At 41.4% G+C, this 288,358-nt stretch overlaps 1 protein-coding gene across 5 annotated transcripts; it reads right to left on the bottom strand.

Moving 5' to 3' along the window:
* Positions 1–163,478: 163,478 nt before the first annotated feature.
* On the bottom strand, positions 163,479–281,466 carry FBLN2 (fibulin 2). Of its 5 annotated transcripts, none has more exons than XM_050904515.1 (17): positions 281,398–281,466; positions 243,315–244,774; positions 201,038–201,149; positions 196,657–196,786; positions 192,324–192,510; positions 190,688–190,894; positions 188,062–188,178; positions 187,508–187,609; positions 179,962–180,096; positions 177,665–177,802; positions 177,198–177,341; positions 174,051–174,179; positions 173,400–173,525; positions 172,637–172,753; positions 171,666–171,794; positions 166,661–166,784; positions 163,479–165,629 (listed from the first exon to the last, which is right to left on the bottom strand). In XM_050904515.1, exons 2-17 carry the CDS (start codon positions 244,693–244,695, stop codon positions 165,272–165,274), a joined length of 3,636 nt encoding a protein of 1,211 aa, XP_050760472.1. In that variant the 5' UTR covers positions 244,696–244,774; positions 281,398–281,466; the 3' UTR covers positions 163,479–165,271. The 5 variants fall into 5 exon arrangements, with proteins under 5 accessions (XP_050760472.1, XP_050760471.1, XP_050760474.1 ...); XM_050904514.1 differs by lacking the exon at positions 281,398–281,466 and adding an exon at positions 273,095–273,198; XM_050904517.1 differs by lacking the exon at positions 281,398–281,466 and adding an exon at positions 272,560–272,588.
* Positions 281,467–288,358: the final 6,892 nt, after the last annotated feature.

The following is a 288,358-nucleotide window of genomic DNA, read 5'->3' as shown; positions in this document are numbered from 1 at the left end:
ACTGCAAACTCCCACTGAAAACGATAGATCCCATGACCTTCTTCAGTTACAGATAACACAAACTACAGTTATATTTAAGTGGCATATTGGTTAACCTCAGTGGCTTGCAATACTTTCCTTTGACTCAATTTCTATCATTAATAAAGGGTTACATTACAAAGGCACCTTGGAGTTTCTTGCAGGGAAATCTAGCCAACAAGCTCTTTCTTGTGAGCAGTTCTCTGCACTGAGCTTCTGTTTTAGCCAGACGGTGCATTACAAATGCTCTGAAACACCAGCAGCAATGAAGACATTAACACTGCATTAGGACAGGTATTCTGGCAAAATGCTTTCAAAATTAGATGCACTCTGTAGTAACTGTTATTGCTGCTATCACTTTCAAATCCTCTGGACTGAAGGATTTGTGGACAGAATCACCACATAAAATCGGGTCTGGCTCATCACATCCAGTGGGACTACGGGATAAATAAAGACCACTAACAAGAGAATGAGACTGGGGACATGATTTTTGTCTTCAAGAACACGAGACACAGCTACGTCACTAAGAAAATACGTGAAACCCAGCTCCTCTTGTATTTTGGGGGAGTTGAGTAGTGTTGCATTTTGTAGCCAGAATCCAGTTTTCTCACACACATATACACACATTTCAACATTCAGCGCCTGACACCAAGAAACCTTTGCCACAGCCCTTGAAAACTCATTGCTATCAATCATTAGCATGAACACGCTGGCTGCTCCTAGCTGCGTTAGTGGAGCATGCAGTAGCTCTCTGCAATAACACTCGTAGGAACCCACATCATGGAGCAGTAACCAGCGACCATGTGTCAGGAAGCGCATTATATATGCATTACTTCTGCATTGGTTCGAGGGGAGGATGAATACCTAGTGGTGACAAAGCCTCCCTGAGACCTGTCACGAGGTGGTGACAGATGCATTTCAGCTCCGGGGAAAGCTGCAGACCAAACTGCCTGAGAGTCCAGAAGCAGCAATAGAGCCAACAAGGAGATAAAACTCCTAACCTTTCCAGAAAGACTTGGACAGGGTCCTTCGGTAGCTCTTCTGCTCTTAAAGCCAACACACTTCCCTCCATTGAGGAATGTAATTTTCTTTCTTATTGAATAAAACCTGATCTTTTTATATTATATCTAACCAAATAATAAGAAAGCAATGAGGGTGCAGAGTTTGGGTTACTAGAAAGAAAGCCATGTCCCATTAGTGTATTTTAATAAGCTGCAGAACCAAATATAGCACACTTTCTTCTGGATACTGGACACGTGGATGACCAAACCAAAACTTGCAATACTTTCCACCATAAAAGCCTAGGACACACCATTTTTCAGTACTACTCCCAAAAGCCTATTTCCTATTATCCCAAGCAGATCTACAATACATTGTTTTCACAAGAAAAACAAATCATAATTTCTTCATCTCCTCTCCTTCCCAGCAACAGAGTAGTGACTTTCACTAATGGAGCAAGGCAGCCACCATAGGCTGTATATATTGCTTCTGCTTCAGCCCTAGATGTGAAACTGGATGAAGGGGTTAATCCATGTGAGTTCTTGCTGCCATTGACATTTCAGTCAACTTTTTCTATGGATATTTGCTCAAAAATGGTACTCTCAGGAACAAAACTGGTAGCATCCACAAAGTGTACTTCTGACCAGAGCTTTATACTTGCATGGGCTTTTAGTCACCTTTGAAGGAGGGTTAGTTTCAGCCAAAAGCAAAAGTCAAAATAGAGTTATACAGATTTTTCTGCCTCTCAGAAGGACATTCAATACCAGAACAAAATATTCAGTAACTCTTAAATTTTACTTCCTATGGCTATATCGTATCTATAGCTACTTTCACCTATAACTATCTAAAAATCTACACAGGATTTCAGCGGACAATGAAATTTTTGGCTTACTACTAGTGGTGATGTGAAGCTGTAGTAAATTTAGCCCTGTATGTTGTACACCCTTTAGCTTGTACATTAAGAATGGTATCATCTTCATCAGAGAAACCCTATTCTACTTCAGAGTTGAATCCATGGCTCTAGATCTCAGGAAGTTATCGTTCGTCTGAGATATAGCACAGCAGGACCTGCCGTATGTAGTGATAAAGTTTACATCAAATGCATGCACAGCTGTCAGGTTACAACAGTGTTTCAGGACACCATCAATCTCTGTAAGCACATAGTATACAGACGATGACGGAAGTCCAAAAATGGAAAAGTATGGAAAAACTAGTGGGTTCCAAACTTTAACAATTTTTTTTTTTTTTTAAACAAGATTGTTCTTTTACAGTTCAGTCAACATGGCGCACAATTTAGAGCTGCCCTTCACTCTGGTGTGCTGCTACCAAAGGGAAAGAAGGTGCAGACAGCTGCTCACTCCTTCTCAAGATAAACAAGCTCTAGAACATTTACCTTGTTCAAAGACACATCGAGTATAACAAGCAAAAAAGCTACTGAAAGGAAGCTTCTCCCTCCGAAAAACGAAGAACGAAATGAATGGGTACCAATCCATGCAGACAGATTTCATTTACAACTGATTCTTATCCATTCCCTTCTATTCTCCATCCCAGTACCTCTGTCTTTCATGCACCAGTTCCTCTCCCCTTACTCTTATTTCTTATTCTCACTAGTATCGTCTCCCCATTCACTGCTTGATTATACAAAACCAGGTAAATTCAATTCAGTAAGGCCAATCTGCTGCTTGTTTCCAATATATCGCATCTGAGTCAGTTATGTGCCAAAATTGTCTTAGACCTTCTGAAAGCTGATGTAGCTACATAAACAAAAAGTCATTATTGAATTGGCTACAGATCTGCTCATTCATTTAATTCCTCAATAGTTTGTTCAAGAATGTTAACTATTAGAAGCTTATCATTAACCAGCTTGCTTTTGTTACTAAGATTTGTCTTTGGTTTGCCAGGGACAAGACTGCTGAAATCCTGTTCTGTTGTCTGACTTGCATCTTGTTGAAGGTTATGAACTGGATTTATACAGTATGAAATGATGAATGGGGACTGAGTCATTTCATATACTAGCATTTCATACTTGCTTAAATGAGACAATTAATTAAGATAATTTCTACAACATGTGTAATTGTTCCTATACATCTCAAGTAAAGAAATACTACAACTTCACTATGTCATAGTAAGTCTGAGCATCCAAATACCTTTTAATCCTTTCAGTGAGATTTATGATCATGCAAATGATACATCTTCTCCTTATTACTAAAATAAGGCACATGATGGAGATGCCAGCACCTGACATATCTAGAACAACATTTAAACCCACACAGCAATGCACCTACACTGCAGCGTGTGTGCACTCTTAAACAAGTGATTCTCCTGGAAAAGATTTTTCTCCTTTTTGTACTTCCTGGAAATATTTATCATCAACTCAATATAGTTAAGGAAAGCATTCTGTTTTTAAATATGCTAGGTCAGATTATGCTGCCAGTAAACAGGGTACTCAGGTGCAGTAAGACCCAGAAGAGGTAAAGTCTATCTTTAGTCCTATGCTACAGTACATGGGAAATGCAGAATTGTGGCAGTTTATGAATACAGGAACCATCCACTGGGGATGAGTATCCAACTCACTTTCCCTTTTCTCCCAGTTGCTAAAGGTGACGAGCAGGATACAGCAACCAGTAAGACAGAGGTCTTAAAAACTGACAATTAATAGAACATCAGAGGGTCTTCCCAAATGCTCAGTGCCAAGTGTCACACCATTTCTAGACCACAGCAGAGAGAGAGAAAGAGAGAGAGAGGGATCTGCTGGCTTCCATGAACTGCACACAGTGCAAGACTCATTCGATGGCACCCCACTCAGTTATGTGGTATAGGTAACGTCACTAACCTTTGTATTTTACGCAGCTGCAAGCAATATTGCAACTGTGTACTGTTCTGAAGCAATCCTTGAGCTACAGGACCCTTGCCTTGGCATTCATAATTCCTGGCAGACCCCAACAGCTCCTTCTCCCATGCACATTGCTTTGCTTCTCCACCTTCTTGAATGCCGAAGCACCTTGAGCTCTTTCTAGACTAGCTCCACTTCCTTTCCATAGCAGTCTCAATATGAAAGGTACCTTCTTGAATTGATATTAGTAGCACAGTATTTTGAGGTAATTACATTAGATAGATGCCCTCCTCCTTCAGTTATTGTTTTGGCAATTAAAAAGCATTAACTAACAAAGTCAAAGATCGGCAGGTTTACTGAATGACTGAATATTTACAAATATATTGTACTTTAAATTATTGCTCAGCTTTCAAGAGTAACTATTATAACGTACATTAATGTATTACATTGAGCACTTCCTCCTATTAGATTCTAATGTAATGAGATAATTTTCTTCCTTCAAGAGTAGTATTCATATCAACATAGGAGAGAAAGCACATTTATTCCTTTCTTCTGTGGGTTATTTGGAATAACTCTGTAGTCCATTCTTACAATTGGTTATTAAAGCACAGGTAGTTCAACTCAACTGAGTGGACTGAAATCACACACAAGTTGGAACAACTAAGGAATGCAATCAAGTGACGCTCTGCTACACACATTTGTATGTACACATATACATTTAATGATGCAACAATGGAAAAATAAATCCCAAACCCCCAGATCCCTACAAAACACACAGCGTTAAAAACTACGTTACAATGCGAGACATCAAGTCGTGTATTATTCAGGACAGCTGAATTCACATAGTCAAATGTCATTACAGGATAATTATACTACTTAGGTTTGCATTTTGTGGGGGGCCTATTATTTCATGATTTAGAGCACATTGTCTCATTTTCTAAGCTATAAAGCATTACAAATAGGATTTGCAGGGTGGGTGTTTCAGTTTTTAAATGAAAACTTCGCTATAAGGCAAGTAAAATGAAGATCTGTACATCTGTGTGGGAAGAGTGGAGACAATTACAGCATAACCATGATCAGCTGACTCCTATTAGACTACGTATTCAGGTTACAGAATTCTTTAGTAGAAAGACACTCCCTGAAAACAAACAAACAAAAAAACCCCTCCTTAGTGAAATGCACCTCTAATGTAAGACTGCTTGGACAAATTATTAGTATATTCTACAATGGCTAAGGTCATGCCTGATGAGCACTGAAGAACCATGACTACATCAAGACCAAGTGCAGGGCTTTCATTCTGCAAGACCCTTGTGTTCACCTAAACATGGCTTAGTAATTGCTGGCAAGAGACTCGTACTAGACAGCTTAATTCTGGTATGTCCTGTCATACAGATATGCCATAGTCTCATTTTCTAATTAATGAACAGTGATGTGGACTGTGCTCTGGCGTGACGTGGACCCATGTATTTGATATAGTCTCACACTGAAGCCTAAAAAACTTTCATTTAACTCTCCTTCTGTGCTTGTGAGTTTGAGCATAGCAGCCAAAATATTCAAACAACATAAGAAACTCTTTGAATTTTCCAACCAAATTTTTGCAGACCAAATTGGCACAGATAGTCGTCACAGTTATCATCTGTCCTGAAACTGAACTTTCCGAGCCATTTTAGCACAAATTCTGAGGCTGTCCTTTGAAACAGAGATAAAGTCCTTGACTAATGCTGTTGTGAACTAAAGTAAATTCAGATTCTGCCAGGGTGTTTTGAAATGCAAGATTTGGCTCAGAACAGATTATCTTCCAACATTTAAACATTTCAGCCTTTTCTTGGATTTCATTGTCTTTCATTTGTTGTGATTTAATCCAGGAACAGGGAATGACTGGGTCCTTTCGAACTGCCCCTTCCGATGGCTTCTTTGCCACATCACTCCCTATTCACTCTGTCACTCTGAAACCATTAAAAACGTCTTTTGATCTCACTGGCCACATGCATTTCAATAACAGGGACCTCCTTCTGCTTGTTCCCCATATTGCATCTTACACCCGGACTTAAGCCGGTTTGCAGTTCAGATCCTCAAAGAGAGGAGGAGTGGATACGTTCTGACTTCACAGATCAGACTGACAATTTTGAGTTCCAGCAGAGAGAAAAAATGAGTTTGTGACAAAACAGAGTAAGTAGCCTTTCTTGAATTTCATGGGTTGTATGTGTTGCTACCTTTTTTTCAAATTCCTTAAATATCTTCAAATTTTCCCCACAGCACATCCTTACTGGTTTCGCTGAAGTCTTTAACCAGTAATCAGTAACTCTGTCAAATCACAATAGCATCTGAGATACATCCAAGGTGCTACTTACAGTCTCCATGGAATTACTCTGTTGGTTTGTCACTTCTGTCTTGCCACTGTTTAACACCAAATTAAAGTGTGAAGACTAAATGGGTTTGGATACCAAAACACTCTAATCACAGATATATACAATTTTATGAATTATACTACTTCCCTTTCCCATGGGAGAGGCAATGTGGTTCAGGAAAAGAGTCTGGCAGGTCAGTACAGCGGTATCAGCAGTCCTGGTGCAGGGCTGTGGGTTACCTCAAGCTCTCCCTGTTCTCTTGGTGCTGGAAAGATCATCCCAAATCATGGTGCAAGATGTTGGGGTCCCCTCGGAGTATCTCAGGTTCTCCCTCCTTTCTGGCTTCCCTCTGAACGTTCTCTCCTGGCATCTCTGCCCCCCAGAGTCTTCCCAAAAATTCTGTAGTTTCCCTACTTAGAGGATTGGGCAGAGAATACCTCTTTGGTGACTGATCCGCTCAAATCACGCTGCTGTATGCTAACCTGCTGTTGTTGTTGTTGATGTTCACAGTTTGCTTGATCAGAACACTTCTGGACAGGCTTGCACTTCTTCATGATGAACAGGTTGTTTGGATAGTTTGGCTGTTTATTTCCTTGAGCATACAAACACTAACCAAGGTTCATTCTGTCTGGGACAAGGGATTGATCGTATTTTGTATGCTTCCATTAAAACATCCCCGTAAAATGGATTAATTTATTTTGTCAGTGAAGAATATATATATATATACATCTCTTCTAAAATGAGTGATGTATGAAGCCTTAGATTTAAGTTCTATGTTTCATGAAACCTACAGAAGCATGAATTTGGTGCTCAAGGACCGAATGCTGATTACTAGAAGAAGGGAAGTGCTCACACCAGGCAAAGCAAAGAAGTCCCACAGAAAATACATTCATTCTCTCTGCAGAGTCCCACGTGTCAAAATTTCATTGAAGTTAACTGCAGGTCAGGACTGGAGTCAAAATTAATCTGCTGAACTACTTTTCACATGTATTCACAATCTGTGCACTAGTGATATCAAACTGTTTAGAGCTCTTCATATGAGCAGTTGTTAACTGACTCGGATTTGTAAACACTTTAAAAAATTCTTGCAACTTAAGGAAATCATATTATGATTGGGGAAAATTCCTATCCTTTCTCCTCATACTAGGCAGCCAGAAAACTAGGATGCTTTAAATTCCTTGAATTTAAAGGAGTTTGAGATGTGCTTTGAAATGAGAAATGTATTTCCTCTTCCTGTCTCAATTTCCATTTACCCTGAATGGCTGAACTTACTCGAAAAATGTTTTATATTTAACAGAAAAATTAACAGCAAACAGATCAAACACAGAGAATTTCAGAACTCAGAGTATGTTTTTTTCTTCCCTCCCCAGCTGCTTCTATGCCAGTTAAAAGAAAGGAGGTGGGGCCATCGTGTTATGAAGAAAATCCAAACCACACCAATCTTGCAGGTGTATGCATATGGGAAAGGAGAAGGAACATATGAGAGGAAATACAGTTCTCATTCCTTCTTGGGGTAAACCCAAGAATTTTTCCTTGCCTATGTATGACAGCACACAGCCTTGGTGAACACAGTGACTCTCCCACAAACCCGGTCCTTCCACAGCCCCTCTGCTGTCCCAACCACATGGTTATTCAGAGTTGAATAGACCAGAAAAATCTTTTGGCACTTCAGTTTAAATTAGTTTTCCCGAATAGCTTACAATCAAGTGAAATAGAACGTAGGTACATCCAAGCTATTTAGAGCATCCAGAAAGCCTCGCGCCACGGCACATGTGAACTTGCCCTGGTGAGGCAGCGTGCTGGAGTACAGCATGCTCTCCCCCAGGCACGGCCGTGCCCTCAGTCCGACAGCCGAGCTCTTTTGCTGAGGCCAAGATCGCAGTCCCCAGCGGAGCTCTCATTCTTTGCATTTTTAAGGGAAGCAATTCTGACACTTAACAGAAGCAGAACCAACGGTTGGTTGTTTCTCCTCTTCTCTTCTACCAACAGGTGACTTTGAGCTGAATTAAAATGGGACTTGGAATGAAAAATAGCCACTTTTGCTCTGCAGCCTCTAATTACTCAAAGCCATTAAGAAGGTCTTGTAGAATGGAAAAGCTGCAGTGTTATTTTCATTTCTTTTTTCCCTTGTTGGTAACCTACGCAGCATCTGAGGCACTCTCTTTGTGCACACAGAGCTGGATCTGTAAAACAAATTCTGTACAACACACTCCATCTAACGAAGCTGTTTGAGGTAAATAGCCCCCTGACACCCTTTGAGATTTTCTCTCCTCTTATTTCTTCTCTTTTTTAATTCCATCTCAGCAATCGCTAGTGCTCTAGCTGAATGCAAGGCCCTTCCTCTTCAGAAGCTGATTGTAGCAAGACTTAGATTGCTACCCCTTTCGAAGAAAAATGCCTCTTGACAGCTCTTTGGAATGAAGGGGGAGTTACGTGCAGGGGTGACACTGGCAGAAAGAGTTGGCTCTCACCGTTTCTTGAAACTGCATAATGAATGAAATGTTTAACAGAAGAGAGGATGTAGGGCTGGCAACACGTATTAGTTAAAGGGCTTTTTGAAGCCATCTGTCCACCAGCTTTAGCTACTACTGAATGAAAATTCGTTTTGAAAGCAAAAGGGACAGACACTCTAATCTTCCAGCTCTTCATCCTCCACTGCAAGCCAACCAAAGGCACTTGCAATGCTCAGGGAAGGAATACGTTCTTCAGCTAAGGGAGGACTGCTTTGCAATCATTTAAAATGGTTATGCTGACAATACTTATGTCAGTTAACAGTATTTATAAATGCAAAGTACCAATAAGGACTGAAACAATGAAAGTCAGCTGCATAAAAATCAGCTACCCCTTATGTGCACTTCAGAGTGCAAATTAACAGAATTTTAGATAAACCAAAGAGAGCTTCAGTCTCTTTTCCAAAAGCAAAACTGCGGTTTAGTGCGCCAGTCAGAAGTACTGACTTTCGTCTCCTCTCTTTAATCACTGAACCAAAACCTCCCTGCTATGGCTGGCCCTGCTGATGCTGGTTTTGGAGGTACCATTCTTAACGATTTATGCTCACTTCTATTTCTGCACAGACTGAAGGACAGAACAATTCCCGTATTGTGGGCATAATTTGTGGTATTTAGTCTTCACACAACTTGGACCAAATAAAAAGCTTACTAGTTGGTCAGTGCAAAACTTAGATTTGCTGAGAGCATACAAACATTTTATTTAAAAGTTTATGAAACTACCAAACAAGAGTACCAATTGCAGACTTAAGAACTCTCTACCATCACAGTTGTGAGCAAACAGTAAGAAACAGAGATCGTTTCACACACAACAGAACATGAAAACGCAGCTACTTGCTGATGAAACTCATCATACTTGAGACCCGCTTCCTACCCAACACTGTGCACTGTTGATTCAATACAAGCGCAAAAGAGAATGAAACCATGTTTAACCACTAGCCCTATATTACCAAATGTGGGAAAATGACGTGTTAATTTATGCAACAGGATCTGAAAAGCAATGTAAAAGGAAAGAAAACCATCCAGGCAAATGTCTTGGGTGCGCCCTGGCCTACTGGATCCGTGCACCTGGCAAATCAGCAAACTAAAGCAAACAAATGTGGGAAGTAAGTTCATGTTTCTGAAGAAAAGAAAATAAGACAATTTCCCTCGCCCCCATTCTAAGTTTGCATTATTATACTTTCCCAGGGCTATTCCATGTTAGTTGTTACCATCCTTCACAGCCGTTGTTTAGACAGCTTGAGCAGCGGCAACAGAAGTGAAGTAGATATTTATGCAGTTGAAACTATAGCATACAAGCGCATCTTTGGTCCTAATTTCAGCAGGAAGAGATTATACGGAGAGTTAAAACAGATATAATGTTGAGGGAAAAATAAGTCCTTGAAAACTTTGTCCCAAAATGTTAAAAAGTAGCATTTGAACAATGTATTCTTTTAGTGGTACCTCGCTGTTTAGGTTGCATGGTTTGCCACCTGGAGCCCAAATAGCTCACACAAAATGACAGCCTGGAGAAAAGACTGTGGAGCTCCAGCCCTGCTAACAGAATATTTTGCAATCAGCTTGCAAAGGGCCTACTTGTTAGCTACAACGTGTATGTGTGTGTGGCAAGAAGAAATAAGGTGACATTTGGAAATGTTTGCACTCCTCTGTTGGCAAAGCAGTGAGAATCTGTGCGTGAATCACGTACCTGCGAGACAGCTCGGGACTCGGGGCCTGGAAGGCATTGCACTGAACCACCAACAGGGATCGATGTGGTCCCACACGGGTGGTACGCAAGCCAGAGGCAAAGCTGGCAGGAGCCCCAAGGGAATTGAAATTGAGACCCTGTGGTGAACGATCAGCTTATCTCCCAGGGGCCTGGAAAGCTGCGCTAAGGGACTCTGGCAAATCTGAGTCCAGGCTTGGCTGGAAGAGCACGAACAGAAAGAAGGACTTGTAGATCTTTAGAGACCTGGAGGAGCGGTGTTAGAGGGGAAGCTGTAGAGCTGCATGGCCCAGAGCACAGCAAGCAGGAACAGCTAACAGACACAGCAGTTTGCTATTACCGTTGCTGTATTTATTACCATCGATCAAAATATTTATCTGCAAAGCACAAATTTATTGAAGAGCTTAGTCCTTTGCTGTACTCAGAGTACCTAATAATTACCAGCCTTTTCAAAATAGTACGTTGCAGAAAAGTAAAGGAAAAAAACTGAAGGTAAAAGGTAGCATCTACCAATTCCATCAGTGACATACTAGTCTGAGTAGGTGTTTGTGTAGTAGACTGTAATTCACCACTGGGTAAAAATGGTCGCTCTGACTTGTGTGCTACTTTCTCCCCTGCAGTTAATTTAAGCACGGCTGGACAGAACAGCCTTGGACAGATTAAAGCATAATATAATGAAAGACAGAGAATGTGCTTTGTCCAAATGGAAATGGAGTTTGAATGAATAGTTGTATAAAATAGAATGTGTATTCTTGTTTATGTGAAACAAGTATCTACAGACTAAAATGACTGAAAAGTATCTATATATAGGCCTACTTAAAACTGGAGAGAGATAGGCAATTTGAAAAAATAACTATTTTATCTGCTAGCAAGCTGATAAGCGAAGTGATGTGACTGAATGCTGCTTTTGTTTAAAAGCAACTGAAAAGATAAGAACCAGAATCCTTGCAGAGATGTGTGACCAGGCTACATTACTAGCTGGACACAACTTAAAAAACCCAACCCCTAACTAAAATGGCAAATTACTTACTTGGCAAATACAGAAACATAGCCCCGGCTTGTGCCAACTCCCAGTCCCAGCTCCACCGAGGCACCTGAACAAAGGCCTTTCATAGGCAGTGTAATTTAGGCTACCCGAGTTAGTCAGGATGCTCAGGTGTATAGAGGGGCCTCACGGAGCGCCAGACAGAGACAAATTCACATGGAGCAAGCGAAGCACTTTGCTGGCATGTGGACGTGGGTTCCGGAGGCTATTCCCAACACAGAAGACAATCACTGGCAGGTAATAAAGGAGGCATTTATGCGATATGTCAGCGGTTAGTGCAAAGCTTAAAAGAAATGAGATCATGTGGCAAGATAGCATTCTCTGCCTTTCCCCCAGGGGAAGGAGCATTACTGTTATTACTATAAGCCATTGTTACCGCTACTTCTTTGAAATAAAACGTGACACAGTATCGTCAGCTGATACTTGTGCGATCGCAGCTATCATAAATTGTGGTTTCCAGAATATTAATCTCCGGTTACTCTATGCAACTACCACACAAGTGTGCAGCACAGAGACAGACAGATCCCTAGGAAAAAAAACCCTCCAACAACCCTCGAACAAGACCACCTCCCCCCAGATACTGCTTTACTCTGAGCTTTCAAAAGTTAAAAATAAAAAGAACAAACCAAAGTAAGAACAGGTTAATACAGCAAGTTTCACTTGCCCTCTTGGCGTAGACAGTGTAGCTGTAGCAATTCAGCCCAAGAAGGCCAAAAGAGATGAAGATTATCCAGTTCTTCATGCCCCATTTACTAGACTTTATCAGACTAATTTTCCATTTATTTTAGAAAAAATAACTCTAAAATAATCTTTCATTTGAAATGCAAATCTAATTGCTTGTTGTAACGGCCATAACAGGTACAATATGGCTCCTATTAAGATAGAATATCTTGAGCAAAACAGCTTCATTCCAATTTCTTAGTACATGGAGAAAACATAATTTAATGAAATTATATAAACATTGAAACACCTGAATTTATGTGAAATTTCAAATTAATTTTTATGGTATCCATAAAACCTTCAATTTTTCTTTAGAAAAGTCACAGGCATGCTATTCTTTTTAAACTTTAAATAAAGCATATGTATCACAACTGTACTTTAAAAAAGTGAACTAACAGATAATTGAAGAACAGATGAGCACCTTCTGAGATTGAGCTGTTGTATATCTATTAAAATGCTTGTTAAACCACTAAACACAGGGTTTTAAAAGCTAACCCTGTCAGTTCACCATATAATAGGTCACTTCAGCTATGGTTTAGTTATGTCCACCTAATGGTAAGAAGGTTTAATCATGCTAAAAAGTATTAAGCAAATTAAACAAGAAAACAGTGTGAATGTTTGTATTTATCCCTCTGTGACTTGCATCTAACTATCAATTTCTTTGTGACTGTCTTTTTTTTTTTTGTGATAACTAAATTACATCATTTATTGAATGGAAAAGTTTTTGCCTATGGATTCCAGGCCATGAATCAATGATGTAAGAGTAAAAAGTACTAGATGGAACTAAATTTCCAAACTGTGGGAAAAGCATGCTACTTATTTTCAACATAAGCATACAAAGTTGAAGTAAGCGAGTACATAACAGCATCAGTGCTATATAATAGCATCAGAACAGAGTTCATTAAAAGGAAGTTTCCCACAAGAACCCCTGGCCAATTCAGTAAAGAGCTGATGTTTGGTTTCTCAAATACTTCTGCAAAGATGTATCCAAAACACTCCTTGATTACCATTTAGCTACCTGCCAGAGCTGGTCCCAGTGCAGTATTTGTCACTAATAATATCCAGGATCATCCCAACTACAAAAGCTTCATACTTTCACCTGTAAAAGTCAAATATGGAATAAAGGCAATATGCACAGTCACAGTTTCATTTCTATTCAAAATACTCCCTTCTTTCCCTGAACTTTGCAGTTATGTGAGAGATGAGCAAAGAACATCCTACAGTCCAACAGCTACTGAGTTTATTTCCTTACTCTCCAGGGAGCAATCTATTGCACGTGTAGAGAACGCTTCATTTAGTATGAGATCCTACAGCTGACAGACTAACACAGTGGCCCCAAACTGAACTAAAGCTGAAGGGAAAGCGGACTAAAGCATCTATTTCCATCTGCTTGTATGTTGTAAAATACTTCATACAATAAAACTCCATAGAATAAGCCAATAGGCTTTTATGTGTATTATTATGCCACCAACAGCCCCATTTTTCTAAACACATATGGTCATAGTTTCCACTCGGGACAGTTTAAAATCCCAAAGTCAGGTGTAAGTGCATGGAAGGACTGAATTGAATAGCTAGAGACACGTTTATGCCACACTTATGATTAACAGTGTAAATGTTCTCAGTCAGCTACCTGCCTAACTATCTTCAAATTGGCATTTTATCACAGACCTCTCTGTAGGAGGGGCTGGAAAGAGCGTCCTAGAAGAAGACAAGCTGTGCTGCTTGTGCATGTAATGTGTTTCCCAAGTCAAGAGCAGACGGGTGCAGAGGGGCTTACTGAAGAAACAGTCAGGTTGTGGATGGAAAGCAACAGCGATGCTGGGTCAAAAAGATGAGTTTTGTTGATCACTTCAGCTGTTACATTACTAACTTGAAATTGAAGCACTGGAGAAAACGATGGTAGAATGGAAGCGCTTCAAAGCAAAATGAAGTCAAAGGTAGATTGCTTTACAACGGCAGAAAAGTGTATACTCCTGCTGTGACAAGGAGATAGGGAGCAGGGGAAATACAAAATATGAACAGTGCAAAAGTGGGCAGGAAGAGACAGAATGAGCTGATACGTTTGGAGATACGGAGAATATGAAATAGATAAGGAAGTTCAGACAGTAAAAAGCAAGGGCTTAACAGATAAGCCAGCACAGTAAGGCTGTAATGTTGGATCCTGGTGGGGGAAAATTAACAAAAGTCAGCATGCAGATTGTGAGTGAGGGCTGTGATCTGGCTGACTCGGGGGTGGGACTGTCTCAGCAGACAACTGGGAAAGTTTAAGGAGGAAGATAACCCACCTACCTTGGACAGAGGAAAGGAAGCAATCAGCAAAGCGAATTTGCTAACTCTTTCTGGTAGTATAGCAGTGAAGGAAGGAGATGCTGGAGATAAAGCAGAATTAGTGAGATAGGCTGTGAGAGATGAAAAGACAATGGCATAAAACTCAGAGTGGAGCAATTCCATAACAGTAAGAGAAGCATAACCACGAGCCAAGAAATTGCTTATGTTCTTCATCTGCTGGGAAGAAATAAAGTTGAAAATGAAGTAACGGGCACAGTAGTGAGCTCTGCAATCCAGACTAAACTCTTTCCCTCTTAACCTGTCCTAATTTACAATTCTATTCTATTCCTTAGCTCACTTTAGCATGTTCAGGCTGCTTCATTTTGTTCATAGCATCTTTAACACACGGGTAAAAGCATACAAGACCTATGACGTGAGAGGTTTTAACTGTACATGTTCCCTTAGGTACAGGGTGCTGCTCACTACAGTCCTCGCAGAGTTTGTACACAATGGATTAATGACCCAGTCCTCTTACTGCCCTGTCTATTAATTTGGGGGTCCTGCCACTATCCACGTGTACTCCGTCTCCACCCTGCTCTGCAATGGAGTTTCCACCAATAACTTCAAAAGCTTAATGGACCCCCAGATATGCAGACAGAATGATACTATAGACTAATGCTCATTTTGAAAAGCAATGCATTCCAGTGCACAGAAAAATCACATCTCATTTTAATGAAAAACCCCGTACTTCCCTCCAGGCAGCTCACAAAATTAAGAAAGCAAGTGGGATTTTATTTCTTGCTTGTACTTAGCAACCAAATTGCTATGCAAGCTTGAACAGGAGATCCAAGTTTTGCCCCCATTTATACTCGTACAAGGGCACCAGGTGGGAAGAGCGGAGCAGCAGAAGCATAGCTGGTGGCAGAGCTCATCACCAAGCGTGATGTACAAACTCAGGAACAATTAGTAACTGCAGAGCACAGATTGTGTATACCGAGGCAGCAGACAAGTAAAAATAACTGAGAGCTTCTCCTAGTAAGCAGGACTATCACAATGTGGTTTTATTGACTCGATCAAGAAATAAATACTTTAAATCATGTGTTTCAGATAAGAAGCCTCTTGGATTGGTGGCTGGTCTCAAACAAACCAACCTCTGCAGTTCATTTGAGAGGACTCCCTTAGAACTGCAGCTACTGGAGAGACATGGCCAAAAATTACAGATTTTCTTTCATGCTCCTCTCCAGCCATGGCCAATGAAGCTAAGATATACCTCATTTTAATCTGCTGGAGGAGAGATCTATGACAAGGGAGAGAGCATAAAGACTATGAAAAGAAAGAAAACCCATAACTAAAACGTAGTATAGAAGCAAAAGTCAAAGAGCTATACACAGTCATGTGTATAAGAAGTCCAATGACTGAGAGGTTTTATCAGCATCCAAGAGGATGCTGATTGAATGCAGTTATCTTCCAAAGAAAGATTATTCAGATAATCAGAACATATCTTAGGCATGCAACAGTGTGCAGACATACATGGTATGATACAAAAATTGTCAGTATCTCAGAAAAGCATATTTTGCCAGAGTTTCACACGCCAGCTAGCACAAAACAGACATTACAAAGGCACCACATATGCTTCGCAGAAAGCTAACAAGGTCTCAGCCACCCTCAATCCTGATAGTAGGATGATGAAAGAATTGTTTTATGGCAGCACTGCAGAGGTGTTTCAAGAATCAGTGTCGCTACAGTCCTCCAAGTTACCTGTCTTTCTGCTTTTGAATTTTTCTTTGTTAAAACAGCAGTGGCTGACACAGTCTTTTCTGACAGGAACTAATGATGGTCTTCTTCCACCCTCAGAACATGAGTTTCTGGGACATCAATTTGTAATTGCATGGAGCATAGGACTAAGAGAGTATTTCAGCTTCTAAGCAAAAAATTAATTTTGCCCGACCCCAAGTAAGATAATTGCTTCTGGTATTCCAGTGGGAGTTTTAGATCCCATCACTTGTCTTCATGAATACAATGACCTGACCTGTAGACAGGACTAGCAATTTGAAAAATAATGTGTTTATATATATTAGGTTATAACTATGTAGACAGTGGCTATTTTTTTCCCTTTGATAATAACAAAGCAATGAAATCTAAAACATAATCCCTAACAAAACACACAAAAAAAATATCATGATCTCTAATTAAATGGAATTTTCTTGTTGATACAACATGTACAGATGCTTCTCTTATCTGATCTACCTCAAATCTCAAGTATCATTGGACGTGACTTTTGTTATCCTCCTGCTTTTGCCCAAAACCCACAGGCCTTACCTACAAGAAATCAAAGAAAGACCTTCTAGAATAGCAGATCTGGCACTGCCCAAAGATCTAGTCCTTCAAAGCTGATTCCCATAAATTGCAAGATTTGCCAGAAATTCCCTCTACATCCCTAGAATCCTGGGAATAAGTCCCAAATACTGGAACATTGTTTAGTAATGAATTAGAAGAATTTTCTTCTTTCTTTTTCTTCAGTCTAGCTCCAGTGGGCTCTAAATAATTTTTAAAAAATAGTGGATTAAAAATTAGTGTGAAGACCACTCATTACTTCATAGTAAGTCAACAGATTTAAAACTTTCTTTTTAAAGATATAATTCTACTAAACATTAAAAACTGCAGTCTTAAAGAGAGTGGGAAGCTTAATATGGACTCCCACACAGAAGACTCCTCCTAGTCTCCTACAACAGGGTAACTGACCTTGATTTTCATTACGTTTTCAGCCTGGGACATATAACTCACTTTGTGGTTAATTATCTTGCACTGGAGTCCATGCCAGTGGTTTGAGTGTAGAGCTATTGTGGGTATAACCAGATCCATTAGAGTCTCCCTGAGTACGGGAGCAGACCTAAGCTTAAGAATTTACCAACTCACTCAGTATAATTACTGTCAGCATGAGGCAGGCAGGTATGGAGGGAGGAAGAGAAGGATCATTTTTTTTCCTTCCCTGGAAAGTGCCCGATTATAAACGGATGGCAGTGCTAAGGTGAGAACAACCTGAAATTCCTGTATAAGGAGATAGGGTTTTGTAGGTTCCCAGTCTTCAATTTCTCCTTCATGTTTGCAACTTAGTAAATACCTGAGCTAACCTGCAAGTAATTAGTGGACAGTTGAAGTGGGTTTTTTTGGGAAGAGGTAGAAAGTTAAGGATGTGCTGTTTCAGAAAGGTGATGAGCAAATAATAGGGAAAGTGTTAAGAACATGCAAAGGATACAATGGAAAGAATTGAAAGGTATCTATGAAGCAGCAGTTGCAACACTGCAGACAAGTCTTGGCATAGAAGTCATAACAATTAGAGATAATTCTAATTGCATTTCAAGTATATTGAAAACAGTCTTGCAGTTTAACATACATATTAGGTAGGGCTGAAGTACGTGCAATTCCCTGAAGAAAAGAGGCAACCTCTGCAGGACAGCAGGTTCCTTTGGCAAACATGCTTAGCTATCACCTGGGCAAAATTCAAAGGACCCAGGCAGAAGTGGCCCATTTCTAATGCAAAGTTGTGTCGCAATACTGCTGCTTGATAAAACTAATTAGATATGCTCCAGGCAGGGTGCCAGTCAGCCCAAGGGTGGCAGCTTAGAGATCTTGGCCCCTCCACGGGCACCACTTGCTGTAGGAGAGACTCTGTCTTTATGCACAGAGGAGTTTTCACTGAGGTCAGAAACCGTGCCGCCCGTGTCGGGAGCCCAGCGAGGAGCTGTCCACGGCAGAGGCGGCGAGCAGTGGTCCCGGGCTGCCCGCACACGTTTTGCTGCTGAACAGGAGCTACGGACTTAGCTCCTTTCTCCAGCAACACCCTGCTGTTTCCTCAAGCCCACACGATAAACCCCACAGGTTTCTGTTAGAAAAGAGGCTGCTGGGTTTCACTCTGTAGTTCCCATTGAGAACAGGAGCTGTCCTCCAAGGTCTTCAGTACCAGCACACTGTCTCTTGTGCATCCCAGAAAACACCTAGCTCCTGAAAACAACCAGGATAATCATACTGCTGTAAAGTGTTGCTGTTATCAAAGACTATAAAAGTTCAAAATACATACTCCCTTAAAAAAAATAAAATCACCTTTTCACAGTGAAATATTTGCCAGCCACTGCATAATCTGCAGATTGCCTTTAAAGTAAAGTGACAGAATCTGATAGCTATTTATTTTCAAGCAGATGTGGTCACCAAAACCAGCTTGGGCAGATGCCACCCTTTCTGTTTGACAGCAGAATTTCCCAGATTACTTTTGGGTTTTGGTGCTGCCACTATTCACCATGGTTTGCAATCTTAGCAACCAGGGGCAGGAGGGAGGAGAGGAAAGACTGCACAAATCTTATGTTTCAGTAATTTTTTCCACAGCAAGTGCTGAGCTGTCGTGGGGACAGTGGACTTTTTGGTCCTTGACCTCCTGTCTACTTGCACGTGCTTGCATTAAGAGGGACGTACGTCTCAACTATATGTATTTGTTCGCACTGTTATAAAGCATCCCCAATGTGTTTCCATCTGTGAGAAGTTAGTATTAGGTAAGTACAATTATATTGCTAATATTTGTGCCAAAGTGGTATTTTAATTTCTGCACAAAACTTTTCACACCACGAGCTGAAGACGTGCAGCTCCCGAACAAATTTCACTTAATATTGTCCTGCAGGACAAGCAGGTATGTGAGTTCCTGGAGAGGCACTTTTTGCTGCTGCAGTAGGCTCCTCACATTATGCATCGCTTTGCCAGTTCAGCCCACAGCTATGGGATAGCAGAGTCAGCCAGTCAAGCAGCTCCGAGCTTCCGTGATCCCACTGAGCCCCAGTTTGCTGTCTCCTAGGAGATCGAATCCCTTATTTCCCGATACCTACATTTTACTCTGTAGCCTCAACAAGGATTCGTTCAACGCTGTTCCGCAAATACTTTGAATATTCAGTTTGCAATAGCTTTATCGAAGTCTGTGATAAAGCTTTTCAACATTCAAGCACTTGTCCGGTTTCACTTGGAATTTACTTGAAGTATAAAAAAAAAATTAGTACAAACATGACCTGTGCCTATATAAATATTTGCCCATATTTGGTAAATGTTTATATATATAATTTCTGAAAAGCTCCTCTTGCTATGGCAATTTCAAGGTTTTAAAAAGAAAAAAAAGATCTTTCCTCCCTGCTTTATTGGTTACTGTTACAGGAAATCAGTGGTTAAGCAAACTTTTTTAAAAAGGCTTAACAAAGCATGTTTTGCAAGTTCATTTAGTTTTGAATGAACTTGACAAATTTTGAAAGCAAACATCATTGGAGTTTGACCAGTTTTGGAGCACTGAGGAAAGCCTTCTTTGCTATTTGAATTTTAAAGATTGGCCAAAGTCTTATGTCAGCTGCCTTGTTCTGCAGTCTGTCTTTGAATCCTCTTAGGAAAGTCAGGGATACCCACAAACAATAGAATTAAAATCTGTCTTTAGGACTGGCAAACCATTCAAAGTTCTGTCTAGCTGCTTAGCATAGACTGTGCTAGGCCTCAAGAAGAGAATAGGCCCCTAAAGAAGCAATAATTTTCAGATTGTTGTGTACAATGCAGTGATAAAGCTCCCTGTCACATTTTTCTTCCCAGTTACTGAAGTTCCCATTCAGATGAATTGTCACAGCTTCTTCAATCCAAACAAGCACCCTTCCGGCCTTGTTTGCATTAAAATGTGATAAAACTAAAGGTGACTTTAGCACAGCTGTGCAGAAAAGTGGATTAGGTCAAAGTGACAGCGTTTGTTAGGCCTTGCCACAAAGGTAGTTCAAGATTTGTCTAGAGCGCTAATGTGGGAGAAGCAGAAGTTTCTTAAACCCAGACATTTGTAATAAGGCTACAAACAAAAAATAGTATTTCTTTCATCCAAACGTAGTTTCCCAATGGCAGTAGGCCAGCCTGTTGACCTGTTGTCACAGAAAAATTTGGAATGGCACCACAAAACAAAGTGCCTTGTATTTTCTGTCATTCTCGCCAGCCATCATGCAGAAATCAAGCACCGCTGTCAATACCCACAGCTTTGAAAAGGCGAGGGCCAGCACCCTGACAGCACAGTGCAGTTCAGACTCCTCACGGACAGACAGACGCTGGCTCCAGAGCTCTGCGATGAGATCCCAAAATGCGAAAATGTTTTGTAACACTATTTTGGAGGGAGAAGTAAGGAAGGCCTGTTATTCACAGTGAAGCAGTAATCACCAGTCTTTCAGCAAAGAGGGCATTTCTCACTTCACCGTCTTTTAAGCTCCTATTTCTATCTTATTTTACTTTTAAGGGAAAACCCCACCAAAGCAAAAAGCCATCAGAAATAGCACCCTTTGCATGCCACCTGCTGGCAATTTTTTGTATTTGGCTAAGATGGGGGCAGAGCATAATTTTCTCTGTGACAAGAAACACTTATTATGTCAAAGGTTGGCAGAATAATCAGTGAAAGTCCCATGTACGAGCACATTGGGCTGTCTGAGTAGAACCAGGAAGAGGCCACCAAAAACCACCTTCTCTCCACAGCTCCGCTATTTGTTTCTTCAGCTCATTTACGGTTCCTAACCCTCACAGAGACAGAGACACAGAGATATGCCATTAATCTTCCCAGTGCACAAATGAAAACTCTGAAGAAATACACAAGACACTATTGTATAGCAACAGGATTTATACCTCAGGTTCTACCTGATGCACTTTTACTAGTTAAGGGTAATAGAAAGCTTCCATACCTATGGGATTTATTTTCAACCTAGATTTTACAGATAGTTCTCATTCTTTCCATGCCCTGCACGAGTGTTACTTCCAGGAAATGTGGTCCTTCAGCAGGGGCAGTCTGTGCCACAGGATGCTGCTACATCCCATGGGACCAAGAACAACCACTGGGTGAGGGAGCTCCCCGTGATGCTAAACTGAAGGAAAAATAATAGAGGGCACTTTAAAGACTCTTAGATAAGTTATAAAAGTAAGAAATGTCTGAAAGAGAAAGCTCCGCAGCAGGTCATTCTTGCTAGCAGAAGAAAACACTCATTTGATCTGCTCCAATAAAGGTACTATAAGCTGCCTTTGATGTAGGTCACTCATTGTACAGTCCCAGTGAATGTACAGCAGAAGCATATTTTTCTTTTTACACGTCTAACCAAAGTTAAATGTACGCAGTTCTCCTCAAAGGTTTCCTTCAGCTGGTAAGAGCAAGAGCTAAACATATCCTATTTAAGCAAACACAACTCTTCATAGCAGAGAAGCGCTTACCACAGCACCACTGGTAAGTGAGCTGCAGCACCGGACAGCTGATCATCAGAAAAGGGTACCAAAACACCCAGGATTTTGGTGAGGTATACTGGTTTATTTGAAATGATCTCCTAGAGCGAAGAGGTTAGGCATCTTTCAAAGACAGCTATTTAATATAAACTTAGACAATCTATTGCACTTGCAAGAAAATGACTGTCTTCTGTATCTGCAGAATGAGATACCTGCAGTGACAGCAAGCCTAACTGCATTGGTAAGAATGTCCAGGAAACCACTGTCTTATGGAGCTGGCTATCGCCAGCGTAATCTCATAGCAAAATGCAGAGGAAACAAAATCCACTCCTGGTTTACAACAGGGCTTCACAACCCCTTATGGAGAAAGGAGCCTAAAAGATAGGTCGGTCTGGGGTGGGGTTGAAATTTTTGGAAAGGGTTCAGGAATTCCAAAGGATAGAACCTCAAAACAGAGGGCAAAAATCTGACTTTAGAAATTAATATACCCTGGAAGCAAGTGTATCTGAAGCCTAGCCAGATAAGAAGCCAGCTGACATTTGAACAGCTCTGTAGCTTGGCAGATGCTCTCACAGCTAACTACATACACAGCGCTGATCTAAAGATGTAAAACCCAACACTTTCTGGTGTAGCACACGGGAGAACGGAGCTCAGCACATGGTCCTGCTAAGGCCAACTGTGTAACAAGACAAAGACAGATGAGACAGATTTTAATCACAAAATTGTCCACAGTATAATATATAAATGTATTTTCCACGGAAATTAACCCCAGGACTACCAGTTACTGGGGGACTGTACAGCTACTGCTGCATTTTTCTCTGAAGAGAGCATTATTTGCTACAGTGAAGATATTTCTTCTACAGAGAATTTTTAAGCTCTCAAACTTCAGGATCCTCCTCCTTTGGTGATATTTTTCCTCACAGAAGATTCAAGACTTACTCCCTTTTCATCACTTCAAATGTATTGCTAGGCTTGAGTTTGAGCTCATGTTAAATTACTGCTAATTAACTTCAGCTCACTTATGCCTTTGTAAACACTAACTAGGCAATCCACAAGTGCAAATGTGCAGAGGTTACCCTAGCTTTAACCCAGACAAAATATTCGTAGAGCATCTCATTGGTATTTCTTTTCCCCCCTTTGAAATGGAGCTTGGTGAGGTCTCTGGAGATCCCCATGTCCATAGACTGACACAGCATAGCAAAGCACATAGTCTGCATTTGGCACTGTAGCTGGAGCTAATGAGCCTTTAGGTGACTTCTCTACTGAGATGCCTCTGCACCACGTTTGCCCAGACCTCTGCTTCTGGAGTTAACAGAAGAGAAGCCTGATAAGGAAGGAGCAGGCAGACTGTCAACTAACCTAACTCCAAGTTTGTGTTCAGCAACATTAACAGGGTTATGCATTTTTTCTGCATTGATCCTCCAGGACAAAGCATGGTGAAACCTTTTACTGCAGCCCATTTAGTTCTCAATAGTGAAGTATATAAAGATATTTTCAATGGAAATTCACTAAGGCAATATTGCTAGGGCAATAGTACAATAGTTTGAAAAGGGTTTCAAGCCTCAAACGTTCACTTGTTTTGGAAATTTTAAGTCTGGATTAGAAAGGATCAGCATTATTGTTCTCATTTGTTGCATCTTGTGAAGTTTTCTGCTGAGTCATCATTCCTTCACTATTCAAACTGCCACTGTTATAGTTTCACTGTCAGTTTTCCACACACAAAGAACAAACTGTAGAAGTATTTATTTTACAATAAAAAGCATTGGACTATCATCTTTACCGGCTTTACACAAATGTACTTGAAGGCCGGCCTATTCCAATTTGTTGAAAGGTAGGGATGTATGCCATTACATTAATTTAAAAAAAAAAAAAAAAAAATCCCCATTATTCTTCTGGTAGAAAGGCCAGCTCCTGAATTTTTAAACAGCAGATCAAATGAGTGATGTGTTTTCTTAACTGTAAAGATGTGATAAGACATCCTTAAATTGTGTTTAAGGAAGTTTTAGAAGTTATAAACTGTATGTTCTCATTTATAGAGGCACCTAAAATTAAAAGGCCAATTCCTAATCACTGAGCATAAAAACATACATGTGTTGAAGGTATTATGCAGATCTGTTAGTGTATTTATACATGGAATCATGCAGTCATTCCTTAGTTGCAATGGCGAGAACTGCATTCTTTCTGAATAGCACTTCTCAATCCCAAAACATACTCTAAAAGTGCTTGGTATAATGACTTTACGGAGTTCGTATCACATCATGCCCTTAAAAGATGCTAAAGAGATTAAACACTGTTTGGCTAGGGACAAATCTTGCAGTTCCTGGTTAGAGGGAGTTTTGCAGGAGACAAGCTGAGAAACGTGGAGCTCCCTTCAAGTAACCAATGGGCGAGAACACTGCCAAGAGAGGCAGCCCGAGGCCCTGCAGACGTGATGCCTGTTAGCTGCCAAGTTCATGAAAGCAGGAGCTACCTATGTTACAAAGAAAAGGTCCGCTGAACCCGTTGACACCTCCCATTGGCCCCAGTGCCAGCTACGGAGGGAACACGGCACTGCTGTGAATTATGCAAACTCTGCAATGGCTTTTGAGCAGGCGTCCAGAATCTGCAGGTGCCTGAACTCCACCAGAGAGTCAGTCTCTTTGCTCCACCCCTCCTAACCCTCAAAGTTTCCTGGCCACCTCTGTGCTAGGGGCGCTCTTTAGAAACTTCTCTGTGGACACAAGTGCATTTCACTACAGCATTCATGATGGAGATCTACACACATCTTGCGCACACAAAACGGAAATATGCCAACGTACACCTACAGAAACTAGATACAGGAAAATCAGAGTATGTTTACATATGGCGTGCAGTAATTCTATGGGAGCTCACTAGTCTGTGTAGCTGGTACAGTAGATATTTGAAAGTCAAGGAGTCACCTTCACCCTACTGATAGGAAAGAGATGCATTGTCATCCACCTCCAGCTGTTCTAATGCTTCCTAGAAACTACTGGGAAGGAAAGAAAGGGGAAGGAACAGAAAAAGAATGAGAGTAGTACATCAATATGTTTTCAGTATGATAATGGAATCAGGCCTAGAAATTATTATAAGGATTCAATTCTACTGTGGAAATAGCACAGTGTTATTACTTTGCTAATTAGCCTGGCCAGGTAGAGGGCCAAGGTGTTAACACTACACAACCACAAGACAAAAAGATGGTCCCTTCTTGAAAAGCTGTTAAGTCTGAACTGACTGGCTTTAATAATTGGCACAAGGATATAGATTCTGCAGTTTAAAAGCCTGATTTTTCAGACTTATACTGGTTAATTGAAGTGCAAACTCTGCAAGCCTATAAGCATGGTATAATTTCCTTAAACTGAGTCTCACTCCTAAGACTGACCTTTAATTTTGTATTGATTAAAAATAATTTCTTTTATGTCATTGCACACACCCCATACTCTGAATACTCTAAGTACTGTAATGACACTCCCAAATATTTTTATCCTTTGGTTTCTTAGTAATTATGACCTTTATTATTCTTGTTGGAGGGATTTTCACCTTGTTATAACTGCATTCTCCAAAGCAAGAGAATGAATTTATTGTCTTCGCTGACTCTGGCCTGTTGATGCATGCCCCTAGGTCAGTAGTACATACGAGCTCTAATCATGCCGAGATGACGTTAGTCTAAGTTTTTCCCAACCTGAAGGCAAATGCCTTCTTCATCACCAAAGTGTACTTTCATTTCAAGGCATCCAAAGTTAAACCTCCAGGCTTTGGATTCAAAGTAAACGCATTAAGCACATAAGAAACAATTTGGTGCAACAGTTAGAGGATACACGCTATTTAACCCGCAATCAAGGCTTTTCCTTCTGTTTTCTCCCAGGAAAAGAGAAAGAAAGAAAGAAATGTGATACACTTTCACAGATATGATAAACGAAACCAGTTCATTTTAGCTTTCTGTTTCAAGAAATGCATTTTTACAGAGTCAAGTGAGGCAACACTTCACGGGGATAAACACGGGGATATTTTACATGTAATTTACTTAATCTTTTCCTTAAGTTGGAAACTAACACTTTAAAATGTCTTTAGTGTTAATGATTCGAGAACCTAACATATCCTATCTACTATGCGTAACTTTCTGTAGTTCTCTTAATGTACCCACTTGCCTCAAACAGAATGCATACAAAAACCCAAAGCCCAGATAGCGATATTTTATAGCTACTTTTCATGGCCTGTGCGCACACTGATACAACTTTGTTTAGATACCAGATATCACAGGGAGAGGATCATTATTAGTTTCAGAGCTTTCAATTCATGCAGTGAATGTTTTACATGATCTTCTACATCCCCACCAAAAATCTTAGGCTGGAGGACACGGGATGAGTTGACAAAAGACACTGTCCTATAACAAAGTAGGGAAGAATTTGGACAGCTGTCTCAGGGGGCAGAGTACCAGCCACAAAACAAGTCCCTCCTATCTGGTAGGACCCCAACAGGTTTTCTAGGAAGTCTGAAAAGACAACTCTCTGTTCAGCATGGTATACAGGTGAACTGTGAAGTAAGGTCACTCCATCTCCTCTCTGTACAACACTTTGGCTCTCTGTAGAGCTCTTCACTGCTATGCTGCTGCCTCACATACTTGCTAAATCAGTATAAACATACTCCAGTGCTGCCCAAGTACATCACTTCGAAGGGCTGGTATTTCAAGAGGAGCCCTGCTGCCTTTTGCCACATTGCAGAAAGCGGAGTAAGAACAAACTGTTGCGTTTCATAAACCTATAAGCTTGAACCACAAATAGCTGGCTGATTCCAAGTGTGTCACATGAACACACATTCAGGCACACACCTAAATGCAGACACAGGGAGTTCTGCTTTTGGTTCAGTAGGTGACTTCTCTTCCTTAGGATTCTTTCTGTTCAGCAAGAGTAACTTCCAAGAATGATACTAAGTGATATTCCTATGCCTTCATTTCCATCTATAAAATAAGAATAATTTGTGTATTAAAGTCAATGAAATCTAAACAAGTGCTGAGAAACTTTCCCCAACTCTGAACTTTGATATTTGTGTCAGAAATATTGCTGCAGTTACAAGCACACTGAAATATCCAACCTTGAATAACAACCTCTCAAATGGTAGCCCCAGATTCTCTCTGTCCGCCAATTTCAACAAAAGATCACCAGCTACAGGAATATCATCTCTATGAAAAGGTTTAAAGTGACGTCTTATCATTTCCAACAAACCTCAAGGCTTCTGAAACTTCATAGAGTACTTTAAGATGTTGCTACCATTACTGACCTACCAATCTGATCCAAACACTCTTAAACTGATAACAGAGTCTAACTGGTGCTGAAACCTTGCAGGCTTAACTAGCTGAAACCTTTCTGCATTGTTTCATAATATTATTTCAGTACAAGTTTGTCTGCTATTTAATTGGAAAAAATAATTCAGCAATAGAACAGGTACATACTAGCCCAAAACAGAGAAAATTGCTTATTTGTCTGGAGTCCTGGCAACTAATTTACACATTATTTGACTAGCACTTCTCTCAAGAGCTGCATAAAAGCAGAAACAGGATAGTCACAATTTTACATTATTTTTCTGTATAATTTACTTTGTTCTAATGACAGACCAAAAGAAAATCCCAACCTAATAAAAAACCCCAAACACCTCATCAATGGCTACCTGGGAGACTATGTGATCGCTTACAGAATATCTCATGAATCAGCTGTGTATTTTTATTATGACCATTTTTTAGACAAGCAATTAGATCAACATCTTCAGAAATGGCTTTAAAATTTAAAATTTCACTTTGTTATAAAGATGATTTTCTTTTCTATTTTTTTTTGTCTGCCCCTCTCCCCCCCTTTAATTTCTTTCCAGTGGATGGAGCATACATGGTTCTAGCCACAGTCATCATGAAAAGTGCCTGAACCCTTAACAACGGGAAACTTGAATCAAGCCTACAATTCTGCAAACTGTGAGCTCAAGAGGAGCCCTCAGCTATTTGTTGCTACCCATTCATCAAAACTGACTATTGCCGTGCCGTAATTAAGAGAACATGTACTACTGCCTCCAATGTTCCAGTTTCACCTGGCATTTTAAAATCAAGTCTACTGCATCATCCGTTCCAACCAAGTCATTGGACTGTGAACTGAAGTGGCAGAGGAGTCCTTCCTGGACAGGGCAGGGGTTCAGCTGGTGTTGGTATTGCCTTATGCTGCAATGCAAGAATTGCCATAACCCCTCTGTCAGAGCCCTAAATTGTGTACCTAAAACTGAAGTAATGCAAACACTTGGAGAAAACATACATCGAAAGTGGCTGACCTGAGAAAGTGGTAAATGAGAGGAATTCAGGGAATTTCAGTTCTATTCTTAACTCCCTTCGCTGCCTTCCTCAAGTACTGTTCAAAGATGTTTCAGAGGTCAGTCAGACATCCTTCAAACTTAAACCACCATTTTTCCACACTACAGTGCCTCTGAAGTTAGTGAAAATGTAAATGATGGTGGGGAAACCAAATCTTGACAATGAAACCCACGCTAGAAGTTCAGGATAGGTATTTTTGTAGTAAACTAAGAAATTGTCAAAATCCTAGTGGGATATAGAAAATTTGAAGTGCACTCTTAACTTGTGCACTAATGCTGTGAAGAAATCCCATGGGTATAGAGCATCTTTCTCTTCAGAGGTATTCTTCAGTTTAATCTCCATTTCAAATTAAAAAGGCTTTTCTCTGCTCTTACTTTATACTGAGTGTGGTATAATGTTTCCATCACTGATCATAGATTTGCATAAGCTATGTTAATAGTGGTTAGGTTGATGTTATAGTCTTTATTTTAAAATCTAAAATTGATCAGAGAGTATCACTATTATGAGCTATATTAATATGTTCTCCCCTCTTTTTACATTGAATTTTACTGCCACATACGTTGTATTATATGGTGAAGGCAAATAGCTTGTAAGTAAACTAGGTGTACATTAAATTTTCTATATAAGGAGGTTACCCTATCTTTAATTCTCAGTGGTCCAATATTTCTATGAAGGATTCTTTCTATGAGGGATTCAACCCTTGAAGTTGTCCAGAGTTCAGGAAAAGTGCTCAATAGATGCCTCAAACTACAGTCTCCCCTTCCCGTGAAGGGTGGGGAAAGGCTCACTGTGGGACAAGTAACAGATGGGCTGATCATCGCTTGGTCAGTCTGCTCTGGCAATTATGACATTCTTATTGCATCACTTAAAAACAAACTACAAAAAAAAATAGCACAAAACACCACTTCTTTTTTTTAATAAGAGATATGAATTTTTTTGCGCTTCTGATTATTTTGGTTGAATTTTTATGTTTTATTACATAATACATTGACTAGGTACTGAAGAGAACAAGCAAAGCAATGTTTGTGGGGAGGTATAATGGTCTTCATTAAAACTTACTTTTTCAGCTGGTCTAAAGCACTGAAACCCTTCTCCAAGTTTGAAGACATAGAAGCATCAATATTTGTATCTAAATACAAGCTGAAAGCAATTGCTGCAAAGGCAAGCAGCTGAAACCTGCACAGTCCTGAGCTGGTGAGCAAGAACACGCTATTTCAGCACACATCCACCATAGGGCATCAGGAGGCCCTTGAGAAGAAGTGATGTTTTGTAGCGCTGTAATTGCCATGAGTGCCATAAGGCTATCCAGAAAAGAAAAGCAAAGATGACTTCAGTATTTCTCCAGACTTTTGAGAACAGTCCATATAAAAACCATCACATAATAATTAGAGAGACTTAGACAAAGGGAATAACACTTAAGATTGTTTGATTAGAAAATTAATCAGAAATTAAGATAAAATATGCCAGAATTTGTAACAGCTTTCCTGTGCACGTGTATTCTTACAGTTTTAACAATAGAGACACATACTTAAAAAACCCAACAACCCAAAAAACCCCATCAGAATCTTTTTTTGTTTAGTCTGTAGCATAGCTTATATTTATTCAACAAACTATTCTGCATTTTTAAAAATTTGATTGCTCAGTGTGTGGCTTTGCTAGAACTCTGTATAGACCCAACAGAGACATGTTAAGCATATGTTTTCTAAACACAACATTGTCAAGCCCAGCAAATGTTTACACCAAAAATTTTCTTCCCCTTCACTTTCAAAAATCTCTTCTTCAAAGCTCAGACATACTGAAATGTCCCAATTTAAGCTCTTCACATGGGCAGAAATATTTAATTCTTTCCAGACAAGACTGAGGCATTTGTATGGAAATATTCTAGGAAGAAATAATAATAAAATAAATCACTGAATTGCATAGTTATTTCCACCTGAGAGAATTTCTATGTTTGGTCAAATTTTGACAACTGAAAACACAGTCTTAAGATAAAGGCTGTGCTAGCCGCTGAGGATTATTCCCCCTCACCTCCAGAGAGAATGTCTCGTTCAAAGAACTCATAGTATTTCTTCAACAACTGATTTAACTTCACCATTCCACTGTTTGAAAATTAGTAAATAAGCCAGAGAAATTTTTTTCCTTTTCTTTTAAAAGGGCAATCATCATCACCAAGGCTCAGTTTTTACTTCCTATTTGCAAATAGGAAGGTGAGCCAGTACCCTTCCCGTTGTACAGCCTGCCTACACTCCCTTCTGCACTAAGGGAAAAACCTTGCTATGAAAAACAGGTACAGAAAGTTACAGGGAATTTATATAAATACAAAAGCTAGTTGCTGGTATTTAATGTGTTTGTACGAGCATGCATGAAAATATGTCGGGGCAGAGTTTGGCCTGCTATTTATTGACACTTTCTGAGTGAGGCATTTTGTCATTCTTTTGGCCTAATATAAAGTGACATCTACATTGTTCCTTTTACAGTTTGCTTTCTTATCATTAATGTGACTATTAAACACTTGTAGATTTTACTACAAAGTGATTATTCAGAGCAGAAAATAAAGTTGTTTGCAATAGGGTTTCAAGAATTTGCTTTCAAAACACTGCTGAAACAAAGCCGATCAAATACTAAAACATAATCAAAGTGCACTGAAATGTAATAATTTATTTCTATCTTATACAGTTCTGTAAATACAGTCCATCATTATATCCTTCCAAAAACAGGGGTTAGGCTTTCAAAGGACTACGTAGGGGATTTAGCCACAAAGTTTCCATTAACATCAATGACTCACTCAGCACCACTTTGAAAGGTTACCCCGGGCGGTTATCCTTCTCTTATTGCACAGGGGTTTTATACCTCCAGCTCCTCTTAATGTTAGGAAGAATTAAGTTTGTCTCTTTTCTGTTCCCTGATCAGAGAATAGTTTTTTGTAACTTCTGACTGATAATTTTCTAAGTCCCAAACTTAAATGGCTGTTTTGCTTTAGGGAAAGGAGGATCAACAGGCTCAAGGTTTTCCACCCTTAATATCCCTCTTCTTAATGCTGAAGAGTGCAGAACATATATTTTCAATATTGCCGTTGCTAAAAGTTTCATTTAATTAACTATATGCACATACACACAAACCAATTCTCTTTTACAATCCTTAGCCAAAGCTGCATGTCAATCTAAAAATTAAATAATGGAAAACAGACATTTAGCTTAGTTTATATAACCTGACAGTGCTCCTATCCTTCCTCTGTTTCACCTAGTGTCATCTTTCAGTGTTCCTCTCTAATTTTATTTGGAACAAAATAAAAAGATTAAGATAAAATAATTCCCAAAAGATAATTGCAAAATGATTTATGTACAGGTGTTAAATTATTTCTGGCATTGATGTTCCATAGAGTGCAACATTACAACATTATGGTATTCAACAGAGCATCTACATTTGATAATCCTGCTAATCATCAAAAGACACTGGATCTGAATCCCGAAGGCAATGTTACATTTTGATTAAATTTTATCATCAGTGATTCTGTTTATGGTTCACTAAGGTATGAATTTCTTTCACATTCCATTGGGTTTACTGCTCATTGTGTTTGACTTGGAACACACTCAGTTTAAGCTTTCTATAAGCCACCAGTTTTTCAGCTACTGCTTTTGCACTCTTCAGATATACCGGGTAATCCTAAACAGAAACGATTAAACAGTTTTTCAGCGTCTCCTGTTAGTGAGCTCTATTACCATAATGATTAAAAGCCCTAGTCTCACACCAGACGCCATCACAGGCTGCTCAGCGGGTCCTCTGAGCCACACAAAGTTTGTTCTCAGCTGGCTCCTTAAGAGATAGCGCAGTCAGTAAAACATGTTTCTAAAATTGTATTGCCAAATGGTAGAACAACTTGTATAGCAGCCTGTTAGCATATATTAGTATTGTGTACATTGCTGCAAGTTGTGTAGTAATGCTTGAGAGAGCTTGTTGTAATTAAACTCTACTCCTTCGGAATCTTAATCCTGAGGCTTTCTGATTTGTAATTCCACCTTCACGGCTGCACAACCAATTTTCTATTCTTCAGCCGCTGCAATACAGCCCTAGGCTGCAGTATCTTTCCACACCAGCCACACAGCAAGCAGGGTACACATGACAGAAACCTCACTTTAAAACCGTATGCCTGGCTGGAAGAGCCATCGCTTCTGAAAAGCGGCTCGGTGCCTGTGGTTACTTTTCACACTTATTCCAAATCAAATCACTGCAGTTTCACAAGATTTCAAGCTTTTTTCTCCCTCCTTCTCTTTCATGCTGCACTCAGCTTGATGTTACACCACCTCCTACCATTGATTTTACTTGCATCCATGCTACCTCTACACACAGACTTGAGAATATACTTGGCAACGATATACATAAAGTAGGTTCAAATGTAATTCTTCCCCATTTAGCTAAGAGGATTTGGGAAGTTAAAGGAAGTGTTTTATCGGTAAGCTAGGATGCACAACTAGACACGTGCGCAGACCCGGAGAATATAGTTCATATTAACAATTAGCCACTTACAGCAGCAATTCTTGTAAGCAGAACCACATGAAAAAAAAGAACAAAGCCCTCCTTGCCTTGGAGGAATTCTCCCATTATTTGTGCTAATAATAATACCACCACAAGAAACCCTACAGACTGTTGAGTTGGCTGCCAACTGCGGATACCAGACTGCTATCGCAGTATTTAGACTAAAGCTGCATTACTGTCCCATCATATCTCTGCTTTGGACTACCGTAACTGCGTACACACACGACTGTCCGTGTTTATGACACGACGAGTAACAAGAGTGGGCTCTGGCAATTTAGACCTTGGCATAGGAGCTTATTTTTGATGTATCATGAGGCAGCAACAAAAGCTCTGGCTGGGGCAAGGCAAGGGGAAAAAGGGAAGATGGCTGGTTCTTTATATTCTTAAGTTTACGCGTTTCTCACATTTTGAGGAATAATTTCGAGTTGCTTTTTGATACAGTAGCAGTTTTGGTATCAAACAAATAAAGAATAAAAAGAAAGGAAAATGCTTAGAGAACAAAGAAAAATGCCTTTAGCACAACATGAAAATATGACTATGAACGTTAACTTTATTTTCAACATTCCTCACATTTTTTTTGGTGATAAATGACTTCACATGTAGTTGCCTTCAGGGTTATATCCACAGCATTGTTTCATGTTATTCTAAATAAAATTTAAGGTGGACACTAGAACAGGCTTTGCTAAAACCTAACTCTCTAACTGGTACACGCACACAACCTACATTTGACACACGCAATCTACATTTGATGCACACAGGGAAGAAAAGCAGAGTGAGAAGCAACTCATGAAACACTTTTGTTGCAAACAAAGCTGGTATTTTCCTCTTGTCTACAAGTGCATTATTACATGATTACCCTTTCCTGTATGGTTAAGACAAACTTCAGTAATATATACTGAAAAGGTGAATGGTAAAAGGAATCAAGCTATTATGGGAGGACTAGAATTTGTGAAGTAGCCTCGATTCCTTCCTGCACACAAATAAATAATGATTTCTTGTAATGAATGGGTAGCTTTAGTTACAAGAATAAGGCAGAACTGAACAGAAGGAATGGTAAGAGATTCTCATATTTCATCGCAACTAATGAAAAATACCAACTTAACACCTGTAACATTCTACAAGTCAATCAATGGGGGCACACAGCCAAGCAGTGTGGGGGACATGTCATTAGTCTTTGTTTTATGAACTTGTTCAGCTCCACTTAATTGTTTCAGAGGTTCAGTTTAAAATTCACGCAAATATTTCTTTATTTATTTTCTTTTTTTGTGTAAACAAAGAGTTTGGCATTGACAAAACTTCATAGCTGGCATCTGACAACCTGCAGTACACCAGCAGCTAATTATTTCACTTGTAGTTATTTTGTTTATAGTTGCATATAGGCAGCAGGAGAGGACCTAAAATTATGTTCACTTTGCAGTTAAATGCTTTCCCTTTTAAGAAATGTTGGGGCAGCAAGGGCAATAGCAGTCGTCTTATTTTTCCCGTCTGTGGGAGGGCTGGAGATTTCTATTACTGCAAGCAGCTGTAACCCACTCCAACTACCATCTTCTGACTAAAATGAGAAAGTTGGTTCCTACCAAATGGTTGGGTTTTACTTTCTGACCCCGCTCTGGGTTACACACAGTTAATGTCCACTGCACAACAAGGGTTGTGATCTACAAACTTCGGTGGCCTGGAGTACCTTGTAGACAGTGGTTCTGCATATTCCTTCCTCACACGCAGGCAGATCACGGGTCACTATTTCTCATAAAGATCTCATGGTAGCTTTAGTCCCATGAAGTACACAGGCATTACCTTAATCTGACACTGTCTGCAGACAGGATTTCCTAGCTCAAGTGAAGTGGTGCTCTGAACCCAGGCCAGGTAACTCACTTTGGCAGGTGGTGCTGGTTAAAGCTCAAGGGTTGCCAGCATGCCTAATCCCCACAGAGGACTCTGATACTCACTGCTGATAATTCCAGTCCTGCTGTATAGCTCTAGCCTTCTGCACTACGATATGACCCTTTCCACTCGACTGGGTCTAACTGTAACGTGAATCAGGCCAAGAACGAAGCTATAGGAGACATTTCTCAATTTTCTCAAATTCGCCATGTGCAATAGCAGCATTGAACTTTACAGAAAACTGACATGAAAAACACCCAACAAAAACGTATGAGAAACACGCCATGCACGCAGATGCATAATTTGCTGCATAGGACTTTGCAAGAAGAATATCAAAAGACTAGCAGAGATGCACAGACTGAACTCAAGAATGTGTTAATTAAGAAACACAATGGAAATGTTAATCAAAGGGCTAGAGAAGAATAAGCTTGTAGAAGTAAAATAATCCCTATCTCAGTGAACTGCAGTGACCAAGACTAGGCTGAACTTGGGAGAGCGAGAAAGTTTTTGGTTTTCAGTAGGGGAGCAGTAGACAGACATAAAACAAGAACTCCAACTTGAGGTTATAAGGAGATTCCAACGTAATCTAAGCAACGTATTTCTTATTATAGCTTCTTTGCATATCTATAAGTAATTATTCTTTTATGCCTAAAGCCCATCTACTAATAAAGCTACCCCTAAGGTGAGCTGACACACAAGCACTCATTATCCTAAGGTAAGGTGCAATATAAAGTGTACCTAAGTTTTAACTAGAATCTAGCTTCTCAGTATATATATCCCAAGAAGCACCTCTTGTTCCCCTAGGAGCTGCACAGGTTAGTTTAAAAGATACTAATGTAGAGATCAGGAAAGAAGACAGCATTTTTTAAGGCCTATCAGTAGCTAGGGAAGACTATCAATCGCTACAGGTCCTCTTTTGTAGAGAAGTAGTAGCGAGTACACCAAATTCTTGAGCCTCAATGCACATGCAACATTAACTTTACCATAACGAATGCAAGCACGTTCACTCTGCAGTTCAGACAAGACACAAGTATCTGGAGATGTTTCACAGAGCAGGCAGCCATTTGTAGTGTGAACTTCAGTATGCAATACCCAGAAGCAACAGCATAAAAGTGCCTGAACTGTGACACTTGCAGTCTAAAAACCCTTCTTTTATCTCAGTAGCTTTCTCTACAGCTCTCACCCGCACCGACTCGTTTCTTACTGTGTTGCAAGTCATTCCATATACATGTTATTGACACACACAAAAAATCAGTTCCAGCCACAAAAGGATCAGGGTCCTTCCACAGTTTGTCTTAGGATATCGACAGTAAAAATGCATAAGTGGAAGTGGAAGACCCTACATAAAAGCAATAGCAGAAAACCCCAAAAAGCCAGCAAGGTCACAGGCTTTTGACAGCTACTGTCTGCCTTGAGGCCTTCAGCATTGCTTTGCATTAGTTGTCTATCTGTAAAGTTAGCATTTTTCTCCTCTATTTCTCCCTAGAAACTTTCAGTGAATATGAACACTCTACAGCCCAACTAAACTCAGCTGGGCTACAAGCATGAAGCGTCCATTTCAGTTGGAAGATGCTTTTCCTCGTGCCACAGCGAGATTTGATGCATGTGCTCCATTTTAAAGAGCAACATTGATATTAGCTCAGTTCCTGCTTGTACATCAGATGTGAAAATAGATTAAAAACAGCTTCCTCCAACAGGATGTTAAAAAGTGTTTCCCCAGTACTCCAAGACTGTATGTTGTCCTACAGATTTCTTAAAGATTTCTTTATTGTGTTACAATTAACCAAACATCATGATGGCATGTCAGAAGAGAACTTTACCACAGCATGTTTTATTTGGAGTAGTCTACTTGTAAGGCTTAAGTAAGAGCTGAAGGAAATGATGACATAAACTGTTGATTAGATTCTTATCAAAGCATCTTCTCTACAAATACCTCTGCATTATTTTCTGCATGTAATGCATCTTTTATATCAAAACAGGAAAAAAAAAAAAGAAAAAGACAGTACACAACAAACGGTAACCAGAAGCTGACAGACAGTTCAATCTGAACTTGAATGAGCTGTAACCACTTTATTCTTTCTTTGAACTCTGCTGGATCTTTCCACTCCCTTTCATGCTGTATGCATTGCCAAATGTTACTCCCAGAATTTCATTGTCAAGCTGACTAGCTGTTAGGAGACACAGTCAGTGCAAGACCCTCCAGTCAAGAAGAACCGCTGGAATTAACCTACTTACTGTAATCCCAAAGTTAGAGGGCAGAATGGGCCAATTTTTATATGAGTTAAATGTGTGGATATACACAGAAAAGTAAAGATCCATAGGTCATTAGGTGGAACTGAGGTTTCAAGCAGAATTACTAGTCTGATTGTTTTTGTTAGATCACAAATAATTCAGAAGGAAAAAAATCTATATCAAAGTGAACACACTTGAAAATACAGCATCTTCAAATGAGCCATCTCCCCGTTTGGAGAAACAAAGTATGAATTGCGGAGCAAGATGGCAAAATTTTATCTCTGCAGGCTGCAGTACTTCAGAGGTGAGCGTTACTGCTGACAGTAGGAGAGCAAGTATAGATATTTATCTTTGTAGTAATGGAAGGAATTACATTCATAGCAAGAAGTTTGGGAATTCCGAAGAATAATATTCTTGGCTTACTTTTTTTTTTAGTGATGAAAGAAAAAAAGGAAGAAATAGCCCTAGGAACAAAGATCCTGGTTCTCTCCAAAAAGATTTGAGTCAGGTTATGGTTGTTTTGAGTCAGTTATCTAAGAACACCGGAGGGACAAAGATTATGGGGATGAAAGGTATACTATTATACTGTTTATACGATCTGTCTTCTAATAATCTATATTGAATTCTGTAGGTAATTTTCTGAAAGATGATGCTTACTTATTTGAACAAATTTAGGAAGTCCTAAACTGCTTTCAGGCAGCTAAGATCACCACGCTATTGGATATTAGAGTACAGCTGAGTCTCCATTGCTATGCTTATCTGAAATCATATTTTTAAGATGCCCAACACAACCATGTACTTCTCTGGGAACGGAGCCCCCCTCAAAGGAAAATTCTTGCTACTGGGTCATATAACAGGAGGTCTAATACCCCTCCTGGAAACAGCTGGCAGCTACTGGCTTTGGACTCCTGACAGTCTGTTTGCTAATGTAAAGGTAAGCTAAGAGAACGAAACTGCACATTAATTTGTGAATAAAAATCCCTCCTCTCTATTTTTATCTGCCACTTTGCGTAACTTGAATACAATTTTTGTGTAATTTATGTCAGAAGCCACTGTAAAAATCTTTTATTGGTAATAGATCTTTTCAGGAAAAAGATTTCATGTAGTTGAAAGCCTATCTTGTTCTTTACATTTTTTGAAAGTTGATTTTTTGTTTTAATGCTAGTATAACTCTGCATCTTGTTTAACAAGCTCTCCTATATCAGCATTAGAAACAGGCTCGCTCATTTGCTTGTTCTGTAAAGTGAAAAAATACTTCAGATGTTGACAGATGACACTTCTAGTTAAAAGAACATATTGGGATAAACCCAAGTCAATGGCAAATTAGAAGACTGAAAATATCTATTCCCTTTCATTACATATTGTTATTACCAGCACATTAAAAAAAGGGAAGCAAGTCATAACTAGCCAATAATATCCTTTAGATAAATCAGCCTGTATCTCATACCTGTTTTCTATATGCAGAAATGTAATGTCAGTTGTTACTCTTTAGTAAAAAGATTGCACAACAGATGTAAAATAGACTACTAGATGATGTGAATAAACACAATGGGGAATGCAGAATCTCCAACACTTGTTGCAATCAGTGCTACAGAAGGACCTTTATGGAAGTAGCAGTAACATACAATGCAGTTACAGCACCCAACAGGCAACCCCACCAGCTGCCAGCCTGGCAGAACTTGTAGGTGCTACAACAGCTGGCATTGGCTCCTAATCACAGTAGGTCACGTATGAAACTCCTTGCTTGTTTTGTTCATGAACTCACAGTCAGACTGAAAATGAAGATCAATCCTACTCTCAAAGAAGAGACCGGAGTACAGGGCCTCCTGAGGTCCCTTGCATTACCAGTTGTCTGTGGATCTGCAAAGGTGAAAATTGACTTTTGCTCTAAGTGTGACATTGCCTGAGGTTTTTATTTGTTTATTTAAAGACAGCTCCATGTCATCCTCATAAAGCAAAAGTGAGATGTTATTTCTGGGAAAAGAAGGAACTCGCTGGTAAGAGTAATACAAAGGGAGGGTCTTTCTTCCTTTCAAGTAATAAAGTCAGATTTCTACTTTACAATGTAAACAGCTGCAGATTTTAGTTTCACTAACCTGGCTTTACTTAGGAAAGCTACAGATGTCATATGGTTAAGGTTTTAGATGCAGGCAAACAACATACACTCTCACAAGTATCTATTAATATTCCAATAATAGCACCAGTAGATGGTGCTCAAGAATATGCAGCACAGCTCAGGTGATTTGTAGCACTGATACAACCTGAGGACCATAAATGGCTTCTTCTGACACCTTTTTCCATGAATGCCAGGAGAAGTGCACAGTCATTGTTTCACCAGTATTAGGGTGGACAATGTTTGGTCAGTAGCCCACCCTCCCCATCAACACTATCCAGGGCAGCAGGTTCACACCTGGGAGCACCTACTACTACCCAGGTCATGGTGCTATCTACCTAGGTTGTACACAGGTCTCAGCTGAGAACTAACAAGATCAGGATTATTGAAATAAATACAATGGCAACTATTGCAAACTACTAAAACAAAGTGCCACCAAAAGAACAGTTTGGGGGGAGGTGGCGGTTGCAGGCAATGTGCATACAGAGGTGTCACTAAAAGGCATGCACAACTCATCACACTTCATCTGTTGCACACTATCAATACTGGATGAATTCAGGTGTGAAGCTGGCGCATTTCAGGGCCATCTCTCATGGGCAACATTAGAAGGATTCCTCCAACAAGAAGCAAGAACCAACACGAAGTTAGTGCCAAGAACTCCAACATAAGCAAGCAGTAAGCCTGTCTACTTATAACTGATGCCCATCATGTACCCAGCAACTTGCAGTAGGAGCAATTTCCTCCAAAAGAATAAGAGTTAGTGCCAGGCTGTGTAACTTGGGGGGGGGGGGGGGGGGGGGGAGTTATTTTTGCAGTGAGAACGCAAAATTTTCTTTCTTAAGTAAAGTTTTTCTATAGTGTGTCTGGCTGACCTCAAGAATGACTCAAGATGCCATGCAGTTCATCCCTGTCATCAGATCTAGCTCAGCAAAATGGTTATTCTTCCTGGGAACAGCAGTTAAGGTCTTTGCCCAGGAATTGGTATAATCTTTTTGTGTTTTTAACCTGGAGATTTAATTTTGAAATCCCATTACAGAGTCCTAGATATAATGCTCAAACTTTACTGAAGTCAACAACTTGAAAGACCTGCATCACTTTTACCCCAGCATTTATAGGTTGTTACAAACTGACAAATTAAATTGCTAAAATTGTCAGTTCTTACGACATCAAGCCTGTAAAAATCACATACAGCGTTCCTTCTGTGTGCATTTGTTCACAGCAGGCTTCAAGACACTTCTTGTATGTTCAATGTCACCTGTCATTCAAGATGTCTTTTTTTAAGCAATGAAATATCTGCCATCATGTCATCAGTTTACATGCAAATTACGGAGTCTTTGGCTATGCATCAACTGGGTCCAGTGTCCTTCTACTTGAAATCTTATTATATTTTTGCAGAAGGAATATTTCACTGGTAGCATTGCATCTTTAACCAAAGCATTCGGTAAGATGGCAAGAGATCAGAGAAAATGTTTTCTTTATATCAGCAAGAAAATTGCAGTCTGAAACCTTGTACTGTTTCCTAGTGACATTCCCTATACAGCACACAGGCAAACAGCTAGGATGGAGTATTTCTTCCATCAGATCACACTGTTTCCTATAGTACCACCTGGGTTCTCAAAAAGTAATGTCTATATAAAAAAAAATAAATTAAAAAATTGAAAATTAAGGACTTTTAGAATTATCACAAGGTTGGGGTTTTTTTGAGCTTCTGCTTATTCTCACCTTACAAGGCAAGAACATCTCTCTCTGAATTATATGTCTAACACTCTCTTATTTTTTTGTTAAGTCATTGAATGCCATCTATAAACATGTTCACTGACCCAAACTAAAATATGGTGAGCCAAAAGCCAGGCATGTTTAAAGAATCTGATGAGGGGAAAAGGAGGATGGAAAGAAGTGAGACACAGAGAAACCTGCAATTATCAATAGGATGGATTTTCTTCCCTTTTTGACAGGGATAGAGTTACCAAACCTATTATTACGTGGTCCTAATTACATATCTCTGCAATAGATCACTCAGTTAAGGAGAAATATCTACTGACTGGGAAACATCACTAATTGTTCCTTTTTTGTTGGCATACTATCTGATTGGAGTAATTATAGAGCTGCTTCCCCATTCTCTTTTGCTCTGAAGATTTTGAAGACATATTTCTTCACAGATTGCATAGAATTTAGCATCTTGAATCTCTTGATTTTGGCTGTTGTGTTCCTCTTTACTACCTCTGCTTCACTTGGACAGAATATTGTCTATATTACTGTATGTGAAGAAACCTATTGCAACAGTTTCAGCATCCTATCATGCTATGCATTGTACATGCTACAAAAAGTCCTTGCTTTCAATCTTTATGAAGTTCTTCCACTAATTTTAGAAAAGCTTTTGGCTTCCAGAATTATCACATATAGCAAAAAGGAAAAAAAAATGTTTAGGCCTATTAAGTGGCTTATCTCTTTAATATAAGTAGTTAGCTAATTGGCTTTGATACACTGAAATCAAGTTTTAACTGTCTGGGAGATATCTATCTATGGTATGTCAGCAAGTTATTTAACAAGACTCTGCAAACACAGCTATAGCTGCCGTAGCACACACTTTTAGACAGGTCACACATCAACACAAAAGCTACAGCATAAAATCTAAATAGGAGCATACAGTAATAGAATGAGGCCCTTTAATAGGCAGGATTTACAGATTTTTACTGATTCTTGCACTGAGCCCAATAGCTCGCATTTGCCTTTCAAACAGAACTTACAGAGACATTGCACCATGACTGAAAGATCCAGCAGTGCCGAAGACCTGCAACCCCTTTTGAAAGGTCTTTCCTACCTAACTTGACAGTTCTACGTCCACCATTTATTGCGAACTTGAATTAAGATAAATTAGATCTCCTGACATATAAACTTCTCCAGCTGCAGCGCTTCTCACCCTGACTTGCACAGACCATTTTATTCCAACTACAGACACTGATCTTTATTAATACTCTTCAGGTCAAAGCTTCTGCTCTCCTGCCATGTTTTTGGCTTTCCTTTCCCTTCTAAAACAATCAAAATAGCAAGGAAAATCTTTATGCCAAACTTCCGGGTTTTGCTGTAGAAATGAATCAGAGTTAAAATCTCTGATTGCGTATTTAACTCTGATAACAGAGTTACTCTGATCGTGTATCTCTGGAAGCCACCATTCCTCTATACAATCAGATTATTCAAGGGCAAGTAACCAAAGTTCACTTTTACTGGCATCAGAGTTCATTTATTCCACAAAAAATCACCATGAGAAGCCAAAGTTCAGAAGTCCTCTGTCTTTCCCCTCATCCTGTACCATGGGCTTTATAACAGAGTAAAAGAAAAATCTTCATCTCATTCATTCTGCCCATCCCATGCAAAGTTTTATCTTGCCTGGGTGCTTCTGTTCCGATATATATGAATGGAAGCAGCAGAAAAGAAATTAAAGAGCTTGGTTTTACTAAGCAGATCTCAAAACTAGATCCAAACCCCAGTCTAGTCAGGGGGAAGATGACTTATATCACGCACAGGTCATGGCCAAGCCTTAGGTCTGGGATGATTTTGTTTATTTACTGGACCTTTATTTATTTCCTGTCTAAGAAATGCTGTAAATTTTCCAAGCATCTACATAACCTGATGATATGAAGTTCCTTTATGAAGATGTGTATCTTTGGAGTAATGAATTTATTCACGTGATGGAACTGTTGCCCTGGTTACTACAGAAATTATTCAATAACAGAGCAAATTGGTATGTAAACAGTAACACTTATCTAACCTATTGGCACAAAAATAACTGCTGACAAGTGCATTCCACACACTCCAAAGGCCCTGTCCAGCTCAAATGTTCTTCCTTTTTCAGAGCCCTCCTTTATTCAGATCCTATTCCTTATTTCAGTGAAGTACTTCTCAGCATCCTAAAAGACCCTGATAACACCAACATCAATAGGATTCAGCTGCTAAAAGCATCTTTTTCCTTGGACTAGGGTTGAATGCCATCCAGACATCAAACACATGGAAATAATGTCCAAGTACTGCATCTCCTATCAATCTGATGTCAACAGCAGGCTATTCCTTATCAGATTAAATGCTAAACTGAGAAGACGATTGCTCAGAAGGTCAAATAACCTAAGCTTACTGCCCCTCCTGGCTGGCATTTTTAATAAAGGATTCCTGGTGTTGAAAACAATGGTCAACAGAAACACAAATTCCTTCCCTCCCCCAGATAAGACTGGAATAGTCTCTACATTAGAGGTCGGACCTTGTGTTTATAGAAATTAATATGGTCCCACTATGTTCAGTGGGGTAATACTCACCATAGGAAATAAGTACATTCAGTTGTGAATGCTTGAAACTCACTTTCACTGAATAAATTATATAAAGAAGCAACTACATAGTATAAGACCCATCTTTTTCCACAACTCACTGTGTAAACACCAGTGTGTGCTTCTAGCACTCTACGCACGGGGTTGCTGAGCAGCCATTTTCATGCAATGCTGAAGGTATGTGCACCTTGTTATTTCTTCTTCAATTACACGGATTTTTTTTTTTAATTGTCTGCAAAAGCATGGCCAACTACTACCTTGGTAACTATCACATACCTTACAGAGTGCTTTTTACCTTTAAGACTGCCTGTCCTTTCAGTAGAATTTATTAGCTTCTTTTTAAGAAATTATCTCTAAAAACAATTCCGATTTTTTGTGTGCGCTAAGCTTCAATAAAAGACTGTATAGTTTCATAAAGAAGCGTCTCTCAACTGCTCAAACAGTGCTACATTACAGAATACTATACTCAAATTCTTTATTAATGGACTCTAAAAGACAAAGTTTCCTCAAAAATGTACTTAACCTGAATGCCCCATTACTCTCCAACTCGGTCCCTTCTGGGAACTTCCTTTCTACCCTTCCTTCTAGGAAGGAGAATTATCTCTTTTTGTCCATTTCTCTCTAAGAACTTACCTATGTAGGAACTAGTTTTATATAAAGAGCCATAGAAGATAACACATTAACATCATGTCATGTTCTGTGATGACCATACTGAACGGTACAAGGCAGATGTAGCCCCAACTAGCCAGAATGGAAGGGACTGTCTACTCTCATGCACATGACATGACGTACCATGCCAGGCAACGCTAAAGCCCATTTCAGCTGCTCTTCTATCCCTACTCCACTGAGAAGTCTGCACCTGATTTACAAAACATAAAAGGTACCTAAAAAAACAACTCGGCAGGAGATTTTTTTCTAATACACAGCATCAAAGACATTGTGAAATTTTTCAGTGCAAGCTCCACAGAAAAACAAAACAAAACACCCTATGAAAATCTAACTGCTACAGATACGTGTATATTCACAGTAGGAATTTCTATAAATGACTTGTAACAGCCATTTCTGTGCAGTGACTTAACTACATCTACAAGCTGGGTATATGTGCACTTGAGAATGTTAGTTCTGCATGTTGTGATCCACAAGAAAAATTATTATGAAAATGTGGGCCTTGACTATGTTTTAACACGGCTGTGCCTACCTGGCTGTTGCTCTTGTTTTAAAATGAGACATCAAGAAAGTTGCTATCTTTTTAATCTGTTAGAGGATTTAAGAAACACTATAACATAGCATGGCAGAGTTTACTAACTACTATCTTTGCACATAAAAGTAGCACAGAAAATTTAAAGGTGAAGCCCAAGTTCAGTCAAACTAAGATGTTTATTTCAACTGGATAAATTTAGACTGATGGGGTAATGAAAGGGGCATTGACAACCACTTGTGAGCTCCTTTAACATATCTATTTTCAGGAAATGTAACATCTGGTGTATACCACATCCATTATCCTATCTGTCCAACTTAAGTGCACACAAATAATATATGTGCATGACTGATTTCCCTGCTGATGTCTTTATTATTACTTTGAGCAGATGAAATCTAGACCAGTCTTTTACTGTTACATTTTGTTTTCTGCATTCCAATGTCAAATTGCTTAATTATGTGATATTTGGTCACACTCTGTAAATGTTTCTTGCTGTCATTCTAGTGCCCAGTAGTTAGAACAACAAATAGAAAACCGAGACAAAGTGCAGAAACAAGAATTATTTCAATTCAAAACTGTATCAGTTCGTAACCACATTACTTACAAAAACCAGAAGCAAAATCATTAATGATTTGTCAGAGACACAGTAGCAAAAGACTAGAAACTGCTTCCTGTGATTACTAGGCTAAGAGCAGGAGGGTCCGTTCTGATCTCATATCCCGACCTCTCGCTCCCCCCAGGCCCTGGACTCCACCCCATCACGTCTGCCTGGAGCCCACGATTTCTGGGTGTGTTTTCGCAACTCATTTCAAAGCCATCCAAACTTGATTAAGTAACTTCACTTGCCATAGAAACTACTCCAGCCCAGCACGATAGACTGCTCCAGAGATGCAATATCAACATTGGTAAGCATAAACGCTTTTACATCAAACTTGATGTATTAAAGAGTAGATGCTTCTGTAATTAGGAATAGAGAAAATAAGCGATCCTAACTTCATCCTCATAGATATTTTCCTGGTCTGGAGAGAGAACAGTCTTATGTATAAGAACTACTGTTTTATCAAAACTGAAGAGAGCACTTGTTTGGCTTTACAGCACTTCATGTTCAGAGCACCTAAACTTCCATAGGACAGTGTTTCATATACGAATAAGACCCTTAACACAAAAAAAAAAATAGCCGTAGGCTCATCTTGCCTTTCCCAGTAGCTACATGTTTATATTTTGACAGGAAAACAGCTCTTAGAAGAAGCAACTGCTTTCAAATTTTCTGATGAAAACTGTGTTTGTCTCAAGTTTTTCAAGCTGGCAAAACTTACATTTCATAGCAATCTGTACCACAATGAGCCCGAGAGCTCTCTTACTGCCTAAAATGGGAAAAAAAGAGCACTACCATACTCAATTTTTAGAGTTGGCTAACCAAGGGCAGCAGCATGTCATTGCTAGGATGCTCAGGACCCTGCTGCCCAGCAGGAGGGGTGCAGGCAGCCTGCTGTCCTCAGGGCTGCAAACAGTGTTTCTGAGCAGCGTGTGAGCATCACAGCCCAACTCCCTCCTCTTGACAGCTTGCAGATGACACCAAGGTGCACGCTGCAACTTGCTGTCTGCTCTAGCACCACTAGGGACTCATGTGGCAGCTCTACCCCCCAAAAATCAAACTTATAGATTAAGAATACTACTTTAAAAGTGCCCTAAAGGCCACACACAAACTTGGAAGCAGTACAATGCAAATTAAATGAGCGGGAGATGAAAGATTTTAATAAGCATTGAGAGCAGTATAATTTTGAATCAGTCACACCAGTCATTTCTTGGCCATGGAACTGAGTGCCAGAAAAAGAACCAGGAGCCTGAATCCCAAGTGTCCGTCAGACCCCTAGCATTTGCAAATAATGCAAGAGCATGGGGAGGTGGGCTGGTAACAGCAGTGGTGAAAGTGCATGTGGACGTAAGGTGCCGAAGGGCTACTGGATTTGAGTGTTGCCATCTTTTTGGTAATCTTCACTCCCCGGACTGTTGCTTCTTCAGAACTGAGGGTAGGAAAAGGAGACAATATATGGGAGGGAAGGACTGAAAAGCTGAGAAATGATGGATACAGAAGCTCTGCCCCTTCACTTTTATCTGAGCTTTACCACATTCCCACTCCTGGGGACATCCCTCTCAGTGCCTCCGTCCTCTGTCCAACTCTCAGCTTGTAGGAGTCCTCACTAATGCCTCCCCCTTTTGTTAGTTGGAAAAGGGGACTTACCCTTAAACAAGCAGAGAGAGACTGGAGACAGAAAGGATGCAAGCAGTGAAAGAACACTGTATACTGAGCCTTTCCTTTGACAGATATGGACATTGCCAAGGAATCAGAGGAAGCAGAAGGAGAATACTGGGCCATATGTACACAGATGCTTTAAAATTAAGACAAGGGAAAAAGTCAATACCTAACACAATGTTCCAACGGGCTGACTAAAAATATTCTGTCTTCCAATCACTTAAGATGCGGGAGCTCAGAGTCAGATTCATGGCAGCATAATAAAGAAGGACCCCTAACACCTGGCCTGTTCTTACTGCAGGCTTACTGAAAATTACTGCTTCCAATAATCCTTCTAAAACATTCCCTTCACTTATCAGCTATTGGGCTAAGAGTTACATACTCTATTTTGCCTTTCCTGAGACAGGCTATGAAAGTCAGTCCTGAAACAAGATACACTTGATCTCTCAGGGTAGATACGTACCTCAAACCCCATCTTTCTTTACAAGATTGAGAGAGTGAAGAAACAAGGCAGAAAAGAAAAAACTCTTAAAGTAAAGCAATTCCTGCAGTGCTGCCCTAATTCATCCCTTCAAGCATGCCTCAACACAGCAGGTACATTGCTCATACTCTACCATTGGAAATAGATGCTTTGGAACAGGACTCAGAAGCCCTGAGGGACAGGGTTGTCACTCCTCTAACCATAGCAGATTGCAATGACAAACCTACTTAGCAAGAGCTATCTACAAATGGTCCGCATTTGCAGACTGGCAAGATGATACCATTCATTACCTACCCATAAGACTTACCATCCATGGCATCGTAACTGCCACAATTTAATTTGGGACCAAGAGAAAGTGTATCCCAGTACAAAAAGGAAAACCCCTTCTCAGAGCCAGAGGGAAAAAGCTCCTTTGCCACCACCAACAAATCGCTCCACCATGCAATATCGTGTCACTAAGGAAGCATCAGAAACCTGGAACCCACGTGGACAAAATATTGGAATTCAGATGTTCAGAATGCCAAACAATGTCTTCATCTCAGTCCTTCCTCACAAGTAGTTATTTTGACAATGCCCGAAGTGAACTAGTCCAACTGACTATGCCCTCAGGACTGGAAAGACTTAGCATCGTGTTGCAAACTTGCCATGTATCTTAAATCTATTTTTCTAGTTTCTCCAAAACATTGGGTCTGTGTTACCTTAACTCTTCATTTGAGGAATTTGGAAACTTCAGTGAAGAGATATTGATGCTTTGGAATATAAGTCCTCTTTATGAACTCATATAGCATAATCTTAACTTCATGAATTATTTTCATCATCTATTTAAACCATTAAAATGACTGTTTTGTGTGTTACATGACAAGAATAAAACTACAGACTAGTTTTTGAAAATGGATCACAAGTGTCCAGGTCACCTGGTATTCCTCAAAATGTTATTTTTTATTTTAAAATAGTCGGAAAAGTGCTTTTGGAACAGTATCATCTCTGCATAGGTGAAATGCTATTGAAAGAAGAAATGAAAAAATCAACATGCACTAAATGTTGCAAGAAATCATGAGGACAGAAGGTTTCGAAACAGCAAACACTGGCCAAATACACAAATAAATGTACCTGTATGTCATTACCAAGGCATCTAGTATAGATGCACAGCAAGCAAAAAGTCAGCTAAGTCTCCCTGACTCCCCTAATTAGTAATATGCACAGAATGTCATTTTGTCTGCCTCCATGAGATGAAGGGCAGCATGTGCTGAGATGCTATTCTGTGAACTCAGATGCTTCAGACTCTGTGCTTCCAAACTCTAAATGAAAGAATGACCTGTGTTAAAGTACAAGTACATTCACAACAGTTGGACTTTTATGCTGATGCAACATCCCCCGTTTCCTTACTTGATATGGAAGCCAAAACAAACGTGGAGGATGAACATTAATATTTCAAGACGCACACAGACACACAAAAACACACCAAATGAGCATGTTGAACACTGCTCTCAAGGAACCATTCTACTCTGTCCCACCCCCAATCACTCTTTCCATATGAAGTTGCTATGGTGATGATAATTATTCTTGATCAGCAGGATACAGTAATTATTGCAATAAAAAAATCACGTAAAGCTTGTCACTACATGTGTGAGACAGGGATTGTCTCTTCAATTATGCACCCTTCTCTGCCCTCCCCCACCTTTTAAGGTAGGGTGTTGGAGGGTTTTTCGTTGCAATTATGTAGTAAAAGATATGAAATTCAATTATTTCTTGCTAATATCAACTTTGCGAGAGATGATAGGCAGTTGCTAGCAGCTGTTTGGATGATTCCAATAAGGCAGTCTCTGATCATTTCCACAACAAAGGAGGTAAACAGGATCTGATTTGAGAGAATTTATTGCAACAATTAAATGGCCTAGTATTTCAAAACATATTCTGAAGAGTTTAAAATAGCGGCCTAAAGGTTTGCAACCAATGAAGTCCCTCACTTCTCCTGTTTGATGCTTAGTTCATGGATGCGGTATCTTAAACTTGACAGAAGAGTCCCTGTACTTCCAGTTCACATGCTGGCTGCAGTTCCCTGCTGGATGCGTTTGCAGTCAGGACGGTGCCAATACAGCAGAAACCCTTGTTCTAGAGCAGCACAATGGATCCAAACTTAATGGCGGTTGCTCTTACCTGATCAGATTTACAGCAACTTCCCCTAAGACTTGTTTACCCCCTATTTGTCATTTTAATTGGTAGACCTTCATTTTCAAAGTAGTTGCAAAAATGATATGATTGATGGAGAGAGTAACATGATATCAATATTCTGAAGACATCCATCATGAATACTAATCTTATATATAACTATACATTGAAGCCTTTCTAGAAATCAATCTTCTCTTTTGTGTGCCTAAGTGCACATAAAATGTTAACATACACATTTATACAAAAACACTTTGCTTTAGGATATCCATTGTATGTTGAGCTGGAATAACCACTGATCGGCTGAGTCATTCTTGACTAGCTTTTGGGTATTTGATGCTTTGGGTATTGCTTACAAACTGTGTCAGACATACTGCCCAAATGTTTCTGTCTCCCCGAGACCATAAACTGCGTCCCTTTCATTACCTGTGGATCAGGCAGAATCTATCTAAATTGCATTTTACAATATCTTGTTTCATCTCTACGTTTTGTAACTACTTCAAAAGAAGTAGAGGGAAAACAATATCACACAATATTTTCAGAAGGTCGTACGTTGGACAATAGTATAGCAGAAATCAATCAGCATTTCAGTAATGCAAACGTTTTAAAGAGCAGAAAAAGTTGTTTATGCTAGTGTAAGATCTGCTGAACCAACAGGTTTTTAAACACTGCCTTAGGAAGGTAACCGTGGGTTTTTTAGTACCTATATGACACAATCTTTTGTTATACTTCTATATGACATAACGTTCTGTAGTCATTAATATGGGACTAATCTTCCAGGCATCTCATATGCTTTCAATGGAATGGGAGTGGGGCCAGATTCTTAAGCATGCAAAAATCCAAGAAAAAGATTTATCTGTCTATCAGCATGTATTCATTACACTAAAATTATTATTTGCTCACTATCAGTGTAACCAGCACTTCACAATGTATAGAAATTAGACAGCCTCTATCAAATAGGCATAGTAGCTTTAGGGGAAAAAACAAGAATTCTGCCTCCCTTGAAAATAAGTCCAAGACTGAGAAGCTTACAGTCTAGGGTCTGTACAGGGAATGCAACCATGTTTTTTCCCATATCATAGGAGACAACAGAAAGGGAAGTTGGCAAATCGCCTCCAAATGCTTTTGACAGGTCTGTTTGGTTCATGCATTTGGCCAGTTGCAATTTTAAAGTATGATAATTATAAGTCTCTCTCAAAGCAATGTAAACTGGCATTTTAGATGAGGATCCTGGAACCAGGATTCATGGTCTACTGCCCACTTACCATGAGCTTTCTCTATGACCTTGACCATACCACTCAGGCTTAAATTTAAAGTCCAATAATTTGAAGGTTTTCAATTTTGGGAGGCTTTGACAAGACCCCAGATCTTAGTGCTGACACCCAACTGTCAAGTGAAACAATGTCTCTGTCCTGCTTGACACATCACACATCTTAAACATACAAACTACCCAAATGTTCATAACATACTTTGGAATCACTTGGAATCACTTAATACACACGCTATCACAGCATAAATTCAGCATCATCTGAACCAATAGATGTTTGTCTTTTGGGCAGGCTGACCACTAGGAGCTTCTGCTGTGTCTTCAAATGACATTTCTCAGTTAGTTAGCTAAAGCGAAACTCGTACATACAGCATGTTTCCAAAATGAAGCCAAATATCACCTCGAGCTGAAGCATTTCCATCATTTTGCTGTTTGTTGCTGTCTCAAGTTACACTCTAAATGTTCTGTTTTCTGACAGTCTAGTTCAAGAAAAACAATGTTTTTCTTGTCAAAGAAATCTATATATCTTTTGCACACACACATATGCAAATACCCTACACACTCACATGCATACCCTAGGACTGACTGGCCAATTAATTTACAGCTGCTTGGCTAACATGCCTTTTTTTTTTCTTCCCCTAGCACATCTTATTTTCTAAATTTTTCTGTCCAGCACACCATACAGAAGGTGATCAGTGTTTTCCTTTCTATGTGAAGTATGCAGACCTCTCTGCTCCAACAAGACAATGTTTCACTTGTTCACCTTCTGAAAGGGATGGCTGGAAGATGCACCAGCCTTCCGCAATAAGATCAAAGAGCTGCTAAGACATGCTGGTCAAGTATTTCCCTTTCATCTGAATATATTGTTTGTGACCATATGCCATTCTTAAAGGGTGAAGAAGGTTTCTAATCATTGCAGGAAGAGCACTCAGAGATGACAGCAAGAGAAAAGGAAAGATTAAGAATTGCTTATAAGCAGGCTACTATACGGGAATAGCAGGTTACATATTTGGAGTAAACTGGATATAGGCTTGAGCAGCAACAAAAAATTAGAAATTCATGGAACATAAAAGAAATAATCGTTAAGCATTGATACTTTATGATGTTACAGAGGTTGCTTTATTCCCAGTATAAGTATTATACTGTTAGATACGCAATTTGTTTTGCATTTCCAAGAATTAACACTGCACTACAATAAAAAGGACTTAAATTATTTGCAACACACTTAATAATTCTGCAGAACCAGAGAATCACCAAATTCATAAAGCAAAGCAGTGCAAGAAAATTCACCTATGTTCTGATAAATCATTATAGAGAAATTGCAAGAGACAGAACTTTTTAAACTGCAAAAAAACAGACCACAGAATTTAAAGTTTCTTCTAGTGCAGCTTTTCTTCTAGTTCAGCAGTTCAGTTTTAAAACTCTGAACTGAAATTTGTCCAAATTTCACTTTGTTGTTAAATTATCTCTCATAACAAAGCAGACCAAACTCCATCTACAACTCACTTGCTTTAAGGATGTGTCCTTTATCCCTAGAAGAGATCTAATAAGATTTCTGTAAGTAAAACGATCAAAGGAATAAAGATTATTTTTTTTTTTTTTATTTCTGATTTTCTACACTGTGGCAGTGCTGAAGGAACAACGAGTGAGGAGCAGTCGCCTAGTCAGAGCTTGGTAAGACTGCTAGCAATACGCTCTCACTGTGGCATGGCTGGAGCGAACAGCAAAGAACATGAGCGAGCCCCAGCAGAGCTCGTTGCAGCACACGGATCCAAGAGCCTAAACCAAGCCCTGCCACTTCAGTACCCGTTTTGGATTGCCCAGCAGGTAAACGATCGCAGAGGTGTGTGACATCACAAGGTATCTGGACTGAAATATGCTTGACCTCCAAGAATTCAGGCTCATTCAAATCCATCAAGTGGTTCAAGTGCAACAAATGTACTGAATAAGAGCCAAGAGCAAGGGCTGCTGCATGCCTGACCTCCCCAGAAAGAGGTAAAATCCTTGCAGTTTCACAGGTCCCCTGAGGCCAACCCTCTCCCACAGTAACATTGTGCCAGTAGCCTAAAGCTACAAGCTCCTCTAGATTGTTGCTATTAGGAAGTTCTACAGTGAATAATCAGTGAAACATGTTAAATCTCAAGAAGCAGATGGACCTGCTATGTGTAGATGAGCTGCATCATATTTCTGTCCTGGTCTATTTTAATAGTAATATTTTCACTAAAATAAAATGAAAATAAGCAGTATTAAGTACAAGTATCTCCTGTATAAATATTTATCTGAGGAAGAAAAAGTGTCCTTGTGTGCAACCACAGGTGCACAGACAAACACTCAACACCAAATTCCGTAAAATAGCCTTTGGACAAAAAGCTGAGCAGTGTTTGGACAGATGGCTAGTTTTTCTATAAATGCTTCACTTTACTTCTATTGTTTTTTTCAGGGCAGGGTGCTGTACTAGAAAAAAAAATAATCTATAGCACCCTTTTCATTTAGTACTTCCCAGGATTTATACAAATAAGAGTTTACCACAGTCCATGAATAACTTGCAAGGTCACTAAAACATTCAAGGTACATGCCTTTCCACAGAATATATATAACATTAAGCACAAGCTGTGGGACTCCTGCTTGCAAAGACGCAACTAGGAAAGTTGAAAGCCTCGGGGGTCCAAAACTGAAAGACTAAAGAGTCCCATAAAAACTATGAGAGGTGTATTAAAAAAAACAAAAATAAAACCCAAAAAAACTTCAGTGAAAAGTGTCAGTGAAATCTGAAATAGAGGAAAAAATTCTTTCAGCTACTGTAGCTAGCTGAGGCAAGTTCCTTGGTATTTCTTAACTGGGAAGATTCTTCCCTTTGGCTATATAGCAACTCATGCCTACAAGAGAGGAGAAAACTGATAACTAGGATTAGGTGAACTGGTTTAGATAAAGAACTGACTTGAACCTCTGGCCAAGGTTTGAACCCAAGGCTTGCTTTTAAAATCAATATTAGAAGGTAGTTTTTCTCCTTCCCTTTTTTCCTTGCTCCCCCTTCTCTAAAACCGGCTCTTTTCCATTCCTGGTGAAATCAGAAGATGTGCTAGGATCTTGCATCCCAAAGAACCTTTTTCTTTGATTTGACAGTCCTGTAAATCCTGTAGCTCCTTTCCAGTCTCCCGATTTTCCAGATTTGAGAGATTTGGCTGAGAGCAGAGCTCAGTCATGTTACTTGAAACTGCTGGTCCCAAATCGCAATGCCACCTCTATCTCATCTTCTGCTTCTTCTGTAGCCAGCTAGTGATACTTCAGACTCTATCACCAAGGAATCTTTGGATAAGATTACTACATAACATAAAAAGTGGGAAGAAAAGAAAGGTTTTCAAAACATATTAAGGAGGAGATCCAGGCAATATCAGATGAGAAGTCATTTTGACATCAGCTACTCTGTGTGTGCAACACACAGCACCACTGCTCTTGCTCTCTATAGGCAGGACACTGTGACAAGCCAGCCAGCTAAGGGATGAATTTTTCCTGTTGCCACACAGTTGCTGTTGTCAGCCATGGGCTTTTTTAAACTCTGTCTTACCAGTGTTCTGTACAAAGCTGCTCATCCTTTAAGAAGCAAAATGTTTATACATATGAAAAGTCCAGCTACCACCAGTTTTGTGATATTAAAGCACATGCTCTTGGCAAAGCGATAATGACATACTTTTCAGTACTTAAACAGCATAATCATTCTCAGAATATCAAGAACATTCATCGGGATACTTTTCCCCCAGTGACTTAGAAAAGCATCATATTTCTGCTGCAAATCTGTTCTCTCAGTTAACGCAGTGCCATCAATAGACAAAGTGGATCTGTCTCTCCTCATACTCCTATTACTTTCTGACTGTACTTTGTCACACCGTAACTCCATGTAGCACAATATTCAGTCTCTGAAAGCAGCCAGAAGCAGGTGTTAAGTAGTTTTGGGAGGGGATGTACTAGGAACAAACAATTAGTTTAAGATCGTTATCTAATAGAGCCTCATCTCTGGAGCTCACATTTTTGTGATGTCCTGCGTCAAAAGCGTCATCTATATCGCCCTGTTTAAACTATCCACAGTGGACACACCATTCAGGAGTTTATCTACCAACTCTTTCAACACGGCTCCCAATCTTCCCAAGACACATCACCTGGCTGTTAGAAAAGTACTATTGTATCTTTATCATCTCAGATTTTCTATGCTGCAAGCAAGTCCATCTTACAGGCTCCCCAGCATTCTCCTGCTCCTTATCCCCCTGGCCAGACAAGACAGGACAGCGGCAGTACTACCATGCAACTAAAGCAGGGTTGTGGGACAAGAAAAGCAGCAGCTGTTAGAGCTACCTGCATAAGTTGATAAAGCTGATGGGAGCGGTGAAGAGTCATCAGTGGAGATGTCACTGTGAATGATAAACATTTTCCCAGGAGAAAAGAAATAGTAAGAGCCGATTAAACGGGAAAATGGTAATAGCGTGTGCTGATTTTCAAAGGTTTATATCTCTATTCTCCATCTCGGCTCAGAGTCATTACGGTAAAATGATGTTTTATGGTTTCTTGAAAGGTATTTGGTGAAATATTTCAAGCATTGGCAAAGAAACAATCCACTAACAGGCAAACTCATTTCCAATATAATTTTGTCTAACATCTACAGGAAAACAGTAGGCACCTCGACCCTAACATTGCTTTATTTGGAAAAAATCACCTTGCATGTAAAAAGAAAATGACTGCATTTGATGAAGTTTCCCTTCTAATTCACCTCGTTTTCTTTGGCTACCTTATAATGAATGCTATTAGCAAGACAGACCTGCTTTTTCAAAAGTTTTGGGAGTACAAGAAGTTCAGCACTAATGCAAGAAGAGCAATTCCTTAAAAGCATTTCTAACACATAGACTAATTTTGAAATGAAGATTAAAGATGGATGAATGTTGAAGAAATTTAGGTAGGAAAAAGATACAATTGGAAGCCCTCTGCATGGTAAAGCATGCCTCTGGAAAATGTGCTATCTGCTGATCCCAGAAAGATCAAGGAACCAAATGGGAGTGGAATGTATTGTTGACAGGAATTTGTTTGGCCACCTAAAGTCTCCACAAGCAGTTTAGATACTTTGCAGATGCACAAAACAATTCAGTAATATGGGAGTATGAAAGCTGGTCCTATATCACAGGCATGCTGATCTTCATGTCAGCTTTGGAAGCAATCTGCAGCTTGCATGTTGTACTGTTGCTCTCTCAATGCTCTAAATCCTCTGAAGAGGTTCTGGTATTCAAAGATCCTTAAATCATGGGGTCATGACGATATGCTTCATCCAAAAATTTTAAGTAATCTGACATTTTTAGGGGCTTCTGTAGCCACAACATTTTCAAACTGTATGTAGACTACATATCAATGTAATGCATGAATCTATTGCACATTTGAAAGCTTTCAATCAAATAGTCCAAGCACGGCTGATGACCTCCAAAATCACATGCTGAATGCAGTTTAAGAATACTGTCTTCTCAAGCTGCACTGAGTGTATTTTGAGAAGAGAAAAACTTATTTAGTATGTGAACATACACTTAGAAAAATCCATAAAGATGCCAGTCAGGCATCAAATATCTATTTGCAGATAGTCTCTTTTCTAAAGCCAAGTGGATGGTATCAATAAAAAAAAAAAAAAAAAAAAATCCTTAAACAAAGTAGCCATTTCTGCTCAATTATTCTTTAAAGATTTAGCCAATTTAGGAGAAAGGCAACATCAAAATGCAGGATAATCGATATAAGCTAACACAAGGCTTAAATTTTATCTGCCTTTTCCTATTTATCTTCCAAAATATCAGAAGATGATGAAATACGGTTTAAAAATGAGCATACTTAATATACTCCCAAATGAACAATAAACAGCTGAAACAAGCTCTTCAGCCCATTCTTTTAAAATGCGACTAATGTGTAATCCTAGTAACACTTAACATTCATTTGAATATGAAAAGACTTCAGGCTAGAGGTGCTAATAAGAACACCCCACACTTCAGATTTAAACAGACATGGCAATTTGTATTTCAATAAGAAAAAAAAAAAATCACTGTTCAGTCTTGAGGAAAGAAATACCTTCACTCCTACACTGTATCCATTTACAGTACTTACATGCACACATTTTAGCATCACTAATGCAAACCATGCTTCAGGAAGACAATTTAAATTGCCCTTCAAAAGGCAGAAAAAGGAACATATCATTAGCATGACACCTCAACTCCTCTTAAATGTATGAAAGGTTGGTTGTGCTACATAAAGTTACAGGTAGGTGTAAATGAACAAATACATTCTTTACTTGGTGATAAGGAAAATGTGGAAATAGAAATGCCAGTGTGACAGATTGTCTTCTGCTTTTTCTCACTCTTGAGATCTGACAGCTTCAAACTGAAGCTACATTATAATAAGGTTGGAATCCTTTACCTATTGGGAATGTAGTACATGTATTTGCTGGTGCTTTAATAAGGAAAAAAAAAAAACAACAAAAACCAACTCATCACCAGTACTGCATCTTGTTCTTTCATTTCTTGTGAGCCTCATCAACATTTTCTGTCTTGTCAAAGTAAATTTTAATTGGTACAGGATGAAAATTTTTATGATGCTACCTTTTTTTGAGCCAGATCTAACTTCAGTTCCTGTACGTAGAAGGTGGTCCTGTAAGAAACCTGGAATAAGTTTTGAAAACAAAATCCTTAAGAAAATCCAGTTTTAACTGTCTAGATTTTTTTATCTGATTAAATGATTACCTGAGTTTACCTAGAAGTCAGTAGGGAATCCAAGTAGAATGCTTATTCACTGTCTTTATGAACTGCTTCTCTCATTTTTAACTGATCAAATCCAGTTTAATTGACCAATAGCTACTTCTAATAGCATACTAGCAAAGTCGTCCCAGAAAAATTATGTCTGTAGTATATAGGAACATTTGCTTTAAATACTAGAAATTCTCACTACAAGATACTGGGAACTCAGGAAAAAAGTCAAGAGCATAAATTGCAATGAACATATCAGCATTACTCATTTTTCTCATGATATAACACAATTGATCTATCTCAACTGTTTTAGATTTGATCATTGTAGATTCAGGGCACATTTTTGCTGAGGCTATTCGTGGAAGTCACACATTCCATTAGTGTTCCTAGGAAAAGAGGATAACATTTGCTGTATGAAAATTAGTGCAGGCTGTTATGGGAACACCTTAAGCAATTTCATGGAAAACCTCATGAGCTGCCAAGCCAAGTTTTAGGCTACAAAGGGGAATGATAAAGATTAGTAGTTCTGAAAATATGCTGTGGAAATAAAAAACTGCACAATAAATCCTGTACTTCTTCCTACGAGCTAAAATAAGGAAAAATTGAAGCTCGTAAATTGATTCTAATATTAGGTTCGCTGATATAAAGTTCCTAAACTACACAAGTTGCTAAAATCTTCCCTCTTCCTCATGCATGCATACTGATTTGATTATCTCCACAAACATGGGTCTGAGACGTAAGAGATTGCTGCTGCTTTCCTTTTCTTTTTTTTGTGAGCTTTTTTTTCCCTGTGACTTCTATGCTTTTGCCACTGTTCAAAAATATCTTCTAAAATCTGATGTAATAAGGACAGAATTACATCCCTAGGCCCTCAGAAAGATCAATAACTAAGTTAATTTCCTGAGTGGCCATACAGCTCCTGGTTTGTAAGAGAGGAAAAAGGACTAAAGGACACAGAAATATGGGCCCAGAGAGAGACAGCTCCAGCAGCAAATCTGATTCCCTGCAAATACAGACACCTGTGATGTTCATGCTAGGTAGGCTCCCTTCTCCCTTCACACTAAGGCATATCCACATCTCTCAGAAATAAGAAGCAAGTGTCCCATTCCTGGGGCAGCATCTTTTGGGACCTATGGTGGGGAAGAGGGGGAAGAAGAGAGAAGGGCAGCAAGTGAGGAAGAGACATCTGTGAGGGTTTTGCCTCCCACCTCCCCATGGCATGGCCTAGTGCAACACAACCTTACCTGCACCATACAGCAGCCACATACCTCCTGTTCTGACTGACTATTACTGCCCTCATGGACACTTATTTTCACTCCTAGGAATAACAGGCCATGGAGAAAACAAAACTAATCATAGAGAAAGGGAAAGATCGCTCTGGCGAGCACTCACTCCGTTATCCTCATTCCAGACCACAAACAGGTGCACACAGGGAAGCACACTAGAAAAGGGGAAGATTGTCAAATCCTTTTTATGAAGATATTTGATCTTTCCCACCCCTACAAAACCAGCTCCTCTTCTCCATCCTCAGCTAAGAGCCTGCTTATGAAACGCTTAAATGACAAACTCCAGCTGGGTCCTGTTCACTTGAGAACTGGACTAAGATCAACTGCAGAGAGCCGCCAGCACATCCCCACTTGTGATCTCAGCGCCGTTCTCAAACAGAAGAAAACAACACCTCTTGCGTGACTCATCAATACCTCCTGTCTATCTGTTCAGTGACCCTCTTGACTCAGGGGAGGGCAGCCCTACGTGCATTACAGATCACAATGGCCGTACAAAAAGCTTTTACAGCTGAAGTGCTTTTACTGTCAGTCTTCAACGTGTCTATGCTATCGCTGTTGTCTTGCTAACCGAGCACAATACTTGCATACACAGCTATCACCAGATAGAAGACATCAGTTGCATAACTGCTACCATGACTAACGGAGGTCTAGCTATTCCATTTAATCAGCAAGTTTCCCATACAAGTTTCAGTTTCATGTTCAGTAAAAGATATAATGTCAAGAAAACAATATTTTCTTTAAAATTGTGTATTATGGGGAACAAGATGCAACTGCCAGCAAACTGTTAGCTACTTTCACAGTTAGAGGCTCAGTCTCAAATTGGTTCAGATGGCTCTCAGCAACCGGCTCTATCCCCTGCATCAAATGTTTCTCAGTGTGATGCCTTTTCTTTCTAGATTAATGATAATAAAAACAAAGTAGCACTGGTCAATTCTAGTAAGATTGCTTTAGAAACCCATTCACTCCATGATTACTTCCTAGTTTATAGTCAAAGGTCTCATTTGAGCAGATTTTAATCCATCTTGAATGCACAAATTCCTTCCATTGTTCCAATTTAACCCAGGAACACCCTACCCTAAACAAACTGGTATTTCCTACTAGATACCTGATGAACAAAGCTTGTTACAGCATATGAAGTTTATACCTAGGTGTTATTTTCCTTGAAGCCACATAGATTGGCTGACACAGAAACGTTCAACTATTCAAATACATAAATCATGTATTTTGTGTGTGACATGCTCCATCTAGCAGGTCTACCGTTTGTTTTGTCATTCAGTTTGTGTATTTTTAATATAAAGTCCTGGTGCAACTCCAGAACTTCCCAGTTTTCCCAGAGCTAGGGTGGGTGTGAGAATCAGGAAACTACATCCCTTTCCCCAATAATAACAGTTCACAGACTTCCTTGCTTAACTCTTTGAAAGCTTTTGGATGTCTAGCATCTGAAGACACCATGTTATACTTGCTTTTTAGCACCATTGCTGTTTCCTGTTAGAAAAGCAAGTACTCCACTGTCCCACTACATGAACATACCATCTATTTTTCCTGCTGGGAATTACGACCTGTCTGTCTGGATTGTCAATGATTGGCTAATAGTACTGTAGTATTAGACTAAAGTATGATCAGAATTCATTTTGTTCCTATTGCTCTCAGGAAAAAGGGAGTTGATTTTATTTTCGCTGGCCCCACATTGCTCCTTGCCTCCTTTTGCTGCCGCCGGCAGTCATCCAAAGAGTATTCACTAACATCAGCCTCTTTGCAGCCACTTTCATTTCCCTTTCAGCTTAGGATTTCTCTTCACTTTAAAGGGAAAAACCAGCTCATCACAGTCTTTTCTCTCAACAACAACTTAGTGGCTTTGTAAACACCTGTTAAAGTATCGTTAAACAACTCCCTACTATTAATTGTTTTTTTGTGTGTCAAATGCTTGCTTTCTCCTAGTGTATTTGGCTTACAGTTACTACTTTTCATTTTGTGGAGTCAACCCCATTAAGGTTTTTGATGCAGGAGGGAAAATAGAAGACCAAGACTGTAGATAAGCAATAACAACACTGGGACTCACAATGCAAGCACCTACCACAAGAGAACTTTAAACTCATTTTGTCTTGTCTGTAAAAAGGAGGCAACTTGACTGTCTCCCTCCAGGCTGGTACCCTGCAGTACTGCAGCAAGAAAGTGGGTGTGGGGAAGGGAAAGTGTTAGTAAAGGAAAGTTACTCACTCTCGTCGCTGCTGGATATTAAGAAGGTTGATTTTTCCTGCACTGCAGTCACTAAAACTGGATACTCAGATACAGACTCCAGGCTTCACATAGCTTGCATAACACCCAGAACCAATGAGACAGATACTGGCATGGAAAAGTGGAACAGTCTTGTGTATTGATAGTTGTCACACATCTAGTCTTACCAAAATCCAGTTCTAACTTGAGAGCTGCCTGGAGCACCCAGCAGTTAGTTTACCATATTTGTCTGTGGAAGGGAGAGTTCTAGAAATCACCACCTGTGTATGTTTCAAGGAGAGAACCTAATGAGTGCTGAAAAAAAAAAAATCATGTTAAATTTAAGGTAACACATACAACTTCTGCACTGTTGCCTTAATTTTCAGTTTTCAAGGTTCAAATGTATATCAAAAGTTCTAAGAGTAATCAAATCCACTTTAATGGGCCTTTAGTATAAAGGGTAACACATATAAGCTTTCCTAAGCAGCATAAAAAAAAGTTTACATTAAAAGATGTAACAGATACACAACTATGCTCAAATATTTTTATTTGTCTAACATACGAAATAAAACAAGTTACAGCAAAGCATGAAATCTGATGAGGATTCTACCTTAAGGAAAAAAAAAAAATTGTCTTTTGTAATAACAAATAGTTGGAACCAGCGCATTGCTTTAGTGACATTGTTCCCTTCAAGACAAGTCTAAACTGTTCAACATTATGAAAACTCTGCCTATTGCTTTGTACCAGAAAATTTATTACCCCCAAATCATTTACAACAGACAGCATGCATTCCAAAACTGATTTGTTACTTTAGGCCACAACAACTCACTTTCAAAGCTTAAAGAATCCATTATACTGTGCAAAGGAAAGAGCGTGAACAAGACACATATTAGAGATGAGTTTAAATGGAATTCCATTTAAAAGTTTAGATCGAGGAAGCCTACAAGCATGGTCATACAATTCATTTGAAGCATTCTTGGCACAGAGGACTGGGGAAAAAGATTGAATACAATTTTTATTTCATAAAGTGTGCAAGCATTTGTCACAATTTCAGCAACCTGCTTTCTTGGTTGGGAGAAGGAAGCAAGCCAGTTAGAGAAGTCAAATATGATTAACACAGGAACTCTTCTGTTTGGGAGATGTTATTACCTGCTTACACAGTACGTGGCATTTATTTTACTTTGGTGCAGCGCAAAACATAATATGTGTGTTCAGCACTACTCTGTTTCTATTATTTTTCATAAGCAACAATAGGCACTTGGGTCAGCGGGAGCTATTTGATTAAAATGCCTTATACATTTTCCAGCTATGCAGGCCACTGAAATTTAACAACTGCTTCCCTGGTCTAATCAGATTTCCTAAGATCAGAGAGAATATTACACCTCAAGAGGCAAAACGAGCTCAAAGAGAGTAGGAAGCCACAGAAGTCACAAAGAACCCTAACCCCGTAAATACAGTGTCTTCTCAAGCCAGGTCGTGAAGGGGCCGCAGGAGGCTGGTACGGGTGCAGCACCCCAGTGCTCAGGGCAGAGGGTGCAGGGCACTGAACTGACGTGAAAAAGGTGACACAGGGGCTCAGGTGTCAGCTGATGCTGGACTCTACTGTGGCACTGGGCTGAACATCTGCATTTACAGATCAAAGAACTTATGCAGAAAGCCAAGATTTAGAAACTTACCCTACACACTTGATTTATAGCCTCTTTAATCACAAGAGACAATTCTCAGGTTTTTTTTTTTAAATCACTGCAAATTCACATCATGTAGAGTCTTTTTCTACTAAGTTATCGCAAAATTTGAAAGGCAGCATAGAAACAGTGTATAGAAGTGATACGTATTTGGTTAGCATTTTAAAATCCTGTATTTCTTTGACCTGCAGCATACCCAAACATCTCTACCTAGGCTTTAAATTGTGTGTAATCCTATATGACCAAAATACAGGAAACCGCTTTGAAAAGAAAACAAAAACATACAGCCCAACTGTGAGCAATCGACTGTAGGTGCTTAGCTGCCTGCTAGGGTTAGCCCACAACAGTAGGTAACTGAGTTCTTTGCAGGTGACAGTGTTGTTCTGAGTTTAATACATGGCTGTTTGCAGCTTACTTTTCTATTCAAAGCCAATAGGACAAAGGAGCCCCAGCATCACAGAATCCAGCTTGTTGCTCTCGCAGAGAAGCTTCTCATAGCCTGCTCAGGGACTGACCAAGCTAAACACTGACTGAGTTCCTTTATCCACTGTCACTCTCTCTGCCTGGAGTCATGTTCTAGTGCTCCATTCCATAATTGCTACTGCTGGAAATTGTTGTGTTTTGTTTTTTTTTTTTTAAAGCTGTTAAACAGCTGTTCTTCCTTTAGCTTAAACAATTCTCCTCTCTTTTTTATTTTATCCAAAACCCGCACCTATTTTGTTTTTCAGTTCTCACTTGAAATATTGACTGTAAAAAAACCCAAAATGGGCAAAACCAATCCAAGCTATTCTGACCATACTAGCTGCAGAATGAAGAATAGAGTAAAAGAGAGTATCGTTATCTAGCATTTAAACAATTTCCTTAAAGCTACCATTTAAGACCTGGGTCTTCTATGATCTTTGTCCAAGAAAAATCACCAGTGACCTTAATGAGATTTATTTAGGCATGCAGATTACGGCATTAAGTTAACAGGGGATTTTATAATACATGGAACCAACTCTGTTACAGGTGAGCATTTACATTTAGTAACAGCCAGAGGGGCTGTTGAACGAGCTTGTATCCAGCTGATTTTTTCTTTCCTACAGTAATGCTACTTCTTAGTGAAGATAATACATCCTCAAAGAGAATGCCTTGTTTGTTCAGAATAAGACATTTGTATTTTTGCATCTGGGTCAACTGCCCATACGTGTGTTCTAAAAACCATTTCTAAACAAGGGCAAGTTATGAACGGTAAATTGACTTAGAAACAGGAAAGCAGACTGAGTCTAAGGCCCAGAACACCGATTCCCTGAGTTTTGGGAATCCAAACACTGCGATTCAAGCACATGCAGCAACACAAAATACTACTAGAAAGCATCCAAACCCAAGTTACTGTATGCCCCTGACTCCTGCTTTCCGGCCAATCTCTGCATAAAAACCTCCATGAGGTCAGATGAGGAAAATGCAGTACTGCTTCCAATAGAAATACAGCTTCCAGTTCTTACTTGCAATTTGTAGTGTCAAGTGTTCCACATACCCTCTTTAACTCTGTGACTAATGCTGAGCTGCAGTTTGTAAACTAAAAGTCAAAAGAGCATGTTTCTAGTTTCAAAATCAAACAAGTCTGTAGAGCTTTTTTGCTTTTCTATAAGCAGTAGCTTGCCAATGGGTAGGCGGAGATCAGCACCACACAGTGAGACAGCACAAGGATCAGTCATCAGCCTTTGTTGCGCCAAAGCCTTGCTAAAGCTAGGTGTTGAAAATACGGGTTAAAAGGCCAACTTTTAAAGTCCTGAAGGGTATTTTTTTCTGCCCTGGTTTTTCTTCATATTTCTGGTCACTGAGTACTGTAGCAGAATAATGAAAACAAGAAGTTTTGATTATTACCTTGGAGAAATTATTTAATGAGACATATGACAAACATTTGTAGTTCATCACAGTCAGCTCTGGGTACCAAAAGCTCTTGTACAGCTGGCTCTCTAGGCCTCCTGTGATAGTTTAGGGCCACATCCTCATTAAATGCATATGCACAAAGCAAAACTTTAAAAGGCATGTACATGTGAGCACTGTGGTAGTAGAAGGGACCAATTTAGGGGATGCTGAAACATAATTACATCATATATCCATTAGAAGGATGGTCTCTGCAGCTCCCAGAGAACTTGGCAGAGCATTAAAAGCCTGTCAAGGTTGACCACACAGTAACTGAAGGGGAGGAAGAAAAAAAACCCCACCAAATCACAGCAAAAAAACTGGAAAAAGGATTTCTAGTGTGCCTTTGCATTTTTCTTTGATCTAAAATAGAAGTAGTATTCTGGAAGTATACCTGAGACAAAACAGTGACAAAGTACCTAGCACACCTCCCCCACCACTTTGCTTACCCCAAAAAACCAGAGGGGTTCTTGGCAGAATCCTTTCCTCTCCAAGGACATCCCTATTATTACGTGTTTCACTGGAAGGTGGGAGACAAATGTTCAAGCTCCAAGTATAAGAGTGGAAAAGCTCTGAAGAACTGCTCCTGAAAACTTTTCCAATGGAAGTCCCAACTGAGCATCCATCTTCCTTCATCTTAAATCTGCAAGTTGTTTCAAACTCCTGTTCAGAGATTCTTTTAGGGGACAATAAAAAGTCATATTTCTGACCAGCGTTAATTGCAATATAATAAATACAGATTCTGATCAACTCATATCCAAGTTGAGAGATTGTACAAGCAAAGAAAAGCATCCTTGCTTTCCTCTTCCAATTCCCACCTCTCAGTAGTCTCCAGCCCAGTTTTAGAAACCCAAGCTCAGATTTGGAAACCAAGTTTGTTTTTTTCTTTGAGGATGCTGATAGTAACTTGTTCCAACTTGTTAAGAGAAGCTCCTCACTTGTTCAACTCTATCACTACTAACAGGTTTGCCCAGCTTCATGCAGTCCCTTTACAATGATCTCCATTTACAGGACAGGCTTGTTTCCGATGTTGCTGTTTTGGAAATTAAGAGGCTCATTTGTGTGTTTGTCAAGTTCCCCTTCTCTTTGGTAAGGTGTCCCACTTTCTGCTTTTCTCAATACCATCCCTCCTGCTCTTCTGGTATGAGCAATTTCTGTTGGAGGAATAGATAGAGAGTAAAAAGAAAGTTCACATCTAGAGCTACCTGACATTTGTAAGTTCTAGAGAGAGGGGTTTGGTTTGATTCCTTGCATGGAAGTGGTTAGATTTGGGGTTTATAGGTCAATAAATGGAACATGGCTCTCATGCTGGAAAGCCAAGCCTTTCTACTCAAGATTTAGCTGGTGCTAGTCTGCATTCTTCAGCTAACTTGGAACAAAACAGGCTCACGCCAGCATGGGCTCCGGCTCATACTTTGTGCTTGTACTAAGGTTTGTTCTGAGCCTTCATCACCAGGTTTGACTCAGAGAATACTCTGACACTTTTTTCAACCCTTATGGCTCTGCACTGAACTTGAATAGATTTGATTTTCTAATCCCCTCTATTGATTTCTAGGCATGTTTTTGAAACGTTAAATGATTTACATCCTTCATTTGGAACAAAGGACCTGGCACAGGGCCTTCTCACAGTACAACCAAGCTGCTGCAAACACAGAGTAGACTGGAAGAAAGTTGCAATGGTTATGTCAAATCCATGAACTGAAAATGATGTCTCAATAGCAGTATCTGCCAGCCAGAGAAAGAGGCTGACAACCAAATGCATTTGCGGCTGAGGCTTACAGCTGTTTAACAAGTTACCAAGGCTTCTCCACTAACTTTCATAAGGGTCCCCAGGGACGGGGAAATTAAAGTAAGGCCTATTATTCTAAGGAACATTTATTTTTTTGCATCTTCTTGCCTGAAAAGAATTTATGAAATCTAGTATTGCGGTCAGTCACTGGGACTTTTGTGTGTGCAGGCAGCTACCCTTAGAAGAACAAAAGTCCTTAAAGAATTCAAAACTAGCTTTGAAATGTTAATGAATGTTTTGTCATAAGCCTCAGAGGGAGAAGGGCCAGATCCTAAAGGTGTCATGGCTGTAGATGACACAATTAAGCACTTTTGTTTCTATTCCTTGATTTTACATTTTGATTCTTTATAGTATTTACTTAGAAGTGCTAACTTCAACCATATCCTGTACTTACTGAATTAGGCTTTTTCTATAAAGACTGTATCTCAACAAGCACACTTTTTCAAGCATAGAGGCAAGTTTTATTTTTAAATACACTTTTGAATAGGAATCATTTTTTGATGGTTCACTGTCTTGTTATCATTAAAAGCATTCCCAGCGTCTTATTATTATTTAAAGCATTCCTTGCCAGATAAGCTGGTCCAAAGGCTGTCCTCAAAAACATACGGCCATCTCAATGTCATCATATACATTGGAACAGAGAAAACGTACAACATATATGAAATAAAAGAGATTCCCTAAAGTCTATCCATTGCTCTTATGGGATGAAAGCCCAAAGCTGCATATTTAGTCTGTCTATAATAGTTCTCTTTCTGCAAGAGTGGAAAGGAAAGAATACCAGTCACTGCCTGCCCCTCTGTTCCTCTTATTGTAGACAGGATCAGAGAAGAGCCAGTCTGGATCTGATATACCAAATGTTCTGGATGAAAAAATTTTAAATTAATTTAATATATCCATTGGTAACTCCCCGGCTTTCCTTGAAGCAGGGGCTTATCCCAAGAACTACCATACCTTTGTTACAGAACTGGCTTTCTTAAATGTGAACAAGTAACCAGAAGAAACATGTATTAACAGCAATGTATTTTGAATTTTGTCCCAATACAAGATATCTCAGCTTTTCTGTGACAACACAACATAGAAGTGTCGAGCAAGTTCCTCTCTGCTTCATTAGTCTTAAAAAACAACCCCCCCCAAAAACCCAACAACCCCCCCCAATGCAAAAACCCCAAAACTCAAAGAAAAAGCCTCCAGCCCCCCATCCAAACACAGCTCTGTTCACCCACTGCATCTTCCAACCCAGGAAATTAGTTTTCTACCTCTGTGAAGGAATAAAAGACAAAGCCAGAGCATTCAAACTTTCTTACTCAAAGTTGATAAGGATTCCAATCCAGATACTGCTGTATGTTCCCGATTCCCACTTCCCACAGAAATAAAAAACCACAAACCTACATATCATTTCACAGAGACCAGCAATCTTTATAGAACCCATATAATTAGTGTGCTGTAAATTAAAATAAAAATTAGCAAAGGCACAACCAAGACGTCTCCATTATCTCATAAATTTTGTATTAGAACTGAAGTTAATTGCTATTGCACTGAAAAGATGGAGAGAGTAAAAATGAAAACAAAATACATGCAAATAGGTTTTATATCAGCCTTTTTGAATCGGACCTGTTAGCAGGCATACTGAAACTTAACCAGCTCCACTAGATGGCAATGTGCAGTGTGAGCATTCCCCTACCTCAGCGCTAATACTATGCATGTCCGACTTCCCTCCCCCCCCCTTCTGCTTACTGTCAAATGAATATTGATCTGTCAGATGAAACAGAAAAAGACATATTTAACTGTGTGCTTTTCACAACTAAAAACATTGCCTGAAGCGTCGTGGTATTCTGATCTCACCATGCTGCAGATCTGCAGCTCTGCTTGGGCTCAGAGATTCACTCAACTCTCATGCAAATGGTCAAAAGGGTGAGAAAGACTAAGATATTAAAGCAGGCAATTGTGCAAGAGTGGGTGTAGGTACAGAGCAAGAAAATCCACCAGGTAAAGGTTGCCATATTCACACTCATCATGCAACGCTTCAAGGATAATCATTTTGCATACCCCGAGAATGCCAAATCAGTACTATCTTACCGCTTATATCAGTACTTTAATCTCCTTGCACTCAAAACATATAAACTTGCCTCAAAGTGCCAGCTGCAGTGCGACTCAGCCATGAAGACTATTGCCAACAACAAAACTCATAACCAAGTTCTGATTCTTAAAAATGCAAGAATCTCAGCCATATATTGGGACCTTCCTGTAGCAAAATCTCCATCAAAAATTTCAAAGCCAACTGTTCTTGTTAGAACTACAATCCATTTCCCTCCCATCATCACTTTAGAAAATCCAGAAATGAGGTTTGGTTATACTACTAACATACTGACAACAATTTAACGTAATTCAATAAAGCTCTCTTCTTTTATTGCAAACCAGTATGTTCTACACGCAGGCAGAATTGCTTTATAGATTATACTGCTTTTGATGTCATCTTTGATCAGATTTACTCCTTAACTTCAATAGAGCTATTTCAGAGCAGCACCTGCCCAGATGACATCAGAATCAAGACCAACACATTAACATTTTTTTAATTTGTGCATTGACTGAGAATATTTGTGCCTGATTGCAACAACTGTAAATGAGCAGACAAATGTCTTCCTAAAAATAGACAAAGTGCAGCATTAGCAGCACATCCTTCCCACAAACTGCACTTTGGCTTATTAAAAATTTATGAAGTACAAAACTCACCCAGCATTGTACAAGACAAACCAAGACCCAGTCTCTGCCCCGAACAGCTAACTTACAGGATCTTTCACAAGCACTATCTATGAATATTCAGTTTATGTGCTCCATTTCCCTGTCATAGGAAGACAAGTAAGAGAAGAATTAACTGACACACAGAGAGATGAAAGACCTATGTAGACCATATGATTAGCAGAACAAGGAATAGAACCAACAATTTTGGTTACCATGCTCCAGTATTAGCCTTGTGATCTCCTGAAGGATGTAATATAGACAGTGTCACCCCCACAGAAAGTGACAGTCTTGGTCTGAACTGTTTTGTATGTGTAGATGCCTGCCTTTCACTCACTTTCAAAAGAGCATCTTGATCATGGTCCCATGCGTATACAATATCATGAAAGAAACACACTTGGTACAACTGTGATTTACAAGCATACGTTCAAACTATCTCATTTAAACTGCAACTTCTATGCAAACTATCACCAATCAACTATGGCTATGTACCAACAACATGCCGTGGAACACTTATTATAATACAATACTTTGCTTTTTTTTGGTATTCTATTCTATTCTAAGGAGGTTTACAATGTCTGAAGGATGAAACAATATAAGTTAATGTAACAAACCTAGGAGCAGAAACTAGAATGAGTCTGGCAGAGATCCTAATGCCATCAGCTCCAGGATTTCTTGCAAGCTTTTAGTCTGGGGGTGCGTTGCCATAAGCAGTGTAATGTTTCCTTTGCCACTACCACTCAATCCTGCAGAGTGCAAGTTTATTAAGGGCTGCATTTTGACTAATGGTACATCATATAACATTAAAAACATTTTCTGGTTTTGCAATATTTTTAAGAGAAGCAAGATAATGTATTACAATCCAGGCCCCACTGGTCATTAAACTTTTGATCTCTTCACAGTTCCAGTAGACTAGAAAATTAATCCAGCTGACAAAAGACTGGAGTTAACTACCAATGCTAGAAGGAACTTTTAATTTTTAAATCAAATACCCTTGTGCCAGTAAACCTTCTGCTGGTTATATCCATCTCTATTTCAGACCAATTCAACAATAGTTGTCTTATGCAGAGCTGGGTGTACGGTCAGAATTCAGTAGTAAGAAAAAAAGATATTGTGTAGCACAGACTGTTATTTTTGAAGTCAGAAAAGATTAGCTACGTACAAGGTGAGACTGGAAAAAAAAACAAACCCAAGAAGTTTCCAAAAACCCAGCAAAACCCCAATGTGTTCTTCAGTAAGAAACTTGCTCAGAGGGGTACAAAACCTCACACAAACCCAGCAAGCAGTTTGCTTGGCAACTAACTAAATCTGCTGCTTTATTCCTGGGTGCCTGAGGAAGATTTTTAGCTGGTAACAGATTGTCATCTGCTAGCAAAGGAGAACAGGGATGCTCAGAACCCTAGGAAACCACTTTGCTTCACAACCATCGAAATCCCCTGTGCAGTACCGGACTTTAAGCCAAACAAAGACACAGTTCTCTTAATATCTGTAATGAAAGATTTGTAGGGCAAGAAGCAAATTCTCCAAAGCTGGTAGGCAATAGCATGCTGAGATATGCTGCTAAAGCCTGCAGAAGAGGCATGGAAGAAAACAAGGTATAACTTTTCAACATATCCAGATGAAGGAGCAGGGCAGATAGATGCCCTTTACATAGCGGTTTCTGAAGTATTCTCCAAAACAAGGTGTAGGGGAAGGGGTATGGTTTTTGTCTGTATGGGTGACAGCACCCTTTTAATTTAATCCACTTGTACAAGAAGAGCAAACAACTTTTTTCACCACAACAGTTTGCTTTTCCTGTCTCTCATTTTTCCAAACCTCTTTTGCTCCTATTATATCTGTAGATGCACCTGGCACTTCTGTACACAGTGCCCCGAAAGCCCCTCAAACAGATTTGTTTTAACATCCTTTGGAGAAGGACAGAATGAAAGAGTTCTACAATTTCTAGATAAGGAGAAATTAATTTGTTTGCAGAATGACTCCATGAACATGTAATAAGCTGAGGCATGACCAGGAAATACTGAGGCAGGATTTCGACTTGGGGCAGAACCTCCACTGGAGAGCTGCCAGATAAAAGACTATCTGGAAAGGGGGAAAGGATGGGAGGAAGATTAATTAAAAAAATAAGTCAAATCCAGGAAACCATAATTTATGGCTAAATGGAAAAGAAAGGCCTAATTTTGCCACAGTTTTAAAATGGAGTGATGATACAGAAAAGACTGAGAGCTGCTACTGGTTAAGTAAAGGATCAGGAGGTCCAGACAGAGAACCTGGGAGGAAACACTCTACAGCTATCTCCTCTGGAGGCAGCAAAATAGTGATAAAACCGTGTTCGCAAACACATTTTCTGAATATGTCCACCTAAAAATACAGGTTTTAGAGCAATAAACTTCCAAGAGATAAGTGTCCTGACTGGGGAGGCATTGTGTGCCTCTGCCTGTGCACATACAGTTTTGGACTGACGAGCGAGAATGCCACGGGAGAGCACACAATGCAGCTGGCACATGATTACTTCAATGCATGTACAGGGAGGTGATAAATCATTCAGAGCTTCAGGGATTAGGGACTCCTGCCAAACCCTCAAAAATGCTTGAAACCTGATAAGAAAGAAACAAAGAAAAAGTCAATACTATGTAAGCACTATTTCTCTAACTTGGGCAATATTAATAACAAAAAAAAAATTATCAGAGTATTTTATACAATTTATCCCATGCTTCATTACTGTGCACAACCTGAAAAAACACTGAATAAGACTGATATTAAATCCCAAGTTTGTGCATCCAATTATTTTATTGAAATCAGATGATTTATACGTAGAAGTTGCCCTTTATGATTTTCCTGCTGTTATGACAAGGGAAAGGGGATGCTTATTAGATACCCCTAGCATAAATTTTAATTCCATTAAGATAATTTCCAAAAACTGCTTTCAAAATTGAAATAAACAAGGACTCCTGAACTGGCCAAAGCAGCAACAACTTGTTTTGCTAGAAAAGCTCAGATTTTTTTTTTCTACCAAAGCTGAATAGTTACATTAGCGGATATCTGAGCAAATCAGCTTACTGCCAGTGAAATTCATGTTGGTCAAATTCATGTTATTCTGTTGGGTTAGCAGGAACGCTCTTGTCCCTTCATCTGCAAGCTTCTATTATAGCTTATACAATTCAATGTGAACTCCCTGTTTGGCACCCGTTAACACCTGGTATTTAGGCATATAGACAAGTCCTGTTTAGCCACATGCTTGACTGATCCTATAACATGTAAGTAATACTGCAGTGATTGTTAGTCACAGAGTTTTACTCTCTGGCAAGCAAAACCACAGAAATTCAGACTCAAGCTTGCTAGTCAGAGCCCCTAAAAGAAGGTGTGAAATGCCCAGTGGATCTGCCCAATATTCTGTTTAGTTTGGTATTATCTCTCCAACTGCGGTAAAAGGAAGTGTTACTTAGACAAAACATGCAAGCCCAGCAACTTTCTACAGGCCATTCCCCTTGTACATCCCTGACATCCACAACTGTTGTATTGAGGCTGTTAAGGAGACATGCCTGCCATGTCCCCAGTGGCTTGTCCATGAATTTGCCTTTGCAAAACAACTGATGCTCTTTGTCTCCACCATTGCTTCGGGCAGCCAGTTCCAGAAGGTCACTGCCTGCTGTGTAGAGAAGTATTCCCCCTTTCAGTTGTTTTAAGTTGGTCGTATACCATTTTCTTCACATGTTTCCTAGCACTAGTGTTGCAAGATTCGGTGAACAGTTCCACATTTGGTTCATCCACCACAATTCAGGATGTCTTTCTGGGATGATCAATCCCTCCCAAAAGAATCCACAAAAAGTGCAGCAGAACATGCAAGTGACAGGAGCTCCTATGATCATTGCCCAAGTCATACACAATATTAATTCCACAAGATGTTCCAGCGCAGGAAATAAACGTATTTAAGTTTTCCTGTGTCTGGCAATATGCAGTAGAAGCTGTGATCACAACCTACTGATACAGAATCATAGAATGGTTTGGGTTGGAAGGGACCTTTAGAGGTCATCTAGTTCCAACCCCCCTGCCATGGGCAGGGACACCTTCCACTAGACCAGGTTGCTCAAAGCCCCATCCAACCTGGCCTCGAACACTTCCAGGGAGGGGGCATCCACAACCTCTCTGGGCAACCTGTGCCAGTGGCTCACCACCCTCACAGGGAAGAACTTCTTCCGTACATCTAATCTAAATCTACCCTCTTTCAGTTTAAAACCATTACCCCTTGTCCTATTGCAACAGGCCCTACTAAAAACTCTGTCCCCCATCTTTCTTATAAGCCCCCTTTAAGTACTGAAAGGCCGCAATCAGGTCTCCCCAGAGCCTTCTCTTCTCCAGGCTGAACAACCCCAACTCTCTCAGCCTTTCCTCACAGGAGAGATGTTCCAGCCCTCGGATCATTTTTGTGGTCCTCCTCTGGACCCGCTCCAACAGGTCCATGTCTTTCCTGTGCTGAGGACCCCAGAGCTGGATGCAGTACTCCAGAGGGGGTCTCACGGGAGTGAAGTAGAGGGGGAGAATCACCCACCTCGACTTGCTGGTCACGCTTCTTTTGATACAGCCCAGGATATGGTTGGCTTTCTGGGCTGCAAATGCACATTGTCGGGTCATGTTGAGCTTCTCGTCAACCAACACCCCCAAGTCCTTCTCTGCAGCCCTGCTCTCAATCCATTGTCCGCCCAGCCTGTATTTGTGCTTGGGATTGCCCTGACCCAGGTGCAGGACCTTGCACTTGGCCTTGTTGAACTTCATGAGGTTTGCACAGGCCCACCTCTCAAGCCTGTCAAGGTCCCTCTGCATGGCATCCCTTCCCTCCAGTGTGTCGACTGCACCACACAGCTTGGTGTCATCAGCAAACTTGCTGCGGGTGCTCTCAATCCCACTGTCCATGACACCAACGAAGATGTTAAACAGCGCTGGTCCCAACACCGACCCCTGAGAAATGCCACTTGTCACTGCTCTCCACTTGGACATCAAGCCGTTGACCGCAAGTCTTTGAGTGTGACCATCCAGCCAATTCCTTATCCACCGAGTGGTCCATCCATCAAATCCATGTCTCTCCAGTTTAGAGACAAGGATGTCGTGCGGGACAGTGTCAAATGCTTTGCACAAGTCCAGGTAGATGATGTCAGTTTTTCTTCCCTTATCCACCAACGCTGTAACCCCATCGTAGAAGGCCGCCAAATTTGTCAGGCACGATTTGCCCTTAGTGGAGCCATGTTGGCTGTCACCAATCATCTCCTTATTTTCCATGGGCCTTAGCATAGTTTCCAGGAGAATCCGCTCCATGATCTTGCTGGGCACAGAGGTGAGACTGACTGGCCTGTAGTTCCCCAGGTCTTCCTTTTTTCCCCGTTTTAAAATGGGGGTTATGTTTCCCCTTTTCCAGTCAGTGGGAACTTCACCAGACTGCCACGACTTCTCAAATATGATGGATAGTGGCTTAGCCACTTCATCCGCCAGTTCCCTCACGACCTGAGGATGCATCTCATCAGGTCCCATGGACTTGTGCACCTTCAGGTTCCTTAGATGGTCTCAAACCTGATCTTCTCCTACGGTGGGCGGTTCTTCATTCTCCTAGTCCCTCCCTTTGCCTTCTGTGACTTGGGCGGTGTGTCTGGAGCACTTGCTGGTGAAGACTGAGGCAAAAAAGTCGTTGAGTACCTCAGCCTTCTCCATATCCCGGGTAACCAGGCCTCCCGTTTCCTTCAGGAGAAGGCCCACATTTTCCCTAGTCTTCCTTTTGTCACTGACATACCTATAAAGCTTTTCTTGTTGCCCTTGACATCCCTGGCCAGATTCAATTCTATGAGGGCTATAGCTTTCCTAACCTGATCCCTGGCTGCTCGGACAATTTCTCTGTATTCCTTCCAGGGTACCTGTCCTTGCTTCCACCCTCTGCAGGCTTCCTTTTTGTGTTTGAGTTTGTCCAGAAGCTCCTTCTTCATCCATGCAGGCCTCCTGGTGGTTTTGCCTGACTTCCTCTTTGTTGGGATGCATCGCTCCTGAGCTTGGAGGAGGTGATCCTTGAATATTAACCAGCTTTCTTGGGCCCCTCTTCCCTCCAGGGCTTTATCCCATGGTACTCTACGAAGCAGATCCCTGAAGAGGCTAAAGTCTGCTCTCCTGAAGTCCAGGGTAGTGAGCTTGCTGTGCACCCTCCTCGCTGCCCTAAGGATCTTGAACTCCACCATTTCATGGTCACTGCAGCCAAGACTGCCCTTGAGCTTCACTTTCCGCTCCACGTAAATTACTCAGCAGCAGCCACAGGATCGACACAGCCCCCTCAGCTGTGTACACAATGCAGTGGGGCAGGATGCAGGGCAGGTTAGAAACACCCAAAGAAAGAAACTGCCTAGATCTACCTAATGAGAACAACTAAACCAAGAGAGCGGTCTTTACTGCTACCTAACATCTCAGACCAGCATCAGGTTCTATCACTATTGGCACCATACAGAACAGTGATGGCTCAATACTGACAAAGAAAGGTATGTTACTTCCCTAGAAATACAATTTTCTACAAGATTTAATATGCTGTTGAGAGTTCTTGCCTGTGTGTGTATTGTACCCCACCTTGATTTGAAGAATGAGAAAACTGAGGGCTATTATTGGGTAAATAAAAAATTATACACATTGTTCCATATTCTTCTAGGTCTACATTAAGTTCAGATGAATATTAGCTAAAAATGCTAAGAAGCTGGCAGTGTGGGATGGGGCCTTTTTTGGAGCTTCAGAGAATCTCACAGAATCTTAGTGAAGGAAACAGAATCCAGTGGTTACTGCATGATGGGTAGAAAGTTGGTAAGATGCCCCTTTTTGATGTAGGAGAAAGCTCATTAGAAAGATTAGAAAGGAACGTAATTCAAACAGTAATATGCACCTTATCCAACATCCACAACAACTAGCAAGCTAAATTATGCTACCTCAACAGCAGTACAATTTCTTTGCGTATACACATGTAAGTTATTCTTCAAATACGAAATGAGATCAAATATTCAATTAATATGAGTACATGAAATATCTGTCGAACACAAGGATTCTACACCATGCAAAGTCCTGTCACACAACGTACATGAAGTGCAAATTGCATCACAAAAGTTATGCAAATCTCCAAAAAGGACAGACTAGAGACCTCCCCATGTGAAATGTTTTGTTGAATTTCAAAGGGTGGTCTTTATGATTTCACATATTGCCTGAAGTGCTGTATGTGCATAGGTCTAGGGTGCACAGAACTCAATCAGTTTTTAAGTGATTACAAAGGAGGACTTTGTCCCATAGTGTGAGAGTCTGTATATTCTGTACCAGTCTGACCACATTTACTATAAGGATTGTGCCACCACTGTGGTGTCAATATCAAGCCATACCCCAACCACATTGGGGGAAACGTAAAGGCAATCACTATACTGATAAAGTTAATTACATTTCTTCTTAAATCTTGTGAATACCTAACACATAACTCAACTGGCTGTGCCAGCAGAAGTGCTTTAGCGTAGATGCACAGGAGTGCTTTTGTCCGAAGAGCATACTTTGCTTGTGAAGTGTGTTCTTATCATACCAAATCGCTGCCAGTACAGATAGTAGACAGATGTTCACGCAGCAAACAGATGGTATCTGTCCCCAAACTGCTTGCTATTGCTGTTCTGGTGCAGTTTGCTGTCCCCACCACTTTGCCAGCCGGAGCGGATCACATGAACTCTTCACAGAGGCGAGGTCAGCTAGGCTGGCTCCAAACCAACAGCAAGGGAGATTTAGTCTAGCTGGGCTAATTTTGCCAAAGCAGATCAGGAAGAGTTTGCACAGCCCCTTGTGTCAGCATAGTGATGGGAAGGTGCCTCCCAGGTGTTGGTAGAAATTGATGGTGGGGACATTAAGCGAGTCACCTGCTCCACTGAGATTCAGAACTAAATGTCTGCGGAGAACATTTTGTCTATACACAATCTCCACATCAGTACAAGCATATTTGACCAAGAGGTCAGTTCCCAAAAGTCATTGCTGTTGAGGATGATTTACTGAACACAAGAAAATTTCAGTTCCAAAATAAGCACTCAACATGTAGTTTTACATATTCTAGTATTGAAGAAATGAAGTCTAGCACTGCCGCAGCAGCTTTTGACCAAGACTGAACTCTGTAATGCACTATAAAGGGCTATCCTCTTACATGTAAAATACACATACCTTCCACGAATGCTAAACTACAAAGTCAAGCACTAGGATTTTTCCAGAGCCGTATTATGCATACCTGCGTATCAGCCATTCAGTGTGGTACCTGTCAGCATGTCAAGCAACCTGACGGAGGGAATTGTCACACTGCCGAACGCCTTGCCCTACTTGTCTGTGGAGAAACTGCTGCATCTTTTCAAAGTAATCATTTGCTCCATCCCATAAAAGCAAAGCGAAAATGAAGATGAAAAATAGTACATAAAAAGTGGAAATTAGAACTGTAGTAAAGCAATTTCCTTTTGAAAACATGACAATTGCTCAAGGCATATGAACAAAGTGGCAAATGCTATTCCCCAAAGTATTGGGAGCACCAGCAAAACCAAAGTAATGTTGCACCTCTGCACCTATGAAACAGCTGCCTGGCAAGTAAAGACAGCTCCTGTTTCATCAGGACCAAGCACTGTTCAGGTGCTCGTCAGCCCCACTTTCCTCTTCAACAGCGTGAAACTGTAGAATGCAAACACCATTGCTATAATCCGCTGGTGTTTTGAATAAAAGGCACATTTTATGTAATAACGAGGCCTTAGATCCTGATAGAAAATGTCTTTATAACTACCTTGATTTCCAATCCCAAACCAACTTCAGAGGCCAGAGCCCTGACTCACAGTGATAATTTGTTCTGCTACCAAGAGATTTTGTTTTTTCTGCTCTTTCCACACCCACACGTATACTCTTAGGCTGACTCATTTGAGACTGGTAACTAAGCACATATCTGGACTCTGCACTGGCTACGTATGTTTGAGTGACCACATATCTCTATTTCATTTAATCTAATAAAAGAACAAATTCCCTAGATTTCCTTCAACATCCTTTTCCTTAGAAGAGCACACTTCAGCAGCCAAGACACTAAAGCAAAGGTCTGTTTAGCCTCAGGAAAGTGCGTACAATACCTGCCTGCCTCCCAACTTGCTCGAGCTTGTGCTGTTTTCCTCTGTGGTCATGAAATAAAATTAAAGATCAATTTAACCGCCTGGAAGAAACAAACCTATAAATAAGTAGTCATAAAACCTAGAAGACAAGACAGGAAGAAACAAAATCTAACGAACAAGAATAGAGGCTGAAAATTTAATTCCAGAACTAACTAAAGAAAAAGCAAACTTACTATTGAATAGTGCTGGGAAAGAAAGTAATTTACAGTTTTTCCTGGAAGCACTTGTCAGTCATACATACACCCTGAAAAAGGCAGATTCATATGTCTTAAGCTATGGTTTGTTCACTTCTATGAAAACTAGGAGTCCCTGCCCTGAAGAGTTTACAGTCTCAGAGTGTGTTCACATTGCTGTCATAGGTGTGACATTTTCTGGTATAAACTTCTAAACAAACAATGTTTCATTAGTCAACATCTAAATAAACAATTAACTATTCTCCAAAAACTCCTGAATGAGGATAACATGGCCCAATAAATTATAACACAAACTCCATATTTGCAAAAACATGTGCAACTGCTGGAAGAAGTTCTTATTCAACCTGTTCTAATTCAGATTGTAAAACCATCATAGAAAAGGTAGAAAGGAAATGACCTGTAACTCAGACATTTTGGGGGAAAAGTGCTGAATGGGGTATACTTAAATAATTTTTTCATTGTATATTATAAGAAGACTTACATTGCCAGTCTAAAAGTGTTGCTTCTTTAAGTCGGTGACAAAGTTCCCATCAACTTCACTAGAAGCAGGATTCATTCTCATGACAGTAGCATAAGAATCTTGCCCAAAATTCAGGTTATTAATGAACACTGATGACTAATAAAGACAGAAAGGCAACACATTGCTGCCAAAAAGAAAATGTATAGTGGAACCCAAAGGCACCTACATGCATATCCTTCTTCAGGACAGCAATTACAGTCTTACAATAGATTAAGCAATATGTTCAAAGGGTAAGGAAGAGGGAAATCATAATATTACTCAATTCTTCTGCAGAGCAATTTCTTTTCTCTAGTTCTCAATGTTTATTTTAGAGATTTAATATCAGATATTCCAAACTGCAGTTTCTGACGCTTCTTGAGCTTCATGGATAACTTATTAACCTGCTAGATAGAAAATTTTTTAACCTCAAATAAAAAACTGGATTGTCTGATTTCTTGATTGGCTGACTGCCTGTATTCCAAGTCAAGCTAAACTTGCATGCATAGACCTTGAAGTGTCTACTCATTTTGGGTGGGGAATTCTCTCCAGAGTACATATCCCAAGGGGTAAACATTTGTTGCTGTTTTTACTGCTTGCTGAGTGAGTTTTCTTCATTGCTGATTTGCAACATGACAAAAAACAAAGAATAACTCAGAATAAGAAGTACCAAGACAGAAACAACTACTGTCTCTTTCCTTAGGGTAATAGTGTCTTGACTGTTCACTAAACACTGAGGCTGTAAAGCATCAAGATTTTATATGTTAGATGCTTTGCTGATTCAAAAGAATCTTTTAATGTCACTTTCAAGTGACACTGAAAACTCTTCTGTCTGATACACTGATGCTTATTTTTTCCCAGCAAGAAAAAATTAAATCCTTAAAAATAGATCAGAATTTTCTCCTAAGTGTATTTTTTTTTGAGGGGGGGGGGGGGGGGGGGAAGTCAGGAAGTTTCCTTCATCTTAAAGAGAATCCGTACCCCCGGGTACGTGGCACTGTGTGGCGGCAATAAGAAGAGACAATTTATTAGGGTTTCTTCAGGACTGTTTCTTCAGGTGTTTCACCTGGCAAAAAAAAAAAAAAAAAAAAAAAGATGGGCTGCTCCCTCAAAGTTTGTCAGATAGTGAGTTTGCCTTTTGGCATTCTGTTATAAGATCCTAACATCTAAGGGAAAAAAGGAAATAACCAAAAGATTTTAGGTGCAAGAAGAAATAACTGTTTTATACGGTTCTTGTCCTATCGCTTACTAGAGTTCTGCTATTGGTCACAAACAATAAGAAAAAGGAAATATGAAACACAGCACCATTTGACCTTTACATTTAGATAATCCTGATTCCAGGAGACTTCTTCCATGCCAGGCTCCTAAGCCAGCACAGATACAACCTTATCCCACAGTATTTAGCCATAAAAAGATATAAACAAGTCACAAGTGTATCACCAAACCCTTCTTTGCTGCACATGGAAGAAAGGTCCTCAAAATAAGGTACCCTTAGTAAAGGAACTAGCGAAAAATCTATGCACAACAGAAAGAAACCAAATCTATGTGTCTAACGCACAAAACAGCAAAACCAGCTTTTTGATTATGGGATGAACTTTCACCTTTGGTTGTTGGCTCTGAGCAACTTCGTCAACATTTGAAACTGTATAAATAAAGAAATAATTATCAAAGGATTAATCCATAGACAATGCCACCTTAAGGTAGTTCTTCTTAAATCATCATGTCTACAGATTCTTGTATTTGAAGTACCAAGAACCTGTTTTTATTCAACCACCAAACAGCTTTATCTTCACACAAAAAAATTTGGGTTTTTTTAATTTTTTTCCCATTCACACTCTGACTCTCCACCAGCCCTGCTGTGTCCTCTTGCTGATTCTCCAGGGGTGCACACAGGTGAGCCACAGGAGCCTGCAGACTCTACAAGGCTACTGAAGAAGAGGTGTATCCCTGCCACTGGGCTTCACAGTTCCTCAAACACTGATTCTTCTACCTGTGCAAAACTGCAATTTTTACAAAGTCATCTTAAGACAGAACTTAAGTTACTTAAGACAGAAGAGTCTTAAGTAATGAACTTCTTTCAGAATATTTGTTCAACTGTCTATCTGTATTTATGAAAGCAGAGGTGAGACTGAGGAGGGGCAGGGGAACTTCAAAGCTCCAAGCCACAGGTCTCTCAGATTTTTGCAAAAACCACCTGAGGAAATATGTCAAGTGGTGGGTGTTATGCAGTGATTTTTCATTAATTTTAATTACTGTCATTCTATAGGATAGTGAGCATCCTCAGTCCTTCGCCTCCAAATTGCACTGGGATTTATGCCAAATTTCTTCTCCCTCTTTGGTTCCCTCAAGCAGTATTTAGTAATGGAAGCGCTTTAACATGTTTAAATGCCAAACACTTCTGAATGAGAAGGAACCTGTATCTTAAATGGTATATGAAGCCTTTATTCATAATTCTATAAACTAAAAACCTGGACTATTTGGGATCAAATAAAAGGCTTGATCAGGCTTGAGAAGAGAGTAGATGGAACGTCCCCATTTAAGGAAAAGCAAAACAAAATACAAAGCAACTCTAACTTTTCATAACCATTAATAGTGCATACTGGGGGTGGAGGGGGAGGAAGAGACAAAAACCCACAATCAGTTCCCTTGATGGTAGCTTATTGTTTTACTTTAAAAAATAAAATATTGTCTGCACCAGATTTGCAATACAGGTGACCTAACAATAATAATCTAGTCCTGGCTTCCTTGAGCCATGATGACTCCAGATCCCATTCTCTTCTCATATCCCCCAACAACCATACAAGAACTGCTTTTCAAACTCAAGCATCTTTGTTGCCAGCGCAGAGCACTCACAATGACCTGTGTTTGGAGCTAGCCAGATGTGAGCCATAGCCAATCCAGAAGTAGCACAGCCACATGAACATGGCTTTGAGCCCAGATTAGGTGCCTACCTAAGTAAGCAAAAAATAAAAGTGAAAAAGAAACCAGCAAACTAGAAGTATCATCTTGGGAATGATCATTAATGGCTTGAGAACAAGATCTTACTGCTTTGTGAAGTAAAGATTGCCTTAAAGCATGAATGCTAACTGGGAAGCTTAGTGGCAGCAGCCCCAACACTTAAATTTCCTATTCTTCCACTTGGATAGCAGCTGATGGGGCAGAGATGGCAATTCCATGTTAATTAGAAGTATCTCATGATAACTGTGGTGTATGTGCCAAAATAGAGACTTTCTTTTCCAAAAAGCAGTATTTATGAAGATTCACTTGAATGAGACTTTCATACAGATTTGCTGCATTAAGCACTGCAAACAAAATTAATCCTCAACAAAAAGCAGAAGTCAGACTGTATGTTTCTGCCTGACAGTCAGTTTACCTTCAGAGACATGCCCCACTTCTAAAGGAGAGTCCAATGAACAAACATCCACTAATTTTCCTTAGGTTTCCACAGTTAACCAAAGAGCAACTCACCATTTTTTTTTTCCGGTTTATATTCTTCCACACCCACAAGTGTAGCTCACCCACAAGTCATTTTTCATGTTAGCAGATGTCAGTAGAAAGGGGAATACCTTCCACCCTCCACAAAAAAGTGCCAGCTTGGGATCTTAAGTAAATACAGTTACCATTTCTTTCCAAATGCACCTACATTATCTTCTCAAAGCTATTCCAGTCAAAAAGTCCTTCATCTATACCTCTTAACTCCCTTTGTAGAAAGGCTCCTTGTCATGCTTGCCTGGCACTGGGCTTGCTTTGCCCCACCTTCCCCAGTTCTCCTATTCAGGAAAAAGCCAGTTGTGTGCTAGACCCTGGGCTTTCACAACACCTTTTGCTCAATGTTTCCTATAAAAAGCCTCCTGAAGAGCTGTCTCTCCATCTTAAGACAGGGGTTTGGTTTTGGGGTTTTTGGGGGGTCTCTGTGTGTGTGTTTGGGGTTTGTGCGTGTGTGTCCCATCCCCCCAAGCTGCAAAGTTCTCCCTGCATCATCACCAGCCCAAGGAAATCTGCCATTGTGCAGTTAGATAGTCTCTTCGTGGTACAATTTTCCTGCAACTACTCAAAATCTCAGGGTATAGAAAGTGAAATTTTGGGAGCAAATGTGTGCTGGAGACTATTTAGAGACCTAAATTTAACAGAGGTACATCCAAGGCTGAGTTACAACTAAGTTACAGAAGTATCCTTCAATGTTCAGAATGAAGATATTAGAAGGGATTTTCTCATTCACTCTCCAAGTTGTTTTTCACCTATACAACATATCTAGTCATCTTGAAACTAAACTCAGCTATTTTAAATTCAATTTAAATTCATTAATTACCACTGTATAGTGGAAGGAGTCAGTAAGTGCACAACAGCAATGTCATGGATACATTGTCCTTCCTTCTCACACTGCAATTACTACTTTAAGTCACCCCAAATGGATTCAGCCCGAAATCTCCTTCAATTTCTGCCTGACTTAGTGATACCAAGCCAAACTCCACCATGTACCACATGGGTCTGTCACAGCTTCCAGGCTGTGTGATACCTTGCAGCTAGGCCCTGGTTGCACATCTCTGAAGATGGAAGATAACAAGTTGAGCAAGATAGTTTATAGACAGCACAGAAAGGGAAAGTCCACCTGCAATGAAACAGTGGTCTGGGAAAAGCAATGAATGCTTTCATGCAGTAAAGAGGTGTCCCTTCAGGTATTTAAATTGAAATCTGAATTGAATGTCTGTCTTTAAATTGAAATCCCATCCAAAGACAGAACTTACATTGCTTGGGAAAAAAAAAACCACAACAACCCACTCCCCATCCCCCTAGATTTCAACAATAGCTTTATTTTTTTTTCATTTTTCTGATCAAAAAACAGAGTGGGAAATGAGTTGAAATTAGTTTGTTTGAGATAATCAGATGATGATCAGAGGGCTGGAGCTCCTCTCCTATTAAGACAGGCTGAGAGAGTTGGGGTTGTTCAGCCTGGAGAAGAGAAGGTTCCGGGGAGACCTTATAGCAGCCTTCCAGCACCTAAAGGGGGCCTACAAGAAAGCCGGAGAGGGACTTTTTACAAGGGCATGTAGTGATAGGACAAGGGGTAATGGTTTTAAACTGAAAGAAGGTAGATTTAGATTAGATGTAAGGAAGAAGTTCTTCCCTGTGAGGGTGGTGCAGCACTGGAACAGGTTGCCCAGAGAGGCTGTGGATGCCCCATCCCTGGAAGTGTTCGAGGCCAGGTTGGATGGGGCTTTGAGCAACCTGGTCTAGTGGAAGGTGTCCCTGCCCATGGTAGGGGGGTGGGAACTAGACAATCTTTAAGGTCTCTTCCAAACCAAACCATTCTATGATTCTATGATAAAAGATCTATGGTGGGGGGTGTTAATTATTCCATTTTAAAAAAAAAAAAAAAAAAAAAATCAGATAACTATGTTACTTCAGAACAGAAACTACAACAATTTAACTTGAAAGCTTTGGAATTATTCTTTTTTACTGGTGTCAGTTCTTGGCTGAAATATTTACTTGAAACTATTGAATCTAGCTGTGGTCTGTGTGTTGAAGTGTCTCTTAGGGTTTCATTTAATTCTGGTCACACCAGAATTTCAGCTTTGTTACTTGCTAGGTCTGATTATGGTCTTTAAGACTGAAGCATTTTCAACACCAAAGAGGAGGAAAATAATAGTATAATCAGGAAGTGGAAATTCTTACAGACATAGCCGCAGAGTACAAGAGATTAATAAAGATCTAGAGTGGCATGTGATAGCAATGTGTCTGAGATGTTAGACATGAAACAATGAAGTCTGCATTATAAAGAAAAAAATGAGGACTTTTTCAGGGGATACAGGAAGAACAACAGAAGGTAGCCTCTGTGTTCTCTTTGGGTCACATTTGATAATGCAGAGATGCATTTTCTGTAGGGAGGGGATATTTCACTATGCAAGTATTTCATATGAGTATGTGGTAGTCAGTGTAATATTTAAATTGCGCAAGCCGGACCTGAAACGGTTCTCCATTCTCTAACTATTAAAAAGGTAGTGCAGAAGAAGCACAGAGAATATCATTACCTTCCCCCATTCTTGTGCTGCACTCTCTTTTGTAACAGTTTCCACATAGATCCACAGATAAAACATTAATGAGAATTCTTCATATTTACCTTAACAACAGTCTAAATCCTTGCACTAATGAGGAGCATGGAGCACTTTTTATATCAAGCTGTGGTGTTTGTTTACCTTTGCATGACACATTAGAGCCCAACCGCCAAGAAATATAACAAGGTCACTCCTTTACTGGTATTCTCTGTAGTTGTTTGGCACTGAGATTTGGACATGTGAAGAGACACATCTTTCAGCATCAGCAGATTTAGAGAATACATGCTCTGCTTTGAAATACGGGAAAATTGATCCTGCAGGGCTGTTTACTTCATCAACACACCTTTAAGTGCTATCAGGGCACCTGCATGTTGCATAATTGCTATTTCTCTCTCAACCAAACATCAGCAAAATTTGTAGTAGGTAAACGTATAATCACAGGGAGTGCTATAGCCAACTTTCACAGTTCATATTTAAAAAAAGAAAAAAGCTAATTAGCAAGACCTATTCTGGAGCCTACCCGCTTTCTTCCTTTATTACATAGGTAAAGGTAGCTTATTTGAGCACATGTGATAACCTGGTACATACATATACTTTCCTTTGTGTTAAGCTTTCACACAAACACTCAGATTAAGAATTATTCAGAAATACTCAGTCTTCCTCAGTATTTTGTAGAAGCTAGATTTGTCTGCATGGTTTTGGTACAACAGAACAAAGCAAAGCAGTCTGAGCAGTAGTATGTTGCCCTTTATAAATTTTTTTACCTAGCTCTTTTCCTCACTCAGTTGATGAGGCCTGAAAGTCTCACAGCTGTTTAGAAAAAAAAAAAAAAAAAGGCCGCCTTCTCCCACTGAAAGCAGCTTTGAGTTGAGTTTGTGACTATGCAGTTAAGCCAGTGACCAGGCAGTTAAGTCATGACCAGTCACCAGTGGCATCAAGCAAGGATCAAAAACCAGGTCAGCCCTCATCAGCCAAGTGTCAGAAGATTGCAGATTACCTCCATTGAAGCAAAGCAGCGTTAGGTCAACACACAACACCACCAGATAGAAAGCCTTTCCAAAAAGTTATACATCTAATAAGGAGTTAAGTATTCAAAAAAAAAAAAAAAAAAAAGAGTAACAGTTTGGAGACTACTCTACATTCAAGATCAGAGATTTTAAAAGAGGAATTAAGCATTACTATCCCCATTTATGGCTAAGCAAATCCACAAAGCACAGACACATGGAAAGATTTATCTGTAGTCTCCTTACTGACTCATGATAGATTTTGAAATAGCACCGCCTCTTCAGCCTCACAGTTTAACACACAAGGCCTGAGTGACACCATGTCACTCGATACAGCCACTGATGGTAGGTATTCAATAGACATTTATTCAGTTTTATTTTCCTGAGCTCTTAAAACAGCTTTTTTTACATGATTCATCAGCATTATTTAATTCTATGTCCACACCTCCAAAGTTAGACTGTCCTATTAATTATGTTCTACTTCCCTGACCTTAATGAAGATAATCCTCTACTCCCTGTGATCTACAAACAGATCCTTCCCATTGCCACAAGTTACAGCCTCCTTTTCTCCAAGCAGAAGTCAAAGCTAACACAGCAGCAGTCACTCTACTAGCAATACCTCTTTTGCATGAAATGCTACATTTTCACAGCACAATTAAGGTCCACAGGCAAGATTTGAGCTTCCTTTGCTCTTTCAGCCTGCCCATCACCTCTCACAAATTCCTTGCAATTCCATGCCATGTTTTGTACTGTATTGATCTATACATGATGAAAACTAGTAGAGCTAATCTAGGAAGATACATGCAATGAGATTTCATCAAGAAAGTTAATTTTTTCTATATATTCCCCAAAGAACTATGCAAACCTTGAAATTCTTTGTTTAGAAGACTTCTTCCCTCTCACTTTTTGGCTCACATTAATACAACTTCCTTGACCTGACCTTGTCCAACTGTTCTTTTTAAAACCCACGAGGGTAGACTACAACATGCAGCAGTGTTGTCGCTCCAAAAAAGGCCCTGATCTTCATCTGTGGACAAGCTTTTGCTGCATTTTCTGTACCCATAAGACAAAAGCTTTAGTAAAAAACACATCAGAATATTACTTTGGACCAAGAATATAAGCCTATTTTTTTGATTGGTCTAGTAAATCTTTCCTTTCACCACTTCCTTCTATTCCTCATGAAATTATTTAAAAAAACCAAACCAAACCAACAACAAAACCCCAAATTTTGAAGAGATTAAGAACCAACACAACTCCTCCCATTGCCACACTCCAGGCTGAATGCTATGACCCAGTGCATCAGTCTCAGAATTTGGGCTCAGTGTCTGGCTTCGGGTGCGTCTTCAATTGCACATTGATAAGATGCTGCCTAACTACTAAAATAACGAGCCATGGTTTAACTCGGTATATAATATAATGGTGGAAATTACACAGCACTTGCCAGAATGAATGTATGGATGAATAAGGATGCTTAAGGGCATGCAACAGTAAATAGATATTTCTCATGTGACTGATCAGAGTGAAAACTATATTCCAGTTTATTACATAGCCTGCAGACATAAAATTGAATAGTAATTGTTTGAACTAGATTCAGCAATACCTACCACAATCCACTAATGAAAGAGACCTGTGTTGTCTTGCACTTTTGGATTAAGATTGTTGAATACATTGTATTTTTAGAACAGCAATAAGGATCTTTTACATTGCTCATGAAACACATGACACAAAAGTTTAACCAGGGAGAACTAGTCTAGCTAGTAAAGAACAGCAACACGAGAAAAGCTGGGGCTAATTTGACTTCTACATGGCACAAGAGAGGAGTCTGTAGTTTAATTCAAGGCTATTCTGAGTCAACAGAGGACTTGCACTGGTTTCACTGGATTTTACTCAAGTCTATATTGAAGTCAATTTAAAAAGTTACCAAATTAGTCTCTTTGGAGCAGTTTTGTGATTTTTTTTGTTTGTTTTTTCAATCTGGTCCTGCTTTCCACTGAAAGTCCCTTTAAAACAACAAATCTTTCATATGTTTGTATAACATATACAAGAGCCAGATCAAAAAATAGTTCAGATCTCCACCTCATAAAAAGTTTTGGGAATGACTATAGGAAATCCATACGACCTTAAACATCTAGCAAGAATGTATACAAAGATTGATAAACTTCTTCAGGAGTAACTGATGCAGAACAACACCTGATGAAGTCTCTGGCTTCACAATCTGCTATTAACACCAAAGCACAAGAACGTAAGCATGAGTGCCAACACACATCAGCTTTATTATTTAGAGAAAGCAGAACATGCATTTATCATGGGCAGCACTGACACATCAAAGTGCTGATTATATGCCACTGTAGGGCTACCCAAACTTAATTGTTCCATGGTTTTTCAACATCAATATTACAAAAACGTTGCAGACAGACCCCTGTTGATTCAAAGGAAAGGACACAACTTGTTACATCAAAGATAAGGCTGCTGGACCAGAGAGAAGACAGCAAGCAAGCAGTACCAGGAAAACAACCAACCAACCAACCAACCCCAGCAGTTTCAATTGCTTCCCTGCCTATTCTGTGCAGGCCTTGTTCTTACTAGAAAATAATACCTTAAAGAAAGCTGGGAGCAAAGCAAATGCACAGTACAGGGAAGGCAGTAGAGTGTTACTGTGGACTAGCTCTAGTTACACCCAAACCATGCTGCATAAGAAAAAGCAGGAGCAGGATAAAACCACAAAAACACAGTACATATCCAGAAACCAGGAAAAGAGGCACCATTATCCAGGAAGAGACCTCCAAAATAACAACCAAACAAAAAAAAAACTCAAAAAAGCAAGGTAGTGTAGAAAATCAACTCTTTTATGGCTATAGCACTTCAGAAATTATGCAGGTCTCTATAACCGTATAGCAGATGAGCAAAGACCAGTACTATAGTCTTCACATTACTTATTTCCTAAGCATCATTATTTGACACAAGACCACAATCATAAGAAAAGGCTCAGTCCAGAGACATCCCTCCCTTCCCACACGCTGTAACATACCGTAATACACTCCTGCTTGGAGTCTTAGCCGTGAATCTCACAACTGCTGTTTTTCCTCTCGAAGGACAGGAATCATAAGTTGTGTAATCGGAGCTTTCAATATAATCAGAGCAGAAAGCTTCCCAGAACTACAGATAGTTAACAAAATTGGGAAAATAATACCATAATACTGAATAACCCAATACCTCCACTTTATTTTCACTCTAAACAGGCTCAGGTGTGTCAGTCAACAGTTGGGTTTACCCACAGCCACAGGTAAATAAGGGTGGACTAGACCACAGAGAAAGTGAGCAAACATTTCTAACCCAAAAGAATATCTGACAGTCAAAGCTCTTTCTCTAAAACACACAACAGCAGCAGCTCAAAAACAGAGAGAAACCAACTGCGGGACACATTTGCTCCTCCACCACCACCGTGACGACTGGACCACAAGAAGACATGAGGCTGTTGGGCTGAGCCTGCCCTGAGCATGGGAGGTACCTGCCCAGCCCTGGAAACCCCCATTTTGAACCACAGCCTAGGCAGGGAAGAAGCACTACTTTCCACCTGCACCCAGCAGCACCTGTGCCAAGAGCCCACCACAGCCCCAGGCCTCTCCAGGTGCTTTATTTCCATCCTCTTGGCTTTCATTTAAGGAGGCCGACAGAAATGTTTTTCTCACAACAAAGAAGAAGTAAAAGTAAGGGAGCATAATAAAATGTGATGTGCAGAGGCATATTTTCTTCTCTCCCTATACCAACGCCAGTGGCTTCATTACAATCACTCTTCACTCAACATGAGAGCACTGGGGTTCTTGTTGAAAGTGTTATGAAATATTTTGTCTTAAAATCAAAACTGATGCATAGCTCAAGGCTGCTCACTATCAGCCTCAGAGCCCTACAAGGTGGTTTGCAAACGATATATTTTTGTGAGAAATGGAAAGAACATAAAAGTGACCATTTTTCAAACAGTTTTTCATTATTTTGCTTTTATAGTTCAGTCCAGAATCTGGACTGAACTATAATTTAGATTCTGGTATCTATAAATGTACCAGATCTGACATTTACAGGGAATGCCTAACACTTGAGTGAGCCAATTATTTCTGGAAGAAGCATTGCTAGGAATTAATATGCATGGATATTTTCTAAAGGAAAAGATCCGTTCAGATCCATCATTTTATTGCCACTTATACGTAGCTTGTAGCAGGGCATGAGCTGCAGAGTAAAATTCAGTGAGGGGAGGAGAATAACAGTGATATGATAACAACAGCATATGGAGTGTAACTGAATGCTCTCCTTTCTTACACAATGTTGCACCTGAGCAGTATTGTCTTGTGTAGTATTCTTACACAGTACAACACAGTACAGCACCTGAGGCATAACACCATGCTAAGGTTTTAGCTCTTTGCTATGGCTCCCGAGATGGTGCAGGAACTTAGATTACTCTCTGTAGTATGTTTATTGTAGTTGCAAATACCCAATGAAATGCTTGAAGAAAGTCTTATTACTTTGTGCATGTAATCTACGTAAAATATGTAAATGACATACTTCTATTTCCAAAAGTCAGTTCAATCATGAGATTAATTAGACAAGGCTCAATTATCCAAAGCTTTAGTATCCAGTGCCATAAATGTTTTTCCTGAAGTACAAGACTGACACCAGTGAAGTCCTTGATAGGATTACCACAGTAGCTGTCATACAGTTTGGCTGTGAATGTTTTCATTTTCGTGTCTAATAAAATGGGATTAGGATGACTGATAGTGAATCACAGCATTTGAAATATATTGTTGGCTGTTGGTTATGTATTATTTAGTCTTCCAGTGTGTTTTTGGAGAAATCCATTATTATCCATATACTTTTGCAATGGTCAAGGAATGTTTTACAAACTAATTACCTTTCCAAATTTGTTTATAACACCTTGTAAGTGCCCTAGAATGATATTTTCCATTCTGTTGAAGAGCTGCCTTACTTTTTTTCACTTGCTGATGGTACATTTCTAAGTGATTTACTTCTTATTGGCAACCCCTGCACTGGGGTACAGCAGAAAAACAACAAAGGTGTTTTGCTACTGAGTCAAAGGTATAAATCTGAGCTTTGCAGTAAACTGGTCCGGAAAGTCATACCCAGGCAAGTCCAATGCTTATGAGCACAGGACTATTGGGTCTGGGAGTCCAGGTTGCCAGATACACCTTTGGCTGCATTAGTTCCTTGCATTAAAGTAGCTAAAAACCCTGGTGTCTCTAAATCAAGTTAACCTGGTGGACCACCAGGTGCTTGACCCTGGTCAACAACATCATCTCTCTGAGTTTAACAATGCATGGTTAATTTTTCAGCTGCTACAATTCTACTATATTTTGTAGCACAAACAGAAGTCTTTGATATTTTTGAAGTGAAAATGCTTCAGGTTTTGGGGTTTTTTTTTGGAAAATTTTCCTTCATAGAGGAAAATAAGATCATAAAGCAATGGTTTGGGCAATTTTCTCACAAGAAATGTGCCAATCAGAACACATTCTTGGTAACACATCCAGGACAGATAGATATCTTATGAAGCTCAGGACATGGACAAAAAGCCTCCAGCAAAGGACTTGTTCATTTGCATTGAGGATGATAAGTACTTCCGTGGCAGTATTCTCCCAATTTTCTCCAAGTTATTTAGACCATAAAGAGATTAGGGAGTAGAGAACAAGAAAGCCTCAGCAAGTAGAATTGTAGTAGCTTGAAACTGGCCTTGTCAACTTGTATGCTTCAGCACCATTGCCAGGAGAAGCAGGGCTTGTAGTGCACCAGGGAGAGCAGCTGAAGCTGGAATGTCACTACAATCTGGTGCACGACCTTTGCATGCAAATTAGCTACAGAAACTGGTGTCTGAAGTCACCTCATCTCTGAAGTCAACCTCCCACAAGTATCCTAGGATTTGACAGTGTCTATGTGAATTTCAAGAAGCGGGAAAGAACACTTGCATTTTCTATTTGCAGGAGCTGGATATAAGTCAGCTCTATTTAGCAAAAAATTGATGGAAAACACTGAGTTGAAATGTCATTTCTGCACTCCTGTGAGACTGTCATTCAGGGTAACTGTGCTTTAATTTTTTTTTTTTTTCCAATTTCATTAGCTATCTCTTAATTGCAAACACTGTGTCAAATTTATGAGGCTGAACACAACTGTTGTTTGCATCAGCGCTTGAGAGTAGTATCTACCTCAGACCTCACATAATAGTAAAAACAGTTGCTAAGAGATCTCAAAGGGAAAATACCCTTTTGATTGCAGCAGGGGCTGTGGGGAAGCTGATGGGCAGATGAAGAAGGCTGAGAAGGAAACACATTGAAGATGATACGGCTATGAAAAAGAGGTTCCCATTCCTTTAGCACATTCGGATTTGCAATCATATCTCACTTTATTTGTAGGAAGCTAAAGAGCTACACACCCTGTTATAAATATGGACATGAAACTCCCAGTGACATTGCATCAGAAGACATTTGTCAATAGAAACAGGAGCCTCTCCTAAGGACAAGGAAAGCTGGAGTCTAGTACAAAAGAATGGCTGCAGACTGGAAAGAGAGCGCTGGAGTACGGGAGAGGTGGGCTACCATGCCACCACATTAAACTGCTGTCTTTAGGAATGTAATTCCTAGCATTCTGATTCCCCCCTATGTTAAGCCAGTTCTGTTATCAAGGAAGAAAAATATATACCAACTTCTTTTTTCTTCTGTTTGTTCTGGCTCTTGCACTTCCATGCCAGTGCCTGTCTCCTGTCTTAAACGTGCTGCTCCTCCCTGCCCAGCAATGCTCTTTGTTGCCACCTTTTCAGTTGCTGCTGGCACTTGTGCTAATAATACTTGTGCTAATGTAATCACACTCCAAACAAAGCAAGGGCAACACTCTGACACTCCTACCTAGTTTTTAAACAGACAAACTCCCACCAGGTCTGGGAACACGCAGATTGCCAGCAGCATCATGCCAATGGCAGCAGGAGGGAAACACCCTCAATTTGCCCTGGTAGCCCAGGGAAGGAGGAGTGAAGCCAATACCAGCAGTGTCCCACCGGAGCAAGGTCTGGGTAACCACAGGGCCCTGTCGGGCTTACACACAAAACTGCCTCCCACAGTCCGGCTGAGGACATTTTGTGTTATAAAGTAGGAAGCGGGTAAATAGAACAAAACAAGGTGTGGGATCCAGCTGGCTTGCATTCACTTGTGGCTCTGTGACTGATTTTGCATATGGCTTAGAGAAAAGTTTGCTGCCATTCAGCTTCTCCATCTGTAAGCTGGGTATAGTGATATTCACCTCTGTTTGTAGCAGAGTTGAGGGGCGTAGTTTCATAATCTGCACTGGAATTTTCACAAAAGGTCTATTAGTACGTCAGCTACAGTATTCCATTTACGTCTGGTTGTGAAGGGAGATATGGAAAAAATCAAAAAAGTGTTAATCAAGTGCTAATCTTGCTGCTAATTATTTTAACTGCTTACATTTGGAATTTCTGTATATGTTTCTCTTACTTTCCTGCTCTAAATGGGAGTAAAATGTACAAAAGGGCAGGTATTTCCTCCTTTCTGGTCCTACTCCACCTATTTATTGGGCCATACTACATGCCTGGGAGTTTCATAATGGGAATTGGAAATGGAATTAAAGAAAAGGAAATTGCTACAAATGAAGCAATTTCCTGGGTGTAAACAGCGCTTGTAATTTTGAAGAACAGATTCAACACGAAAACATATTTTGTTCTGTCAAATAAGTGTGATGATTTGTTGTTAGATACTATTTAGCTGAGAACACTAACAAATAACCTTATTATGATTGCTGATGACATGAAAGACCAAGGGCTGAACAGTGAAGTCCTAATTTGGGCAAAACTCCAGAACTTCAATGATACTTTTGTCTCAGTAATCACATTCGGATCTGGTCTTGGCAGGTTCCAACCCTAATGGATAACAATACACCCTGGACTAACTTTTCAAAAATTTGGTAACTTGCTTTAAAAAAATAAATTGAGACTGGAGGAGCTAAATCCCATTGACTTCCACCAAAAGTAAAACGTAGTGCATTGTTTTATGACACCGTTTAGACACCCAAGTGTCTGCACTAAGTATTTCCTAGGATCTCAAATGCATGACTTCAATAAGCACTGGGCATCTGCATCATCCAGCTTCTGTGAAAGTCCCACTCTGGCTGCATCATCTTTTAGGACAGACTGATTGGGGTCTTTAGGCCACAGGCACTGTCTTGCTGCAGCAATGCCCTCCAAGAGCTCCTATTCCTGTGGCAGCTTCAGAAAGCACTGAAGAATGCTGCCTCCTGGTGAGTAGCAGGCCACACGTGCCATTCATTGTGCCTCTAGTTACTCAAATCCGTTTGAACATCCATTCCCCAATTCTTTTGGAAATAGCAATTTAAGCTTCTACTCATTTAAACCTCTTTAATAATTTCCCTACTGTTTATTTCAGCATTGAGGGCAGGACGTTGAGAATTAGTCTGCATACCTGTGAGCGGCTTTGAATGCAAAAGATTCAGTTAATTTGTCAAAACTAAAAGAAACTGTTTGAAGTTGCTGGATGAACTAATACTTTCTGAACATCTTAGTAGATAACCCTATTGACCAGCCTACAGACAGGTATGTTGATAGTTACATTGATTTGAAGAGTTAGGGCTAATTTCAGTCTTCTGAGAAGTCCACTGAAGTTACTTGGCTGCCATGAAGAATGAATTTGGTGGTGGGTTTTTTTTTTGCATATTCTACAACTGAAAAGAGTGGGAGTATTACATCTGCAAACTCTGTCTCCTGCCAATACGTGTAACTTTTTTTGGAAACTCTTTGAAGACTTCAGATCAAATTTAAAGGTATTAAATTCCATTTTAGCCTTTGCTCTTCCAAATCATGTGGCCTGGTGAGTATGTACACCATACAGGCATAAAACATCAATGTCAAAAAACATCAGAGAACATATCCGCTGCAATGTGTGAAATGAATTTCACCACCACAGACTGATGTATCACTGAGGCATAACATTTGGTTAGTTGTCTATCATTGCAGCAAAAGTAAATCATACTTCAGCAATCCTGGATGTACTAGAGGGAAGAAAATCATTCATCCAAGAATCAACTTCTGGAAATCATTCACAGCTGCTATAACTGAGCACAATGCACCAGCAATTAGTTGTGCATCATTGCTTTCAAATTGCACAAAGCTGACTGCAGTGAGGGTGGTGAACATTTGTTAAACTAGGTTTTATATTAAATAGGAGATCATCTGGCGGAGAAATATTACTGGAATTTACGTTTCAGGTCATATCTGGGAATTTACATTTCAGTTGTAGAATGTCTCCCCTTGGCTTTCACAACTAATGATGTCATAGATCAAAGATACTGCGTATCTTAGAAAGCCCTGCTGGAGATACAATGAATAACTCAACATTTGCAGACCAGCTCCTACTCTTATTTGTACAGGGATTAATAAGAAGTGATTCCACTGAAACCAAAAGAAAACTTTATTCCGGTGTGAGGGATATCAGAATGAGAGAAACAGACTGCACCCATGATTATACTGCCTTCACGGTGGGTGTCAGGCCCCGATTCAGTCCACCCAGGTTATATGAAATACCTAAGCTTTAAAGCTATCTTCTACAGTCCATGAAGAGAGAGGCACTTTGAGAGGGAAGAGGACTGCAAACTATACAGAAGATTAAGGCAGCTAAACTCCTAGCTCAAGAATCTCATTGAAACATTTGATGATAGACCAGATGAATTCATTGCATACACAGTAAAGACAATGAAAACATGGATCTGAACAGTAACGAAGCGTCTGCATTTGGATGAAGTACAAATGAGAGCACTATTCTTTTTTATGAACATTTTGCAATAGCAAGAGGAAACAAGCCTGGTAGTATTTTGTAATAGGCTTCTATGTACTCCTAGAAAAAACAAAGAAACAAACAAACAAATCCATGAAGAAGTAGATATTAAAGGCCCAGTTACAGTCCAATAAAATCTGTAGTTGGGTTGTACCAAGCATCGCCATTTGGTGCTCTCCAAAGAGTGTATACAAACTCCGTGCTCGGATGCACATGTCAGTCTGTACTGCCAAATCCATGAACCACTGTGTTCTCCTACTATATCTGGCTTCAGTCCCATAGGCAAGCTTCCAGTTGATGCCCTTTCCATGCTTTCCCAGTCAGATTTGTCTCATGAATTTACTGAAGAAGGGAGAAAAGAGCCAGCAGAACCTAAAGAACCACTAGATGAAAACCCTGTCTAGCAAGGTGTCTTGTTAGATATGGAAGGCTGTATCTTCTAATATCAGAAGACTAGTTACTCTTTTCATACAAGCCTAAACCAATTTTTGTTATGTTTTTTTTTTTTAAGGAGCGACTCATACGTGACTCCTCATGTTTTTATGGACAGTCATGTGCAAACACTAAATAATTTCATCAGTCCAGCCAGGGTTTGTGTACATTTTACATTGAGAAGCTTGCATTACTAAAGGAAGTATACACAAAGATCAATGCTGCCATTTTGGACAACAAAAGAAATCATATCAGGGCATGATAGGCCAAAGTACCTCAATTAATTACTTTCTATTGTAAAATTGGAAGCCTCTTGGAAATATGTTTACACAAGTTACATAAAGACAGATATTACAGGTTTTTAACACAACTCAAGTGCAAGGTAATCATAATAATTGCCTTTTTTTTTTTTCCCAACTAAGTCAAAACATGGACAAAATTATTAGAAATGTCAAATGGCAATATTTGCTGCTCAGACCTGGAGCACATCTTCAATATTTGGATTTCTGACTCCAGTGAAATCAATAGAAGCACCAATTACAGCAGACAATAATCTGAGGGAATACACAATGGCCAAAATTAACTCTGAGTAGAAAATTACTGTAAGAGGATAATCCTTAAACACAGCAAAATAAGGAAGCCTGAGGAAGAACAGCTCTTTCCACATGACCAGTAAAGAATAAAAAATAGCATGTCGTGCAGAACTTGAAAAATGGTAGGAAAATTTCTTTTCTGGAGACTCTCTTCTCTGGCATTTCTTTTTTTCTGATAAACAGAGACAGCAGTTCACAAGAAAAATGAAAATTTAAATGAAGTATATCACAAAGTCTCAGCTATAACATATCACTGTGGGCAGTGTTATTGATAGTTCCTGGGTGCACACAGGCTCAAAAAGAGGCTTTAAGGTGCTTTACATTATACTTCCTGCTCTGGTTCTGTGCCATGATCTGGGAAGACTGAAGTGTGACAATAAACTTCTGATGGAACTTAAACAAGAAGTAATGGATCTCTTTATAAAAATACAAAGCTTGATACAAAACCAGCTTCTGTTCAACAGCTGAGAAAGAAAAAATAAAGTACATGGTTACTCTCCCAGCCTCAAGTGATTTGTGGCTCAAGGCTTACTTCCTCTACACTGATCTTCTCTCCGTAACTTTCCTTTTACAGTCTCTTCCTATTCTTGTCTTCACTACTTCTTCTATCCTACTACTCATCCTAGAGACAACCTCCCCAGTCTTGAAGCCTCAGTTGATTTCTGACTTTTCATTTAAATCCTTCCTTCAGGAAGGATTTAAACACCTTTCTTCCATGAAGTTATCTAAGAATGCTTTACTGTAACGCCTGCAGCCACACTGAAATGATTCTCATCCTTGGTCTGCTGTTTTGTATGTTGCTTGTATGAACGGCCTATTCTTTTTTCATAGGAAATTCTTCAGCAGCCTCTGTATCCCTTTATGCTGCTGTGCATGAGCTATTTCATTGACACTGCACAAGTGAGTAATACATCTGGGTAAAGCGAATAATACATCTGGGTAAGTTAATAGAAAAGCTCCAAATTACAGTAGACCATTCAGTAAAAGCAATAATAAGGAGCAATAAATACCATTATCATTTACAATTAGAATATATACACTATCCACCAGTCTGGCAGTTCAAAAGCGAGCTAAGAACTACATCAGTAGGCTGTTTTGTTTTGAATAATTAGTTTTATAAGAGAACATTGATCAAAGGCATTGGTAGCAAGTTTAGTGAAGTGTTCATCATGTACAAAGTCGCTGGAAAATTGCTCAGACCTGAACTCAGCTCAGACAAAATCAGGTAAACCATAAATAATCAGGGTTAAAGATGAACTGTCAGATCTGAACAAAGGAATTCCACAGACGGGAAAGCATGGCTACAGTCTCGGCAGCAATGGATGGCTTTTAATGAGGACCCTTGCAGGACTTCAGAACTTCACTATCAAAACAGTGGCACAGTTGTATCACATGTGCTCTGAACAGCTGCTTACCTCTTGGCTGCAGCGACTAGTAGATGTGCTGTAGAAAACCAAGTCGATGGTGCTACTTCTTCATACACCAAAATAATTTTCAAGGGAGGGAGAGCAGGTCACCTGTCTGAAAGCTGTCCAGTGCCACAAGAAACCTACAACGACAGAAATGCAAAGTTTCTTGATGTCATCTAGTTTAATGAAAAGATAGTGAAATATTAGAGATATGGGGAAAAGTTCATATTATTTTGTTGTGAACAGAGAAAACAATTCAGGCTTTCTGGAAGAAGTTCTTTTCTGTTCATCCTGCTGAAACATGGGGCAAGGTCTCATCTATTGCTCAGGGCTGCCCAAACAGCTTACTCCAGAAACTAAAGTTTAGTAACCAGTTATCTTCTACATTTTTTGTGCATTTACAGCTAGCTAATGAAAGGTTCCCCTAAAGTGAGTGAAAACATTAATATTTCTCCTATGAAATCTCCTATATTTGTGAAAAACCTGTCACAATAAGCCCTTCTGTTCTCCAGAATTGCTGGCAAAAGCTCCATTGAGGACAATTTGTGATACTGGTTCATACTATGCAGACACGTTTGGTAAGGAAGTAGACTGGAAGCACTAACTCGTTTAAGTGAGCACCTGTCAGAGGTCAGTGATTTTTGACCCTCACCCATTGGACTGAAAGTAAAGAGATTGTATCCCCCTGCCAAACCTTAAAGTCACTCTGACTCGTATGCACTATTGGATAGTTTTAACCTTCTAGAACAGTTTATTTAATGACACTTAATAGTTTATAGCCAATATTTCTTGTACTCCTAATTAGATAGAGATAACTAGTTTTCCAAGTACATAAGACACATTTTTTGCAATATAGAAATAAACTCAAAATTTCAAGTAATTCAACATGCACCTGCTGAACTCTTTGTAAGGATATTAATTCCTTATTCCTTCTTCTGGGGATCAAGGAGGGAACCACATGTGATAAGTGTTCTAGTGATATAATCAATAAAAGTAAATTAAAGGAGGACAAAGTAGATGCGGCTTGAATTAGTTTCTAGTCCCTAGGAACAGTTAAAGTAAAGCTCCTTCCAGCAATGGAGCAAATGCCAGCATTAGTCCTCTTACTCTTTTAATGCCACCATCAACATATTGGCTAGTATTTGTCATTAAGAAAAAGTTACACTTTCTCATTCCTTGTTGAAGTTCACATTCAAGACAAAACTCCAAGGAACTGAATTTGACCTTGAACCGATTCCAAAAATTTGGCTTGTGCACTCCCAGTTGAAAGAAAAATCAGGGATCCTGGCTCAAGGGTGAAATGGAAGCCTTGTTTGAACTATAAAATTAGTGCAGTTTGAGAAAAATGACTGTATAGTACGGAACATAAATTAAAGGTAAATCATGAAAACAATGAAGTTTTTTTTTAAAAATAAAATCACTTTCCGTTAAAAGTCAATTATTTTGCTAGAAGGTCAAATATATTTTCAGTAATAACACTGTTCACTAGTAGACCATGAAGACCTGTACACATCTGAAATATGTAGATCTTTTAATATGCACAACAGAAACTGGATGTTGGAACAGGGTCAAGCAGTCACTGCAAAATTACAATGCAAGTTGGACCACATGAAGTAATCAAAGTCTCAGTTTATTAAAATGTGTTATTTATGACTTACAGAAAATATTTCTTGTCTGTGAAAGAGAAATGAGTTAAGAATCAACCCTTTTAATATTAAAAAGTTTTCTTTTTTTCATTAAGCTTACAAATACTGAATTTTATTCATAAAGCAGACAAAACAGAGATGCCAAGTCTCCCACATTATCATCTACTGGATTCATTCTCTAGCTAATAAATCTTCTGATTCACGTATTCTTTTTACACAATCATAACGTCTTACCCTGCTGGCTAGGGTTGCTGACATCCTCTAGGTAAAGATTGCCTTCGCTGCTGGCACTGTATGGCACTGTACCATAACTACAACTAAGCAAACAGTGATTTGAAGGGTTGCTTTAAAATGGTTAATGGTTGTCTCAGACCAATGGTTGTCAAGATATGTTGTCAAAAGCAAGATAAAATAGGTTGGGTCCTCCTGGATCAATCTAGTCAGCATGAATACTTGCTTTTTTTGTTAAAAAAAAAAAAAAAAGCAGCTTTGACAATCTTATTTTGTTTATTTTAGGGTCTAGTCTTTCTGTTCACAATTATATCTTACCCAGAAAATTTAAGGACCAGTATAACACTCCCCACCCTTGATGCTCCCTATATTTGGTCAGATGCAAACCCAGCAATAATAAATTTGAAAAGCTTGGATTCATCTCATCTGACTTGAGAAACTCGTGGCCAAACTCTGTCCCCACAAACACATACAGCCTGCAGCAGCTGCTATGGCAGCTTACTATTTGAGCCTGAAGGCAGAATTGGGCTTTCTAGATATACCCCTTAGTCTTCCATGGCTGCTTGATCAACACAGACAGGAGAAACTGAGCAAAAAGTCAGTCATTGCTTGATATGCCTCTGCCGTCATGGACTCTAATCCAAGAGGGAGCCTCAGGATATGCCGCTACTGCATGGCAACGATGCCTGATTCAGGGAAGACGTTTGCACCTCTCATACATGGATACACTCTCACCTCCTTTATTTTTGTTTTGATGCATGATAGTTTTTAAGATGACTTAGATTTTGATGTGGAATGTTAATATTGCCTTTTCAGGCAATTTTATGCTTTGTTCCTTATTCCAACTTAAGCTTTTCATCTAAAGTTGAAAAAATACATTTTTGCATAAAAAGAAATGTAGAAAAATAATATTTTGACTTAAACATAATTCACAGCGCAAATCATTACAGTTAATGATTTTCTAGGGGTTCCTAGTTAGGACTGCTTGGTTCATTATCTCCTGACTAGCTCAGGTGACAACCAGGTGACAATTGCATCAATATGATCAGCAAGTCCCAAGCCCGTCCAGAACAAATGTGGAAGACTCAGGAGATACCTGCTGCTCTCTGCATTTGTGTACTAAATATACTGCTGTCAAAGGAATAATCCTGAATATCTAACAAGTCTTGAAGTATTAACTTGTTAAGTTCCAAAAAGATGGCAATTTTAAACAATTTTTCTGTTCTTGCCCATGTTAACTAAATACTTATTTGAAAAGGGAAAAGCTGGTTTCAGGCAGGGGAAAAAAGACACATCAACAGGCTTTACTAGTCTTAGACAGCAGCGTCAATCTGGCAACACCAATGGTATGAACAAACAAGACTCTTAGCATCTGGCCACAGTTGTACATAATTTTAAAAAGTGTCTTAAGTCAGACTTCTTATTCAACTAGTGTGGTTATATTAAAGGGTTACATAAAATATACAATTAGTCAGAGAAATAGCCTTGGTCTAGTGATATTTTTGTTAGAATACAGGAAAATGCCTTTAACAAATAAGTTACTTGCACTGTATCTGTTCAGTGAGGGTTTGTCAGTTTTTTTAAAGTCACAATATTGAAATGATAGTGGGTTTAACACTTTCCAAATGCTTTTAAGTCTGAATACTTCAGACCTGAAGTAAGTCTTCCCTTAGGGATTTAATGTATTTAATTATCTCTGAAGTTTTATCCATCATAATAGCTAAGTGAAATCATTGCTCTTGTATAGAACAAAGGGAAGCCAAACATATAAATCAATATTTGATTTTTTAAAGTTATTTACTGGAGTAACGCATGACAGACACTGAAACAGTAAAAGAATTCCCAATAATTATTTTTTTACAAAAAATGAACAAAAGGGTATTTTAAAACAACAAAATTCAAGGCTAATTACTCCAGAGAGATGGAAACGTACTCAGCAGTGTGGTGGGAGAGACAGAAAGATGAACAATGGAGACTTTTAATTACTTTTGCATTAATTCCAACCACAGGGTCAGGTAGGACTTGACTGGTCACTGCTTATATAGAAGGGATCTGGAACTTGCCTCAAGTCACAAAAGACTTCCACAAAAGCCCAGGGTAGCTAAACCATTTTGTATCATTCCACTAGGAACTTCATACTTCTTGTTTTCTTTGTGGTCACATACTAATGCAATCTCTGGAGTTTTGAAAGGGCATGGGGAGATCAATTGTTTTCCAGTTCTATTCCTTCAACCAGTCATAGCCTTCCATCATCAAGACGCACAAAACTACAGATCCCAACGCAATCAGAGTCTGAAACTACATTTAGAATCAGTTCCCACCTTTTAGCAAAAGTGGGATTTTTCTTATTATTTTCCCCTATCAGTGTAGGGAGAAAAGGCTGGAGGAAAAGATCAAACTACCAGTCCTTTTCCAGAACTTTAACGTGGTCGTGAGCCACCCTTGTGTGGCCCGGTTCTATGCTCTCTACCTCCTGCTCTCCTATCCAAAACTCCGATCTCTCTCCAAGTCAAGATCCCAGCCCAGGTTTCTGTATTTTCTGCTTCTCCAGTCACACTTGTCCACATCCTGCAAGGCATACGTACACCCAGGGTCTCATCCTCCACGGATTCTACGGCCTGAACATCATGAAACTTGTAGCCTTTACCTGTGATTTGTGTATGTGCCCTCTACTTCAAAAGGCAAATACCCCAGCTGCAGCCTGCTTCCCCTCTCCCCTGATAAACAACCTGTGTGTCCCTATCCTTCTCTCCACCTTATGAGACTTCTTGTGAGCCCCTGACCTCTGTATGGCCTGACGCAGCCTGTCACCTCCTGACACATCAGATAAGATCAAATGAGAGAGGGCTGGGGCGTGCTAAGCTGCAACTTGCTATCTGTAATTTGGCCACCTCTGCCTTATATACGTAAAACGTGTGAGGATAGCTTAATTCAGCCAGTGTATTTTTTTGGATTCCAATTTAGCACACAAACACTATATTGCATCTCGTTAAGCTGTACGTTACTACATCCACCACTTCTATAACATTTGAATGTAAATTGTGAACTGTAAATCCATATGGTATTTAGGGGATTACATAAAGGTTGCAGAACACGTCCATTTACTTATTACTTGTATTCCTAAACTTTGTTTTACATTACATATATTTCCTATCATATTACTAAACAAGCAATCTACAAGGGATATAATTTGAATCATTTCCCAACGAGGCATAAAAAAATTGATTAATTCTCAAGTACATTAATCAATGCTTTGCCTCTTGGCATTAATTCCTTGTTCCCCCCCACGGAGTGGTGGTGCTTGGAGCTAGCTGTCACTGGCTGCCAGCTGTACTGCCACTGAAGCTGAGACCTGGGGCAGCAGTTGGAAAGGAAACTATTATATCAGCATTACGGTGCTGACACGCCATTATTGGAGTCAATACTGGCATAAAAGTGGAGTAACAAAGTGGAGAATGAGGACCTGAATTTTGCCTAAATCTCACAACCCTCCTGCAATACCTGCAATTCATCTATTTTCCCTCCAGGATTTGAGACACTCAGAGATTAGCAGGGTCACACCCTGTTCAGAAAGACAAAGGCAATGCCACTCCTCTGATAAGGAAATTCAAAGCATTTCCTTGGATTTATCAACTCCCAAAGTTTCCTGGCCCATGCAATTTTTGCCCATGTAGGGTATGATCTGGCTCTCATCTCCTGTGGAATTCCAGTGGAATAACAGCTTTATAAGAGGAGATCCATATGGAATTCCAATTTATGAACAAGAAAATTGAGGCATATGGAGGAAAACAACTTGCACGCCTTCACAAAGGGAACCAGGACTCATCAGGGAATAGAATCCAAGAGTCGATGTCACAAGATCACTGTTAGATGTCACGCATTTGGTAAACATCATGCTCAATAACAAATGGTAAATGTAATCTATTTCATATATGCATTGGGAAACATCCTGATTAGCATTCTTGTTATTTACTGTGAAGAAGATGCAGTGAAGGACCATAAAACTGTGCCACATATTGCAGGATCAATTTCAGATGAAAGTTGGAAGAAGTAGAAACATAAGCACAAACTGACCAAGAAACAGGACGTTACGTACATTTACCACCAACACCTGGAGAGACATTCAATTGAAGTAAAACAAATTATCCCAACCAGATTGTTAGAAAGTGAGATAGTAGGCTGTTTTGTTTTTTTGTTTCAAGGTAACCCTGCAGCAATTAGATACCAATCACATCACCACCACAAAGATACAAACAGGAAATGAGCTACGGTCCAACATATGCACCCGGGTTTCTTTAATTCTTTTCCTTTCAGGCAAATTCCAGACTATTCCCACCTGCCTGCTGTACCCTTGCTGATCAATTATCCTGTTGAACTGAAAGTGAACCTGCTGCAAAGGGTTAAGGTGGCTGTACTGTCGCAGAGTCAATTGCATGGAAAACAAGATGTATAAATCTCCCGAGAAGAAAGAACAGTGGTAATAATACTAATGTCCAGCTTAGCAGGTGTCTAACATGGACTATTTGTTCTGTTTCATTAAATAAAAGGATCATAATGTAATGATGTATAAATACTACAGTAGTTTTAAGAAGGATTGAGGTGTCACCTTTCAGATACTTCTTTAACAAGCCCTAAAAATATCAAGAAGGGTACCATGGGCACAATACCTTCCTGAGGCATCAGCTTATAGATTTAGAGCATTTAGGGGAAAACAACGGCTACCTCACAAAAAATATGCCCATTCTTTGGAAGGTGTAATAAGAGCCTTGAAACGTGAAGCTCTTTTGGCTTGTACCCTCAGAGGGGACATCGAGGACAGCAGGAGAGGTAGAGTTCACCAAGCTGAGTTTCAGCTGTCCCGACACTGAACTGCAAGTGCCACCCTGCACAGGCCACCAGGCACTCCTCAGGAGTCATTCTCCACTTGGCTGCTTCATTAACAGCGTCAGTAAAAGGGCCATTTAGTAATAATAGTAATGGTTATATCAGGACATCTGTGCTCTGCAAGCAGCATCCAGAATGACCTGCCTTACAGAACTCACTAAACTTCCTTTGAAATGTAAAAAATTTTCTGTCACTACCAACCTGGACTCATTTTGAATTGGCTGTCTGCTTTTATATACGACCCATTCTTCTGTAAAAGTCTGCAATATACAAGTTAGGACACTGCATAATTGATATTGTTCAAAATTCTGCATGTTGTATTTTGTATTCAGATTCTCTCCTCTGATTTAAATTTTACAGTCTGTTCTCTCTTCCCCCCTGATCCTTTTTTTTTTTAAAAAAAAAAAGGTTTTCCAGAAAAAGATTAGGTTATATTTTTGCCACTGCACTTGGTTTTCAAGAATTCTGTCACTGGAATTTGTGAGGATTATCTTGATCTGGAAAAGATTCCCCCCTTCCTTCATTCATACCTTGGACACGTACTAACAAGTCATGGTATTTAATGAATGTCAGAGAACAAATCTCAGCAGCATGCTGATAGAGTACTGACATACAGTGGTGACATGTGTTATCTTCTGGGCCAGACTGATGTGCCATATGATTATGCATGCCATCCTATACCAACTCAACTTAAACTGAAGACAATGGCAACAGAAAATTTTAACACTCATGATCTCATGAGAAAATGAACCTGCCATTTCACAACAAAGTAAAGCACTAACAAGTATTTGCACTGTGCTAGCTATAAACCTAAAAATTCTTTTCAACAGATATGATTAATTTGCTGCTTTTGCGGTATTGCCAACCCCTCACACTTTCAAAAGTCATGAGTCAATCCTCAAAAGCTCATCAGATAGGCTTAAAAGGGATCTCTCTCTCTCTTTATATATAAATATAGGTGTATATATATAAACACATTTATGGATTACTATTTGCCTTTGGGATATCGAATCTTGAGGGTTCATTTTCAAATTTTCCAACTTTTTGCTGCAACTAAGGGAACTTAAGTAGCTATTTTTAATAAGCAGATGAAATTATAACATAAAAGATTACAGTCAGGAACTAACTCATCTTTAAAATAGAAAACAGTATGTTCTGTAGTACAATATGATTTGGCAAAACTGTTAAAGACACTATACAATTCAAATTATTGAACTTTGAGACAACATTTCTGGATGGCAGTTTTTAAGGGGCAGCTTCAGAAGTTCTGGCGTTCAGTGGCAAGATCACAGCTGAGATCAGGCTCCTTTAGACAGGATATGAACTGCCTGGTCAGTCAGAAATTACACTTTCAAAAATCTACTGGATTATAATTATAGTCCACATGTTTCCCATTTAAAAGGTATCAATTCTTCGACAACAAGAATTAAGTATAAATAACTGACAAACTCAAATAATGGACCAGTGGGGATCATTGTGAATTAAGTAAAACAAGTACATTTCTTTCATTTTCTTTACAAAGGTTAGGATGACCAGTTTGCTCTGATGAAGTTTGTTTAGTGCGGAGTCTAAACAAAGACTATTCTAATGAAAGGGCATCTGATCATCTTTATTACTAAATTAGTAAGTTAAAAGCCTCCAGAAGCCTCAGAGAATGAGTATGGATTCATCATCATAACTTGTTCAAGAACATCCTACCCTCAACAAAGCAGTGATCAGACTGGAAACTTCCTAAAGTCAGACCCTCTGGAGATATGGAATACTTCCTCATTTCGGTTACAACAAAATATAGTACTGGAATGGTTTTCTAAAGAAACTTCCTTTAATTTTAAAATTTTCCAGGAAACCAACATATCAATAACCAAAAGAGTTAATGTAATCCTAAAGCCTAATCCAAATACCCCTGAAGTCAAGGGAAGTCTTTACTGATTTTAATCACGTCCCAAGTGATGCTGGACAGACAGCATGCAGAATGGCCATGCACCAGTTTCTGAAGTGTTTGTACAGATAGACCTGTCACACTGTGTGCTTGATTTGAATTAGTATTTTTTCCAAGAAAGGACATTACAATTTTTCACTGGGTTACTGCATCATCAATCAGAGACACTTAAAATACTTGCAGGTATCAGTGGCTACAATCTCTAACCTGTGCAAAGTGGCCAAAATTACTGTTCTATCTATGCTGAAGGTGAGACACAGAGGTCAAGTGATTGTCCAGGAGACTTGAGTCATCCTCTGAGCTCTGCACAAAGCAAAGGCAGAACTAGAAGTTGGCACCTCCATTTCACAAGACTTCAGTGCTCTTCCCAGTGGAACTGAGCTCCTAGAGGACACACAGGGAAGTAAGCTGCATTAAATTGAATTAGTGGGTTTGAATGTATTTTTTACATTTGATAAAGTGCAATAAATGCCCTGTTGATTCTCTTTTTCAGCAGTAAAAAGGTGTCAGTTCTGTACAGGTGCCAATTCTGCTCATGGAATTTACAATTTCAACATGACTTAACTTTGAGTTTCCCAGTTTGAACAAGCCATTGGATAACTTCGGATTTTTAAGGTATTGAGTGCTCTTATCTCCCCCTGATTTGATATAGTCTCCCTTTTCAATGGGCACTGAGGGTATTCAGCATCCTTTCCAGATTCATTTGGTGTCTTACAAAATCAAGAAGATATCATTCAGGTTCATGTAGTTCAGCATAACAGTGAACAGCCACTACTGTTTCATAATAGGTAATGTGCAGGAATATGTATTGACATTGACACTCTGAAAAGTAATCCAGGTGCTGCTTTTGCTTTTTTTTTTTTCCTTCCACGTGTGTCTTTAATGTGTTTCATTCTTCTTAGGGCCAAAGAGCTTTCATTTACAGTGCCACATTTGTACAGGAGATACAGGGATTTCCTACACCCATTGCGCATAATAGAGATTCTGGCACTAGAGCATGCAACTCCCACACTACTATATTTGTCTAAAACAAGCACAGGCAGATCATAGAGACAACAAACTGTGATAATAGAACCTTATGAATGTGCAATACAGCTTCCAAGTATTTGGAAATGCTCTCCTACAGCATCTCAGCAACTGTGCCAGAAATGTTGCTTTTTGGACTCATGGGATTGATCCTCCATGTCAAATTCTGCAGTGTCATATACATCTGAATAAAGAGGACCAAAGAAAATTAAACAACTGATCCAGTTAGAAAAATCACTGTTATTAACAAGGAACAGCACTGTGAGACTCAAAGAGGAACACCATGGGCCCTTTGCAGCACAGACACATCAGAGAAAGAACTTTCCATAAAGAGACAAGAAGTAGGGGAAACAAGAAGTAAGATTTACTACATAGTAGTTGGGCATAAGAAGTATTCCCCTAGAACATTAATTCCATATGCATGCTTCCCTTTTTTATTAAAAAAACAACAACAAAACCAAGCCCACATAAAACTGCCATCAGTCTGTAATAACTTTTGCTCACTACTGTATAGGACTAGATACAGGAACTAGCCTAGACATAATAGGCTCTGTGACTGTAAGAGTTGGTTATTCTCTTAATTTTTCCTTGATCAGAATAGAATGATGAATTTGCTGTTGCATTTTTGTGTTTGCTAGTGAAATCACTAGACTTATATATTAAGAAGACACACAAGAGATTCGTATTTTGATACAACTTATCAGAATAGATGAAACAATCAATTCCATCAGCAGCAGACCTAATGCAGTTTGATCGGCCCTTGATTGCTGGTTCATGGTTGGACTCTCTGTGGTCTCAAAATACAAAACTTTTCCTGCAGCTGGGGCATTCAGGACATTTTTCACCTGTCTCGCTAATAAGAGTTCACCCTTTGCTACTGCCTTTTCCAACACTAGTAAAGTCTCTTACATTGGACCAGATATTTTTGTGAAATCTGAAGGAACTTTGAAAGTGTTGCCCCTTGGCCAAATCTATCTGGAAATAAGTTCAGTATCAGAGACTGGTGGGAGAATTCCACTGGTTCCTTAGAAAATGAGCTAAAAAGATAAAGGTTGAAGAAATGAGGAAAATGACAACAAAAAGTCTCTCTCAGCTATTAAACCTAACAGTCTGCATACAGTTTAATTGCTTACTCTGTTTTCAGTTTTGAGCATATGCTGTTGTAATCATCAAGTAAAAACAGGGTTTAGGTATGCAAGATAAGTTTGTGGATAATGTGAAAGAAAAAATGTTGAGGCATACTATACCTTGAGTATTTACATTCCTGTTTTTGTAATTATCTTAATTAAAGAGTAATTATTTCACTTACAGATAGGCTTATCTCTAACATGAAACTACCTGTCTACCATAATAAAAATTGAAAAACATCAAAATTGCATTTTTTACTGTCTTTAATAGCTGTTCCGTACTTTAAATGCTGTCTTCACAAGGAAAATACATTGTTATACTCACCTGGTATTCACAGTTTGTAAAAAGCAGTCAGGTTGCTAATAATGGAAGCAGGATTTCCAGAAGCACAGAATTAGTTGGCTAACAAAAATATGCTTTCACCTTGTGTGAAATAAAAGACAAAAACATAAGCTGCTAACACAGGGTTAGTCATGAAAATTTAAGACTAGCCAACAGTAAAATGAAGACTCACAGTCAAAAATACGTGAGCTTCCTTCTGCTGACTGTCTTTCTCTGTTGCTGCTTTGTGCCTGAGGAGAGCACCCAGAGAGACCAGGCCTCAGGCCTTCACCTGGGAGATCCTGGAACGGGGAGCCAGGTGCAGGCAGCTGTGGTGTTTCTGCAGCTGATCTGAGCTATCAAGCAAGCATGTCATCAAGTTATCTTTTTGGCTGGCATCTGCGCTCCAGATTCCCTTTACAAGACAGAACCAGATCTCATAAGACCCTTTGTAAGAGCTGTCCTGTGACATAAAGGAGTGCTTCTATTTGTAGATAATCAAAACCAGGCAAGTAAGACATAGGATGCATATAGGATATGTATTTTCACTAGGAATGACCTGTCTTCCAGCCACTTGACACCTCACCTGCATTAAGCCCTAGATCAAAGTGGGACAAAATAGTGGAACAATCTCATGGGAGTTGCTGGGCTACTACTCTGCATGGAGAACTGGCAGGAAAGTAGGTGGGACTTTAAAATAGGTCAGTTCACAAAACTTAACTCACATATTTTAAATACTGCCTAGAACATAAATTAGGCAAGGTCTTAAAAAGTTGCCAGAAGTCACAGTCAGCCTTACTTACTACTCACTGGGACCAAGGAAAGTACTCACTAATAGGACCATCTTTGTCTCTAGTGTATGTGCTGTTTAAATAGATGTTATTTAACTCATCAGCTGAGGCACCTTCTAGCCCCACTTATTTTCCCAGCCTAGACAAATCTTTTTTTTTTTTTCCCTTTTTTCTTTTTTTTAATATAGGTAACTGATGCACTCATTGTGACCCAAACGCTTTACTGCTTAGCTGAGCCTAAGCTTGTTTCTACTTCAATCAAAATAACATGGGAGCAAGTACAGAAGCTGGACTTTTAACAGAGCTGTGCTTGCTGGCACCAGCTGTTTTATTGCTTGCTGAGAAGATGGTGAGGCACTGCATATTAATATCAACAGCTTTTCTACTCACTGTTGTACATTGTAGGCCCACTGGCATCTACTGTTTTATGTCACGATGGAAGGCACTGCATTTGTGGCATTAAAACAAAAGAAAAAAAAAGAAGCTATAATGCATCACAAGAAATGCAGAAATCCCCGTGACTGGTGCAAAGCAAGATGCAGGGGACTGCCTTTTCCTTCCCGAGGAGTGACAAGCACAACACTCAATTAGTGGCACTTCACTAGTCTAAAACATGCTCTCTGAATGCTAACCCACTTCACCTCTACTACTCCTGCCTGTTCCACCACAAGGACTTTTAAGTTCAGTACATACTCTTCAAAGGCTATTCTTTCCATGAGTCATTTTAGGGGTGAGGATCAATAACATGTTAGGGATATTCATTTACACTAGCAACCAACTCATTGCAGTGATATGAATATTCACTGATTTGTGTCATTTTATGTTGCCAGACTGTTTGAGAGTGCTAGCAAGGTTTTGCTGAATGCTGTTGATCATGTCACTGCTACTGAGCAGAATGTATTTCCCTTTAAAAAAAACAACAAAAAACCCAAACCAAAAAACACCTCCCAACAACCCACAAATATCACTTCAATACAGCACCTAAATCTTTTTACTTTTAAATAACTGGAACAACAAGATGGAAAAACTACCAAATACATTGAGACAATAGAGTTCCTACAGCTGTATTGGAACAATTGCATCAAAGATATGAAAAGGTTGATATTTATAGCAAGATACACAATAATGTTTTACTTATGCAAATAGAGAAATTAATGAAATTGTCCAGCTTATGTGTTTTCCTGAAACAAAGCGAATTTCCAAACCACACACCTATTTTTGACTACCAAAGGTTGTCTGTGATGACACCATTCAGCTGAAGCCTATGCATATACTGCTGTCAAATGGATACTTCTTTTTTTTAATTTTGGAGTTGTTTCTTCTGCAGCATGTTTTGCAATATAACCTGAGTGCTCAAGGAGGCTTATTCCATCAGACTTACCAAAAGAATTTGCTAAATATTGGCAAAAAGTTTTGACTCATTAAAAATAACTGGAGTTTTCCTCTAATTATTTGTGCCAAGATTTCACTGTATAAGGCCTTAATCACAATGACTAGAAATGGAGCTGCAGAATATTGAAAATAAATGTCCTGCATGCATAAATCTCTGCAACACGCAGAGAGTCCTGTTTTGAAAACAGGTTTCCTTTGTCTCTATCCTGCCCTCCAGTGGTTTAACAACGGGACAGGTCAAGACAGATCAAAACAAAAAGCGCCAAAGAAAACACACTAGCCTATTCCTCTATCTGGCTAACGTACTGATAGGTGCGAGAAACAGGACAGATCAAATGCTGAAATTATCATATTTTTAAAAAGAGAACAAAATAAGATCATTTTTTGTCTGATAAAGTAATAAACTGTTAATAAAACAGAGTTCCTGAGATAAATGCTTCTCAACCCTGATTAAGCTCATTAAGAAGTAAAATCACTTTGCAAATTTTCAAAGCCTCATGTAGAAGACAGATTTTAATTGAATCTTTCTGAATTGTATTGAAGATGTACATGCCTACCAATACAGTAAATTAACTGTTCACGCCACAGGAACTACAGCCTTTGATCATGGTTTATTCTTATAAAACACAACCTCTTCTTATTGGAAGACATTTCTATTCTCGCCTAAACCCTTTCAAAGTGATTGCAAAAGTGCAGTTTCCCAAAGTGGCTTTGTCTTGTACTCTATATTTGGGAATGTGCGTGGCACAATCCATAGAACACAGATGAGACGGTGGCAGAGGACTCTGTGTATGCATGATGCATACCCTGTAAATATATTTCAAAAGTATTACTGGCACATTTTTACTTAGAATAAGCTCTTACCACTGGGGCTCTATCTGCAGAGCTGGGCGCAGAGACAAGTGTCTCACACTCCTGAACTCTGCAGGGGCATTGCGTTTCCCTCCAGTTTACCCTTAGTCTGCTGTCTATTGCCCATGTAAGACTGTACAGAGCCAAGACTTGCGTGTTTTCTTCTCTCTGAGGCTACTCTACCTGATATAGGTGGGGCTTCTTCAGGATTTCTTCTGTCACTCCCAGATGCTGTTTTTCAACCTGTGGTTTGACCTTCTGATGTATTTTTCTCCCTGCGGCAATGTTCTTTCTAATTCCACCTTGTTACAACCGTCCCTGTTTTCTGTCTCTCTCTGTCACACACACACACACCTCTCCTCGCTTCTATATCCTAACTGTGTGGAAGGATAGGTCCCATACTACACATCTTCCCTTACTGTTGGTTACCAGCTGAAGAAATATTTCTATGTGAAAGACTGGGAACATGGCTATGTGTAGGACCAGTCACAGAGTGGTGCACAGAACTGTAGTTGCAGTCACAGCTAAAATGCATGGAAACTGCTCAACACTGTAGCAGCTTTTGAGGCATTATATACCACAATTCAGCAGCAAATCAGAGTGGCAGAAGACCATTTTCACAAACCCGGCGCTGAGGAACAGCCCTGCAGTCGTCTCCTTCGCCAATTCAGGCCATAGGTAACAATCAATGAGATTTTAAAATAATACCTCTTCGACTCTTTTTACATTACTCCTGGTTTTCAGCCTTCAAACTTTTCTTGAAAACCAGGACAGCCACTGCCTTCTAAGTGTAAACTGAGATCCTCTCTTAGTAGTGGGAATCCATTTGTTATGATCCTCAGAGAACAAAGTATCTATCTAGAGATTTTCATCGAGATCTGTGATTTTTCTTACTAAGCCATGGAAAGTTTGCATTTAAACGGCAACCATACTGCTTTGCCATATAGCTCTGCTATGAGAGCTTATGAGCCTTAATCGGTCAGTGTGTTAGTTCCCCCTGAGTCTAGAAATCTATCAGGATATGGAAACAGTGCTCCTGCCCATAGCACCAGCTTAAAAATTAGCGAGTCAAAGCTTCTTCCCCTGTCCCCAAGCATTAACCTGTGTCATAAATCCATGAGTTGGTTTCTAAATAATAAAGATAGGTGACTTAAAATACTCTGTCATTTTTTAAACCTCTAAATCACATTTTCAAGTCTTTATAACACCATGAAATCTGTAATTCTCAAAATACCCATTTCTTATGATTAAAATAAATGCACATGCAAAGAGAGCAGTCCATGTTAGTTTCTTCCTTGCCATTATGGATACTTCACCTGCTGAGAAGGGGTTTAAAAAAGAAAGAACCTGCATAATTCCCTCAGCCACAGCAAGTAGATGAATGGTAATTATTTCTACACCAGTAGTACGGGGCCTTTGTTCCACTTTGAAAAAGCCTAGGAGAGTACTAATTTTGTTCTGCGGAATAACAGGGGTGGAAGAGAGTGTCTTTCATTGGAAGTTTATGAGCTTATTGCTCATACTACCCAGCACTGTGAACAATAAAATGCCATAGCAGCATTCAGCGCCCATCAATACTTAAGTAGGATGTGGATACAAACTGTTACTGTACTGACCAGGTGGCTTCTGACACCTTCCACATCCATATGTTCTTAGTGCACAAAACAAACTGATTTTGTATGGAGACTCCATGCCCTGGTTTTCCTTCCAGCTTCTGCCACTCACTTTCCATTCAAAGCCTAAGGAAATATCGTGGTGGAGTTTTAGTATCTAAGGCTAAAATTATGAACCATTCCTTTCCCCTGCATATCAGCTGCCGCAATTCCATGGCTACTGCATTTTTTTACGTTAAAGCTCCCTGGAGGTTCATACCTCTGCACGCATCCATAATCAACCCTGCATTGAGACCTGCACCTAATCAAGATCTAAAACTCAGCTGTTTCACTGCCTGTGTCCTGCAAGAGACTTGTGATAGTAGGTATTATTAAAGAACGCATAACACACAGAGACAAGACTGCCTTCCTTACAAAATAAGTACCAATTTCTGTAAAGTTCTGATAAGCAGTAGTGGATATTATTTTTACAGTAGCTTGATTTTGAGAAGTGGGAGATATAAGCTCAGTTGTCTCCCAGAGAGGGTTGAGGGCCATATCCTTCACCTTCCCAACAGAACTGGCTATTCAGCCACTGTCCAGTCGGAAGATACCCTGAGCGGTACATAATTCAGGATTCACAGGTGGACAAGCTCTTTTTAGCATACTCACTTTGGAGAGGTTAGGGCTATTGACTAAGCGTGGTTAGACTAAGTTCTGGTCCCAGCTCCCATGTTTGCTTACGCATTTTGGATTTTAGAAGTTAGTTGGTAAAAACTGAAGTGACTACAACAAAAGGCCAAGACAGGCTTGCAGCTCAGATGCAGCAAGAGGAGATGGGATGAAGTTATGCGCATGACTTTGAGAAGCAAACAGACACAAAAATTTTTGTGCCCAGAGCTTGTTCTAATGAAACAGGCTGTCATTTCTGCTCATTGCATGGAAAACATACATGCACCTAATGAATGTTTTGAATAGACAGTCTAGATAATCCAAAAACCATATTTCTGGTTCATAACACAGCTTTTCCCTTCAAAAGGGAACGATCAAGCCTTAGCCACCCCTGCCTGCCCAAGAAGTCACAACTTTATGAAACATGTTCACAGTTGCAACGTGTTGGTGAAAGTAGGATTTTTTCACAGACAACAGATACCTGGGGCAAGACCGATTTCACAGTTATAATTGATCTAACAGGAACAAGGAAGCACAAAGCACACATGAAGCATGACAGAGGCACAGCAACAGGTATCCAAAAAGGAGTCAGACTTCTATATACCTTTACAGTCTGGAGCTTAACTGTTGATATGTGGAGGGCACTCCAACACCACAGTGATGGATAGTACTAACAAAAAACCCCACCCCACCCCCAAAAAAACAAAAAAAAAATCTTAAAAGAGGTCAAAATCTGTTCTTGTTCCACCTCCTATTTCAGAATACTTCACTTTCAATCAGCTAATTACATTATTCAAGCTTTCCTCCATGAGAGCACACTGAACTTGTCCAGTTGAAGCTTGGTTAGGCCCACTTCACAAAGACTTGAAATCCATGAGCTAAGTTTTCCTCTCAGTGTCAGCAGAGTAACTGAAATAGTAAAGGGAGTTTCTCTGATCTCACACAACTAACTATAAAGGGAGGGTAGCATTTGGCTCTAGCTGAGAACATTAAAACATTTTGATTGATCCTTGTGAGCCATTAGGAAATGCCATCAGTACCTGCGTACAGACACAATTGTTGTTTTGGGTAAACTTCTGTTGTGCCCGGAACCACGATTATACAATATACAATAAGAAACGGAGAACAGGGCACCAGCTTCCCATTCCTGTCCCACCACATGACACACATTTTTCCAAAGGGAATGTTTAAACATTCTCTATTTAATGTTTAATCACAGATGTGCAGAAAAGGGGAAGGAAAAAAGGGAATTAATGATTACGTTACTAAAATTAGTTATAAACATCTGCAAAATTATTCCCTTCATTTACCATAACAAGTAGACATGGAGAGGGAGATCAGAGCCATCTTTAATAATTTTAATAATTGTTAATAATATTCTCCATTATTATTATTATTATGACAAAATTCCAAAAAGCTGTGCTGATCTTTAATATTAGTTCCTCCAGACAATCAGAACACTGATTTTTTTAAATATAATGGTAAAAATCTATAATCTGTGCAGTTTTCACAAACCCTAAGTATTCTGCAAGTGCCAGCTACTGTACTGATTATTCTCTTCTAGTTTGTTAGTGAATCTTCTCACCCATTCAATCAGAATGTCTCTGGTTCATTTCCCATCACTTGGTATTACGAAAAACAGCCTGGCATTTAGTCAAACTAGGACAGCTTTACTGATAAAGCCAGTAGGGGAAGCAAATAATTTGTCAAATCTCGCTACTCCTAAACATAAAGAGCACTGCAAATCAATACACGGAAGTGTTCTCAGTTTGATTCTGACTGCAGAGAGGAAAGGGCAGCACCGTGTTCACTGTCTCCACACTAATTGAGTGAGAGTGCATTCTCCATCATATCTACTTCTTACCAGAAAGGAAACATGCAAGATACTGCGTAAAACTCAAGGGGAAAAAAAGGAGAATTAAGAAAAGACTGCTTGAATTGCACCTTCTTTAGGTGAACACCCCACCATCCCGTCTTTATGCCCACACAGCTGACTGCATATCATCTGATGGATGAAGCAGAATTCAACAGTTTCTCATCAACGAATCTTGGTGAACTTAAATTTCATATCAAAGTATCTATAAATAGGCTAGGAAAATACAAATCCACGGTAATACCTTTAGTTGCATTTATCTGTTTTCCATGTTATCATTCAACATGGCTATGATTTTGTGACTTCCGTATTTTTGGAAACAGGAACTCAAACCATGCATGCAATCCATTTGCCAAATTAATGTTCAAGACTCCAGATTTTTGCTAATGTCATTCATCAAAAAGTTTATTTTATTTTTGTGAAAAAAATATTTGTATCTGTTACTATAATGTTTAGCCTATCTGAACTTTAATCAACCTATGTGCTAACACTACAACCTGGAATGTTTACCCACCTCCCCAAGTTGAAGTGGTCTGTTAAAATATGCCCAAAGACTACACTGAGAGCTCTCATCTTTCTGAAAGGACAGTGAAGGAGGTAAGCTGTTTGCAACTCAGTCAGTAGTGGATCGTCAAAACTTCTTTAGGTTTGTTGGCAAGTCAGTAGTTACCCCAAAGAGGTCAGTTTTACGTTTCCCAGGAGTACTAACGCCGAGAAGACTATTGCAATGTTATGACAGTTGTACATACATTTCTTTTCATCTAAAACTATGCAGTGAAGAAATCTGACTTTCACACACTTGCTTCCCCTCAGCGTCTCAGGGCTGATACTTATTATCAAAAAGGAACGCAAGTACATTCTTTCGTGTGATGATGGCCTACAGAGAAAAACAGCATATATTTTGCTCAACCACTTTGTATATCTCACATGGGTTTCATGCTTTCAGGCATGTACAAATCCTGTGTACAGGGGCTCTGTCTGGCTAAAGATTTAAGATGCTCATGTCTCCTCTTTGTGATTGGTTAACCTTTATACCAAAGGCTCATTTCTCAACTGCTCCAGATAGTTTGCCTCCCTCCCCTTAAGCTACTCAGTCCTACCCTCCTGTTTCTTTTCATCTTGGGCTGGCTCCTAAGTTGTAGTAAAGCAGCCACCAGACTCTCCTGCCAGTCCTGGCCTGGCTGAGGGCAGCACGCTGCATTCCCAGGACTCCATTCCCAGCAGAGCACGGGGGCTTATATCACCAGATACGTTTTGAAAGACAGAAGCGGGATTAGGCGGGTTCGTATTCCTTTTGCATTAGTTCACCCAGCCTACAGCCGGTTCTGCGGACGTGGTTATGTAACTGGAAATGGGCAGCCTGCCTGAACAAGACAGTGCTTATCCAGAAGATGCAGGATCTACACAATCTTTCAACATTGAGAATATGCCAAATTAACATAAGCCCTTTAACTTTCATGTTTGTGGACTCTCCTGTTACCCTAAACCTTCAGCAATAACAGTGTTATGTTTGTATTTTTTGGTACATGTTGAAAACACTTACACAAGCCAGGAAAGCAGCATGCATGTATAAAAACCATTTCACTGGTTCAAATGTTAAAACGACTGCACAAACCACCACTTCTTTGCCCCAAATCCTTTGTTGTAGCAGTGTGCAATATATCAGAGCTTATCGCCTTTGACATGACAAAGAATCTCCTACTGCCAGCATTCTCAGCTCACAACCAGTCAATTAATTCTCATTCCTCCATCAGGGCAAGTACTCCAGAGTTAATAACACACTAAGGAACACCTTCTTAAGGAAATTCTCCCTTTCTGGGATGTTTACACTCGTACCCTGAGAGGGGGGAAAAAAAATGAACACCTTTTTCTCTAAAAGAAAGCACACGAAATAATTGGAATAATCAGAGACATAGGGTTTTGTCCTTTTTAAAGTGAACATTAGGAATGTGAATTACAGCAATTCTTTAAGGACCTTGATACTCTGGAGCTGGCTGAACGTGAGCTTCTGTCTAGAAGGTGTATAAGTGTATTAGTGTGGCATGATGGCTGAGCTAGTAAGTCCTGTATCTACACAGCTCTACACCCAAGATGGCTGATCTTTGGTTTGTTTGAAGAGCAGAAAAACAGCTGTCTGCAGGTTCCTAGACATACAATGAAAATTAAATGCCTGTTTAGGTGTTAAGTTGTTCTTTACTAGCCACTATGAGAACAAGAGACTGCAGATGAGTCTCTCTGAGGCTAGGAATAACTTACCTTGGTGTAGAATAGTACCTATGCTTTATTTCAGAGTAGACACACAGCCCAACAGCAGCACTACATTCAATTAGATCCAAAAAGGATACAGCAGTGCAGAAAGTTAGATCCCCAGAGTGAAAACTAAAACCCTAAGCTACCTTCATAGATTCTGTATGTGGTACAGGAGCTTAAAAAATTCACTGTCCAAACTCAGCCAGCAATGGAGCAAGAAGCTGCCTAAAGTCATGCTTGGTTTATAGTTACTGATAACAGTGCAATAAAAACTCATCTCAGCATGTCTTAAATCCCAGCTCTCCCACAACGCGTAAGTAAGATTTGCACTGAAGTGAGGGTATCCACGTAGAAACACAGTCCAGAACTTTCTACGAATAAAAACGCCTACCCCTTTATTCTCAAAAACCTGAACATGACACTTTGTTGGAAGTGGAGGTGGAAATGCAAGTGGTTAGACCACTCATGCCAGCAGTGATTCTGCTCCAGTCTCCACTTCTCACTCACAGCATCATGCCCTAACCACCACCTGGCAGCTTATTCTGAGTGGTCACACTCACCTCCCTTCTGCTGGAGCCAGAGCATTATTCAACAACAACTTTACTGAGACAGCAAGGGAGTATGAGTGCATAGTGCAGGGATTAGAGCACTTACCTGCGAGGGAAGTGTCCTGTGATCTGTACTCTGGTTCCACGGCTCCTGCTACATTTGATATACAACTTAGCACTGTAAAAGGACAGAACTAGTCCTGGGAGCAGGGAATTGAAATCTCTCCTCCTAAATGACTTCTCTAAGAGTCATGCTCATTCCTTCCCCTCTGTCTGGCCTAACGAAAATTATTTACTACAGAGTTCAGCAGGAGTGGTGAGGATTGCCCGTGCCCGGACTAGTCTGTCAGTTTAAGCATTCTCCTTCGAGGTGGGAGTTGAGGACGTTAATGCAACCAGACAGAGCAGGGAATTCTGTATCTCTCTCTTCCTCACAAATCCCTTAGGACATTGAATAGCAGGTTGCAGAGCAACAAACTTTAAAAAAAAAACCAACCCTGTAGTTCTTGCATTTCTGCAGGAAGCCTGATCCTGTCTGTGCCGCACAACACATAAATTGTCCAGGTCATGTTTCCTATTTAAGATGATATTTTCTTGAACATGGCAATCACATTGACAGTAACACTTACTATAAATGCTGTTTTCTAGGGCAGAAATAGACTGCAAAATCATTTAAATCATAGCTGAAAATGATTTTTTGGAACACAAAATCACTCATTTTCAGCTACGCAAGACTAACCTCTAAGACTGAATGTTGCTTGCCTTCAGTCTTGAGCCAAAGGAACTTTTTGTTGCAGCATTGTGCATTGGTGGAAACGTCTGGTAGGTGGAACTGAGACATCTAATGGCTGTTTGGAGCTGCATAGAGACACTGAACGCTGAAACTTACATTATAAGGTAAGAAAAAGAGAAGTGGTTTAGTGGACACAGTGCAAATGAAGCTACCAAAGAGCCATATTTAAGAGCACTTCATTAAATGTTTTTTCAGCATCATCTGTTCTATATGAACTGTATGCAAACATTTTGTATTCCAGATTGGTAATTCTTTTCCCCCGAGTTCAAGTCCTCCCAAGAAATGAGAATGGTAAGATTTACGTTGAAGTAGGAATGAGTGATATGGATCTAGACAGCACCAGATATAAGTACCTAGAAATATATTTTTTTAAACAAAATAGATCAATTGATATGAAAGTATTTACTGCATCACTGTATTGATGTAACCAATGTATAACAATATAGTGCAATATGGCATCAAGGCACATACCTTACAAAAATGTCTCCTTTCTGAAGCCATGTATAATACAGCATCCCAAGCAGAGACTCTGTAAAGAAAAATGATGCCCATTTACCTTGTGTCAGTAAAATTATTGGCCGTGTTATATTTAGCTAACAGACAAGAAAGTTACAGGGTGTGAGCAGACTTTTGCAGGAACATCCTTTGGCAGCTGATTCACTGAGAGACATTGACTGTGGCCTTGGGAGGAGAAGGCTGCGAGATTAGCTTTTTCCTTCTGGTGGGAGGAAGGCCCTTTGCCTTGCTGATTGCAACAGAGGCAGAATAAATGACGTTAGAAGAGGTTGGGGGGGGGCATTAATATATGCCAGGAGGTATCATATTCACATACACCAGACGAGGATTGGGTAAGAGTCATGGATGGCTCATCATATCTCTTCAGAACTATAAATCACCTCTTTCCTGCCTATTTGACCTCTTCTCTCCTACTTTGCACTCAGGAAGTACTAATACACTTCATGCACCCAGGCCCAGTATGTGAAGGGTACGCAGAACATGGCTCCTACAACTTTGCTCTGGCAGTGCAAGCTAAGACATAGTCCTCAGTGTGATTGTTAACATTATCTGCACTACACACATACATCTGGGTTGAAATATATTGAGCAGAGGAAGGGAGCGGAGGAGAGATGATATGCGAGATGTAAACAAATGTCAATGGATTCAGCAGTCCTAATTACGTAACTGAAAGCTACAATATTTTCCTATTCAGTTACAATCAAAGAGAAATTATTCTTGGGTGGAAAAACTAGTTCTGGGCTTCTCTTTTTTTTTTTTAAATAGAGAATTTAAAGGTGTCTCTTATGCTTTCAGATATTAGATTATTTCTGGCTGAGCATAATCACATTCAACTGCATTCCTATCTGATAAAAGTGAGATAATGTATCCGCATCTCTAGTCAATGTTTCTTTTCCCAGAGCACTGTAATGCAGCCCTTTGTCTTAATCGATAGATCACAAAGACACACCACAGTTCCAGAGTTACTAAGGAATAACAGGGGATGTTTTTCATCTCCAGTTTATGTATTCAAGAGAGTACTAAATGACGCACACAACAGGCCAGATTGACTAGCTGCTGTTGCACAGCATGTGCACAGACTGATTATAAAACACTGACTCACGAGCCTCTGCAGCATAGCCTTACAGAATACCTGCCAAAGCAGCACAAGCAGGCAACAAAAAGCAATTATTTAAATGAAAAGTAATCACTCCTTTGAACAGTATTTCACACAAGTATGTGTGTGTGACTAGAGTAACATATATATACACACACACAGAGACTCAACTAGGGAAATATAATTGTTGCTAAAATAAAGAAAATCAACACAGCTTTGCAGAAGCAAGGCTAAAGTCCCACATCTGCAAGAAAACTCCCTTCCTGTCCTTTTGGAATCAGCTGACAGAGTTGGTTTGCTGCTATTTCAGCTAGTGATAGCCATTCACAGGAGCACACAGCAGTCTTGGTCCTGTTCAAAAGGAATGTTTTCTTAATAACAAAAAGAAGTGTGTACCTTAGTCTTTAGCAAAAAGGAGAAAAAGGGCTCTCACCTGAGATCTGGACCTTATGACACGTGGGGTTGCTATCTTTGCTGTCAGATTTAATGCTACAATGTAGAGCACACTTAGGAAACCAGTTCTTCATGCCCCCAGGCAGGTCTCTGGAGCCCTGAAAATGGCTCACGGTTAAGTAAAAGGGTTGGGCAACATCCCAGTAAAAATATACCCAGCTTCCCCAGGAGCATTTGGTTCCCATTGTTTCCTAGTGGTATTTTCCATTTACTTCCTGAGTGTTTACACCTCTTGTACCCAGTAGGCTCTTCAGGATACCCAAGTAATAGGGAATGCTCATCAGGAAGTCTCAGAGCGTGGAGGGTGAAAGACTACAATGGCTTTGAGAGACAAGCTGGGCCAAGATACGCAGTGCCCAAAGCTCATAATCTGCCTGCAATTAAGATACTACCTAAGCAAATAAGCATGTCCAGCCTGGAGAACTTGAGCCATAACTGCCTGAGAGGAGTCGCCAAGACAGGGAACCTTAAAGAAAGATTCTGGATGCAACTGCTGCAGGTGAACCTGCACAGAAGAACAGCTGGAAAAGGGCTCCTTTATCTCACATTAAGCTGTCCTGGACTCACATAGAGCCAGATGCTTTCTTCACTGGTAGACATTTACATCCTGTGATGGAGCTGAACCCACTGGTTTAATTTTTTTCCCTCCTTTCAGTGCAACTGAGGAATTTCTCGGAACACTAACTTTTCTCAGGAAAGTCTGTAGCTTTAATAGGTAAATAATTTACAGCATTTCTTCTCTCATAAATACATGTGGGGTATGCATTCCTGTCCACACTTATGTCCAGTGGTAACATTTGGGAACTCCTTGGGGTCTGAGTTCATGGTCAAGAAAGCGAAGGATGAAGGCTACTCTTACAATAATTTAAAAAGAGATTCTGAAATGCATAAAAACGGAGCCACTTGGCCCAGCTCTCTAACTGCCATTTGCCCTTCTGCAAGCTTTCCCCAGTGAAGATCAGGCTGCCCCTGAAAAACTGATGAGGAGAATTCACAGCAGGAATGTTTGACAGCAGCTTCCACCGCCAAGTGAACGCGCTTCCAAGGGTGATGGCCGGGACCTGGGCAAAGGAAGGAAGCACTCACAACACAGCAGGTCTCCAAGAGTCCAGCAGATCTGGTTTCACAAGACAGGTAGTCAGGGAAGTCAAATACACCCTGCCTTCTGCTGGCACTCGTGTCCCTCCCAGTGTCCCAAATTTGGAACTTGCCTCAGCGAGGGGATAAATGCTTGCTGATCTGATGATACTGTCTACCAGCTCATGTTAAACACATCTTACATGCCAAATAAGCTGTAGAACAGAAAACCTTCGAGAGAGATCAGTCAAAATTAAAACCAGCACAGACTAGAGCGAGCAAAACGGTATTTTTACCCAGGGACAATGTGACAATGGGCAAGCCCCATCTGTAAAGCAGGCTTTGGCAATAAACAGATACCAGTGCTACTGTTTACAAGGGGATGGTCTGCAGTGTGTTATTTCCACTGAGAGAAAACAGAAGGGGATCTTGGGGGGAGGGGGTAAACCAATGTATTATGAAGAGAGAGTAAAACAATAATATTATGGAAATGCATGGCAAAGAGAAATTAAATTACACTGTAATAAAGGAAATTGAATTAATTGTTTACAACTAGTTATGATTTATTTTTAATGATACAAAAGAAAATGATCTTGAATGGAACATACAGTCCCATATATATATCAGTGTCCAAGTCCTTTTCACACCCTTTCCTATATTTATAATTAAGAAGGAAGTCTTCTGACGACGTGCCTCAGGAAGAATGAGAAATTACTTAGGTAAGTTAAATAGCAGTTTCAAGTCCTCCTGGAAAATGAATTATGATCAGAGGTCACATTCATCAGTAGGTCTGAACAGAATGAGAGAAATTCTTTGGACATATTATCCATGTGTAAATTAGCCATGTTTATGTGTAACCAACATATGGCATATAAATAGTAGGTGACTTAAGATGGTGGGTTTCCTGTGAACTGCTTTTACACAGGTACTGAGAATTTGCTTTTAAAGATAACGTCAGTGTTATTTTTGTTCCTTGACGAGCAGAGATCCTAAAATAAGAGTATGGCCGCACAGGGTGGTGGCTTTGAGTATGTTAATGAAATTAGAGAGTTTTTAGGCATTGAATAGCATCTTCAAATATAAATAAAAAATTAGTACTGGCCTGATGCTGGCCTGAGTGAGGTCAGCAGAATAACTGGCTGAATGCTGTATGCATGCAAATCTCCACCTGCTCTAAATACAACTGCACCTACCTAGAAGCATCCTCTGACAGCTTGTGATTCCTCATTAACAAGATCTGAATGTGGAGCATGCACATAATTACCACAGCTGTGTACACACTGTGGGAGGTAGAAGGCTAAATTGTCATTTAACTGAAACACTCTAAAGCACTTTAATGCTGCCACAGTGGCACCCAAACTTCACTGTCACTGCTGCTGTGGGTGACTGTAAGTCATTATAAGAAACTATATGATTAACTCCTCTGTTTTCATCTCTTAACCTCATACAAAGGCTTTGCAATCTAAACTCTTACAATCTGTTTTCATTTTACTGCTTGGATACTGAATTTTTACCTGTATGAAGAATTTTCTTTGCTGCTCTTAATGCGTGCTGAATTTTGTAAACTACTTAAAGCCTTTTTGAGGACTGCACTTTTCTGGATGAGAGCACAGCCACTGTGGGAAGGCTGCTTCCCCCATAATCAGTAGTTTTAATTCTCTAAATGAGCGTCATCTTGGAAAACATGATAAAACCAGATTGACTTTGACAGTGTACATTCCTCACCTTCCCTTTTTCATATGCAACTCTAAAGATCCATTCACTTTGTTTTCTAGCCTCTGAGATCTGCCTTTCTCCTGCAGCCACAAATTAAATTATGGTACTATATACCATAGGATATGGTATCTATACGATATGGTATCTATGGTTTCTGCATATCATATAAATATTTGGTTCCATATTTGTCTAGAATTTTGTTTCTTGTGTACACAGTTTGCATTTATCCATAAAAGATAACCATTTCCCTTATGTAATCGGTCCTGCAACTCTCACTCTGGTAAAAGGCAACAAGACAATATTTTGACAAACTGAGAAAATGCAACTGAAAGAGCAAACTGCTAGGAACAAGTGGGCCAGAACTTCCCTCTGTTTTTTCACCTACATTATAAGGTACTGCTTTTGACTAGTCCAGCCTGAAACAGCCTGGGCCTGACCCACCTGGGTTACTGCTTTTCTCCTCATGGCTTCTTGCCAGAGTTGCTGAACCCTCTGATTATAAAAAAGCAAGGAATGGGTGTTCTTTGGGTGGACTCCAGGATGCTGGAAGTAGTTCTTTATCTTGGCCCACACAACTGAATTTGTTGCCCTGCTAGGCATACTGGGAATAAAAAGGTTTGAAGCAGGTCCAGTTCTGCTTCCCCCTAAGACCCAGAGAAAAAAGGCCTGAAGAGTCTTTGAGCTGTCATCATTCACCCACTCCAACCCAGGCTTAACAATACCATTTTGTAAGATAAGCACTAAGAGGGAAGGGCAGGCACTGACAGGGTGGGTTCATGCAGCAGGGCACTGGCAGTCAGGAACAGAGCCCAGCACCTCTCCCAGGTCAATGTGCTACTTGTAAGACTAAGATAGCAGGCATTAACAAACTGAACAGTACCGATGAGTTTCTATTTGTGTTATTATTACTGAAACTGATAATCTGCATTTGAAACCTGGAATAGCTTTAAACCTGTTCATGTTGAACAGACAGATTTTTACTTGGTATGAATCCGAGCGAGTAAAGATTGCAGAAACGCTGAAGGAATTGGGTACATGCAACTGGCTGGGTGTCACCGAGACCGCACAGCGTGTCTGGGTTTGCCTGTCTCGGAGCGACTTCTGAAACCTCTGACGTGACTAGATGTAATCTGGCTTGTTCTGATGATGCATGCTCACAGGTCACATCTTGTGCATAACACAAGGTGACAGTTTTAAGGAAGCAGGACTTATCAGTTATACCGAATCAGCGGATTTAATTTTTAAAGTTTATAGTGAAAGTTTCCTTTAGAAATATCTCCTTTTTCCCCTCGCTATTTTCATTTGTTAGTGAAAAAAATTATGTGCTAGGGTCAGCAGTGTACTTGGCACATGCCTGTCCCAAGGAAAAGGATGAAGCAATTATACATGCAGCCTCGCAGCACAGAAAGTACCAGATTACAGCCCAATTCTGACAAGACCTCTGTGGCCATATTCCTCCGAGTCAAGCATCTCTATGGCCACTCATTTATGCTAAATTACACTACCTATAGTCAACACTATAGCATTAAAAGCATGGCCAAGGTTGAAAAGTGCTCCAGAAATACCAAATGCCTCACTCCAAGTCAGTGTGTTGTGGCCATTGTTGCACCAGCCAAGGCGAAGAGATCCCATTGGTTTTGGTGGGGTTTTGAGGCGCTTGGTGGTGCGAGGGTGTACGACTCCTGCTGGCTTTTCCACTCCCGTCAGAGCAGGACGGTGCACGCTGGCATACCTTCTGTCAAATCTGTTAGCCTAGGATTTCTTTTAACCATTCAGAAGATAAATTTATAGCACCTTTTCTCTAAGCTCTCGGCTGCCCATGGTCCTCTCTCTCCCACTCCCCAGCCCGGCCCTCCCATCACACAGCCCTGGCCTCCTGTTTCCTCTCCTCAACCCACCAACATTTGGCCTTTACCTCATGTGCTCCCAGACGAGGCCTCTCGCGTCGTGTCCCAGCTTCCCTCAGTCGCTCTCCACAGCTCCGTGCCAGCCCCTGCCACGTCTCTCTCATACTCCCCACCCCAGCCCTGTGCTGGGCAGAAGCCTCTGGTGAACAGCCCAGAGGAGGCCTGTCCCGCACTGAGGGGGATGTGCCCTGCTGAGGGGGACCCACTGCCCCACACTGGGGGGGGAGCACACACCCCCCCCTCCCCCCCACTGAGGGGGACACCCCCCACTGAGGAGGGGACCCACCGCCCCGCACCGAGGGGGAACATGCCGCCCCGCACCGAGGGCCCAGGCCTCGCCTGCTCCACACCAGCTGCCCCTTTCCACAGGGCTGCCAGCCGGTGCACCTTTTGGGAAGGATTCGGAGGACATTACCAAACATCCCAACCCACCCGGCACATCCCACCCACTGGATCTGCCTCACCCCTTCCTCAGCCCTCCTCCTCCCCACCATGCGGGACTTCAGGCCCAGCCCAAGTCCGGCCATGGCCAGGCTCCACTTTCCCCTCCCCCCATACCCCTCCACCATTTTTCAGTGCTGGTTCTTCAGCCCCTCAGCTCCAGCCCCATCCTGAGGGGCTATTTTGCTTCACTTTCCTCACAAAAAAGGTTAAAAACCCCAGAAAGTGTCAACAAAACCAACAACAAAAAAAAACCAAACAAAACAAAACAAAAAATCAACAAAAAGAGCCAAAACAAACACCAAAACCTCCAAAAAACACTATTACAGAAACGCATATTTTGAGGGTTTAAAATCACAGACTTAGGAAAAATACGATATTCTCTGTTCCTTCCTCTTAAAAATCTACAAAAGGCCGTCATGTGAATGGCAGGCAGGTTACCTGTCCTTATCGCTGGTAGGGATTTACTGAGAAAACCCTGTGAGGACTTTTGCAGAGGATAAAGTGGCAGGCATCTGCAATAACACTAGGAACCACTAGATGTCATTGTTGGTGCAGAAAAAGCACAAAATGGCCAGTTACTATTTTGGCTGAAAACGCCTTGCTGTTTTAAGAAAAGTTACTACCCATATGTGACAACATTATTAGAGACGAGTGGCTTACCGAGGACATTTCTCCATCCAGGAGTCCTGACCACACGTCAGGCGATGCGATGCTTTTGCCATCTCTGCAACCCTGCACAGGTCCGGGAGCGAAGGCAAAACACTTTTTTGAGTATTTCTGGACTGGCTTAGCTGAATGTGTTCTGGGAAGACTGAAATTATCACTCAGACTTTAGATGGAGTTGGCCATCGGGTAAAAAAGAAACCTGTCTTCTTGGGCTTTGAAATCCCAAGCCTCAGGTACTTGAGAGCAGGTTGCCTCCCCTTCCCTAGCTGGGCCCCTGTGCCACCTAACCCCCTCCTGCCATTCCAACAAAACTTTTTTTTCATTTGTTTAAATGGGGGTAAGCACATTGTCCCCCAGGGATATATGTTACATCAGGGAAGCTGAGGAAATTATTTTTTATTTCTTCTTTTCTAGAGTACAGCTGAGGAAGGGGACACTTGCAGAAACAAGTTTTCAAAGAGAGCCCAAAACTAAACGGCACATTTGTGCCCCAAGGAGCAGAGAAGAAAAAAAAGGAAGAAAAAAACCCAAAGGAGTTTCAGGGATAAAACAAGAGATGGATACTGCTGAGCAGAGGAGGCAGGTGAAGGAGTGAAAGCAGACAAAGTAATACATGCTGGCAACTCCTCTGATGCTTTGACACTGGAAGCAAGGACAAGGTGGCACTTGATGTACCTCATGACAGTGAAATGACCCAAGCAGTAAAGGCTAAGATTGGCATCTCAGTGAGATAACAATCTACCACCAGGAGACAGACCTGCATCTGGAGGCTAGATGTGTTTGGAAAGAGGAAGAGGGACAGGATGATTCCTCTACTGTCCTGATAATGTGAGGAAATGGCAGCAGTGGTGGTGAAGGGCAGCAGCAGAGCTTGTGGGGATGGACAGCTCGTGGGAGACCAAAGCACAGACCACAGGTCCAAAACAGAGAGAGACTGGAGGAAGCAGAGGCCACCTCAGGACAGTCTACAGGGAGAAAAAAGGGTGAGTCAAAATATCATGATGAAAAAAGCAGGCAGGTTCTTTCCTTCACATACTATCCACCGAGGAGTGGAAAACAGGAGATATGCCCACAAAAGGGGCATTTTCCTGCACAACTAAAGTGTTCATAGTTACAAGTGTCCCAAACGCCAAAAGCTGAACTGGGACTGACTGTGAATAACTCCATCTAACAAAAGGCACAGTACCATTTGGGGTAACAGGTCTGCAGTTTCTACGTAAGAAGGTCCCAAATTGGTTTTAGTTCTCAAGCATGGGGGGCATCCCTGAAGCAATGGAAGTCCATGGGCATCATCTGGAAGAGATTCTGTGAGTGGTTAAAGCAATGTGCACCTAATAAGAGCTCAAAGCAAAATAGTCCTATTAATTGGAGAAAATATATTAAAATTCATGCTGCAGAAAGGGAGCAAAGACCTTTTCTGTATTCGTTTACACCAATAATTCATATTAGTGGAACTACACTGATATAAAACTTTTAAAGAGAGAACTGGCCTTGTATTTTGGCAGCTTTTTTTCTTTAAGTTAGATTTTTATGGCTTGGCTAATTGTTTTGCTTCCTATTCTCCCCTGAAGAATCCCTATTGGCTTCACGTTAATTTTCTGAAAGGCAGAAATCTAGTAAAAATGTAATTTTACCCTTGCTAACAGCTGGAGAACCAAAATCAATTTCAGCAGCTTGCTGAGTAATGAAATTAGAGGATTCACAACTGAAAGAAACCTCACATGACCAAGTTGAAAGGCAGCACCACCACTTTTATTTAACCCCCTGATGCAGACACCCTTCAGACACAGCTCAGAAGGCAGCACTAGGCATACCTTCTTAATCTTAAAGGATGTTTCTATTAAAAGAAGATGCAACGGTAGATCACAGAAAGCCTGTTTGAACTAAATTATGAGCTAACACACAAAGGAAGATACTCGATAAGCTCTAATACCTGTACATATACATCAGCCATCTGCACAGCTCAAACCTGCTCTAGGAGTAGGAAAGGTTCACTGAGAGAGTTAGTTGTACTCACCAGTGTCAGCTATTAACCTGGGAAGCTGCCAGAGCTGAGTTAGCCATTTTTAAAGTTAGCATCTGCGTTTCATTTTTACCCAAATTCTTTAAGAAGAAATTGGACAACCTGCACAATCATTAGCCAGAGTTCAGTTCTGCTGCACATCTTCCTGGAGGAAGAAGCTCCAAAGGGATGCTCCTTTACAAGACAACTGACTTGAATGAAACAACTCTCATAGTCACCTTCCAGCTATTACTGGACTTCCCATGGCTGCTGACCTACCACCCTCCATAAAGCTCATGAGAAAAAATGCTGAATTTGCTATTCAGCTGCGATCATGCAGTCTGAAGTTAAGGATTTGTTCACAGTCACCCAGGGCTATAAACAGACATAGGGTGAAAATAATGCACTGAGCAAAGACCAAGCTGTCTCCATCACTGATTAAAGAGCCATTTTTTAAAAACAGACCTATGGTTTGCAGGTATTAGATCACTGATGTTGTTGCTACCAGGTACACGTAATTCCTCTGAGAATAGGGAAGGCTGGTATTTAGATCTGTAATCTCCATTTTGCAAAACTGTAAGCTGAGCCGAGGGCTCTTTAAGTGTGTGGCCTAGAAAGCCAACAAATGCCTTTGGATTTGTTATTGTACTGCTTATTTGGCACACCCCCTTTCACCCAGAGGATCCTAAAGCCTTTGCAAGGATGAACTGAATGAAAGTCTCAGCTGTCTGAGATGGGCAGATAGGCAACAAACCTGGAGAGAGCTGCAGGATTGAGAGAGGAAACTGGCAATGCCTCCAGCTTAGGGAAACAACCCTGCCATGTGCTTCTCCTTTACTGTATGATCCCAGTTGTTTGGAAAGGCAGAAGAATACAAAAGATTTTACCCCTAATGAACCAGAAACTGCAATTCTCTCCCACTACCCACCTCCTCCTCCTCTCTTGGGTGCAAGTTATACACGGCCCGGTGCGCCACCACTCGCTTTCCAAGCGCGTTGGAAATAAGAGCAGTAAGATATGCCAGTCAGAGGCAAGAATGCAGTCTGGGCTCTGCTCGGGTAGAAGGACTTCATATTTTTCAGAAACTGTAAGAAGATTTATATTTTTGAGACACTATAGGTGCTGGGTGGTGCAGGCAGCGGTGCCTGAGGCATCCTGACTAGGCCTTGCTTACAAGGGAGCTGAGCTAAATGTTTCTATGAAAGAGCCACTGCCTTTAAAAGTGTCTCAAGTACAATTCACTGGAAAAAGGATGCTGAAAATAATTAGTGACTTGAACTTTTATGCCTCGGAAATTAACTGAGCTTTAAAAAGCACTGGTATATTTAATATCTTAAAGAGAGACTACACAAAATGGCTGCTGTAAGGCTACAGCCTATGTTACAAGCATTTGCCCTTTCCCATCATGATATCCTTCCATATAATAAGGAATAAAGGGACATCCAAAGATCATTTTTTCTTCAGCAAAGAAACCCTTTAGGTGCAGCAGTTAGCACAACGGTGCCGCCTTCTTGCTTCTCCTCCACAACCACCACAGCAACTCAGCTTACACAGATGACAAAACATGCTACTCTGCCATCGGTAACAGCAAGATTACCAAAGTAGGGGTTGGTTTTGTTTTATTCCCCCGAACGTGATCTGCCACATAGTCAGTCATATTGTTTTTACAGATGCTTTATTTTGTACTTCTTAAAGCTGACTACAGTAAAATGTGATATTCTGGCTGGCAGCCTCTCGAGAAATAAGGAGGAAGGAACTGATGTTTTGTAAAAAATGAAGAGATTTAAATGCAGAAAGGAACACTAAAAGATGATGGCTTTAATTACATTTATTATTCTCCTGGTTGCATAGAGGGAAAGGTTCAAGGACTGGCTTAGAGATTAGAAAATCTGATATTGGAAAGTGGCTGATGAATTTTTTTTTTTTTTAAAAGCAGGTTCTGAGTTTGAACTAGACTGCTTTATATGGCAGATTATTAATTTATCACCAACATACAAGCATCTCCTTTTACATCACCAATTAGTGATGTTGGCAAAGTGTGTACTGGGGGACATGCTCCTTGCAGGATAAGTACGTTTATGGATTGGAAGAAACCCACCACTTTGTCAATGACTATCTTCTGAACTGATGGGCAGGAGCAGCAGCAATGTTACTTCCAGACATCTGATTTGTGTGGGCATGGAACTGCTCATTAAAATCCATAATGTTTATTTGCAATATGCAGCTGGCAGGGATTCCCTGAGGCCCAGTTCTGCCAGCAGGTATAGTTTTCCACTGGTTAAGAACTGCCTGTCATCAGCAGACTAAACCCAGTCATTTTTCCATGCAACTGAAAGGCAGGCGAGCAGTGTCTTTATAGGGAGAAAAAATATTTAAAAAATCAATCTATGCAGCTATAAAGGCCACACCACCTTTTCCCCACCCCTTTCCTCAGTATTGAGCCAAAAAAAAAAAAAAAAAGAGCTGGGTTAGAAGCAAACTCCTGACTTAGTGTGCAGACTTCAATATAATGTGAACTGGGAAGTCTTCAGAACATGGCATCTACAGTGCCAAGTACCCCAAAAGGCATTCTAGCAGAAACCCTATTCCTTGTTACATGCTGGCCACACTAGTTCTCTTCTGCTTTTACTCCTCATACAGGTGTGTGAAATAAAGGCAAGGGCAACACCGAGAGAGAAGAAATGACATATCTGTATTTGAATTTCATTCAGGTCCTAACTTAACTGTATGTTACCTTGCTCCCTGTCCCTAATTTTTGCCTAAATTATATGTTTTCCTCTTCTGCAGAACAAATAGATTCCTAAATCCTCTGAGCTTATCTCCTGGTGCTAGTGCACACAAAGTGCACAGAACAGCATGAGCTTTATGCTGCTGAGTACTGTGCTCTTCAGGGGTTCATTTTCCCCACACAAAATAATGATGTCAGACACAACATACCTGAGGTTATACAGTCAAACAGACCCTGAGAGACTGCAGAATATGAGATTCAAACATCAACTTTTTACTGCAGCGCAGAATCTGACCAAGGAAAAAACTCCATGAGGTAGCACAACCCCTTTATCCCTAACAAAGGCATTGGAGGCATCAGGATATGACTTACTTGCAAGAGATTAGACTGCCCGGGGGTACTAACCATCTCCACAGCAAATGCTACTACACGGTGACAAGCAGAACGCAAACAAGCTGATTTCGCTGTACAAAACTGCATGAAGTTCTGTGCAGGCTCCAAAATCCTTCCAGGACTTTGTGAATACAGACATGTGTGATTGACCTGCATGGAGCTCCACGCTGCTCTGACTGCTCAAGCTGCCCAGTTTGAAGCTGGCTCAGGATTAGGTGCATATATGGCAGTCACACTTTTGATAATAGCAATTTCAACTTAACTGAACTGTCCATACAGTGTTTAACATAACAGAGGCCCAGTGTTTGAACTCTTGAAATAAACACATTGCCAACAAGAACCTGCTTTCATATAAAAGAAGAAAGAAGATGAGCAGTCATAAAGAAAAGAACATTATTCTTAAAGCTACTCACTGTCTCAGCCTCCATGCTTTCTCCAGCCTGGTTCCTGCCTGCCTCCTAACTCCAACACTTTCACTCCTGCCATTTGCTTGCCCATATTTGTGGAAGGAGGACACTGCTCTCGGTTTATGCCACTAGCAACACCAGTCTCTCGGAGAAAGGCCTCTTGCTCTTCCTGGAGTTTGTCCTGCTGTGGAGAGGAGGTTCAAAACTAATCAAACAAGAAAAAAAAAAAAACTGGCCAGTGCACCTGGCCTGGTCTCATGCCCTGCCTCTACAGGGAGAAAAATGGGCCTCTAAATGGAAAATCAGGTTTTAACCTAAGATAGAAAAGCACAGAAAAGCACTTTCACCCTCCACTAAAAGCACTGAACTTGGTGCAAAGCAAAATCCTGCTTGAAAAACTCTGGCTTCAAAGAAAGCATGGTCATGCTACTTTCAATACTTGGTTTAAAATTATTACCAGGTGGTAGCATACACTTGCATTAACTTCTTGTGCCTGGAAGAAGAAAACTAAAGATACTAAAAAGAACTCTGAGGGATATCAGAACAACCCTGCCATGACAACAATAGTGATTCTGTCTCAACACCACCAAGAAAAAATGTTGCCTTAAGTAAGCAACTCAGTCTCTGGGGCATTTCACACACACATCAAAAAAAAAACCCAAACAAACCCACCCCAAAACCAACAAAACAAAACAATCCACCCACAAAAAAAACCCCAAAACAAAACACACCACACAAAAATAAAAACAACCCACCCCCTCCCAAAAAAAAACCCCAAAACAAAATACTTTCACCACCCCACCCCACCCCAAAAAAACCCCAAACCCAGACAACTATCATGGCAGACAGTAGGATTAATTGCACAGGTGAGCCACTTAAGGCTAAGGGGAAAAAACAAGTAGAATAGAGCAGAAGTGAGAAATGAAAGCACAAGAAGCATGTAAGTGTTAATGACTTTTTAAAGGGGTACAATGCACTCAGATATTTCCTTCAGACATACCACCATGCCTTTTATTTTTATGAAATTTTCATTCTTTGTAGGCAAGAACACCCTACAAAATTTGGGACATTTTCCCAGTCTAATCCAAACCACGACAGCATTTATATTCTAAATGTTTTCTCAGGATTGATGCAGGTATATTTATTTTTTAACATTAAAAAAAAAAATCATGTAGGTAGAAGCTTGACATTCTGGCTCTCAGCCCAGGAGCTCTTAAAAAAGTGTTTAAAAACAAGAATCCCTTGACTCTGTAGGTTATAAGAATGTACAAATACAGAAGTTTACACATAAAAATGGAAATCTAAGAGGCCTTTCTTCAGAAAATTTTCTTTATTTTTTTTCCTTTGCAATAATGACTGAGTAACCAACAACTCCCTGAGTGACATAGGCTTGTCTCCGAAGAGCTGGAATCACACTGGACTCTGAACATGGGCAGCTGATCTCCCAAGGCAGAAAGCTAGCTTTGCCTACTGCACTGTTCTCCATTCCCTTTCCCAAACCTACAAAGATATTCTAAATCTAAGCATGCTAGGAGTGAGGGAGAAGGGTATTTAGTATGAACTAGTACTGACAGCTACTCTTTGGAATTATTTTAAGAGCAGGAATAGGAGGGGTCTGTGCAGGAAAAGGAGAAAGTAGGGATCTGGAGGCACCTTAAGGCCTGCAAGGGGCAGGGCAAGGCAAAGCAGGGCAGGGCAGGGCAGGGCAAGGCAGGGCAAGGCAAGGCAAGGGAAGGCAGCGAAATGCAAGGCAAGGCAGGGCAATGCAAGGCAGGCAAGGCACGGCAACGAAGGCAGGGCAAGGCACGGCAACGAAGGGCAGGGCAAGGCAAGGCAAGGCAAGGCAGGGCAGGGCAAGGCTGGGCAGAGCAGGGCAAGGTACGGCAACGAAGGGCAGGGCAAGGCAAGGCAAGGAAAGGCAAGGCAGGGCAGAGCAGGGCAAGGTACGGCAACGAAGGGCAGGGCAAGGCAAGGCAAGGAAAGGCAAGGCAGGGCAGAGCAGGGCAAGGTACGGCAACGAAGGGCAGGGCAAGGCAAGGCAAGGAAAGGCAAGGCAGGGCAGGGCAGGGCAAGGCTGGGCAGGGCAGGGCAAGGCAGAGGAGGGCAGGGCAGGGCAGGGCAAGGCAAGGCAGGGCAGGGCCGGCCTTGCCCTGCCCTGCCTTGCCTTGCTCTGCCCTGCCTTGCCCTGCCCTGCCTTGCCCAGCTCTGCCATGCATTTCCGTGCCTTGCCCTGCCCTGTCTTGCCCTGCACTGCCCTGCCTTGCCCTGCCCTGCCTTCCCTTGTCTTGCACTGCCCTGCCTTGCCTTGCCCTCCCCTCCCCGCCTTTCCTTGCCTTGCGTTTCCTTGCCTTGCCCTGCGCTGTCTTGCCCTGCCCTGCCCTGCCTTGCCTGTCTTGCCCAACCCTGCCTTGCCCTGCCCAGCCCTGTCTTTCCTTGCCTTGCGTTTCCTTGCCTTGCCCTGCGCTGTCTTGCCCTGCCCTGCCTTGCCTGTCTTGCCCAACCCTGCCTTGCCTTGCCTTGCCTTTCGTTTCCTTGCCCTGCCCTGCTCTGCCCAGGGAAGGGCAGGGCAAGGCAAGGCGGGGCAGGGCAAGGCACAGCAATGTAGGGCAGGGCAAGGCAGGACAGGGCAGGGCATGGGGAGGCAAGGCAAGGCAGGGCAGGGCCAGGCAGGGCAAGGCAAGGCAGGGGAGAGCAAGCAGGGCAAGGCAGGGCAGAGCAAGCAGCGCAAAGCAGGGCTGGGCTGGGCTGTGCTGCAGTTACTAAATGTAAAAACTGACCTCCCTCATGTGAATGAAGCATTTCTAAAGCAGCCCTTCCTTAAGGGCTGAACTAGTCTCTATCCTGCCCAACAGTGCAGATTCTCTTGGAGGATTTCTTTTAGTGACACGGCCTGCGGAGAAATATGGAGTAGCTTCTGGCGCACAGGAAATTCTCTTAGTTTTGAATTGCTGTGGAGGTGGGCCTGCATAAGATTTACATATCTTGTAAACCATGGGTTTATAGGGAACATAGTTTGTAAACGGGCATTGTGTTTTCGTGAACATGAACTTTATATTCATTGTGATTTGAGCATGTTTTAATATGCATATTTGAAAATTTTCCAAGAGGAAGTTGGATTAATTTTTCTCCATTGATGATCCTCTGTGCATCACTCACTCTAGCAGCCAATGTTTGCCAAATTTTAATCTGCCTGGGATTTTTAAAAATAAGTATTGAATAAATAAGTAACTCCATCAGATTGGTTGGCTAATGTCCCAAGGCATGATTAATCTGCCTAAACCATGAAGTGGAGCTGAAAGTGCTGAGCTGCATTCTGTATTGGTCTGATCTCCTCCCAGGCCTAAGGAAACCAAACTCCCCTCAGTAAAATCTTTCAGCAATGAGATTATTTAGATGGCTCTTGTTTAATGAGTTAATAGAAATTCCTTGTCATCTAAGCGTGAAAATAAGTGTGCCTTGTGCCTCGTGCCTCAGAGGAGCATGTATCTCTGCCCATCCTCACTCTTTAAAATACAGTTTCAGTATAACTTTTCATTGGAAAAAAATGCCCAGGAATGCATGTCTGCACATCCAATTCATACATTTGTTAGGTAACTTACCTTGAAACACAGTTAAATTGATAAAGATTTCAAATTCACAAACCAGGCTTTCATATCTTGTTTCGCTACTAATTCACTATGGCCCTGTGCAAATCACTTCATCTCTGTGGCAGTTTCCCATCAGACTCATCTAAATAGATCTGCATGTCTTTAGGACCAGGACAGTCTCTAACCATTTTTTAGAGATGGTTAATAACCTTGCCTAGTTATTAAAAAGTTTTAGTTGAGAATGAAGTTGTAATCCTAACAAAAAATAACCTTCCACTTGTTTCTAAGGAAAAAAAAAAAAAGAGCCTTTCCAAACCATCCTAAAGTATCTTAATAAAATATTTTCACTTAAGTCTGATTTCAGAAGCCTTTCATATCGACTTGTCAGCTTTGCAGCAGCTGAAGTCAATTCTGTTTTAGCAGTGCACTACGGTAAATCGTAGCTTTCTTCTCTTCCCCTTCTCGTTTTTCAGCACTAACAATACCTATAGTATTACTAGACAGATAGCCCTTGCTAACCTGCCTCTGGTGCTAACACATCACTTGAAGTCAAAAACCATTCTCAGTGCCTGATTCTGCTTGGAGCTATGGAAATTATTATAAACATGCAAGCAGGAGATGTAACCATATGTTTACTGCTAAATGCATCCAATCTGGAAGCAGCCCATAGTCCCTAAATGAAACGGTCAGGGTATTTTTATGCACACTGCTCAGGGCTAGCCCACCTTAGGCCAGGTGTTTGTCCAAGTCTTCTCTGGGCTTCTCAAGATGATCATGTGGTCATAGGACATCATTACTATAATTTATTTCTGGATTTGGTTTCTGTTGTGAGGATTTTTTTCCCAAAGTGTTTGAAACAACATGATGCCTTTCTTGCAGGCCACGAGGGTGACGGTTTTTTTGGAATGAATCCAAATGTGTCTACTGTGTGCTTTGCATTTGAAGGTGCAGGTCTTTCCAGGATAGCAAGGACTGTACAGGACAGAGAAAGCTAGACCTGGCCTGGTTTCCTGCACTCCGCACACTGGCGAGGGTTCCTGCGGTGAGATACCCCCAGGCCTGCACAGAGAGTCCATCTCAGAAAGCGCTAAATGGTTCACAACAAAAGCAGTACCCAAGAGCGAATACATGCACAAAGGGATAAGGACCTCAAAACAAACCAGAGGATTAAGATATTGCCTGTACAGACATTCCCCAAGGGTTTCACATTGATAGTCACAGAAGTACCGCACAAACATGCAAGAAGGTGCAGTATGCATTCACTCTTGGTATTTATAATCTCTGTTATAGTAACACTCACAGGTTTTGCACCATCTGTATTCAAACAGCTAAAGGACTGATAAACACAGAAAATAACACTTGTGAACAAAAAACAGTTGTGATGGAAACATTATTTACAGCACATTTCTACAGAGATAAGTACAGATCTACTGATTCATCATGAAAAACCCCAACACATGTCCTTGCAGTTCTTAAGTCTCCTAAAATGCTGCTGCACATAGGACTACTGCTGCACGGAGAACTAAATTTTTTTTCTTTACAATTCATCATGACCATATACAGCAAAACAAAGCAGTTCTGTTCTAAGGACTGGGAATTTTGAAAAGCCTCACAGTAAAGGGAGACCATCTGAACCACCCTGTGCAAATACTGTGCCTTTCTGAATGCAACAGTGAAACAAAACTGTTCACTAGGTGGTGGTCGTGAACCACCACAGAACAGCATAGCTACATGCTTGGTTAATGATGAGCTCCAAAGCACAGTGGAGAGAGAAAAAAAAGGCCAAGTATTTAAAGTAACAACATTTAGCTGGTACGTGTAGAGCTTTATTTCAGAATTCATTGTACATACTGGTGAGTTTGTCCTCCCCACGCGCCTGTGCAGATACTGCGTTCACTAGTGCCCACTTGTCTTCTGTGCAGGAGGGAGGGTGGCTCAGAGCCAGGGGGCTCAGCCAGGAGCGCTGGGGGCTGTTCGGCTGAGAAGGATCTCCCGGTGGGATCCCAGGCACGGTCTGCAGTCGCTATCTGGAAGAAGGGGAGGCATACGCTCTGTGCATCATCTTTAAGGCAGCAGCTTAAAGCTCCTCTTTGAGCATCACAGCAGCGCTGACAGTTGGGGGTGAGGGGAAGACGGCAGGGCCTTCTCACCGCTTCATGGCTATATGTCTACTGGACATGATGATGAAAGAAATGCTGGCATGGTGTCTGCATCTGAAAAGGGGTTATGCAGGGTGAAAACCCTCCATCTCCCACAACAACCGTACATAAGCTGCAGGTTAATGTTTTCCTAGAGGTCCTGGTGTAGGAGGGAATAGGCTCAGATTTTCACTGGATTGCTCAGTCCTTCGTTCAGAGTAGCAAACTATGCTTCTTTGTCAGGTAGAAAATGATTTTTCCACCATTAGCTTTTTCACACTGAAACTATGCTTTTTTTAAGACTACCATATAAAACTTACATTCTTCAAAGAAAAAAATTCTAGACCATACTTGACAGCAAGCCTTTAAAAAAACCTTCTATTGTCTTCCTATTTCTAGAAGCAATGTGTTTTTTAAAAAATACTTCTCCCTAACTCCTTTGGGCAATCAGTCCAAGATGAAAAAAAATGAAGGTAGGGTGGGAGCAATGCAGTGAGACTGCAGCATGAAGTTAAAGCATCTGTTTGGCTTGATTTAAATTTCAGTCCTCACATTAGAGACTACAAAAAAGCTGAAGGTCAAGAGCTGATAAGCACTGTTGAAGGCCAATCCTTACCCTGTCCATGACACACCAGCAGGGTTAGAACAGCAAAGTGGTGTAGCAGCCGCACCATCTGTCCCTATAACCAGCTGGCCTGCTTTAGTAATTCCAGTAATAGAGACAGAAACTACACTAGAACGGGAGATTCCTGAGTCACCCACAATGGTGTATTTCAGCCTACTCTTTTTTTTCTTCCCTTCCCTTCACGTAGTTGATGTATTGTCTTTCAACCTTATTGACTGTGCCCCCCTCTGCAGAAACTTTCGCTTCCTAACCATCTGCCCACAGAAGCGAGCTGAGAAGACAGCAGATATCTGGATGTCTCAAAGCCCAGCAAGTATTTTCAGCAAAACAGTTTTTCACACACTCCTAGCCTGTCTTCTGATGAAAGAAATTCTGAAGCGGAGCCCATTTAACAGCAGGAGTAGTAAAGGGAGTAATAGGGTAGTGCAGTGCTAACTGTGGCGCTTAGTGACTGTGACACTGTCTGACATTGATTGATTAAGAGGCTGAAACTCTGACTGTGGCACTGGGCTGTTAAGAATAAAACGAACTTTCACTTCTCATTCGTACACATCCATCACTAGCAGACAAGTGTTAGCTTTTGTAGTAATGACTGCAGTTTCTTTTGTGAGAGAGATACAAGGAAGAGATGTAAATGCGGTTTCTTCTGTGATTTCAAAAGCATTTTAATCCATCAACATTTTTTGAAAGGATCTTTAAAGAAGAAATAAAACTTTTCGGTAACACAGCTGGGTTTCAGCATGTTCAGCATCTCAGGTATCAAGGACTCTTCCTTGTTTGGCTGAGAACCTGGCTAGAGATTTTGAAGTGAATGGCTGTCTGCTGTTGTTCCCTTGAGGATGCAGGAGTCAGTCCCCAGTGCAGGACAGCTGTCAGCACCTGCCGAAACGCCAGGGTCTTGCCTGTGTCTTCAAAGTTAAGAAGACTCTGAAGCCCTGCCTTGAACAGAGGACATATGTGGATGGTATAAAGGGCATCTCTATGGGATCAGCTGGTGCGTTACAGGGTGCTCTCATGTTTCTGTACTGTCCTATACGTACATCTCCAACTATTTTGGCTTCAGGATTGACTGTGATGGTAGCTGTGTGATTCAGGGCCTGGCTAACGTAAGTGAGAAAGGTCTGTGTATTAGACAATGCCAGTTTAAAAAAGGCAGAAGGAGGCTCCCCCTTACTTTGGCTTCTGCCTTTGGCCTTAGGGGACCCTCGTGCTAGCAATTCTTCCTGTGACATTACTGTGGCCATGGGCTGTTGTGGGAAGATGCCTGAAAACGTCATCAAGATAGCAAGTCACAACACTGACTCAATAGGAACAAGCCAAATAAAGCTTCTAGAATATAAGGATTATCTTTAGGAATAAAGACAATACCACAAATTTCTGAAGGGGTAATTGTCCTCAGCAGACACTCAGGAAGACAATATTACAAAGTCATTTAATACTGTGATTTGAAAATGTCACTAAATAGAGACAGTGAGTATGAAAGCACAAAGACCTACTCAGCTAAATGTTTAAAGCAGCGAATAGTCATCAGTTGAACCATACACTGCGTACACTGGCTCATATGTAAGTGACTGCTGAACCAAATCTCCCAGTACTTTGGCATTGCCATGTAGGAACCATATTACAGTTTCCAGCACTGATCTCTCTTGTTCAGATCATAAAATGACTTGGGTTTTTGCAAATTAGTTTCACATTTCCCTCAGCTGCATTTGGCTCCAGTCTACTTTGATCTCCCTCTCTTTCTGTCTCTATCCCAACTTTGGCCTATCTTCAAAAAAATATGAATTTACATTATGGTCAAATTAAGGCACATTCAAACATTTGCCATTTTGAGATATGGCTTATTTGCCTTTCCAAAAATAGCAAAAAAACTTCAGCACAAATTTCAGGAGAATGTCATCCATCCATCCATGACATTTCAATTGTATGAAACGTGACACTTCCAAACTCCGTCACCCTCCTCACAGTGCTACTGCAGTACCCGAGTAAGACGATAGCTCCTGAAAAAAGCTATTTGAGACTACGAACAACTGCAACATCACTTGCTTAGTTCCCCACTTCATCCTCCTCAGTTCCTCCTTCAATCTGTCTCATCCACTTACTGTATCTTGTCATAACCTATACTGCACCTGCTTCACAAATGGACAGCCTGTCAGATAATTGCACGTCATCCGATATTATGGTGCTCTAAAATGCCGCAGCTGTACCAAAGAGCACAGGAGCTTCACTGCAAGTGAAAAATGGAAGCTCCCAAAGGTTAAACATTGTTTCACTCAGACCTTTGTTAGCCTCAGGTCAAATACTATACGAATGTAGACTTCAACTAACAGCATTTGAACAATTAATTTTTTTGCTAAGTTTTACTATTGTACTAATGAGCTACCCCAATAGGTAACAGCAGCTTCAATTATTCCCAAGACACACACGTTGCTCTAGTTCCCTAACAAGACGAGTATAACTTTTTATATTCTTGATCAAGATAGACCTCAAAAGCAAAATTAAAAGTCACCATTTGCTGGTGTCCATGCTTTCAAGTTAAAATCAGCTTACAGCGAGCATACCCACGGCAAAAAAACCCCTAATGCCTATATGTTCATACAAGGGGAAAATACAAAGAGGGTGTGAGCATAGCCAAAGCTAATCCATTCAAAAAGTTGAACAGCTATCTGCAGAATGCTTTTTTGGGGTAGTCAATCAGCACAGACTGCTACAATGCTTTTCCCTTCAAAGAATGCCGGCCTTTCATGTAGGCTGGCTTTGTGCATAAGGAAAGTATTTTTAGTAATGCATTGAATGATTTGACATTGAGAGAACTGAGGGACATTGTCAAACTAGGAAAACTTGGACTGTTAGTACTTGTCTTGTACTGAAGACTTTCTGGACCTAGAGAACAGCTTTCTCCTCTGATAGCAGTGTGGAAGCATTCATGGACACTATAATTATTTACAGTTCTACATCATGCATTTAAAAGAAACCCCCATACTCTCGTATCATTGTCCAGTCTTCCCAGAGATTGCTAAAATATTCCTGCGTGGACATCCCTCCTCCTATTTCAAATTCAGGGTTTAGGTAGCCAAAAGGTCAAAGATGTTGGAATGGGAACTGGGCTGGTGCTTTAGTGGGTATAAAACACACATAGAACCAAATTTGTCTGCAAATATAAGCCAGTTCCCAGGGAATACAGAGCCAGCACAGTACCTGCATCCTTGTGGCATCTGCAGTCTCTGGAACTTAAGATTTCATGAGTAAAGGTGGTTTCCATGGAAAATCTCTGTTCCTTGGTCATCCCTATTGCAGGAAACAAACCTTTGGAGCCGTAGCATCCAGACAACTTGATCTAGTGTGGGCAAGAAACTGCCTCATCCCCGCAGCCTTGTGATGTGGAATACAGAAAGGTGTGGCTGGATGGTGTCCTCCCCTCATTGTCCCTGCTGAGCACAACTTCCCTGTACCAGAGATACTTAACCAGTGCCTCGAACCAAGCAGATACCGCAAGGATAACTCTGCATACTGATATTATTACAGTATTAAAAGGAGATACCAGGTAGATGTAGACAACATCTACAGTTATAAAATTATATTTTCACCTTCACTACCAAAGTTTTTAGCTATGGCATTAATATTCTGCCACTGCAAATTCTGAATTCTGTACTTAGCTAATTAGGAGCCCAGTGTTATCTATACCATATAAAACAGATCTGTGCCATTACTTGCTATTACATGATGAAAACCTACAGTCCTTAAAAAACTATTCAGAGCACAACATTCTTAATGTCTAACTGAAAAATAAGAGAGAACTAATCAATATGCACAGCCTTTCATGAACCAGAAGTCTTAAATTATGACTGGTATTAATTGTGTATAATTGAAATGATAAACTCCCCAAGATAAATCATATCTCACTTGTAAATCTTACAAATATTTTTTCCTAACATTTATAAATAAGTTCTCATTCATAAGCATTTACAGATTAATGCTTATGGATGTAATTTCATTGCAAATGAAGCTATGTCAATGTCACTGTTATTTATAAATCTCTAGACTCCATTTTTTTTTTAATCAAGTGTAACAGGTTATGAATCAAGGCATTTTTTATTGTTTGGTGTCTAGGCCTTAAGAATCAGAAACAGGCTCTATAATCCAATTTCCCCAGAGATTATGTAACAAGTGATAAACTTATAGTTAGTACAGCAATGTTTTTGACAGCTATAAAATTTTCCCCAGAAGAAAGTAATTCGAATTTGGATTAAGACACATCACTATAGCTTTCCTTATAAACTGTTCGATTAAGTTTCTTGATTGCTCTGTATGCACATTTGCCTGAGCGAATCAAAATGTGGAAATTAAAAATGTAGGAAGAGAGGAGCTTATACATTCCATTGACCTTTATATTAGTTAAGCATTTGAATTTTAATATATGTATGATACACACTTTAATTAAATCAGTAAATCAGAACTCTGAATTTCTCAGATTTATAAGCCATGTATTACCAAAGCTTCATTCTAAAACCTTTCAGCCAGCAGGCTCCTTTATGGTAGAAGCACCGTTGCTGTATGACACACTGCTAGATGCCGACAGGAAAGAGCATGTAAAACGTGAGAACTTCTGGCCAGTTCTCATTTGTTTTAATTTAAATTTGAATACAAAGGCAATCAGAAGAAAGATTAGAGAGAGAAAAAAATTCTAGCTGGCTGTGTAAATTAACACTGACAGAGGAACAGAAGTCTTCTCTTTCTGCTTATATGTAATAATTTTATAGTATAGTCTGTCTATATTTTCCCCCAACCATAGGGTAATACGTACATGCTCATCTTCTTGATGTAGAGAGTTTACTCAGTTCTTAGTGCTACGCTTAAGTATATTGAGGTAATAGGGGGTCTGCTGGCTTCTCTGCTGCCATGGAAGGGAAAGGCTATATTCCTCTTGCTTTCAACACAATTTCATAGGAAGCTGTTCAGAAAAAACAAACAAACAAACAAACAAACAAACAAACCCAAACAAAACCCCCCCAGACACACACCCCACCCCCGCCAAAGCCCCCAAACCAAAAAACACGCCCTCAGCACGAACTACTGTGGAGTGCGTGAGGCTCAGAAACCTGCCTTTGTACATTTTTTTTATATAAGTGGAACAAAACAAGCACATGTTTCACAAATAACCACTCTGGAGGATGTTAAAAAAAATAATAATTCCTCAGATTGGCTGTTTATTACTTTCCCTTGCAGATCTTTTACAGTAAGTTGTGTATTTATAGCAGCTGAAATACATTCATCACAACTACCATTACTCACTACAGCGTTTCCAGCATGTTCCTTTTCTCTCCTACCTTTTGTTGTACTGCAAAGCTGCACAATTCCAAAAGATGCTAAAAATTAACTCTGTTTGAGGAGCTATCATTCTGCATTTCCATTGACTTTCATTAGATTACTTACATGAATAAACGAGTTCTCAAACACCAGTTTGGATGGAAGAATTCCAACAAATTGGTTTCTTGTTTGGATTGCACCTCTCAAGAGGGCATCCAGGCTTATGCAAAACAGACCACCCTTGTAACCCCACTGCTCCTGAAGAAAGGGTTGCATGGCTTACATAGCCCTCAAGATCTGAAGTACCCCTATTTGAAAGCCCTGTGAGTAACTGTGTTGTGTCAGGAAAGCAGGATCACAACAGAAATGAATCTCTGGTTGGAAAACTTCTGGAAGTTTGCTTAGTTCTGAAAGAAACCCTTGAGGTGTTGTCCTGGTTTTGGCTGGGACAGAGTTAACTCTCTTCTCAGTAGCTGGTACAGTGCTGTGTTTTGGATTTAGTGTGAGAATGATGTTGATAACACACTGATGTTTTAGTTGTTGCTAAGTAGCGCTTATCTTCAGCCCAGGACTTTTCAGTTTCCCATGCTCTGCCAGCAAGCAGGTGTGCAAGGAGCTGGGAGGGAGCACGGCCGGGGCAGCTGACCCGAACTAGCCACAGGGCTATTCCATACCATAGAATGTCATGCCCAGTATATAAACTGGGGGGAGTTGGCTGGGAGGGGCGGTTTGTGGCTCTGGCATCGGTCAGTGGGTGGTGAGCAATTGCATTGTGCATCACTGTTTTTTTCCCTTTTTTTTCCCCCCTTTTTTTTTGTGTGTAATATTCCTTTTCATTACTACTATTATTATTATATTTCATTATTATTGTTAGCATTATATTTTACTTTAGTTATTAAACTGTTCTTATCTCAACCCACAAGTTCTACCTTCTTTCCCGATTCTCCTCCCCATCCCACTGGGAGCGGGGGGGAGTGAGGGAGCAGCTGCGTGGTGCTTGGCTGCTGGCTGGGGTTAAACCACGATGGGTGTGGGATTTGATATTGCTTGTACTTCTCTTCCTGCGTGCGATGGTGGTACCCATCATCTTTCTGACTATTTCTGCTGATGAATATAATGTAGTGCTGTGAATTTTATCCAGTTTTAGATCAGCTGATGCTCCTCTTTAAAAAGAGGCCTTCATCCTCTCAAGCTGAGAAACAGTTCTTGCAACAATTTATCACGAATGACAAAATCTTTAACAATACTGTTCTCATTCTGGCCTATCTATAATACTTAGATCATGTTTCCACTCAGAACAATGTTATCTGAGAAACGCAGAATCGTTTGGTTATAGTGCTGTGAACGCAAATATAGAAGCTGAGCCTCACAGCCTGTCTGCTGCCTGCAGGCAGCCTGATCCTGCCTCTAAGGCCATGAGGTCGGCGCAGGGAAGGGACAACGGTCCAGAAGGCAGAACTTCAGGAATGAAGGAAACGTATGGAAACGAGAGGCTAGCAGTAATCCTAGAGTTAAATGAAAACTAGCAATTTGTACTGCCCATTGTCTTTGAAAGCTATTTGTTGCCCCTCGTGCAACCCCTCCTGCAGTTTTTGCCTACTCGGTTCGCAAAATAATACTGGCTCAGCACACACCCTAACTTGCACGTTGCTCCACCTCAGGAGTTTCATGCCTTCTTTTGCAGGCAGCCTACACTGGTTACATAAATTTATGCCATAACTGAAGGCAGTGGCCATTAGCCATACTTTTATTTTTACTTGTAAAAACAAAAACATTTGCACAGCCAGAGGGAATGATGAAACCAAAACGGGAACGACAGCTGTAATATTGCCTTCTCATATTATTGTGCAGTACGTGAGCACGCTGTGAGAACGTCACTAACTGCCCACCAAAAACAAAGTCCACCTCGAGTGTTAGTGCAGCATCAGTCAGTTTGCAGAGTCTGATTTAGAACCAATTTATGCAATGCAGCAAGATAATTAAGCAAGGTCATTGTGGGTATAAATCTGTAAAGACGGTGGATTACATCAGGAATGACTTGGGTCCAGTGTAAGTGGTACTGGCACACTCCAAGCCTGGCTGACTAACTGACTGGGGCTGCAGCCAAAAAAGGTGAAGAGGTGCAGGTGTGGGATGCAGTTCCTGTGAAAGTGCTGCGGTAACAGAACTGCTAATTAATTCAACACCAAAATACTTGCTTAGGTAGAAGGCTGCTTCTGTAATCCATGCAGATTGAAACAGCCAAATTGCAGCTTCAACATTGCTCTGAGGTTTGCAGTGCTTTCCTGAAAGACTCCAAGATTTTAAGCTTAGCAAAGGAGTGAGATAACTGCAAATCAGCTCTCCTTTCAGCCATATGTGGTGGTACCCCCGTTCGGCCCACACAGCAGAGTTCCCACTCCTGTCCTCACAGCTAACTTATCTTTAGAAACTGTCCTGCTACCCATTTCCCTCCTCTGTCTCATTCATGAGAGCCACTCCAGATTCCCACTCTGAAGGGAGCAGAAAACATTAGTTACCCTTCACGTATCTGTGGGGTAAAGAGCGTATCATTGTCATTGGTTGATGGTAAGCCCCTAGGAAAGTAAAATAATTTGAGGAGCACTGGCATGCTCAAAGCCTCGGAGAAGTTGCATTTATTTTATATGACAGGTCTTAGATGTCTCTGATATCTCAAGGGGAGAGTCCTCTTTTCCCTGAAGGCTTGTTTCCTTGGGCAGGTCAGTCCCCTCCCCTGCTACCCTCGTTCATCCTTCCTTCCCACCCAGTCTCCTTTCCTTCCTCTGCTGGCAGAGCCGTCCTGTCTCCCTCCCAGCTATGGCTCCCATTTCTTTCTTTCCAGTAACCATAATCCAGTTTTGTCCTGGAAAACACTGGGTAGACATAGCTGCACCCAGCACCCCTTCAAGAGCTTAAACAAAACAAGAAAAGGCATTTCTTCCCAAGTCAACTCTTCTTTCCCCATGTTACTGCAGAAGTACAGGCAATGTTTTAAAAGGGTTCAACTCTGGCATAGTTGTTATTTCTTCCATTTCAAACAGAAAGGGAGGAAACCCCGGTGCAGTGATGGTGCACTGGGGTCCCTGCGCTCCAGGAAAGCGGAGCTGCAGCCTGGGGCTAGTCGGCAGCTCCCGACCGAAGCTCACCACCCGTGCTTTACAGCACCAGCGGGCCGGGCTCAGAGTTGCTACAGCATCAACTTAAGGTGCTGAAACCCAGAAAACGCAGAAGAATTTTGTCAGTTTTCCACTTTACTACCTATTAATGCTTCACACAAAGATGGACTTTTGAGAAGTTCATGCAAAACATCTAGCAAGCACCACATTTTTCCTATGAGCCTGAAACATATCTGACGTAGAGAATCCCTAAGGCTCTCATTTCAATCAATTAGTTTGGGTATACATTTTTATTCCTTATTACTATTAATTCCACTTCTGTTCTACAGAAGATGGATAACATAAGATTCAACTCTATTATGTTTATGCAATTCTCTAGCTTACCATACAGCCTGAGTGTATTTCACAGCACTTGTACAAGACGGAAGAACATTATTATATTTCACTGTGTGTCTGAAATAGCGAGGCTGATGGACCTGACAGGCAATGAACACTTTTCAGTCTGAACATTTTATCTAATTTGGGGGGGGAGGGTGGGGTGTGGGAGATTGAGAATAAATAAAAAAATAAAAAGAAAGAAAGAAAGAATCTATCTTGAAAATATTCTAAAACCATAAGCTAGTTGCCTAAGGTTAGATAGGATGTCTTCTGCAAGAAGGTCTCCCAAACCTTGTGAGCATCTTGTAACCTATCTGGCCTGACAATCCTCTACATAAAGAGCAAACACACAGCCTTGCTGCCTTAACAGTAACCACACAGCTAAGGGACAAAATTTAAAGGAGAAAAAGGAGGAAAAAAAAAAAAAAAAAGAGGCAATTATGTTCTTCCCTTACTTATTCCTTGAAAGAAAAAAAGCAGCATCTCTTTCACTGTCTTTTTGCCCATCTGTTTTGAAATCCCCCGTGAAAGCTGCTAATTGTCCTTGATAGCATATGAGTTTATTTTTGGTTTCAGCTTACACTACTCCATCGCTTACACAGTGAGATCAGTGAGTGCTCTAACTTTGTTAGTCTGGATGTTGCATCTAACTGGGAGCAGCAAACCACACGGCTATGGCAGTGGTCTGTGTCAACATATGAAGACAGTAGTGTTTACTGTTTGTACTTATGTTTTCACTTTATAATAAATTCTTTCTAAAGATTCTGTATGTTTGTCACAGGGAAGAGAAGTTATGCCAAAACTGGAGACGGCCAATATTGTCTCCAATGTATACTTTCTGCATTCCTCAGTGCCGCTGCCCGGGGAGGGCATTAGGATAAAGACCAGGATTCAGGAGAAACTGGAGGGAGCAACAATCCTAGAGTACCAGAAAAGGTTAGCCTGACCATTCCTCTTCTATGAGACTCATGTTTCCATCAGGAAACCAATGAAGGAAAAAACTAAGCATTCTTGTTCTTTGAATACATTACGTTACTCTGCACGATGATAAACATGATAACAATGCCAGTTTCTCCATTTGCAACTTGACGTTACCCAGTGCAGCCCTAATCCTGTTCTACAGCCAGCTTTGGTAGGACCTAAAGACAAAATCAAAGCGGTGGGAGCAGGGTGGAACAGAGAGCTCCTGCAAGGGTCCCAGTTGCTTCAGCAAGCCTGACAGTACTCTTAAGACTCCATTTTTGCACAAACTTATTTAGTAACATCCCAACATACAGCTTACGTTAAATGCATCTATTTAAGCTAGATCTTGAATGTTTTTCAGTTCTGCAAATAAATCATTAGATCGGTATCCATCATTTACCATCCTATCTCTGCCTGTCCTAATAAGCAACCCATTGCATTTATCACCACCTTCTGTCAACATTTATCATGGTGTAGTCCATTATAATCCTTGGACAAACCTCTCCTCAGCACTGAGGAGTTGCACAGTTTGGCCCACTTAAATTTAATAATAGAGACAAATTCTTTCTGAAGTCTTTCCGATGATAGTAACACAAATGGTTTTCTTTTTTTTAGATTTGGTTTTATTGCCTTGTATTTAAGGCTCAGATAATTAGGTAGATTTATATTTATATTGTCTTACTTATTTACTCATGCCTGTTACTTAAAACCTAATAACAAACAATGACATTATTACTCAAGTAGTTAGGATATCCATAATCTAAATTAAGACAGTACAAATGACTGCTTATTCTGACTTGATGGATAAATAAATACGTTCAGCAGTAAAAACAATGAGGACAGCAAATAAACCCTTACTCTCCCATCCTCTGCCAAGTGTCCCAGACATACAGCATGCCTTGAAGGTGGGTAAAAGCAGACATCAATATCAAGTACGGGAAAGCAAGTTAGAAAGTCAAATCCTACTGGTATAATTTTGGACATGAAGGTCTTAGGATACAAGCAAGACAAGGTTTGAGGGAAGAGATAACATCTTTATTGCACATAAGGATAAACTGGTAAAAAGAAATAAGCATTCAGGCTCAAAACGCTTTTTCAGCTTGCGTGCTCTAAAGCTTGTCTGTTTTTTCCAAGTATATCATTATATCTCAGGAATGATATTATCTCTCCCTGCAGACTTTATAGTGCTTAAAATGTCAACTCTTCTTGAAGATGTCTGCTTTGTACCTTCCATCTGTTCCCAGAGAAGAAGCTGCTGTCCATCACTGCTTCTCATCCCTCCCACAGCAACATGGGAAAAGGTATGCTTTTGTAGATAAGAGCTTCCAAATAAATTATGGCTTTTAGATGAACATTAACCTCATTTCCATACCTAAAAATAGTAGCAGAGACCACAGAGCATGGGCATTATATGCTTGCCATATGAAATTCTATTTATAGGACCCAGATCTCAGAGTAGGCACAAGAAAAAGTTACCAGTTGTTTCAGTGCAATATGTGTACAGTAAAATCAGTCTAAAATCCTTAAGAAAAATCTTTTACTAGAAAAAAAAGAGTTAAGAGGTAAAGAGTTGGTGAGTGCAGCAAAATTAGTTTCAGTTCTTCCCAAAAGAAATAAGAAAAACTAAAGCAAACAGGAAATACCCTAAACTCATATCGTAGATGCTTAGGTGGCATTTATTTTTATTAGAACTGGGGGGGGGGGGACACCAAACCACCAAAACCATCAGTCTTTTGTGTTCATGCAATGTGGGTGAAGGGATGGTATATTTCCCATTTTGGAGAGAAAGGCAAAGTAGAGGGACTTTAGCTGATTTGCCCAGTCACATCAAGTCCGTAGCAGCACAGGGAATTAAACCTTGGTCTCTTCCCAAGGAGGTGCCCATACCACAGCTGGTCTCTGTCCTTTGGACAGAGCATCCCCATGAAGGGCCAAAGCCAGAACAGCTGTCTTGGGTAAAGTCCTACCATGTTTTTACAGAGGGCAGAAGGGCGGAGAGGCCTTTCAGCCAACGAGGCATCTTTTACACTCAAACCATTTTGCATCATTCCGCCAGGGTAAGGTGGCCTCACGGTGAAGATAGGTACAGTTTATTTCCACTGAAATTCATTTATACACTGATAAGGTGGTGCATGGTGGCCTCAGCATCAATGAAACTGAGGCCCAAGAACTCAGTTGCCATGTTCTGGGCTGGCCTCCATCTCAGCAGCATACAGGCAGTGCCACCCTCCAAACATAAGGGGACGAGGTCACAGACAAATGCAGCGACGCCTGCATTCCCATGAAAGATCCCAATCTTTCTGCCAGGCACAGATGGAAAAGATGCAGTCTCCTGGCCACGGCTGCTACCTGGGGCAGCCCAGTCTTTAGCAGCCCACTCACACTGTGCACTCATATTACAAATGCCAGCCACGCTTGCATACTCAGGAGCGCCAGCAAGAAATCCACCCACTCTTCTGGCTCCTTTCTTCAACATTATGTCAGTCTGTTATAAACCAGTGAAGCCAGCTAGCTCCCTCATCAAAGCCCTGCACTCATATAGTCAAAAATATTCCTCCCTTCTGTTCCTGCCAGCTTTCAGGAAGGGGGAGTTTTGCTTTGCTCCATTTTTTAAGCCAGCCACATGCCATACTGCGATGACTTCATGCAAGTCTATAGACTAATCTTGCCAAGAACCCAGAACTAAACGGCATCCACTGAACCATGGTAAACCTCAGCACTTCTGGTTTGAGGGATGTAATTCCTGGCAGTGATGTCCTGAAATGGTGCTTTCCAACTCTTCACAGTGGAAAGCCTCCAAAAGCACGTCTAGCCCAACGTTCGGTCTCCGATGCGCACGCCACCGCGCGAGGAGCTGGTGCTCACTGCGTGGTGAACAGCTCATCCCTTCTGTCCATGGCTTTATTAACATTCATTTCTCCTCTCTATGTCTGAGAAAATGTGGGCACGGCAGAATGAATGGAAATGCCTGGAGGTGTGCTACTTCCCTGACTGGTACTAATTAAATGTAGCTTATGAACCATCCAGTTTATTGTTTTAGGGTCCTTAAAATTTTACACTGTTAAGGCAAGTTTTAAACATTTATTATGCCTGCTAGCTGATCATTAGCTGACAGCATGGCTGGTATAACTGCAAGGAGTTCAGCCATTGCTTTTGCCAATTGCACTTAAAAGAAAGTCTTAATTTTTCCATGGGTGAGACCCCCTATTTGTTTTCCTTTTTATGTGGTTCTTCCACTTACTGCTTTATGATGGTCCTCTCTGGCAAACTGATAATGTTCAGGTAAACCATCCCAGGGAGCAATTTTTCTTCCTTTGCCATTCTTCCACGCACCAAGGAAAGCCAAGGTCAAGAGTGCTCAGAGATCCAGCCTATTCCCGGGTGTTTCTGCTTTTCCTCTTTTTAAAGTAGAAATACTGCATTGACTTCATCCCTGTCAGGAGTTCGTTGACTTCAGCAGCGTTGCATCAGAAACGAGTTTGGCCCTCTGCTTTCCCAGGATACCCACAGAGGAATATTCTGGTTCATACATGCAAATGCAGATCACAGACATGTACGCAGGGATGAATGTCAGCCTCTGAACCCCTGCTGTCGCTTGCAGGGGAAGATATAACTGTTGTTCAGGCCACAGCAAAACTGTACCGCAACACCCCAAAGAACACAGGAGCCAACCATAAGTGTGGGACAGGGCAGGTATAAAGAGTTATAATAATTCCAACTGAAATTGAGTCAGGTCATCAAAACTAACTTCCTCCATACTCAAAGAAAAACATTGTGCCGTCTTGAATCATTAAGACTATTTCAATGCCGCCTTCTCTTCCAATAAGTAAATATTAAGACTTTCAGACACTTTCCCCCTTTTGTTCTGAGTTGAGTAGTTGTTCATTGTTTCTAAGATGGCCCTTCAGTACAAGAATGAGGGACAGTAGTAATTTCCCCAGGAAGCTCATAAAAATCCTCTTTTAGTCTATTCCAGAACACTATTCCAAGAAATAAAGAGCAAATCAGAGCATCTCCCACATTTCTGGGAGTCTTTACATGTATTATGGATCTTGAGATGATTAAATGCCACTCAAGTAAACACGGAGGCTTCTACCAAAAAAGCCAAGCTTCGTTTGAGATAAAAAGTTATCTTTCATCTCAGCATCAAATTAAAATGTGAGGATTATCAAAGACGCCAGCATTTCTGTGAAAATGGTGTTTATGAAATGACAAGGAAAATGTCTGCACTGCACAGAGGCTATCCAACGCCTTCAGTCAGAGGCTGTACTGCTGTACTAATCATCCCGGCCCAAACTTTCTCTGGGAACTTCAATCCTCCAAGCGATTGCAGTGAGCTCCTGGACCTTTGCCACTCAGCGCAGGATATTCTTGGCAACAGCGATAAGGGCACTTGTTCCAAATAAGGAGAAATCTAGAAACTGGTTTGTCTCGGCACTCTTGGAGCCAAGCAAACCCGCCAAAACTCATGGAGACGCACACAGGAGGGGGGAAAAAAAACCACAAAAAACCCCAAATGAAGCAACAGAGTGAACTTATGACTGTCTGTCTAGCCAGTACCAGCAAAATCTCATTATAGAGCAACGATGATGAAATACATTGACAGTAAGTGTAGCAGATCTGATGAAAGACCTTGAAATGTTTATGCTAATACAAAGTTTCAGTTTCACGTTCCATACAAGCTTTTCAAACAAGAACAGTGCCAAAAAAAAAAATGGAAGAGTGATCTTAGTTTTACCTTTTTAAAAAAAAAAAAAAAAAAAAAAAAACCCAAACAAACACCAAAACCCCTGCTGCCCAATTTTTCATTACAGCCTGTGTAGTTTGCAGGACAGGTAGAAAAAAGCTTTCATAGTTGGAAAAAAATGCTTCAGCTTGCTTGTAAGAGAAACCTGCATTAGAGCTACACGCTCCTTCAAATCGCAGTGTGGCCAAAACCTCGATTTGGAGTTTGGAGAAACAGCGTGGTCCCAGGGGAGCACCTGGTAGATGGCAGCACAGCTGCACAGGCTGATGTGGCTAAGCCTTTTTTTACACCACGGAGGAACTACCCTACTACCTTCACAGTTACTACACATGTATTCACCAGCAAGACACCCGTATGCGGAGAATGAATAACTTAGCGCTTTGAAAACAAAACAAAAAGGCCAAGAAAGCTCTAGTCCTGGTTCTACTCCAAACAGCTATTATTTAGTCTGACTGCCCCCATTCTATTTCCTCCACCAAGAAAAGCAATTACCAGCATAAGAGAAATATATTCTTGGTATCTTTGACCTGCTGTGGCAAGTGTAAATGCATTACTTTCTATGAGAACAGAGAAAATATTTCTTCAGTGTCTAAGATGAGAAATGAGAGGTGAAAAGGTAGGAGGATGTAGGGGAGAAACTATTGTTTTATTAACTAATTAGATCAGTGTTAAAAGAAAATGAGCCTGCCTGCAAATCTCTACATTATTGATTCTGAAGAGGAAGCTGTAGTATACAATGGAGAGAATGAAACACCTTGATTTGCATTTGAAAATGGCTAGCCCTACCTGGACAGGGGAATATAGCGATCTACAAAATAGTCTAGTTATTGTAATGAGGGAGAAAAAAAAAACAAACAAAACACTGCCAACTGGCAGGCTTGGGAAAATATCGACTGCAGGTTACAACTGGTCTTGGACTCTGTTTTTCAAAGTCTTCCAGTGCCAGCACGTGAAAGAAAAGAAGAAATCCCCCCGCCATTCCTTTAGTTTTTGTGACCAGCTTATGAACCAACTGTTACTGTACTGTTGCTTCCCATGAACGTCCCCACTTCCACTGTTCTAGACAGTCAGCTATTCCACCACTAAAAAAACCAGAATAAAACCAAGCAGGTCAGCAGTCACAACAGGCCCAAAACCGACTCAACCACTCGAACACCAACTGTGGGCTGGGCCAGACACTGCCACGGCAATGCCCACCACTCTGCCCCAAGCTGTTTCTTATGTTGGCCCATAGTGAAGATGATGCTTAAGGACATAAACTGAAAAATCCAATACCCTCTCAAAAAAAATTTACATGAAGAACATGTGGGAACAAATATTTAACATTAAACTCTACATTCGATTTCTTCTACAAAAGCACTCCAAGAAAGAAGGAAACATAATGCCCTAAAAAAAAAAAAAAAAAAAAATCAGTTGAATTTGGGAAAATATAAATCATCTTTTATTAGTGATTTCCCAGGGCGCTCATTCAACAAAGCACTCTGCAAAGTCCCAGAAGTGCATAGAACAGCTGCCTTCCAAACTTGCAACAACACTGCACAGTTTAAAGCCATAGTGTAATTTAGAATAATATTATTCTTCAGATTCTGGACTGGCAGCTCAGTGGTACTGCCAGCGGATTAGTGAGCTGCTAACACTGGTGCAGTCTCTAAGGCATCAATGAAAAAGGGTTGATGGATTTTTGGAGGTTTCTCTTTTTGACCTGTGCCCTTTTAAAAGGGAGAGAAGCAATGAAACAAAAACCTCCTGGCAACAGGGTAAAAGCAACACAACCTACAGGAGGCAACTACAGAAGAGGAGAGGCTACAAGTGGAATTCATAAAAGGAAGAGATGAAGATTGTTGCTGGGTTAAAGGTACCAAAGTTACCAAATACACTGTGAAGTCCAGGGGTTTCTAAGGATGGGAAAGTTGTGAAGCGGGGCTGACGGGGCTTTTGCAGTCCTGGGCTGGTAAATACCACATGTAAAAAACAACTCTGCACCACATGCCAAAGGACTTAGACTCTACCCAAGTGACGTGCAGATTACCTGCACAACGTACCCGTGGCAGAGACACGAACACCCGCTCCCTCCTTCTCTGGACACTCACCAATCCAAATCGCTAAACACGCAAACAAAACCCCCAAAGCCCATGGAAGGATGGAGGGGTCTCACAGTGCACGGTCTGGCAGCTCTAATGCTGTCTGTTAGCTTTTGAGTGTCCTTCCAAACTGGAGGCCTGGCCTTCACCCTCTTCTGATCACTAGATTTACAAGCCAAAAGACATTCTTTGAACTACAGTATAGGTACCTATATGGAGCAATCATAGTCTTAAACTGCCTTCATTATTATATATGTCGGAGTCATCCAGGTGTGATTCAGGCAACATTACAAGCATCATATGTGTCTTTCTTCCTCTCCCTAGAGGAAAATTAAGTTATGAGTAAAGCTGTGTCTTCACTTCACCTAGCTCATTCACTTCAATGGAGCTCTGCGTCAACAGCTGTTGGGAAACTGTAGAAAACTTTGGTTTTTAAAATTAAGTATTTTTCTTAGGAAATTATTATTTTCAAGGTTATTGTGGTTGGTTTGTTATGGGTTTTTTTTTTTAGTGCTACCTGAGTTAGCAGAAGATGTGGTACACAGCTGTTGTGGTTTAACCCCAGCCGGCAACTAAGCACCACGCGGCTGCTCGCTCACTCCCCCCACCCAGTGGGATGGGGGAGAGAATTGGGAAAAAAAAAAAAACCATCATGGGTTGAGATAAAGACAGCTTAATAGGACAGAAAGGAAGGAAAATAATGATAATGATAATAATAAAATTACAATAATAATACTAAAAGAATTAGGATATACAAAACAAGTGATGCACAATGCAGTTGCTCACCAGCAGCCTTCTTGCTGGCCAGGCATGAGAAGCTGAAAAATCCTTGACTTAGTATAAACACTACGTAGCAACAACTAAAAATATCAGTGTGTTATCAACATTATTTTCCTGCTAAATCCAAACCACAGTGCTGTACCAGCTATTAGGAAGAAAATTAACTCTATCCCAGCTGAAACCAGGAAACAGCACAGCCCACAACAGCTGTACATTTGGGACACCCGAGAAGACGCTCAGCCTCACCCTCACCCCCTCCAGCCACCGGCACCATCTCTGGTGTCTGGTACGGGAGATCCTCAGGTGACAAGGAATAAACAGTCAGTAGGATTTATTCCAGCCTCTAACGTGGTAACAATAGATATACAACCACAAATGCTCTTACAGGGTGAAGTAGAGGGTTTATTTTATAACTCTTATACTGGATGCAAGGACACGTAGAGGTTGTAACCATGTGCATCACAATTGCTTTGCACCCAGTCATCCGTTTGGACAGAGCCCAGAAGAGACTCCAGCTCTTCCAAATCCCAGTCGAGTACTCAGGCCTTCCCAGTTAATGGGATTACTTGCATCAATAACTGCTACTTTTGTATAAACAGAAAGTGCAGACTCTTGCCTATGTGAATCATAGTTCAGAGCAGCATTGTCTAACATACGGGAAAATACAGGAGAGTGTCTGCTCTGGAAAAATTTACGAATATCTGCATCTCCTGTTACAGACTCCCCTGGTCTGCAAAGGTAGTAAGTGTTATGCTGACTTTGGGAATCCCTGAACTTTGTGACTAAACTCCACACTTGTGCCCTCCCGACTCCAGTGAAAATCAAGCATGAGTCATTACAGGACTATCTTTTGCTCTCATCAATACCACCGCACCTTCATGTCCATTTACATTGGGTTAAGCATGACAATACATTGGTATAATATTGCATACTTGCCCTAAATCTAAGTTAAACAAATACCTACAATGTAGAGTTCAGTTATTATGACATGTAGCTGGTGATTACACAAATGGCTAGGCACAGTCCTTCCCCTACTCATAGTAACAATCCTACACTATATTGTATCATTACTCCAGAATTACACTTTTACATTAGTCCGCCTCAAACTCTGTCTGAAATATTCCTGGTCAATGTGAAAGCTATTTCTCCAAGGTGCAACTGAAAGATAACAGGATTAACTGTAACAGACCTCTGCAACAGCTAAGATTAACTGGGATTACTCTTATAAAACTACTGTGAAGTACCTCCATAAGAGAAGAAAACGATAATTTTACATTTCAATGGCTGCAGCCCCGGCGTGGCACAAGCTGCTCCATCTTAGCTACAGGACACTCTTAAAATTTCCAATGCCAGCATAGGAAGGCATATTCTCATCTATCCTGAGATGAGTTTGGGAGCTGGGCTTTACCGTCCCAACACTAGGAGGTCAGTGGGCACCTTCTCCACTTCCCAGGTTGTGTGAGCTGCATCCATTTGATATTCCAGCCACAGTTAGATGTGGGAAACAGCCTGTTCAGTCTCCCAGCCACACCAAGGTCTTCTCACTACTATGATATTTATCTGTTGGTCAGAGCATTTGCTTTGTTACCACCAACAAAACCCAAACTTGTCATCATGGTGTGTTCCCTTCAAAAGACCACTTTGTGTTTATCATCAGTCCTGTATCACTAGTTTACGTAGTTTATTCAAACTCCAAAAATGGCAATGCTCCACTTCAAATGTACTTCATTGAAGATTATCAGTCTTTTTCCCATACTGAAAGTATTCAACATACATTTTTCTCCTGGCCATCAATGCTGGGGAGGATCTATCCTCTTCTGCAGTGCATCTGGCTGCAACCAGTAATTCTGTAATCACAGTGAATCAAAAACCCTCTCTGGAGCGTAGCCCAGTGGAGTCCGTGTTGCCGTAAGGCACCCTCATTGACACAGAGAAAGGCATCTCCACCCTCCCATTCTCTCAAGGCATTTATGTCTCTATTTTGGATGTATTTTCCTTAAATTGGATCAGCTATTGTTACTGACACGTTTTGTAATTACTTTCTAGAAATGGTGGCACAGAGGAGAGTTCAGTACTCTGCACATTTTGCTATTATTCCAAAATAAAATTAGATTTTAGATCTTCCCCCCTCCCCAGGATAGCATTCATCACTTGTTCTATTGGGAACAATTTGTTAAACTCTGACTCCTTCAGATGGCCCTTTCCATAGTCAGCGTTTCTCTTTAGAAACTGGGTATTTCTCTGTGAGATTTGATTTAATGCTTTAGTTATAGACTGTTACCACTGAAACAAATCTCCAGGAACCCTGGACAGAACTAATTTCCATCTGCCTTCTCGTATGTTATATGTTGACTAACCTAGCCCTGGATCACTTGGAAGTACAAGGTATCTCACCCATGACCAATTCTTTACCTGGAGCGAACCCGGGGTTACTTTCCCATTGGGCTGGTCTCCGTCTGTTAGATCAGACTGCCCTTTTTGCCACAGCAGCTCCCCCAAACCCTGCATCACCAGCTCAATTCTTCCAGCGCACCGTTACCATTACACCATCCCAAGCTCCAAGCAATTAAAACATCCTGCTGTGAATTTATGCAGTTAGCACAATTCTTGGCTACTACACAGAAGACTCACTAATGTACAAAGGATCTCTTCCTATCCCTCCCTTCACAGTACGCCGGGCACCACAATGGCATCCTCTTCCTCTCCAACCCCAGCTAAAAAAAGAAAATCCACAGCAGATGTTAGAATCTTTAACCCCACTACAATAGGAGTCTCAGCTCACGGGAAGTCAATGTCACCATCTTCCCTGAAAAGCCCCCTGGGCCAAGCAAGCCTCTGCGTTGGGGTGCAGCTGGAAGAAGCCGTTCTTCCTTGGGAGTTGGACTCGATGACCCTTACAGGTCCCTTCCAACTCAAAGTATTCTATGATTCCCACGCTGCCAGCAGCGATGAGAAGAGCCCACGGGCAGCCTCAGGACAGGGAGTGACACCGAGCTGGCCTGCTGCTGCCAGCCAACTCCTCCAGCACAGGGGACATCAGGCAGGAGCCCTGGAAGGGTGAAGCTTATCTAAAGGGCTCCAAAGCTCCAGAATAGTCCTACACGTTGACTGCTATTTGTAGAGAACATGCAAGATAAAAAATTGTGGTTTAGAAGACAAAAGGCTCAAGTTTGTGACTTCAGTTTCACATCACTGAAACTGGATATAATTAAATCCTGGTTTTCAATAGCCACTTCAAAATGAATGTCTCTGTGATGCAGAGAACACTGAAAGTGGGAAGATACTTTTTATTTAACCTCAAAATCTATTTTTACTCCAGAATCCTAATTCTCCCCGGCTGGAACTTTCTCTTCCTCCTAGCATGGGTGGGAGCAATGGAAAGATGAAGAAAAAAAAAGAAAAATGAATGGGGAAGAAGAGCCAGGGCCTCTCACACAAGCTACAGAGAACAAAAAGGGAGACAAAGAATATGCAACAGATTCCCTGCATCCTGCAAACCAGATGAAAGCAACTCCTCACCCTGCAAAGGTCTGAGGGGGAAGCACAAACCTTACCACCCACAAAGCACACCCATTTTAATCACATACTCAAGACTTTGCCCCAGGACCACACAAAAACCCAAATTCAGCACCATAACTGCCTATCACAGTACCAGAGAACTGCAAAATCTTACTTTGTTTTTGTTGTTTTATTTTATTGTTCTTCTCCTTTGCTTTCCATCTTGTGCACGCAGTTTTCAGCACTCTTGCTTCTGGCTGGACCGCGAAGCGCAGCATTTTTCAGCGCACTACAGCCCCCAAGGCTGGGTGAGCAAGCGAAGGTGCAAGCCCAAGCGGTGAACCAGCGGGTGCAGAGGAGAAACGGCCCCTCACCAAGGGCCCAGCTCCACCCAAAGCTGAGTGCTGCCAGGTGCTGAGCATCTGCAAAGCCCTACCAGCTGGGAGCCAGGGAGGCAGCGCCTGTTACCTTCATAGTGCCCCACTGCTCCCCAGGGCTGAGGCAGAGTCTACAGGAGGGCATGGTGCCACGCCACGCCGTGCCACGCACTCCCCGTCACCGGGAGGGAGGTGCGCTTCTGGCCGGCTTTCTCTGGTGAAGCGTGCCTGCAAGGGAGCAGCCTCCTCGAGCAACCCCTCCTAAGGGAAGAGGGGTGAGGAGGCGGCGGCTCAGCTTGTCCCCTGCTCTCTGAAATACCAATACCTGTGCTGACAGAGGCATTTTGAATGGGACCTTTGCAGAGGAGACTGTCTTATGCTCTGATGTTAAAGCCACTATTGTAGTATGTATGTCCCTTATTACAGCTTCAACCTCAATGGATGATCCAAACCATTCAATCCCTAAGTTTGAAATCTGCTTCTGTCCTAAATCACTAGACTGAGGAATAACTGATATAAAGGAGAAGAACAATAAAAGTGAATGAAGTTCTGTTTGTGGATCCTGGAGCTAATAGAAGAATTTTGGCCCATTACAGTGAACAGCTTACTCTTCTGTGACAGGTGAGCCATGCTCTGGTCCTCCGGTGTGAGGAGAAGGTGCAAGGCCCGAGCTGAGCACTCCGCTGCCTTTTCTCTACATCAGGCTCACAAAGGAATGCTAGCGCAGGCTAGTCAGCACCTGCAGCAATCCACATACAGGTATTTTTTACATACAAAGAGATTGTAAAATACTTCCTCCCTGGTGCAGAAAGGAAACAATTCAAAATATTAGGTAAAAATATCTTTCTCACCCATCTACTGCTATTTCAACTATATGTTATGTAAATTCCAGTCAAAAGAAAACCTGATGTTTCATTCTGTAATAGACCCATCCAATTTCCAGCAAACAGTCAGATTTTCATTTCTTCTTCTTTCCAATGACACATTGGATCTTCCTCAGTCTCTGGGATCACTGGATCTCCCAAGGAATACAACAGCCAAGTGCAGAGAGGTCAGATTTCACAGAGGCAGGAGTAAGTAACCTGCAAAGCTAAGCAGAACATGCATTGTTCAGACAGGTCACATAAAGGCCATTTCCAATTTTGGGAACAGACTAACAATCTGAGTTTTTACACATATATAATCATATGCCCCAAGTCTGCTATAATTCTTTATTAGGTTTGCAGCTGTCGTCTTCCTCATGAATTTATCAGCTTGCATAGTTCTTGAGTAGCTGTTCTTAATTCACCTCAACCAGGCAAAGGGGGGGGGGGGAGGGGGCACGAAGAAACTAAGGGAATAAATAAAAGCTGCTTAACAACTCACTTGTTAGAAATGAGAAAGAAAAAAAAAGAAAGAAAGAAAAATATGGCTGTTCAAGAGAGAATTCAGGAAAGCTGTTGCTGTTTTAAGTATAAGAGGCCATAAAGGTACAGTCCAGGCCTGAACTCTTTTCACCAAGACCTCTTTTGTGTACGCGGATACACACTCTCATTCTCTGTCTAGGTTACCCAGCCGAATTAAGCGGAAGGAGCATTACTGAAGATGGGAATTGGGCCTTCTAGGAGATAGACCAGTTGAAGGAGACTAAAATCCCAGTCCAAAGCCATTGTGACACGATGAAAGCACATCCTCGCTGGTCAGTGAGTCTTCGGTGGACGCGTCTGTTCAAGTTCAGTCATGAGCACTGTCCTAAGAAAAAGCAAAGGATGCAGTGCTAACTGTCCCTGCATTGCAGCTCCTACTAAAACTGACAGGACATACACTTTGGGTTGGTAAAAAGATTCCTCTGGTTATTTTGGGAACAGAAGAATGTGAGATTATCTACTGTAAGCCTTGCCTTTGCTTCGACCAGTTGCACTGAGCAACTATTATTTCTAACCTTTTTGAATGCCTACTGGACGCCAGTGCTGAAGACGACATGTTTTTTTATAACAGAGCATTTTTCTTATAATGGTATGCAAAGCCTTTCCTAAAACTTTCTTCATCAATTACCTGTCGAGAAAATGAAAAGGTGGTGTTACAAACTGCCAGATCCTTAATATGATTGACTATGGCTGGTTTTAGTCAGCAAAAGGTCTCCAAGTAACAAATGGCTTGTCCATTTGTTCTCTGACAAGAAAGACTGTCGAGGCTTGAATATCATTTACGCTTAATCAAATACTAATGCTCACGGAAAACTCCGGGTTTCAGTGACTCTTGATGTGCCCCACTGGGGCACGGAGAAATGTATCGCCACTTAACATGTATACTGGATAATGGAGCTGAAAGGCTTTCCTACTCATTGCTGCGGCTGCCTCTTCATCTTGCCAGGCCTGTAGCTGTAAGATATGCATTAATTGAAATGACAAATTGCATAAACATGTGTTTCTCAGTTGGCACTTCCCTGCTAAATGCTTATGAAACCGTTAACTATGGCAAACAAAAGATGGATGGAAGAAGATCACTTTTACAAAATTATTTTTATAGAAAAAAACAAAGAAAAGCTTGATGTATGCAAACTCACAAATATCCCATATTTTACAGCTGGGGAATAGCAATCATTTTTCCCTGGTAATGGGTCTTTATGATATCAGATACAGAAAGATTTGCACTTTATTATCAATAAGAGGGTCCAAATTAAAGAAGTGACTTGAAGTGGTAGAAATTGGCCTTGGGATATAGCGAATACAGAACATCTCCGCTCTCACCATATGGGTGGTCTTTACAAGATTTTAAGATGCAGTTGAAACAAATATTTCACAATATAATAAAATTGTTGATTATGGCATAAAAAGCCATAAGATTTGATTTCTCCTTTTTTTTTTGTGTACACACTGGTCAAAATAAGATCGACTGTAGGAAAGAACAGATTATTATTTTGCCAAGAAAGGTTGGACCAGATGATCCTTGAGGTCCCTTCCAACTTGGTATTCTATGATTACTAAGCCGCAGTGCAGTAAACATCAATGTATTGTAGCTATGTTTTTCCTTTAAAACATTTTGCAGAACAATTACAGCTGGAACAAAGGAAGCTCAGAAAATTTCAACACTGGGGCTTTTTTGCTTTTTTGGGAGGGAAAAAAAAAAGGAAACAGCCATAAAGAATTCCTGATATTCATTTCTAAATTCTAACAAATACTTCGATTATACTATGCTTTGCCACAACTGGCCTTCAACTTTGGACCTCATCCAGTTTCCTGTAGAACTAGAGGAAATCTAGCTCAAAACTTTGGTTGTGCTATTTTCTAAATGGCATAATACAAACCGCCAATTTAACTAGCATTTTCCTCTGCGTCATTTAGTAACACAACTGAAGTAATTTTCCTGAAGAAGAGAAGCAACTGCCCTTTTTGTTTATTTAAAATTGCAAGTGATTCCTCAGTGGCACACCCAAGCTTTAAAATAAGGAGCAGTAATTGATTATTTCATTATTTCCATATTTCCTCTTGGACATTCCTTTAAGCATTATAAAGCATCTAATCTGCCCTTATAGTTACCTAAATAGAATGAGTCTGTATAGAGAGGAATCCCAGCACCTATAAAGACAACTACTGAAAATGGCAGTGATGTGAGCTTTTACCCTAAAGCATGACATTCTCTTAAGGCCTTGGTCTTGCAAATATTTAGCATAGGAGTAGTTCTACTAAAGCAAGACTCATTCATAGGCTTTTTCACTGGTGGATTTTTCTTTTATTTATATATATTTTCAGGCAACATATTATGAAAGTTGGAAGGAGGAAAATAAACCGGTAATATGAGGTGAGCTAACCGTCAGTGTACACGTACGGCCTTCGACACAGCATCTCAACACAGAGAAACCTCAGTGAAGTCAGTGGCTAAGCCAAACCATAAGTTTGTGTAATAAAGAGAAATTGCTCAAGGTTTTTTCCCTTAGCGGCAAAACCCAATACTCCCAAGTGAACATCTTTCCTCTCTAGTGCAATACCCTGCAGATATGACTAAACCTAAAAATAATTTCTAAGAAAAGGTTCCAGCATTTGACACAATGTACGTACTGCCTTTCTAACCCTTCCTTCGTTCATTGTCAAATGATGATGTAAAGAATTGCATAAGAAAACAAACAAAAAAAAAGATAAAAATTAACTTAATTTACACAACCAATAAAAAAGTTTAAAGCAATGATAGAAAAATAATATAAAGGCTAGATACATTAAATGCCAGTTCAACAGTATTAAGCTTTGGTAGAACAGTTAAAGAGCATAGCACCAATAAAATCCAATGTCAATACATGCTTCAGTACGCATGAGCTGTGATGAAAATGTAAATTTTGGCAAGAAAAGTAGTGTATGTTCCCTGACGCCACAGTTTCATTTCAACATCTAACAAAAAGTCTTTAGGCTCTTTCACTTGTCGCTGAAGATAGACAATGCCCGTGTACGAGTTCAGCCTTCGAGTGCTGAAGTAGTTTTCTTCATTTCCCTTGTTGATAGTAAGGATTATGTTGTCTCCAGCATAGGCAGGCGATGGTCCAATACGGAAAATATGAGCTGGGACCACGATATTGGTTTGGAAGTTCAGCTGGTAATAGGTAATGCGCACTGGGGTATTTTGGCAGTCCAGATAATTAAAACAACTGATTCGTTCACACCTCCTAAGAGATGAGAAATGAAGCACATTCAGTGTCCATGTAACAGCAGGTAAAAATATACGTATTTCAGAGTATTGCAAAAGTATTAGACAAACAGGAGTCCCAAGCTTCAGCTGTGTAATTACCAGCTACTTGTTCTGCTTTTACAGTGCCCATAAAGCGTTTGTAAATGATATAATTGTCAGAGTACAACAGTGTAAGAAAAAGATCATGAACATGGGGAGCTGTGTTGGGAAGCTCCACAACGAGGAAAGAGCCAGAGTCATGCTGCAAGCAGCACAGAGCTTGGAAGAGGAGTCTGTAATTCATCACTGACAGCACAAGCCTGGGACAGTGCTCCAAGAAAATAAGAACACTTAGCTAAAACATGGGAATGGGAAACAAGCTCCTCAACTTGCAAAGTTGCTCAATTCTATAAGGCCGGAAAAGTATGTTTTAAGACACAAGCAACTAAATATGGCTTCCCAAAGCACTGGCAGCCATCGAGGCAGGAAATGGGCAGGGAGATTTTGGGATTCCCGAGCCTCAGCTGCTGAGGAGCTGGGAGCTGTGGGGGTGTGCCATTCCCAGAACCCTGTAGCCTGGCAAGCTCATTATCCTGCTCCCCTTCAATGTTTCAACACTCTCTGAGGAACTGCAATCTGAATATTAAACAGGGAGCCCCAAAACCACTGTAAAAGTGGTGCCCTGAGCAGCCTGGAAGCTACTGGAATGATATAAACAGCATAAAAGATCTTATTTTTTTTAAAACTGAATTCTAAACAGAGCCCTTTTAGAGCTGCAGCAAGTAGAGCTGCAAGCTCTGATGACTCCTGTTATAGCAGCGGTTGGAGGGCAAATGGGGGCTCCAGGGCTTGGAAGAAGGAAGAGGCAAAAACGGACAGAAACTCTATACGGGGAAAGTCTATGTGCTCCAGGTACTGAAGCATCTTCTTAGAGCTCTGAGCGTCTACACCCGCCCACAAACTAAAGCACTACTTAACATCCACAGCCGCTGACTGGGCTGCTCGCTTTGTTGCAATGGCGATACTTACATGTCGGACACTTTTCTGTAGTTGGAAGGGCACTCGAAGGACAGGCAGCGGAAGCTGCCCTGGATGTTATAGCAAGTCTCTGCAGCTGAACAGTTATGGGTTCCTATTGCACATTCATCGATATCTAACAAGAAGAAATACAAGGAAAAAGACATGCTAAGTTCAAAAATAAGAAGTGATTGCAACTTGTGGGCTGTAATATGCTTACGAGACTCGGTGTGCATGAGAAGCAAGAGGAGCCTGTGGGTTTGGCTCTGCAAGCTGAGGGCTCTTGTCTTCGCCGTTCAGTTGCTGTGTGTTACCTCTTCAGTACCTGTGCCTGCTGCCTGCAGACCAGGATTGCGAGAACCCCGGAGGAAACACCTGGGGCGTGAAATGCACATTCAGGTTCATCTCTGCGCACAGACACTTGCTGGCATTTGGAGTGACAGGGTAAATCACGTTGATTCCAATTCTGCTAAAATTCATGTGTCTTCTGCGGAAAAAAATTTCCTTCTTTGACATTATCAGTTAATAAGAGATGACAGTACCACTCGGCAGCGTGTGCAATAAACAAGGGAGCCCACTCTTCCCTACAAGCAGCTTGTGATCCTTTTCATGCTGTTTGATAGTCCTTCCCCCGCTTGGCGGAGAGCATGGCCAGCTGCAGCCACCCAGCACATGGCCAGGGCTGGCCGCCTACCGCAGGGGAAGTTTGTTTCTTTACCTGTACTTTGCAAACATTGGCACGCTCCTGTGAACCTAGCTATTCTCATTCCAAACACATCTGATGCAACACAAGGTTTAACTTTCAGTGGAGAATAAACATGAGAAGGAAAAAAAGTTCTCAAACCCCAAGATCCTCCTGTCTTGCCACTTCCCACTGCAGTAAAAACCAAACATGAACATATTTGGTTCAAACCAAACATGAACATCTAGACAGAATCGCCTGTGTTGTCATATTCTCCCTTGCTCCTGAGGTGTCAGAGATGTGTTGTAAGTAATTTTATAAACTAGGCTGAAAGGAAACAGAATAAAATAACTAGATAGTGGTAGTCTAAGGCAGCGGAACCCTAAACTTCTCAGACCAGCCAACCTGTCCATCCCAGCAGCTGCTGTGTAAACTTTCCATGGCTGTTCTGATTGAAGATAGTTTTTAAATAGTTTCCTGAAAGTGATGGGCCAATTTTTACAGCCTCACAGGTCACTGGTACTCCCTGAACCACAGTTTCATGCTTAGAGCTAGCCTATGTTATGCGAGGTGTTTCTAAACAAGCATGGTGCTCATATGCTGTTCAGCACGTGAGCACAGTGCACGTGTGATAAACTCAATAGCTGGGGGAAGCATCTAACTGGTTTCAAACAGCAGAGCACGTGCACGGACGTGTGCATGGTGTAGACACTGCGTGCAAGCACTGGAGTACAAGGGACAGTCCTTGATGAAAGGTGGCCACTGCTATAAATCACTGATACACTGCATAACATGTGTGCGATCGCAATGGCTCCTTCTTCATGGACAAGGCTGTAAAATGTCCGCACATCCCAAGCAAACAAACATTCCCCCATCACCCACCCAGTCTGCAGAGGGGCCTTCCCCCGCCCCAGAGCAAACACACATAATAGATGGAGGGACACCCCACGTCTGCCTACACATTAGCCATTCACAGCCTGTTGTGACAAAAGCCATCCCTCAGGAATAAACAAATCCCATCAGAATATAACCAACTGTCCTGGTTTCGGCTGGGACAGAGTTAACTCTCTTCTCAGTAGCTGGTACAGTGCTGTGTTTTGGATTTAGTGTGAGAATGATGTTGATAACACACTGATGTTTTAGTTGTTGCTAAGTAGTGCTTATCTTCAGCCCAGGACTTTTCAGTTTCCCATGCTCTGCCAGCAAGCAGGGGTGCAAGAAGCTGGGAGGGAGTACAGCCAGGGCAGCTGACCTGAACTAGCCACAGGGCTATTCCATACCATGGAACATCATAGCCCAGTGGCTAGCTCAGTTGATTAGAGTGTGGTGCTAATAATGTAAAAAGGTCGCGGGTTCGATCCCCAAATTTCCAGTATATAAACTGGGGGGAGTTGGCTGGGAGGCGTGGATTGCGGCTCTGGCATCGGTCAGCGGGTGGTGAGCAACTGCATTGTGCATCACTGGGGTTTTTTTCCTTTCCCCCCCCCTTTTTTTTGTTATATTCCTTTTCATTACTATTAGTAGTAGTAGTAGTAGTAGTATTATATTTCATTATTATTATTGTTAATTTTATATTTTACTTTAGCTATTAAACTGTTCTTATCTCAACCCACGAGTTCTGCCTTCTTTCCGATTCTCCTCCCCATCCCACCGGGAGCGGGGGGCTGGGGACGGGGAGTGACGGAGCAGCTGTGTGGTGCTTGGCTTCTGACTGGGGTTAAACCACGACACCAACCCATGTTAAAAGCCAACAGGACCTTTTCACTGACGTTTTGAGAATTGCAAAAGCTGGGCTATGTCAGGAGAAGAATTTATCTATGCATGAAGGTTGCTCTGGATTAAAGCAGGGGGCAAGCACAAAGCAAAGTAACCACTGCTGTACAGCTGCATGATCCAGGAGATGTAAGCTCCCCCAGACTATTATGAAATATGGGAACTTAAGAACAACACTTTAGAACAAGGCACACAGTTTTGAAAATTTAAGTTAAATATAAATATCTCCCCGTAATGAGAAGTAATGTTGCAGAAGACAAAAAAGAACATTCAAAGCTCAAAGACACTTTATGGCCTAGAGCATAAACGTGGTTACCTAAATAATACATATGCACAAGCCCAAACCGTGGACCTTAAAATGCTGAAAGCCAGATGCAATAACAAGGATCCAGCTTGAGCAGAAAATATTGGCAAAGATCTCACAGTCACATTGTGTACTCCCAAATGTCTAGACAACGCACGGAGGCTTTAAAATGAAATAAATGCTAACAGACAAACCATGTGGACTGTGTCGGGCTCTGCAGTTCTGCCAATTGTCACAGAGGAGAGAGACTCTTAGAGGAAAACTATAACCTCCCGCTCCCTCCGTTCCCCTGGGATGAGAACTGATCTCATACACTGAACTGACTGGTTTAAAAGTCTTGCAAGGAAAAGTATACAATAGGAAGCAGGAGAGAATCAAAGTAAATTAAATCCCTTGCTGATTCTCAGAAGTGCCCCTAGGTGAAAAGAAAATTTCTTCCATATTGCAATCATTGTCATGAAAGCACTCACTTCACCAGTTTGGCTGTGCTGCAAAATACCATAGGCAGTTTCTCCAAAAAGATCCATATGTTGAGACGCTATTACATGAGATACAACTCATCTGTCTGGGGGGGCGGGGGGAGGGAGGTACAAAGAATGTACCACCAGTAAGTAACCAATATAGTCTTCTTGAGTTTAGTGCAGCTGACATCAAGTCAGACGGTTTCTCTGACCACGTTTTCACAGAGACCTCAATACATAAGCCTGCCCAAATTTGTAACTACAAATTTTCAGATCTCAAAAAAAGGGCATGTCCCAGGGGTTACTTCCAGCGCCCAACTAAATGCCAGCTTGCCCAGCCATGCACAGAGCTGCCACACACGCGCTAAGTTTTGCAAGTAGACCGACTTCGCCCTCTAAGGAGGGTGCAGGTACCAGGTGGCGTAGGTGCTTCGAAAAGCTTTCCCGAGTGTTACTGCATAGCTCACTTAGCAGGGCTAGTCTGTACCACAGGAACACTCTCCCCAGAGGGTGAGCGTGCAGGGAGGATTTCACACCACACAAACAATGCAAGCGCAATCCACAGGTCCCTGTGGCAAACCTTTTTCCTCCACCTCCAGCGCCTGGAGCACGCTGGTGCCTCTGGCTGGGGAGAGCTGTGCTGGCCAATTAACGCAGTGACTCACGCTATTAACTCTGGAAGATGTCCTCAGCTCAAATCTCACTGCTGGCAGAGGTGGCAACTAACATGCCAGCACTCAAAGTTAGCAGGAAAAAAAAAGTCAGACAAAGCCTGAGGAGAGTTATCACTGCAGTTTTCTAAAGGTAACTTTTACATAAGAATTTAAATGCACATGGATATAACTGCATACATACTTAAAAACACATTTAAAAAAATAAAATCTTGTAAAATCTTTTAAAAATATTTTAATTGTCATTTAGCCTGTTTTTCTGCTCCAAAGTCAGGATCAAGTATGCTCATGTCATTCACGATTTACACAGTGTAAATTCACTGCTGTTACCAATGAGAAGAGAATTTAAGCATAGGAGATACATAACCAAAAGTTATGTGAAGGGTTCCTGAAAAAACTAAGAGCAGGAAATGCCTGGTAGTTAGTGTAACCGGCTACAGGAATGCATGTAGAGTACGTAAAGGTAATCAGATCTTCAATCATCATTACGCAGTCAGTGCATCCTTTGGAAATGGGGGATTTTTACTTCAAAAACAGACAGCTGCGCACCAGATGAAAAACACCAGACACCCAGAAGACATTTCTATGATTCTGGAGAAAAGGGGGGTGTGCGGTGAGGATACATGTCATTCACACTATCATTTACTAACACCAACATAATTAAACTTAGGTGGCAGACTTCTGGATGTCCAAGTCCCAATTACATCCCCTACATTCACTCTCCCAGTTTTCCAGGGCAGGAAGCTGCAGCTCATAATGAAGCCACGGATTTCTACATCTGGCACCTCTAAAAACCCAGACCACTTACTGCTGTGCCAAGGTGCACACACAGCTCATGCAGGTAATCAAGTGCCCCAATTTGAATGATGAAGTGGGCTCCCTTAGGAATTCATTGCAACAATTAGTTCACATTGACAGCTAGCTGAGTTGCCACAGTACTTTTTCCTAACACAGGAAAAAGCTGACATTGCAGATACCAATATTTGGCAACTTCGTCAAATACTGGCTTTTTAACAGCGAGGAATATAAAACACGGAGACTTGATTGAATAACCATAATGGCTTAGATCATTCCTAGGATTAAAGCTTCATGACATAATCCTTTCAGTTCCTAAACTCCCCATTACCTCGACAGGTTCTTCCATTTGCTGCCATGGTATATCCCTGCTCAGGACAAGCACACTGATAACTACCAGGAACATTCACGCAGCGGAAGGTACAAAGAATGCCTGCACTCTGTGTGCACTCATCGATATCTGGGGAAAAAACACAATTACAAACATATGAAAACAAAGAAAAATAGAAATCTGAAAAGGGAGGCTGTAGAACACAAGGAAATTCTTATCTGATGCAGTTATAATATATTCTTAAACAAGAATGCAACCATGAAAGTTTGACTTTGCTCTAGGACTGTTGATGGTGCTTTCTGAAATGCTGAACACAAGACTGCTCCCAGAAATACTGGTTGCAAGCAGTATGGACTCGTGGAAAAGAACAAGTCTAGGGCACATTTGAGTTCGAAAAACTCTCTCTGGTACCTCTGTAATTCTTCTGGGATTGCTTTGGGGGCTTCCTTGTGCTAGGAAGAACATGGGTTTCTTCACCATTTCCTAAATAGAGACTTTCCAATGTGTCAGTATTGGTAACTTCAAGAAAACAGGTATAACCCTTCCTTTCTCCATTCTGATCACTCTACTCCTCATTCACCCACCACGAGCAGAAGTAAGAGCAAGCCTTCACTCATCTGTGGCGTGGAGTGGAGGCTTTAATTGATGCAATATAGGTAAACATATGTTCCCTTCTAATTTTTTCAATCATAACCTCTAGCCCCATGAAACAATAGCCTCACCGGTTCTACGGTCACACGAGTGTATTCCAGCCCCAGGTAGGAGGCACGAAAATGAACTGCATTTTCCCATAGCTGGAGTTACCTCTTGCAGCTTCTGCAGCAGGGCGTAACTCACAATCATCCTTAGGCATCACCTGCAGCATTAGGTGCTGCTGAGAGTTAGACAGCACTTACTCTTAAAGAGTTAGACAGCCCTGACTGTTAGAGTATACACCTATTTAACTTGACCTGGCAAAGCAGCAGCCTTACCTTTACAAGAATGCCCATCTTCTGCTAGCTGGAAACCTTGCCTGCAGTAACACTGATAGGAACCATAAACATTGGCACACTCCTGGCTGCAGGGACTGGTATCGCATTCATTCACATCTGTATCCAAAAACAAACGCACAGACGTTGCCACAATGGTTCAGAACAGTATCTTCCACCATTTCTTGCCTCTGAGAACAGCTACCAGATCCTTCTGGTCAGAGTGAATAAGGAGGGACTAATTTGTCCCAAGAAGACATTTCTGCTCCCTAGGCAGAATGCCAAGAAGCGTGAGGATGTCTGTTGCACCTGAATTTCATTTCTATATATGCCAATGAAAACACATACACATGCAAACACGTGTTTCAGACCTTATATGTTACAGTTGATTAAAAATATGTAATCACTGCCTTAAAAAAATCATGGGGAACTTAAATTTTGATTCAATTCAAAATCAATTTTTTCAAGTTTTGTCACTACCAAGTTTCATCTTTATTAAAATTAGAATGAAAAGTCTCCTATTCTAACTTTGTTATGTTCTCCTTTTCTCTCATCTGGAAGGAAAGGAAAAAGTATGTGAGGGAAAGGAAGAAAGAGGAGAAACTTGTTGGCTCTCATCTGACAGTTTGAGTGTTTGATTGAATATCTGCAAATTTGAGCACCCATAAATCATGGGTCTACTGTATTTATATTTCACCTCAACTCCTTCTCTAAAGTCCCTTAATTCACACTGCAATTTCTTCTTCATGGAAAAAATGTCTGGTACCTTCACAATGTTTCCCATCATAAGACAAGCGGAAACCAGAAGAACAAGTGCAATGGTAGGACCCAGGGGTGTTCTCACACGTGTGCTGACACAGGCGTCCAGGGTAATTCCAGCACTCATTTATATCTGCCAGCATAACAAGCAAATATACAATCAACTTAGAAACAAAAGCATCCAACAAGATGCAGGAGGATATTGTAAAAAGTGTCAGGGATTTATTTGCAGAGCACAAAACACTGCAACCTCAGGTTTTATGCTGTCTGACTTTGTGCTCTAATTGGTTTACAGTAGCGATAAAATACAAAATGCTGTATCATAGTCTCTTATGAAGGAAGTTGTGAAATCTTCAGACAGATAAAATTCTACAGCAGCAGAAGCATAACTCGTAGGAAAGTACTTTGCAGATGACTTTAGCTGATAACCTGCAGCTAAACCAAACCAAGGGCACCCGGTCCGAAATCACAGCACAGAGTGGCAGAGCTCTAAATGGCCGGTCGCACTGAACGACGGCTGCTTTGGAGGTGATGCCATTATCTTTTGAGGCACTGCATTGCAGAACTAATAACTGCACACTACAATGGTGTTAAATACTGCCTTGAGGTCCAAGGCTCAATCAATCAGTCGTTTCATCTCATCTTGCGCCTTACATACCAATGCAGCTTCTGCTGAATGCATCGTACTGATATCCCATCTTGCAGTCACAGCGATAAGCTCCAGGAAGATTATGACAAATCTGCCCTTCGCCACAACGGTGTACACCAGTTTGACATTCATCCACATCTGCAGAACCAGAGAAAGCAATTAGTTTAAATATAGTTTGCTGAAAATCAATGTTAACAAAGAGAAAAAAATGAATTAAATAACAGGAATAGAAACTGTTAGGGTTGTCCCCTGGACAGAACAAAGAATATCAGCTTTTCCCACTGTGCTCTTCTCAGAGTCAGCTTTACATATCTCTACGTCAAACTTTTGAAAAGCAATATATCATCTTAAAAGTGAAAATGGTAACTGTAACTGCAATGGAGCCTTCCCAGCATATTCTGCATTTCAATGTAAACACATTTTGATTCTGATCAAACCATGACATTTAAACACCCTATTCTGATGTTCTGCCACTACGTGAGTCACAGCAAGCCATTTAAAGCAAAACAAGAACTAGCCAGAAATTCTGCTCGTCCCTTCAATTAAAGCAATTGCTATTTTCATCTCCAGTTGCCCTTTCAATCTCTCTTCTGCTGTCTACCTTTTGCTCTTTCCCAATGCTGATCTTTTTTCTTTTCTCAATCAATTCACATCTTGATATTCCTCGTAGCCTCTCATCCAAAATCCAATACCAACAAAATAGTTGCTTCTCCACTCACATGCATCACTTCCAATCTCATTTTTAAAATCCTCAGATGATGATGAGAGTTTTCAATACACGCTGATTTACAAGACTTGCAACATGACTAAATAGCTCATCAGTATCTAACAAATCCCTGTTACCATCTGTGATAAGAAGCATCAAAAAGTCTGATTAACCCTCAGAAACTTGTATTTCTTCAAGTATTCTGAATTCCGCCATTTCCTAAGCCATCAGATCCTGCTTCCTTCCTATTATTCACATCTTCAACTACTTTTACAACCCAAATCCCTCTTCATGTAATATTAATTAGGATGGTAGTCTAAGGCTGGAGGTTCTCCATACTGCCCTATTTGAAGTCATAAATTGGAGCACTATTTCATTTCAAAGGGTTCCTGGGCAGTTCTCCATCAAACAACAGCCTCGCAGAGTGCTCCAGAAAGCAGTCACTTGCTGAGAAAATGACAGGGAAGTGAGAGCAAGTTGCTTATCACAGAAACTTGGATGAGGAAAAGCAGAGATTATATCAACCCTGATGAGAGGCGCTAACAAATACTTTGTTCAATATTTCAACACAGATTCCCACCTACACAGTCCCTGCTGGCACCGGGGTTAGGGATGGCAGGGAATGCCACTCGCCAAGCAAGGAATTCCTGACAGGCTCCTAGATTTCTGCTGAAATACTGTCTCCTCATTTTCTTTTAAGATCAGGGGTAGCATCAAAACAAGGAAGTTTCTAATGCAGATACAGATTTGTAAAGTAGCAGTTTTATTTGTAATGAATTCATGTGTGCAAGCATTTCATTAGTTTGTCCAAAATTATATATTCCATTGCGTTCAGACTTTAATTAGTTCGAGGTCATTATACTATCAGAAGTGTGCTATATTTCACAATAGTTACAGCAGTTTTCAGTTAAATGTAAGAGGTAGTTTCTAATAACTCATTTCTAAATCAGAAAACATGAACATTTTAAAAAGAGATGAATCCTCTAAACAGAGGAGATGACCATACAAGTGTAGTTCTGCTGGAGAAACATGTGCAGATGATGTATTTACTACTGTGAATAAATCTGAATCAGGAATCTAATTAGCTATTGTAATGCCTTAGAGAAACTAGTCTTTATCATAGAGAGGGGAAATTAAGACCATATGCTTTTCTTTTTTCTTCTCCATGCTCCCTGCCTGCTTAAAGAAAGCCATACCAAAAAAATACCAAAAGATATAGACTGCAGAGACAGATTACACACAGCAAAGACAGAATTTGCCCTGAATTTATGAAACACAACCCCTTAGAGCTGTATTAGGAAGCTTTCTCAATTTCCTCAGTTACACACATAAACTGTCCCCGTCTTCTGCTACTTCCAAATCTTCCCCACCTTCTCACTGGCCAAGCATAGTCTGGATAATCCTAGGGGTAAAATCATGAAGGGAGATACAGCATAACGAAGAGCAAAAAGAAGAATGCAGAGATTTATGTAGAAATGGGATCTTCTAGCTATAGCGCTATTTTTCGCTACAGGTTGCTAGTCGTGACCAACATGGCTTCCACCCACCGGTAGCATCACAAAAGCATATTTTGTTTATTTTTTCATCCTTCCTTTTATTCAAAGGGAACATAAGTAGGAATTATTAGGATATCATCACTAACCAAAATACTGATTTGTCATTTCTTTTTTTTTTTCCCCGCCATTGTTTTATAATTTCCTATTTCGTGTAACACAGAACATAGGGAATTCAAAAATACATAGCCAGCCTTGCCTTGGGCACCGAGGACCAAGCTTTCAATGCCTTTGTGCCTAGTGTGCTCATTTACAGAACAAATGCTAATAAGAGATGAAATCTGCTATTCTGAGTCAGTAACTCCATAAACACATTGGAACAAATACAAATCAGTATCAAGCTGCATGCCAGCCTACATGAATATTTCAACATTCTTTTCACAAAGAAAGTAAAAATTTATCCTAAACATACACACAACTAGATGTAAATGGGGAACGCCATTCATAGCGCTACAAAGAACATTCACTTAGTACTACTCTCGTGAGTCCACAAACTCAGTGGTTCTCATTTGCTGCACCCCATGGCTTCAGATCATATCACTTACAGTGAGATACTGTAAAAAATAGCAAAGGATCATGGTTTTGACTGACAGTATGAGGTTAAAAAGTAACTAAATCACATTCACTACAGAACAGAAGCCAGTAAACCCCATATGCAGTCAAAAACCAATGTCACCCAGCGCACCCAGAGGAACTCCATGCAGCAGTCAGACATCAGTGCAGCATCCTGTGGTGCAAACAAATCATTGAGCTGCTTGGACAGCAAAAGCATACAGCAATTTCCCATTCCTCAAATAAATTTAGGCATCTGGAGGTAACTCAAAACCTCTTTTTAGAACTGAAATGTACTTTTTCCTCTGAGAGGGCACGTGACCAGACACTGAAGTCCGACCTTACCAATACATCGGGTTCCCTCCTCATTGGAGTGGTAGCCTCTGCTGCACGTCAACATGTTCCTTTGGCAGGTGTAAGACCCAACGGTATTGATGCAGTTGAATCCTGGTTTACATGGCTCAGGGAGAGATGCGCATTCATTAATATCTGGTGAAGAAAATGAATTAGAATAGTGAGAGAAGCTATTTAACCTTTCTGGTCTGTTTTCTTCCAGCTGTCACTTCTTCTCCCTCATTTCAATGTATTGTGCTACAAAGATAAGGCTGATGAAGGTCTGCTGTGGTAACACTTTCAAATTCAATATGCAAGTATGCATATCTTTAAAAGGACAGCAATGTCTAAATTAAATTCACAGCAGGATTTGTGGAAAACTACATGTGGTCAGTATACGCCCCTTGGACAGGCTAAAAGGAACAGGAGTTGGCCAGTGCTGCTGCACATATTACAAACATATTGCTGGTCACACTTACCAACACAGTTTCCCTCAGGGTCTTGTAAAAATCCATCCATGCAGCGTTGCTTTGACTCACAGTAGAATGATCCTTCTGTATTCTGACAAACAAAGTTTACTTTACAGCTATGAGTTCCTCTCTCGCATTCATCAATATCTGTTAATCAGATCAAAACACCAAATTGTGACTAGTTAAGCTGTAATTTTCAGTCGTCTTCATGACTAGTTAACTTCTCAGAAAGGAAGTTAGGAAGCATTACTTAAACCAGACACCCAACATTGCCTATGGGAAATCTGAGGTTTAGGCGTGTTTGCTCTTAGACAGCCACTTCAGCATAGGCTTCAGAATTTGTCAGGTCCTGCAGCAAATTTGATTCAGGTCCCTACTGTGTTGTTCAGAGCATCTCTTGTAAACCACAAATACTGAAACACCTGCAGTTTTAAAATCCTAAAGACCCAAATTAAAACTAGGAATAAGGTACACTTAATAAAATGTGTACCACACTCTTTCAAAAGCAAAATGGTCTCTTATTTCTTATATACCTCAGGAATTCTAGGTAGAAACCTACCTCCACTGAATTTGATACTAATAGGGCACCTCATTTGAACAGGGCTGAGATTTCACTGTGTATGCAGGCGTGTGTGTGTGTGTATATATATATATGTACTTATGTACACAGATCAAACACTTATCCAACTCTGAAAACTATTCTGAAAAAAATCTGAATGAGAGGTAGTAATATTAGTAACAAATTTACTTTTTTTTCTTACTCTGCAGCCAGAGCTCAACACAGCTTTCTCATTTTTTATTACATATACGAAATTACTTCTCAAATTATGTTCACCAACTTAACGCTTGCTTTCTAGGCCCATTGAAAACACTTCCTGCAAGTTTCAAACTTATAAATTTACACTCAACTGATCTATGTTGAGTAACTGCATGGATCAGCTGGTACAGTGGCATTGCTTCCATTTTCCAGTTGAAGAAACCCCACCTAGGAACAGACTTCAGCTATAAATACGTTCAAAATTCAGTTCCTGTGAATATTTTCAAATGCTGCTTTAACATACGCTGGTTCCTGAGAACACTCCCTATGATGAGCATCTTTACTAAAAGATAAAGACAAATGGAGGAAACTCCACAACTGAGGAGCCCTCACTCCTCCAGGCAGACAAGGGGAGAACTGCTGGAGCTTCTCTTTCTATCCTAACTCCTCAGTTAAATGTTAAGGTCTTGAGGGAACATCACCAGGAACATCAACATCCCAGAAGGTACTTTATGGTCTTCCTACCATATTTATTGACTGAGACAAACAAAAAATGTGGAATTCAGTATTTCATAAGCCTCTGCAAATTCAACAGTTATCTGTAGGCAATTTTACACAGAGTAGTTCTGGAATTCTAGCCTTTCTTATAAGTCATTAATTTAAAGGCTACTTTGAAACAATTTGTAAATTTTATAATCTGTTATAATTTAACTTTAAGACTAGAAAGCAATTTAGATTAGCAATAAATGGTAGCAATGCTTTAGAATCAGACAACAGAACAAGACATTCACAAACAGCCTCTTCAAGTAAACCAACGTTTACTTATGACAGCTGTATATAAAGTGAGATTTCTGATCATTTCTATTTTATAACCTTATGTTATATGTCAAGAGCTAAGTTCTTTCCTTACGCATCTCTTACTCCAGCTGTCAGGAAACTCTTCGTGTAAAAAATTTAGGAGTAAATAACACTGACTTATGCCCTGGAAGGCAGGGCACATGTGTGTCTTGCATACTCCTGTGCTGCAGAGCAACTTCTCCTATGCTATGACTACTGATGTTAGCTTCTCCATTAGACCTCTATATAGACCAAGAAGGGGGAGATGAAGAATAACTTCTTCACCCTATGACCGTTCAAAATGTAAATAAATGCAGATAGACCTCCTAAACACAGGAAGGACCGGACTGAGTCAGCCCCATGATCCATTCAGGCTGTGATTCAGTGTTCAACAGCAAACAGTATCAGCCCCTTCAGAGAAAAGCAGAGCTATCCAGAGGAGCGTGGGTGAAATCTCTCTCTAACCCCTTAAAAACAGGGTAAATCCTAATTCATAAGGTTTTATGCATTTTCCAAATTATTTATAGTTATTGTTGGAAAGTATTTCAAATAAATCAATGTACAGAAGGGGCTTATGAAGCCAAACATTTCCATGATGATCAGCCTTTTTTAGTTACAATCCTGATATCACAGACCAGCAACAATAAAATGCTTTCCTTTCCTTTCCTTTTTGCTAACAGCAATTGCACCAGCTGAAAAACACTTGTCTTACCAACACATTCTCCATCCTTAAGTTCATAACCTGGCTGACAGCTCAGTTCCTGGAGACATTTGAATGATCCCATCGTGTTGACACAGTGCTCTCTCCGCTGGCAGGTGTGCGTATCTGTTACGCATTCATTAACGTCTACAAGAAATAGTTAAACAATTCAGTGCTTCGTATTTATCAAGTGATCTGCCTCTTCCTGCTCTTTTGGAAGGACCCAGAATCTCAAGTGAAACCATTTCTTCCAAAAGATAGTCAATACAGACTTTGCTACAGTGTTCTGATGAAAGATTTTTTACTCCAGGATCTTATGTTAACACAGAGTAACTCAAGAGAGGCAAATCACAGGGAGATTTCCTTCTCCTCCCCTCTTCCCAAATGCGTAGCGGATGGTGCAGGCACTGGGACAAGAGATGGACAGAAATGATTAAATGCAGGGTGGGCAGAGGACTGATAATCAGCTTCTGGTTTACTGGATAGAAACCTCCTGGACATCTGAATGAGAAAGTGATTAATGCTTATTGCTTGTTACCAGGTTTTCATAGCTCAGGCTACGTATCAGTCCTGCTGCTTCATGCCAGATAGACAGGAGCTGCTGGTGTGGAACTGCTGCAAGAGATAGGTACTGAAGCTGCCTGCCTCGCTGCAGGTGGAGTCATATAACACACTAGTTCCTACGGAATGCGTCATTAGAACTGGATACACAAGAAACTATGGAGAGAGGAATCCTGAAGGCCCAATCAAGTTTGTAAATTTGTATTTAAATCTTTAAAGAGATCTGATTTCAGCAGGTGGAGTAGTAGAAAAGTTCTTTCAGAAAAATCACTTAAATACCAGGCTGCGGAATGTAAGGTACAATTTGGAAAGGAATATGCCACACCTTTAAAATGACACGTTTTGATAGGCTTGGATGACAAAATCTCGAATTCAGGTTTTGCTCATTTTAATGATGAAAGCTAGGAATACCATGATGAGCAACAAGAAGGGGTAGAGATGGGAAGAGAAACTTTCTTGCCATTCTCCACAAAGTCTTACACGTTCGCAGTTCTATATAAAGCTAAGAAGTATTTCTAGAGCTAACAAAAGCCAAATGTGACCACAACTATTACCAATCACCCAGCCTCTCTGTACATGAAGCTATTTTCATACTACACAATAAAGCCAGCATTGTTTAAATCAGATTTTCATTTTGGCTGTAGAACCTCATTCCCAGATAAGTACAACATCAGATATATTACTTCCCCTTGTGGAGCATGAAAACAGGAACAGCCATTTTAAAAGCCTTTTGTCTTAGAAAATGTGTCAGTTTGTTTTCTACCAAACAGATGAAGACAAGCACGAAGAAATTTTAGTTCCTGCTGAAGTCAGCTAACTGGTGATGTGCACCGAGTTTTGCAAGACCAATATATTAGCTTGATGTCATTTCACTTTTCATTTATTTGTGTTTTCTTTTTGTTTGCCACTGCTATTCTTCACAGGCTGTGTACTTGCTTTCCAAAGCCAGCTGATTAATCCCCAGTAAGGTCACTACCATCAGCTGGATATCTTTCTGCCTGTCCGACTGGATGTTTGTGTACTTCCACTGAGTGGCCGGTACTTGCCTACCCCAAAGTTTTTCCAGGTTATGTCCTCCTAATGCTTATACAGTTTCCCAGTTTCTACGCATTAGCTTGAAGCGTAAGCAGCAATATTCTCATAACTGGTCTTGGGAAAAAAACTAAAACCAACAACAACAAAAAACCCAACCAAAAAACCCCTCACATGCTGGGAGAAGAATACGAGCTGCTCTGACAGACTCCTCCCACCTAACTAGACTGAGTTCTTAAATAAATTTGAGGGGTTTTTTTGAATTTTTGAGAAAAATGGCTATGGATAGCTACTTAACAGCATCCAAACCAGTGCAAGACTTTCTACTGATTTAAGAGACTATACAACAGATCTGAGATTATCTTTTCTTGCAAACCACAAAAAGCCTTCTCATGTAAACAAACTGTCAGCACTACACCGCATCATATGAACTTAAGTCAGTTCAGTACAATGTCAAAAGAGCCACTAGGAGGAAAGCATGTTTGTCTGACATACTACCCAAATAATGTAGGAAGTATTCCACCTGATAAGCAGCTGTAAACAGGTAAAAAGAAGGTTAAGATTTCACAGAGAAAAAAAGATCTAATATAATTCCATGTTTTCTCTATATTTTTTTGATTCAATTTTCAAATTTCGAGTACTTGAGAAAATAAATAGAGCTGGCCAGAACGCATTTGAGGAAATTCAAATTATGGAAACTGGAAGATTACATGCAGAATTTTTGCTTTCAGTGAAAGTTTTGTGCACAAGTGATACGCTGACGATCTCTAAAGCCTAATGGTTGTGACCTTGGCTGAGATGCAAGGCTTAAACTATGAGCCATGTGGTATGCAAGGCTCTGCTCTGTCCTATCCAATGTTAGGGCATGAATCTCCATCTCTGATATCAGGCCAGTTGCCAGCCCACCAAAGTTTCCTTTTCATTTTATTAAACAGACATGCCGTTTCTTGTTCATTTTTCTAAACAATTTCTTAAATGGTCGTGCCACAAAATGAGATCTCTGAAGTCTTGCAGCATCTTTCTCGTGAGTTCCCATCGCGTCCATGTCGTTGCTCTCACTATCAACGCCTATCGCAAAACAGTCTCCCTTAGCACGAGCGTGAGGGTGAGAAAAGGCATCTTCGGGAATATGGTTCCAGCTTGTGCTGGGGCAGGACACGAGCGCCTGTGGTAACTCTGTTCAGCCCAGGCTGTACCCAGTATCATTTTGCTCTACCTTTACGGCACAAGGTAGAGGAGAGTGAGGGCTGAATACGTTTTTGTAAAACAGGACAATCTCTTTCTCCTTTTTTCCTCCCTGTTGATTATCCATAAAGAGGGCCCATAACCTGTCTCTCTTCAGTACTGGAAACCAACTCAGCAAGTCAGAAACATGCTTGACAGAGCACTAGGAAAAATATAAGTTATGTTTTCAGTTTGAAACAAAGTTAACTCCCAACATTGGACCAGCTGTAGTCTTCATCCAACACAATTAAGACTGTGAGGTAGGGCAAGATTATATTTATAAAAAAACAGGAATAAGAGGGAAAATAATTCAGTAATATACTAAAAGGAAGTGATACAGTTAATTTTTGAGAAATCTACTAGGACTATGTGTGTGGCAACAACAGTCCTCACTTTATGTCAGTAAAAACCAGAATGAAATGTTATTGCGTAATGTATCTTTTTTTCCCTGGAATTGTTGTTGAAAACAGCAACATATACATGATCCCTGAGCATATCTGTTGCATCTAAGAAGCTGACATTTTTGCAAAGGAATATCAACATTTACCTACTGCTATTTTTTGTCAATACGTACTTCAATATTAAAAATTATTTTTTTTGCACATTTTATAAAAATGTGAAATGCAGACTTTTTTGTCCTGCATATGTACTTTCTCATTATTATTTTTCTCTTTAAATTACTTCAGCTCAATTTGTTTTATGGAATACATCTGTTTTATTTAGACTCGTTGTTATTTTGCAACCACCCATTCTGTGCTCACGCACAGTCCTTATGGTTCAGCAATAAAATGACCACTTACTGCTCACTCTGGCAGGAAGGAAAATTTAGATGGGAGCAGCAAAGAAAGTAGCAAAGTAGTCTCCTGCCAGTGTGCATGTGGGTGGTGGTAACGACTTTGCCTGAAAGTCACCAGGAAAAGCAATCCACATTAAAAACACCCAACCCGGCTCTTATCTCCAGAGCACATGGAGCTTTCAAGCCTAAAGACATTTTAATATCTGTTCACAAAGTTACACAAGGCTGCTGTGTGTAAGCTATTTAAACAGCTGGTGACTCTTCATTGTGCATGGTTGGCTTTCAGGCATTCTGGATATCTGCTCTTGAATGCACCTGGAATTATCATCTTCCACAGTTTGACTAAAGGAAATTCAACAGATAAAAGGTTATCAGCTGGTTTATTGCTGTGCAAAGATTGTTCCTCCTGTCCCTAAAATATGCAAAGAGTAACATCATTAAAACAACAATAATTTGCAAACAAATTACCAAAGCTTTCCTCATGGTGTTTGAGATAGCTCAAGATGGAGCACAAAAGCAGTTAAGCTGGAAAAGGATACCTTAGGCGAATATGGCTGCAATGAGGCAGCTCAACAAAACAGAAACCACAGTATGCTTGTGGCTTTCCCCTTTGACTAGAGAAGTAGGAAAAATATTAAATACAGCAAATGTTCTCCAGGCACCACACACAGAGTAGAGCTGTATACGAGTAGGGAGCACAGAGGGTATATCTATCCAAAAAGAAAGAGCAACTTCAAAGTTTTCTAGATTATTTGCGCGGATACCTGTAAAAACCTGACTTGCATTAGAGAAATACAGAGGTTTGTTATTTAGTGAGGGAGAAGAGGATCTTTTCGCTTTACAAATGAGAGCTGTATCTTTCATTTTATCAGCAATGCCTAAGGTTTATCTTGTATCAGTCACAATAAAACCCTGTTATAACGTCATATGGTAGAGGACAGGAGAGGAAGAAAGTGAATAGAAGGAAGCACTTGGCATCTTCTATACCACCTTCTGCCAAAGTTGCTGACAAACATGCATTAATTTAGTTTCAAAACGCTCCTGGGAGATGTAGGAAAGGACAGATATATCCCTACTGCATAGTCCAGGAAAAACACCAGGGATTAACTGGCAAGATTTTCAGAAGCAGAAAGCAAGGTGAGGCAGTTCCTTCAGCTGCTCACTTACCAGACCTTATATTCAGAAGTGTGGTACATGCAGCAGGCTCGGTGAAAGCCATGAAACACACCATGCAGACTGTGGCCAACTACAAATACCACAATCTGGTATTTTCTCTGTAAAGGCATCCTTCTTTCCAGTGGTCTGTTCTCAGCCATTTAATTTAAACTAAATAATTTCATTAGTTTTCCATGCTTACCAGTATCTCTGATTTCAAAATAAATAATAATCAAAAAAAAAAATTTTTTTTGACAATTTAAGGAAAACCCAAGAAGACAGTAAATCACATGTCTGCTCTAACCTATGACACTGTATAAAGTCTCCTGCTCATGCCCTCATGTCATATGATGCTCGTTAATAAGATGAGATCATAGAGCTTTAAAAGATAGGAATAAAACCAAAGCTGTGATGGTCAGAACAACAACGTTACAAAATGTAGGGAGAAGGAAAGGGGTGGAAGGCGGCGAATGTATTCACACATGACATTCTAGTCACAGGCACTGCTGCTTTCATTAATAACTAGAGGTCTCCAGGTGCTCTGTTTTTCCAGGTGTTACCACACAACACTGCTGCAGCTCAGGTGCCTCCTAAACCAGCCTCTGGAAAAGTACCCCAAACAGAAACTATTTCATAAGCTCAGGCCTTGGCTTTTTGAAGCAAATTAAATCCTCATAAATACACTTGTAAAAACAGATTGGTTTCTTACATGAACTTAAATAGCAAGGATGATACAGCAGAATTATGATGCATCTTTGACTTTTACACAAAGAAATTTGTGCCAGAATCAACAAAGGACTAATCTGAATTTTAAAATTCCATCACTTTGGAACAGATCTTTTCCACTGCCTGGACTTAGGCAGATTTCTTGAGCTGTATTTATGAAGTTTTGTTGTTTCATGATGTCTGGGGATTTGGCAGTATTGACACTGTCCGGAGAGATCAACTGTTATGTTTTCTTCGTCCAGTTTAACAGTCATCAGTACTGCTGTGGTCATCATACCTATGAACTTTTATGACTTTTGCGCAGTTATATGTATCCTGAGAATGTATTGCTAGGGAAAAAGCCAAATAGCATACAACTCATGATGTTAAGTGGCTGAGCAAATGGTGCACATGTGTTTTTACTAACTCATATTGAAATGTCATATGCAAAGATGGCCAGAGAGCCTTTTAGCACAAATGGTTTAAATGCATTGCAGAGCATGAAGAATTATGATGCTGTGATGAATGGCTTACACCTATCATCTTACCAACACATTTTCTATGCCTGTTGAGTATAAAGCCCTCTGCACAGATCACTCTGTGGTTGACACAGTAGAATGATCCCAATGTGTTCACACATAATTGTCCTCTGGAACAAGCGTGAGCACCTGTGAGGCACTCATCCAAATCTATATCAACATGTTGCAACCAAAAGGGAAAAACAGAATTCTATTAGAACAATTTCTGAAATGAAACAACACTTCTTTCACACTGGAGATGTCTAAATGAAGTGTGTTGCAGCTAGCGCATCAGCACCATGCTGTATTACATACAGTGTTACACTGAAAATAGGGCTGGAATAAACCCTCGGAGATCACCTAGTCCTTGCTCGCACCCCTACACTTTTGTCATTCCAGAAAGAGACATTCTTAAAAACAGGCAGTCACACAGAGGCAACACACACACTGTGCAGGAAACCTGTTCCAGTGCACCACCACCCTTACCATCAAATACTTACTTTAATATAGATTATAAATGTCTCTTGCTACAATTTAAACTCACTACTTCCACTGACATTTTTGAATTTTTTCACCTCCTGTAGGAAAAAGATTGCCTTGAAATGCCCCTTTTGATTCTGACATTAATTAATCAAATTAGCTTCCACCACACTTGAGTAAGCAATGCACAGTGACTATTTTATCTGGTGACATTAAATTCCCATTTTCTTCATAGACTATCTGGAATTTCATGAAAATGATTTGTTATTCAATAAGATCTGAGATTAAGAGGGATGTGGATCACTTGTGAGCAATTCTGAGCATCAGAAACTTCTGCTTGCATTTCGCTGCTGGCTGTTATTGCTCCCATGCTTACAGATTTATAATTAAGGTATGTCACAGAGCATTGCTTCTGACCCCCAAATCTTTCCTGCGCAAACATATCCTTTGTCACTACCCAGACATGTCCATTTAAAATTTTTATAATGTGAACAATCATGACGCAGCTTTGGAATTCACTGTTCATCATTGTGCAGGCCCGAGCTTCAGTGTCAAGTGAAACACGTGGAGCTGGACCAGCTCACAATGGCACGTTCTTTGTAGCAGTGAAACCTCATTGAATTCAGGTTTTCAAGGCAAGCAGAAATAAAAACAAACAAAACATGTGAGAGAGCAGAGCTGTAGCTCTGAGGGGGTTCCTCAGGACAGCAAACATGCCCACGTCCTGCTAGCTGCTCCCATTCTCAGGAAGAAAAGCTGTGTGTCCATAGCTTTGTAGACAGACACTGGGGAGGAATGGTAGTGGGAAGAGAAACCAAGAGGGCTGAAAAAAAGCCTGGAATGTCAGAGGAAAAGAGCACAAATCCAGGCTTGCCTTCACCTGAAGTCCCCAGGTAATAGGCACACTGGATAGACGTGCTCCAGGAGTTATCTGTGAAGCAGATCTGGTATTCCTTCTGCCAAATGGTCTCTGTACTGCCACTTGCAATTCACAGTACTGAAAATAAGGAACCCTTAGAGAAACACCTAGGGGTATGAGATAAAAATTGTTTTAACCGTGTCTCTGTGGTGAACCCGAACCACTTACCTTCACAAGAAATCCCATCAGCCATGATCGTATATCCAGACAAACAAGAGCATACAACGTTTCCTTCCACAATATTGCAGATGTGCTTGCAGGGGCCATTATCTATACAAAGCAAAATTGCAAAATACATTAGCATTCACAACACAGATCAGCTGAAGTTACAAACCTCCAGGTCATCCAAACACAATCCCAGTTTAGGCAATGGGGAACACAGTTTGTAAACAATCTGTCCAGGCAGCCCTAATCACTACTTACAACCCTCCTATTACACAGAAACACACCTGTGCCACTCCTACCTGGATTGTTCACATTATGCTGCACAGCTGCACTGCTTACCTTAAACTAAATAGCAGGTGGGTAATAACCCTGAAATCAGAGTGTAGCCTCAAATTACTTCCTCAGGTTTCCCCTGACAATTCCTCAGCCTTATGCCAGAGGTAACAAATCAAGGATGTGCGTTGAAATCAGATTGGTGAAGGGATGTGGGGAATTTTATTCCAGCTCTCTAAACATTCCTCATTCGTCTGCATCTGCAGTTTACACCTCCAACATACCTTTACACTTATCCTGCTCTTCTTGTAAGGACATGATGAGAAGAGGCTGAGAAGGAGAGGCTGCCGGAGGGATGGTGGCTTCGGCTTCCAGCCTTGTCACCTGTCCTCTGTCAGGATCTGTAAGGCAAGGGAGGCCCAGAAAGATCAGGGACAACATCATCTCCACCAGGCACCCCATGGCAAGGGTCCCGGTCCCATTCATCCCACTCCATCCTGGTTTGTAGCAGGAAACATTTTGGTGACCTGGACAGCTGTCTATGCATGGAGGTGAACAGTCAGTTTTGGAAGCTGCCATCTGTTTGATACGAACAACTGTCCGACAGCACGCACACACAGAGTGCTGCATGCTAATGGAGATGCTCACAAACGTCATGGATACAGATCAGGGAGCCTGGCTGAAAACAACTTCTGTAGAGTAAAATATTGCAACACCTAATGAATCAAACAGAAAGTGTTAATTTTATTTTTTTAAAATGCTGTTATATTGCAAAGACAGTGGCTGTCTTTCATTCGGTGTATGATGAAAAAAAGCTGAACCCAAAACAACTCTTTAAACTTATTCTGTACGTCCTATTTCGACATAGATGAAAAGCAGACGCTCACCTTTACAAGCACAGGATACTCTGGAATGACTTTTACACAGCCAAGCGGAAAACATGACAGCTGCTATCTGTCATTAAGATTTTCAATAAACAGTAATGTTAAAGGTATCAGAATAGTAAAAAAAAAAAAAAAAAGCTCTGTTACATCAATAAGAGTAATCCAGTTTATCAATATCATCAAAACAAAAGCCTAAATCCATAAGGCTAAATTCTTCCTTAAGAGGGATGTGTCCTGTTCTTATTGATTTGAGTTCAAGTGTCACCTGGAGCCAAGTGTGAGCCACCAAACAAAGATAACGTTAAATGACAAAGCGTGATTGCAATACAGGTTTGGGATACGGGAAGAGCGATTTCATTTTAAAAAAAAAAAAAAAGAAATCACAGACATACAATGGGCTATGACACAGAGGCAAATACAAGACACGTGCTTGTGGCATATCCTGAATGATTTCCTCAGAAAGAGAGCAGAGAAGTGAGAGGAAGCTTTTGAAGTTTCATCAATGTATGCTTTCTCCTTGCCTCACAGAGCCACTGCAAGAACGTCACTTCCTCCAAGCCTCATGAAAAAGCGTGACACGTTTTAAAAAACAAAAGTTAAACACAAAAACAGTCACAGTCCAGCAAAGAGCCGGAAATGTACTAGGACAGGTACAAATATAAAAGCATTATATCTAATCACAGGAGTAAAAATTACCAACAGTATGAGATTTAAAACTGTCTGGTGTGCGTCTCCATGCACAGACCACATGACAGACATGTGCACATACACAGAGGAAAAATGAGAAATAAAAGGCCACTGTGCCACGTTGCCAGGTACAGCACATACGGTTTAGCCAAGAGTAGCAAGTGAGGTGCCCTGCCATCTCCCTCGTCCAGCCTTTAATTTGACCCAGGACTCCAGAATGACAGTAGCAACCCTTCCTCGCCTCACTCTTCCTATGTGTCTCAGACATCTCACTTGCAGTCCCCTACCCTCGTCGCAATCCTCCACCTCAACTGAGCTCTATAAATCCCTCTATGCTTCTTGGCACAGCCATAAGCACTGCAGTCTTGCAGATCTGCCAAGAATACTGACTACCCAGATACAAGATGTATTAACCCAAATCTGCGCTTCAACAGAGTTAGCAGTGGGAGAAGCAAAGCAAAACAAAAACACATATATGCTCCAGGTGAACGATCAAGCCAAATTTTGTAGTGCTAAAATAAGAACCATTTTCTTTGCCTCTTTTGGATTAGGTTCCTTCCCCAGAATTTTAATATAAACAACAGAGCAGACAGCTGCCGCAGAAACACTGTCAAACACATCATTGATGTAAGCGCTGTAACATCATGTTGGGAAGAATGACATAATGAATGCTCATTGTTTGGCTTGGGCAGAAAGTATTTGAAGTCTAAGGAATTTTGTCATTGGATGGCAACACTTATTTTGCTTGTTAAATAACTGAAAGCACTTCTAACTAATATACGGTTTCAACTTTTCAGGTTATCTGATTTGAAATCTTGCCATTGGAGAACTCCAGACATCAAAACAATTACAACACAATAGACTTTCTTTTCAATACTTCCACCATGCTAGATATATTTAGATTTTGTATCACTGAAAGATGTTAACGATTGTAGATAAAAATCAAAGTTCAGGAAGCAATGCTGTCTGTCTGAACTGACTAAAGTTTATCTAAAGGAAAGCTAAGTGTGAAATACAAAATGACTCTACGAAGAAAAGGTATTTCATTACCAATCTTTACAAATCCTCTTCTGAAAAGTGAAAGCAGTCTTGATTTGAACATATTAAATACCACCCTGATCTCATGCCACCGATACACAAAAATAAGGCATAGTTAAGTTTCCTAAATGGCTGTTTTTCTTTACATTATTAACCTGTCCAATTTCTACGGAACATGTCCATGCATCAACACCCATAAAAAACCTCACAAACTACAGAGAAACTAAAGAAAAGCTTGGTAGATCAATGCAGGTGGCACAAAGACACCGCCCTTCATGGTGTTTCCTGCCCATTTTCTCACCTGGAGAGCAGCTGGTCCCATCATCTTGCAAAGTGAATTCTGGAAAACACGAACACTTGTAGGACCCCACGGTGTTTATACACAAATGCTGACAGAGTTCCCCACCATAGATAAGACATTCATCCAGGTCATCTCCAGGCAGGTTATTTGACAGTTCAGCTTCATTACTAATGGACAAAGCTTCGTTGTGATCTTCCGTCTCTGAAACTACAACAGAACAACACTTGCTGGTTCTCTAACAGGTGTTTTAGCATTAGGACTGTACAGTATGGAGCATTTGGTCACACGAACTCCACGTACAGTCAAATCTACCCAAAACAGTTACTCCAAGGAGAAGAGCATCCTGAAGATAAGACCATTGTGCTGAAGGTTCACCACCTCCTTCCGTAAGGCTGGAGGGACAGACATTTTATAGGAGCCACTAAGAAATAGGGTGACCCTGGGAGGTCACAAGCTCACCTTTCACACTGACTACTGACACCATTACTACTGTTATTTAAACTAAGGCATCACATTGAAGCCCCATCTGAAATTGGCCTCACTGAAGAGCCACACTGAATTTCTAATTTCAGGAGAAAAACTTGTCCAGTTGGTTTGGAAACTCTTTTCAACACCACTATTAATTTATTGGCTACTTCTGTAGCTAGCATTACAAACATTCTGGGACCCACTTAACAGTGACATGGCTATCCTACCTACTGGTTTTAAACACTGGCAAAAGCACTATCCTTTTCATTTCCTGACCAAGTTTGACAAGACTTTCTGCGATACTGAAATTAATTGTTCAGCGAGTTTCTCAGTCAGCTTGTCTCAAACACATAGATGCAAACTTCCTTGCTCAGTGAGGTCTCAGCTAGGGTCGAAATAAACCCTTACATTTGCTGGCGAGAGAAAATACACGTTCAGTTCATGAGAAGAGAATGAACAAAAATTGAACCCTAGCATACGCAGGAGGTTACCATGCAACTCATGCGTGACAGGCGGCTACACAGTGATGCTGGAAGGAGCGTGACCTTGGGCTGAGGGAGGAAGCATAGCTGTCCAAGCTCCAGATTTGTCATGCCTCTTGGCTGCAGGGATTTGACTTAGCTCTTCAGCATCACTATGTTCATTTGTTGAAAGAGTGAAAACAAACCTGCAGTGCTCTGGGGCTTCTCCAGAGTGTGCTGTGAAAAAGCTGCTGTGATGTTCAGCAGTACAATAGGAAATCTATTCCCAGGATGTTTCATTGGTATCATAATCCATGGGACTACTTTGTCTGGAAAAAATTCATAATTTGCTTTATGCAGAATCTTTCAGGATTGCTTCTGCTAAAAGACAGTGACCAGCTTCAGCTTTGCTTCTTGCCAAGGGCTTGTGGCAAGTCTCTGTACTATGTGACTCGGGGGCAAAAAAACAAACAAAAAACTGAACTACTAAAGAAGGTATGTTTTAAGGATCAGAAACACCTACATATTTTTTTCTCTTAAAACTGTTTTTTCTTAAAACTGTTTTAAAGAACAAGGAAGTCTATACCTGAGCTGAGAGGGAAGGCAACTGTGCTCCTGTAGCATTACTCCTTCCAGCACCTCCCTGTATGACCGTGTGAGACGGAGACCTTATCTGCAATGTCTTCAAATCATAAATGGACACTTACCCTTCTCAGGTGTCACTGTTGGCAAAGGTTCAGGATGCCTTTTTATTTCTGGATGGATAAAGTGATCTCCCCCTTCACAGCAAGACAGCATCACATGACTGCAGGGGTAGCCCAGATTTATGTTGGACTCACAGGTTTTCCCCTCACTCCTTAATCGCAGGCCCAGATTACAGCAATCACAGCATTGCTGCAAAAGAAGGAAGCTATCAGTAACAAGGATTTAATACAGTCCACTTCAGGGATGAGCCCACACACACACCTGGCACTGATCTGCACTTTCTTTAACAGCGGAGCATCTGGAAAAGCACTTAGGGTTTAGACAGTTGCAAACATCAAAGCTTTACTTGTCCTTGTTTTTGCCATCCTGCACAAACAGGTCAACTGCAACCAGGCTAAACACAAAGTCTCTCTGTGACAATGATTTCAGCAACTTCGCATGCAAGGAAGTAGTGGTGCCGCAGATCACCTCTTTCTAGCTCTTACACACAGCCATTGCTTTGTGTATATAGTATATTATAAACAAAATAATACAGATCTATACCTCTTCACATTAGATCTCAAAAAATGGTTAGTTGTTTGAAGCAATGTGAAAGGAATTGTAAATATCTTGCATGGACATGAGGATCAGCAGCAACATCTGAGCTCTGTCAGTATGTCAGTAAAGACTCTTTCCTCTATGCACCACTGCCCTGCAAACCTACTATGACCCTTAATTACCTGACTGTCCTGGACAGCATCCTGCTGAGACAGTGGCTAGAGAAAGGCTCAGGGTATATTTTATGAGCTATTTGCCTTCCTTTTCTTTCCTGAGGGCATCTAAGCAGCAGCTTCACTGACAGGTTGATGCAATGGGGCATCCTTGAAATGTAGTCTCTCTTGCCGTTCCCGCTGCTGCAGGTGGCAGACAAAAACTGTGTTGTGCTTTACTCAGTCACATACAAATCTATTGCACAGTCAGGCCACAAAAATGCATCAGATGATAGATATATTACATCAAATTCAAAAAGTCCATACTACATATGCATAGTGGATACCTAATCAAGCAAGGAAGCTGAGGAGTTGTAAGTCTCTGCTACAGAGACATACAGGGGCCATATGTGAATTGAAGGTGCCTGTCTGGATTTAAATGTAAGTGTCCTGACATCTCTAATATATATATATATATTTAGATGCTTTCACTGACAGAATAGTTATAAAATGCAGAGTCTCTTTCCCTCTGCAACTCCTTTGATAGTCAAGACATCCAGCTCAGCAGCACTCATTTATAGTTTGCAGCTACACCGAAACAGCCTCTCTGAACCAAGAGAAGCTATTTCAGTCTATTCAAATATTCAGTCTATGAAAAGGTGTCAGGCACATAAAATGAAGGTCATAATTCAAACTGGCACCAGTTAGCTATGTCAACAGAAAGTCCAAGGACAGAACAGAAGAAAACTGAACTAAGCTCCCACTTCCCAGGGGAGAGATCTCTGACGTGAAGAGAGCAAATAAGAGAAGCAGTGTTGCAAGGGTTGGACGCAGCACGGAAATGGAAAGGAATCACGTTTCGTGATTAGCAATCCTAGATGGGCATTCACATTAAACCAGAGTCTGTCTCCACTAGGGACACAGGGAAACTTGTCCACTAACAGCTCAATCTGCAGAAACTCTTCTGCTGAGTCATTTTTTTCAAGATTCAAACGCAGTAGCTTGAGGGTTTCTTGAGCATTTCACAGGCAATATGTATCCCTTGCATGTTCTGCCCAGTACCTACGACTACAGCTCATGTTTTATGTCCCTGCTTTCTAATCTGAAAAAGCCCCAAACATCATAAATAGTAGACATTATTCACATTTGCAAATACGCACAGCCATAAAGAGTTACCGTTATGTGCCCAAATACATGTTTGTGAAAAGTTTACAGTACAGGTCCTGAAGATGCTGAATTATTTTTGACACTAAATGGGCTAAATCATCTTTTGAAAAGAAGTATTAAAAAAAAAAAAAAATCTAACTATAATGGATTGTGGTCATACTAGAAAAGAGAAAACCCTGTTTTCATTCTCCCCAAATCCAGAATCCCCAAATCCAAAATTTTGTGAACTGAAAATTCTACTTTCTGTAAATATTTTTAGTTTTGGTACAGTTTTCTCAGCTTCAATATGCAAAATAAAAGAAGTTAAGGATAATACATGTTTTTACTGAAGTATTGTAAAATACTGGAATATTTGCCTTGAAGAATAAGGCTTTTTCAGTCATAGTTTTGATTCACAATTTATCCCATGTGCAGGCATCACAGAGAGTATTTAATCAGTCATACACTTTTGGGTTCACATATTTTCCAGATGAATACAAGTGTCTCATTTTCCAGTGGAAAAACTTGTTCATCGAAACGTTCCTTCTAAAATGCAAAAACTGGAATGTCTTGATCTTCTATTAGCTACCTTTTGAACTTCACCAGAATTCTACAACTGATTTAATAACAAATATGATTATTTTTACATTGCAATTGAGAAACATACCTTGAGAACCACTGTTTGATTCACAACTTTCTATGTTCCTCTCAAAAATATCTTTGCTGGAATCCAGCATAATTGGATTTACCATGGTGGCATCTCCATCCACTAGGAAAAAGTCCCTAAGCATGTGCTTTTTGTATTAGAGTAAATAACAATTAAAAGCGGCCTAAGATTAAGTTGTATTGAACACAAGCTGAATACCTGGATCTAAACAACCGGCACTGCTGCATTCATCTTGAAGCAAAAGTAAGGACCCACATCTAAAATGCCTGAAGAAGACCTACACACATTTGTTACCTGGAAGTAAAACCCCTGGCTTTTGGCAGGACAGTGTAAACGTCTTGCAAAGTCTTTGGGGCAATGAACTTATCTTTGCACATTCCAGACAAACTTCTTTGATTCATGACACCCAGACACAGCAGCCACTAAGAGCGGAGAGGATCAGGGGAAACACTGCTATACACGGTGAGCATTTTCTGCAAGGTCACCTCTGAAAGAATGTTTAACTATAATAAAATTAGAAAGCCTTTCTTAAAGTCTCAATTCAATATTTATTCATTTTTATTATTTTTTTCAAGCAGTAGCTGCAATGACTAAAGAGCTAAAGGAGCTAAAGAGGAGGGCAAAGCTGTTCCTTTGATAATTTTACCATTTCAGATGGTTTCTCTTGAAGGAAAACATTACATTGGAACTGGCACGAGATGCTATTCCACGAGAGTATTTTGTAACTGGTTTCAGTTCAGACAGGAATGAAGAAGTTTTCCCTCTCCACTTCTTTCTGAGGAATGGCGTGTGTGATAAAGACTTACTCTACGGCTTGTGCTCTGTCTGGCATGCAAAAGACCCACAGTGAAAACCTAAGAATAATAATTCTATCACACTTCAGAAATATTAATGTCTTGTCTCAAATGCACAAATTCTCTTTTTATTCTTATGGTAGACTCCAGACCCAAGTAAATAATAGTTCTGAAAATGACAAATTGGCATAGCTAATTAAACTTTAAACTCCGCAGTAGATGTCCACGTATTTTGCTTTTCCAGTGAACAATTACCCACAAGAATCACCGATGTATAAGAACAGACAGAACTAATCAGTTTCCTGCTGAGACAACGGAAGCTGCACTTAAGCTTAGATATAGCTATGTAAATTATTATCAGAGTGAAATGAATTCTGAAATGCACCCTTCTGGTAAAAACAAGACAAGCGAGCAAGCAAGATGCTGAATCTTCAAACTGGTTTAAATTGGTTTGGCTCCACTGATTCTCATAAAGCAAATCTCATTTCTATAAGCTGAGGCTGTGGCTCATGATTTGTGATTTGAACCATTCGTTAATGGTCTGCCTTTATTTATGAACAAAAGTTTCCATCATCATCTAAAATGCTTGTTTCTCTAGTCCATCGTTTTGTTTAACTGATACATGAGGCTGCAATTCATCACTGTAGCCAAGCAAACTGTTCAGTAATGGGTTTCACATTACATCTTCGATTAAGTTTTGCCCTATCATTTTCTAAATTCTTCTACACCATAGATATAAAAACTAAAATGGTCTTTTCAGCTACTTCCAAAGCGAGGAAGCAAAAGTAATACAGCAAGATAAATCTTAAAAATGGAGATGGAAATAATTCAAAACAACACTACTGTGAAGTTTTAAAAGGGGCTGCATCACCAGGCAATTGAAACCTAAGCGCAAACAGCGCAATTTCCCTGCCACATTCCTGCAACTTTGTAATTTTCTGTGCTCCATAATAATGTATGAAGAAATTACTGCTAAATGCAGGAAATGAGGACACCTCATATTCAGAACAAAACCTAAAGCAGCATCAGAGCAACTTACCTTATATGATGATCCTCCACAGGGATCGCTTTCCTCTGGTCCGCACACGTCTCCTTCCTTCGCAGCAATCATGCCGGCCAGGCAGCTGTTCTCCTTTACGGTGGAGACGCAACACTGCTTCTGAGCAATTCTGCAAAGGATCACAGAGGTCAAGCGTTCACTGACGTTGAGAAGACATCAGGATGGAATGCAAAAAAACCCCAGACCTATTGGATTCACAACACATTCCACAGATTTGGTCTCTCTGACATGTGTGTCAATACTAGTATAATACAGATGGTACCACTGACCTTTCCAGGATATAGTTTTTTCTCATTTCTAATAAAAAGATGTACTGATAAATGCTCAAGAAGTCTTGTGTTTAGGTCACTGTCTCTCAAAGTCTGGTCACCAATATCCCTTACAGCTCATCTACATTTGTGCTGCAGTCCCTCTTCCCCATGTTTTGCTTCTCAGAAGTCTTCAGAAGGTTTCAGAAACAGAAAACAGACAGTAACCTTCGTCCCTGGAAAGTGGGGAAAGGGAAGCGCACCTGTACACACTTACTTCTTCACCAACCAGAGGACTGAAGCTCTGGACAGGACTTAAGGAAAGTGTCACTTCACAAAACCCCTATAAACTCTCCTTTGTAGCCCCGCAGATTGTAACCCAGAATTTAAGCTTTCCTCTAACTTCGGTCATCAAAGACAAGGTTATGGCTGACTTGATCACTGTATACGAAGTACTTTGGGAACATACATTTCCTATATATGGCTCTTCAAATCAAACATTTTAACAAGATTCACTGAAGGTTGAAATGAAACAGATTAAAAATCTAAATGGCAAATTCCTAAATGAAATTTAATAGATGTTCATTGAAATCATAAAATACTCTTCCCTACTATTTTAAAGTCTATAGTGGATTTCCCCCCCCGCCCCTTCAAAGAGGTGTGTGCTTCTTTCATTCATATACAAAAGGGCAGACAAAATCACATCGTCTCTTTGGCTTTACTCCATGGCCCTGTCTCTCAATCCACGCAGCATGGAGACCAGCAGCACCCCAGGAGGGGTGCGTGCCTGGTCCCGGGATAGGGAAGGGCCCCTATGATGAGGTCCCTAGGATGAGGACTGAGAGCTGCAGGCCACAAGAATTCTCCTGAGGGGGTTCTGTTGGGTATGTGACTTGTAGATGGGGCATATGTGACACAGATGAACATGTTAACATTCAGATGAAATAATATATTATGTTATGAGTAAGGGTAAATTTCTGTTCTGGACAGATTTGGTGGCGTGAAGGAATTAAGCAAAGTTTTTCTTTTTCCAAGAATAATCTTGATGTCTAACTATCTTTTGCTGATGCATTGTCACAGGGCACACTGCCTTATGGGGTACCCTGGTAATGATGAATGGGAGGTTGATGCATTTTAACAGCCAGTGCCTCATAGCAAAGGAATTCTGCTGCTGCAACAGAAATATTTCCAAGCAAACAACTTTTGTCAGTCAGATACCATTATTCCTGCAATAAAATACAGTTGTCCTAGGAAACAAAACCTTTTCTTTTCTGAGAAGAATGTATTTCCAATTCACAGCTTTCATCCTAATGCTTCAATTAAAAAAAAAAAAAAAAAGAAAAAAGGAAAGGGATGTCTCTTATTCCAGTAGAAACCAGCCAGTGACAGCCACCTGGCCACTCTCCCGAGACCAATGGCCTGTTGTGTCAGCTTCACGTCAATATTTTTATGCTGGATAGCGTAAGAGAGGTGTAACCAGGAAGCAGCGGTTTGACTTTGATTACAGGAAGGGGACTACCACCTCCATGTGCTTTGTTTTCAAGGAAGTTAGTTTTCTAATCCAGTATTAATTACCAACTGGAGAAATACAATTTTTTGAGCAATGAATGGTTACTAACCAAATATATTCAAGTAGCAGTAATTTAACTATTATTGCTTATGTAAGACATCCAAACTTTCATTAAAAATTAAAAAAAACCTGAACAACTAACTGAAAGTTATTATCATTTGTAGAAATGACAAAATGCTACTAGAAGCATTTTTATATGTGCAAAGTGTTTACCGTATTAAAACACTGAAATCTCTACAGATTCATGTTCTTCTGAAATGTGACATTTAGCCATGAGAAATTCCTTTTGTGTGTGAAATACATAGTAGAAACAGTATTGTCTGGAGCGCTGGAGTATCACTGGCTATTTTTTATTTTAGTATTTCTTTAACTATCAGTACAGCTTGGTTTCAGCTACTCTATTAGCAGAAAATGAATTGGGAATAAACAGTGTTAACCACATTCTCTTGTTTCTTCTTCACAAACCTACTCTTCGCAGACCCGATAAATGAGTTGTTAGTTCAAAGAAGATTCAGAATATTTCTGCTTTAGGGAAAGAGTTAATGAGTTAAGATCAGTGAAATGACGTCAATGTGTTAAACTGATGTCTCTAACTGGGACACAGTGTCAGCAAAAAGCAGGATTCATACTTGTACAGCTGATGTAAATGCTGCCAAGATAAACCTTGCTCTGTGATGATAAAACACATATCCATTAAGAGATAAAAACTACTACTCTGGGTCAGATGAGATTTCATCTAGCCCAACATCCTATTTCTGATACAGCCAGTGGTACAAGCTCTGGGAGTATTTTTACATCTGGCTATCAATTGCCTATCTAAGGATTTCCTGTAACTTGCTTTAGTTTAAGTTCAGTCATCTAGTTACTACTCATGATCTCTTTATAGGCAGTCCCAGTGCCCGTCCTGCAGATAGTGTTGTTGGTCACTACACAGAGATAGGCCAAGTTGGTACATGAATGTCCAGAGACATCAAGATACATCAACAAGTAGCTTTAACATTTAAGTTTTTGCCACTTGAAAACCCCAAAATGGCATTTGGAAACAACAGACACCTCAATCTGCAACCTCTATATAAACAATCTACAGCCTCAGCAGACACAGGGGAGGCTTCACTCATTTGCCTTAGCTGAAAAAATCAATCCTTCAGTGCAGTGGTGGTCACTTATAAAAGCCAAGCATTTATAGAAAACCACCCTGGCAGAACAGTAACTAATGTTTACAATTAGTATCTATCTTCTACTTTTTAAAATCGTTAGATACTGAGTCAAGTTAGTGGCAGGCTCTTGGGAGCTTGCATTACTTGCCGGCATTCCGGCACACAAAACGGTGCAGTTGAGGTTTGGGTATGTGCACGGTGACCAGCTCTGCACACTGGCACATCTCCCAGTGGGAGCAGTAAGTTTTTGTCTATGCTTTCAAGCTTCTGAGGCCACAGATTTGAATACTTTCTTACATGAAATGTTTTCTTTACACAGAATATTTACAGGTGGTTTTAAATCTTTAAAACAGGGACACAACTGAAATTTTGAAGGTAAAACAACTGAACTCCTGATCTCTTATTCTTTTAAATCCCAATAGATTCACAGGGACTGAAACATTTAGGATCTGGCTTTTTCATCTAAACCCAGCCTCAGATGTGCAGGTGCAACTCATTAACATATTGGATTTGCACCTACTTAGGCCAAGGCTGGAATTTTTTAATCTGTCTTTATTTCATAGACAGTTGGTATGTGTCAGTTATGTCATGCCAGATCCCAGTGGGGGGGATTTTAATCTCCCAGTAACTTCAGAAAGGTGCAATGATACTAACTTTGATAAAACTGATTATGCCCAACTTTTTTAATTCTGAAAATGTTGGGATCACTCTTAAAGAAATCCATCTGGCTTATGTTCTTATGTTGCACCGTGTGAGTCAGATAACTTTGCCTTGATCCCTCCCTAAGGCCTGTTTCAGACTAGGCGGGAGGAGAGAGAGACGGGATGAATTGCAGCTAGCGTAATATGTTGCCCATGTTACTCTGCACCCATTCTGCTTTTCTTGCTGTGCAGTTTGAATCTGGCACCCTCACTCAGACCAGATGCTACCGATACCAGCAGCATTATCAAGACGTATGGTCCCCCCTCCAGCTGAACACAGACATCAGAACCAGCAGCCATTCATATTGGACAATAAACACATCATTTAATGATATGGATAATCATTGCATTTAGCACTTGCCAAATGGAAGACAAACTGCCCTTCTATTTATCTGCAACTCCACAGATGCACATAAAACTGAGAAACAAAAATTTGTGCTCTGCTCACATGAGAGAGGAAAAAAAACCTTAAAAGGCTTTTGTTTAGATTAGATTTTGGGGAAAGGGAGGGGGAAATCCTTCCTTCTAATGTGCCATGACATATTGCCAGTCTACCAATAATTTATACAATGAATGAAACAGTTCCCAGCCTCCTGGACATCCCACGAATTGTACAATCATTTGATTTCTTCTACAAGGCTGCTCTCTATGTTAATCTAAAATGCTCGGTTTTGCCTTACGTACCTGCAAATATCACCATCCATTCCACTTACAGGGATTTCTGTGCACTCCCCGTTGTCTATAGCCCACTGTTGTCCAGCTCCACAGCAGCTCTCAATCAATTCCTTTGTGGAACCTGTATAAAACATACACCCAGAATATGGAATGGATTGGTTTTAGCTCTGTTTTCTTAATTGAGAAGATCTTTAAAATAACAATAGTTCAGCTTTCTCTTCTTTTTTCTTTTTCTTTTTCTTTCCACATTTCTTTTGGTTATATGCAAAAAAAGAAAGAGGCAACTGATACCTGCAGTATCTGGACATAATCGATCACCTGGTAATGTCTTTCAGGAAGGAACAGCAGAAGCAAATCAGAGTGTTAAATACAATAAAAGACATAACTGGTTTGAAGACAACTCCACCTTTGAAATCTCTGAACAAAAAAACCCTGAAAAATCTTGCTTGGCACTTAACGCAAGTTGATTTAATAAGTCATTATGCTGTTGTAACGGTGCCTTCACTACCACTAGCTGGGCTAGCATGAAGGTGTCCAAGTGAAGTTCACAACAAACAAAATACAGTACACAGGGTGTACACAAGCTTGGCATATGGCACAAGCCTCAGTAGTTCTCTTACATCAAATTGTAAATATGAAGTTTCACTGACAAGTAACAACAAACTGAAACACATTCCTTGTCACAGTCCTTAAAGTTCTTAGCATTTAGCAAGGGTGCTTTTAGTCAGTTTGACATATGTAGCATTAAGAAGTTGTTTCCATAAGACAGATTAAGAAATTTCACTCCTCAGAATTACCTAGAGTACATATACCTAGAGTGCCCTACAGCTGAATTTGAGGGTTCAGCTGGTTTAAAACCATAATGAAAAGGGTTTGAGAGACATAACTCTGACTCGGCTAATGAGCTCATGTAAAACACTGGCACTAAGATGTAGGAAAAGAGATGGACATGTAGAATGCTGCACTAGTTTTTACATTTTTCCTTGTGGATTTCCACTTAAGATGTAAATTTTCAGGTTACAGTGAAATACAACTTAAACTAGTGGATTTGCAATATACTACATACCTACTGTATAGAACAGACTCAAGGTCACATCAGACTGGGCAGAAAAGAGTATTTTTTGGAGTCTGTAGAGAAGTTTACTTCATAATGGGACATCTGCCATGCTACTGGGGTGCAAACACCAACCAAACACTAATATAAGCCAACTAAACTGACGCTGGAGTGCAAGGAGCCTGCTCCATGGCAGCAGCTGACAAGTGCTGTGCTGTGTCATTAGGAAGATTTCTCCTGCGACTGCTCACGCAGTGGATGGGCTCCATCGCACAAAGCACATGGTGTCCCCCTTACCAGCTAACGGGGCCACAGCAGAAGCTGTCTGCTTTGGGAACAGTTACACAGCTATCAGGTAAGAAAATTATTAAGAGATGCCTTTGAGAGAGACATGAGGTGCATTACAAATGCTTGGGGGCTGTGATTTCACTGTATTGATATACATGTCAATACACATAATAAAGATGGTACATCAGACCACAGGGCTCTGCTTTCTCCACAGAGTCACTGGCCCTGTGCTGATGAGTTGGAGCAGCACGTGCTCTCTCCATTGGCTCATCAGAAGTGCTCCAGTTCCTTTTAAAGCCATTTATATGGATATAAGGAACACCTTGTGCATTTTATTCATACTCCAGGCCAGTCTGTGGCATGGTTTGGTGTTACCATTAAGAGGAAACAAGACAAAACCACCCAAAGTTGAGTTGTAGGAGATGCGTGGGTGCAATGGACCTTCGGTAGCTCCACATCTGAGCACTCCATGACCAACACCCAGCAACTCACACTGTGGAAGAATGTATTTTCAAGAACCCTCAGCCAGTTTTTAGAAAAATCCCTCCTGAATCAGTTCTGCTTACGGGGGAGGGGAGGACACCTCTTTCTCTACAAGGATTTTAGGAAAAATGCCATTGCTGCAGAATGGCACTGCTGAAGGTGCAGCACTTTCCTGTCAAGACTTGGCAACAAAGCTAAACATTTGGAAGCCAGCCTCTGCTGGACTGGCCTTGCACAATTTTGATCTGTCAGGGAACTGCATTCAGATTGATAGGAGGGACTCTGCAGTCACCCCATTTGAACTGAGAACCCTCTCCTCCTGCACGTTAACAGCAGTGTTAGATGTCAGCTTCTCCAATAGGCCAGATTTGATGAAAAAGTTAACAGAATCCTTTCTTTTGTCTGCATTTGGTATACGATATCAAGTCAAATAATTTTTCTTTGCAAAACTGTAACACTTAACTATAAGTGAGACATTTTTAGAAATGGCTACAATTCAAAACGTCTGGGTATCCATCCTGCACAATTCAGAAGAAGGAGACAGCCTGTTACCAGTACACTTCTGCTGTCATGTATTTACAGCATTTATTCTATGTTTCAGACAATAGTAGAAGAACTTTATATAGTGTCTTGTAGAGCTAAGTAGTCATTAGCTATCAAGCGTAAGAAGTTCAAGTGAAGTGTAGTGCTATCTTCAATGTTAAAAAATATTGGCACTTACACAAATAATACAAACCTCCTCAGCAGAAGACTATTCCTTTATACTTGTTACAATTAATTTAGGAGATGATATTACATTTTGGGAACTGGAAAGTTCTCATCACCAGCATGGCTTCCTTTATAAAAGCAACTAGAAAAATTAAACACACACAAAATATAGTGCTTGTGATCATGAAATGTCTGCTCATGAGAAAACAACTTTAAGAAACTGTATCTAACAGGAGGGAAAAAGAGGAGGAGAAAGAAAGAATACATGTCCCATTACTGACCAAGATCTCGCAGGAGAAAAATTACCAAATTCCATTTCCTTCTGTGTTCTTTGATCCCCGATAGGGTTCATTTCACACACTCTGTAGCAATGTCTTAACAGACCTGCGTTTGATTTGGCTGAGCAGTGTTGACCACTCCAGTAGCCAGATGAAACATGGTTTGGGGGATAGTCTTGCAATACGATTAAGCCACGGTACCAGGGATAGGTAGGAATGTCCCTGCTCCTCCTGCGGGTAAGCTTGGGGCCAAGCCTGAGCCACCTGTGGAGGTGAGGGGGGCTCCGGGGGGGCTGCTGCCTCACGCTCTACTCCCGGCTGCGCAGCGGTACTGCAGGAACTTCGTTTCCAACACAGAGCCCACGCTCACGGGCGGATGGGAACATTAAGCATTTCCAAACCACACTTCTTGGTGAAAACTGGAATCTACTTTTTAATTACATTTTTCACTGAAAAGAGAAAATAGTCTGTGGAAAAATACCTTCTTCATCACTAACTCGGATGGATGGGTGAGGGGAGGAGATTACAGCAAGTGACAAGACATGGCTCCTCACAGCTGCAGCCACATGTGTCCAAACCAACCTCGTGGCCCGGAGCATCAAACCCTGCACCACCTGCCACCCGGCTGCCGTTCTGCCCCAGCCCTTCCGCATTCTTTGTTAGCGCGTCAATCAACAGTAACTCCAAAAAAGTAGTAACAGTTTTGACAGTTGACACTAAGAGGGGGAGTTGGGCTTCCAGGAGAAAACCATCCTTTTTGTGCCCACAAACTCCAGTTGTGTGACTCCATTAGGTTACAAAGAGAAGGGGAGAGGCGTTACGGCAAGTGAATGCCACAGAAGAAAGTGATGTGCACAGTAAGGACTGCAGACAAGATCGTGGCACAGAGAGCTTCATCTCTACCCTAAGTCCTTATTTATATGTTGGGGAAAAAAAAAAGGAACGAGAGAGGAAAGAGAGTGCACTTCACACTTTTGTAAATTTTACTTTGTTTTCTTTAAGGCTTCAGGGAGAGACAACGCAAAACAGACTTGAAGCCATTGCACCCTCACCCTGTGCAGCCCACCTGCAGAGGGGTTTTGATGACCAAAGCCGTTTCTATCCTCCCACATTCATGCTCACACACAAGGGCACATAGCACCATAACAAACTGCAACTGGACTTCAGTCTATGCAATGCTTTCATTTTATGCAGCATATGAACAATGTTAAAAATACAGCTCTCAAGATTCAAGTATATTACGTGTAAGAGTTGCTATATGCCATGAGAGGGATGATATATGCAGTTAAACTACGCAGGAAATACACCTGGTACAAGATAATTACAAAACATCGCTATAAAAACAGGTTTTCAACATAGTTCTAATTCAGTCCCTTGGTGGAAACTCCATTCATTTTACTAAGTGCTGAAACACATTTGTTGCTACAGCATTGCTAGGTTTAAAACACAAGAATACAGCAGAATTTACTAATCTATATTGCAGTAATTGACATGATTTATAATTCAAATAAAAATGAATTACTCATTCCTCACTAAAGATTCAATATCAGATTGCTGTACTGAAGTGCCATACTATTAAGCAGTCATTTACAAAATACATTGCCTTTTGTTATGATCTTATGAATAATTAAATCTAGAATGCAGTTATAATAAAATGAACAAACTATTGCATTTTATCTCAATCAAGAATTAGAAAAACTGAGTAATTCATAATAGGACTCAGTCATTAGCATGGATTTATGATATTTTGATGATACATTAGCAAGAACAAATATATACAACTAGATACATGCACAAGACTGAAGATCACATAGCTTCTACGCTGGATGGAGACTTTAAGCTATATGTATAACAGACTTTGAAATACTTAAACATTCAAACAGAACTTTGTTTATTTGGGGCTTTCATGATATTAGCAGATTTAAAGTAGATTTGCATCTGCTCATGGAAAACAAAGTCATTTTCTTTGAGAACACCATAATTCTGAATATTTGTTATACTGTGTGCATCTTTGACACTTCATAGAGTCATTTAACAAGACAACTGTTAACAGATAACTTGCTATTTATGAATTTCTTCACTAGGGAAAAAAAAGTAATTTATTTCAGGCTGTACTATAAAGCAGCATCATGTCTCCTCACTTGTTTTCAATTTAGTAACTTATCTCCTACAATTATCACTCTGCATCACTTTGAAGATATGAACTAAACTACATTTTGGCCTAATCTCAAAAGTTTGTGTATTGTCTTTTAGAGACATTTAGAATTTAATTCAAATATTTAGAGAAACATTTTCACCCCAGAAAATTTTAACTCATCCTTGACTGTGACTTACAATGTCATGTTGTCTCAATGCCTGGTCCAAACCTGACTAGCGGTGGGATGGCCTCCCACTGACTCAGGGTCACATCAAGGTTTTCCATAGCCACATGATACCCATGCAGCTTTTACATGCTGTTACCCAGGATTTTCATCTTTCAGGTAGAAAAATCTGGTGGGGGGTGGGGGGTGTGTATTTGTCCTGGTTTCAGCTGGGACAGAGTTAATTTTCTTCTTAGTAGCTGGTACAGTGCTGTGTTTTGGATTTAGTGTGAGAATGATGTTGATAACACACCAATGTTTTAGTTGTTGCTAAGTAGCCCTTATCCTAAGTTAAGGACTTTTCAGTTTCCCACGCTCTGCCAGCAAGCAGGTGTGCAAGGAGCTGGGAGGGAGCATGGCCAGGGCAGCTGACCCGAACTAGCCACAGGGCTACTGCATACCATGGAACATCATGCCCAGTATTTAAACCAGGGGGAGCTGGCTGGGAGGGGTGGATCGCTGCCAGGCATCGGTCAGCGGGTGGTGAGCAACTGCATTGTGCCTCACTTGTCTTTTTTCCTTGGGTTGTATCTCTTCTTTTTTTTTTTCCTGCTTTTTTTTTGTTATATTCCTTTGCACTACAATTATTATTTTTTTATTATTATTATTGTTAGTATTATATTTTATTTTACTTTAGTTATTAAACTGTTCTTATCTCAACCCACAAGTTTTACCTTTTTTTTCAATTCTCCTCCCCACCCTATTGGGCAGGGGGAGGAGCGAGCAAGCAGCTGTGTGGTGCTTAGTTGCTGGCTGGGGTTAAACCATGACAGTATTTTTAAAAGTTTAGCTGAAGCTCAAACATTACACTGAGGAAAACACACAATTAAAGGCTACTAAATTATTTCCCCCCACTCACCCAGTGAACCATAAATTTGTTAGAACAGCAAAGGAGACAAAAGGAATTTTCAAAAACCCCCCTCCCTTTTTTCCTCCCCCCCAATGTTCACAAATTATGTTTCGAGAGTGATAAAACATCAGCCAGCTCTATGACTGGTCAAGAAGAGGTAGAATACTTCAGTTTCTTGCCAGAGCATTTTTGACACTGAAGTTTCACCGATTTCAGCTTCACTTGAATTTCCACTCAGAACATTTAAGAGGTTTAACACCTCTGATTTCACTGCTTACTTCCATTCTCACTGTAGTTCTGCAACTCTGCAGAACTCCTATTGTGGAAATATCCATTCTTTGAGCACATGCATTGACTTACTGACTGAGCTATTAGGCACGTTTTATCCACCATTCTCCTGTTCTAAGTGTTTCTTTTGCCTAAGCAGAACACAGACAGACAAACCTTAAGACTTCAGCACTTCCTCACATGATGCGAGCAGTGAGCACTGACCCATCACACTAACCAATCCATCCAAGCCTTACACCCACAAGTGGCAAGTGATGGGTTAAATCTTGGCCATTAGCTTTAACAGTACCAAGATTTCATTCAGTTAAAATAAACAATTCTTTTCATTTCTACTGAAATTATTTTAGGAGCCATGATGCGTTAAAGAGTCTTAGATAGTAATTTTTATCTACAGAGAGACCCATGTAGGCAGACATGGTGCAGGGGCTTGGATATAACCATTTGATCCAAGATATAGGTAAAGTCCAGAACTGATATTATTCCCAAAGAAGATTACCTATTAGCCAGGGAGAGTCAGCGCACCACGTTCCAGATGACGCATGAATCACTGGAAAGACTGGCATTTCACGGGCAGCGTGATGTTGTCAGCCCCAGGCAGCTACATCTCTTCACTGCTGGCTTTAATTTAAGCTGTTAATTGCTGGATTGGCACTCAAATGCAAAAGAGGCAATGTTCGTACCTCCATAACTGAGCTGAGCTCTTATTCTTATGATGAAGCATGCTATTCAGTTCCTATACCTGAGGAAAATAATTCATTTTCCCCAAAACTATAGTATCTGCTCTTTGGGGTGGGGGAATTAAAAGCCCACAAACAATATGGGGTCTCGCAAGGAAATGAGTTTGTGCACTAAGATTAATTTTTATGTAGAACCTTCTAGAAATGAGACTCCATTAAGACAGATCTTCATTTTGAGGATCTCATTGCTCATCCACATGGGAAACCGACAGCAATGACTCTCAAGCTATAACATAATTTTGAAAAAAGCAACTGCACAAACTGCCCAAGTGCTGAGCCAGCATAAATCAGCCACCCCGCAGAGCTCGGTGGAGCAGTCTCACAGCCCAGCAGCACCTGCATGAAGGCACAGCAGCCTGCAACACATCAGGTTAACGAACCGGCCTCTGAGAGCAGTTAATGAGTCTCCCCAGCAACACCCGCGGTGGATTATGACTCCCCAAGTAGCAAAGCACGAAGGCTGACTCCTGAGGTACTGGAGTACACCAGCACCTTTTCACACCTTAAAAGCAAGCTGTTATTTGGTATAAAAGCTGATCCAGTGGGATAGGTTGCTTTCACCTGCTGCAACCATCCTCACCCACCAGAAATGAGTGGAGAAAGACCAGAAATGGTATAGAGCAGAACAGGAACAGTTTCCACCACCTTTCCATGAGCACCCATGGTCAAGGAAGGGATCAAAGCAGAGTGCTGCTTTTCCTGTCTAGTCAGTGCTCATGACTTGTTTCGAACTCCCTCATAAAAAAAACCAAAAAGCACCTTGAAAATATGTTTATAGTTTTATGTATGTCTATCCTTCCTTTTAAAGGAAGGTGTATCTAGACCTGCAATGCACCCAGCACATATATTTCACAAGAATTGTTTGCTCACACTGGAGAAAAAGGTATTCTATCTCCTTATCAAATACCTGCCTGAGAACATAAAACCATATAATATTGTAAATAATGAAGAAGAACTTCACAGAATAACAATTAACTTGATGGAGTTCTTCAAATACTGAAAAATATCTGTTTCCAGGGGGTCTTTTTTCTGCTCCAATCTCTTCATCATTTGAAGCTTTAATAAATAATAATTAAAAAAAGTACTGTAGCTTTACCCCTTAATAGGTTGTTATTTCTTACCTTATCAACAGTCTGAGAGGCTTTATTAAATTCCCTCACTGAATTTCACCATTTGGTTGTGCAGTGTTACATGTTCTTAACTTGATTTATCTGAGATGCCTAGGAAGACATTTCAATGAGTAAAGGTAAAGAGGAGAACAACATTTATCTTGGCACAGATAGGGGAGGGGAGAGTGACACCACAGCCCCAAAGCCAGCTGCTTTCGCTTGAAACTGAACTATCACTTACGTCATTAGGACTGGTTAAGCTTTCTTCAGGACCTGTTCCCAGATAAATTAGCGTATGGTTTATTCTGTGCAGGTTACTGCAGGCTCCTCAAAGTGCCTCAGTGTTCAGGAGCATATTTGACTCTAAATCTTACTGAAATGAGAGTAGTGCTTGAGTGTTTCCATGATCAAATCCTCAGTTAGCTCACTGCTGGGGAAGGGGCTTTAACCCACGTGCACTCATTAGACTTTTAGGCTCCTCTCATTGGAAATAACGAAAAAGCAGATTGCAGGAGAAATATAGGCTGAGCTGAGAGTTCAACACACATCTCATGGCTTCAATCCAATACCTAATCCTTCTCTCCTCTTCTCCATCACCCTCTTCCATTCCTACTGGACTCAATTGGCCATGCCATCACCACAGTAATGTAAGTGAGGTTCATCACACTTGCAGCAACCTGCCTTCATTTTAAGCTTCATACAGCAAAGCGTTTTTCTATGCTCTCCTACTTCCTCTGAAGTCACCTGCGTCTCTTTAGAAATCCATCCCACCATTCATCCAGGACAAGTTCCTGTTATATTGCCTTCACTCCTTGGGAGGCATCTGCTTTCCATTTCAACCTGAAAACGCTCTGTTTCCTACATTATTCTTTTTTCATAAATTCCTTATGCTGGCTTGCTTGGCAAAATATAAAGAGTTGAGTCTGCCCAAAGGCACAATGAAAAACTGGATAAAACAAACTGAATGTTCTCATTTTACTATGCACTGTACAATAGAGACATACATCAACATAACCTCAGCCAGGATTGTTTGGCAGATTTTGTTCAAAGTGTGAATGAATAGCAACCTTATATTCCCTCTGGCTTTAGTTCTGGATAATCCTTGTAAGTCAAAACTTGTATTACCTGTGCCAGAGGTCAGATAATTTAGACTATGTTTGGTCTTTAACGTTTCCATGACAGCACCCTTTATTAGCTCCAGGTTGAAGGGGGGGGGGGGGGGAGCCAACTAAATAAATTCTTTAACATTTTTCACCAACTAAAAACCTAAGCAATTTCTCTTCCTGCTTTTTAAAAATTTGGCTCATTTGGATCTATCCTTCTGTCACTGAGTTTAAAGTGAAATAGTTCATACACAATCATCCTTCTATTAGCTACAATAATAACTCAAAGTAGGCATAATGTTTCTTGCCCTTCAGCATAGTCTTGGCTGTATTTTCCTCCTCAGCTTTCCTTCCCCAGATATTGCAGGGAGTATATTTATGCTGTCTATTAACTTTCAAAAGAGCTGAGGCTTTGGAAAGCCTGGTTCTGATTATCCTTGTAATTCCTGTCTAAAGAATTTTATCTTGGGGGAGAGCATGCTCTTTGCATGCTCCTTTTTGTGGCTAGGTAGGCTCCTTTCTTCAAAGTCGGCATTTCCACCAGCCTTGTTTAATTTTCAAGTTAAAATTAAGAGGCATAGTGCTTATCAGGGGATGTAGTCAGGGACTGTCTGCCAGAGCACTTGGGAAATATAGGCAGGATCACTGAATCTGCTGCAACTCATGCATTTAGTAACACAAGCACTTTCAGTATGTTCTTAGCCAGTTACAAATTGAGCTGAGGTTGTAATGGTAATTAAATTACAGAAATAATATTCCTTTAAAAAAAAAAGCAAACAAAGATAAAGAGGCAAATGGATGTGTAAGGCCTTAATTTAGCTTATGTGCTCCCCCTACTTCTGTGTGTTTATCTACAGAAAAAAATTCATTAGTTTCACCATATAACTATTCAAACCCATACACTGCAATACTAGAGACAGCCATCCATCCAGACATGTTGCTGCTTTAAATTTTAAGAGTGTAGCAGTGAAAAAGGTCTTTGTTTTGGACTGGGAACATTGATCAAGGACAAGCCAAGCTACTGTGCCATTTTGGAGTTCAATTGCTTAACAACGCTAGACACCTTAATCGTGCAACCCATACAAATACATAATTTGATCTCATACCAATCACGGTAGAAATTGTACTGTTGTTTAAAGTCACAAAGGAGGACTGCACATTTGTATCTGAAGCGTATCTTCTTCACTGGGGCACAGATTACAGGTTTAGACACCGCACACACACTGGCAGAACTAACACGCGAGAGGGAACTGGTTATGAATAGTCAGAAGCAGCCAACCCCAAAGTTCACTCATCTTTCAGGTTGCAGTTGTGAGATTTTAGGTATTTGAGTTTTGCAACTTTGGTAACAGAAAAAAAATCCCAAGCAGATGACCAGTGCTTGATCTGCTTCGATCAGTACAACTGCATGCAGCACAGACTAAAAATACGCACCCTTAGCTGCACTCTAGGAGAGCCCATCCAGAAATTGCTCACAGAAAAACTCTTGAATCATTTTGGGGAAAAAAAAAGGCCAATATTTTCTTTCTCTTCGTGACCAATTCATGCAAAGTAGAAAAACAGTAAAATTCATCAGAGAAGTTATTCACTGTGAATTGAATGCTCATCTCTATTCAGAACATTACTGAAACAAACTGGGAAAATTTACTCACTGACTCATCCCCAGCTGCTGGTGTCAGCTTGTTTTCTCTGCTACATTTCTCAACACAACTTTCAAAGTAACTTAATACAGTATGTTAACAGAAGCAGCAGCCTAGCCAAACGGTCTTGCACACCTTGAAAAGGTAAGAAAAGATGACACAATAGCATCAGTCAGTGACCCGCAGCATGGCCAGGAGCCTGATGAGTTCCTGGTGAAGTATGTGCCCTCCAGCTCTGTTTGGACAGGGCTGAGGATTGTTGACCAAAAAATTCTGAACATCAGAGGAAAGAAACCTCGGAGTTTCATTGAGTTTCTAATTAGTGCATAGGGATGCTTAAACTGAACAGAAAAGTTGTTCTAGGGCTCCAGCTCTCCTTATTTGGGTATCCTACTGTACTCCTTGCTAGTCCTTGTCAGGTTTATAATCATAAATTACATTGATTATTTATTTTATGATGTTCTGAAGAGCTCTCTCATTTCCTTTGGCTTTTCTTTCTGAAGTTCTGCAATCAGTGTGCAAGAATTTCAGCAATAATGATTGCAGCCCAGGGCATTTCCTGGATTAATGACAGGCTGGAAGAGTTGATGGCCCACGGTTCTGCCTTGATCCATTAACCCCAAGGAGGTTTAAATTCTCCAGGAAGCACCCACTGCCAGAGCAGTTATTGTGAAGGAAATTCAGTGGGATACTTAGTCAACAGCAACAAAACAACCTTCCTTTTATCCCTCACAAATGTAGGAGGAAATATTAATTTGAATGGGCCGATAATGATGTTTAGAGTGTTTCAGGGGGATTTAGCAGCCACTAGCAGGAAGCACAGCAGGAAATTTCTCTTTTGCCATGAGTATGCATCAGAACCAGAGCTGTTTGGAAACAAGGTTTTCAATTCCCTAAGAAATTAATGATTTGGGGCGGAAATTAGGAAAATGGAGTTTAACTTCTAAATTAAGCACCTTGTTTGATACTGTAACTGTGGTTTCACACAGGAGGTATTGGGTGACTCATTTTGTTCGTTTCCGCTTCAGACTTCACCTTCAGCTCACACTATCTGGTCTCCCATGGTGCAGCTCAGTGTAAGCCCACTGGAGCCTTTGGCCACAATATACCAAGAGAAATACAATGACGTGAAGTGTTTAATTCCCTAATTCCTCCCTGTCAAAAATCTACACCACTCAGATCACACACGAAATTCCTATGTTTTGTTTCAGCTCCATGTTCCTAATTAAAAGTAGCAAGTCATGCTCGTATGTGTTCATCAAGACTAATGACACTATTGTATACTTGCAAGCACTGTTACTGAAGTCACCTTCAAATAAGGCAACCATCTGCAAATTATTGTAAACTATGGCAGAAGTGGATGTTTTCACCTAAAGCTAGGGTTTGAACCAGTGCCCATGGAAGCCTACGGCCCTGTCTGCTCCTTTACTAAAAACTAAAGCACAAAGCCCTTGAATATGTAGAATAACTATGAACATGTTTATATTTAAGCAAGTCCTTAGTTCAGCAGCGTTGATGAAACTTAGACACGTGCTGAAGTCCTTTGCTGACTCAAGTCCTGTATGAGGCGCAGTGAGATCGAGTATGACAGTGCTTCCTACTGGGAACATTCAACAAGTAACATCTGTCTCCTACAAAGTATGAAATAATCATAAGGACGTTGTGAATAGATTAGCATTTCATTAGCTGACAGCTTGTATCTGCCTCTACAGAAACTATTTCTTCAGCAATCTCAGCATTTTATGCTTTTTGTAAGCTGCACAGATAGTCGCAATACTTTTCTTTCTCAAGCTCTTATGTATGCACCACTTGAAACAAGCACAAACACGACTGGAAAGACAAAGCCGTGGTCCAGGTTAGCCAGGCACTCCAAACACAGCTAGGAAGATTTCTCTTTCTGATCCTGACCAGCCGGAGGAGGAGGACTGTGTGCCACAGCAGCACTGGGGCAGGCTCCACCACCCCGCATGCAGCACCTGAAACAGGCGCAAGTTAAATCTCAGCTGGAATTCAGTATCTCCTGCAATAGACTCTGGCTACACTTCCTACTTGGAAACTACAGACTGCAGCCAATTTTAAAGGAATTTACATTCCTGAACATATTTTACTTTGGAACCAGAGATGAAGAGAGAGAAAAGGGACTGACTTGTGAAAAGCTCCAACTCTGTGATTTAAATGTGTTTTGGAGCATTTGGGATAAGGCGGCAAATTCTAATGAAGGGTGGAGGAGTCTCTTCATCTCTCCCACAAAGGCTCGTTACAGTTACTTACTGCAGGAGACATCTGAAACAGAGTAAAAGAAAATATTAAAAGAGGCAGAACTTTACATGCCACTTCATCGATACATTTCCAAAACACAGGTTTTATTATTTGTATGTAAATAAGAAGAGAGCCCACTGCTCATTTTCTTTCTTTTTTAATATTCAGCCACGAACTGGGAAAGCAATGTCCATTCACACACAGCACCTGTTCAGCCTGAGGAAACAGAAGCTTGATAAGGGCGGAGATGATGGAGAACAGAAGTAACAGAAAAACAGAGCAGGGAAGTGGTTTTAGTGCTCCGTGTTTCAAGATCAAATTATAATTGAATGATCAAAGTATCAGGACGGTTCAATTTTGAAATTTCTTATCCAGGTTTCTAGTTCAAGTCAGCCTACTGATAGCTAGTGATAGGTGTACAGTCTTAGTTCTGTACTGGAGGCTGTTGATAATAAGATCCATACAAAGCACTTTGTGGTGATAGAAACCTCTTGGGGGAGCACATAAGAAAGGAACTAAGTGTCTATATACTTAAAGCCAGAAAAGTCTGGACACAGCTGCAAAAAGAAAATAACTTGCCGAGTAATCGTCCATGAAGTAGGGATCCAAGTGGTTGAAACACCAGGCTCTTGGTGGCTGAGAGGTTTTGGAGCACCACCAAATTGTACAGGCCCACGTAGACAAGCACAATGCTTAGGAAGGCCAAGGTCCTTTACATTATTCTCAGAATTTTAGTTGTTAGCTTAACAACCGTGCTCCATTAGCTGAGTTAGCCAATAGCTTCAAATGGGACAGTGTTTATAGTCTTAGGCTACAAAATGTTGATGCAGAGTCAAGCTTTTTAATGTTCGCATGTGTTTAAAATAAAAGTTTTTCTCTCACCCCTCTTGAGTTCTCAGCGGCCTATTAATTTCTAAGAAAAATGAGCACAATCCTTGCATCTTCACTGAGAAGGGATCTGCCCATTTTTTCTGGAGAACGGAAAAATACATTCACAGCCCAATAAAGCATAAATTTTATCTTCACATACAAGGTAATTACTTCATACAGAGCTGCTTGCATGCTGAAGAGCTACAAGCACAATTCTGGTAACTACTGACACATCGTTAAAAGCATTGTTTACATAGTCTGCATTCAGTCTAGAGGTGGCTTCACAGCCTGAACTCTGTCTGAAGTGTGTGGTTACCACCTCAACTGTGTTTCAATAATCCAGCTACATTTCCTCCTTTGAAATCAAAGGGATATATTTATATCCTGCACAGAGACCAAAATCACTAGGCAGATATTTTTTTCAGTGCTTTTTTCTTCCTATGTCACTACACCTCATGAAAAACAGATTCTTTAAATAAGGTCAGAGAGCACTGAGAAGATGAGTGAAAGATAAACTCACCCCCTCTTGGTTTTTCAACAGACCCAGGCCAAGAGGAGAAATATCTTAGTGCTATCTATGCACATTGGCTGTACTACTTATAAACACTGACATCATTCTGTAAAAGGGACTGTAACGTAGATTTTTAATTCTGTAGCTGATCTAATCTAATTTATTTTGTTATTTATGTACACGAAGGTAAATCAGCACAAAATAGGTCTTTTATAAACTACTCCATAGAAGCAGGACTCTCTGCATAATATTTGGTCTCTCCAGCGATTTTAAGATTTTGACTTCTCACTGAGAGCTAATTTGTTTTTATTTGGATTTGCCAATTACACCTTTCTGTGCTGCATCTGCAATCTCAAATGGATGTGAAATGGATCTTTAAAAGCAAAATACAACACTAGGGAGCATCCACAGGCAACCCATAGATCTCAGTAAAGTGCCAGTGGCTTCCCCTCATTTTCTTCCCCTCATTTTCCTCCTCAGATGCAATTTTTTCCCATTAACCTCCAAAAAAGCCTCTCTTCCTGAGAAAGGCCTCTGACGAACCAAGTAGCTCATCCTGCACATCCCAAATGGGATCTTGGAGGCAGGAAAGGAGGCAAGTTCCTGTGGGAAGGACTTTCCTTACCTCCACGAGGCTCCAGGTCACAGTTAAACCCCAGTAACTCGTAGCCTCAATACCTGAATAACTCATGCGAGGCGAAATCCTCTCTCTTACAGCGTTAAAACTCAAACATTTTAAGACTTCAGAGTCTTAAATGAAACCTAATGTAATGCAGACATGAATTCCACAACAATGTGCTTTCCAATGACATCTACGAGATGAGAGCTTCTGCGCTTAGCACTAGCTGCATTTCTACAAGATCCAGAAGCTGCTACGTTGCTTTCCACCCTCCATTGCCCCCATCACTGATAAACTGATCTAGACCTCAGTGGGAAGAAGAAAGGGAGCAACGTGCGGGACAACGCGGAACAGTACAGCATGTTCTTGGCAGTGGCCGGGCACCAGCCAGATCCCTCCCCCAGTAAGGAATGCATCCTTCTTAATCAAGGGAGAGGTTCAACTTTGAACTTGCTGCTTCTCCCAGTCAACAAACACTCTTTGTTGACTCTCAGCTGTTGCCTAATCACTGCAAGACATAAGCTCTCACATAGGACAAGGGCCACGCAGGGGTGAGAGGTGAAGAATTGTTCCCTTCTACCATACAGTTGGAAATATGGGGTCAAAATCTGACTTCTGGTGTGGCTTTGCCACTCTGTATAAACATGCAATGAAAAGGAAGAGGGGTAGCGGGAAAATGGGGTATATATGACTACAGCAGAGTATTGGCACATATCTTCACAGTGTTTGCAACTCAAAATGAAAGCCAGAAATTATCACATCAGATAGGTGAGTCCTTATAAAAATTTGAAGAAAAATATACCTGTTTCCAACACAGGAGTGCTCTGGAAGGCCATTGACCCAACTAGCCCAAGCTGCAGGTATCTAAGATGCATTTTGATTTGAAAGATTTTCCAGCCCTTTCCACAGATGAGACAGAAAGCTTTCTGAGGCCTAATACTGTCCCTACGGCTCTGATGTTCAGTACAAGGGCATGGGAGAAGGCTTTTCTGTAACAGCAGCACAACTAAAGGTTAAAGCTGCCATGTCAGGGGGAGCTCCAAAGCTGCTGGGAGAAGCACTCGCTCTGAGCCGTGCTCCCTTCGGCAAGGGTTAGGACCACCAACAGAGTTTATTGGCAAGGCTGCTTTTAGGGAGGAGTTGTTTGTTTTTAAATTCAAGTTAAATGCACTGCAACCACATTATAATGAAAGATTGGCTATCTGGCAAAAGACAATATAAAACCTCTTGGGATCACAAGCTTTCTAGGCAATTTGTTACAAAAACTTTCATATAAAATATGAATATTCAGCTTTCAACAACAGAAGAGTGCCATCCACATATTGCAGGTTAGGAGCACTCTCTTTAATCTTCTTGTCTCACCCAAATAACACTGGGCAAAGGCAGTGCTAGGCACGCAGCTCTGACCATGAGCCGAGTCTGCTGCTTGCGTGGCACTGTACCATATCAATAAAACCATCAGTAACCCAGCTGCTGGGGCAGACAGAAGTAACTATAGCAGCGACAGCCCCCTACAACCCTAAGCAATGTCATCTGTGTCCAGCTGGCTTCCTGTAGCTCTTACCCTGGAAGGTTTCTCTGTTTCACTACTGGTTTTTGTCTCTGAATCCCTTAGTCTTCTCCCTTTGCTACCTGCACACATTACTCCTATTTTTCTTGACCCTTTTTCCTTATCTCCCGCCAAATGCTATCTCTTTTCCCACGTCTTTCTGGAAACTCTCCAACAGAAAAAAAAAAATCCCTTTCCCTCTATGTCAGGACACAAAACAACCATCCAGCAAGCCCACAATTACTGATGCTATGTTTACTGGCCCCCACACTGCTCATATGGTCTACATGTTTCCCCCAACCCTTTATCAGAAACTTTTTTGCACATTTGCTCGCTGACTCAGCAAAGCTTCTGATTTCAGTCAGGACTCCCAGTGCTCAGTGCATTCAAAGTGCTTTTAAAAGTGCTATTAGCCCTGAGCTCGTATTCAGCAGGTATTAAAGGTCTGAGGAGATCCATTATACTGTTGGCAGCACCAGCACATACTGTGTCTGCGCTGCACCACCCCACTACACAATTCCTGTTTGCAACCACCTCAAGCCAATGGATGAAATCAAAGTAATGTGATACTTGCATTGAATTTGTACAATTGGAAAAGATTTTATTCCTGTGCAGTGGTTCATTGACTTTTATATGACTTTTAATCTCCAGTGTCTGCACATGAACTGACTAGCACTGTAATCGCATGAATAATATTTCAAGAACTTGAGAGAACATTGAAACCTGAGTTAACAGTTTCATGAATTCATAATGATATTAAGATGACTTACATTTACAGCATATGAAGTATAAAGCAAAACTGCCTGGTGTAGCGTAAAAATTTGTTATTGAAGGCTAATTACTTTTCCACACCGTCATCTGTTAAAGTAATGATTAGTGCAACTCCATGCACTTGATTTGTGGATTAAAGTTATTTAGTGAGGAAGTAATACTGAATACTGAAAGGAGTGAAAAGAAGCCTTCTAAATACAACTTTGCTTTCCACATTCTCTTCCTCTCTACAAATTTTCCCATATTACAGTTGCTTAATTGCCTAGGAGTGGGGAAACTGTTTTGCCACTTCCAGATTTCCAAGGCTTTATGTCAATTTACTTCTATGACACAAAAAAGTTTAATGACATCAATTGTCACTGACAATCAGTGATTAAAAAAAAAGTTATTTACAAACATCTGTACAGTGGGGTTGGCACACAAAAAACAACTGCAAATGAGGAAAATACATTGGCATTTAAACACAGAAGGTTACATTAGCTCCCAAGAGTCAACATCTGGCTTCAAACAAAAATCAGCCCAAGACCAGCAAGAGCCCAAATTGCCCAGTTCTCTGCCAGCAACATATAGATCCAACTCGAACAGAAACAGTACCGACAGGTAAGACTTTCTAAATGCTATTTCCATGGAATAGTTCCAAAACACTTCATATGTTTAAGAAGTCAATTAAATTTGATATGTTTGCTTGACATCCAGTGATATTTGCTAAAAAGAAAGACTCAACATTTTTAACTCTTGATGTAACATTTTCACAATCCAGTCCAGTATAAGAAAACAAGTTACAAGTTCAAGTTATGAGCTAGGTACCCAGCACCATCCATTACCAACTCTGTTGGAACAATGCAAGTGATCTGAAATTTTACAAAGATATACCTACAATCAGCAATTTAAAAAAATTATTATTGATTATAACTACAATCTCATCTCCACAAATGCTCAGCCTCTCAGGATTTTTCCCCATTGCAATGTGTCCACTTTTTTAGCAAGTATTTTATTACTTTAAATTCTGAAGACAGACTGACCTGACACTAATTAGAATGACTTCAAGCTGAGGATACTTTCCCTTCAATATGGCCATAAATTTAAATCCCAGCAGTCTAACTCACAATAATCTCTCTTTATGCATATCTTGAAAATCTTCTCAATGCCTTAAGAACTGTTTCGGCTGCTGGCATGAGGTATTGTTCCCATCTATAAAGTTACATACAGCATAGCTGAGGTCATCTTCATTTCATACAGATCTCTTGCTCAGATGACTTTTTCCTTCCTTTGTCACCTCAGATAAACAAATGAGTCCATCACACATCACCTTTACAGAATGATTTTTTTTTAAAGTAGGACCCAAGCTAGCATGCAATTTTTATATCTATTTTTTAACCATCTTATCAAGGTACTTTTCCCTTAATAGTGGTAGTCTTCACTTACCAGAGCTGGTGCAATACAAATCCCCCTCCCAATCCTTCTTCCCACATAAAAGAAAATATTATGCAATTTCTCATGTTTTATGAAAAAACACATTCATTTTCTTTTTGCAACTGGCGGGATTTGAGGAAACTAGGGTACAGGGATAATGACAAAAGGTAAAAACGCGGTGGGGCTAACGTCCCCTGGGCTCCTGACAACAGCAGGGAGGGACAGACTCCTCCAGACAACAAGGCAAAACATTTAAATTGAATTCCTGCTTCACATCACTCTCTCAAGTGAAGGCTGCCAATTCTCGTGCCAAAAGCCTTCGCAGGTGCCAAGTCACATCAGCTGCCGAGCCAAAGGGAGGGGAGGCTGCAGGCATGGCTACTGCACAGGAGGTGCCAGCAAATTCCCTCGAGCTGGATGGATGGACCGGCACACCCGGGGCCTGGGATGACCCTCCAGCACCGAATGGGAGCCTCGTGGGCTGCTCCTGTGGGCCAGCACCCCCATTGCTGGTGCCTGGTTGCAGTCCCAGTGGCAGAGACCTGCGCCAGCCCAGGGCTGCAGGGGACTCCAGGGCCGCTGGCTGGCTCTGCTCTAGAGCAGCCCACGTTCCTCCTTCATCGGGGAAGGGGCCAACAGATCAGCCTCTCTGGGCTGAAGTTATCCTTTGCGAGCAATCCCCAGCTCTGCTGACACTGAGCAGTTCATGCAAACTGTGTGCATTGTTCGCTTGATTTACTACAACTGTGTAACGCATTCCTGCCACCCCGCAGGAGACTTGGCTCAACTAGCTCCAGCTCACAGGTATCAGCATTATGTTAGTTATGATTTACTTCCACATAGTTACAAGTTTATTTCAGCAGACAAAAAAAAAAAAAATTTAAAAATGGCTAGCCATATGTCCTATTAGATCCAGAGGACTGCACTTTCTACAGCTTAATCTGACATTGTGAAAAATGAAGATCTGCCTTGTCTCATAGCACATGGCTTTTGAATGACATTCCCAAGGATTACATTTGTAAATAAGTCATAATTGGAGTAAACTGAAGGACGCAGGTCAAAAAAAGCGATGCCCTGGCAAGAAGCCAACAAAAAGTAGGAACTACATGTACTACTAAGTTTCTTTCTGGCTTCCTTAAAAATGGATAAGGTTATTCACTAAAAATCCCCCCCATTTGACTTACTATTCTGTGTTTCTTTAAAAATATCTGAGAACTTGCAGGGCCAGATACACCCATGTCTGTAAAACAGAGATGAAGCTGCAACTACTTACCTATCTCTATTACCCTGACACAATACTCCTTTGTTTTTTCTTTTTTTCATAGGATTTCACAAACTGCAAATGACAGAAGTGGGCTGTTTACCTGTAGGGATTGATGCTGCTTATCATAACACAATACCCAAAGGTAAGTCATTTTGTGTACATTAATTGTTCATAGAAAGACCAGCCTTAAAACTGTAATGACAGCTGAAGTAGGGATGCTGAGTACATCTTCAGTCACCCCAATCTCTAGTCTGTAAGCCTCATGGCAGCTTTAAGCCCTGTGTGATGCAAAGCTGTTTGCTTTGCCAGACTGTAAAAAGACAGAGCTAGCTTCTTCTTTTTCTTTCCTGACTGAAGAGCCTGGGTGAATGACGTTACATTTGACCGTGCTAAAGTGCAAGCAGTTCACATAGCCCTGCGCAGGCCTCCTCTTTTGTCATTCATTGCTCCCTCAGCCTACATGTCATCTACAGGCTTCATCAGTAGTGACTTTTAAATTTTAAATTTCTGACTAGAAAAAGCAAAAGAAAAACCCTAAATGCTGTTATGGGACCCCACTGGAACAGCATGCAGATTCTCCTCTGCTCTTTTGGCTTTTTCACTGTCATACCTCATGTCAAAAAGAAATGCCCCACAGAACTGCACATTACATGTCTAACAATTTCCAATCACCTCATACATTTTTAAAGTTGTTAGCCAGACTTCCAGCTGAAGTTGCCAGAAAGATAGTGATATCAAAGACAGACGTCAAGCTCCTGGAAACACTGTGAGGCTGGCTGGGCCAGGCGGAGAGAGGCAGCCTGGCTGCGGTGCCCCAGGGAGGACCAGCTTAATGCCAGGCAGCACCTCACTGCAGACACACAAAAATCCTCTCTGGAGGATTTTTTGAAATATCTGCCTTCCTGAGACTCAGCTTGCATAACCAGTATTTAGGACAACTAACGCCACATTTAAGTGCAAAATAGGCTTTGATCTTTTTAAAATGGGTAGATCCACACCTTCTCACACACACAGACACACACGCACACTTTTTTCAATTTAGAGACTGGAAGAGGAAAACCAGCTTTGCTAGACTTTGAAATCCCCTCCCCCAGAGCAGTTTCCAAGCTCTGACGACAGGAATGGTTGAACTAAACTGGTTTGGCCAGAATGGAGATGATACTCTGGATCTGCAGCAGAACCTGCAAGCGCCAGACACTGATTTACTGCTTGGTGAGGTCAGGCACCGAGCGCCCAGGCGCCGAATTCACCCCTTGCAATTCAGTTCAGTTCCCTTCCTTCCTTTCAGAAAACTTCAACTGCACATATGAATTGTTTCAGCAGCATTAAGTTAAATCACAGCTAGTTCATTAGTTAACTAAAACTATTTTTGTTTTCCACACAGACACACCACGTTGCTTCTCCTCTGTTTCAGTCACAGAAATCCTTATCACATAGGAAATATCTCTGTCTGCCTTGGCCCTCCCCAAAACAGGTATTACAATGCCGCAAGCCATCCTCTCCTCTCTTCCCAGTGGTAGGATTTTGTATCAAACCTCTCTCAGACTGGAAGAAGCCCAGGGCAGAGTCAGCCTTGCACATCAGTGGAGCCAACCCTGCGTAAACCCTTCTTTACTTGGGCACAGATGCGGTGCAGCCACGAAACTTTCACATCACTTAGCAAAGCAACACCATATTTACTTATTTCATATTTCTCTCAACACACTTTCAAGTGTTCTTTTTGATCGCGACATGGTGACATTTCACTGGTGACGCTGCAGGACCAGGCGGATTCGCACTGCACTGGAGCTCTGCTGTGCAAGAGGCTTTCTTGGACCACAGACTGCTGCTCAAGTCGTAAGTACAGGTCTAGTGATGAACAAGTTCAAAATCATTATGATAAATGTAACTCCTTCAAAAATAGAGACATTCTTAAATATTCTTACATGACTGTTTCTGCAAATGGCAAAAGCAATGACAAAAATAACATGCAGATATTCACAGAATTGGGAATCATTTAGGGGTTCGTTCTAGCTGTACCAATTCCATCAAGTATCAAATATACAGTAAAATAAATATCTCTAAAGTAAAAGAGAAAGTTTCTTATTCTTCTTTTAGCTAATGGGGGTATTTAAAATCAAGCTCCATTAAAACGCATAGAAACTACAACAGCCTGCTATCTATCCAAGAGATAACAATTTCCATTTGTAAAAACGCAGCCCTAAAGAAGTGACAACCCAAAGTTTTAGAGTGATAGAGAAACCTGCTTATCTGCTTATAAAAAGACAATTAAAAAATAAATTCCTCATTCTATTGAACGAAATTACTAGCAAACAGATAGCTATTAAATGCTACTAAATAAATCTTTGCAAGCCTCAGACTCTTAATTTCTTGATTGTATGCATAATAAATACCAAGAGCTTGAGGTAAGACAATACACAAGAGGACTGAATCATTTTTTGGCCATACAAAGAGGAGATAATTTAAAAACTTTATGTAATCTTAACAGACTGACAGCTGAGGTAACCACCTCAAATGACAGATATATCTAAAGAACCATATGAAGCATGGCACTATCCCAAAACTCCTCTCTCTATCATCATTCATTGAGTGAAAGCTATTGTCAGTGTGCAACTTTTAATACTAGAACCTGTTTTCAGTATGGAAAGAAAACCTTTACCCAAATATGACCTAAGAAGCTTAAATAACTGCCAATAATACAAAGAGTGGAAAATTCAATTAAAAGTAAAGATGATCTGCTATCATGAATCGCATGTACATCTTGCAGTACAAGTGACAAGGGGGTAACTCCAAGTAGTACAACGGCAGTGCCAATTCAGAGTGTATAACTTAAGTAACGAAAGCCCTAGAAAAGCATAACATTATTTATTCACTGCAATGCACTGTATATTAAACATCAGGTTCCATTTTGCTCATAGGAGGATGAGGGTCACTTAAAAAAGGAAAAGAAAGCTTACCTGTACAACTCAATGCTACTAATGAGTTGGACAATGAACCTCCTGACCAGTAACCCAGACCAACATGCAGAGGAAATACTGAGAAAAGAAGGAAAGACTCATCTGTGCAAGAGTCTTCACCTGCTCCTCGCACACACCCTCATCACCCACAGGACTCCTGTCGGAAACTTTTGGTGTTGCTTCAGGATCAAAAATTTACTGTAGCCTTAAACTAACGGCAGAGGTAAGTCTTAAATGTGTATTTACAGCCAGGTAATTCTAACAGGAGTTGTACCCTTATGACACCGGCACCCTCCACTCCTTTAGCCCAAATTGCAAAGTGAGAGTCATAAAAGGTTCTGCTGTACACCCCAAAGCTGACAAACACGTCACACTAGCAATAAAAACATCACGTGAGACTTGCCCGCAGCTGTACCACAGCTCTGAGGGCTCCGAATTTAAGTGTGCTAGAACATACTGCATGGAGGTATATAACACTTCAGAGTACTGTAGCCCTCTAAGCTGTATATTCAACAAGGATTTCTTTGAATCCTGTGGTTTTGTTGCTTAGTACATCGTCCACCAATTAGCTTTCTTAAAACTTTATATTTACCTATAAACTTCAGTAACAGAATCTCAACCCTTGTTACAAAGGTGATAGCTGACAGGCACAGAACTCCATACAGACCCATGCACCACCCATCTCTTTTAACCCCTTGAAGTAAAGTTTAATTGAAGCTATAGGATGCACAGATCCCATTGGGAATTTATTATACTGGCAAACCACTCGCAGAAAATCTGAAAGGAAGAAAGATTTGTTCCCATTATAGATAGAGATAAGGACTCAGAGGCACATATTTTTGCAATCTGGGCTTCTCAGCTGCAGATTCAAGACTTGAGACAACCTGAAAACATGAAATGTGAATTTTTAACCTAAAACTTTCTTAAAACTTGAGTTAAATTTAAAAGTGTAGCCAGCAGTGCCAGTAATTTTTAAGCTGGAAGGAGAATAAAGTCCTTAGCGAGGCATACATTTTCACAGCACAATATCAACGAGAGAAGATCCTGCTGATAAAGAAGCTGAGTCAGATTGGGAATAGACAGCTTGAGAGCATCTGCAAAGCAGAATGGATGAGAACTCTGCTGTGATGAGTCACCAGAGATATGCAGGAAATGAGGATTACTCAAAACAGGAACAATTATCAGAGCAACATAATGTTTTTTAATGGGAAATTAATGTTTTATTCAAGTGATGTTTGCTAGATGTAATTCCTTGTATCCAAGCAAGTCTAGAACTCCAGCTCCACCTTTAAGACTTGGATCTGATCTTCTGCTCAGTTATGAACTCCCACAATTGCACAAGCCTCTTGAATGACAGACTGTGCCTCTTCACAAGCTGGGAAGCTGAATGGCATAAATCGGATTTATCATACATAATGTGATATAGATGTGGATGAATGGGGTTTTTTTTAATAGATAAAAGCTCGCTGGGAACAAACATTTATCCCAGTATATGGTATAAAAGATAAACAAGCACTATAAAGTCTTCCATAGATTTTGAGAGAGACTGAACCACAAAGAACATTTAGCTCCAGCCTTATCCAGAAATGTAAACAGTTTAAGGGGGCTGGTTGTTGTCCATAGCCTGCAAGTAATTAAGCACTAATTCTCTACCACCTACTGAGCAAGAAATTGGAGAGGAAATATGACACGCTGTTAAGTATGCACTTTTCAGGCCAGACTCAACTGATGTATTCTGTGCATCTCCATCATCTTCACCAGACCAGTACTGATTTGCCCTCCCCATCTAAAAATGGAGCGATGAAACTAGAAATCTCCGAAGGCAGAATGACAGATTTTTATCTCAAAGTGAAGGATTTCCAGTGTCAGCTGAAATTGTCCCAATACATCCAATGCCACACACAAAGCAGAAGGATAGGGCGAAACGTTTCCAGTTCCTTTAAGTGGGGCTCATTTGTGATAACCAAGTCCTTGAAAAGACCTTCATACGTTTCACCAAAACATTTTCCACTTTATTTGCAGATTCTTTTTCACTGAAAGAAGATGAAAAGCTTAGTTGCCTTATCTGTAATTAGACACACATTTGCCACACATTCCTGGGACAAATAAACTAAATTTACCTTAATAGGATGCTTTTATCCAGCTGAACGACTTTAAATTTGCTGCTGCTTTGTTGCACAGTAACATTTAAAAAATAAAAATCAAACCCAGTCCCAGGAAAGCAGCATTCCATGGCATTTTTTCTGAGCTCTACAGACCTCCTGGGGCAAAAAAAGGAGGAAAACGTTTGAAGCATGAAGGATTTTTCCCTTCCCAGAGTCTCCAGGCCCATGTGAACCCTTGCTGGAGCTGCACAGTGACGTCAAACACATCCACATCCTCTGCGGCGCAGCTGAATCACTGACTGTGGCAACGCAAGCTTCGGCATGACTCCTCAAACCCACTCAGGTTTCATCACTCAGGTCCAAGTTTTGCTTTGGCGGACAGACTAAAAGCTTGGTCCAGACCTCTATTTTCAATTTAGACAAGTATCTATGGCAACTACAATACTATTTTAAACCATTCCTATTTAGCCGCCTCCAGGTTGAAAGTAAAATAGAAAAAATACCAAGCCCACCCCATCACCCGCTCCTCTAACAGCTCATAGTGTGCAACAACGTAGGACATACCTGTCTGCTAATCTCCCTTCCCTTGCTGAAAATTTCAGCAAGGCTCCATTTTCCCCTCTTGAGTGATTTCTGTGGGTCTCAGCAAGAGAAATGCCTTAATTTGGCTCTCATACTCCAAATTTGCCTGGCTCCTCTTCGGTTCCTCCTTGCTGCAGTGACCTTCCTATGAACGTGCTCCAGGTGCACACAAGGAGAGGTGCTTGGAAAGACGGCTCACAGCCCCCAAGCTCACGGCCACCCCACCATGGCCCTGCCGCCACAGCCCCCACCGCCCACAGAGCATGATGGCTGGGGAAGGACTGCAACAGGGGCTGAGCAGAAACACGTACATGTTTGAATTCTTTTAATTTGCTATCTATTTACAAGGTGGGGTGGGGTTTGTTTTTAAACACTTGAGATCTAGTTTTTCTCTTTAAGGAAGACTGTGTGGCGCTCCTACATTTTTTTTTTTTAATCTTCTAAATGAAAGGTGATGGTTTTGGGCAGCCACATCACTCCAGGAGATGGAACCTTACAAATAACCTCAAATATCAGATGATTTGAAACATGTTGTAGGATTTGGCATTCCTTCCTTAATTTTGTAGGTGATGTCCAAGGCATACATTTCCATGCTGGAAAGCGTTTATTAGTCTCCCTTACAGGCATGTGTGGCACAACACTTGACGAGCAACTTTGCCACAAACTAGATTTTCACTCTTCCTTGTTCTGAACATGACTTGCTACAAAAGGCAGAAATTTGTCAAATTAATCAATTTGCATAACTGGCAGTTATGGAAGAAAAAGCCAGGCAAGTCTGAGCTGCGAGAAATGTTGCAGTTAAATGTGAAACCAGGTGAAGTCTGTTTACGTATTCTTGTTATCAAGCTACAGTTAGAAATGCATTTGCTGTGTTGTGTTGGTTTTGCAAACCAGGACCTACTTTGCATTACTTTGAGGATTTTCTGAGCCTTGGGGCTCAACTCAGTTACTCAAGCAAAGGCTCCCTGTTTCACTAGGGATACCTTGCAGTATGGCTTGACCTCCAGCTACCAAACCCATGGGGCTCTCTGCATCACTACACTTTTAAGGGACATGAATAAAGTTTCCATCTGTCTATATGCTAAGTCTTTACATTGAGCTAGCAAGCATTCGTACAGCGCCATGCAAACCTGTGGAGTCATTTTGCCACTTATAAACTCCTGCTTACAAAACTTCTGTTTTCAGTTACATAAATTGTGGCAACAGCCATCACTACTGCAGAACTGAACTCTCCCCTGCTTGACAGACTGATTCAGAGAACATGTTAGGAAGTATTTTAGTGTCAGACTGAGGTGGTTTTTTTAAGTATACACAAGTAGTTAAAAGTTGCTCAGCAGTTTGAAAGTTACTACCAGGGAATAAGAAAAGAAGAGGGCAAACAAGATAAAGGCATTTTCCAGTCTTATCACACAGCTCCCCAGCACACAGCTGGAAGTTACTTTGCACCTTTTTTAGGGCATTTGATACTCAACAGAGTCACACACAATTTGTACATCAGTGTTGGCTGTTATTTACGCATTCATCCTGCATGCTCTCTGTGTGTAACTTCTGTAATGAACACCAACTTTAAATTCTGTACTATAGCTCAGCCTGCACATCTATGCACGCGGGTACAGCCGTCTCCTTACTCTCCACCAGCTGCATGCACAGACAAGCCCTGAAACTGGTCCGCAGGAGCCCACATGTGGTGTCTTCTAATTAGATCAAGATAGGGCATAGATAAAGCCTGAACTTTACCTTTTCAGTCCCATGAAAGGCACTGCTGAACAAACCTACACTGTACCACTAGCACTACCAGAGCAGCAGAGAGAAGGAGACAGGTTAGGGAAGCAGATAAGTTGCTTTCCATTCTTGGGAGAATGCACAGATAGGGCAACACATACCGACAGTACTGAGTGTGCCACGAGCTACGACGCCAGAAATATCGGTCCTCTTAACACCCGTTGCTAACTTGCATTCTCCTTGCACTGCACCAACACTTGCTCCTTCTTATTTGTCATCAGCTTTGGCAATTTTCAGGTTCTGAAGGGTCTGGAGCAGATTCAAGCAGCAAAAGAAAAATCTCAGCAAGGTGGCAGCAAACAGCCAGCCAAAACAATCAAGTCGGGTTTAGAAAACCTCTCTAGTTCATGTCTGAGAATAGAATCAATCACCATTTCAGCAGTGTGGTCCTCTGGCCTTCCAGGAAGTGGACTAATTCCTTAATCTTGCAGCATATATATATTTTTGTTCCTTGCCATTGAAGAATATAAAATATGAAAGTGCTGTGAAGATTTCTTCGCTAGTACCAGGGCCTACCTGTGTTGCAATTGCACCAAAGTAAGCCAAGATTTGCTCCAAGAACAGCAGTATTCTGACCTAGTATGAAGGCAGTACAAGGACAATTCTCTTATTAACATATTTAGGAGATAGTGTAATTACTCTGGGTTTATAGAGCAGCAAAATAATTAATTGGTCTCTCTCTAATATCTGAAAGACAGAGCTATATTCATCTACAAAACTGACCATAATCCAGATACTTATGGTCAGGTGCATGATTAACTCCCTGGGGGAGTCTGGACTTTTCTGTGTCACATTTGAAACACAGCAGCGTGAATCTCAGTTCTACTATACAGGCATGGATGGGGGAAGCATATTCATCGATCAACACCAGCTCTTTTTTTCTAAATGAATGTGGTTTGTCATGCTGGATCAGCAGGCATCAAGCCCCTTCCTGCCCGTCATGGGAAGAGGGGCTCATTCATGACCCTCAGCACCGTGTCATGCCGTGGGCTCAGTCAGTGCTATTGGCTGCATCTCCATAAACATCCATTACCCAGATATTCAATCTGTGGAATTTACAAAACAAGAAGACAAATGGCTATAATAATGTATTTGTATAATGATCATATGTTTTGTGACGTATTCGTTTACTATAAATTAACTGTAAGATCTGGGAGAGGAATTTGAGTCTGACCGAAAAATATAACAGACAAACATAAGTTTTTTGTGACTGCAAAGAAAGGCTTGTGAAGTGAGACCAACTGTTGTATGTTCATGTGAGATGTAAGGAGTTCTTTCTTAAAGATAGCATTTAATTTTTAGAATTTCTAATGCTTAACAGTTGCCCTTTACCATTTTAAAGTAATGTAGGAGGAAGCAATATGGCTAAAATGAGTGTATACCTTACTGAAACTAATGGGGTTAATATGGCATTGACAGGACAGGATTTGACCTTCAAAGGTTTTTTTCAAGAATTGTTACTGACTCGATTTAAATGCTGAATAACAGTGAGCAATCTTGCTGAAATATCAGGGTCAGATTTCAAGACTGTGTAAAGCTGTTCACCATACCAAAATGGGACTTTCATATTACCTAATAAAGATCAGATCCCATAGTTTAAAGGAGTGCAGACAAACAGCAGCGCTGATGAAGCGTTCCACCTTTGAAGTCACTGACGTTACCTTACACACCAGCTGCTTGCTCTGCCAGACTGTGCTGGCATTCTGCAAGGTCGGCACTCACCAAAGTGAGAATGGGGACTCAGGACTGAAAGTTAAAGGATGCTTAGTTTCAGCCCCAAACTGTTAAACTCATTTAACCTTAGTACAGGAGTGTGAGCATAACAAGTAAGCCTAAGCTGGCCTCTCTGCCACATGCCAGAATTTTTCAGCATACCAAATCATTCACACTGAAAAGCAAATGTAACTGGTTGACTCCAAAAGCTCCTATTCATTTGAACTGGTTGGTTAAATTAATCAAGAATAAGAAAACCAGTAGTTTTCAGTAGAAATGACTAGGAAAAAAACCCCTATTTTTCCATCTAAATTGGTTAGTTTCACCTAATACCAAGACAGTGAGAGTCCCTGCCTGTCCCACAACAGATTCTCGGTCACGCCACAGTACAAACCTGCCCCTCTTGTCCGCAGGGCCACATACAAAGGAGAAAGAGTGCACACACTACCAGGAAAATCGCTTCCCAGGGCCATAGGCCAAGCAAGGCAAAAGTCCGTATTTCAAGAACATATGTAAAGCACATTCATTAGTTTAATGCAACAACCGAAACTTCCGAGACCAGTGCACAAGATTTTGGAAAGTCTCCATATTTTTCTTCCACTTAACTTAAAGATACAAGCAAAAACACAATTTGCTTGTGACTGCAGTCAGTCCAAGCTGATTGAAATTAAACATTTATGTACCCTTCTAATGTAAAAACTAGTCATCGCTGATGTTTACTATACTTTTCTTTTGATTTCAATGCCATGAGTTAAGACAATGCTTATCAACTTTGATCCAGAACCAGTAAAAGTACAAATTTCATCATTATTACACGAGACATTACTTAAGTGTATGTTATCTTCAATGAAAACAGTTCCTCAGAGTAAATCTCTTACAAAATCATTTGGCTAAAATACTGTAGTTTTGAATCTGGAAATGAAAACTACTAGTAGTTTCATGCAAGGCAATTCCAACACGAGGAAAATTAATGCACATTGCAGAGGAAGAATTCTTGGATAAGAGAGAGAACTATACTAATCTTCAGCTGCTTATAGGCCATAAACAAGATGTTTTATAGAGGTAGCTGAAGAATTACAGTTGGGTCTACTTGAGCTTTAGAGAGAAATAGCCATCAACTGAAAGCTTGATAGCCAAATACTGACAGCATTTGGCAGAGCTGTTGGGTGGGTGTAAGGCTTTCCATGCCACCAAGCAGATAATGGATTGACTTAATACTCTTATCTAAAAGTCCTCCTCCTAGTGATTTCTCAGAATCATTATTAAAAAAAAAAAAAAGAAAAAAGACTCCTTTAATACCATTAAACTAGCTGAAAGTTTCCCATTCTGCTTGTTCAATGCAAAAGAGCTCTTTAACCTTATGGAAAGAGTCATAAGAAATGATCATTATATATAGTAAGTTCCATTTTCATTAAAAAGATGTATTTTCAGTAATGAATTTTACTTTTTTAATGACAAACTAGACAAGTTTGAACATGAGTCTTCTACAAAACCCGTCCTCCCAAAACACAATGCCTGTATCAGGCACACAAGGCTATCCGCTTTTGCCACTAAGCTAGCTGGAGAAGATGACATGCTTTTCAGTTCAGTGTTTGCTTTTCAGGAAAATCTGTTCCCCACTGAAGCAAGGTTTGTGTTTCTGGAATTTCTTTTGCATGTACCATGTGCTAATCGGCACACAGTAGGTTTGGTATTAAGTATAATAAATTCTATGTTACAAGCCACTGACAGCAAAATATGTTTCCTACGTCCCTGTAGGATGTCTCAATCAGAATACGAATACAAGAAGCACTTTTGATGCTTCACTTCATACACAATGTATAACTAATATTAATCAATTTAACTTGTGCTCTGAAAAGATTCCAGTAAGTAGCATATACAATGTCTTTCAAAACTCGGACAGAAACTAACATACAAGTAGTGAGAGGTGAGAAGAAAAGGAAACTGAAGTATAGCCAGACGTTCTTGTTGCAAGAGCTCATTCATTTTCTTCTCAATTCTGTTCCCTGCATATGAGCCAGCTCCAGTCAAACTCCAGCTCCCCTGCTCCAAACACAGCTGATGTTGTTGCTCACAATGAATATAAGGAGGAGGTGAGTGCTATTACAGCTCAATGCCAGACTGTAGCCCTCACACGGTGCTATTGAGCTTATTACTCAAAAAAATACACCAAAAGCATCGTGGTGACATACTAAGACCAGAATATATTGCGTAAAATTGGCTTAAAGTTTCTTGGACTATGATATCCATGGCAAATGCCATTTGTTCCCATCTGGTACTCTTCTGTTCCTTTTCAACAGTGCTCACTGATGATCCTCTACCGAGCACTTACTTGCCTTTTCAGTTTATTTGGGTTTAGGTAACCTGTTGACTTCCCTAACACCACTGGAGGCACGTCTTCCTCCATTTCTTTCCTGCAGCTCTCCCAGAAGAGTTCCTGTACCGGTCCCCAATGCCTGGTGGCCCACACCAGGCTGCAAAGTCCCTGTGCTGGGCCACAAAGACCCCGTGCTGGGCTGCAGCCGCCCACAGCCATTGCAGTAGTCAGGGGCTGCCACTCCACCTCCAACCTGCAGCTATCAGCGTGCCCCGGAGTGCTGACTTCAGGTGAAAGGAAACATTTCCTTAATTCAAAGCCACAAAAGTTGGCTCCTCGAGGGCTATGGGAAGGGGAGGAGGAGACACACAGCAAACGAGGAGGGGGAAAATCCACAATGAGGTCCAGTGACAGCCAAAAAAAGCAGGGAAGGTAAAGGTGAAGCACAGATGGCTAACACAGGACAGAAGATGCAAATTCTTCTTGAAAGAAAATTTCTACATAGTGACCTCATACAAAATAAAGCTTATCCTAAGCACTTACTTACCTTACTTATCCTTGAGACATACTCATATGCCCAATTCAAATAACCTTTGCGGAAAGGCATACAACACTGTATGCAAACCTTTTACTTGCGCAGTACTGATCACTGGAGATGCAAGCAATAACTTGCCCTATGAATGGTAACAGTAAGGCTACGAGGTTTCATTTGATGATTTTCATTATTTTTAAGATGTATATTATACACAGAGCAACAGTTCACAAGAGCATCAACTTTCATAACATCTTTTAAAAGTTACTGATGCAAATCCTCCCCTTTCATGCAACTGTTAAAAGGTTTTAAACCCAGAGTTGTTGGAGCCATAAACATTTATTTTAATACTTGGTAATTCAAAACTACGGTCAAACAACTCTGAGCCCTTTTGAATGCAATCAGCATCCCTGCAGTTCACAACAGCAACACAAAGGCAACCAGCACTCACAGCAACAAGGGAGGAGGAATTATTATTCTGTGTGTTTTTCTAAATTGCTCCTTTTTTGGTGTATGAAGGGGTTGAATAAGTTGCAGCCAGAACTGCACACAGCATGACCAGGCTGTAGAGGGGCAGGCAAGGCAGCTGTGCATGCGTAGCCTCAGCATGCTGCCCACGCACCCCCATTAGCCCGAGACCCCCGTGCTCCCCAGGCTGGCTGCCGGGAGCGGCTGCCTCCCTGTAACACCCCAGAGCACCCGCGTTAGCAACTGCTACCACCTAATGAGGTACTCCATCACCATCAGGGCGTCCCAGTGACAGAGTAAAACCCAGTAACTCCACCAGGCAGTGAACAATTGCAGACCCAGAGGCTCTGTAATGTTGCTGCTTACAAATTCATTCACTGCAACGTGCTCGGTGAGTCACAGCCACTCCACATGTAGTGTCAGAGCCAAAACAAGTGGCTCCAGGGGGGCACTGCAGCTCCCTGGCCCCCAGGCAAGGGCAGGAAAGAGGAAAACGTGCAGTGGAGGTTTGCTGGTCCTAAAGATAGCACAATTACTTCCCCCCCCCCAGACTTTGGCTTAGCGCCAACACCACCAGTGCTTTGGGATGGCGGTTTAGGGCTTTTTGGTGGCTTTGGAAGAGAATTGGTCATCTCAGGCACAGCACAGACAGACTGGGAATAGTCAATAAAACATAAAACCTGCTCACACATAAGGGGATCTTTATAAAATTCCAATTGCTGCTGGCTTGTTACCTAAGAATCCCTAAGAGGTAAGAGACATTGCTCACTGTGAGGCCCGGGGTAATGAAATTACAAATCCTTTCATGAGTAAGCATATGCTAGAAAGCTACGTTTATTTGGCCTACATATTTGAAACTGTTCAAAAGGTTATTGTCTCACAAAATTTGGATCAGAAATTACTACTTATATTTGCCTTTCCCTAACAAGGAGCTATATTCAGGGTCCGTTTTAATTCCTCAGTGATCGATTAGAATACTACAAACACTGCTGCAAAGAAGTCTCATTTAAATTCTGTTTTCTGAAGAAGTATCAAACATGCATACAAAAAAAACGACTCTCAGATACATACTATAAATAACCAGCAAATGCAGTCCCCTTGAGAAACCTGGTGAGCCCAACAGCCTTGTCTTTTCAAGTGGTTAATTAATTTGTACAAGAAAACTCCCATCTTATTTCCACAGTTTGTCTCCAGCATGTTTTAATTTCAGAATTGAGACCAAACGTTCTTGTTGCAAACCATGGATGGAGCTAACTTTTCACAAATGATTATGTTTACCTCTACAAAACAGGTACACAGGATGGGTTTCCAAAAATATTTTGATGCCATCATAGGTTAGGTGCTCAACTCCAGTTGAATTATTTCAATATTTAAGATTTAAACTATCTTGGTAACTAAATCCCATGAAGGTAAGGATATTTGAAAACCCTAGTCTGTGTTCAGTGTCACTGTGGAAAACCTGTCCCACGCAGACACTGCCTTTTGGGCTTATACCAGTGCCAGCAGTGCTGCGCTCCTCCAGGGCAGGATGGGACACCGATACCACCAATATACATTCCCCAGCCAGGTGTGAATGTTTCATCCTGTTTCACTTTTTCTTCAAACATTCTCTGCACCTCCTCTTGGTGCCAACACTTAACACAATGAATTTCCTTATAAAAACCTGCTCCAGCTAACTGCATGAGTAATAGTCCTTGTGCTGCAGCAAAAAGAACTCAGTGTATAAAATGCACGATCAGCGGATGGGAAATCTGACTACACCACATCATCGCACCAGATGCTAGGAAAAAGACCTTGCTCTTCAGGGTGTATTTAGTGAAGGCAAGACTAGCAAGATCTGAAGGAACATACATGTTTGTCCCACCTTGTACTGCACATTGTACCTGCTTGCCATGGTCCCCGGTGATTCATAGCCTTATCTGTAAGATCACACTGAAGTGAGGAGCTGTTATCTTCATTTTATGGGTAACTTGGGAAGACAGAGAGCCGCCTTCTCAAACATCTCCAATTACTAGATTGGCAGGTACTGGAGTTTAAAAAGAAAAGACCTTGAGACCTGAGCATTTCTGTAAGTTGTTTAGGCTCTTAAAAAGCTGCATACATCTGACTATGACAGGTTATGCAGACAGTTTTTAGTAAAGCATGGCGCTGAAGCTTGGCATTCTGCATACCAGGCTTGTGCTTGCACCACTTCACAGATCTTCACATCTTTAAGACATCTTTATATTAGCTACTATGAAGAAAATTAACTATCCCAGCCAAAACCAGCACAACTATTTTCTGTAACTAAAGACGATGAGCTCCTGGTTCAATATACAGCTACCACTTAAAATACTCTGTAAGAGTTAAGGACCAAAACAGCACCATAAAAGCCTGACACAAAAGTATTGCTAATCAGGAGCTCATGACCTTTGGTTAATATCCCCATTTTAGCAAGGAGATGCACATGATGAATGGAAGAAGGTCTGCGGTGAGGAGGGCTTGGGCTCACCACGGGGATTCTCGCAAAGAATGCTCCAAATTCAGAGCCCGCAGCTTTGAGAGGCACACTGAAGCCCAGCCAGCTGGAAAACAAGCAGCAGTGGTCTGACCCACAGCAGTTCCCAAAACACAAACAGGCAAGCAACAGTCATGCAGCAACATGTCCAGAGAGATCATCTCGACACAAACACCAAACCATCAACACTGACCCCAAAAGTATGCTCCTGGGTAGGGCAAGTCTGGATACTGAAAATTCAGCTGCTGCCTACATGCCTAGGCTGGCAGGCTAGATCAGCCTTCCTGATCCGTGCTCAAATTCCTCAAGTGGGACTATTCAAAGCACTCGATACAGGCCTAATGCTGCATCCACTGAAAGCAAGAGCTTTGGAAACAGAAAGCCAGGCTGCATCTGGCAGTCCAGTGCCTGGAGATTCAATACTTTTGGCTACTGTTTATTTCAGAGTCTGCAAACAATTAGTCTGAATACACTCCTCCATGTCATTGGGGCAGGCTTTGGTTTTCCTTGCACCCTTTGCTCACAAATTCATGCCACAAGCAGTTTTTAGCACACACCCACTTGTAATTACTGGCCTAGTTAAAATGAGAAGTGCCAAGAGGGCCCATCCCAGCACAAGTGGTTCCCTTCATCTTGCTGTCCAATCTCAGGATGGACATGCTTTTAGATATTGGAAGGAAGACAAATAATGACAGGGAAACACAACTGTGGTGACTGCTGCACCTCGGGCAGGTTTCCTTCCAAACCTTGCATGCAGGGGGGCAGACCTAGCCGTGCTTCATCCTGCAATGCTCCGCTCAAGCACAAACTTGAAACGACAGGGCCACTGTCAGCAGGGCTGGTTGGCAGTGGCCCAGCAGCCCAAATCTGCCAGCTGGTCCGAGCGAGGTCCCTGCACGAGCTGCTCATGGCTTCACCACCAGCTGGGCCAGTGGAGCTGGGCGAGGAGGGGGTGGCAGCCCCTGGCCATGGGTGCCGGGGTCACAGCATTGAGGTGAGCAAGGGAGGGGGTCTAGGAAGAGGTTGTGCACTAGAAGTCATGAGAGATCAGCCCCCCACATACCATACATGGTATTTTTTAATTAGGAAAAGGTTGCATTTTTTCCTTCTCCTCCTAAACTAGCATCCAGCTACCTAATAAGGTATGAATGCCATTTTTGGCAGAAAAGATAGATCTATTTTGTGGTTCTCTCTTAAAACACTTCTTAATTTTCTAGTATTTTAGTCTTCCTCTTTCTATAAGTATCTCAGCCTGCCTTATACCCATTCACACTATCTTCCTCTATAATCCTACTATCTCAGAACTTTAACTACCAAAGAGACAACTGAACGCTGTCACCTGGGGCTGTAATTCATGCTGATTCACACTTGCTGGCCCAGAGGTTTTTTCTCCCCGCACCCCACTCTCCTGAGGTTTATTTTTATTCCTCAGTTATCCTAGTTTGAGAGCTCAATGCTGATTTCTTCCTGTTGCAGAGAGAACTGGGATGAAGTAGACAACATAGGATTAAGCCTGAGGTAATTCAAGTAAATGTGAAAGAACACTTCACCTGATACCAAAAAAACCCCAAAGTAATTGCAAATAGAGTTTGTGTTTCTGAAGCACCATCCATAGCGTTCTCCCACCTCCAGTGCATTTTATGGTGGCAGTAGGAGGGATGAAGGGTCAGTGTGCTCAGGGAACGCCTCGGAAACCCTCACTGCAGGTCTGCTTTATGGATCTCCTTTCCTGTTTGTCCTCAGTTCAGAAATTCAAGGTCATCTTTCTTCATGAGCCTCAATATCAGCCAATGTGCAGTAGATGGGTTGGTTGAAATCTCAACTTCATCCTTAGAAGTTACACGAGAGCCTCCCAGTACCTCCTACCTGATCGGGATTCACATGCAATAAATGCTATTCTCTCAGCTCGCAAATATTTACTTGGTGCAATTTACTTCAGCTGGAGAGCAATTATCCTTATCTCTAAAAGCGACCATGATAAACTCATCCACAACTGGTGATTTTTTTAAGTGGAAAAATACCTCCATTCTGAAACACAATGGTTCCAGCTAGACACAAATTGCTATTCAGCCTGCCAAAACCAGAATTCAAATCATAAAACATTCACAACGAGGCTGTTTGCTACCTGAGTTAAATTTATCCAAGAAATGGCTCTCTACTGGCAGAGCATAGAGAAATGGAAAAAAGTGGGAAAATCATAGCAAAACTTGACAGTAAGATCTTTAAAGATGTTTTATTCAACCCTCCCCTGTTCAGGGCATTTTTAGGATGAGAAAATAGGAAATATAGAAATTAAAACTCCCTCTGTTTGCTGCTCGTGCAGTAAGTGACAGGATAAGATCAATGTTTGGAAAGAGACTGTATAAAGAGAATAGTCTCCATCAATCTCATCCCTTCCCTTGGTGAAAGTACTTAATTTACACTTTCTCAGCTGAGTAATTATCTCTACTTTACACTTACAGTTCCTTTAGAAATGGAGTAATTAGCATTTGCCACAGAAACTTCAATAGGTCTGTATGTTGCTGAAGAAAGTTGCTCTTCAGTCTATATTCAGGATCTGTGACAAGTGCACTCACACATGGAGGAAAAGACAAATGTTTCCACAGCAGGGAGTGCTACAGGCTGGCACAGAGCACAAGGGTGGCAGAAACCCCTGAGCAGCAGCAGCCGCCCCGTCAGAGGCAGGAAAGCAGCCCCTGGGCTCATGCAGCCCTGCAGAGCTGGTGCTGTGCTTCCCGCCTTGCAAATGGAGAAACCAGCTCCCCAAAGTCACCATTTTACCAGTGGGTTTGCAACAGGGCCTATTTCTGTGATGGCAGCAGCACCCGCATCCTCCATGGGGGCTGTGAGTGCTGCTGCTGCCCCAGCGAGCCACCAGTGAGGGCCTGGCCTCACACAGCACCCAGATAATCAGCAAAACGGCTGGTCCAGAAAAGCCCAGAGCGGCCAAAAAAGGAGAGGGGAAAAAAATTCCCAAAACAAATGGCAATTCACTGGAGTCCATGAGTGAAGATGCTAAATAGATCATCTTAGCTGGCTGATGCGAAATACAGTGCAATATTGCATCTCGTTGTATATGCTTGTGTCTAACAACAGCAGCTTTTTAGATGCAGAGTTATTTCCGTCCCCTGGCCGGGCAGAGCTCAGCACATACCCCAGGGCAGCCTCGCCGGGGAAGGCGCCTCTCCCAGGGACCAACCCGCGTGTCGGCAAGAAGGGAAGCAGCACGTGCCAGCCTCACAGAGTCATACTGAAACACAGAAGAAAAATAAAGCGCAAAAGGAGAAAGAGAATCAAAACACAAAATTAACCTTTCCTGAGCACCAAAGTACTCCACGTTGTTTCCACCATTAGATTACATATGAGCCATCAGAGGTTTGGGAGATGAAAACTCAGCTACATATAAAACCAAAGTGAGATACATAAAATATAAATAATGAAGCCAAGTTTTTAACCAAAGGCATCAGGGATCCAACCACAGCTGAGTTCTGGTGCCAGGATACAGCTAATAGGAAGAACAAATGCAATAGTCATCTAACTTGGGCTGAATTTTCAGTGGCAGCAAATGTTTCTGTGAAGCCTCCTATACTTTTCTAAACTCTGGAGAAAAAGGAAGACTAAAAAAAATATCTAGAATGTCCCTACAGTCACAAAAATGTATCTCTCAGTGAGTGGGGAACCTAAACAAATGTATGTTTCCAGAAAAAAAGCAATTAAGATGAAATTTTAATAACCATACTGGTGATTTCAAGGAAGGAAAAAACCAAAATAAAGAAAATCCATCTCCATACACAGACTGATGAGAAAACCAGGAAAATTCAATTAAGTGCAAAAACCCTAAGCAATCCCCTAATCCAGCCCTCCTCTCTGAGGCAGCCACTGCTGGAAAGGCACCACCACTTCCAGCCCCTCGGGCTGCGCACATCTTCCCTGTGCGCTGTGACCCTCTGCAATCACACAGCATTCACGGTGGCCAAAATGCCCTCCCCAAGCTGTGAGCTACGGCCTCTGCACCCCACAGCACCCTGCTGGGAGCTGGTCGAACAAAATCTGCGCTCGCTGCTTCTGGGAGCCCACGGGCAGGGCAGGGTGCGGCTGGTGGCCTGGGAGCGCCTACTTGTTTTGGGACACGAGCGACTCCGGGCATGCATGAAGACTGGCTCACATGGCACCCCGAAGAGCTGGACAGGACCTGAACACTATCTTGGGGCCACCCATGTGCAGCCTCTGAGGAAAAGCCCAACTGCACCCAGAGGTGCAGCACCACCCCGCTGTGAGAGTGGCAGCCTCATTAGGGAACAGCGAAATGGCCTTGCAGGTTTTAAAAATCAGGGCATTGATGCAGTTTACATCATGCTGCCGATTCCTGAGGGGAGAAAATAAGTTATTTGGCAATTCTGGTAGATTATGCCATTTTATAGTTAGAAATACATGTACAAAATTTATGTTTTCATTCTATATCTGAAGGCAAAATTAATTTTTTTTTCAAGTCTGACTAATATCTTCACTCACTCTCTATCACTGGCTCAGGAGTCACCAAAGAGACAGAAGATGTATGTGTTTTATTACTTGAAACATTCAGATCTACTCACATGAGTCACAACCACATCAATTAAAACAACAAAACAAGTGAAAATACAGCAGTCCCTAGGCATGAGCGCTGGCGCTAGCCATGTCAAGGGAGATTCCTGATTTTTGGAGAAGGTTCTGTAGTTCCTTTACAGCCTGTACAGATCTGCTTCCACCAACTATTCCTAATGGGAACGGTGGAGCCGACAGGCGGCAGGGGCTGCCTGGCCAGGCCCCACTTGTCAGCGGCTGCGGGGTGATGCACATGGTGCAATGACATTGGCGCTCACTCCCAGGACGTGCAGCAACTCCATGGGCCAAACAGAGAACCAGCAGCCTCAGAGCTGCATTGTCTACAGCCAAACAGAGAGTGCTGTGCTCCCAAGGGCTGTTTATTTTCATTTCTGCTTCTGCAATATTGTAGAGGAAATTCTCTCTCTCTCTCTCAGCTAAGGCAAAAATGGCATCCACTGATTTCCAAGCCTGCTTCTGTAGGCTAGACAATTCATGCCTGACATGACATCCATCACATTTTGCTCCTATCCACCGGGCATCCCCACCTAATCCAGACCCCAACCAGACCTGTCTCAGCCAAGCAGTTCCCAGGAATCGCAGACTGGAGATCACCCAATTTCTACATTTACTACTAAAATGTAGTAGTTAGCTCTGCTGTTAAAGACTTTCACCCCAATAGGCTTTCTTAAACCCTCACACTGAAAATTTCAGAATGGTCCACCCATCTTTCCTTTTTGAGAGGAAAAAAAAGGCAATTTAATTTTAAATAGATTGTTTTTAAGTTACATCAGAAAACAAGTTATTGCATATTAGTCCTAACTCAGACCTATGTATTACACACAGCCTTCACGGACAGCTCAGATCAGATTTGTGGTAGCCTGCAACAAATATAAGGGAAGAGCTTTGCGCTTAAGCTGCATGGTAATACTAAGCAGCGTAAAATCTGGCTACAGATGAACTCAGTGCACCATGTAGGCAGATGCTTTTTGCTACTTTCATTTGCACAGAGCAGATGAAGGTGTTATGGACAGATCCTGTTATTCAGGTTACACAAACTGGAAGGCTGGCACCAGTTCACTACTCCCCTAGAATAATCAGCCAGTCACCCCTGTTTGATTCATCTTTCACATAGCAAAAAGAGCTAGAAGTAAAATACAACAGGCATCTGTGAAGAGAAGGTAGCACAGAGGTAAGGCTTGGAGCACATTAACTATGTATTAGATGAATTCTGAAAGTCTACACTTCCTAATGGCATCCCTCTGGACGGTATGTGTGCTCAGCTCATGTTTTCTCATTTCAAGGCATTGCGTTCAAACCCTGCTGCCTGGTGTACTCCTACAATGCAGTGAGGTTCTTCAGGTAAGACTGGTCTCTAGAGCATTGTTTTGGTGAAATCAAGAAGTCAAGGTCGGACTCGGATTATAGCTGCTATCACTACTTGTGAGGTCAACATTTACAATAAAAACATAAGTGGAAGCGAAAGAAAAGAAGGCTACCATCTCTATTTATGGACCTCGTACATCTTTTGTTTGGTAAACAGTTGTGAGGTGCTGTTTGTGTTGGGGCCTAGAGTCTCAGCTCCAAATCTGCTCTCCTCCTATCTCCCTTAAACTTCTTAAGTAGATGGACTAGGCAGCTCAAGATGTTTAAGGGCTACCTAGATAACCCAGGAAGAAATATCACTGCCTAGGGAGAAATCAGTATTCTCTATTCAGACTGCAAGTATTATACATCTGAGTCTCATGAGAACGTTTTGTGCCACATCTTGAAAAAGGAGATATTACTCTTGATTTGATGAAAAATGAATTGGAAAGACGAGCTGTATATGTGCTAATTTATAGCGATGAAGTCTGCATTCATTACAGTAATGAGCATTGCATAAAGCATATAATCAACATTCACTGCAGATGTCAAGAGGAATCCAGAGGCAGAGAGGAAATACATACACTTGCCACAGTTGATCATAAACATCATAAACTTCCAGCCCCCCAAAAACACAAAGCAAGAGGCAGTCCTTTTTCTCCCTACTAGTCCTCAGGGGTATTTGAGTGTATCTATCAAGTTCTTGTACTAAAGAGCTTAGACAGCCTTTCAGCCATAGGATAAATATTACAACAAGTGCTGTAAATATTTTCATAGTAGAAGCACAACTGTTTCACTTCCTCCCCAGCAAAAAACAAAAGCTACAAATGTGATTACATTCAGTTGGTAACTGGACGATCCAAGGAGATAACTAATTAAATCCTTTTGTGTAGAGTAAGATGTTTCTCTAACATCACATTAGAAATTAAAAGCAAGTAAGGTAATGGAAGAAAAAGGTCAGAGTTTAACAAATCATCATCTGAAATAAAGTTAAAATACCAGAAAACACCATCCACAGCCTGCAAAATCAAAGCAAGGTGGGCAATAGTGAAATGGCATCTATTATGTCAAATGAAACACAAACCATCTTCTGAAAGAGATGAAAGAAGGTACCTGGAGGTTTGCTTGATTTCATGCCCACGTAGAGCAGTAAGAAGAAAAGAACCATGGATATGCACCAACATTATTATGAGTAAATGTTCTCTAGACATCTACACTGGAAGTAGTTCTTACCTTCTGGTAACCTGGGGTTAGCGTGAATAGAGTTGGGGTCCCCATCTTCCTCAGGATGGTAACGATAAAGCGTCTGTGACTGCTTTTGGGATGACTGACTACGGTCTTCCTTTAGAGCAACAGGAGGAGAGGTCGTTGCACTGAACTTTACCTTGGGGAAAGCATTTCCCTCGTGTGTTTCATGGGAAGATTTTGACCAACTCGGCTCTGTTAAATTCACCTCTTTCAAGCCTAGAGACATGCTGTTCCCTGGGTCTTCTTTTCTGGCATGCTTCTTCATTTTAGAGTAGGGGGCTCTTTCTTGTTCATGCCTCTCTTTGTCCCCTTGCTTCCCCTTCGGTCTCCTCTCCAGTTCCTCCAGGTGCTTGGGTGTCTCAGTGGTGGCCGTTGTGGGCTCTGGAGGAGCACTGGTGGTTAGCGGTGCTTCCTTATGCATCGCTTGCTGGAGGGATGCTGCAGTGGTGCGGGGCAGCCTCTTTCGCTCACTTCTTTCTGTGGCACTGCGAACTTCAGAGGGGACCTTAGGCACTGGTGTGGTGAGTGGCACAGCCGTTTCCTCGGTGTACGGATCGGCCGGAGCCAAAGCTGAAGGAGCAATGCTGGCTGGTAGGTAGTCATAGTCCTCGCTTTGCTCTTGGCTGATGCTCTCTTGCTCTAGGTGGGATGAATAACTCCTGTATTTTTTTGGAGACTCCACCTGGGTGTTGTCTCCTTCTGGTGCCTCCTGGTCGTAGCTGTATGGATCGTCGTAGTGCCTCTCTGGTTCACTATCTTCAGCATCTATTGGACTTGCAGTGTTTAAGGCGAATGCGTTACAGTCTGGAAGCTGGTAGCACATCAGCTCACCACCAGCGTTCGGGCAATGGCAAACCTTGCAGGGGGGCATGTGGAAGGTGTGCCCCGCTACATACTTCTGGCCCTCATGGAGGCAGCCTATTCTCCCGCACTGAGGACACCCGTCAGCTGGCACGACCGCATCAATGCAGTTTGGGGGCAGCTCTGGGCACAGCATGAACTGGCAGCTGATCTTGCCTCCTCCCTTGGGGCACGAGCACTCAGTGCTTCCAAAGTCCACAAAGTAAGACTGCCCTTCAGGTACTTTGCCGTTGATAAAGCCCACGTTGACGCAGTCGTAGTACTGGTAGCCTTCGCACGTGCAGCCGTGCTGCAGACATGTGGCACAGCACTCGCCAGGCTCCAGCACGTCCTCGATGCAGTTGTCTAGGGGCTGACACTCCACGCCCGTGCAGTCCCTCTGTGCATGGGAAATGCCGGTCCACAGCAGCACAAGGAGGATGGCGTTCAAACAGCTCTGCTGCCAGCTCTGGTACCTATCCATAGTCTTCCCAAACAAATATAGCTCCAGTCCAAACTTGCACATTTAATTTTTTTTTCCTAGAAGGCTGTAGATTCAGCTCCGAATCTGCAGTGTTTTCCCGAGTTACCTTTTCTCATAGATCCTAGAGTTATGAAAGAAAACTCTGTTAAAGACTATACTCAGCACATATCCTGTTAAACATTAGAGGTCTTTAAAAGTTGGGACAAAATCCAACATCTGGAAACCTAAGCATGAAATTAATCATAATGTCTTCCAAGCACTGTAGGCACTAAGTTTGGAGTTGCATGCTTCCCCCCCACCCCCATTTTGAAAAAGAAAGAAAGAAAAAGAAAGGAAAAAAAGTTGTGACTGTTCTCTTTTGAATCTGTTCACAAATGTGTATATATTTCAATAAAAAGAAGGCCTTTATACTCCAATGCCTTTTGTTAATCTTTCTAGCTAAAGAGAGAAAGATTTTTTGGCAGATAATAAGTAAATACACAGTTCTTCCTCTGCAGATGTACGTTTAAGATAATTATTCTTTATGTTTTAATTACAAAGACCCAAATCTTAAAGATCTTTCTTAGACAAAACTTAGCCTTGAGACGTAAGAATTTGTCTGTACACATGTTAACTCAAAATAAAGAGGAGTTTTTTTCTGCCTCCTTCCCCCACTTAGCAATCTTTTGCACTTCAGTCTTCGGCATTAACAGTTATTTTTTTTGCCCCAGCAGTGCTAAAATAGAACTTCTTTGTATATTGCGGTTACGCTGTGGTTAAACATCATATTAGCTATCCTGTAATACATATTAGAGGCTGGATCCTCAGCTCACAGAAGTTGGCACAGCTCCACAGCAGGCCTGTAGCGCACAGAGGGATCGACTCTGACTTCACTAGAGTTACAACTGTATATGCAGCGGACGTTTACACCATCTGAGGATATGCCACCATTGGCAACCACTTCTTTTATTTTTGACACCACCAGTAATACTTTATAGTGAATTACTACACTATGAACAGAATACATATATAAAAATGAATTGGCATAATAACACTTTGTTAAAATGCATTGAGGAAAAGAAAGTTGTTTGCTTTTTAATTACTAAATCTTTTGACCATAGAAAAGTTTAAGAGTTAAAGTAAATCAGCTGTTGTCCTTTATAGCAAAAGCATGCTCAAAAAGCTACACAATTAACATGGGAAAGTAGTTAAAACAGAAAAAAGTTCGCCTATAGAATTTTATAGAATTAGCGATCTGATTATTTTTCCAGAACCCCTCCCATCATCAAAAAAATAAAGACCCTAAAACATTTATCTAGGGGGTAAAATGTAGTCACATCACCAAGAACAATAAACCACACACGCAACAGGAATCCTGCCAGAAAATCCATTCAGAAAGATTACTTCTCCCATTCAAACTGGGCTTCCAACAAGTCTGCTTCGGCACTGCTGGAAAGCGGCCAGGCTGTGGGAAAAGCGTGCCTGTTCTGATAAGATACAGACAAACTGTGCTAAGAATTTCCATAGTTCTGCCCTGGAATTTGAATTACTTCAGTACGTTGTACAGAGATATAATTCTTACAAATGTAGGTTTTCTACTACGAATTTGAGTATATTAGTTGAGCGTGCTAAAGGATACTGATTGAAGGAAAAATAAAATTGTCAGAAAGTATAATAATGGCGTGGAAGAATCTCAGTTTTTCAGAACTGCTCTCAAAACTAGGATATTTCGTATGAAGGAGAATTTCCAATATGTGGTGCTGAAATTAATTCTTCAGAATCCAGCCTGGGAATTAATAATTTATCCTGCTTTCAGCAGCTTTTCCAGATAATCCAAATTTGTAATTATTACATAGCTGTAGCTGGGAAATAATGAATGGAAGGACAATCAAAGATAAGCTGCTTCTGCAAGGGTCCCACAGCACGAATTTGTCACCATCCCCTCCCATTGGTACCTCCTGGCTTTAAAGCTTCAGTGCATGTAAGTCCCTTGGTCAAACTCTGTGCTTGCCAGAGCACTGCTGGTGGCAGCTGAGCACAGCTCTGCCCTGGCCCGTGCCTCCCTCTCCCACATCAGTGCCTCCCAGGCTCCGAAAGCCCCGGGATCCCAATGTGGGCCGTTTGGGTGTCACAGCCCCAGGTTTGGCCAGCCTCTGCGTGCACAAAGGTAGGGCACAGCATTGCCTCGGTAAGCAGCACCTGTGGGCCACACAAAGGGCAAGCTTGTGTGCATCACCCACTTTATACCCAAATAGCAACTGCCCACAGTCAACTACTGCTGTCCTGGTGCAGCACAGCCCATCAGGTAAATGTGGCAATGGGAGCAGGACATCCCTGTGAACGGTGTTTGCCTGCCCTGCTCGTACATTCAGGTTTCCCAAAACAAGCGTTCACTTCTCAGGCATAAACCTGAGCTCCCAACAAGAAGCCCCCAAATTACCTCATATCCTGAAGCAAGAAGCAGAAAGCCAGTCATAATTTGTATCTAGCGTGCCTACAAGTTCAAGCACAGCTGAGGGTTTATCATGGGACAGTCCTGTTTTCATGAAAGGAGCTGCTTGACTGCCCTCCCCTGTACAGTTACCGCCTCCCCTCCTCATCTGCACCCCCTTTCTGTCCAAGGGTTTGTTTGCTTGTCCAGGTCACCTCCAGTTTTTCCTCTGTTCCTCTCCTTGCTCCCTTGCCTCTCGCCCACGGAGAGGCCTGGAGAGCTCGCGGCCCCTCTCCCACAGCAGGCCCTGTCCCTGCTCCCCGCCTCTTGCACTTTCTGCTCAATGCCTTATTCAGTCCCTCTGTAACCTTTCTCTTTTGATCATTTCCACATCCCTCAACATTTGGTTTCTCAAGCTACCAACCTCAAACTGATAAGGCTGAAATCCTTATATATCCTTTTTCTGTCGATAGCACCACAATCTTCCCTATCCTCAGGCTCACTTTCCTTCATCAGAGGCTCCTTGTTTCTGGTGTCATGATTCCAACGAAAGTGTCTCCTTCTATTCCTTTAAACCATCGCATTTTCCCTGTGCTTTCTCCATCTGTTCCCCACACCCATTGCTCCCACCCCCCCAATAAACTTGCATATCAAAGAAACAGTCTCTACTTCAGGCACACAGAAAAACAGCTTTGAGTGAAGCGCACAGACACGACTATTGAGCCCCACTGAGAAAACGCATCCCTCCAAACACAGTGTGTGTGCTTTTGCCAGCCCACGCAGCTGATGTGCAACTGCCTCTGGATCTATGCCCTTCCCCAATGCTGAAACGATGCTCTGGAGACAGCAGCTAATTACTTGGTAATGGCATCAAAAGCTGGAGCTGTGAAATAAAGGTGTCTATACCCAGAGGGTGAAAAATACACTGTCTCTGGAGGATAGGGGAGTTTAATACCAGTAGATATTATTGCAACAATTTGTTTCCATTAACTATTTTAATGCTTTCTTTAATGCCCTTTTACACAACCGGGACAATACGCAAGGGCTTCACCTAAATGAGAACCAGGCCTTTTTACTCTCAACTCTGTCCTTCATCCACTCTTATCAATGTCATTGACTTTCGCTGCTCAGTTGGGTGAGATGTCACAACAAATTAAGCCCTGCACACCTAAAATAAAGGTCTTTCAAAGTCTCTGTTGAAAGCTTTACAGAGCTCTACAGCAAGATAACCCAAGTGTCACCCCAGTCCTCATGCATTGCTTCATGACCCAGAAGGCTTCAATTTATGTCCTTTGTGGAGTTTCCTAACCTGCTGTGCTGCATATCCTGTTCTCCTTTGGTTCCAGTCCTAACCCTGTTGGCTTTAGTGGGGTTGTACTGGGCCACTATTAAAGCAGCTGTTGCCAGTCCTGTGCACACAGTGCATCCTGAGAAAGCATGAGCACCCCTGCAAGCAAGGGCCAATGCTCTGGATTGGGACTAAGGCCCTCAAAGTCAACAGACGTAAACCTGTGAGGTAAATCAGCAGCAAATAGAGGATGGTCAGACCCCAAAGGAGTTCCTTATTCCTCAATTCCTTCTTTAAAAATGATTCCTAGGAAAGGCAAAGCGAAGACAGCTTACGGAAAACCAGCTTAAAAAAGTAAGACTCCAAATGAACGTGAACTACAGGCACACATCTTCATGGAAAAGGAAATGAGAATTCACATTGCAGATGAAACCAGTACCTTTGTGACAGGACATCCAAGGCTAACAGCAGCAACCATCAAAATTATAACTAGCACTGGCTGAAAAACATCATATTCCTGTCTCCTGGCAGGGGAAGTGGGTAGAACAAAACAAGATTTCAAAATGCTTACTTCAATTCAATTTGGGGCCAAAAAGTTATAAATTCTGACATTTTTGCAAAACAATATACTCAGAGTGATTTACTTCAATCAAAGCCATAACATAAAGTCGAAAGGAAGAATGTTGACTTGATTAAAACAGTTCAGCTGTGTTACTTGAAAATATTGATGAAACCAGTGTGTTCCCACAGAAGATCTAGACATTTTAAATGTGCAACTTCTTTAAATTAAGCGGAGTATTTTATTGGGAGATTCTTTTTCCAGATGGTTTCACTTCAGTGCTGAACCAGAAAGCTTATTCTAGGTAAGCAGAGGTGACAGGAGGCACTTTCCTTCGAAGACTTCACACAAACACCATCCTTCTGTGTGAAGGTTGCCCCAGAGACGGCAGAACAACTGCAAAAGGTGTGCATGTGTGGAAGAGATACCGCAGGATCAAGAGCATTCTTTCAAATGTTCACAGAATAGAAAGAGGCAGACATTTATAAACAAAAAGCAATAAATAGAATAAATTCAGCCCACTGCAGAGGACAACACCTGCATGAGAACCCACTGACTTACAGCTTTGAAGATGTACCAGCGATTTAATCAGCTGCAGATCCCTGCAAACAGGTTTAGATAGAACAATTCTTTTCTCTATCCTACCTCTCAGTTCCTCACTAAATTGCCCTTTTTGAGGATGGTAAAAACAGAAATGCTGTTTTGATATACATCTTCTCCTTTTGAACCGTGTGCAGGGCCAGATGCAAGCCTGATGGGAAAGCAGAAGGTGGCAGACAGGCGTGTGATCGCTCCTGTGCCCTGTACTGGGAGCACGCTCCCTGGTGGGTGCAACTGTGGGGGTTAGCCAGTTAGTTCGTCCATTAATCTACACCCAGGTTTCATGCATACAAAAAAAGAAGTCTGTCTATGCACTGAGCTGTTGGAAAGCAGATGCAGTAGTGGCACTCACCACCTGTGCACAAAGGAAGTTCATCAACCCACAGAGCAGCTAGGAACGGTTCTCCTGGTCTCCCAGTGCTACCCAGTCCAAACTGGCTCTCCAGGCTCAGGCTGTACATAACCAGGGACCAAACGCAGCCCTGGTGTGTGATGTTGAATCTCTTCTCTATCACATTGGTGAAAGCATTGCAAAAAGCACAGTAGAGGCTGAAGTGCATGTGCACACCCACACTGAGCAACAAGGCTAACGTATTCTGCCAGCCTGTGTATTTTAGCACCTCTCCCCAGCCAGACCTCTCTGGTCTGCTGCAGCTGCCAGCAGCTCTTAAATGGCTGCGGTCATAGTTTAGACTAAGGGAGGAAGAAGGGAGGGGACGGAAGGAAATATCAATTTTAAAACAATCCCTTTTAAATGCAAGAGAAAATGGAAATTTGTGAGAGTTCTTTCTTGTATGAAGAAGAGAAAAAAAACCCTAAGCCCGGTAACTCCTGACTCGGCTGTGCCAGCCAGTGGATTAGCTCTTCCTTTCACACCCTCTCAATCCGGAAACTTGTGATCTCACCAGGCGCTGGAAGGGATTGCTGCTGGCTGCTCCCAGCCCATCTCGCTAGCAGAGGTAACTAAAGTGCTATTCACCAGATGGATGAATGAAAAGTGGAGAAGGGTTTCCTTTACCGCTCTTATGTAATACACAGTGCACAGAGCCAGTCATTTCTGCCTGCTAATTAATGAAATTTGAGATGAGCTGAAGCCAGCCTTCTCATTCAGGGCACCTGGGTTGGGAAGAAAGAGAAGAGGAGTAGGATAAACCCCAGTGTAGAGCCAAATTCAATGAGCTGCTTTTTCTTATCGAAGGTAAAGCACGAGATGCTTAGTCACTTCAGTGTTGTCAACACTCCAGTTCTTGGCAAAAATCAGCCTGTTTTCAGAAGTCATAGCTTTTGCAGGCGGTTTTCCTCAGCTTTATTTTCAATAAGAAATCAGTTACTGTTAACCCCCTTTTCATGGAAAAGCTTAAAAAAAATGGACATTTGGGAGTCTGGAGGATCATTACTTAATTCAGCTGAGAACTCAAGAGTGGGACAAACAAGGAGCAAGCAGCACAGGATCAAAACTCACGCAGTTTCCCAAAAGAGGCTCCGATAAGACCTCCCTTCCCAGCAGAAGCGCCCCCGGGCAGAGATGCTCCCGACGCTCTCCAGGACATTCCCCACGCTCAAATCCAAACAGGAACCTGACACGCTGCAGTAATGGAAAAGCATCACCCAAGGTATTTCAGCTGAAGTAGCCAAGCATTAGCAATAGTGACCAGGCAGCTCTGGGATGAATTCTTCCAGAATGTGCAGCTTTTGAAGCCATTTTTGAAGTCCCAGAGAGTGAAGGCAGCCTTTGTCCAAGTGAATGACAGGGCAGAGCCAAGGAGGGGAGAATCATGGCTTGGGTCTATTGTGTCAGTGCTCCTCCTCACCCCAGACCAGCCTAAAATAACAGGGCAGGTACTTGGCTCACTGAGGGGTGAAATTCTGTGTCATTGGGAGTCGCCACTGCAGCAGATCCAAAGTGACTCAGTGGGAGGATGGCAACTGCAGAGGAGCAAGACAGAAACGACTCACATGGGGGAAAGGAGGCGAACAGAGACACTGTCCCGCCCAGTGCACACGGCTGGTCCTCGTCCCAGCTCTGACACGCTGGCAATAGAGAGCTCAGCAAAGGGGCTGTGCGTGGACGGGGGGACTAGAGCAGCTGAAACATGCCAAGCGCACTGCCACGGAGTCTCTGACAAACCAACTAAGATTCGGTTTCTCTCGGGACGATGCAAATGCAGTGTCCATGCACAGGAGGCTCAGCATGTACTTGCAGCTGCGCCAGGGTCACGCAGCTCTGCTGCGGAAGGAGCCTAACTCTTTAGTGAAAATAAATGTGTTTGTTATTGATACACTTTTTTTTCTTTACATCACCAAGTTTCAGGTAACTATATATGCACCACAAAAACACAATTAAATAATCCAGCTATTTCCACAACAGCCAAAAAAATCTGGGAAAAGATTAAAGCAAACTCAGCAACAGCCACTCAAAAACGTTTCCCAAGGCACGGCCAACAAAAACTTGTCAAAGCTCATAAGTTATGAACTAATTTGCACAGAGAGAGCTCTTTTGGCAGCAGGCAAGCAGAGCATGTCCCTCAGCTCCACAGCACCTCGAGCAGCCGCACATATGTGGAGATACCCTCAGGAGAGGTGGCAGCACAGCTCCAGTGATGGCCCTGCCCCAGCTGCTGTCACCAGCACCAGTTCAATGCTCTGAGCTCAGGCGAACACTGTCAATACTGGTAGCTGCTCTGATGAGTGAAGGAAAGAATTTTTTCTCATTTACTTAAAGAGCTGCACTCCTCTCTTCCCTCTCAGGAAGAAACAAATCCCTAGTTTCCACGATGCTCCCCATTATTTAGATACTTTTTGGTGAGAAACCGTAAGTAACTCAAGCAGAACATACCCCTATACAGTCTCATAATCACGCTCCTCAGAAAGCATCCTTTCAAGGTCCTGGATTACATTTCTCTCTCTTCTCCTTTCTTTCCCTAATCTTCCTCCAGGATACTCCAGTCCTCTGCCCCTTCCCAATGTTTTACAGAGCTCACATATTTGCAGGGCTGCTGCTGACTCTCACCAAGGAAAAAAACCAGCTGCAACCTCAAGACAGTGGCATGCAAAATCTGAGCATCTATTTTCCACTCCCTCTGTGATCCCCTCTCCCCATTTCTTCTTTCCTCAATGAAATTACTATAATGCTACTTAGAACTTTCTGTAAGCAACAGATTTAAGGCTTTGGGTTTCTTTGTTTTCTTAACCCAGTCTTCTACTATGCACGATTCCTGCCAGCACTTTGAACCCCACTGCCCTAAGCAGTGACAGTTAGTAATACAGATCTTCTTTTGTTGGGAAACATGTTGGTTGGAGCATCTGGGCATTAAAGAGAAGCACATCTGGATACCATCTACCTATTTCAGGTAGCCCTTTTGGAACAGTTGAAAATTAAGATTCCCCCACCCCCACCCTAAAATACAAATTAGACAAAAGAAAGCCTACTATTTAACTGACAGCTTAGCAAGTGGCCTTTCCTGCCCTGTGCACTGCCATGTGCCAATTTGGAAATAATTAACAACTGTTTTCATTGAGGGAAGACTGAAGGGAACTGCAACACAGTTTTCCACAGTCTACCTGTGAGGCAAAACTGCTCAGCAGCCAGAGGAGCCGCGGTTCCTCCATCGCCTGAACTTCAACCTCAGAATCGAAGAATTTGATCTGAGACTCTCCAGAGTAACTCGGAGGGGTTTGCTTCAGTCTGCCAATTAATTCCAAATGAGTGTCAAAACAAAATGTCAGTACAGTAAGTTTGTAGTAAATAATTTTTCAGTAAATGTGCCCTGGCCTTGTCATTCTTATGATTAATAGTGAAATTCTATCTGCTGATGAGGTGAAAATAACACGTACCGTACAGTGAACATTTTATAGTCCTTTACTAATTTGGTTCACAGTTTCTCCACGACTTTTATACAGAGCTCTGTCAACATACCCGTTTTGATCCACAACACATACAGTTGCTGTCTACAATCAGGATTTCCCTAGAAGTAGACTGTGAATCTTGACATGTTCCCCTCAAAAGGCACAATGATTTTTCACAATGTAGCAAAATCCCCAGAAGGACCCAAGATCAAACTCTTTTCCTTTATGACTCAACAGGATCCAAATCTGTCCCTCAAGAGAGTAAACATGCTCTCAGGAACCAACTGTAGCAACAAACCAACTCCTTTCATTAGCTGTACTCTGCTCCACAGCTGAGAAAATACATCTTCCGCTCTCCCAGCTGCAGAACGCACCTAGCTGAGACTCGCATGACAGTAGGTGAACTTCTGCACACCCACTGTCCTGCCTGTGCTCTGGCTCTTAAATAAATAACACTTAGAGACAGCACACAAGGCCATCACTGCCTTTGTTCCATACAGAGAGGGCATTCGCTGCCCTATTCTTCTGGATAAAGGCTGGGGGGAAAAGCTGGAGAAAGAAGACTCCTTAGCTTATTATAGCTGGTGGATAAAATGCTAGCTCAAATTTATCCATCGCAAGTACACCATAGCTTGTGATCCTTCTCAGGTTTTGGAGGCATCACAGCTGTCATCTTCACCTCCACCTCACACTTTGAGGAAATATCTCTGTCTTGAGTCACTGAGATTGCGTTTTCTTCGTTACAGTAAATGTTCTCAGAATTCTTCATTTACAAAATTTTCAGCCCTCTGTGTAGCCCTGAGCACATTATTACTGCTGGAATCATCCCAGATTTGCTAGTTCAGCTCTTGACAGTGATCCTGAGAGTTTGCTGTGCTCTAATCTGAACAGAGAGTCTTCCTGTTATAAGAAAGGAACAAGAACAAGCAGCACAAGAAGAAACAACTGTCTTGACCACTAATTCTACCTATAAGGCTTATCTGGAGTAAGCCTGGCATGAACCAAAAATCTTGGAGCTTCAACTGCAGGACAGGTTGCGTAGGACTTCTACTGCCAGATACCATTCTGTGCTTGGACCTGCACACAAGAACCATGGATGCAGGATGAAATGGAGGTGTAAAAAATACAAGGGTGGATGCATCTCCCAACAGAATCTGGTACCAGTATCACTAAGTAGTCATCTCCTTTGCTTTGCTGCCGCTGAGCCCCATTTCTTGATTTCCCAATCGTATGGTTTTCTACAAGCCATGAACGAGGAGATAGGGTTTAGAAACCAACTCCACAAAGACAGGCTGAGTTAAGGATCCAGCCTTGTAATTTTGCATTGAAAAATGTTCAGCTAATTAATCTGGTTGAGTATCTGCCCAGATAGTCTTTGGTATGAAGAAAAGGAACTCGGATTTATTTCAGCACTCACATACATGCCCTCTCTCCATGCATACCATGAGACAATCAACTGCAGACAGAGCATATCTGTAGTAAGTGGACTGGAGGTACCGTGAGGCATATTGCCAATTATAAATTAATGAAGTCCAGAAAAAGCAACAATGATCATTCCTCAGGAACAGTTTCCTCTCATATGGTGACAAAAGAAATCCCATATCAGGGTTATTATATATACCAATTAAATTCTTTAGCTAAAGCAAAAAATTATTATTTTAATGGAGGAAAAACTAGAACATTTGGTTAAAATGTTCTCACAGAAATGTTAATTACCACAGGCATTAAACAAATGGAAATCAAAGCCTACCATTTGTTGAGCACTTTGAAAAGTTTTAATGCAAAAAATGTGCTGGAAAGAAACCTTCAATTTTTCCTCATGAATGAAAGCAAATCCCTGTAAATGAAGCTACATCTATCATGCTGCTAATCAGTCAGCAGCCGCAGATGTAATCCATCAATCAAAACTGCTCCTGCACAAACTTTCCATAAAAGATAATGGAATGAATTTGGTTTGTTGGATACCAAAATGCAAAAAGATGCCTGCTCTGCTATTTCATCTCCGAGCCTATCATTCAGAGACAACAATAATGCCAGATGTAACTAATAGAAGTTACGCTTGCAATACCTCCCATCTTCCACCCTGTGTTTCTTCTTCGCTGATCCTCAAAGACTGTGAAGAGTTGCGTAAGAGAAGCTGAGAGCTGCTGTGTGACTCCCATTTCTGGAAAGTAAACTATCCTGCGCTTCACTGGTTGGGCATGAGGCTGAGGAATGTTTTGCTCCTCGGTGGCCAGTGAGTCCTTGAGGTGATGGGACAAGCAGGTCGGGGTCCCATGCACCCAGTACACACACACTGCCTGGGACCTTTTATTATATCTGCTGTAGCACACAATTATATGAACTAAACTTGATGCTGACCAGGAAGATATCTGGCTGCTACAGACAGACAGATTCAGTACTCTGCCAGAGAGGATCTGGATGGATAGTGCTTTGAGCCCTATTTATCCTTCAAGAGATGCCAAGGCCAGTAATGCTACCTCATTTACTGAAGATTAAAATCTAGAGAAGTGTTTCAGAGGAGGAGGCATTGTACTAGACGTTGGAGAAAGTCTGGTTCGTTTTTTCAGTGATAAGACCTGTTCTTCTGGGCAGCAAATTTATTTATAGCTAACCTGAAATAGATTTAAAGCTATTAAGAGGCTGTCATAAAATGAAAGCATGGACTGGTACTTTGAAACTCATAAAAGCAAAATATCTAGTATTAATTCTTGCTGAAAGGTTTCAACATAAACAGATATAGAAACATATAAATACACATATTTCTTGTACTCCCCTGGCATGCTTTTGCTCTCTAAGGAAGGTGCACAACTCTTGTCTGCTGCACGTGTGGAACCCTGGATCCTGAACTCCTTCCATTGATTTCAGTAGCTTTGGACCAGATCCAAATTGTCCAAGGTGTAACCTTAATTTAGAGAATTTCCTGGAGGTAGGAGCACTGTTTTTTCCTGTATATTGTACAGAATCTCAAACTGACATACTTAGTGATCACCAACAGATAGTTTGCTGTATGTCTAAATACATTTAGACAACTTCTGCCCTCAGATGCACGTATGTAGTTCTTGTGTTCATAATGATTTGTGGTTCTGTACCATATTTACCCTACAAACCAGAACGATATTAGAAGAGCAAGTCTTGTTTACTTTGTAAGTTATACATTACATTTTCTGTTACCACAGGAAGCTAGTATGATCCACTGTGTAAATATGCAACCCATACTCCTGAATATTTTAAGTAACTGGTCATCAACAAATACAAGTAAACCCATGATAACTTGCAACTAAAGGCAGAACATTCAAAATTAGAAATCTCAGCAATCCAGAAACACTGATACTGCAAAATGTGGCTTTGTTCTAATGGGGAACACACTATGTTTTTAAGATATCTAACAAAATGGAAATTTTACTTTAACTGCTGCCCAGAAGAGAACAGGTGTCATCACTGAAGAAACCAAACAGACTTCTCCAACATTTATAAGAAAAAGGCAGCTCCTTTCAAATATACTGAAAAATAAGCTAGCCCCATATTCTCGTATAAAATTTTGGGGAAATGAAAACACTAACATAAACTTTGCTTTTCATGTCAGGCCACATCCAGGTATTCCTCCGATGCTGGAGAGAGAATCCAGAGCAATCAACTGATGAGAGCGCTATTTTTGCATTAAATTATGTACATGCAGGTACTCCCACTAACATAAAATGCTGATTTAATACTTTTATGTGTTACTTTATAGAGGTGCATATAATTTAAACAACAAGAATACTTCTTTTCCTTTCACAACATCTTGGTTTTGGTGAACACACTAACCAAACAGTAAATTGAATCTCATTTTCATTACAACGAACAATACTCCACGAAGGTGGTTATTGACTAGTGCGCACAATTTGTTTGGTCTTGATACATTAAAATACATATATATGTTTGGTCCATTTTCTCCTGGAAGGGGAGGAAGCTATTTTATTTTCCAGCTGAAGAAATCCTACAACTGTAAAGATGATTTATGCAAGGGGAAAGAAATCATTACTACAACGGAAGAAGAATGAGCTGATACTCCCTCCCTCCATGCTAATTATGCACAGTCCAGCGCATGACTGGCAAGAAAAATTAAGATGACAAAGTTACTAATATGCAAAAGATAAAGTCTCCCAAAATCACAGAACATTTGGTATTAAAAAAGCCTCAACAAACCAAAAAAACCCCAAACACCAAGGAAAGTAAAGAAAGTGAAATGAGAGGTATTCCAGCTTTCCAGTCTTCTCTCAAATTCCTCCATTAGTGCTTCCACGAACACAGCCTCTGAAGCGGGGCTGAAAGAGGCACCTGCAGAGACCCTTCCTGTGGCATGACCTTGGCTCACCCCAGAATGATTTTAAACACTTTGACAGCCCAGTCAGACGTTCACACCCAGCTGACTGATTTTGGAGGTTGGGAGAGGGAAGATTTTCACTAGATTTCCAGTAATATAAAGGTACTACAACTTTGCAGCATCACTTCTAAAAGCAAGTTGCTGGTACAGTGATCTTGGGTATTCAGAGTACAAAGAACAAGAATAGAACAAATGGGACCATGAATTTAAATTCTCTAAAGATCACAGGTTCAGTTTAACTTCCGTTTTCTAGAAGTTACTTCACTGATGAAGCTTCCTCTACAGTCAGCGGAGAGGTGGATAAAACTTCAGAGGGCAATTAATATCCCTGATAATCTGTTCATGATGGATGGATTGCCCCCTAGATGTGAGCTTGTCTTTATGCATCATACGGGGACCTTACATGATTAATTACCTTATTTTCAAGTAGATAAAGCTGAAGAGCCTGTGATTTTTCAATTTGCAAAGGAGAACTCTATGGGGAATATGAACAAAATTTATAGAATTGTAAGAAAGACAAATAAACTGAAGGGGATATTCCTTCACCAAATGTGGACCACAATAGTGCAGAGACCTGTGAGAAGAAAGCAATCATTCCCCGAGAGGCCAACTGGAAGAATCACAGCAGAGCTCTGAAAAATGATGGATTCCATCACCCTCGCAGTTCCTGGTCATTTAGAAGAATGGAGAAGGAAAGTGGTGCAACTTCTCACAATTCTGCCAATCCTCTGTTTGACTTGTAAGACTAACTTTTATGGAGGGTGCAAGATGTGCATCATGATGGAGATGTTCCACTCAGTTCTGTAGGGTTGGCTATGTCATACATTTGACATGATAAGGACTGTCAGGATCTAGGTCTTCAGAGATCTCAGAGAGCCAAAGCTCTATAAATCAAACAAGACAGAACTTTACTGCATGGAGACAACATGAAGACATAGCCAATCTATCTGATTATAAATGTAACATACTCTTCTTATACACACACTACTGTCAGTATGTATTGACCGTGTTATATACTGACCACTGCCTTCCAAGTCCTGATGTATAAGATTTCCCATTTGAGATGTTTTACCAAAATAAGTGTTCACCTTTAAAATAGTGTTAAGCAATGGCTTTCCACATTACCTTCCAATGCGTACTACCACCTCAGCCTACAGGCACTGTTTTACCTTCAGTAGAGGATTTCAAGTTGTTTGACTCTACCCAGTTTATTTTACACAAATGCAATTCCTTTCTTACAGATGGATATGATCTGTTGAAGACCTGGAACATTTTATCCCGTAGCAAAACTCATTCAAAAGTACCATCTGTTCTTCCTGCAGGGGCACAGTAATGCCAGAAACTGTTTAACATTCCATAAATTAAGACCATATAATGGATAGCTCATTGTTAAAGTGAAGCAAGGAATCGTTTGGAACCCGATGACAGACATTTTGCTGGGATTTTGCCTTAAAAATAGTATGCAATGTATTATTTTTGGTTTGCTTCTTTAAAAACTTCACATTCAACATTAAACAGCAAAGGCGTGTCACAATCTAGACCATCTTAATGCCTGGCTTTATCCCCACTTCCATCAGTGTCAGCAGGGTCTTTTCTAATAACTTCAAGGGGAGGCTTGGACTGGGCCAATGGGTTAGAACAGATTCACTGAAAAACCAAATTCTGTTCTCATTTACCCTGGTATGTGTCTATTGTATCTGCATGTTATACCTCCTAAGAGAACAGAATTCAATCTTACAGTTTAAGAGCCATTAAAATATGTCTTATTTTATAGATGTTACACTAATATACTACACTCACACACACATACACACACAGCTCCCTGCCCCGCCTTTCACTTATTGGTAAGAAACCCTAGCCAGAGATAAACTGCCATTTGCTATTCTTTTCTACATCCAAATGCTAAGACATGCAGATGTTTAGTCGGTAAAAAGGCTGGACATAAAATCCTGCTATGAGTATGCATCATTTGACTCAACATTAAAACAGCCTTCATTTGCCATTCATACAAAGAAACCACAAATTAAAAAAAAAAGTCTACAACAAAAAAACCAAAAACACGCACAAAAGAAATCAATAGTGCTTAATTGGAAAAAATGGCACTATAAAATCCTCCACCCAAGAGTGGGACTCAAGTGGCACTCTGCCCGGTTCTCTGGGCTTCCTGGGGACAAGCAGTCCTCCCTAACATGCAACTCTTGTCACACGCGCCGGGAGCTGCGTGTGAGCTGTGCTCCAGTGGCTCAATGCAAAAGTTACACTTCTTAAATCAGAAAACGACTATATACCGGTGCATTTCAAAACCCGTTAGCGAAACAGATAAGTAGATGACACACGTTCTAAGTGATAAGAATTATCATCTAAAAATTGAGCTATTTAAACCCATAAAGTCATTATTTAAGACTATGTATGTAAGCGTATACAATTATTATCATCTCTTTGTGAAGCTCTCACATCGCTATAATAAAATTTGCAGAAGCAAAGCACTTTTAGCCTAACCATTACTATTCCCAGAGACAATGCATATATTTTTCCATCACATCAGATCCTGGATGGTGGGGGAAGGGCAGGAGTGGCGGGGAGGGGGAAATGCAACTTGAGAAGTAGTAAGTGTGTCAAAATCTAAATTACTTGGAGATATTTTGCAGCACAATCATCCTTTATGCTTGTGCAGTTCGGCTCATATGGCTCACATTCAGCCTGTCACACTGAATCATTGCTACTTCTTGACTTACATTAACAAAAACAAACCTAACTTTCGCTTCAGTATGTGAGGTAAAATGCTCTCTGAATTCCCAGTCAAAAGGCCAGAAGCGGCATTAAAAATAATTGGTTTTGTAAGAAGCTCACTTCTGAGGAGAAGATAAAAAAAAAGAGTCCATGAAGATCTAATAGCACAAACACATGTGTTGCTTATGGAGTATTTTGCAAAAAAAAAAAATCCGTACTGCAAAAAGCTTTGTCCACGAGCAGAGTAGACACAGCTTTAGCAGTCTTAACTAACAAAGCAAATCCACCCCTATCTACTTAAGTCTTTAAACTGTACCAAACAGAAGATATTTAACAAGAGCTTTAGAGTCTGATGAACAGTTAGAAAGTAAATCTGGAAAACAAAGTACAAAATCAAAGAGAAACAGAGCCAGATACAATCTTTGCAACTAGCAGAACACAAGGCACAAAGCAAAGCCAGCACTCAAACAAAGTTATTTTACACTTCTCCCAGTAAATTTGCAACAAATGTCCAGTTAGGAAGGATTTCTGCTGACCTGTGGATGTGCAGCAATGTAGATGCAGTGAGTTTTCCTATCACCTTTTGTTCCCAGCCATGTCAGCTGTGCTCGGCTCCAAGTGCTGCTCACACTCCCAAATCCCCTTTTCCAGCTCTATCTTAGGAACTGCCCAGATTTTGTAGTGTAATCTGAGCAGGGAAGTACCATGTGCCTATGATATGGTTAATTCACTTTTTACCCCCCCACACAATGCCTAAGAAAGCTGCTTCACATTTCAAAGCCGAGCCTAAGGCTGCCTGATCCAGGTACAGCCAGAGCAGCACTGGGGCTGCCTCCACCACCCAAATGGGGCCGTTAAACAGCTCGTTCCCACCTACCAAACCCTGGGATGGGGGATTCACTGGGGCGCTGAGGCCCTTGTCTCCCTTTCCTCGGGTGCCCAGCGCAGAGGGGACCACAGCCCCCACACCGAAGGGGGCCAGCCCTCATTGCTCAGGGCCTCCACCACAGTGCTGGGGCCATCGCCATCCCCATGGCCAATACCAAGGCTCTCCACTGAGATAGCTCTCGTAAGGCCCAGTGAGGCCCCCGAGACCCAGCGAAGCCTGGGCATCTGGTCCAGGGTCTTTGGCAACGAAGATGTTACATGGGTTGGGCTGCAAGACTCCCATCCATTCCTCTCCAGTGTTGCCATCAGCTAAGTGAGAAACAATTTCAGTTTCTTCTGCTAACAGAAGAAAACTTTCTACTACAAAAAAAAAAAAAAAGCCTCTAAACTTTCTTCAATTAATTCTTCTGTTAATATTCTTCTACTGTTATTGATCTATTTCTATTTTGTATTTGCAATCATCATCATGCTTAATGATGAGAAGACTACACTTCAGAGAAGAAGGAAATGCCTCTTCTTCCCAAATTCTGCACAGGGAAGAGTTGAACCAGTTGTGAAGCTGTCAAACGCGCATACACCAGAGAAGGCACAGAGAAGAAGGGGTAGAATAGTCCTCAAGTCCCGTCACTCCTGCTCGTCCAGCCCCAACCACACCATCAGGTCCTAAGCGCTGCACACCAAAACCCAGGTGATTAACAACTAGCACCAATCTGGTGCAGGCTTTTCCTGAATGTTTAGGTCTTGAAAAGGGTAAAGTGCAAACTGTCAACGGTTGTGCTATTCCCCAGCTTTCTTGAAAACAAATTCCATGTAATCCCAATGTCAACATTGTCAATGTCTCAAACACTGCTAAATCAAATTACACAGGGAGGCTGAAGGAGCCCCACTTGGCAAAGAAACGGGAGGTTTCTATTACTCTCTCTGCCAACCCTAGGCAGATGGGGGGAGCAGCTAGAGCTGCTTTTAAATAGCTGAGAAAGGGCCCCTAAAAGAGATTGGCAACAGCCAAGGATCTTGGAAAAGGAAGGATGTAAGACACAAAGATGGCAGAAAATAGAAAAGCTTTGGGGGAACTTTAACTCTTGGCCAGAAGAAAGCAAACCAATTTCATGTAAGAAACCTGCTTTTTAAATTCTTGGCCTTGTGAGTAACACCTGCAAATACCTTGTGTGGGATTTCTAATGGTTGCATTATGCATCTGCAGAGTTTTCCTTTCTTCGAACTCTAGACCTTTATTCTAAAGCAAAGGTGCTAGTTGCATCTTCCCTGTTGCATAATTTACTAAAACCAGTTATGTCTGAAATCAGCATGTGTGTAAGGTAAATCTTGAAATAATGTACTATATAGGACTATTTCAGAGAAAAATATACATTCTTCAATGATGAATTCAAGATCTCAGCTCAGAAATTTGATCTTGATCAGTTACAATGACGATTGCTTACAAAAAAGTAACAAAAAGTGAAGTGATCTCAAAGGTCAGGAATTGTGGCCAACAGCCGTCTCTCTTGCTGGTTGTCTGCGTTTATGTCCACAACTTGTACCTCTGCCAGGTACAGGCATCGTCTCCACTGCGCCCTGGGCAGTGCTCCGTGGTCCTCACCCCATTAACATGGGACTCTATGGCCCCCATCCCTGATTCATGTCGGTGACCCCTCTGATTTCTGTGCACCTCAAGCCCTCCAGGTCAGGGCCAGGCGGTGAGGGCTGCACAGCTAGGGCAGGTCACAGCTAGCTGCAGGAAGCCAGCTCTTCGCTGCTTAATTTCATTAGCCTGTAGAACAGGCTATAATTTGCTGAAATGATGATTAATCAGATCTTATTTTTCTCTAAGGCAGTTAATGAACAGCCAATTAAGTGTCTCAGTAATTCTGAAATAACAAAGCAATACTCTTTAAGTGACAACTAGCAGCTACTTAACAGCGCAAGCTAGCATCACAGTAAAAGCCAGTCTGGCTGAAAGGGCAGAAGAGACGTGACTAGAAGGTCCTTTCACCCACATCATCACAAAGCAACCATTTTTTTCTGCTTCAGACAGTCCCTTAGAGCTCAGAGGCCCTGTACTGGGCACTGTGCAGGCGCTGAGCATGCCAAGTGTGGGTGCACCACCCCCACCCGCCCCCCCTCACTGCTTGCTCCCAGGGCTTTGCTTCCCCCCCCCCCCCCCCCGCACCCCGGGCTGCAGACACCCCCCTTCTCAGCTGCAGCTCTGTAGAGGAAACCGACCACTGCCTCCAGCCCATCCCCTGTACCCATTGCTGCTCCTCAGGCCTGTAAATGGCGAGGAGGGCCAGGGAGCACTCGCAGTGCCGCACAGCCAGGGGACAGGTAACTCTGGCTGGGATGCCCGGGAGAGAGGGCAGCACGCTGCTATAGCAGCCCAACATCCAGCTGGAAGAACCTGGGCATCCACAGCCTGCAAGTTCAGTAGGGCAGCGACTGTCTATCTTGTGGTTCAGTTCATCTCTTTTCCAGACTTCAAACAAATCCATGGATGCTTAATTTTGATCATACATACCAGGATAAGATTAAGATACTTAGTGCCGTACCCAAAAAGCAAGGAATGACATTTTTAAAAGAATCCATAATCTTGGTTTTTTGAAGTATTTCTTCAGTGGGAATTGTGCTGGAGCAAAGAATGCAAAACTTAGAAGCTTCCAAGAGGGGGTCATGTGAAATTACTCTACTTCAAGATTTTTCCAAATCACTAACATTTTGATTCTGAATGTATTTGTTAGAATCTGCCAACAAACCATTTTTCACCATCAAAACAGACAATTTTTTGTAGTTTGTAACTGTCCTTTTTTTTTCCCCAGGTTTAAAAAAAAAAAAAAAGATTTTGTAGAGAGCTTATGCCACTTCTGTAGAAACTTCTGCATTCCACAATGACATTGCATATTTTTTCAAATAAAAAGCAAACCCCCCAAAAAAGAACAAAGAACATCCTTTGTTTCAGACAAAGAATTTCAGGAGAAACCACAAAATGTTCAAGCAAAACATTAAACATTTGATTTTCCACCCATTTTGCCAACAGTCTAAGTTTTCCCATAGTTCTAACATCAGTGTCAATAAGGAGGGGAGGGGAGGTAGGTCAGAAGGACGACACTCACTCTGCAACTTAAAATCTGTGCTAATTGAATGAGGATGAAAACAGGATGTGATTTGCAGAAAGCACTTTTCTTCTTTAACTTGGCCTTTCTTTTAATGAGGAAACGAGACCTACTTAATTTACACATCAGGAAAAAATGCCATTGAAAAACAACTAGAAGTTGTTACTAGCATTATTACACAAATCCTGGGCTCTGCCCCTGCCCAGGTGCTTGCCTGCGAACACCTAGCTCTGCACCCCATCCTAGTGACCGATACGAACGTCACATGCTTTGCGCTCTCAGGGCTAGGGCCCAAAACATAAGGATGTTACTGATGGCAGATGTTATTTAGTCTCTTTAAATGAGTTTTAGAAAAGCAGGCTTAAAAAGAAATGTAAACAGTTCATTTTAAACCCAGTGGAGACTATTTTATTTAAAACACACGCATGCTTGCCTGACACACTTCACTGCCTATTTTAGTGGTTTTTTTCCAGTGCAAAGACATATCACAATCGTGGCAGCACGTGGAACCTTAGTTGCATGTTAGAGTACCACAGTGCCCAGCGCTGCACAAGCATGCAAAAAAATGCTATTTCTAGCCTCAGAGACAAGCAACCACAAACTATAGAAATGTAACCAAGAATTAGAATTAAATACATGCAACTATCTAGTCTAGAGGTATGCTTCATCTTCATGATAAACATCATAAAGTGCTAATTTATTTTTTCACTCTTCACAGAAGGAGAGATTTTAGTAAATGTAAGTATATACCAGTGAGTTTCCTTTTTGATTACTAGCATCTTAGTTCATTCTATTTAAATGTAGGAATAAAAGTGATGCACTCAAGTTAACCTGTTTGCCCAGACTGAAGAGACATTATTACATGTTCTTGTTCTTTTACACATCCTAAATATTCAGACACTTGCAACACCCCAGGCTATAGTGTACTATGTCAACACTTTGAGAAGAATGCAAAAATCTTAATAAAAATGAAGAGAGATTGCTTATCATGTGCTCTTGCTATTAATGTCTGCATTTTAGAAAAGCCCACAAATTATTACAAACACTTTCCACAAGACATATCCTTCTGGATATGCAAGCAGCCACGTCAGGAACCAAACAGCACGTCAGAAAAGCAGATTGCGTTTTTGGTTTTGCTCTAAAGGCAAACTAATGTTTCAGAGCATACTGCAGTTCCTCTTACTGAGCGGATCCATTTACACTATTTACCAATTCAGAACTGAGGGGTAATTCCCCAAATCAATCTACTCTGTACAGTATCAGATTATATCCTTTCCAAATGGCCATCCAAGTTTTATACATTAATTATACCCAGTCTTTCAAGATCATCAGATGGTATGTTATATTGATTATATGACAGAGCTCCATGCATGAGGCTGATTAGTTTAGAATAGGAAAACATGACATGCTACCAAATATAAGTGTTCTGGTTATGAAAATTGAATAAGTGAAAAATAAGCCTCAACAGACCTGGTAGAGCCACTGGGCAAGCCTCAGCAGCTCAGTAAGAAAGATGTTCTCCTTCCATAATGACTTCATTAGGCTGTTAGTGAGTCCGTGGTGACTGTCCCCCCTCTGGGCTGCAGCTGTGCTGGTGAGGAGACCTTCAGCTGCCTGTCCTTACACCCAGCAACGGCCCAGCTCCCTTCAGATGTAGCTGGTCGAGCAGCCTCTCACAGTCCTCCCTAATTCACTTCAGGAAGGAAAGAGACAAACCCAAAAGCCAGCAGGATTATCTTCAATAGTCTAATTAGTGGCTTGAGATAATCCACTTGATTTTGCCTAAAGCAAATTAGGAAGTGCTCACACGAACTATGCGGCTAGCAGATAGGAAGACTGCTGCAGCCTGCCAGGAAGCAGTGACAGCAATGGGAGGCAGTGACCAGGCACAGCCGATACCAGAGGAAGAAATCTGGTAGTGGTCAGAGGGGTCGGATATCTGCACGGACGCCCGCCCTTGACTCCAGCCTCAGGGGGTTTCAGAAGGTGCAAGCCAGGTCCAATAACTCTGCCCAGCAGAGTTGCTAGCATCTTCTCTGCCAACTCCATTAAAAGCCAATAATACATTCTGCAAAGCAAAACGATATGAAAAATAAAACAAAATTGGGCTTTGGTATCAAAACTAAAATCTGGCAGCCTGTTCCCATGCAAAATCCATCATAAGTGACACATTTGTGGAGGACAGCTGGAACAAATCCATGACATTTAATGACATGGTAAAAGCAAACTTTGAGCAAACAACTTTAAATCATTTGTAATACTACTGTGAATAGATGAAACTTTACAGTGTTCACATGTTACAATAATTAATCATTTCTAAATGGTTGTTTTTAATTCTTAAAAAAAAAAATCATCATTTGTAGAAGTGATTTTTTTCCCATTTCAGCCATATATTTAAAGTAGCATTCTCCTGTGAAAAAGTTTCAGGCTACACAACACTTCAGAGTTTTAAACGTATTCTGTCTCTCTCATATCTAAAGATTCATGACACCAGCAAAACAGTACTTTTCCGCCTTCCATCTTCTTTTTTTATAAGTAACCTGGCCTCCAAAGCCCGGTGCTCAGTACAGAAAAGCAAAAGTCCTAGAAGTTGTTTCTATAAAACACTTTGAATGGGATTGTCACAGAAACACAGACAACAAATTGCCTTTTGATTTAAATGGGAATTCAAATCTCACAGGCGTCCTCTAAATCTCTGTCCATGCACGCATATCCAGTATCATCCTAAACGGTTCACAAATCATCAAGTAAAAGAAAAGGTCTGTCCTTCCATGGGTAAAATAGCTGTTCAATCTGAACCACACAGACACCCTTAAGGAGTTCAGCTGGTCCCACTCCTGATGGCTGCCGCAGAGCACCAGTGACCTGTGAAATTTCCCAGAAAGAACTGTTAATGGGACCTGAGCTAAGAGCTGGGGGATAGGTGCCAAGCTGAAATGATTTAGGACAGCAGAAACGTGAGTGTAAGGGGCACATCTTAAGCTGATTCTGTCTGACAAACGTGGTTAAGTTGATCCTGGACAAATGGCTCAGCTCTCAATTTAAGTAAAGCCTGGGGGACACACAGACGGTCTCTCCTGGACGTGGCTATAGCAGGAGTTGGCCGAGAACCAGCAGCTGGCTGGTAGTCCCCCACCGCATGTCTGGCAGGAGGGACAGAGAGAACATTCACTGTGCTAGTGCAGACTCAGCTAATTTAAGTCAAAAACAAAGGTGGTTTGAGCTAACCTGGCTGACTTTGCAGTGAGGTGGATTAAGAACACCCATAAGACCCCTTCTTCCAGCTCTGTTGGGGATATAATCTTTGCTGGTTATATTTTCTACTTCCAAAAAGTCATGTATCCATGCCCCAGTAACTGCTTTCTCTCTCTCCCTCCATGACAAGTCTAGACAAAACCACATTAAGATCCTTCTTTGACTATACATGTACAGGTGTAAGGGGTTAGCCGCTACTAAAAGGTTTTGTGGATACGGGAAAAAATGAGCTCCTTGTCTCTAAGGTGTGTTCACTGAGTCAAGAGTAAAAACCAGAACTGAACTAAAAGAAGTTTCATGCTAAGGATCACCCTTCCACCCCCCCCCCCCCCAAAAACCCCAAAACTACCAAAATAGGCAGGAAAGAGTCTGTGAGGTGAGAAGGGACACTTTTTAAACCTTTACTCCTTTACAAAAAGGAGTGTATGACGTAGTTCTTCATGACTTTTTCTCTCCAGGGTCCCCTAAGCCCAGACCACCTCCAGACCGCAGAAGCGGCGCGGCCATCCGTTGCGCCTGGGGCTGGACGTGCAGCTGTGCCATGGTGGGACCGCCGGCGCAGAAGCACTTCTCACGCTCCCATCTCCACCCACGTCTCTACAATACCGGATTCCTGGCACTGGTTTGGACAGCTCGGCACTCATTGCCTGCCTTCATTCATAAAAATGAGACCACACTGATGAAAGCCACAGGCTCTAGTGCACCCAGCAATAAATGTCAGTGACATCTCCCAGTCAAACATTTACTTCCACAGCCGCCCCTACGCGGGAAGCCTGGAGGTCACATCTGGACAATGAAGTTAGGGCGAGTTGCATGCGTGCATCAGTGACAGTGCTTAAATGTCTCCCTGATTTTGGATTCAATCCACAGAATTCATTAGCAAACAAGACAGACAGGAATGTATGTCTTTCTTAAAGCAGACTAGGAGATGTAATTAACACAGCTTAGTTTTCATGAAAATATACTAGGTTTGTAACACACAAGAATGAAAAGGTAACTCAAAGGGTCTGGTCTTGCTCTAATCGTGTTCAGCAGAAGGAGTGGATCCAGGCCACAAGTGAGCTGCGATTTCTTCATATCTAAGTGGGATATATGTTTGTTTCAACAGTTTGATTTCTTACAAAAAGACCACAATAATGTAAGCAGGAGAAAACCAACCACTTTTTGGAAAGCCCCTTTCAGAAGTCTCTTGCTTTCAGCTCCTGATCCATATGAATATGGAATCGGAAAAGGATCTGTTGGGATATTAAATCCAGGCTCCTGTTATTAAAGGCAACATGTCACTTCCAGCAAAAAGAAAGGTTAATATTATGCCAATGAGCTGGAAGGAAATCCAAATTTCTAATGCAAGAGAATAAGGGGAAAAGCTAAACAAAAGTGAATGTATGAGACCATATCACTATATCAGAGCCTTATTCTAAACACACGGGCTGTTGGTACATCTAAGAGGAGATAAGAGGCAGAATAATTAAGAGTCAAGGTTCTTTCTGCCACTAGGGATCCGCATACAACTTAGAAAAGAAACGCCTCAGTACAGTTCAGCCCTGGGACAGAGGAGGAAGGGGAGCTCCCGGCAGGCACAGCCCTCTCCCTGGGCAGTGTGAGGCCACCTGAGATCACGGTTGCCCCAAGGTCGAAGGCTCATGGAAGAGGCAAGCAGTCCCCGGCACTGGTGGGCCAGCTAGCAGCAGTCTGGTTTCTTCAGGGTATGATGCTGAAAAGCCAGAAGGCAGCTGTAGGAAAGCATGTGCCCACTGTAAGTCTTTCAGCAACCACAAAAATCTCTGGATAATTTAAGGGACACTTCTGGTTTTGCCAGAAGCAGTTAAATCCCACCTCTTACCCACAAACTAGGGGAAGAAACTCCCAGGCATGGAAAAATTTCCAAAGAACAGCTTGAAAGAGAAGACCAACATTGTAAACATTTGTCGTCTCCTGCAATAAAGGAAAGAAGGCAGCTGTGAAAGGCATGGTTGGCAGTAGGCTTGGTTTGGTTTACACGGGATGCAAAATCTAAGGGCACAAGGATGACAAGGAAGGACAGCCAAGGTACCCTCCATACCCAACGGTCTCCATGCAGGCTTTGAGAACTGAGAGCAGATACCAGACACTACAGCAATGAGAGCCATAGGAGCCCTTAGAGGTTCCAACACACACAAAAAAGGCACAAAAAGCATAATTTTTAACATGAAGTGAAAGCAGGTCACAGCCTGGAGATGGGGTGTAACTCTCTGCACCTGCAAATCCAGAGGAACGGACATCCACAGGGCTGGAGCGGTTCTGGCAGCATGGAAATGCCCCAGCACTGTCCCTCCTGTTGTTGAGGAACTGTCCAGCAAAACAAAATATTTCCAAAAAGTGTAGTAACAGGGCTCAATACCAACCAGAGAGAGCGCAGTTGAAAAGATGCCGTTACCTCACTGCGCTGCTGCTGCTCTACAGCAATCTACCACCAGAGCCGAAAGCCAGCCTGAGACGTCTGGTGGGCTTCATCTCGCACATATGCGGGAGTAAAGCTACATCATAAGCACTCTGGTGCAGGATCCTGTGTGCTCACGGGCCTTTTCCAGTGCACCAACTGATCCTCAGCTATGCTCACCCAACCAGCCCTCAGGTACGTGGGTTGTCATTGCTCTCCCATGCTGCATGCCTGAGCAGGACAGAAGGTGCCAATGGCACTGGAATGTCACTTTTAATGCCACCAAGCACCATAGGACTTGCTGCCCATCATCGCCCCTGAAAGGCTACCTACCACTCAGTGCACAAAATTGCATAAAGATGGCTTCTTCCAGTAGAAGTAGATCTGATCTTCAAGTAGATCAGATAAATTTAGAAGTATATAATGCCACATTGTCACCTAATGCAACTGAGAAGGTGTTGAAGTGGATGGATGGATGGATAGAAGGAAAAGAGTGAGAGATCTCTCCTATCACAGAAGCTGATTTAAATTAAAAGAAAAACATTTTTCCTAGTATTTAAATACACTGCAAGGCTAGCGTTTACCTATTATTTATCCCAGTATAGCTTGCAAAGCAGCTTACTGCAGTATGCTCAGACCAGCAGTCCCACAAAAGTGGAATTCCTGAGGAGCTACCAGGACTGAAGGCCTCAGCTGCTTTACCATTGGTTTCTTGTCTTTACTGGAGAAGGTAAAGCTCCAGCCACCACAATGAATTCAATAAATCCTGCTCAGAGCCTTCCCCATGAGACAGAATACATGGATACAATTAAAATAACATGGCTGTTGAAGAATGAGGCAGCACTGGAAAAGGTTTGCCAACACAGTAATGCCAATTAAGGGTGTGATTTTTGGATGATATTTTTACGCTAACACCAGCCCTATTAATGCTGGTGTAACTGTCTTCAAAGTGATTTTGAAGGTCTAGCTGACTCCATTTGGGAAAAGAAGCAGTTAAAAGACCCTTTTTTGGCCTCTATAGGCCCCATTCTGCCATTAAATCTTTCATATTAAAAATAGTTTCATCCATTCCACTAATAAGGGTGTTTTATGTCTAGAAAGCTGTATCTTTCTCAGATAATTTTACACCCATTAACCATACACCATAAGCTGTAGGTTTTGTTGTTAAGTGACAGTCTAACCAAGTTATAAGTAAAGCCATGTTTATGGTGTGTGCCCATAGCCTCCCTCTGCAACCAAAAGGACAAGGATGCCTAAACCAAACATGACCCGTGAGGAGGAGCAGGAAAGGAGAGAATTCAGGTGCTGATGGTCTGTGAGAAAACCATAGGAACAGATACACTCTCAAGCACCACCGCTCTACTCATCACCTACGGGTGCAAACAAACAAAACTCAGTACTAATATAACTCAGCAATAATAGCATCTTTTCCTTCAGTACCGAAGGCTTAGAGAAAAAACTCAATGCCCATGCGCTGCCAGTAAACTCAAAGGACCTTCCTGCAGGTGGTACAGACCATGCGCCCAACCCCACCGCCTCTGGCCTCGCTCCCCGCGGGTGGCTCAGCTCTGGGCGGACCGACAGGCTCCAGCACAAGCCTTTGAGTGACAAGAGGAAGAGATAAGGTGAGGGGAGGCATGGGGGCAGAGAACAGGCTGGCTCTCGCTCAAGCCCTGAACACACCGTGAGCGATTCTGCTGCCGGGGGCTGGATTTCTCCACCGATGCTGCAAGCCTGGTCCCCCAGATCTCCCCGACACAGCCCCCTGTTCTACTCTGCCAGGGAGGCAGCCGGCGAGTGTTCGCACCCAGCGCTGCTCGCTCCAGGAATCCAAGCACACCAGCAGAAGCAGGCAGAAAGCACTTTGCTTAGTTATCCCATGTATTTTCTCCTCTTCCTTTCAAACTTCCCGTTGGTTTTCGTTAAGCTCACATGAGGCGAGCAAGCCTGCACAACTTGGAGAACGCGTTTATGGAACAATTTTGCCAGATTTCCCCCCACCTCCAAATGACATTTGATTTGCAAACACTCCCACCGAACCGCAGGCTGCTCTCGCCTCCACCCAGGGAGTTGTTTTCAGTAAAGCAACAGCGCTGAAACATCTACACCAACTTTTTTTCTTTGACAATTTGCCACTTTCAGAACAACAAAAAAAATAAAAAAGAAAAGGAGAAAGAGAAGAGAAACAGCGTAAGGAAATCTTTGCATATTTGTCCCACTAGCCAGGAAAGGGCTTTGGATCGCGTCCCCTGCACCGAGGGGCTGCAGCCGACTCTGCTCCGCCCGGGACCGGGACCGGCGGGCGTCCCGGGACCCACCGCTGGGCTCCGCGGGGGCGGCTCAGCGCTGCACCTCCGCGGAGCGGGCCGCCGGGGGCTGATCCGCGCCCGGGGCTCCGCGCCCGCGCTCCCCCGCCGCTCCGCCACCGCTGCACTTACCGCCCCGCTCCGCGCCGCGCTGCTCCGCTCCGCGGGGGAAGGGGCAAGGGGACCCCGGGAGCCAGAGGGAGGGGCCGGAAAGCTGCGGCGGGGCTGACCGACGGCGCGGGGTGTTTGTCTAACCTGACACCGGGGGCTGCTGCCGCCGCCGCCGCCGCCCCGCGCTCCGCACCGCGGCCAGCGGCAGCCCGGCGTCAGCGCGGGCCGGGCGGGAGGCGAGTGCCCGCCGCCCCGGGGAGCCCGCGGAGCGGGGCTGGGCATACTGAAACAATGAGATCGGCTGGTTTATAACGCTCACGTGGAGGAGACAAGTCTGCATCCCATTTCCTGGGGTTTGCAATCAAAAAAAAAAAAAAAAGTGGGGGGTGAAAGCCGAGCCCCGCGCCCGCCGTGGGGCAGAGGTGCCTCACCTCCTGGGTTCGCCCAGGTTAAGCCCGCTCAATCGGAGGTGGCTTCGAAATTGTGCTAGGAAGTGCTTTTAATTTTCTTTTCGTCCCACTGCTGCTTACTGAGATCTAAGCGGCCCCAAACTTACCTTGCCATAAGCCGCCACAGAAGCATTTGGTGATTTTGATCCTAATCTTTACATCGAGAGAGTCCAGTTGTCATATTTATATGACAATAGAGACTGTTTATAGAAGCCCATCCTGGTATAAATTAGAGACAAGTCCCTGGAAAGAACAAAATCACTGCAGCACTATGTCATCGAGAAAACATCCCTCAGAGGGTCTTAAGAATAACCCAGGGTGCCTTCTCCCCGCCAGGCAGGAGGGACGTGCTTGCAAGCACAGGGGGCTGGCTCCGGCACCCTGGCTCGGTCAGAGGGAGCCTGTCTTGCCCTGGGTGGGGAGCTCTGGGACCTCCCTTCGGGGCACTGGGCTCAGCTCCCCCCTTGCATTTCTGCCTCTTCAGCACAAGCCCTTAGCCTGGCTGTAGGGCCAGTCCTGAACCTCTGCAACAAGCCCCTGGGGCAGGCAGCACAGGGAGACTCAGTGGCGCTGTTTTCACACTGCAGAGCTCCTCCATCTTCTCGGGCTTTTAGTTATGGGAGGAAGGGACAGACCAAACACCCCCCGCACATCCAGGCCTCACTGCTCATCCTGTTTGATGCCCACCAAAGCTCTCGGCAGAAGACAGCTCTGCCCAAGCCTGCATGGGAAGGGCCACAGAAGCATGGCACTCAGTGCCCCACCAAGGCTGCCGGTTCAGCCCTCAGCAAAATGGCTCTGCACCGCCAGCCTGCCCCCAGCACAGGCAATGCAGACAGCTGCCTGGAGCAACCGGCTGATGGATGTAGCAGAGCATCCGTGGTCTGGCTGCCACCTTTGCCTTTCCCAGCAACCAAGGGATGGAGCAGCATCTACTGCTGCAGTCAGAGGTGATGGCTCCCTGCAGTGCTTGGTCACCTTCTCCCATCACTGCCACCCTGGGGGAGAGGTTCTTCATCATGCCCTCCTCCTCCTGCACTCTCTTCTCCTCCTCATAGCAAATGCAGGTCAGCCCAGTCTGTGACAGTAAAAATGCAACATTACCGAAGAAACTTTTGGGCTGCCTCTGGCTCTCAGCAGCTCCCATTCACAGGCAAGTTTGAAATCCACACAGACAAAATGTGCGTACAATTAGGGAAAAGTAGCAGTGTAAGAATTTCCATTTCTGAATACTGTGGTATCCTGTCTCTGACACAGCCAAAGCTTGGGAAAGTGGGACTGTCTTATTGTGTGATGTTGCAGTGTGTGTGGGGAGGGGGTTTGCTGCCGATTGCTGCTGGACACCCTCAGGGCTAGACCAACTATACAAAATTGTTGTGTAACTTCAGCCAGAAAGAAAAATGCTATTTACTTTGTGAGGAAAAAAAATCAACCCTCCAAAAATGATCCTACATAGTCTTGAATTTCATCCGAAGGAAAAAAGAAAGCATAGAAAGAGCAGAGGACTCTGATTTCTCTCTACCTTCTGCAAAGATGCAACGTGAGCACTGCTGCTCTGAAGGTAGCGTTTACAATCTCCTTAAATCATCTGGTGACAGCCCATGAGTGCCACTTGCTGTCACCCAGCTGCACCATGAGCAGATGGGAAGCAGCAGAGCCAGCGGTAATGCTTCATCTGGGCTTTGCACTGGCTTTGTGGCTGAGCTGGGAGCGAGCCCACGTCTGCCAGCTCCACACCGCGGGGTCTGAGTCATGCATGTTTGAGGAAGACCAGCAGAGACCAATGGAGTCAACCCCAGGACTGTGATAAAACTAAAACAGGAATTACAGGAGACTCCCAAAATCACTCCAGCAGTTTTTGCTGTTAAAGCCATGGTGGCCTCAGCAAGGCAAAGTCTGTAGTAGGGGTAAAATCTCACATCAGATGAATTGATGCACATGGAAAATACTTCAGAAGCTTTCAGGCACACAAATCCTTCCTCATATCTAAGACGGGGGTGCAAGCTGCACCCCTGACTATGTTAGATCTTCAACATGAGGTTTCCTCTCCCTGAAACACCCATCAGCTGTTATCACCATTTTTGCTCCACCAACACAACCAACACAGGCAGAGGCAGCAGGACATCCCGACCACCAGACCCATTAAAGACAGAAGTTAAAAATCCTTCTCACCACTTGTACAATAGCACTTCCAATGCCCTTGCTATGCCCAGAGCTGAATGTATAGCAATGGGGGGGACTTCAGGAGGAAACATGACCACAGACTCAGGGTTTGTTGGTGCACCTTTAGGAGGGGAGAGATGTGGGGAAGTCGTGCACAGGGTCTCAGTCTTGCATCCAGCAGCTGAGGATTGAGCTGAAGGAGAGCAATGGCACTGTCAGGGTGGATAACTGTGATGCAGGGAGCAGACGCTACCCTGCTCTGCCAGCGATCTCCTGACATACCACCAGGATAATCCAATTCATCCCTCTGCATATCGGTGTAAAACAGCAATAACAGATGCAACATAGCTCCAAAGGACCTTACTATAGAGGATGAAAACTCCTCAGCACACCACAGCAAAATGGCTGTTAAGAACCTGCCAGCTCAGCTCTGCTGCACCTCACCACGACACCACTCACCGGGATAAACTCAGGAAGTCCTAAACCGAAATCAAAAGTTGGAGTCCTACGCTGGTGGCCTGTCCTCAGGCAGCACTTTCACTCAATTTGCCTGAGTAAAAATATAGCTCAGAAACAGAGTAATTTTTTTTAACATCATAAGATCACTTAAAATATTTTGCTTTGACTTCAAGTGACACTGAAGAACTAATACATCAGGATTTCATGAAGTGAGGCTAAATGGAAGTATCCATCATTTCTGAATGAAAGAAAACTGACAAAAAACATTGTTTGGGGATTGAAAGGATAAGGCAGGTCACGTGAATCCACACAGAGATACAGAGCAGCCATCATCATTGGTGGGATTAGCACATACCCACTCAGGGACTAGCTTTGGAAAGCAAAACTAACTCTTTGGAAGTCTCACTTAAGGAGGAAAAATGTTCTTTTGGACTTTCATTCAGCCATTTTTTGCATCTCCAACACTCCTGAAACTGAGCTCTGCATTGGGCACCAAAGGGGAGAGGGGTAGCGCTGCCTCCTTCCAAGAGACAGGTGGAAAACCAGAACACATAGAGAAGCCTCTGTACATGGTATAGTTAATCCTAGAGAACTTGACCCACTTAAAAGCAACTGAAGCTTTTCCAAATAAAAACCCCAAAGAAGAGGAACCAAATCAGGGGAGACAAGATGTGACATTTTAGAACTCCAGAGCTAACACAAAAAAAAAAAAAGTCTTTAGTGTTTCCTAAGCAAAAATTTCCCAATTGCAGACCAGTGGGAACCACGCCACCAGTGTCCTCTACCCCTTTTTTTCTGCCACTGTAAATTGTAGGAACTCTTTTGCCACATCTCTTCTGTGACTCTCTCTTCCACATGGCTATAGCATTCCCACTTCAAAGCAGTGCTACTCTGGTTGAATAACCACGGAGCAGAGCTGAACAATTGTCAAGTGCGGGCAGACTCAGACTGAAATATTTCCTCACATGTCCTCATCCAACCACAGTTTTTCAGAATTTGGGAAGATGTCACAACGCAACAGAAAACAATGCCTACTTGGCCAAAGTCAGGCCATTCAACAGCATGCCTTTTATTGCAGTGTGCAGTTGAGAAACATAAGAAATGTACAGCTCACATAGGAAAAGCTTTTAGCAGATGTTGCTGCTTTGAAATACCAGAGAGTCCATATTCTAACACATTTCAAACGAGAGAAAAATTGCACAATTTATAGACTAACCCAATCCAAACAAATCAATTACAATGTATGTCTACTCTGAAGCCAGTGGAGAAAAGCTCATACTGTTCTGGAGATTTCTGATCACCAGGACTTGTGAAGATTTGCCGTGACCTGCATGGTTGAACTCTTAACAGTGGCAAGCTAAAGAGAAGATTCCTGTGGTGCTGGATGAATGCAGCGTGAGAATTACCTACTTGGACAGTTTAGGAGGAAAACGGCATCGCCCTTTCTTTATCATCAGCCAGTTTTTCTGCAGGTATTTGGTCAAATTCAGTACTCTGCTATACCCATTCAGTGCCCTTGGAAGAAATAAAGTTGTACATGTGAAGCAGAGTAAAGCATAATTCTTCGAGCAAGGAGCAAGTGTGCCCGACAGTGACTTGCTGTTAGTTTAACATGCTGACAAACCAAGAGCACTTACAAGCAGCATTTGATACGGTATTCTTTCAGATTCTGACATTTTACTGCAAGTGTCTGAGAAATGTACCCATATCTAAGATCAAAGGGCTCTTCAAGACAAATGGCAGGAAAATGACCTTTATCTTGGAACCTGACTTGAAACTATTCCTTGTTCTCAAACTTTTCCACCATCAATAAGTACACAATGGAAAGCATGGCTCTCAGAAATCAGCACTCTGAGATACCAGAAAATGTCACCTCATTGATGAGCTTTCGGACTGCAAAGGCTACTGAGACAAATCCTCTGCCAAAGCAAGCTCTTCCTTTACTCCATAGCCATAGAAAGAGGTACAACATGCCCTCTTCCAGGGCTTGTTACCTTCATTTTCGTCACACGTAAAGTTCCCAAGAAACCCCAGCTGAGCTTGTCAGACGCATTTTAGTTTGGGCTGATTTCTGATTATGCAGTAGTGGCTCAAATCTGACATCCATACAGATGTGCAGTGAGCAGGCGGAGTTGCATTTTTCCCCAGTCACCTCTGTTGGCATCTCCCATTTCCTCCTGGCCATCCCAGTTCGTCTAACAGGATCTTCTGTACCTGAACATTTTGAGAGTGAGGAAGTTGAGGATGCAATTGAAACAACGAGTTTCTTTTTATTGTTTTCTGTTTTGGAAGTGTTCAGTATTGACCTTGAAAGTTTTCAAAAAACAGTTGACGCTCTAGCTCTTTTCATGGTGGATGAGCTGACTAATGCAGACTGTTAAAATCTACTTCAGATTCGCTGCAGCAAATTGCATGCAGGTTGTAAACAAAACAAATATCCAAGATAAGAATGACCGCCAACATGCTGTATCATGTGAAGCTACCCTCCGAGTAACGCTTTGCATTGCGATTCTGAAACATGCTCTTAATTTAGAAAGGATAACAGTATTGAAATGTCATTTCAGCAGAACATTACAAATATTTAAGGTTGCCAACTAGGACCCAGAGCCCATGGGGTCTTTCTGTGTGGGCTCTTTTTATGTGGGTTTTTGCACCCACATACAGCTCTGCTAACGTCAGCAGGGTTCTCTGTGGGTGCAGAGATCTGTCAGCACTGCACCCAGCCTTTCTGGATATAGCAGCAGGTAGGATGCAGGAGAGCAGCCAGTGTGAAAGCCAGGACGGCTACAGGTTGCAAGAAGCGAGTAAGCAAGGGGAAGTCTGGCAGCCGGACTGCGAGCAGGGCTGAAATGCCCTGTGAAGCTGTGCACGCTCTACATTGCTCTTGTAAAAAGCCACTCCAGTTTTCAAAGCCTGGAGTCCTCTTGCAGTTTTGTCCCCTATTGGTGCATGGAACAAATTTATGTCACAAGACAGTAATTTGTCTGGAGAGGACTTACTGACAGGGCAAATAGATGGCATCGCCCAGAGCTATTCAGAGCAAAGGAGGAATTAAGGATTAGGGCATCTCCCAAAGGACACCGACTGAGCAACTGGCAGGCAGTAAAACCAGGAGAGGGACTGACAGCAAAGGAAACAGAAGGCAGCAAAGGGCTCCTGTCTGGTAACACTGGACCATTGCTTCTCCAGGTCCAGTTAGGATCTGAGCACGGGGCAGGGGCGCAGGGTGCTCCCAGGGCAGCGGGACTGCCGCAGCTCTGTGCCCTGAGCAGCAGCCCCCGACAGCCGCACAGCGAGGAGGAAGGGCAGCAGCCACCTGCCAGGGAAGGAGAAGGGATGAAATTGGAGAGGCTGCAGGGGCATGCAGCCAGCCCCAGGAAGGGTGGCAGGGATAACTTTAAGCTCTCCCTTAAGTTTGTGTAGGCTTTTTTTTTAATCCCTTGCCCTTTCAGGGCAAGTGAGGACTTGCCAGGCTTTTAACCTGAAGTAAATTGTATCTTCTGTCATTCCTTTACTTAGATATGTAGTTTACATACCTCCCAACTGCTGAATTTTACCTGCTCAACTTCTACTGCCAGGAGCTTTTCCCTTTGTGGAAATATGTGTGCTGTGCCACACCACAGCAGTGTGGTGGCTCATATTTGCGTGGCCACTTTAAAATTAATAGTTCTTGCATTTGCTTCCAAGATGAGCATGTGTCCATCTCTTGCTGTGTATCCTGTAGCTATCGGAAGGAGTTGCTGCTGCTGGAGTCAGTGTCTTTGCCCATGTGCACGCTGCCGCGCCACAGAACTCCCCAAAAATGGCGTATGTGTGTTCACCACAACACAGACAGCCCTGCAAGCATGTTCTTGTGCGCTCATATTTCTGCTCTTGTAAAATCTGGGGTTCACTCCCACGTCCACAACATTAGTTCTGTGTGCTTTTCACATGTACCAGCCTATGCGGGATCCCCTTCCTTCCTTTCCAAACTATAAATTAATTTTGTAAAGGCTTCATTCTGGGCCTGAATATTCCCATCTAGATTCCAATCGCAAGCTCATCATCCCCATAACATACTCCATTACCAACCCAAAATGGGAAGGCTGTGTCTTCATCCCTGAAGCTAGGTATGATTTCCATCTGATATTTTTGCGTTTCACTGCATGGGAAGTACCATTTCCGAAGTTTCTGCTTTGCTGTCTGGAGTTGCCCACTGCCTTTGCCCACTCCCTGAGTTACCAGAAAATTGCCAGAAACATACGGCCCTTCAAAACTGCTAGAATCATAGATAAGACTACCTTTATCTCATCTCTAGTGCTCACAAATGCAGAGGGAAACACTGTTTAAGCCTTCCACAGTTCTCTACTCTCCAGCAGGGTCTCAAATCTCAGCAGCACTTTACATCACCTTGTTAACCGAGGCTGTCGCTTTGTCTCATCTGCTCCAGATACTGGGCGTTGCTCAGTCCTCACATACGACTCGCACACAGGAGTCTGTTCTAACCAGCACCTGAATTTTTGTGAGGAGCCTGGTGTAACCCCAGCCATGATGACACACGAGACTAAGGCAGAGACCGCCACTGCTGATGAGAGGTTTCTGGCTCAGCCTGCGCCGGCAGAGACCTGCTGCCAATGAGTGCAAGTCATTGGCAATAACCTATGCGTTTGGGAGGTACAGCATGGTCCCCTTTGACAAAGAAGTGTGTAAACCCTTATAATTACTTGACACAGATCATTGTTTTCCTCTTGTGGATGGCTCAAATAAAAATGTATGCATTGAGGCCAAGAACGCAGAGTCCAAGCCCTAGTAACATCCTGCATTCGTAATAAACACCTACTATACAAATAAACCACCCAAATGGCTGTTTCCCCAGACGACACAAAGTTACCCCGTACGCAAGTTGCTGTGTGATGCTGCCTGCTAGCCCGAAGGAGCATGATGGGCAATTCCTTGCCATAATAACTTTCAGTAGCTATTAAAGCCATTATCATTAAAGCATCCAAGATGCCCTAGTCTGGGTGTGGAGCCAGCCAGGAGCCTGGCAGAGCTGTGCTACACTGCCTGGCTCTGCCCTTCAGTAACACACCAATGCGGGGATGGACGTGGCACAGGCTGCTGGTTTTACCACTAAATCTGTCTCTTGATCCCACCAGGCAGTGGTGGCCACCACCAGAATACTAACTTTCAATTTTTTTTCTCCCAAAGCTATTCTGTAGTAAAAGCATCAGCCTCAGACTTTCAGCACCTTTTCCACAGAAAACTAGTCTTATGTTAAGATAAACCAGCTAGGTTAGAAACTAACCTACTGTTATTTAGTATGCAACTGTCATTGCTGATTTCCTTGCTTGTTTTAAAATGCAAATGATCCACAGAAACAAGTAAAATTGTGTTTTGACTGCTGTGGGGAAATGAGTGACTGTCACCAAGTGCTGGCAGACCAAATCTCTCCTCCAGCCAGGAACAAGGCCTCATCTTAGAGGCTTCCCAAATTGGATAAGGTGTGGAACTAATAAAAACTTGAATCAGCCTAGAGACCTGATGATTAAATCTTGGAAAGCTGAAGGCCATGTGAGCTGGTTAGTACTGACTTCCACCGTGATGGATCTCTAACAACACGTGAAAGTTATCATCTAGTGAGGCAAAACATCCCTGTTGTTGGGCAGCGCAGACACACAGCTAGCCAAGTTCTTAGCAAAACCATCTCATGAGCCCCACAGGGACTATTTGGAGATGTCATCCTGCACAAATATACCTAGTTCACACAAAATCATCTCAGTTCAAAGTTAAAAAGTAGTCCCAATGTTACCTGCTCTGGAAAATCCAAGTGAGATGTTTCCTTTGCTTTTTTTCCACCATAGCTGAAACTGCAGCTTTGGAGCTGGATCCGTGCAATAGGCATCCACATACAGCACATACTTCTTTGCTGAATTTATGGATGCTGCTGTGTAGGAAAGTAACAAGGCTGTAATACTATGTGGCCCTGGTTAATTCTTACTCAAAGGCCAACTCATGATTGCCTTGGACATGGTTCTCCTGTTACTACTGAAGGGAATAGATGACCCTATAAAACAGACAGCAGCAACGCCCCTTTCACAGCTGTCTCCAGTTTCTCTCCTGAAATTTGGCTGGGTGTTTTCTGCAAGATTCAGAACACAGATGTAAACTGTTTAGGGATATCCCTGTTTCTCCTTAACAATGCCGGAGAGAATGAAAAATGTGGCCTGTTAGTTTTATAACCATCAGAAAGAAAAAATAAATAAATAGAAAAAAACCCCTCTGCAGTGAGGGTCTGACCTGCAGCAGCCTGGTCTGTTTTCTCAACACGTTACAGTTTCTGGGGAAGTGTTGCTCTGAAGAAGTTTTCAGGCAGCGGTGGGCAGATCCCCAGCTGCCCACAGATGCCACTCTGGTGGTCTCCAGTGTAAGCCATGCACCTTTGCAGGGAAGAAAAAGGGTCACAGAGGAAATTTTTTTGGTTGGTTGGTTGGTTTGGGGTTTTGTTGTTGTTGTTGTTAAAATGAGATCTGTAAACTGAAACTTGGGATTACCAAAGCACTGTGGTAGCTGCTCACCAGAAAGGCCCCACTTACCTGTGCTACCTGCTCACCTCCAGGCCTTTCTGAAATAGTTACCGCTGGCCCATGCTTTGCCCTTGCACAGGGGAGGGGGAGAGGGAAAAACTGGAGTTCACCCCTGGAGCCTGTGCAAACCCCTGCCACCGAAGAAGGAAGGGGGATCTCATTTTCCCCCCGATTTTAACACGAGCCAGGCGTCAGGAGGAGGAGAGGTGACTCTGCGTGGCTGCCAAAGGCCCCATTCGCACGGTAGGCAGGTGAGCCCTTGGAGACACAGGGCTCCTCTTGCAGGAGTGCCTCTCCTTCTCCAGCACCTCTGCATGTGGCCAAACGGGAACTGGATTCCTTGTTGCTGTCCCACTTGCACAAGTGGCAAACCTGCGGAAGCAGGGGTGCCCACAGAGACGTGCCTTAGTTCAGGGTAAGAGAGCGGGGAACTAATTAACGAAGGGAAAATGCAGGAGTACAGCTTACAGCCACCTGAGGAGGAGTGTCTGCCAGAAGCCGGTGAGCCTCTGACCACGGGAGAGAATTTCAGACCGGGGGAAAAGGGACGAGCAGGGGGACAGTCTCCCAAGATGAATGAGTTGCACTTACAACTCCTGCAGTATAAAATAACAGCAACAGAAGTGGGGAGAGCATACCCCTGCTGCGGGGCGAGGGGCCAGGGGAGCCGCAGCAGTCCTTCCCGCCTCCTGGCACTCACCGTTGCTCTCTGCTTTTGAAACACCTTTGGAGCAGCGCAGTGGCTTTCGCTTCTTATGGTTTCCACACAAAAAACCCCTTTTCCTTGTTTCTCCTTGTACTGGGTGTCCGTGGCAAGGCTGGGGGCGCTGCAGGGGCCTCTGTGAGGAGAGGCAGGGGCTGCCCCGTGCCGGACACGGCCGGTTCCAGCCGGTTCCGGCCGCCTCTGCAGCAGCCCCACCTCAGCCCCGCAGGGAGGCTGGTGGCACCTCTGGGGAGAGGTGGTTAAGAAAGGTTAAAATGCCACACGGCCATGAGGAAAAAAGTATGAGAAACAGCCCTGTGACACCCAGGAGAGATGAGGAGGAGGAAGGTGTTTTAGTTTTTTGTTTCTGACCATCTCTATTTTAATCAGCAATAAATTAAATTAATTGTCCCCAAGACTGCAATCCTAACAGCTTCTGTAACAAACAGGAAGCACCAGTCACCTAGAAATAGGAAAAGATAATGACGATTTCCCTCTTAAGCGTTATCTACATAAAGTAGCACAAAACAAGATAGTTGGAAATTATTGCTGTAAGTAGAAAACCTCATGACACTTGTGATGAGAGTAGCTGCAGCTCCTCACGATTTCAGATGAAGCCAACCCAATGGCCAGTACCCCACTAGCCTGCACCACCAGTCATGGGCAGCTCTGGCTTGCCTTTAGTCACACTGCTGTTGAATTTCACCCCAAGGTGATGCATGCAAGGTGTGGTTAATCCCTTATTTGTCTTACAGGGGAGCTGTGATATTTCATCAGTGCTTGGGAACCACTCAGAGATCCTCCGGAGCCAAACCCTGTGGCAGAGAAAGTCACGTTTCCATCCCTGCACCCAGGCATTGCCTCACATGTAGAAGTTTTCCAGCAGAACTTTAACAGTCTCCGCATGAGGTTCAGAAGGGCTAAATTTAAGCTTGCTGTTATTTAAGACATGATTTTTTTTTTTTAATGAGACATATCTGTGCGCAAAGCACTTTGCGGAAAGTATGTGTGGGTTTGAGGAGTGGGAGAGAGCTGTGAATAGATTCAAGTTCTTCAGCAGTTACCAAAAGTCTGCTTGAGATGTAAATTCATCCTTAGCCCTTAGTACTGAGATCTTAAAAATGCATGGAGACTTGAGCTGATATTGTCTTTTTTATTTTGTGTAGACCTTTATCTTCAAATAATAGACCGATGCTTTGGCTTATGCACAGCACTGCTGAAGAAGGAGAGAGAATCAACACAGCATTTAATAAAAAGCATCTTGATATAATAATAGTTTAAAGTTTGTTTTCCAAACAAAACTGTTGTTTGCCCATAGTAATGTAAATTTGCAGTTCTCCTTTATAGTTCACAGATGACAAGAGAAAAAGATTTTAAGATCTCCCCAAAGGAGAGATTTAATTGTAAAACAAAGCACTAAGTATGACATTTAGCTGAGACTGTAAAGGCTACAGTAATTAAAAAAGACTGAAACATATGGTGCACTTCATAAGGGTGGTTAATACGATCTCCCAAACTGAACCTTTCTGGTTACTGAGAAGAAACAGGAAAATACAGCTATTCTCCTCAATCTTGAATCGTAAAAGCAGCTTTCGCTTTAGTCCTGGTGAATCAGGAATGGCACTCCCATTTTAATTCAGTTAATCTGGAGGAGAATGATTTCCTTTCATCTGCTAAGCAAGATATGAGCTACAGTTGTGATCTATTAATGCATTTACAATATGATATGAGGGAAGGAAATTGTCATTAGTGGCTTGTAATAGCCTGTCAGCTGATGCCAGCACATGATAGTGTCACACTTCAGCTGGAGGAGAAGTGTCACGTAATCAGCACTTCTGTTACACTTAGGGCACCCTCTCTAATCGCAAATGCTAGGTTATATTTCAGTGATGTTATAGATGTTATATGGACCACAAGAAAACCTTTGTCAGCAGGGTCTTTGACAGGCTTCTAGCTGGAGGTGTCGCAATGCAGTCAAATCCCATAACAGCGGACCTGGAGATAAAAACAAAACCAAACCAAACCCACAACAACAACAACAACAAACTTGTGTAATCAGATAATACATAGAAGCTAAAAGCCAAATCCTTAGCTGGTGTTCACCAGCATAGCTCTAGTACATCTATACTCACTTTCTCCATTCTGGGCTCAGTTCTCATTATTTCATAGTTTTTAAGCTCTACCTTTCCACTTCAAGGTGCAGAGAAACAGACTATAAACTTTGAGCTGCCGGTTTGAAACTGCGTCTTGTGAAAATCTGTGCTTGGTTAAAACCCGTAAGTGTCTTTTCCAAACATTTACATCTTTTGCTGCTGGGCATCAACTGGGTACACACAGCTTGGACTGGTAAAGTGTCCATTTCTGACAGTATGTCAATACCTGCTGGCTATTTAAGCCTTCCGTCTGAGAGGGCACTATGAATTAAACTAAACGTGATGAATATTCACAGCTTTTTGGCTTTCAGGAAGATAGTCCAAAAGGAAGCCAAGCTGATAAGAACTATTGTGGCAGTGATAAGAGAAGCTCTGGCAATAGTGCATTTTCCAGGACATTTCATGGGCGCTGTAAGGACAGTTTCAACATGTTGACACAGTGCTGCAGCTCAATGATGAGTTACTGCAATGTGTCCTACCCATGGAGAGGGAAATCAGAGAAGGTGGGTAACCAGGAAAAGGGTTTATTTCTTCCTTCTGCTCCCTGAAAGGGAGGTCAGAAAAATAACAGTATTGGCAAAAGGCAAAAATGTGTATATGAAAAGAAAAGCAGGTAAGAAAACACATGGAACTGCCATGGAGCCAAACATTACTTAGTGTCACACGCTTGCCCTTATGACCCAGGCATGCGATATATGCCTGGAATATTACATATATGTCATGATACATAAAGTGTATCACAAGAAGTCTGTCTGATGCGAGGCTCATGCTAGTCCCCAGTCCAATCCCTGGTATCACTGGGGAAGATGGCATCCATTACACAAGCATGCGAATATAGCATTGACCAAGAACCCTCTGCCTCAGCCCAAGCAGCCACCACCACATAGAGCTCCTTCCCTGATCTCCTTTTGAATTGGCCCCAAATTTCACAATTCAGCCATGTTGCTCTTAATCATAAACATCAGCACCCAGGAGTGCATGCTGTAATAACCACACTCAGCATAACTGATCCTCATATCTCAGCAGGAAGGAGGGCTGGTCCGTCCCACACAAATTCAGTTGGTAGCTCCATCGATTCAAAGTGGCACCTTCAAAGGGAAGGAGAGGAATTTTGGCACCTTTTCCCTGGAGGGTAGCCTGAAACTCGTAGCCCTCTGCCAGCAGTATTTATAAGAAATAATTTGCCCAATTAAATGACATCACTGGTGGGGAAAGATGAGCTGATCTGTCAGACCTGCAAAGCAATAAATGTCGGTGACAGCAGCAGCTAGAAGAGCAAGTGCATAGCAACAAGTAGCCCAAACCTTTAGCAAAGGACGGAAAATTCTTCCCTGAGATATACCTTTCCTGAAAAAGTAATATCAAGTTCATAAAAGCTGGCAGTTTGTTTCTCTTCTCTTTTTTTTCTTCTTCTGTATAAGTAACATGGAAACAAAACAGAAGAAAGAAGATAATTTCTCTAGTATTAAAGTGCTTTCTGACTGCAACTATTTCTGGATTCGCAAACCCGACATTTGCAGTTTCATCCCAGGAGAAAACTGTGTTGCTTGCATTTTTAGGAAAAAAATTCTCAGATGAATTTGTGCAGATTTGGATATAAATTACTTTCAGGCTCAGCTTCCATCACGATGGCAAGTCTTGTTTGTGACTCCCCAACTGTCTGCAGTCTCCAGTAACTGTAGCAGCCTGTAGGTATTCTCTCAAGTTGGGTTTGCTTCATTCATTTGAGTATGAGCTGAAAGGCAAAAATATGTTCTCTTCTACCAGATGCCTTATTTAGATGTGATTTACATAAGGGAAAAAAGTGTGAGAAATATCAATATTTGCATTTTAAACATGATTTCAGGATGTCTGTCATGGTTCATTCATCTGCTTTTTGGCTCTTCAATACATTTAGTTCGCTTTTATTTGACTGCACAAGCATATGGGTCTCATTAGCTTAATGGTGCGCTTATTTATTCTTCATCCTTGCTGGCAATTTTTAACTGCAGGGGGGGAGTTAGGTGAACTATGTTTATATTCCAAATTGTCCATATCACAGCTAACCTGATTGGTAACTCATTGATCCTGGCTAAATACCCAAGGAAACTTTAGGTGATGATCATCTTGGTTTTCCTCGTTTCAGGTAAGATGTGGTACCTTTCTGCTAAGCAGAGGCTTTGGAGAGGGAAGGCCGTCAAGGATGGCTGGAAGTGTTTCCTGAAGCTGACTGGGGACTTGTAGCCTCCAGGCATTCATGTTCTGAGCAGGCTGTCTTGGGTCCAGTGCTGCCACATAGAAACCAAGTATGAATATTCTTCCTGCAACCGGACAGTGAGATTACATGTCCTGCTCAAGCAAGCAGGCAAAATGCCGGCGAGGAGAAGCACCCTCCGCAGGTGCTGGATGTCCTCAGCTTAACACAGGCATTATGTGGGCTGGTCACTGTCCCGGGTGACACTAGGGTGCCACAGATGCCTCCCTGGAGCCCAGGGCAACCTCCAGCGCAGAGACAGGGCAGTTAAGTAGGTCCGATGGCCACCTCTAGCTTCGGTTTCAGCTCCGTGACAGTTTTCCTTAGAAATCGGTTACCTAATCCCCTGGGTGAGTTCAACAGGAGCATGCCTTTAACTTAAATAGTGTCAAATCTTTTACCTTTTCTCTTCCCTGAAGGAAAAGAGATGATATAGATATACAAAATCATTAAATGACTAAGCCAACTCCTGGGACACAGAAAAAAACCGTGTGCTTAGATATGTTCAACAGCCTCTGAGCCCCTCAGAGAGAAGGTGGGAAAGGAAGGAGTGCTGCTTGGAAAAGCTACTGAGAAAAACGAAGTAGCTGTCTTTGCTAAGGAAATACTGCAACAGCCATTTAACACTCCAAGCTGAGCTCACATGTCTAGGAAACACATGGGCAATTTACCACTTACCAAGTATTAGTGTTGCATCGAGCCTAGCAGTTCATAACCACAGACCTGCTAGATATTTGCAAAAACACTCCAAGCAGATCTCATTTTTCACTCTAATCCAACTGATAAAAATAATAAAGCAGTTTTGACCTCCCTTGTAAAATGTTTACGTTACTGCTTCCATTGCTATTTGTATTTCTCTTTTTGCCTTTCTGCCACCACAGGCGATGACTGACTGTTGCAGGATCGCAGGCTCCCTTCCAGCAGCAATCCTGCACCGCTTGGTGCCCGCTTTCCCTCGCAGCTGCTTGATGCCTGGCCGTGGATGATGTCACGCTTAGACTTTTCTGTTCTTCATAGCGAGTCCCTGTGGTGGTAACAACTTGAAAGCATTAACACCCACCTGACATGCCAGAGACGAGAAAATTGTTGAAAAATAT

Source organism: Gymnogyps californianus, chromosome 13, assembly GCF_018139145.2.
Source record: "Gymnogyps californianus isolate 813 chromosome 13, ASM1813914v2, whole genome shotgun sequence".
In the NCBI taxonomy this organism is placed as follows: domain Eukaryota; kingdom Metazoa; phylum Chordata; class Aves; order Accipitriformes; family Cathartidae; genus Gymnogyps; species Gymnogyps californianus.
This window is presented reverse-complemented; position numbering and strand designations above follow the sequence as displayed.

What these genes read in the sequence shown, in the direction of transcription:
- FBLN2 (XM_050904515.1), bottom strand. Translation starts at nt 244,695, where the DNA reads ATGTGCAAGTTTGGACTGGAGCTATATTTGTTTGGGAAGACTATGGAT. An exon ending in ATTCAGCAGAAGCTGCATTG is followed by an intron (nt 173,526 to 174,050) that starts GTATGTAAGGCG and finishes TTATGCTGGCAG; the next exon opens with ATATAAATGAGTGCTGGAAT. An exon ending in AAATGGAAGAACCTGTCGAG is followed by an intron (nt 166,785 to 171,665) that starts GTAATGGGGAGT and finishes TCTTCTTGTTAG; the next exon opens with ATATCGATGAATGTGCAATA.